Consider the following 288,358-nt stretch of genomic DNA (forward strand, 5'->3'; position numbering starts at 1 on the left):
CCCCATACTTGACAGGTCTGGCATAGGCAGCCTACTGTAATGTGGACTCATAGTGGGCGAAGGATTACAAGTAAGTGAAGTCCACCATCTTAGACTATTTGGATATTTCAGAAGGGACCTACTGCCAACAGTTTGCCTTGCTGCCAAATGATTAACTAGCACTCGGCTGACCCCTCAAGGGTTAATTCATTGCTGTTAATGTAGCCTCATACTCTACAAGACAGCACGAATGGAGGGAGGAGACACAATAGATGCCTGGCAGTGGCTGCGAACATTCCCTGCGGAAACTGAACGTGATGATGAACCCACGCTATCCCATTGGAGCACACCACTCCCTCCACTTTCCAAAGTACTAGGGGGTGCGTGTGTGTGTGTGTGAGAGACAGAGAGAGAGAGATGCACATTGCCTCTTTAAGTACGCTAATCCCACTCTAAGTACACTGCCTTTTAAAGTAGATTAGCAAGTTGAGACAGCAGCAACTGCCAGCAAGCTCCTTTCATCCTGAGTCCTGTCGTCCCGCCCCTGCTCTTTGGAGGAGCGGGGGGAGGGGTACACCCTGACATCAGCACCTCTCTTCCCCCCCACCCCCTGCACTGCAAGCAGGAGGCTCCCGGGAGCAGCTCCAAGGCAGAGGGCAGGAGCAGCACAGGGCAGTGGGGGGAGGAACACCTGAACTGCCTCGCAACTGATAGCCCACTGGGTGATTGCCTCACAGGAAACTTAGGGAAGCTGATGGGGGGCTGCCGGCCCACGCAGGTTCCAAGCCCCCACCAGCTAGCTCCAATGGCTGCTCTTCCTGCAAGCAATGGACAAAGCAGGTGGCTGCCAAACAACATTATATGGGAGCATTGCACAACTTCTTCACTTGCATCTGAAGAAGTGAGGTTCTTACCCACGAAAGCTTATGCTCCCAATACTTCTGTTAGTCTCAAAGGTGCCACAGGACCCTCTGTTGCTTTTTACAGATTCAGACTAACACGGCTACCCCTCTGATACTCAACTTTAAATTAGTATGTTCTCTAATTGATCAGTGATATAACAGTGTTGTACCAGGATGACATTAAGTAAGGAGTTACTGTATGTGACTCACTAACATTTGACTTCATCATTGCTATTGGTATCATAGTTGGAACTGCATTTATTTTCATTCAGATTTTAAGTTATTTTACAGATATAACTAAAAATACAATTTGAAAATAAGCAACTTTCATCTGCACAGTGTCTATAGTTACGTGTTTAGCTAATGTTTTTTAAACTGGCATGCTAAGGTGAGTACAAGCTAAAGTTACATTCTAGGCGGGTACTATTATTTGATTGTACCACTTTAAATAATGAATGGCAAAGCACAATATGATAATCAAAGTAATAATGATAATTACTCCAGCCAGGATAGGTTAGGCATTTTAGAACTCACTACTCAAAGAATTCAATGTAAGCCTAAGAGAGAAATAAAAGTATGAAATGCATAGACCAGTAAAAAAACTAAAATAACAGCACTTTGAAAGAATAAAATTACAGAGAATATATGTGCATTGCAGGAAGTACCAAGTGACAACAACAATACAAGGAGGTGTTGGGCGGTGATGAGTGTGATAGAGACAGTGGGTGTGTGAGCCGGGGGAGTGTGTGAGAGACTGCACGCTGCCCCTTTAAGGGAGCGGCACTCAGTAGTCTGAAGGAAAGCTCCTTCAGACACAGCAGCAGTCGCCAGAAGGTCCATCCCTCTCTTGGTGAGCCCTGTCCCCCTACCCCACCACCTGCTGTGCAGAGATGGGGGGGCAGAGGACACCCTGATATCAGCATCCCCCCCACCCCCCTCTTTTCCCCCATAGCAGACAGGAAGCTCCTGGGAGCAACTGCTAAGGGCAGCTCCAAGGCAACGGACAGGAGTCGCGGGGCTGCAGACGCCAGCCGAGCAGCAGGGAGGGGGGCACCCCGCTCCGGAGGCGCCCCGTTTGTAACAGCGCCCTGGGCTTTTGCCCCGTTCGCCCGTGCCTAAGGCCAGCCCTGTTCCCAAATGAGCAGGCCACCCCTTACGCCCAGGTCAGCCCAAGGGGGACAAGGAGGCTGCATGCGAGTGCAACGCTGCCAGTAGGCCTGCCAGGCATCCCAGACAACTGAAGTGTGGCTCATAGAGGAAGGTCTGGCCAACATCCCACAGACGAGCTGCCCTCAGTCTAGGAAAGAGGCCGGCAACCCCAGCCCATTAACATGCTATTCTTGTGGGCAGATGGCACATATAGAGGGAGTGCCCACTGATGGAGTGTGAGTACGCCCAGGGCTGGATGGTGGAAACCTGGGCACGGAAACACCCCTCTCCCCAAGTTGATGGCACCAGTGATGGTCCAAGGGAAGCTGCAGCCAGACGGTGGTCTAGGCCTCCATAGTGGGAAGTAACACCACTCCCAAAACCACAATCTACCTTCAGCATATCCATGGCAATGTCAAGACCTACCTCAGCCAGCAGCTATAGCTGATGGTGGGAGCCCATATTGCAGTAATAACTGCAGCCTTAGCAGAAAAACTGGCCTACCCCATGATTAGAGGCCTAGACTGGTCCTTTTTATGGCGGGTTATTAATACCCAGGCCTGGGCCGCAAGTGAGAACAGGGGCCAAGTGGCGACACCTGCTCACCAAAGCTTGGCAAACCTTGGGGAACCCAATGACCCCAGGGAAGGGACGTCCTGAGCAGCACAGCCGCAGACCCTCACCAGAAGAAAGAAGCAGGCCACCAGGACTTGGAAGTCCTCTTACGGAATGGAAATTTCTTGTTAGAACAGAGGAGCAACCCTACCTTAAGCCGTGCAATGAGCAACGAGTCCCCATTAAAACAGAGTCTGAGGAAGGTGAATGGTACCCACACTTTGCACTCAGGAAGGAGTGCTTATACCAAATTGAGAAGACTCAGCAAACCAGATTGGTGAGAGACCAGCTGCTGGTACCGTGCTGGCACTGCCAGGCTGTGCTGCAGTTAGTATGTGATATCTCCTGCATGGGCCCCCTGGAGAGAGAGAAGATATTGGCCCGGATATTAGTTTAAGTCTGTTGGCCAGTCGAACACCATGAAGTGAGAGAATACTGTTCCTCCTCCCCAGAGTGTCAACTACTAGAAGCACAGGGATTCCCAAGGCACCCTTGGTCCTTCTGCTCATAGGTGCCAACTTCTGCAGGCGCCGGTGGGTGCTCGACCCTCCTCTGCCCCCACCCTGCCCTGCCTGCACCCCACCTCCATTCCAACCCCTTCCCCAAAGTCCCCGCCACAATTCCACCCCCTCTCTGCCCCAATTGGACTCCTTCCCAAAATCCCCGGCCCAGCCCTGCCTCCTCTTCTGAGCATACTGCGGTCCCGCTCCTCCCCACTCCCTCCCAGAGTTTGTTACACCACGAAACAGTTGTTTCGTAGCAGCAAGCGCTGGGAGCTAGGGGGAGAAGCGGGAACGCAGTGCGCTCAGGGGAGGAGACGGAGGTGAGGTGAGGCGGCGGGCCAGGGAGGGGATCTTGGCTGCCGGTGGGTCCAGAGCACCCACTAATTTTTCCCCATGGGTGCTCCAGCCCCGGAGCACTCATGGAGTCAGTGCCTATGCTTCTGCCCTGATTGACACCTCTTTTGGAAGGATCGCGGTAAACCTGTTCAGACCCCTAGAAAAAACTGCGGCAGGACATCAGTACATATTAGTGATTGTAGATTATGCAACCAGGTATCCAGAGGCTGTGCCTCTCCGCTTCCCAGAAGCAACAGCTATAGCTCCAGAGCTCTTGAAGCTCTTCTCACTCAGAAGGTTTCCCTGCGAAATATTAACAGACCACGGTAATAACTTCACTTCCCAACTGATACAGGAATTACGCTCCCTTCTGAAGGTCAAGTCTCTGAAGACCTCAGTGTACCACCTGCCGACTGATGGTCTAGTAGAGTGGTTTAATAAGACCCTGAAGAGGGTGTTGAAGTGACAAACCCAGGCAGTGGGACCAGCTACTTCCACTGATACTGGAGAGATTCCCTGGACTCCATTTTGTGTCCCTAGCTTCCATTTTGAATAGGCAAAAGTCAGTCGACCATTAGAAGCTGCAAGTCACATGATACTTCATTGCTGATAGTAGGCCAGAATGTTGAAAGGTCAGGTGTAAAGGAAAAAAAACCTTCCATAGAATTGTCACAAAGCCAAACAGGTGCAGCATAACTCTGTGGCATACAACTAGCGATAAGCATGTGCAGAAAAGCTCTGATAGCTGAGAGCATAGTATAAAAGGCCGATGGTTAGAACATCTGAGAAAGAAGAAGTGAGGAGTTAGGAGAGCCGCTGCTGGAGCGGAACAGACGGCAAGATCAAGCCGAGAACTGACCTGAAGGAGTAGAACAGAACAGTCTGGAAAACCAGCAACGGCAGCAGTAGCGGCTAAAGTGGCTAGAGTAAGCCCGTTAGTTTTAATTATAGTATAAATATAAGTATGGTATAGTATAGCGTAGTGTAGTGTATAGTATTATGTGTGTCTGAGTGTTAATAAAGATGCATAAAATTCCATTGTTAATCACAAATTACCTATGTAAAATTTAGAGTACGTTTAAGAACTGCTGTCAGTGATTTGCAATGGACTGGCCATTACAGAGCGCATCCACTCAGTATTATTAAACTGTATGTTATTGCAGTTTAATTGCTCTTTAGCTTCCAATAAGGGATTTGTGCCTGATTTTTATTTGTAGATTATACTGTGGTAGGGATTATTAGTTATATTAATAAAAGATGCTTTATTTAGGAGAAAATATTGCCTGTGTCAATCATTTTATCGGAAGGTTATAGCCACGTTCTTTAGTGTTTCCTTAACTGCCCTGGAAACCCATATCTTGGGAAGGACAAGCTAAAGGGGCGATATGCAGGTTATTCTAGGGGTGCCCCAAAATCCATTTTTCAGGGTAACACTACCACTCCTGTTTGCCATAAAGGAGGTCCTACAAGCCTCTACAGGATTCTTCCCATTTTAGTTGCTCTATGGTCGCCAACTGCAGGGCATCTTGGAACTGTGATGAGAAAGATGGAAAGAACAAGATGTGGGGGCCTTAAGCGCAATCCAATATATCATACAATTAAGTGAACAACTTAGAAATGTAGGGGTGTTCACCAGGGAGAATTTGAGGAAGGCCCAACACACCCAGGAACAAAATTACAATAGGGAGGGTACGACTATGGACTTTTCAGATGGGTGACAATGTTCTTCAGCTATTGCCCTCAGTCAAGTCTAAATTAATGGCCTGATGGCAAGGTCTGTTCAAGATGGGCAGGCAGGTAGGATGTGTGGACTATGAGATAAGACTACCCAGGATGAGGAAGGAAACCACATGAACCTTCTCAAACTTTGGAGGGCACAGGAAGTCCTGTTGATAGTCCAGGTGCCCAGCAGTGAAGCTCCAGCAGTGGTACCAGGGGATGAAGAGCGCTCCACTACACAAAGGAAATAACTTCACCATCTAATTGGGGATGTTACAGTGGTGTTCTCCAGCTGCCAGTGTCTAACATCCCCTAGAGACTACCCCAGGGCAGTCTGAGAACATGCTAGACCATTGCCATGAAGGATGTGGGATATGGTCCGAGAGGAAGTACAAGTGATGCTGGAGATGTGGGTGATTATGGAATGCAAAAGTGAATGGAGGAGCCTCATGGTTCTTGTTCCCAAATCAGACAGTACCATTGCTTTCTGCATCAACTTCAGGAAGGCCAATGCCATCACGAAATTCAATACCCAATACCAAGGAGGATGAGTTACTAGAATGGTTGGGAGTGGCAAAGCACCGGAGCACCATCAATCTGACAATAGGTTATTGGCAGATCCCCTTTCCCCTTCCTTGCAAGAGAAAACCACTTTCTCCACCCCTTTTGGAGACTTCCAATTTAAGACCATGTCTTTCAGCCTCCACGAGGCTGTGGCTACCTTCTAACGGCTTATTTATAAGCTCTTCAACCTACACCATCAATATGCAGCGGCCTACCTTGACAACATCATTGTCTGTAGTCCCACTTGGGAAGCCCACCTATGGTATTTAAGAGTGGAATTAAAAGCCCTACAGGAGGTGGGACTTACGACCAACCCAGCGAAATGTAAGTTGGCTGTGAATGAAGTAACCTATTTGGGGTACCAGTTAGGAGATGGCCTTGTGAAACTGGTGGTCAATAAGGTGCAAGCCCTCACGGTATGTCCCGTCTCCCAGACCAAGAGGCAAGTCAGACATTTTCTGAGCCTAGCAGGATATTACTGGAGGTTTATCCCCAACTTCACCTCTATCATGGGGGAACTCATAAAAGACAACAACCCTAAGAAGATCCATTGGGATGGGAAGTGCAAGAAAGCATTCAGGGAACTGAAAACATGATTGAAAACATGACTCTCAGAAGACTTCAAAGGAGAGGAACACCTGGTCCTATACCTAAGTAGGAAGCTATTTCCTAGGGAAAAGTTGTACTCAATCATTGAAAAAGAGGCATTCGCTATCAAATGAGCAGTAGATACCCTTTTGGGTAGCCCCTTTTCCCTGATCACCAATCACACAGAGCTACATTGTATCCAGACCATGAGGGATACAAACCCTCATATAATAGAATGGTATCTTACACTACAACCATAGTATAGTTTCTGAGTACAATACCAGACAGGAAAGGACCACACTAATGCCGACTTCTTTTCATGGAAAATCCAGAATGGATTAAACCAAACCCGAACGGCCTTCCCAACCTGAGCGGTTGGATATGTGAAGTGTCAGACCCTCACACTGGTATGGAAGAGGCTAACACGTTCTTCTAGGCCTTTTCCACACTAAGGAGACCTACCTGCTAGGCTTGTTTAGCCTAGTGGAGAAGGAGCTTAAAAGGGGGAATTTACTACAGGAAGGGGTGGTGAACAGGAAGAAGGCTGCTCCATCCAGAGACTGCTGTTAACACAGGTAGTCCAGCTGATGAGACAGCCACAAGATGCACTGCTCCCAAAGCCACCCTGACTTATAATGAGGCAATACGCTGCAGGAAGAGGGGTAGAAGGTAAACCCTGTGAAGAGGCAATAGACTCTGGGAGACCAAACCCTTCAAACTGAATGTCCTGGGGCTGTCTGAGAGACTGGCCCTCTTTCCAGATGGATTCTCATCCCTTGCAAGGGGAAGAGAAGAGAAGGAGTCGACCCTCTGCCTGGTGCAATTGCTTTAGAGAGCTCCCTCAAGTGCTGCCAACTGGGAGGGAAGCGATGGTACACAACACGCATTTGGACCTGGGGGGGAGAGTGGGGTGGTTCAGGTTGCCTGCCTTCTCCCCCACTCTAAGGCCTTGGCTACACTCGGGACTTCGCAGCGCTGCCGCAGCAGCGCTGTGAAACGTGAGTGTAGTCGCGCTGCCAGCGCTGCGAGAGAGCTCTCGCAGCGCTGTATGTACTCCACCTTGCAGCGCCGCAAGGGAGCATGCAGTGCTGCAGGCACCGATTACACTGGTGCTTTACAGCGCTGCACTCGCTGCGTTTGGGGGGGAGGCGTTTTCACACCCCTGAGCACAGCAAGTTGCAGCGTTGTACAGCGCCAGTATAGCCAAGGCCTGAGTCTGGTTCTGTGAGGTGTGAGCAGTCGCATGTGCACTCCTCTCACAGATCTGTATTGTGACTATTATATTGAACAATATCCCCTCTGCAGGAAGAAGTGCAGGTTTATTGAAATACACTCTCAGTGCACCAACCTTATTTTGTAGTGAGTCCTATCAGCTTTTCCTTGTTGAATTGATTTCAAATAGTTTGTACAACTGCTTTGTCTGCCCTTCTATCCTGCATTTCAGAAAGCAAAGAGGAACTCAGAATGATTGTGACAGGTGTGGCTCAAAATGGGGGAGGGGCAGGGAGTGTGATCATTACTCCCAGGTGATTTTCTGTGACAGGTACTATATTGACTTCCCCCCAAAACTACTGGCTCATTTTCAGTCAGGGTTTAGGTCAAAACTGAGTTTTAAAAACAGATTTCAACACATTTCTACCACGTGTTTGAAAGAGAATGTAATTCTGAGCTCATAGTTGGACCCTTGTAGTGTGACTTTTGGGCTTGCTTTTTCAGCAGTTAAAACAAGGAAGACAACACCGTGTTCAAGTGCACAGAAGAAAATGTCTTTTCCTGGTAGGAGTTCCCTGCTTTCATCCCTGATTTGTGCAGCATGGGTGATCGCAATTCTCGCTGAGGGTAAGAAATAAAATGTCTTACTTTAAAGACAATCACTGAGTGGGATTCAGAGATTCCACCAATCAGCTTCTGTCTGGTTCTGTGTTTTTTTGTTTGTTTGTTTTGTTTTTGTTTTTAACCAAAATCCTAGTTTATTTTAATTTCCCCCCAAATGAAGTTGGCAAACAGTTTGCAAGACCTAGTTTGCACTGGACACACAGGTGTATTATTCTCAGGAATTGATCTATTTCACTTTTACAGAGACGTGTGACTGAGTATGTACATTTCCTGGTCATTTGTCACCACAGTCTTTCTTAAGGCTAATTTTAATTTTAATGCATAAAATATTTGAAAGGAAATCTGCATGGTCTGAAAGTAGAAATATTAAGTGGACTATCAAAATCTATCCAGAGCGCACATGAAAGCTGCTCATTATATGGTTAACTCTGTTGGATCAGCAGTCGAAATTACTTCTGCTTTTATCTAATTGTTGTTTCTACAGCAGAGGTCTTAAGTCAAATTCCTACTTGCTGTAACTTCAGTTAAAAAGTTTATCCGCTAAGTTACAATAGAGTTTCACTTGCTTACATCAAATCTGAGTTTATCTTCTTGTGTTTGCAGGCTCATTTCTGATCTCCAATGCTTAGGCTGGCTGTGTTCTGCACACAGCTTTAAATTTTTTTTTCTTTTTAAATCTAGTCATCCTTGTATACATACTCCAGGGTTGTTTTTGCTGTGCTTTTACAGAACCTCACTGCTTATCAGAGCTGAAGGCAGTAGAATGGAGGGAGTGCCCAAAAAAAAAATGCCATTCCTATATTTCAGAGCAGGTTCTTTTCAAGGAAAATAAGGAGCATTTCTTTTGCTGACAGTCTGGGGAGAGTGTGGCTAGTACTGACCAGAGCCATGAAATATTTTTGCTGCACTTCTTTAAATGTTAGTTCTAAATATTAGAGTTTTCAAAGACAAAGGGGAAACTTACCAGATTACACAAGATACTGAACTTTGTGATGTGTGCTAGCCTGCTCAGGGGCAGGACTGAGTATAATGATTGATAGGATAACAATTGTGCTCTAGTTAACTTTAGAGCCTTCTTTTAGTCATGTACTGTAGATAGGGATGGACTCAAGACTTAAGTCACAAAATTCTCATTGGATCCAGATTTCAAACACTCAAAAGTTTGGTGGTTGTTTGGATCAGTGGTTTTCATTGGAGCCCATCTCTGGATCTCACTGCAAAATGATGGCCTTCAGGGCTCTTTTTTCCTTGCTACGGAGAAAGCTAATGATGGGAAAATTCTGATATTGGGGGGGAATTAGGGTGACCAGACAGCAAATGTGAAAAATCAGGATGGGGGTGGCGGGTAATAGGAGCCTATATAAGAAAAAGACCCAAAATTAGGACTATCCCTATAAAATCGGGACGTTTGGTCATCCTAGGGGGAATGTACACTGCAATGGAAGAAATCAGTGTTTGTAATAGCTACACTTACTGTGGCCAATAAAAACAATGGAAAGCTTTGAAGAGAAGAGGAAAAAGTAGGGCTGTCAAGCGATTAAAAAAGTTAATCATGTGATTAATCGCACTGTTAAACAACAATAGAATACCATTTATTTATTAAATATTTTTGGATGTTTACTACATTTTCAAATATATTAATTTCAGTTACAACACAGAATACAAAGTGTACACTGCTCACTTTATTTATTTTTTATTACAAATATTTGCACTGTAAAAAAACAAAAACATTGTATTCTTCAATTCACCTCATACAAGTACTGTAGTGCAATCTCTTTACCATTAAAGTTGAATTTACAAATATAGAATTATGTACAAAAAAAAACTGCATTCAAAAATAAAACAATGAAAAGCTTTAGAGCCTAGAAGTCCACTCAGTCCTACTTCTTGGTCAGCCAGTCACTCAGACAAACAAGGTTGGTTACAATTTGCAGGAGATAATGCTGCCTGCTTCTTGTTTACAATGGCACCTGAAGGTGAGAACAGGCGTTCGCATGGCATTGTTGTAGCTGGCATTGCAAGATGTTTACATGCCAGATGCGCTAAAGATTCATATGTCCCTTCGTGCTTCAACCACCATTCCAGGGGACATGCTTCCATGCTGATGATGGGTTCTATTTGATAATGATCCAAAGCAATGCGAACTGACATATGTTCAGTTTCATCATCTGAGTCAGATGCCACCAGCAGAAGGTTCATTTTCTTTTTGGTGGTTTAGGTTCTCTAGTTTCTGCATCAGAGCATTGCTCTTTTAAGACTTCTGAAAGCATGCTCCCCACGTCGTTCCTCTCAGATTTTGGAAGGCACTTCAGATTCTTAAACCTTGGGTCAAGTGCTGTAGCTATTTTTAGAAATCTCACATCAGTACCTTCTTTGCGTTTTGTCAAATCTGCTGTGAAAGTGTTCTTAAAATGAACATGTGCTGGGTCATCATCCAAGACTGCTATAACATGAAATGTATGCAGAACATGGGTAAAACAGAGCAGGAGACGTACAGTTCTTCCCCCAAGGAGTACAGTCATAAATTTAATTGACGCATTATTTTTTTAACGAGCATCATCAGCATGGAAGCACATCCTCTGGAATGGTGGCCAAAGCATGGAGGGGCATATGAATGTTTAGCATATCTGGCATGTAAATACCTTGCAACGCCGGCTACAAAAGTGCCATGCAAACGCCTGTTCTCACTTTCAGGTGACATTGTAAATAAGAAGCAGGCAACCGTATCTCCCGTAAATGTAAACAAACTTGTTTGTCTTAGCAATTGGTTGACCAAGAAGTAGGACTGAGTTGATTTGTAGGCGCTAAAGTTTTACGCTGTTTTGTTTTTGAGTGCAGTTATGTAACCAAAAAAAAATCTGCACATTTGTAAGTTACACTTTCACGATAAAGAGATTGCACTTCAGTACTTGTATGAGGTGAATTGAAAAATACTATTTCTTTTGTTTATCATTTTTACAGTGCATGTATTTCTAATCAAAAATAATAATATAAAGTGAGCACTGTGCACTTTGTATTCTGTGTTGTAATTAAAATCAATATTGAAAATGTAGAAAAACAGCCAAAAATATTTAATAAATTTCAATTGGTATTCTATTGTTATAAGTGTGATTAATCGAATTAATTTTTTAAATTACAATTAATTTTTTTTAGTTAATCGCATGAATTAACTGTGATTAATGACAGCCCTAGGGGAAAAAAAGCAAATTTTATGGGTACTAGTGTTTTGGTGCTAGTAGGGCCTGATCCAAAACCCATTAAGTCAGCAGGAATCTGAATCAGGCCATTTACTTGTCTGGTTATTTATTTATTTTATGTTATACAGGACAACAAATCAAACAACCAGAAGTGGCTACCAAATATGGGCGACTGAAAGGAAAATGGGTTGCTGTCAAGGGAACTGACAGACTTACAAATGTGTTTCTTGGAATTCCTTTTGCAAAACCACCTGTGGGAGCCCTGAGATTTTCCCCACCACAACCAGTTGAACCGTGGATCAGTGTGAGAGACGCAACTTCTTTTCCACCAGTGTAAGAATCCTTGTGCTCCAAATTATGCATCTTTTACTTTTTTTTTAAATGTAGCATTAATGGCTGAAATAAACTGAATTTATTCACTGGGTAAAGGCATTTATCCTAGAGGAGAACTTCGGCCCAATGAGTGTACTTTCACAATAAAGGAAAAACTGCTCTGATGGTAAATCTAGTCACACAGACTGGTGTAGGTTTAATACTGTTTTATTAGCAAGGGCTGTTCGCACAGCTCTTGCGCTAAACCCTTCAAACAACAGTACAACAGGGTTCCTAGCTTTCTAGGTACGCTGGTCTTAATGGGACACATAGTTACAGATGTGATAATCCTATGGAATGTGACTGGAGAACATATAGACGGTTTCATAGAAGTCCTCCACACCTAAATTCTAACTGGGAAACTCAGCTGAAATTGATGAGTATTTGCTTGAGATTCTTGGATAGAAGGTGCTATACAAGTTTAAACTATTACCATCGCTAGATGTTAACACCTCAAACAGTTAATTTTAGACCGCATTGTTGGTGGGGTTTGTGAAATGCAGTATGTAATTCCTATTACTGCTTACAGGAAGAGCAGAGAAACTGGTTTGGCACTTTTTTCTTTTCTTCTTTACTGTTGTATTTAGCAATAAGTAATATGATGAAGGAAGAATTACAAATGCCTAAGTTTCTAAAATGACCTAATTAATGTCAAATTTTTACACCAGTTTTTATACTGGAAAATTGAGCCGCTGATGAAACAGGGTGGTGAAATTTAAATCACTTGATTTTATTTTTTTAATTATTGATTTTAAAACAGGTTGAGGCTTTGTCAAACCCATTTGAAAACTTGTGCAATTGCAATTTTAGATTTAAATTTATAATGAACTAAATTGTAAGTGCTGTTTTAAAAACAATGGTGCTACTGGTAGGGTACCTTATTTGAGTTTTACAAAACTGCTATAAGTAAAAAAACAAAACAAAACAAAAAAACAGATATTTGAAAAATTAACATCCTGATTCTGCAAATATTTAAGTGGTAACATAACTTGACTCGCATTAATAGTCCCATTGACTTTATTGGGACTAGTCATGTGTTTATAGTTAAGCATGTGCAACAGTGTTTGCAACATTAGCAACTAAAACTGTATTTTTATTTTTATTTTTAAAAAAATCTATTAGTGGCTTAACACAGAAGGAATTTTGTTTTAACAATGTTGCAGAGACTTTCAAAAGTTGCAGAGACTTTCAATGCATGAACCAGGTTATTGTGAACTTTTTTTTATGAACACACAAAATCCTTAAAAATAGAAAACCGTTTTAGGCATAAGTGAGCAAATGTTTCTCTGACTTCAGAGTGCAAACTGTAATGGAGGAATATAGCCTTGAAGAATTTCAGCGTTCTCGATTTGTGGAAGTTCCGTATACTGGAAAATAGTGTTGGTTGAAAATATAGCATGTGCTATTTGCTTAGGGTTACCATACATCCGGATTTTCCCGGACATGTCCGGCTTTTTGGGCCTCAAATCCCCGTCCAGGGGGAATTGCCAAAAAGTCGGACATGTCTGGGAAAATAGGGAGGGAGGGGTCGTGGGGCTTGGGTCCGGGCTGGAGCCGCTGGGGCCAGAGCCAGAGCCGCTGGGGCCGGTGGGTGCTTGGCTGCCGGCCGGCGCCGCTGACTCTGCCAGGGCTGGGCCAGAGCCACTCGGCTGGAACCGGGGCCCGAGCTGAGCTGGCCAGAGCCGCTGGGACCGGGGCTGCACGGCCGTCGGCTGGCGCCGCTCGCCCAGGGCCAGGACCGGGGCCGGCGCCCCAGGGCCCGAGCCGAGCCAGGCCGGAGACGCTGGGGCCAGAGCCGGCCGCCGGAGGGAGCCACTCGGCTATGGGGGCCCAGCTGGGGGGGCCGGACTGGGCCGCACCTCCTCGCGCCCCGCCCTAGCCCCAGCCCCAGCTTACCTGCTGCCTGCTTGCTTCAGGCTTCCCGCGAATCAAATGTTCGCGGGAAGCAGGGGAGGGGGAGGAGCAGGAGGGTGAAGCATTCAGGGGAGGGGCGGAGTTGGGGTGGGGCGGAGCTGGGGGTGGAGTTGAGGCGGGGCCAGGGCCCCATGGAGTGTCCTCTTTTTGGACACTTAAAATATGGTAACCCTATATTTGCTATCAGTTTTGGGATTGGGTCTGTGGAGTTATCACAGTAAGGATGTTAATGAGGCCCTGTGTTTGACTTTTTCAAAAGAGATGAGCATTTTAATGCCCTGACCCTGCCAAACACTAACTATATTCCCATAAGTAGCTCAGTTGGTTTCAGTAAGACTACCTAAATAGTGAAGTTAAGCACATGTGTATTTGCTGAATCAGGACCTCAGCGTGAAACTTTTTACTAGAAAAAAATCTCCATGTAAAAAACTGAAATTCTGCTAATTGGCAATCTAGTTGATGAAACAAGTACAAAACAGCCACATTAGCAATTTCAGACTATAAAATGGGAAGAAAGAACTAGCAGCATGTAAACTTTTTTTAAAAAATCTGATTTAAATAAAAAGAATCATGATTTGAATTTTTAAATGCTTTTTTTTTTTAAATGTATGATGAAATGTAACATCCTCCAGTGAAACTGATAATGGATATTTTTGTCACCATAACACTGAAGAACATTCTTCTCCTTTCTGTTCTTTAAGGTGCTTACAAGACCAGACGATGCTGAAAAAATTTGAAGAACTTTTTCCAACTAAACAAGTTAACTTCTCAATTTCTGAAGACTGTTTGTACCTGAATATTTATACCCCTGCCCATTCCAATGAGAGAGCCAAGTTACCTGTAAGCAAAGCTACTGTACAAAAGTAATGTTTCCAAACCATGGGCAATTATTACAAGTGCTTAGTGATCTCCTTCAGTAGTCCTGAACAGCAGCCAAGACCATGTCTGCATCCCCTTAATTTTGTAGAGCTGGAAGTGCTCACTGAAGCCAAAATCCAAGCTAAAGAGTAGTTTTTAAGTAAGGTGTTTTGGAAGTAATTTTTCTGGCAGCTCTCCAGATGAAGAGAACTTTCCCTAGATCTACTCCTCCAGGCTTTTTACACGTCCTTCGTTGTTTAAGAGTTGGGGAGGGAAGTTTGTTTTTGTTGGAAAGACATAATTGAGAGTTATATCTAAACTATTACAGGTTCCTTCTTAATGTCTTTCAAAAGCCTTTCTGAATCCTGCCATATCACTTACATAGCGCTTTGCAAGCAGTAATTAACTCCTAGGAGCAGTGATGAGCTGCCAAAATCTTAACAACCGGTTCCCTATAAAAAGTTCTGATTTAAGGGATGTGCCACAGTATGTATGTTTTGTACCAATAGGGTTACCATACGTCTGTATTTTCCCAGCCTCCTGGACAGCGATTTAAGAACCAAAAAGCCTGACATGTCCGGGAAAATACGGATGTATGTTAACCCTACCTAAAGTTCTTTTTTAAAAAGATGGGCCTGAGCTAGAAATGAGCTCCATTTCACATGTGTGGGTCCCCGCCACTCCCTGGGGGTGTGCTAGGGTGACCAGATGTCCTGATTTTATAGGGACAGTTCTGATTTTTGGGTCTTTTTCTTATATAGGCTCCTATTACCCCCCCACCCCATGTCCCGATTTTTCACACTTGCTGTCTGGTCACCCGGCCTAGGGTGTGCACATGTGTGGGTCCCAGCTGCTCCCTGCCCCCCTCATTGAAGCAGGTGTGCAGGGTTACTTCCCTGAGAACTGCAGGGCACCAGTGGACGTGGGGCCGGCTGCAGACAGGGGTGTGGGGCAGGGCTAGTTGGAGGCAGGCGGTGCGGGGCTGGCTGCTGGCAGGGCAGGGGGTGCAGAGCTGGCTGGAGACAGGAGGGTGCAGGGTTGGCTGGAGGCAAGACGGTGTGGGGTTGGCTGGAGATGGGGGTATAGGGCTGGCTGGAGGCAGGGCAGGGGCGGACTGGAGGTAGGGGCTGGCTGCAGGCAGGGCAGGGGGGTGCGGGGCTGGCTGGCTTCGGGCAGGGCCGCAGCAGGGTGCAGCAGGGGTTAGCTGGCTGGCTTTGGGCAGGGGGGTGCAGCAGGGGTTGGCTGGAGACAGGGCAGGGAGTGCGGCAGGGGCTAGCTGCAGGCAGGGCAGAGGGTGAGGGGCTGGTGCAGGCAGGGCAGGGAGTGCGGCAGGGGCTGCCTGCAGGCAGGAGGTGCAGGGCTGGCTGGAGACAGGGGTTGGCTGCGGACAGGGTGGCAGGTATTCACGGGGAGAGCGGCTCGGAGTAGCTCGAGCAGCAGGACGCAGCCCGGGCCCAGCAGAGCAGCTGGGGACCCACCAGGAGCAGCAGGAGCCCCAGAGCCAGGGGTCAGGGGAGCAGCAGCAGCAACAGGGCCCAGGGCCAGGTGGCGGCCCACATGGCTCCCGCAGCGCAGCGCCCCCGGCGGCCGGAGGAGGAATTACATCACTTCCTGGCCGGAGCCCATCAAAGCTGCAGCGCCCCCTCGCAGGGAAGCGGGTTAACAATCGGTTCTAAAACTGCTTCAAAATTTAACAACCGGTTCGTGTGAACCAGCTCCAGCTCACCGCTGCCTAGAAGTAATGTGGGCATTGGCTTCTATTTATCATTATTCCCATTTTACAGATAAGGCAGAAGAGGTTAAATGACTTGTCTATGGACCCAAAGGGAATCTGTAGGTGAGCCAGCATCCCTAGCTCTATTGGACCATACCTCCCTTTCATATAATTCATGTCTGCATTTTAGCAGCCTAAATCTCAGACTAGGGGTCAACGTAGCCCATGTTTCTCTAAGCTTTCTGTAACTCACTACACCTGAAGAAGAGTGGCTCTGCCTTTGCCCTTGCTTTGCCTGTTGGATGGATTTTAGTCTCCAGGACACTCTGTGTAACCTGAGCACTAGCTTATGTCCAATATTCAGCTTGTGCATCTGCATTAGAACTTCAATCTGTAATGTACTGATTTGGGTTTTTACATCTGAGATCAGAGATGTCACAGCTAGAGAGAGGTGTAACCAGATTTGTTCTTTTCAGGTTATGGTGTGGATCCATGGAGGAGGTCTGTTGATGGGTGGAGCTTCAATGTTTGATGGGTCTGCATTATCTGCCTATGAGAATTTGGTGGTGGTAACCATACAATATCGATTAGGTATCACTGGATTCTTTAGGTGAGTCTTTGTATCATCACATCCCCCTTAAAATACAAAGTTTGTATACAGGGATATAATTGGTGAAACATTTTAATGATATAAAATATTAAATATCAACAGTAGGAGCACTGTTCTGCTGCATTCCTCTAATATTTGTCAAAAAGAACTATTTTACATGCCTGCTTCTTCAAATGACCCTCCATGAAGTCCTAAAACACACAGGTAATGTGAGATACAGGAGCATGTTTATAGATTCATTCTTTCAAGTACCTCTATTTATAATCATGGGATCCCACTACATAGTGATGTTCTTCACTTGACTGGCTTATTGTACATGGTAGGTTTGGTACCATTCTCATTAATTTGAAGGTTTTAAACCCATAGCAAATGTAATTATATCTGCTGAAACAGCTTTAGCTTTCGGGAGACAAATCGTGCATTGACAGTGGGTGATGCTGATAGCCAGTGTCTATAATCGTACATTTAGTGCATGGCTGGACTGTGTTCCTAACCATCAGAAATTCCCTTGAATGACAGCACTAAGGTCCATCTATACTACAGACCTATGTCAGTATAACTAGGCTGCTCAGATGTGAAAAATCCACACCCCTGACCAGCATAGTTACACTAACCTTAATCCCTCTGTGTAGACAGCGCTATGTTGGTGGGAGAGCTACTACCTTTTGGATTAACTATACCAATGACAGGAGAGCTCTCTCCAGTCAGGGTAGGCGCATCCTCACTTCAGAGCTACAGGGGTGCAGCTGCATCTGTGCAGCATTTTAAGTATAGACCTGCCATAAACCCTTTCAAGTTCTGCATTTCTGGGGGATTATTTACTATTTGTATCTTTGTTTTCATCACCCAGAAATGCATAGAAACTTATAGCCAAAAGTCAGACCACAAACAGGAAAAAGTTTACGTATCTTAGTTAACTTGGGCCAAATTCATACCAGAAGTTACTCCATTCACCTAAGGTGACGTTACCCCAGGATTGAATTAGGCACATTCTCTGGAGGTATTTGTAGAGGTAGGTTTGTAGAAATACATATCTTCAATAAGGTTATTCTAAACAATGTACATAAGTGATTATTTTTGTTTTCTGGAGATAGAACCATAAACTTAATAACAGCAAAACAAAGTCTGTTGGGACTTACTTAGAATCCTCTTGCTTTCAGTACTGGTGATGAACATGCTCGTGGAAACTGGGGCTTTTTGGATCAAGTGGCAGCTCTCCAGTGGATTCAAGAGAATATCAAACATTTTGGAGGAGATCCAGGATCTGTCACTATATTTGGAGAGTCTGCAGGAGGAGTCAGCGTTTCTGTCCTTGTAGGTTTTATAGTGCCTAATACAATACTTTGCATTTCTGTGCTGCCTTCCATCCACGGGTTTCAGTGCGTGTTACAAACATTCACTGATCGAGTCTCCTAATGCTGCTGAGAAGTTGGGAAGTATTTATCCCTATTTTACAGATTGGGTAACTGAGTCATAGAAAGGTTGAGGGACATAACAGGCCAGTGGCAGAGCCAAAAATAGAGCTCCTGTCTCCTGATTTCCCTTTAGTCACAAGGCCACCCTTCCCCTCAAATGCTATAATGGATACAGATGAGGCTTTGAACCCCACCACCACATAATCTCAAACTCCTGGTTTTACTTTCTGTTGGGAATAACAATGAGTATCAGTCCTACATTGCATTAAGTCTGACAACTGAACCAGCCCCCCAAATAGGAACAACCACCCCAAACTCTGGGAAAGGTTGCATGTCCATCTGAAATTGGAAGCTTGGGTCCATCTCTACTGTAAACTGACTATAGTGTTTGAATCCTACATTTTTCCATCTCTTCCAGGTTCTATCTCCATTGGCCAAGGGCTTGTTCCATAAAGCCATCTCTGAGAGTGGAGTTGCACTTCTTTCTGCCATGTTCAGTTCACATCCTGAAGTGATTGCTAAGGTTCTGATATATCCATTCTTACTGGCTATGTTAATGGAGCAGCAGAGTTATGATGACACATCATCTGCCCTCTCAGCTCTGTGTCGCGTTCCAGAGGAGTTAACACTTTTTTTTTCTTTGTTCAGCTAGATTCTTTGAAGCTTCATCATGGGGCATGTGCATTGCAACCTATTACCCAGAGATCAGATTCCATGGTTCAAATGTTACATATTGTTTTTCCTATGTGGAAATTGTCATCTGCCTCATTTGCGAGTTTCCTCCTTCCCTTCCTGGATGATTTAGTTGGGGATTGGTCTTGCTTTGAGCAGGGGGTTGGACTAGATGACCTCCTGAGGTCCCTTCCAACCCTGATATTCCATGATTCCCACTCAGATTCCATTTTTGACTTAAAACTTTGTATCTTCTTTTTTTCTTATACCCCTACATATGTGCTCATGGAGGGCTCATGCTGGGGAAAGTGAGTCTGCTTCAGTGGAATTTAATCTGTCTAGAGATTGATTGCTGTTTTATTGGCCCAAACTAAAATATTTTTTTAGAATACTTAAAATAATGTTACATAAACCAAAAGCAACCAAGAAGTTCAGAAAGAGATGTGTGATACTTTGTTCTGAACTCATGCCAGTGATTAGACAAGATGATCAGTTATGTGAAACTAGAGTAATGGCCTTGGCTTTGTTCATTTCTTGTGAGGTTTATAAATGTCCCTTTAAAAGAACATGTTTGTTACACTTATCATTTGGTCTCTTGTTTAGATTCCAGACCTACCAAGCTGATTTGTAAGCACATTCGGCTAGTATTCTATGCTATGGGTGAGATTTTTCAAAAGCATCCAGTCTAGGACTAAATCAGTTGGGCTAATAATGAGCAGTTTTGACAGTCCCACCCTATGTCTTCAAGTGCATGTTATCGTGGAAAAATTGGTGCTCATTAAAGATGGACTTGTAAGTGGGGTGTGCTATGTTAGCTTCACAAATTCCACATTCTATTCCTTGTAACACTCTTATTTTTACTATTTAACATAATCTCCCTAGAATCTAAAAGATTAAGAGTTCTAACTTTTTTTTTTTTTTGTAAATAATTGCAGGTAGTCGCTAACATAACTGGCTGCGACTCCTCCAGTTCGGCTGCCATGGTTCATTGCCTAAGGAAGAAACCAGAAGAAGAAATGATTTTTAACTTTCAACAACAACAGGTGGGTGAGGTTAACTGTGAGATATCAAATGCAGCCACAGTGTACATAGTTATAATAGCATTAACATCCATCGAGGTGTCTCTGGGCTGAACTGGGCCCAGCATCGTCATCTATTTATTTATTTATTTATTTTTTAACTGTTTGTAACGGGGTCTCACTCACCTCTCACGAGTGCCTCCTGGCCAAGTGTGTGTGCCTGCACACTCTCGCTGTTTGTGATGGGTCTTCGGTGACTCAGCCCTCTCGCCAAGTCATACACGGTCTGCCTGTAAGGCAAACCCCTTTTGGGGTACAAGTCCAACAGGGGCCTCTTTGTGCCAGGTAAATCGACCTAAGATACGCCGACTTCAACTACGCTATTCACGTAGCTGAAGTTGCATATCTTAGGTCAATCCCCTCCCCCCCGTAGTTAGACCTAGCCTGAGTCTGGCCCTGCAGCTCTTCTTATACTGCTTCCCACACAGCCACTCTAGGCAGCTCGGAGGATCCTCTCCACTGCCCTTTTCTGGAGCGAGGTGTGGCAGGGCCACAAGGCCTCCAGCAGGGGGCCTCAGGACATAGTCCACCCTGTCACACTGTTACTAATATTTCTGTGATTTCTTAGTCTGGTCTCAGTTGAAACTTTGCAATATTGTCTGCAGGAAATCCAGTAAGTCCGCATAACAATTGAAAATGTGTAGAGCCCTGCAAATATTCACTTATATCCACAGATACCCATGGACCATTTTTGCAGGTCGCAGACCGGATACAAATTTTGTATTTGCACAGGGCTCTAAAACTGTGTTTCTTTTTTTTTCCTCCTCCAGCAAGTCGGAGTTATCCCAGCAGTTATAGATGGTGTGTTTATTCAGAAGAACCCTGAAGAGCTAATGGCTGGCAAAGACTTCAGTGCTGTCCCATATATAATAGGAATAAATAATCATGAATATGGTTGGCTGCTTCCTTTCGTAAGTAATTTCTAATGGCTCTTCTATAGCAGTCTTTACATTAACTGCCTATTAGTGGCACATTTCTCAAACCTTTTTATACCAGAACACCAGTCTCCTCTCCTATTAAAAACAAATCTTGGCTAGGCTAGGCCCACTCCTGCCCCCTTCCCCAAGCTCCCCCTGCACATTTTATGGGAGTTTTCACTCGTTCCAAAAAATAACGTTATGTTCGCAGAGGGCCTTTTATTCTGAAAGATCCCAGAGTCATTCCATACATAGACCACCTCTGGGAAGGAGGGTAGAGTAGAGGAAAGTTAAGTCTAAGAATTAGAAAAGACTGGAAATTAAAGTAATGATCAACATTCCTCACCTGGCTCCCCCCCCAATACACACACATCCCTGGTCAGTAGGAGCTGCAGCGCAGATTATAGGAATATCTGATGTCCCCACAGAAGTCCTCTAAATATTTTTGCATTGGTCCTCCAGCAAAGAGAGGGAAATGAAGATCTGATGGCCTGAATTTTCAAAATTGACTAGTGATTTTGGATGCCCAGATTGTTTGTTAGAAAGCGCTGAGTGCCACTCTCTGGCAATCAGGCGCCTTTAAGGGGCCTCAGACTGGACATCCAAAAATAAATTAAGGCACCCCAAATCACTACCCTTTCTTGAAAATTTAGGCTGATATTCAAATGTTAAATCAAGCAGGGGAAACCACTGTCTTTGTTAGTTAGTTAGTTAATTAATTAATTAATAAAGCTTTTGAGGCATCCATACATCACAAAGAAGTAGTGACATAAAGAAACCAACTTTTTTTGCTTTGCAATTCAACTTTAGGAGTTTACAACTTCACTCCCTCCACATCACCAGCTGCAGGTTTCTCCAAACTGAGAGCCTCCTGTACTGGAGAAATCCCATAGCTTGAGTTTGATTTACCTTATAGTCAGAACTTTAGGGATTTATATCTAGATCTACCTTCCCCTAAAAGCTTGGCAAAAGCTTTACTTATTCTATATTTTGTATCAACTTTTCTAACCTTAACTAGCAAGACTCAACAAGGGATTGGACACACATATGCTAAGAGTATCCAGAATTGTTGTTGTTGTTGTTGTTTTGGAAGGTATATGAAATCTCATGCTTCAGGTCTTAATTCAGTCTCTAACTATTAGAGATCAGGAATAGACCTGATTCGGGGTGAGAGGTGGGGGGGCAGATTACCCATACCTGCCTACTGTGTGGTTCTTACACCTTCCTCTGAATCACATGGTCTTGACCACTGTTTGAGAACTAATAGTGTAGTAGATGGACCTTGGGTCTGATCCAGAATGGCAGTTCCTGTGTTATAAAGAACCTTTCGTTTGTGGGTTTATATGTAAATCTCTGTGTAGTTGTTAAGGCTTTTGGGCTATAGAAACATAAACAATTATTTTTAATATGTTCCTGTATAGTTATCCGACATACCTGGCTTGAAGGAGGGGATGCATAAAGAAACCATCCTCTCTACATTACAACTGCTGCGTCCGCTCTTGGTAAGAGACCTGCAGATTTTCTCGTGTCTCTCTCTTTCTTTTTAGATGTGTTGAACATTTTGGACTTGCGGGAGTTTGGGGGGGTTTTTAATATGTACATTTTCACAAAATCCTACAGATGCTGAAGGGCCTATGTGTATTTTTCACACCTGGGCACCTACTTATCTGCATGTACTTAACACAAAGCTGGGCACAAATAGGTAGTGTTCTCAAAAGCTACATTTATTTCTGGGCTGTCTGGTTCTGATTTAAAAAAAATACTATTTACAAGCTAATTGCTGACATGGAATTCTAGAGACTGTCACTTCTTTTTAATGGTTTTTGGTTAATTTCTTCTCCTTATCCTTCCTTCTAGTCTGTGCCAGCTGAATTTGTGTCTCTGATAACAGATGAGTATCTGGGAGACACAGACGACCCTGTCGCCCTGCGGGACCGGTTTCTGGATTTGATGGGAGATGCAATCTTTTTAGTTCCAGCTATAAAAACATCCAATTATCACAGAGGTTAGTTTCTACTCAATATTTGTTAAATAAAAGGTCACAAGTTCAAACCTGCCAAGACTCAATTGTCACTTGACTACGGATGGCACACTTAATACATACATGATCTGACTTCAATTTGGTCACTGCTCTTTCTAGTTAGGCGGCGGCCAAGCATTCTCAGTTGTATTCATTACTGAAGATTATTGGGTCACTTTTTAATGCCCTTTGTGAGGGGTCCCCCCCAGGGTGCTGCCTGGAACTGGAGTACCACTGAGCCCCCCAACCATCAACTTGGGATCCTACTCACCCTGTAATGCTGTGACAAGCTGCAGAAATGCTCCCGGTCTCACACTTTCACCAGCTGCATTACCCAGCTGTAATAACATGCTAACAGGCTTTCTGACCAGCCCCTGCATGGGAAGGCTATGCAGCTAGGACACTTACCAACTTCCCAGGCGCACACACCCCTCTGGATTTATACTGTCTTGCACTGCACAGAGAACTATATAATGTAAACTCATAAAATTCACCCTCTCCCTCAATGTGGAGAGAGATATGCAACAGCTTTCTGCCCCAAGTTATGATTTCCGCACACTAGTTTTAGACAAAACAAAAACAAGTTTATTAACTACAAAAGATAGATTTTAAGTGATTATAAGTGATAGCAAACAGATCAAAGCAAAGTACCTCGCAAATAAACAAAACGCAATCTAAACTTAATCTACTAAGAGATTGGATATGAGTAGCAAATTCTCACCCTAAATGAGAATTTAAGCCACTTCCAGAGATTCTTAAAGGGCAAACTGCACTTGCTTGCAGTTTAAAACCCCAGGTAGTCCTTTCACAGGCTAGAAATCCTCCTAGCCTGGGTTCAGCCCTTCCCCCAAATTCAGTCCTTCTTCCTCAGGTGTTTACAGGAGTCTCTTTGGGTGGGGAGTCAGTGAAGAACCACGATGATGTTGCTTTCCTGCCTTAAATAGCTTTTGCCTATGCGGGAACCCTTTGTCTCCAGGCTTAGTTCCTATGCTTTTCAGTGGAAAAACACTGGTATTCCCAGATGGAGTCCAGTACCAGGTGACTTGGTCACATGCCCCTGTAAGGTCACAGCAGCCATAACTCAGAGGTAGTTTGTAGTGTCCTCAGAAAGGCTCCCTGGTGGGAGATTAGCTTCTTCTAAGACCTGTTGTTCTCCCTAATGTCCATTCCCAGCCAGCCATCTAGACTGATTGCATTCTGCCTAGTCGGCATTCCCCAGGTGTAAACACATTTGTAATAAATGCATAGACAATATTCCTAACTTCAGATACCAAAATGATACATGCATACAAGTAGGATAATCATATTCAGTGAATCATAACATTTTCAATGATATCTCACATGATCTATCTTGCATAAAATATATCATAGCTATACCATAATCATATCATACTATTACTATAAAGAATATGGGGTGTAATGCCACAGCGCTCTTCCTAATCTTGGTGACTGAATAGTGGACTGGGGACAATGCACTTCTGTGAGTATATTTCCACTTTTCATTCATATAAGCACTTTGACTCTCAAAGACAGAACTCAAGTATTCCTTGTGTTAAGCAGGCTTTAATTATTTCTTCTGTAATATCTCCCTAGCCCTTTTCAGTCACTGTGCCCAAACTGTTCCCCCTTTGGTACTGGATGCAGCCGAAAAGCAGGTCCCTCTCGTTACTGATTTAGCTATTTTAGGATTTTACACTGCCACCTGCCAGCATAGTATTTGAGTGTCTCCCATGTAAAATGGACAGCAACAGCAAAGTCTCTAGTGGACTTCATGGCATCATTAGTTCTTCTTCTCCTTTTTGTGGGGTAAAAACTCTTATTGGAGTATGTGGTTTGTTTTGGTTGGTTGGTTTTGTTTCAGCTTCTTTTTTGGGGTGGTGGGCAGTTGTGTCAATGGGATTTTGGTGGTGTCATTTTTACTATGGTGGAAAATCTTTCTTTTTCAAGAGGTTCTACAGTGTCTCCTAAAGGTGATCCAATTCTAGATTCAGCTGATTTCTTCTGGAAATTGGTTCCATAGCAAGATTGGGGGATTGAAAATGCTTTGCTCTCAATGCTCATGTTCTTGTCCTTTGGTTTGTCATCTGCATTGTCCCAAACAAGAACAACACTCTTAGTGGTTCATAGATCAAAATTAAGTCTTTAATGTATCTGGGGCTTGATCCATTAACTGCTTTGAATCTGATATCCTTCCTTTTATGTTTGGAGATGATGTCTCATCTGAAACTCAAGTCAGAAACTATTGATTCCAGTCTCCAGTTACATGCCTAGAATTGTTTTAGCTTCTCACTATAAAATGTAATATGTTGTAGATTTTAAAAAATAAAATAAATTAAAAAAAAAAAAGGACAACTTTCATTCCCATGCAGCACTGAATAGGCTCGGTACCTTTGTGTATTTGTAGTGGTTTTTCTATTTATTTTAATTGTGTTTTCTGTTAGCGTCTGGATCTCCTGTCTACTTTTACGAATTCCAACATCGTCCAAGTTCAGCAAGTTTCAAACCTGATTATGTAAAAGCGGATCATGGAGATGAAATTAGTTTTGTCTTTGGAGGGGCATTTGTTACTGATGAGACGTCACTGACTGGTAAGGAATTTTGTAATATAATGTATGTTTATTGTTCCAGTAGAACTGCAGGTTAGCCCAGTGTTTCTCAAATGCAGCCACCGTGGCCACATGCGGCCACCAGGGACTTTGCTTGTGGCCACAGCCTCCTGGGCAGTGATGGGGGGTGGGGGGGCACAAAGAAGTGGCCCCCTCCCCCAGGGCCGCCAGCAGGGCCGGCTCTAGGGTTTTTTGTTGTTTGTTGTTTTGTTTTTCCCCACCTCAAGCAAAAAAAAATTTTGGCTGCCCCCCACCACAGCCCTAGGCTCTCACCTCCCCCATCATCCCCTGCCACCCCAGCCCTAGGCTCTCTCCCCTCCCCCCACCCGCACCTCTCTTTTTTTCCCCCACCTACCCACATCCCGTGCCACCCCAGCCCTGAGCTCTCTCTTCCCCCTCCTCCACCCACACCCCCTGCTGCCTCAGCCTTGGGGGACTGCCCCGGCAGGGAGCTGAGGAGCCGGGGCAGGGTAGCCCGAGGAAGCAGAACCCCGGAGAGCGGGATGCAGGCCCCGCATGGCAGCACCCCGCCCTCTATGGCCCTGTTGCTGCTGCTTCTGGCCACCCTGCCGCAGTCCCTGTTGTTAATATCGCTTTTTACAGAAGACTTAGTAACTAGCACGTCTTGTGGGGGGGGGGAAAGCAACCAAAAAAAAGCAAAAGACAAGAACGTACAAATTTGTGTTTGTATTCTGTTTAGGTCCAGTAAAGAATAGAGACAACTGTACATTATTTTTATTATTGAGTTGGGGGAAAAAAAATCCTACATAAATAAATGATGATGATTTGGACATGGATATGTGCATATTTATTAGTTTTTCCTAAAGTTAATTAAGTATTTTAGAAAAAATTGTCAGAGTGGCCACCAGCAAGAGATGGTGGCCGCATTCTGAGTCCCTCCCCACCCCCCAAAAAAAATTGTTGTGAGAACCCCTGGGTTAGCCATATGTTGTTTCCTTTGGTATCGTGGGCTCACAGGTACCTGCTAAAATCAGCAGAATTGCACAAGTGGGTGTACAAGGAGGCAGAATTTGGCCATATTTAAATCAGCCTTGCAAAATTCTACTTGTAAAATTAAAAACATATATTTCCTTCTCGCTCCTCCCATCACAAATTATTCTGTTTGAGTCCCCAAAATAAAGATGGTCGTTTGGCATAAGAGAGTAATGGGTAGTTTTTGTCTGTGATACTATTTTTTTTCCCAGTGCTTACCTGACAACATGGATTTACATCCAGGCTTCCTTTTTATCCAGCAATATATGGTAATTTAACCCTTTTTTGGAGGCTATAGACATATACATTCCCTTTCTCTAGCCCCCCCGCGCACACACACACTGACCCTCAAAGTAGTAGTTTAACTGGCAGCCTATAAAATATTGAGATTCAAAAGATTAACTGTAGTTGGTGCAAGGTGGTTCTGAATCTACACCTACTACCTGTTTTCACTATGCAAACAAAGTGTCCTTTGATATTCCCAGCTTCCAGAGATGCTACAGAGGAAGAGAAACACCTCAGCATGACAATAATGAAATATTGGGCTAACTTTGCTCGAAATGGGTGAGATTCATGGCTTCTTTTCAAATAGAGAATTTGCTTTTTAGAATGTACAGCCAATTAAAAAGCCCAGTTATGCAGACCCCCCTAATGTTTCCGAAGGAGCTTCATGAACAGCCCTAGAGACTTCAGTCCTCTGCTTAATCACAGAACAGGTACAGCATAGGTAGTGACAGTGCAAGCTGCTGCCCAGAGCCTCACTAAAATGTGTCAGAATTGTGACCTGGGACCATCTTGAGAGCTGGGAATGGAACCCAAGGCCTAATCTACATCTCACACTAGGTCCACCTAGCTACTTCCAGGACTGTGGGGAAAATTTTGTGCCCTATGTGACGTAGTTATGTCAACCTAATCCCCACAGTAGACGCCGCTAGCTCGATGGAAGAATTCTTCCCTTGACATAACTACTGCCTCTCAAAGAGGTGGATTATCTACATCAATGGAAAAACCCCTTCTGTCAATGTAGGAAGTGTCTTTGCTACAGCATCATAGCTGCAGTAGTGTAGACATACCCCAAGTCTCCTGCGTTCCAGTCCTACACCCTATCCTCCACACCACACTACCGCCTCACAGTGCCTATTATTGTGATAACTTCTCTGCTATGGAAGTGTTTGTATTAGAAACTAACCTGAGCCCACTAACTTATTTCACATGGTAATGAACAGCTGTCAGAAGAAAGTGGCTTTGTTAGTCTGGGCTGGATTAAAACTGAAGGCCTAGAAGTTATGGACTATCCCAGTACCAGTCTATATCACCTCTGTATCACCTTTTCATTCTATTGTGTGCAGAAATCCTAATGGCGAAGGTTTGGTGGAATGGCCGGTGTATGACATGAATGAACAATACCTGGAGTTGAACTTACAGCAGAAGGAAGCAAAGAAACTGAAAGGGAACAGAGTTGAGTTCTGGACAAAGACTCTGCCTGAAAAAATCAAGAAAATGAAGGAAAAGAAAGAGCATGCAGAATTATAATTCATAATCTGTGGGGGAGAAAGGGCATGTGTGTGTGTGTCACAAAATAAAATCAGATACAATTGGTTTAAATGTGAGAAATTAACAAATTCTAGAGTCTTATCCAGAGATTTTTTTTATACTGTTTCATGTATCTGGTGGAAGGGATCAGTTTGCAGAATGCTTTGACACCCATAGGATTCATTGCTAGCTCCAGCAGGGAGATCTTCCAGATAAGTTAAACAAGGCACTAACATAGATTTTTGACTTAAAGTCATTCCTTGGAAAAATAACTCACCGAAGGAGGATCACCAAAGGTGCTCAAGAGTGAACTATGTGTGACAGGGTGCAGGGTAAAGGAGGACTTAACATCAGTTCATCTCCTACCCTTGCAGAAGTGCCCCGGGAAGGACAATACATTGGGTGCTTGGGAAATGGTTGGACCCCCACCTTGGGGGCATTTTATTTCATTTTCTTTTATGTTTTTGTTCACCTTTTCACATTACAAATATGCATTCGGAGCAAAGACTTGCTTGACTGTATGTTGTTTCTGCTAAGTTGTTCCACTAATTTGCTCTTTTGCACTAAGCTGTGCAAGGCTAGACTGAAGCACAATTTTTCCTAGGCTGCATGTGACACACCGGACCTGCACAGTCTGCTCCATGCATTAAGATGGAGCAGATTGCTCCTCTTGGCTCACCAATCCTGCTCTTGGGTCCAGTGCAGCGTGGGGGAAATCAACACCCCTCTTCTCTCCTTTCTGCTCCCTTTCTGCCACTGTATTGAAATGTGAGTGCAGGGATTGGTACCATGAGATGCCCTTATTCAGCTGTGCAAAATTGAGGTGGAGGATTTTGTTATATACTGTTGTTGCCGGCACAGAATGCCCGAGGACAGCAACAGCGGGGTTCGTTGCCTGGTGTGCTTAGCGCCATGCAGGCCTCATTATTACCACTTGATACCGGTGTGAGCAGGGGGTTGCACACAGATAACTGGTTGCTTACATATTCCAATTGCACCTGGCTTTTGAGGTTGATTAGAGTTTAAACATGGAAGAAGTTTGGTTCATATAGGCCTAGTGCAGGAAGGCTTCATTGACACTTAGTGGCCTTCCACCCTCCCGAGTTACCTAGGGTTATGTCTAGTGACACCAACAACTCCCCCCTTTGAGAATACTCAACAAGCCTTTGGCTGAGTTTTCTCATATTCTGTGGACAAGATATGATTAAGTGCTATGAAGCTGGGGTTTTCAATGAGAGGGTATGCTGGGATTTTTGAGGAACGGGGGGGGGGCACAAAGCTTACGGAGGAGCATCTTAAAACAAGCAATCAGGAGGAGGGTGACCAGGCACAGTACCACACCTGTGAAGAGGAGACGCCCAAGGCCACCCCCCAGTCCTCCTAGGTCGGGCAACCAACTTCAAAGGGAATTGAAAACCAGGTTAGACCGGCCCTGTGAGAGTAAACACAACCAACGCTTAGAGTTTTCGCGGGGAGTGCGCTGCGACTGTCCAAAGAGACCACAGGGCATTCCCAGCAGATCTTATTGGTTTTTTTGAATAACAGTTTAAGTCCCAGGTTGTCGCTGGTAGTCCTTTTCCGTAGGCTGGATAGTCCACCGTTCAGGAGCAGGCACTGCCTTCAGATGGAAGTGACGAATCCAGTTCTTGTGTCCCTCGACCTTTGCTGCTGTGTGGGAGACCAGCAGGACGGTGTGGGGTCCCTTCCACTTCTCTTGGAGAGGCTCATCCTTCCAGGTCCGAACGAGAACGGAATCGCCTGGCTGCAAGGAGTGGACAGGGGCATCCAGCGGGAGAGGCTGCAAATCTCTGGTATACCTGTGGAGAGAACAGAGAACAGCAGACAGAGAGCACATATACTGAGATAAAAAGCCACACCCCATTTCCCACTTCCCTGCCAGAACCGGTGTACCGTTCATAGGCCATGCTCTTTCAAACATAATCTCGAAGGGACTGAGCCCTAACCTGCCCTTTGGGAGAGCGCGAATGCGGAGTAAAACAAGGGGTAAGGCAACAGGCCACTTAAGGGAAGCCTCTTGGCAGACCTTTGAGAGGTGCCGCTTAAGTGTTTGATTTGTGCGTTCCACTACTCCACTGGCCTGCGGTCGCCATGGAGTGTGGAACTTCCAGGGGATTTGCAGAGCATCTGATATCTTTTGAACAACTTGGGATGTGAAGTGTGTTCCGTTGTCAGATTCCATCCACTGGGGGAGTCCGAAGTGGGGAATGATCTCCTTGACAAATTTCAGAGCCACCGTTTTGGCAGTGTTGTTACGGCATGGGAAGGCTTCAGGCCATCCGCTGAATCGATCCACCAAGGCGAAAAGGTATTTGAATCCTTGGGTCTGGGGGAACTTAGTGAAGTTTATTTGCCAAACCAGCCCCGGGCCTAGGGTAGGTTTTAGAGTGGCTGGTGGCACTGACACTCCTGGTCAAGGGTTGTTCTTTTGGCAGACTAGACAGCCTGTACCTGGGAGGCCAGGGGTCTAAGTCCAGAGGTTGGAAAATATTTATTCATAAGCTGGGTAAGAGCCTCCCTGCCAATGTATAATTCTTTGTTTCTTCACCAGGGTCAGTTCTTAATGTCTTTTGTAGTCAGGAATTCCTGGACTTTGTGGTTTCAATGAAGCAAGTGTTCCTTTTTCTCTTTTCCTAAAACAGTGTGGTTCAGCATCATACAGGGGAGAGGTTACTAGCACATCACCCTGTCTTTAAATAGGCTTCTCAGTCGGAGAGTCCTCCCGAGGTGGAGGGGTCTTTTTACAGTGAGAAGCCTGGGTTCAGGTGGGCAGTCCTTAGCACTTCACAGCGGTGTTGGTGGTTAACAGGACTTGTAAAGGGCCTTTCCAGTGTGGAGCCAAAGCAGTTTTTTGTTGATGGACTTTACGTAGACTCAGTCTCCTTGTTTCAATGAATGGCAGGGCTGCTAGGGTCTTTGGTTAGCACTTCTTTTATCTATGAGAAAAGAAACCTAACACATTTCATTAATGCCTGGCAGTGTTTTGCAGATCTCATAATTGCTTGGGCACATTCAGGCCCCCCCTTTTCTTGGTTGTCAGCCAAGTCTTAGCTGTGAACAATGCCCTTGGATGGGGCCAGCATCTTATCTTTGGACTGAGCTTGCTAGCTATATTTTTTTCCTCAGTTAACTTGTTCTGTTCTTTTTCCTGCTCTCCTTCTTGGCTTCTTTTAACTTACAAAGGAAACTTCCACTCTTCCCTCATACACCTTTTCCCAACAATGAACACATACACATTGCCATTATACACCCTTCCAGTAAAATAACTTCTACACAGAGCTTTGGAGCAACAAACCAGGACGAGCACACCCACTTTTGAGGAGTCCAACAAAGTTCAGGAGACTCACAGTGGCTTTAAGGCAAGGGGTGAGACCCACAGCAGCAATTAACAAGTCATCCACAAATAGCAGAAGGAGGACCCTGTCCTCATTGTCCCACTCCTCCAAGTCTCTGGCCAGGGCCTGGCCGAAAAGGGTGGGGGAATTTTTAAACCCCTGGGCCAATACTGTCCAGTAAAGCTGCTTTTTAACCCTCCTTTTGTCCTCCCACTGGCTCCACTCTGAGGCTTGCATGGCTGAGGGCTCAATTGCAAGGGTCATTATCCAGGCATTCTCTGGGGGTAAGGTGAGGGTTATTTCATCTTGGGTGAAATGCAGGGTGGCTCCTAAGTGACAAAGCAGGTCCCGTCCTAGTAGAAGTGTTGGACAATGGGGGAGGTAAACCAGTTGGTGAGATAGAGTTCTGTTTCCCAAAGCACATTCCGCTGGGGGATATACTGGGCACTTGGTTCCTTTCCCTGTGGCACCCACCACAGTGAGGGACTCTGACACAGGCAGCTGCAGGGGTTGGTTTACAGCGGTTTGTGCAGCTCCAGAGTCTATTAAAAAGTCTATGTCTGAATCTCCCACCCGCATTTTTACTCGGGGTTCCGGGGGTGGGATAGTCCGTCTCCCCTGACACCCCTATTCTTTTCTTCGCTGCCATCATAGGGGTACCTTCCCTTTTGGGGCACTCATTTTTTCAATGTCCCTCCTTCCGGCATATGGCACACTGGTTGCGACCCAGACGCCTTTCCTGTGAGCCAGGGCGCCCACGTCCACGTCCTTTCATTCCCCGGCCCCTTCCACCTTCCTGGAATTTCCCCTGCCACCGGACTGTACTGCTGCAACCATCATTTTCACTTGCCTCTTTTCCTTTTAAATAGACACAACCTGATTACGCTCCACCTCAGACAGCAGGGTCCGCATAAGGACATTACAATCATCCCAGTCAGGCTTACAGCTAGCCAGGCACCCTTCAAAGACCGAGATAAACTTGCTTGGGTTCGTAGCGAATTCGCTTGCCTGTGCCTTAAAGGCTGCTAGGTCCACTGGGTTAAAAGGCACATGGGCATAAACCTGCATAGTACTGGCCTAATTCCTATCTGAGCCATGTCTGGACACCATGGTCTCAGTGATCAACGGATAAAATTCCACCGAGGGGGCAATCTCTGGGACCTGAGACACCTTGTCTTTATATGGTGGGGGTGTGATAGCCGAAGGGGACACCGGACCTGCCATTACAGCTGTGGGGGGGTGGGGTGGTCTGGGGACTAACAGTAGCTACTACCGAACCTGTCGGAGTCAAATTACACTTTTGCAAAATATCTGACCTATCTCTTAGCAACATAAACAACTGTACATACATATGTTCATTCCATTTACCCGTTTGCTGACAAAACAGAAGTAATTGAAGGATCGTGTTATAATTAAGTGATCCTTCTGGTGGCCACCTTTCCTGGTCCTCTAGCTGATATTGAGACCAGTCTACTGTACAGAACCTTTTTAATCTACTTTTAGTTATGGATTTGCGCCAAACACTTTCCAATTTGCTAGAATGCATTCTAAGGGTGTACACCTTGCCCTGCCTGCAGTACTCTGTCCCTGTCCCATAGGGAGACACTGGGCGTCCCCAGGTCAAAACAGGTAAAGTCCCCACTGGACTGTTCCTACCTTATCCACGGGACCGGTTCCCCACCATCGCCCGCAGCTGTTTCTCCACTGCTCGAGTGCGTTGCACTGTTGTGCCCTCTGGGGTCGACCAAACCACGTCTCCGCCGAGGCTCCCAGTAAAGTCACCAGTGCGCGCTGGGCGTCGGTCGCCGCCGCAATCTGTCGACCTCCGAGAGGGGTCCGGGCAAGGCTAAATTTCAGCCTCAAGCCCACCCAGGGACGCCAAGACTGTTGCCAGCACAGAATGCCTGAGGACAGCAACAGCGGGGTTCGTTGCCCGGTGTGCTTAGCGCCAATAAACACACCAGGGGTGGAGAAACAAACAAAGTTTATTTGGGATCCCAAAGCAGTGCAAGGAGACTGGCAAGTCTCAAATCAAGCACACTAACAGGAACAGTTTTTCTTCTTTTATACATTTTGCAGTTAAGCCTCACTCCCCCCCTTCCCCTCCCTTCCTCCCCCTCTACCCCTCCCTTCCCTGGTAACAGTTACTAAGCAAATAACGATTACATTTAAGCAGTTAAGTCATTCTTGGCAGCTATAAGCCTAGCTTGTTGGTAACTTCTTTAAACCATTATCTTGTCCTTTTTCCCTTCAGCCAGAAACATGCAGGCCTCATTATTACCGCTTGATACCGGTGTGAGCAGGGGGTTGCACACAGATAACTGGTTGCTTACATATTCCAATTGCACCTGGCTTTTGAGGTTGATTAGAGTTTAAACATGGAAGAAGTTTGGTTCATACAGGCCTAGTGCAGGAAGGCTTCATTGACACTTAGTGGCCTTCCACCCTCCCGAGTTACCTAGGGTTACGCCTAGTGACACCAACCCTGTGCAGGTCTATGTGAGGCCACCTTTACTGTATAGCACTCGGTGAAGGACCCTCAAGACGGGTTGTGTAAAGTAAATGAGAACAGTTGCCCTATAAAATCAACCTTATTGTACACCCCAATGTGGCTCATGTCTCCATTGGGACCTCTGGACACTACTTTGAAACAGTAATAGATGCATGCAATCCCAGAAAAAATAGAAAAGCTGACGACTGAAAATCTAAAACTCTTTCAGAACTTGAGACATTTAAATGAAAGAAGAATTATTCATTGAGGTTTATTTACAGTCTCTAATCTAACAACACATAAACTAAAGTCTCTGCCAGCAGAAAGTATTTCTAACTTCTACATATTTTCCGTGTGCCATCATAGCCTTGTATAGCAACTTGATTTATTACTGCTACTCAAGGCAACCGTCTCTGTTCAGTCTATTTGCCAATACAGCCAGCCATCCAGAAATAGTAGAAAAGGACATCACCCCTCTGTTTTCTTGATATGCAACTTTATAATTTTCACCACTGTCAAAGTCAGCAAGACTCCTCTCCGAAAGCCTGAGGAATAAAACTCTCAAGGAGAGAGTGTACATAACCATAAAAATCTGCTTTAACTGAGCTATTATGCAAAAATATTATTTTCCAAAAGTTCAAATCTACAATGTTTTTCCATTCTAAAAATGTACCACGCATACTAACCTTTGTAAGAACGTTTGGGAAAATACATGAATCAGCAAATCTAAATGAGCCTGAGCAACAGTGGGGTAAGGGCGCAATTCAGCACGAATATGAGTAGGTGCGTAATCCATGGGACTAGTTCCATATGTAATTTTATACATGTGCTGAAGTGCCTGGCTGAACTGGGGGGGCCTTTGGCTTCTGAACCAGCACTTGAAGCTAAATACTGACTTAAGCCATGAACTCCAGGGCACTCATGTTTGAAAACTGGGCCTTTAAATTATTAAATGTAGGAGGAATCTCACTGGATCAGTCCACTCCATCTAGGGAAAGGCAAAAGATACTCAGAGCAGTTTGCCAACTTCTCAAAATACCTGAAGCTACTTCTCCTAGTGTACTGAAAGAAACGGCCCACTTAAATAAACACAGGTGCATGAAGTCAAATCATTTATGGACAGGCCGCCCTGGGAAATAGAATATTATCTTTTGACATCAATGCTCCAGAATGAATGATCTTTTGGAGCTAAGGCCTGTTGAATCACTGCCACAACAATTAGTGAGGGGGAAAGGCTATCTTGGAGTACAAAATCTAAGCCAGAAGCAACTGTTGATTTCACTGGTCTATGGTCTTAAGAGGGTTTTTGATATCATGGAATTATTGTACACCCCCAAAATGAGCTACTGAAAACTACTAAACAAACTAAAAGCAGCTCTTAGTTGGTGGAATGTGCTGCCAGCATTAATGCAAAGGAAATTGTCACGATGCTTTCTCCCTTCTCCCCCTCACCGCCGTTATTTCTCTAATAATACACTTATTGGACTGGAATAGTCTAAACTATGTTGAATGTTTACTCAAAGCCCAACTCTGTAAAGTGCTGAGCGTCCTTTACTCCCATTATATCAGTCAATCTAATAACCTCAGAGTGAACTTGGGGGGGGGGGGGGATAGCGCAGTGGTTTGAGTATTGGTTTGCTAAACTGAGGGTTGTGAGCTCAATCCTTGAGGGGGCCACCTAGGGATCTGGGGCAAAATCAGTACTTGGTCCTGCTAGTGAAGGCAGGGGGCTGGACTTCATGGCCTTTCAAGGTCCCTTCCAGTTCTAGGAGCTAGGATATCTCCATTAAAAAAAAAAAAGTCACAAACACCTCAGAGATGAGATCTGACCACAGCTGCTTGCATAATATTTGATCAGCAATAGTGCAAAATTTTCAAGCCATTTGCCCAATACTGCTCTCGCTCACCCAGCTCTTGATGCAACATTGTTTATATATGTCTACATTTTAGAAACCAGTATTAGCTATGCAAATACTAAATATTCCAGGAGGAAATTCGTACTTAGCCATCAATAAGATGGCCCCATGCACCCCAGTCCTCATGAGATCACAAAACACTGCAAAGGATGACAGGGACTTTTAACAAATATGAATGTGACCTCTTCTCCCCCCTCCTCCCCCCAACACACATCCCCCTGAATACAGCCAGCTAGTACGGCTGAAAGTTATGCCTGATTTATTTGTTAGGAGCCAAGTAAAGAAAATGGAAACATCTTGCTTTCTGACTGCATGTTCTGTCAACTTAAAGTGTGCTATGGCCATCTGTAAGGGGGTCTCCTGCACAACCTGATCTGCCTTTCCTACCTGGCTTCGCTGCTCGCCTCTCATTCAGGAGCCTGAACAGGATAAAACACCAGAAGCAGCAACTTATGGCTGTGCTAGGGGGTGTGTCAGGTTAGAAATACTTTCCCCACTTTGAACTTTAGGGTACAAATGTAGGGGCCTGCATAAAAACTTCTAAGCTTAATTACCAGCTTAGCTCTGGTTCGGCTGCCACCATTTTCAATGGATTCCCTCCCTGGGAAACCTTGAAAAACCTTCACCAAATCCCTGGTGAAAACAAATCCAACCCCTTGGATTTAAAACAAGGGGAAATTAACCATTCCCCTCCTTCCTCCCACCAACTCCTGGTGAATCAAGATCCAAAACCCCTTTGGATCTAAAACAAGGAAAAAATCAATCAGGTTCTTAAAAAGAAGGTTTTTAATTAAAGAAAAAGGTAAAAATCATCTCTGTAAAATCAGTATGGAAATCAACCTTACAGGGTAATCAAACTTAAAGAGCTCAGAGGACTCCCCTCTAGTCTCAGGTTCAAAGTACAGCAAACAAAGAGAAACACTCTAGTAAAAGGTACATTTACAAGTTGAGAAAACAAAGGAAAACTAACACGCCTTGCCTGGCTATTTACTTACAAGTTTGAAATAGGAGAGACTTGCTTAGAAAGATGTGGAGAACCTGGATTGATGTCTGGTCCCTCTCAGTCCCCGAGAACGAACACACTCCCAAACAAAGAACACAAACAAAAGCCTTCCCCCCCCAAGATTTGAAAGTATCTTGTCCCCTTATTGGTCCTTTAGGTCAGATGCCAGCCAGGTTACCTGAGCTTCTTAACCCTTTACAGGGAAAAGGATTTTGGAGTCTCTGGCCAGGAGGGATTTATAGTACTGTACACAGGACAGCTATTACCCTTCCCTTTATAGTTATGACAGGGTGCAAGCAGAAGGAGCTGGGGACAGGGCTGGCTCCAGGCACCAGCGTAGGAAGTACATGCCTGGGGCAGCACATGCTAAGAGGTGGCATTCCATCCATTCTTGGGGTGGCACAGTTCAGGCACCTTTTTTTTTTTTTTTTTTTTTGCTTCGGCAGAGCCGGCCCTGGCTGGGGACAATGGGGAGAAGAAAGGCTGTTTCCCTTAACATAACTGTACAGCTGGCAGCTGTCCTGCCTGGTCATGGCTGGGAGAGCTCTTCTCTAACCCTCACCATCCTAGGCCCCCCATGTACCTTTACAGAAGCATCAGGAAATAAGTGGGTCATGGCCCCTATTCCATTCCCACACATGTGGCAACAGCTTGGGCTCCCATCCAGCCAGGACTGACCCATCTTGCACAAAAAAATGCCTGTCACCAATACCAATGCTATATAAGAGGCACATTTTATATTGTATATTTATTATTCATATATGAACTAATAAGAAAGTGGCCTCTATATGCACAGGCTAGATGTGTAACAGAGTGCTGTGTTTCTGCAACCGCTGCCAGCATAACTCCCCATAGGGGACTGTGTCCAGCCAACAGAAGTTAAAGGAGCCCTGAAGTCAGGGCCGGTGCTTCCACTAGGCGACCCTAGGTGGTCGCCTAAGGCAGCAGGATTTGGGGGGGCAACATATTGTTGCCCTTGGCGGAAATTCGGTGGCGGGAGGTTCTTCCGCTCCGGGTCTTTGGTGGAAGGTTGGCGGCGAGTCCTTCACTCGCTCCGGGACCCACCGCCGAAGTGCCCCAAAGATGCGGAGCGGAAGGACCCCCCACCACCGAATGCTCAGAGGAGGAGCGCTGCTGCCTAGGGCGGCAAAAATCCTGGCGCCGCTCCTGCCTGAAGTTACTCTAAGATATGGTAGGGGCTGAACTGGACCATGACAAACCTAGAAATCAGAGCCTGCAAAAGTGCCATATAACCACCTTTGTGCCCCTGGCCCTTCCCCTTCATCCTCTAGTCTAAGTCCTATGCTGAGCATAGCTTGACTAGCCCCATAATTTGGGGCCAGCAGCTTTGCAGAGGTTGGTGGTTTGTTTCTGTGAGCATAACCATGGGAACTAAATCTCATCCGCACAAGGAAATGTTACAGAATACACCAAAATATTTTGTTACAATCTTATCAAAATGTATTGTGTTGATAGGGTAAAAAGTTGTTTCTATTTTATTGTTTTAATTTTTATGTTACATTATATGATGGCTCAGAATATATGTCAGTTTTGACCTTTATGTTACAGTGGAACCTCAGAGTTACTGCTTGCCCTTTAGTTTTTTAGTAGTTTGTTTAACACAGTACTCTACTGCATTTACCTTTATTTGTGTCTGCTGCTGCCCAATTGTGTACTTCCGGTTCCAAATGAGATGTGTGGGTAACTGGTCAGTTCGTAACTCTGGTGTTCAGAACTCTGAGAGTCTACTGTATATTATAAATTATAATACAATATAACATAAGTCAAAATGATAAAGTTGAAACGGTTAGCCAATACATATGTTAGGCATAGGGCTTACCATATTAATATTGTATTATAACCATTATATGGGCAGTTATGTTTACCGAATTATATTATGTTCTTCCCACAACTCTGTCCACTTTGCTCACTTATTTATCCCACAAAATTCTGCAAAGTTAATTGTAGTTTTTGGCATTAGCGAATATAAAGCTTGTCAAAGGCAAGATACATTTGTTCTATGTCCTGATACAGGTACCTTCCCAAGCAACTGGTTTAAAATGTAGTAGCCAAAACAGAGATAATGAAACAAGTTAAGGAACTGGTACAAATTGGTGGGTTGGCTCTTGGACCATAAGATCATAAGAGCTGCCATATTGGATAGCCCCTGGTCCATCTTGCCCAGTACTCTGTCTCAAACATTGGCCCATACAGCGCTTTGTGAGGAATGTACAGAATAAGGCAACTATGGAATGAGTCACCTCTGTCTTCCACTCCCTGCTTCTGGTAGTAGAGGTTTAGGGTTGTGTCCCTGACCATCTTGGCTAATAGCCATTGATGGACCTGTCCTCCACGAGCTTATCCAGTTCTCTTTTGAACCCAGTTATACTTTCGGCCATCCCAATTTCCCATGGCAAAGAGTTCCCAGGAGAATTGTGCATTGGGTAAAAAGTACTTTCTTTTGTTTGTATTAAACCTGATGTCTATTAATTTAATTGGGTAACCTCTGATTTTTGTATTGTGTGAAAGGGGAAATGACACTTATCTAGTCATTTTTTTCACATCATCCATAATATTATAGACCTTTATCATATTCCCCCGCCCCTTAATCAGTTCTTTTCTAAGTTGAACAACCCTAATCTTTGTAGTCTCTCCTTGTATGGAAGTTGTTCCATACCCTTAATCATCTATGTTGCCCTTCTCTGAACCTTTTCCAGTTCCATTATATCCGTTATGAGATGGGGCAACCAGCATGGGAAACAATATTCAAGTATTCTTAGGTGATATATAAAGTGCTTTCTAACTTGTAAGCAACTGTGCTATAAATATAAGTGGTATGGGGGGGCGTATTTGGAAGCACACCTTCTGTGTGGTGAACATATTACAAAATAAAACATGCTTTCTGGAAAGAGGGTACATATGTCTCTTTTTTGTATTGTACTGGTTGGTCTCTAGACAAAAAAATTGGCTACGTTTAATTAGTTGGTCTCTAAAACATTCTTAATAATGAATGATTGGCTATACTTTTAGACAATAAAACAAAACATTTCAATAATTTCCCACTGAAATTTTAAATGAAATTGATACATCCCTGCAAAATGTTTTGATTTAGTTGAATCAGAATTTTCTAATGGAAAACTGTTCCATCAGACATTTTTTTGACTGTTATAACTACCAGTTTTTAAGCAAAACATCCCACCCAATTTGCTGCTTAATCCCTGTATAGGGTTAAATGATCCAGGCAGTCTACAGAATGTCACGCCTTGTTATACTGTAATGTTTGAGTTTATAATCTAAGCAAATTCTTTCTTAACTGTCAAAGAAGGTGAAGCCATTATTTCAGGACAGTCCCAAAGTGCTACTGGTTAGTGACTTCAGTGTACTTTGAACAGCAAATGAGCCATGTCTGAAATTATGTAAGATGTTGGATGTTACTCTTATGTAACCTTTATGCTTTACTGACTATTTAAAGCACGGAACTGGCCCCCTGACTACAGGAGCACCCTGCAAAATGTCAACTGGTGAGAATATCTTGCTGCTGTCCCTGATTTTTGCAGCCTGGTTCACAACCCTTACAGTTAATGGTAAGATTTTAAAATATTTTACACTATTGCTTCTCCTGGGGGAACAGAAAAATTGAAGTATGGTGAGTTGGGAGCAGCATGGAATGTGTGTGTTGTTTTAACACAGGAGCTGGGCACTCATACATTGTTTGGAAGAAATATGATAGTCTGAATATCAGAGGGTTCTTAAATGCTTTTCATTTTCCTGTTTTCAGGCATGTGCCTGTTTGTTGCAAGTTTAGTTCTTATAGTGTCTGCATTACTCCCATGTGATTGTGAAGGGCACTCCCCTTAGTGGAACAGGTACAGCTGCGTTAATATTCATTAACTAGTATTACTTCAACAGCAATAAAAATACTTATTTAGTGCTACAGATTTACACAGAGCAGGGCCGGCTCTGGCTTATTGGCCGCCCCAAGCAAAAAAAAAAAACAACAAACCTGCGGCGTGGCCGGAGCGCGGGTGCAGGGGGACCGGCTGGGGGGGAGGGGAGGAGGAGGGAGCGGGCGGGAGAGAGAGAGAAAGGGGCGGCCAGGGTGACAGCAGGGGCGCTGCCACGCGACCCTTCCCGCTGCGCCGCCTCCTGCTGCCTGCCGTGAGGGCTCCGCTCCAGCGGGGAGGGAAGGAAGAGGACTGCCCTGCAGGGCACTCCGATCCTCCGAGCCGCTGCCCCCTACAGGGCGGCTGGAGCGGAACAAACAAAAAAAATAAAAAACGGCCGTGCTGCCCTAGGATTGGGCAGAATGCCGCCTCGAACAGTCTGCCGCCCCAAGCACCAGCTTGCTCAGCTGGTGCCTGGAGCCAGCCCTGACACACAGCCTTCTAAACAGTGAGCTACATTCCCTTCCCAAAGAACCTGGACTTCAGTTGCATCTGGATCAGATCCTGAGCACTTTTTCATAGGGCTCAGAAAGTTCTTTTCCCCTCACTTGTGCCAGAGGCAGCTGGCATGGATGCAGCAGGAGGAACAATAACACAACCAGGGGCTCTTTGTACTGCAAGCCTGGTCTGATTGCAGGTTATGAAAGTCCACTCTGCACAACACCATGTTAGCAATAGTAACTAGGGGTAAGCAGTGCTGTGACTGAATTCCCAGGAGTGATTCTACTTGTAGTGCGGGCAGGATCTTCCTGAAGTTGTGTTGGAAATGAATCTGACCCTATGTGCACAGTTAAAAGCAGAAGTCTGTTTGGTCAGTGCAATACAGCATTGACATTTGCATTCTCTTGGTTTAGACCAGGGGTAGACAACCTTTCAGAAGTGTTGTGCCAAGTCTTCATTTATTCACTCTAATTTAAGGTTTCGCGTGACAATGACATCTTAACGTTTTTAGAAGATCTCTTTCTATAAGTCTATAATATATAACTAAACTATTGTTGTATGTAAAGTAAATAAGGATTTTACAATGTTTAAGAAGCTTCATTTAAAATTAAATTAAAATGCAGAGCCCCCCGGACCGGTGGCCAGGATCCGGGCAGTGTGAGTGCCACTGAAAATCACCTCGCGTGCCATAGCTTGCCTACCCCTGGTTTAGACTCAGTTCAGGGTAAAAGACACCAGACCAGACGAACTTGCAGTGCCAGTACTTCCAGTTGCTGCCACTTTCCTACACATTAAAAATGCTTTCCCTGGCCCCGTGCTTAAATTGGGAGGGATTGCAAGGGGTCAGAGACTCCGAAAAAAAATCAAGCCAGATTGCAGAAGGGTGCACTGTAAGCACTGTCTTACCAAAGTGGCTGCTCCCAGATTATGATACCCCCCCCCCCAGCCCCCACTTTTTTCAGATCGCTTTAAGCACTGCCCTGGCTGCTTTTTACCCTTTTGTAAAAATTAAGATTTGTATTAGGGCTGTGTATCAAACCTGTGTAGTGAGACACTATGGCCTGGTCCCCACTAAGCCCCCACTTCGGACTAAGGTACGCAAATTCAGCTACGTTAATAACGTAGCTGAATTCGAAGTACCTTAGTCCGAACTTACCGCGGGTCCAGACGTGGCAGGGAGGCTCCCCCGTCGATGCCGCGTACTCCTCTCGCCGAGCTGGAGTACCAGCGTCGACGGCGAGCACTTCCGGGATCGATCCGGGATCGATTTATCATGTCTTAACCAGACACGATAAATCGATCCCAGAACATTGATTGCCTGCCGCCGGACCCTCCGGTAAGTGTAGACGTACCCTATGACATCCAGGGCATGCTGGGTGATTAATTCACTGTTGATATTACCAACCACTGACTACATTTTCCCATTACACTGTATATAAAGCAGTCTGGCTCTGGAGATTAAATTTTCCATACTCAGTTTATGGATGGGTGAGCGCAATCAGATCCTGATCCATGTTCAGGCTCCTATAATAATAGTAAAATTCAGTCTCATTTCTTAGTTTTGATAATTACGGAGTGTTCTGTAAACTGAATTCTAATTATATAACAGATCTTCAAATCCAGTCCCTTCAATTTTGGAGTTCAGGGTGTGGAGTCAAATCCCTAGATGTAAATTCTCTCTGTGGTTTCAGTTCCAGGTAGAATGTAAAATTGGAAGAGTCCTATTTTCTGGATCCAACTTAAGTTCATCCCAAGTGGCAGAAATCTTGAAAGAACAACTGGTTTTGCAAATGTTAAACCATTTTGCGCTGACATCTCATGTGAACAACTTGTGATATTTCAATGCTGCTGAACCCAAACCCAAGCTCCATTTTGGTCTTTAACCCAAATCTCAACCTAAATTGAATATGTATGTAAACATCCCTGCCTTAGCCAAACTTCTGTCCAAAATCAAATTTAAAAAAAAAACTGCCTTAAAATGGAGTTAAGGCTGCTGAATTCCTTTCATTAAATACACAAACTTTAAAAATACACTGGCTAACAAGAAAACATAAAGGCAATTTACTCGGGCATTCAGTTCTTATATCACCACCAAAAACACTGGATTCAGAGATGAGTGGTTCTTTACAACCCATCTCATCAAATAATAGGTGCTTCTGAGCCCAAAGAACCAGACACACACTCAGGTCAATATATAACTTAGATCTTACCCAAAAATCACACTGATGCCAATCCTTTAGTATCTAAAATCTAAAGGTTTATTTATAAATAGAAAGAAAGAAAGAAAGAAAGAAAGAAAGAAAGAAAGAAAGAAAGAAAGAAAGAAAGAAAGAAAGAAAGAAAGGTGAGAGTTCAAACTGGTTAAAGGAATCACTTACATACAGTAATGACCAAGTTCTTGGTTCAGGATTGTAGCAGTGATGGAATAAACTGCTGGCTTAAGTCAAGTCTCTGGAGTACAGTCACAGCTTGGATGGGTCATTCAGTCCATTGTTCAGAGCTTCAGTTTGTAGCAAGTTTCCTTCAGAGGTAAGAAGCAGGATTGAAGATGCAATGGAGGTGTTTCCAGGGCCTTTTATAGCTTTTGCCATGTGGAGGGCATTCCACTGTTTTTATTGTGGAAAATCACGGCAACAAGATGGAATTTGGAGTTACATGGGCAAGTCACATGCCTGTGCATTTCACCTAGTCACAGCAGGAAATTTCATTAAGTGTAGATAGGTGTCTCCCAGGGTCATTGTCAGTTAAATGTTCTTTTGATGGGCCACTCAATTAGAATAGTCCCTCCAAGATGTGCTGGCTAATTACTTTGTGGGCGTTACCCCAGGAGCAAACATTTGAAATCCAAGTATAGAGCCAATACTTATAACTTCACATACAAAAATGATACATACATACAGATAGCATAATCATAACCAGCCAATCATAACTTTTTCATAGACAGCTTACTCGACAACCTTTGTACAATATTTGCTGCAAATATATAACAGTGGTTGCAACAATGATCTATACAGTCATATTTTAGTCAGATAACGTCACGCACCCATCAGCCCAAAGCTGATAAAGATGCAGGAAGAATGTCCCGAGGAAGGGGAGAGAGGATCAGCACTTCACTTCTTGTCAAGATAATTAAAGAAACACTGTTGTTTTTTTAAAACAATAATAATGCAGTGTTGCCATTACATGGCAATCAACCTGGCTGCCAGGTTTTCCTTAATAATACTTCCATTTGTTAAAATAGCACAATGGTCATACTTTTGAAAGACATATAAGCAACTATTTTGCTACTGATATCTTTAACACATAGCCAACAATTAATCAACATAATGATTTCTGTATTATACATGCATTGAGGTCAAGTTTAATATTAAACCTTTCTACTTTACAGGCATACATTTATTATGCAACAAGTTGCCTGTAAGAACAACATATATTTTGATAATAAATTAATTCAATATACAGACTAGGGTTGTCAACCTTCCAGGATTGTCCTGATATCTCGAGGAATTAAAGATTAATGGTTTATTAAAGATTATGCAAAGTGATGAAACCTCCAGGAATATGTCCAACCAAAATTGGCAACCCTAATACAGATCTCTCAGAAGCATGGTTAGACTTAAAATTGATACGGTTTGGGTTTTTTTTTTACTTGCTTGTGAATATTTATTGAAATATTTTGTATGAAATGTTTAAAAGAAATCAAAGGTACATGTATAAACATCTGAAGCACTTAGAAACTTGTCAGGTCATTTTGAACCTCCCGATATATAATCTGATTTTATGTATATGTTTCACAGGACAAAATGCTGCACACCCAGAAGTGGTTACCAAATATGGGAAACTCCGAGGGCAGCAAATCAAAGCTGATGGAGCTGAGACATATGTAGATATTTTCCTGGGAATTCCTTTTGCAAAGCCGCCTGTTGGACCTTTGAGATTTTCCCCACCGGAGCCAGCTGAGCCATGGAAGGGTCTCAGAGATGCAACTTCCTACCCACCCATGTAAGACAGTGACATGAACATATGGGTGGGTAGGAATGTGTAATAAGGAGGAACACAATACTGACACTCATGGCAAAATAAATCTAGCAAAATGAGCTCTGGTGGAACCATTTAACTGGGGTCTGTTAATGCCTGTACACTGTTAACTTAGGTGAGTTTTAAAGGTAAGTCTCAGGATATTTATTTGGCATTAGCAATGGACCACTCCCACTCTTCATCAATGATGTTCTCCCTTGGGGGGGCTTTTGAATCTCCAATTAGTAATGTTTATGAAACATATACCTCAGGAGTAGAACTGAAGAGGAGCTAAGAAACATTGGAGGGACTAAATGCCATATGAATCACATTCCCAATGCTATGCTACATATATGAAGTTGAGGGCAGTCTATTCTATTGCGGTTCTTATTCTGCCCTCATCACTGTAGTGTCAACATGCCTTCCAGTAGTTCATTAAGTGACATGATTAAGATCTATAATATGCTACATGATTGGGGAATATAAGGTGAAAAAGAATCCACTTGCATTTCCACTGAATGACAACAACTGCAAGGAGGCTCTTATATGTCTTAGCTCCTGCCCATTTGCAGGCAGATTGCTATGGTGTTTCGAAAAAGTCTGCAAGTAAGTGTGTTCTGCTGGAGGCTGTGGCCATTGTCTGTTTGACTCCTTAATGCACTTTTGGCTGGCAGTCACAGGGAAGAAAATGTTTTTATGTTAAAAATGGAAAACAGTGATATGATTCTCTGTTGCCAACAATCTGAAAACCTATCACAGGTGGATTTGCTGTATTTATTGTGGATGGAGTATCTGATGGTTTTTGTTACTCTGATTCTGTTGAATATTATTGATATATTTTTAATTGTTAAGGTGCCTACAGGACCCAGTGTCTGGGCAGCAGCTATCGGATGCATTTACTAATAGAAAAGAAAAACTTCCTTTCCAAGTTTCCGAAGACTGTTTGTTCCTAAACGTGTACACACCTGCCAGCTCAGACAAGGACATGTTACCTGTAAGCAAATTTACTGCAAAATCGGTGCCAGGAGTTCATCCCTGGTGTAACTCCATGGATCAAATTATATCTTGGTGTAAGGGGGCACAACTCCCATTGAGGGAGGTCAGTGCCTACATACTGCAGGGCTCAATTTGATTCCATAAGAGAAACTTCACAGCACTTTACCGCTGTATGCAAACTTGCAGGTGCAGTTTTAGGGGCTGCTTTTGAAAATTGGACCAATCTATCTAGTTGCATGTTCATATTTTTAAAACATTTGTTGAGACTTACAACATATAAACCCTCTAATATTTTATAATTATTTACTGAAATGTTAAATAAGTTATTGTATGTGACACATTTTTTCCTTCACAAAACTCTGAAAAGAGAGAAACTAAGTAAATAGTAAAAATGTGCCCTGTCATAACTGGATGACTTGAAGGCACCTGCCACAGTTTGGTGGTTTCTTATTTTGTTTCCCATTTTCTGTTACTGTAACTCAGAATTATTTTCCACATTTCATGAACATCTATTTTATTCTTCATGCCATTCTGTATATTTTCATACCATGTGAGTTTTCTTAGATCTGAGATCCAAAGAGACTGCTATACCATGCCAGTTTCTAGGGGTACATGCTAGTCTCCTAAGTAAGCTAAGAAAAACCTTATTGTCCTTTGAAAATAGAATCTCTGTTAGTGTACGAAGTACTCTGCAAGGACAGTTGGAATTGAAGAAACAGGGGTAACTATTCCCTTTCTTTTTCTTTCCTTTTCCTTCTCCCTTCTTCTCTATCTCTTACACCAATTAAAAATAAAAAACCTAAACTCCCTACAATTTGTAACCATCAAATCTGAATCAATCTTTCCCCATATTTCTCTGCTTGCAAGTTCTATTCCCATCCCCTACCCTTTGTCTGTTTGTGTCTTTAGATTGTAAGCCCTACAAAACAGCATAATAACAATATAAATATTTAATAAAATAATAATTTATCTTTAAAACTGAGATGCGCAGACTCAAAAAAGTCTTACCACTTTTTTTACTATACTCTCAAGCAGCTGAGCCAGCAAGAATTGTCATGTTGTGCAATAACACAAAATAGTACTTTATCACAGCAAAAATAGCAACCCTCTGGTTTGAATTTGACACCTGAAGTAATATCAGGGTGTTACAGATGGAGGTGACTAACTCTTCCTGCTTTTTTCAGGTCATGGTATGGATCCATGGAGGTGGATTAGTGATTGGTGCAGCTTCAACATATGATGGGTCAGCACTATCAGCCTTTGAAAATGTGGTGGTTGTAACAATTCAATACAGACTAGGGGTCCTTGGATATTTTAGGTAAGACATTGTGCCCTAAATGCACACAGGGTAATGTTCCCATCACCAGTACTCCCCAGTGGTTGAGTCTGAAAAAGACAAGCATATGTCAATCCAGTATAAAGTGTCTTAACTCACAAGCCATAACAAATTAACTCATCCTTCTGTGGGGAAACCTGAGTGAAAACCCTAATGCCACCTAGCCAATAAGCTGTTTAAGGAATTCTGCTGCATATAGGCAGAAGCCTAAAAGAGAAAGGACTATATGTTTTTGTTTCTTACTCATATTTGTTTGATCGTTAATTTGAGATGGCCATAACCAAAACCCTGGACCTAAGTGCCCTAAAATTGTGGGAAAGTTCAGATCCATAGCCTGGCTAAGCATTACCTGAACTTTGGGAAAGTTTGGGTCAGTGAACTAGCACTTCAGCCTATTTGTGTTTTTTTACACAATAGGATTGATTTGGGTACCAAAGATCAAGGATACAAATAAATTACCTGCAAATACCCTCTCCCAAAGACAAGGAAAACAAGTATAGGATAACACCAATGCACCCAAATAAATATTGGAGAACAGATATATTTACCTGGAACCAAAACCAACATGATGCCCATCTGTAGGGCTTCGGACAGTGGGTTGTACATTAAAGGAAAAAAGACCAGGAATCTACAATAGGACAGGATCATTATAAAGATGTCATCCACACAGCAGAAATTCCAAAGATATTTAGTGATTGATCGCACATCCATCTCTCCTTAAGTCACATGCTTAATTCTCCTTTAACGCAGCGTCCATTCTTCTTTTCCACATTTTACACCTGCATCCCAAGTTTGTGAAATTTACCAGTAAGCATATTAATAACCCTCTGAAAACTACCAGTTTTCAATTATATCTTGAACACAGTTATAATCTGATCTCTTTGATTATCTGCTTTATTTTTATACTCTACTTCAGGTGCCCTTCTCTCAGGGGAGAGGAAAGGAAAATCTGACCTGAAAAATATCATCTTGTAGGACTTTGGGTTAATTCTTAGGCAGGTTTATCTAATCTATCTTTGCACTATGCACTGCTGTATTCAAGCCTCGGTTCAACAGGATGTTTAAACTTGTGCCTAACTTTAAACCCATGAGTAGTCCCACCAACTTCTTTACTGAATTGGGGCATTAGGGCTATTGTCATTTATTCTGTGCTCATCACTAAAGTATCTGAACACCAAAAGCCATTGTTATTCTATAGTGCAACTGGAGGTGTGATTGCAGCTCAGGTAGACATATCTGCATTAGCTTTATTTTAGCTAGCACAGCTAAGCAGTGAAGACATGGTGGCATGGAACCCAGCTGGACAAGCCCCTTCTTGGAATCTTGGGCTCGTACTTGTGCTGCCAGCCTATATCAGGGACATGTTGTGTCTTCACTTTTATTTTTAGCTAGAGTTGATAGCTAGATTAAAGCTAATGCAGGTATAACTGTAAGAGCTGCAATCACACCTCTGACGGCAGCGTAGACATACCCTGGGATTGTGCTTCACTAGTGGCTAGGGCTAAGAGTGCTATTTAGATAACTGATGCTAGTCCCGACCTGAGTTTTCCAGAGTTCAGAGTTTTCTCACTTGTTTTCTGACACTGCCAAGAGCTCCATTTTCAGGTGTTTGCTCCATTACCAGCTTTGACACATCCTTGGATATATTTTATATAACACAATGTATGTTATAAAACTCCAGGCTATCTACTTCCCTTTATAGTCTCTTGTTTTCAGCTCTGGTGATGAACATGCTCGTGGAAACTGGGGTTATTTGGATCAAGTGGCAGCTCTCCAGTGGATTCAAGAAAATATTGAACATTTTGGAGGAGATCCAGGATCTGTCACTATATTTGGAGAGTCTGCGGGAGGAATCAGCGTTTCTGCCCTTGTAGGTTTTATAGTAATCACTAATGAGTTTAAAAAAACAGCCCTATATTTTTATTGTGAGTTTGTGAGCGAAAAGTCAGGGAGATAACAACAGGATTGAGTATTATTGGAGACTGAAGCAGCTGAGAACCGTGGTACATCAACCTTCTCTGAGGGGAGAGTTTGATATTAAAGAATTTTCTGATTAATGAAACTCTTCTTTTCATACAATCGCCTATTTGTTTTAGGAGCCCAAGTGTTGATTCCTCTTTAATTAACTTGAGTACAGAATTATTTTAAACAGCTGTGGTAGGGAACAAAATTGTGGCCAGAGAGAGTAAAATTCACCCAGGTGTAAAAATTCCAAGTTAGTGCCTCTGCCCCACTTAAGATCTGCGTTAAGGGTCACTTGCACATACAGTCACCCAGTCTGGGTGTGCAGCCATGGTAACAGCACATAACAGATAGACATGCATTTGGGGTGCATTGCACACCCATTTTTTTTTTTTTTTAAATCTCAGCATATTTGGAATCAGGATAATCATCTGCACCAGGCTGTGAGAGTTTGGAAGTAAATCAGCCCTTGAGTCTACAGAGCATTTGACATAGTCAAATAATATTTGCTTTTAAAAGTGAAATAATGGTGTTAAAACGTAATTTGTGACAGCAGTTTGTGATTCAGTGGTCAAAATAGATTGTTTGTGCTCTCCCTCTTTTCCTGCTTTTCAGGTCTTATCTCCTCTGGCAAATGGCTTGTTCCATAAGGCCATCTCAGAGAGTGGAGTTACAATCAAGATGTTGTTTACTGCTCACCCTGAAGCACAAGCTAATGTAGGTTCTTTGTAATATCGAGGCTGTATTTGTAGAAGCTGGGACCTGACTTGCACCTGTAAAAATGTACAGTAACTGTAGACATGAGCATCTACATGTTTGTGTGGAAATAAGAAAACTGTGCATACTTGATATTTTAATACTCAAATACACATTTATATGTATATTTATCATATCGGCATGTTCAAACCCACAGATGCACATGTACGCACATATTTTTGGCTTAGTCTTACTCCCACTTTAAAAAAAAAATGGCACCCAGCATCCCATTGTAAAGGAACGTAGTGTGGTTTTGTGGTTAGAGTACAGCAGGGGTAGTCAATAGGCAGACTGTGGGCCAAATCTGGACCGCCAGATGCTTTTGAACAGACCGCAAAATATTTTTGTTTATTTATTATCATTATTGCTATTAATTTTGTTTTATTTTCTCTGGAGTCTGGACCTTGACTATACCTTAACCAAGAAATTTGGACCTTGTCAAAAAATAATTGATTACCTCTGTATTACTGCCAGTGGGAAACCTGAGTTCTATTCCCAGCTGTGCCATTTAACTGGTTGTTAAAAAGGGAGAGGATAATACTTACCTACCTGACAGCAGCGGCGCCAGTTTTGGGAATGGATGAATGTCCCCTTCTCACCGATTTTTGCACTTGCTCAAAGTTCCATAGACAGAGCTCGGGGGAGCATGGCCTGACCACTTTTAAGCAGTAGACCTGTACCAAATCAGTATGGCTGCTCCCAGAACAGTTAGGAGTGTTTCTCTGGATGCCTGGTCATAACACCACTGAAATTTGACTCGATCGCCCCTCTGTAAAGATGAAGGGGCAGCCAGGCCAAATTTCAGTGGGTGGCATTGCAACCTGGTGCACTGGGTTGCAGTGCCACTTAAATTTGGCTTGGCTGCCCGTCCATCCAGATGGAGGGGTGGCTGGGCCAAATGTTGTTGCAGCCCAGAACACAAGGAGTCTGCTCCCCTACAGCACAGCGTAGGAGAGTCCACTGAGAAGGACAGCACTCATGCACTGTGTGGATGAGATAGAGGGGAGACTCCCCAGCTGAGGGAGTACCTTGGTCCCTGTGAGAGGTGTGGGGACTGGAATGGGGTCACTGCTGGGAAGGGAGGGACAGGGAGCAGAACTGGAATTTGCCCTGCCCCCCAAGAAACATGTGCCTCCTCAACTGCCTGACAGATATGTATGAGGCTTAGTTGATTAACGTCTGTGAAGCTATTTGACTTCCTCATGTGAAAGGCCCTGTAAAAATGTATAGTATTGTTATTACATCCTGCAACAATCAAATTAGAAAGAGTTTACAGCAAAATTATAACCAAACTTATTGGAGGCAGAAATGTCCTAGAGACTATGTCACCTTATACAATTAGTATCCAATACTGGAACCAATGAAATCTATAGTTTGTAGACACTTGAGTTTTTGGAGGATTCCACTAGGCCAGTTTGAGGTGCTCTGGGACTGGCCACTTAGGGACTTCCATGGGTTCCCTTCCAGCTAGCTGCCCATATCTCCGCTGCCCCTGGCTCAGCTGACTCCACTGCTGAGCAACAGGTGTGACCTCTAGTCGCAAAATGTGAGAAAAGCTAATGTAGTTTACTAAGCACGCGACGGACTGAAACACTTAAATGTTGTGATCCTGGCTCTGATACAGGCGCTCTGTGTCTTGCTCAAGTCATTTAACCTCTGTGCCTTTGTTTTCCCATCTTCCTACCTGGAAGGAGTTTTGTGATGATGAGTTAATGTTTGTAAAGCTCTAAGAAAGTAAATTAAACCAGCAAGTGCACAAAGCTGCATGATTTATTTGCAGCATCATCCCTTGAAAAGCTTTTGAAACATATGAAGTCCAGAATGTACAGCTGAGCTCCCTTTCTCCTACGGTAGAGAAAAATCCCAGACCTACCCAAAACTTAATGTGTACACAGCACACTGATGGGATAAAGTGCTATCTAAGAGCTAAATATTGTTGTTGTTATTCTCCATAGAGAGCTACTAAAAGTGACTTTTTTTTTATTGATTGCAGAAAATTGCTAGGGTATCTGGCTGCCAATCAACCAGCTCTGCTGCAATGGTTCATTGTCTGAGGGAAAAGACAGAGGAAGAAATAATAGAAATAACACTAAAGATGGTAGGTGGCACTGTAACTCACCGTGTGTGGCGACTGTTCATCTTTTACTGCAAACAAACAGGATTTCAACCTTGGGTCCAAGAGTGTGCTTATTTTCCCTTTCTGCTTGCATCAGAGGAGGAATTAAAGACACTAGAGTATAAGCGCTTTGGGGCAGGGACCACAATGGTGCCCTGATTGTGACTGGGGTCTCTGAGTGCTACCTTGTTATAAACCATACCTAATAACTTGGGTTATTGCCCTTGGAAAGAAAATGAGCAAAAGGAGATAGGACAGACATTTATAAAGTGACGAGTGACAGAGAGGACAGTGGGCCATTTGTGTTTACCTTCGCTGATAACCAGAGCATGAGTGCACTCGCTATTAAAAGTAACAAATGTAACAGATAAACAGCAGTGCTATTACATGGTGCATATTAATTAAACCACAGCGCCAAATACAGTATCTTAATAAACTTCTAATGAAGATTAGACTTGTCTGACTAAAGGTACATTTTCTGTCTTGGCTGTTGTCAGAATCAAGGCCTCTGTGATTTTTTCACAACTTTTGACATTTGAGGTTTTTGCCATGTGGTGGAGGTGGCAGTAAACAACTAGCCTCATTTCCCTGATAACCTTAGGAGTCATCATGTTAAAGCCTGGCTACCATGGGAAGCGGGAGGTCTAGTGGTTTGTTGTGTTGGGGAAAGGTGTCAGACTCTACGATTTCTGTAATGGGGCAAGTGTGAGATGCACCAGGGCAGCACTATTCTCCCTGTAGCTGTGGTAGAGACGGTCACGGAAGCAGACCAGACAGTGGTTCTTTCCTTGACTGAACTGACAGAAACTGGGATGGCAGTTTCAAATAGTTTTAGGATGGGATTTTCAAATCACCCTACGGGAGTTCAATGTCCAACTCCTAGTAAACTTGGGTACCCTTAGACTCCTTTGAAAACCCCAATCTTAGCTATCTGTTAAATGTTATTGCATGATTTAAAAAAAATTGTATTGCAAAACAAAGGCCATTTGGCTATAAATAACATTACAGGGGCAATTTTCTCTATATTTATGACCTTAGATTTTGTTTTACCATGACCATGCTATTTTTTTATATAACTTGTGATGATAAACCACTAGCCCCTACTTAGAGTATAGTAAGAGTAGCATCTGAAATTAGAATGAAAAATATAAAAATGTCAAGTCCTGCCTATCCTTATTCTTCAGCTGATCAGGACTGAACTGCCACTTCCCCCATAACGTAGCATCATTGCATAGGATGCTTTATTAGTGATATTCACCCTTCCTCTCATGTATTGCACCTTCCTCTAATGTATTGCATTCTCACAGAAGGCCAGCAGAGGGACCATTGATGTATTCTTCTTTGGCAGTTCCTAAATTCCTAGGGTAACCCTGCTTGTTGTTAAGCAGATGCAGACATAGGGAAAAGACAGGCGGAAATGGTGAAGATGATAGGTAACACTGTAGCTCGTGTCTGCAATGACACTGCAACTTTTACTGAAATTAAATAAACAAAATGTATGCTGTAAGATTAGAAAAAGTGGCAACCATCACACAACTCATCCTTTTCTTCTCTTCCTTGCTTTTTGCAGGAATTCACAACACTACAGTTGAATGCTGCATCATCTGGAGACTCTGAAAAGGTGACACTTTTTTTGATTTCGTGTTTGGGCTTTGAACTGTTTGTGTCCTGTCATGAACCCATTTTCAAAAGGAGATGGAATCACAGCAAGAATGTATCAAAACTCACAATTTCCCAGGAAGAACAAACACGAAAAATGCAAACCCGGGAGGGAGGGGGAGATCCCGAGCGGCCGCGGTGTGCAAAACAGCTGATTTGTTCGCTGCGGCTGCTCGGGCTCTCCCCCTCCCTTAAACCTCCCTAGGTTTAAGAGCCTGGGAGCGAGGGGGAGCAGCGGCGCGCGAATCAGCTGTTTCGCGTGCTGCGGGCCGCTCAGGATCTCCCCCTCCCTCCCGGGTTTGAGAGCCTGGGAGGGAGGGGGAGACCCCGAGTGGCCGCAGCGCACGCGCTGCTTCTCCCTCTCCCTCCCTCCCTCCTAGGCTTGAGAGCCTGGGGGGAGGAGGCAGGGCTGGGGATTTGGGGAAGGGGCGGAGTTGAGGCGGGGCCGGGGGTGGGGTAAGAAAAAAACGGGGTGGGGGGAGCGGCCAAAATTGTTTTCGCTTGGGGCGGCAAAAATCCTAGAGCCGGCCCTGCCCTCAGCTAAGCTCTGGAGTGGCAGGGGAGGTAAAAGGGGGGTGAAATTCCCAGCCTGTTCATGCGCCGAACCTGCAGGCTCCACAGCAGCCCCCGGGACACAGGCTTAGCACCCTCTTCACCCCCCAGCCCTGGGTCCTGCCCCCCGGGAGCGTGGGACTGCTCCATCCCCTAGGCACCCTCCTCTGCTGAGCCACCTCTCTGGCCAGGTTCGCTGAAGCCCCTGCAGTCAGGTTCCCTGGGCCCTGGTGCACAATGCATCTTTAGGGCTTAACCCATTCCTGCCTGCACTGTAGCCGGGGGACCAGGAGGCAGCTGGGTTATGTCGGTGGCCAGCAGCAGCCTGGCGGTGTTAGCTGCCTTTTTACACTGTGTGGGCAGAAAGGGACAAGCTGCTTCCAGCCACGAGGGAGAGGGGGGAGTGCAGAAGAGATGAGCTCTGCAAAGACGCGCCAGGTCACCCCTTCACCCCCACTCCTCCTCCCCTGCGGCTGGAAGCAGCTCCTGTCCCTTCCCTCCTGCACAGTGCTGAAAAGCTGCTGCTGGCCACATTCTGGTGTAAATCCTGGCAGAAATCAGGGGGGGGGGCAGAATGTGACCTTATGTGCCCCCCCAGTGTGTTGCCTCGGGAAGACACAGTGCCAAATACCAGGAGAGGCGTCTCCTGGAGGCCCATCCTGGAGTCCCAACCAGGCATGGAGGGCGGAGAGTGCCGGGCAGGGAGGGTCTGGTCGGTTGGTTGATCACCCCTGCTGTGTGAGAGAGGTGCACGGGAGTGTGTGTCACCTCTCCCTGTGTGGGGGGGGGGGTAGGGGTGTGTAGGGGTGTGTGTGTCACCCCTCCCTGTGTGAACCCTAAAGCCTTAAAGGTAAGGTAAATAAAAAGAATCCATCTATGCAGTGTTTCTTTTTAACGGAGGCTCAGTCAACTTGATGTTAATTTGAACGTTTGTATTGCATAGTTCTGATTGATTGCCGTTGAACTCTCTTGAATACGAGTAATTTCACCAGCTGTCCCATATTCAGCATAGGGAAATATGGTCACCCTACCCAGTAGGGTTGGAATGGTGTAAGCAAGGATGGAATTTGACTGACTTATCTATGTGCCATGAGCATCTGACATACAAAGGGCAGAACACACATTGTTAAGCCAGATAGAAAATCTGCAGGAGAAACTCAGAACACGACTTGAAATGTGTATTCATCTCTTACATACACATCTTACACTTTCACTAATAACATATGAGCTCACCTGGGCACTTGTTTGGGCTTGGTTGAGGTCTGCAGTGGGAAACTTGAAATATCTTCTACAGGCAAAAGTAACTTATAAATAACAAAGAATTTTTTTTTCTGCAGTCCCTATTTATCTCTGCAGTTTTGGATGGTGTATTTTTTCCTAAGAGCCCTGAGGAGCTACTGGCTGAAAAAGCAATCAATGCAGTCCCATATATAATAGGGACAAATAACCATGAATTTGGATGGCTACTTCCTAATGTAAGTGATTGTAAGGGCTTTATTTATAGCCCAGTCTGTTAACTCTTTAGAAATATAGGAATTCATGGGCAATGTCATGTTCTTTTTACTGTGCAGATGTTGAAATATCCTGCTTTCACTGAAGGGTTGGACAAAGAAACAGTAACCTCACTGCTACTGAGCTCAGAGTTTTTTACAGTAAGAGACTATTTCAAATTAATTCACATATGATGGGTATAGTCCTAGGTGAGATCTCCCTCCCCAGCTTTCAATACAGTGTGCAAGAATATTTTACACCATACTGCTTTATTGCTGGGCTAGGACTTTCCTCTTGGGAAGAGGTGTAGATCATGGGGGGAGGGAGGGATTCATTCTGGGCTAAAACTTCTGAACAGAGGGCGACATACTGCTGACAGAAACGTGCCAAACAGGCAGAAAGAGAAGAGAAGCACAATCCTGCTCCCTCTTGAGATTAGACACCCCACAAAATCTGCTATAACCTATGCTCTTCTTCCTCCCCCTCCTCCCACATGAGATGGAGTCCCATTCTTTAACAGGGTTTCGATGGGCAGCTGCAGGCCAGAAAGCCCTTGGTAGCATGGCTCCTGCAGGTATTGCATTGTCATGGGGCTGCAGGGAGTTGGGAGGGCCAGGCAGCAGCACAGAGGTGAGGGACTTGAAGAGGGAGTATATCTCCAGTTTATCCCTGAGGTCCACCTACATCCATCAGAGATTTGGGGGTTTCAAACTCTTGGCCTCTGACAGAAAGGAGTGGGGGTAAACCTTGGTTCCCTTCCCCAGTGGGAGAAATCTGTGGAAACTCATGGAATTTCTGCTCGCCTATATAGGTTATTCCCATGTGGAGAAGAATAGGTCCCTATGGAGTATCGTGAACATCAAAAGTTCAAAAATCCTGGGATTGGCCCAAAAATCATCAGATCGTTTTAACAAGAACATAGTCATTTTTGGTCTGTCTTTAATTTTTTGAAATCCCCAGTGTGTGTGGCAGGTACCATGTTGCCACCTCTCCCAAATGCATACAGTGAGGTGATTCTAGCCCCTCCTGCCAGAGCTCTCATTGCTGCCCAATGGCACAGAACTTCCAGCTTCTCTCCAAATCTCACTCTTCTAATTAATTAATTCTGTGGTATGTCGTCGTCCCCCCCCGCAAGCCCCACAGGTACCCATCCCCCCGGCCAGCCGTTAATTTACACATTTCCCTCCCCTGCCCTACATCCATGATCCACCAGCTGCTCAGCACATCTCTGCTCCTTCTGTAGCTTCTGTGAGGTCTTGATCCACTTTTCCCCTTCCTAGGCCTGTGTTGCAGCCAGGGAGGAAGAGGGGAGAGACAGGAGCACAATGATCCATTTTTTACATAAAGGAGGAGGGAACAGAGCCACCCTGAACACCCAGGCTCTTTCCTCCCCCTTCACTCCATTAGCTGCTCACTCTTCTCTCCCAAAAAAACTCCTATTAGCTCCTGAGCAGAGGGAGGGGGAGAGTTCTTCTACCAAATGGTCAAAGCAGCCAATTAGAGGAGGCTTTTTCTGGGGCAGGGCTGGAAATCCCATGATTTTGTCTTGGTGAGACCTCCAGCGGAGACCGAAGTTGCATTGCTCTCAAGGAAGTCACTAGAGCTAGTTTCAGAGTATCAGCTGTGTTAGTCTGTATCCAAAGAACAGGAGTACTTGTGGCACCTTAGAGACTAACAAATTTATTTGAGCATAAGCTTTCGCGGGCTACAGCCCACTTCATCGGATGCATAGAATGGAATATATAGTGAGGAGATATATATACACATACAGAGAACATGAAAAGGTGGGAGTTGCCCTGCCAACTCTAAGAGGCTAATTAATTAAGATGAGCAGTTTACTGCTCTATGCATCCGATGAAGTGGGCTGTAGCCCGCGAAAGCTTATGCTCAAATCAATTTGTTAGTCTCTAAGGTGCCACAAGTACTCATGTTCTTTTTACTAGAGCTAGTGTCACTACTTCTGTTTGTTCATCTGCATTACTGATTGATAACACTTGTGTGGATGTTAATATAGTGGTCTCTGCCCCCTTTGCAGTCCTGCAAACCTCTTCCTCCCAAAGAGAGCACGAGTTGGCAACCTCACAACTTCTAACTCAAAGTTTTGAGTACTTCCCCCACGATGTGGGATTTTCTGTGGGAGGAGGCAACATGGTCCAGTGTTCATAGGGTTAGCTAGTGACTGCTGAAGGGTTCTAGGGAAAATGAAGCTTGCTAAATGTTGCAGTTGTTTCCAATAAATATCATCATAATAACAAGTATCTTTATTGTTCATTCTAGCATGTTCCTGCTGAGTTCACTTATCTATTATCTAATGAATATCTAAGCAATATAGAGGAGCCTATCCAGCTACGAGATAGGCTTTTTGAACTGATGGGAGATGCAGTGTTTGTTGTTCCAGGCATTCAAACAGCTAGATATTGCAGAGGTGAGTTTCCAATTAAGTACATATTTTTTTAAAAAGGTTAAATTCCAGCCTACCAATATCATTGTTCAAAGCCTGACCAGGAAGTAGGTTCCTGTCTATATCCCTGTGTCTGTAATGGATCATCTCAACAGCTTTTCAGCCCCAATCTCCTGCTGTCATGAAACTTTATTTAAAAAAATGCATGGCCATGACTCAGTTTTTAATTGATCCTGAAAGAACCATGTTACCATGAAAGCCAGGAGAGCTGTACACACGGTAGAAGAAATGGTCCCTTACAGGAAGGCTAAAGAGCTGCAGGTTTAGGGGGTTGAGCCCCATTCTTGTTTGCAGGGAAGGAGCAGGCATATACCTCCTGCAATGGGTATGACAGAGTGAAAACCAAAGGAAGTGAATATAGGGGGTTCCTGTTCTTCACATTGTCCTGTCTAAGGGACAATCAAATGCATAGTTTAGTATCAGATGAACTTCTGAACTTTTTCTATTGGCACCAGCTCTATGACTGTCTGGGGCTCATTGTGCTGCAGATGACGATTTTCCATTAATCTTTGGTAACGTATGTTTGCATCTGAATTCCAGTTAGTATTAATAATCAAATAAATAATCAACAAAATGGCTATCATTTTGCCAGCATCTTATCAAAGTAGCTCTTGATTAAAATGTATTGTTCTGTGTGGAATATTATGTGGAATATATTTTTACTACTGGAACTCTTCTTAACTTTGTTTTCTATTAGATTCTGGCAACCTAGTCTACGTTTATCATTTTCATCATCGACCAAGTTCACATGAAGGTGTTAGACCAGACTTTGTAAAAGCGGATCACGGCGACGAAACTGGCTATGTTTTTGGAAAGCCCTTCTTAGCTGGTGATGTCTCTATGCTTGCTAAAGAATTCTTATTAAAGTATCATTATTGTGACATGTGGAACTGTTGTCTAATAATGTTGTGAATACTGAAATGTAACAGTTGTATGAACACTGTATGTTTCTGGGACAGTGAGGTGAAAATATTTTATATTGGATTATTGGAATTTTCTGTATGGCTGCATTGATCAAATTTATATTGGGAGTTGTGGAATGTTTACTATAGGCCTATAATGCTCAAATGTATAGGCGTCAGTCTGTGCATGAAGGCAGCACAATGGCTTCCCAAATAAGAACACCCAAGCACATGCTTGAATGACAACTGGGCAAGTTGTTAGCTTCTAGGACTCTCTGTTCAGTCTCAAAACAAATTGAAAACCTGGTTTTGCCAGAGCTGAAAGTTACCAGATCAAGGGCTATAAACAATTCAAAGGTGACTTGATTCCTTTGAAAGGAGGTGATTAAAAACTGTGCTGTAAGTTCAGGAGTGAGCTCTGACAAGGAAACAAGCTTCAGGCTCTGCTGAAGGAACTAGTCCTACCAGGGTCCTAGTGTGGAAGGCAGTCTGGTACCTCATAAGCTTAGACATGCATATAGTCTGTTTTATTGTTTTTAAAGTATGTTTTCTCCAAAATGCTTTTTGTTCTAATGGTACTTTGTTTTTTTAAAGGAACCTGGTTGGTAATTGATTACCACTGTATTTGCCCCTGCAGGAACAGGACTGTAGAGTCTGAGCCTAGATCAGACCTGCTGAAGCAATCATAATTAGTATCAGGGAACTGCTACCAAGGATCTGATCTCAGAGTTTGAGAATTGCATGATTCCCCCCTTGGCAGGTGATGGCTAAAGGCCTGAGACCTGGGCAGAGAACCAGGAAAGGGGCAGAGGTGCAGTTCGCCCAGTAACTGTGACATTATTATTATTTGAGCCCTATTAGCAGGCTCACTGCTGTAAAAATATAGGAGATGTGATCTTTGTTTCCTGTCTTATAGTAGTGAACTATCGATACTTTTTAATTGGAATCAATTCTGAGTGCACCTATATTAGTATAATCTTTGTGCTGACATTACATTTCATATCTTGCCTTCAGGTGATGCTACAGAAGAAGAGGGTAAACTCAGCAGAACAATTATGAAATACTGGGCTAATTTTGCTCGAAAAGGGTGAGACTTATAATACATTCATTAGGGGTCAGATTTTGTCATTGCTGCTGAAAACACTATGCCAGCACTTTTCTGGTGGGCCCCATATTTCTGCAGAGTTTAAGATTTCATTTCAAAACAAACTAGTTTCAAATTCCTGTGGTTGCAAAGAAAAGGTGCCAAATGTGATCTACTGCAGGACCATCTTACTGAACCTGCAGATAAACAGAAAAATTAGGTCCAAGGGCTTGAGCTATCACACGCATATAAAAAAGCATTAGAGCTGAAACCTAATGAAGAAAATTTAAATGTCAACATTATCTGTTTCACTGCTAATGACAGATCATTTTAGCAGAAACATCCAGAGATTGTGGGGTTGTGAGCAAAGCTTGAATTAACCACTACTGTGTCCTTCCCCCTCCCCAAGTAATCTGACTCTTGACAATTAATGAACGAACACTGTGTTGTGCAGTTTTCATTGCAATGATAGAAAAGTGGCAAGATGATTCTTCACTGTATTTTTTTCTAGAAATCCTAATGATGAAGGTTTGGTGACATGGCCAGCGTATAATGTGGATGAACAATACCTTATAATAGACTTAAAGCAGAAAGCAGCAAAGAAATTGAAAGAGAACAGAGTGGAGTTCTGGACAAAGATCCTGCCTAAAAAGATGGCTGAAGGAAAGAGAGAACACAAAGAGTTATAAAGTTTGAGAAGCATATGGGTTGCTTTTCGTACAGTGAGATAAAACAAGATGACTTCATCTGAATGGGAGGCATTTAATACTCATTTTGTAATTCATTATAATGTAGTTTAATTTTATGTATGAGGCGTTAGAGAAGAACCTGAGCAAAACTGAGTCCCAGGAGGAACTGAGCTGCTGTGTTGCAAACCAGGCAGAAAACAGGCTGACCACTCAGTTTTAAATAGAGTCAGTGATGTTTGCTCACAAAATAACACCGACTAGAGTTGTAGTACAACACTGTGGTAGAGTTTGGCACTGTCAAAAAATTCTACAACAAATAAGTTCAAATACAGTATCATGATAATATATGGTACATGTAACACGTTGCAGATGCTGAGTAGCAGTGTTGTCCTTTATTCCCCCTTTATTTTCTCTCTCAGGAGACATTAGTCCAGGGGTCGGCAACGTTTGGCACGCGGCTCGCCAGGGTAAGCACCCTAGCGGGCCGGGCCAGTTTATTTACCTGCTGACGCGGCAGGTTCGGCCAATCGCGGCCCCCACTGGCCGCGGTTCGCCGTCCCTGGCCAATGGGGGCGGCAGGAAGCCACGACCAGCACATCTCTAGCCCGTGCTGCTTCTCGCTGCCCCCATTGGCCCGGGACGGCGAACCGCGGCGAGTGGGAGCCGCGATCGGCCGAACCTGCCGCGTCAGCAGGTAAATAAACTGGCCCGACCTGCCAGGGTGCTTACCCTGGCGAGCCACGTGCCAAACATTGCCGACCCCTGCATTAGTCACTCATAGGCCTCGCATCTCCTCCCACAGAAGTTATGAGTTTTGCTATTGATTTTAATGCAAGTTCAATATAAGGTGCTGAGGGCTCTCCAGTTCCTTATAATGAAAATATTTGCAGGTGCTCAGCACCTTACAGGATCATGCCTCAAATCCAGACACCTAAGAACATCAGATAGCCCCATGGTCCGTCTACCCCAGTGTCCTGTCTTTCAACAGCGGTCAATGCCAGATGTTTCAGAGGGAATTAACAGAACAAGGCAATTACTGAATGATCTAATCTGTCGTCCAATTCCAGCTTCTGGCACTAAGGCCTTGGCTACACTGGCAATTCACAGCACTGCACTTGCTGCGCTCAGGGGTGTGAAAAAACACCCCCCCTGAGAGCAGCGAGTGCAGCGCTGTAAAGCGCAAGTGTAATCAGTGCCTGCAGCACTGCACGCTCCCTCGCAGTGCTGCAAGCTATTCCCCTCAGAGAGATGGAGTACTTGCAGCTGCCGCGGCAGCGCTGTGAATCCACGAGTGTAGCCAAGGCCTCAGTGGCTCAGGACACCCAGAGCATGGTTTTGCATCCCTGACCATCTTGGCTAATAGCCATTCATGGACCTATCCTCCATGAACTCACCTAATTCTTTTTTGAACCAAGTTATAGTTTTGGCCTTCACAACATCCCCTGGCAATGAGTTCCACAAGCTGACTATGTGTTGTGTGAAAAAGTAATTCCGTATGTTTTCAACCTGCTATTAATTTCATCAGGTGACCCCTGGTTCTTATGTTATGTGAAGGGGTAAATAGCAGTTCCCTGTTCACTTTCTCCGCACCATTCATGATTTTACAGACCTCTATCATATCTTCCCTTAGTCTTCTCTTTTCCAAGATGAACAGTCCCAAGGTTAATAGTTTTTAATCTCGCATTATATGGCAGCTGTTGCATACCCCATAATCAGTTTTGTAGCCCTTCTCTGTACCTTTTCCAATTCTAATCTATCTTTTTTGCGATAGGGTGACCAGAACAGCCTGCAGTATTCAAGGTGTAGGTATACCATCACTTTATATAGTGCCATTATGATATTTTCTGTCTTATTACTTCTCCCTTTCCTAATGGTTCCTAATATTGTCAGCTTTCTTGACTGCTGCTGCACATCAAGCAGATGTTTTCAGAGAACTATCCACAATGACTCCAAGATCTCTTTCGTGATGGGTAACAGCTAATTTAGGCCCCATCATTTTGTATGTATAGTTGGGATTATGTTTTCCAATGTGCATTACTTTGCACTTATCGGCCATTTTGTTGCCCCGTCACCCAGTTTTGTGAGATCTCTTTGTGACTCTTCACAGTCTATTTCGGACTTAGCTATCTTGAGTAATTTTGTATTACCTGCAAATTTAGCCACCTCCTTGTTTACCCCTTTTTCCAGTTCATTTATAAATACATTGAATACCTATAATCACTTTTTTATTCCTTAGCCCCTTTTCCTATAAATGTTATATACACAACTGTTAACGCCTCAATTTTTAAATTTCTTATTCTATCCCCTCAATGAAACCTAGACTGATGGGAAATTCTGAGATTATGTGAAAAAAGATAATATTAAAGTGTGAGATAAATAATCTTAAGGGCTTTTCACTGTTAAGCGCCTGCACCAATGTAAAATTTAATTGCATTATCATATCAGATTTCTTTGGGGCTCTTTGTTGATGCAGTGTCTTTTTTTTTTTTTTGCACTGAGAGACAAGGTGAGTGAGGTAATATCTTTTACTGGACCAGCTATTTCCTCATGGGGTTGTCAGGCACCGGATTTCTGACCGGCACGGCCAGTTGAAAAGGGATGCTGAAAGGGCTCCTGGAAGTGGCCGGCATGTCCCGCCGGGTCCTAAGCACAGGTGTGGCCAGGGGAGCTTTGCATGCTGCCCCTTCCCACAGCGCACAGCACTGCAGCTCCCATGGGCCAGGAACCACAGCCAATGGGAACTGCAGGGGCAGCGCCGGGGGTTGGGGGAAAGCACAGAGCCCCTTGGCTGCTCCTCCGCCTAAGACCAACATGCTGGCACATCTGGGAGCTGCCTGAGGTAAGCGCCGCCCGCACCCCAAACCCTCTCCCACACCCCAACTCTCTGCCCCAGCCCTGAGCCCCCTCCCACACTCCCTCCTGGAGTCTGCACCCCAAGCCCATGCCTGAGCCCCCTCCCATACTCCAACCCCCTTGGCCACAGTCCAGAGCCCTCTCCTGCACCTCAACCCCCCACCCCCGCCCAGAGCTCACACTCCCTCCCGCACCCCAAGCTCCTGCCCCAGCCCAGAGCGAGTAAGCGAGAGTGGGCGAGGGCGAGCAACCGACGGAGGGGGGGATGGAGTGAGCGGGGGGGGGGCGTCACAGGGCAACGAGTTCGGTTTTCTGCAATCACAAAGTTAACAATGACAACCCCATTCTCTCACCCCCCGGCCTCTCATAGCCTGGGACTGACACGGCTGCAACGTCTTTGCACTGAGGCATTTACCCTGTGGGATATGAACTGCCCCACTCTGGCTCCTCTGAGTCTTTGACTAAAATCTCACTTGTAGCTAGAAATGCTGGAGCAAACGTGAGTGCACGGGCAGAGCGCACGGCGGTGACCGCGGTCACCCCCCAGCGCCTGCAGCCGGCGGGCGGAGACGAAGCGCTGGGCAGCAGCGTTCCGGGCTTGGCCAGGCGGGGGCAGCTTATTCAGCAGCGCGGCCCGTACAGCCCAGGGGTGGGGCGCGGCCCCATCAGCAGACCAGCCCCGCCCCGCCCCGCCCGTGAATTCAATGTGCGCACAGCCCCCGCCCCCACCCACCCCCCGTGATTATTGCACCAGCCTCCGATCACCGGGGCCTGCCCCAGCCGCGTGGGGCACGCGCCCTTCGCCCGCCGCACACGGGCTGCTGGGAGCGAGCCGGAGGGCGGCTTCGCGCAATCCCCAGCCCGGCGCTCTGACTCCGGGGAGGAAAGGTTCCCTGCCTGCATGTGTCCCCTCTCGGCTGCCTTAGTCACGTGGGCGGGCCCGGGCCCACGACGTGTTTCGGGCTCAGGCTCCCCTCAGGCCAGCATGGCCGCCTCTGCCTGTCGCGCTCCGGAGCCCCGCGTGCTGCTGGGTCTCCGCGACGCCGCTCTCCCGGACCCCGGCCGGGACAGCCTGCAGCCCCCGTCCTGGGCCACCAGCACGCTGGGCGGCTCCCCGGTAAGGGGGGCCCCGGGCGGGGCTGGCCGCGGGTGCCGGACAGGGGAGGGCGGGCTCCCGGGCCGGTAGCGGAGCGGTCGCTGCCGGGGCCAGCCCGGGTCGTTGCGGGCGCCCTGAGGGCGGTGCGAGGCCTGTGCTGCTTTGTAGCGCACTAGCAAAGCGACCTGCTGGTAAAATCCACCGTGCGGGGTCCCCTGCAGGGCAGCGGCTCGGCGCCAACGCGGCTGGCGTTTTCCCCCCGGATCCTGCACTTCCCTCTGCCCGGGGAGAGTCCCAGTGAGCCCTGGGCACCCACCGGGCTCTGCCCGCCCGAGCTCGCCGCAGGAGCTGCGCCTCAATTAGTGTAACGAGCTTAACCGGGGATGTCAAAAGACCTCCGCTTTCTCCAGCGATTGCGCATGCTCAGTTCTCCTAGATGCGCCTGGCACCTGTCAGCCCGGCTGGAATACGGGCTGGTATTTGAAGGATTTTTGCATAGCCATGTTAAGTCAGGCCATACTGGCTCAGACCAATGGGCCACCCAACCTAGCTTCCCGCAGTGGCCAGACACTTCAGAGGGAAGTGAACACAGTAGGGCAGTTACTGAGCAATCCATCCTCTAGTCCCAGCTTCTGGCAGTCAGAAAGTTAGGGATACCCAGAGCATGGGGCTGCGCCCCTGACCATGTTGGCTAATAGTCATTGATGGACCTATTCTACATGAACTTATCTAATTATTTTTTAAATCCAATTATTCTTTTGCTCTTCACAACTTCCCCTCACAATGAGTTCCACAGGTTGACTATGTGTTGTGTGAAGAAGTACTTCCTACCTGCCGCCTATTAATTTCATTGGGTGAACTTTGGTTCATGTGTTATGTGAAGGGGTAAATAACACTTCCATATTCACGTTCCCCACACCATAATTTTATATCCCCCTCTCATATCCTGCGTTAGCAGGTCTCAATGCGTTAAATACCACTGTGCACTGCATCTTGAAATCATCCTTAATCAAGGCCACTGTTTTGTGTCTCCTAGAATTGTGCCCCTTCAGTAACCATGACTTATCCTTCTTGTGGGATCTGCGGTGCCACCCTGATGCACATAGTGCAGATATATTGCCCCCTTGAAGGCTCACTATTCCACCGTGTCATTAATGTATTTGCTTGTGCCATGAAAGGCTGCTGGGGAAAATCAGAAAGGTATGTATATGGTTTGCATTTCTCTTCTGAGCCTTCTGAGTGGGTGCTACTGTAATACAAAAAATGAATCCTGTTATCTTCATTTGCCTTTATCACATTAATTACTTGTTTTTCTTAAGTGTCACTTTCTTATATTTCACTTTAAAGCTGGAAAGTGTTACGCTCCCAGTATTTGCAGATGCAAGGAAAAGAAACACAAGATTGCAAATTAAAGCAGGTATAACTTGCAAGTATGATCTCTTTTTAAGTGTGATATATAGAGTGTAATATTTAGGAACCTCAAACAAAATGTATAGTTTCTTCACAGCTGAGATTTTCCTATTACAACTTTTTTTTTTTTTTAAACTATGGGTGGGTGAGAATAAAAATGTATGGTTTTCATACTGATAGACTTGAAGTCTGTTTGTACAGTTATTGATTAATTTGACTTAGCAATAAACGAATCGATTTTTTTTGACAGAAATGGTGAACCATAATTTTGTAGTAAGTCCTACCATTGTTCCACCTGCCAAAAGGATTCAATTTTTAAAAACTGAAGTTATAATATATCCTATTCCATAGATAAATCTTTGCATGTTATACATTTGTTTTGTATGTTTCTCTTTGTTTTGGGCATTTTTAGTGTCAGTATCTAGCATTGGGGGAAAATTAAATTAAGCATTAAACTGAGAAACTTAGTTCCTTCATTTGTGTCTATAAAAGTATGTGTGAAATGTCTTAGGGACACAGCTCTTGAAAATTGTTCTTTTTATTCTCAGAAACAAGAGAATAACTTTGCAACAAACGATTGGTGTGATGGAGCAGATGACTGGGGAATTTGTGATGAAACAGAATATCCTGTGCAAACCACCAGTCACCTACTTGGCTTAAACACAGTGAGCAGTTCCTCCTTGTCCACAGCCACACAGTGTGCATCCCAGTTTCAAGAACTTAGCCTGTCAGAAACTACAGATATCTCTGATTCCTTACATAGGCCAGTTCCATGTGGAGATGGGATAGTAATGCCTACCTCTTGTCCCAGATTCCAGTCCTACTATATCAGTGTTGTGGATGAGGAAGACTACACTGACTACCTTGATACAGATCATGCACACAAACTTTTAAAGGAATATCAACAGAGGGAGGGCGTTGATTTGGAACTGTTGATGTCAGAAAGGTGAGAATAGGCTAAGGGTACATCTACACTACAGCGGGGAGTCGATTTAAGATACGCAAATTCAGCTACGTGAATAGCGTAGCTGAATTCGACGTATTGCAGCCGACTTACTCCGTTGTGAGGACGGCGGCAAAATCGACTTCTGCCGCTTTTTGTCGGCGGCGCTTACTACCACCTCCGCTGGTGGAGTTAGAGCGCCGATTCGGGGATCGATTGTTGCATCCCAACGGGACGCGATAAATCGATCCCCGAGAGGTCGATTTCTACCCGCCGATTCAGGCGGGTAGTATAGACCAGACCTTATAGTCTGTGCTGTTAAATGAAGACCATTTGATAAGCTCCTGTCTGCTGACCTCTTCCAAATTAGCTAAATTACTATTCAAGGTCTAAAACATTAGAGCATCAGTCAATTTTATGCTATCTTAATTATATATTAACAATTAATTATGTTTGATGTATGGATTATGTCCAGTATACTCGTAGTTCTCTACATTAGTATTGAAACTTCCTTTTCCTGTGGATTTGAGTAGGGGGATTGGATGACTATGAGAGATGGACCCATAGAGACTTTATGAAGGAAGTTGTCTGAAAAATAGGTTTTGGACATTAGAGTTATTGTATGCTGCTAGAACACTTGTGTAGTTGACCACTTATACCAGGAACAATTGCCACTCTGTTAGAATGTAAAATAGTCTCCCGCAACAGAAAAGAGGGAGCTCAATCTGGTACTTAAGTATGAAAGATCATATCACTTGCAGGATATCCATACATGCTTCTCTGAAGTAATTTTCCCGTTCAGTTGAATGGACCTTCTTGAAAGAGTATGTTAGAGGACTTACAATTTTGTATTGGCAATAAATATAAACAACACCAAAATTAAAAACTGGAAGGGCTTTGAGAGATCACAGAAGGGAATGACAGTAGATATAAACAAATATGTGGTGGATTTGATTTCATGCATTATATTACAGGTTAGTTAGAAATAGCTTTAATGATTGTGAGCTAGTGAATATCTATGAATCCGGACCAAACTGATCAATTACACTTTTTAATAAAGGGTTGCCTCTAATTTAAGAAACAAGTGTCATTTCATTATGGGTAATATAACAAGAAACTTCAAAAGTGTGTTGTTTTTCCCTAGAGTAACCATACTTTTTTTTGAACACGTATACTGTACTGTGCACCTTACTGGCAAAATTTCCCCCTTATTTGTCTAGTTTTGTTGGTGAAGGTGATAATGAGAAGTATGAAAAGAGTGAAGTCAAAAATTGGGACCATGTGTTCCATAAATTTATGAAGAGAATTTCTGCCTGTCATGAACAAATTCTAAGGTATTTTGATCATCTAAACATGTTTTTGGTGGGGTGTAATGTCAGTCATTTGTGTGGGAGAATGAACAAGTCTTTGATTTGATTTGACATCACTGAAAATGTTTTTAAAATTTATTTTAATGTTGTAAGAGTTGTTAAATGTGGTATGTGTGATACAGTAATAGATGACAAAAACAAACCGTGTTCAGAACAGGTGAGAGTCTCACCCCCTGTTCTGACCGCTTTATGTCAGTAAAAATGGTTGGAGGAGCAAAGAGCCCTGGATTTGGTCAAGGGAGAACTGAGGAAGACCGACACAGACAACCACTGAGACTGGTGTGTGTGTGAGGAACAGGGCTTGTGGTGGAAACCTTAGTACACAGATCATTGGCGATCCTGAGCAGCAGTGCTGTCCATAGACAGCTGATAATCAGGTGTTGTAACTCCATCCCAGGCCCCAGAGCAGCCCACAAATGGAGAGGTGCACCTTAGTTTCATTACCTTTGGACTATGATTTCTGTGGTGTGCTTCTCAGAGGTGCAGATGGTATCCCACATGTTGCATTGAAGCAGAAGCTACCTTTTAACAGTGGTTCTTGGCCTCTTGGGAGATGAGGGATCTGTTGTACCAGAAATGTTGTGCTTTACTGTAATGGACCACACTATTGCAAGATATTAAGAGCCCTCTGTTCCCAATTAACTGGAATTGCACGACTGCATTTAGGGAGAGTAGAGGGTACTGCACATCTTATAGGCATCAGTCAATGGCTTCTGTCTTCTTTTAAATATTGGGAGGCTGCATTGTTTATCGCATCCAGCTCTCTCGTATGACCCTCTAAGTCTTTCCCCCACTTTTAACCTTTGTGAATAATGGATGAATACTTCTAAAACTTAGGGCATCAGCAGGAATCCGAATCTTTGCCTATTTGTATGGCAAGCAGCTTCTTAGATTTAGAATCCCAAGTACTAATGTGACATTGTCATGTGTCTTTGTCAATGAGATTTAGTTGCAAAAAATGTAAATAAGGGGTCTTTTTCTTCTCTAGATACTCCTGGGGTGGCCAGCCTTTATTTATAACATGTCCTTCGTCCAACATTAATAAAATGGTTCCAGTCTGCAACAGCTGTGGAAGTAACAGAGTCTTTGAATTTCAACTTATGCCAGCACTGGTCAGCATGCTGAAGAGTGTTGATGCAGGTTAAATCTTTTGTTGCTTTAACTGAATACTAGTCAATCTGCTGGTTGATTTATGATTATAGTGGCCTGGAATTTAGGCTGCTTCTTGCAGCATGTACACAGTGAATGAAATAACTATTTTTAATACCATTAAGCCAATCAAGAAACCAACTAATATTGGAGGTAGCCTTTGGTTAGGTTGTACTCAATGCTTCTGGGGTCTTGTGAGGACAGCATCTTGTACAAGACTCACTGTTGTTCAATTTTAGCTGTTCAGTTTCCTTTTAATGAGAAGCAACATTCCCATTCCTGTTTGTTCCTATTTACTGGGACTGTTTGATCAAAGCCTCATATTTTCCTTAGTGCCTTTCCAATAAGAGAAGTCAAGAAAATTCCTGGTCCCTGCTTAGTAATTAACGTGTAATACTAATCCAAACTGAAGACTTGAGAACTGAATAAATATGTTAAAATTCTGTTTCATCACAAACAAGACTGCAGCCACATACAAGCAGCTTTATTTTGTTTGTTTAAAAATCTCAAGGTTTTCTTTAAAACCTTGAAGTGACAAAGTACTCCATGTTTACTTAGGAGATTAAACCCTAATCTACACTACTAACTTGTGTTGGTATAACTATGTCACTCCAGGGTGTGGAAAATCCACACCCCAGACCAACAGTAATGCTAACCAAACTCCCAGTGTATACAGTGCTATGTCCCTGGGAGGGCTTCTCCCATCAATATAGCTACTGCTTCTCAAGGACGTGGAGTACCTACACTGACAGGAGAAACTCTTCCGTCACCATAGGTAGCATCTTCACTAAACTCTACAGCAGCACAGCAAGTGTAGACAAGCCCTAAAAGTTAACAGTATTTGAGGTGAGGAGAGTTTAGTTACTAAACAAAACCATGATTATTATGTATTTATATCAAAATATAGTTCAGAACACTGATCATTTAGGCTTCATTGAAACCAACCTTCTACACCAGGGGTCAGCAACGTTCGGCACGCGGTTTGCCAGGGTAAGCACCCTAGCGGTCCAGGCGGTTCGCCGCGGTTCGCCGTCCCAGGCCAATGGGGGCGGCGGGAAGCGGCTCAGGACGGCTAACCGCAGCGAGTGGGGGCTGCGATTAGCCGAACCTGCCGCGTCAGCAGGTAAATAAACTGGCCCGGCCCGCTAGGGTGCTTACCCTGGCGAGCCGTGTGCCGAACGTTGCCGACCCCTGTTCTACACTGTGGATTATGGTAAAGATGTTCCAGACAAATTGGATTGTGATTTTTTTTCCAAATACATACTGAACTATATTCTTTGTGTTTATACCCATTCAACCTCAATGAAGCCACAGTGGTTGATACAAATGTGAGAGAACAGAATTTGACCCCATTGTCTTTTTTTAAAAAGTGGAGTACATTTCAAGGTAGTATGCCCGAGGCCTGCTTAAAATTCTTTGAATTTCATTTAAAGGATTGACAATTTTAAAAAAAAAATCACACTTCCATCTGAATTTTATAACTATTACAGTAATTTTTTGTATTGTAACTGACAGAGAAATCTCATTTCTAAATTACTGTATGCTGTTTTGTACATGAGATGGATAATGAAATGTATATTCTCACATTAGAAAATAATTATATTTTAGAGGCATCTGATAGGAGAGAGACTTTGTAAATATATATTTATTACAGAATGATTAACATTCAAATTAAGTTTTATGAAGCAATGGAACATTTCTGCAGCATAGAAGACAAACAGGTATAACCGAAACTATATTGTTTTTTCCTTAGACATAAGTCAATTTTAACCAAACTTTCTTGGGCTTCTGGGGTCCAACTTTCCTTTAGATACTGAATTAATAATATCTCTCAGCCTGTCATTAGTATTTGAAATCCTGAATTAATGAAGTGGAATATGAGTTTTAGGTAATAATAATAATAATTATTATTTTTTTTAAATAATGTCAAAGAACTTCTAAGTTTAAATGGAACCTTTTAGGGTCCAGAAACTTAGCACTCAATTAAGCCCAGTATCCCGTAAACACTTACACATTTGCTTACCTTTAGGCATGTGAGTAGTCCACTGGCCTAGCTACTGCCAGTGCCCCCTTACCCCATCATATGCTTACAAGACATTTATAATTAAGTCATTAGGACTTCTCACATGTTTAGTGGAGCATGTGCATAAGTGTTTGCCAGATTGGGACACTAATTAGCATCCCACAGTTGTTTAAAATTGTACCAGTCTACCTATCTGCTCCACTCTAAATAGATATTTTAATTACCTGTGGAGAAAGGGCTGTATTTTTAGAACTGCACATGAACAAATGGCCAGTTAAGTATGTAAATAGCTATTTGTTGCATATTGCTTATACATTTTTGTGAATGTAGTTATAAACAGCTGCCTTTTAATATGTTAACCACTAATACACTACATGTTGTAAACTCTTAAATATTACTTTTTTCAGATCTGTCAGTGGAATTTGGAACAGTCATAGTTTACACATGTGAAAGAAGCTGTTGGCCAGCTAATCATCAGAACCCCTTGGAGGAATTTATTTTTATACAAGAAGATCCAGATCAGCAATTATTTAAATAAAAGACTTATTTTCTTGAACTAATACAGTTTTTATTTGAGTAAAATGAAAGTATTTGTGCAGCAAAATATCACCAAAATATGACATTTTGAAGTCACATGGTAGTGTGGGTTTTTAGTAATTCTTACAAAGACAACTCCAAAACTGCTGTGCTGGGAAGTGAATATTAATACACTTGGTACATGTACAAGATTTGCTACTTTTGCTTATGTACACAATTTTGTACAGTGATTTAGTAGTACATATTCTAGCTAGTAACTATGACTACTTTGAAACTGTTAGGGATGGGAGGGAAAGGAGGAAGGTTGTTCTTATTACACTTGCTCTAGCTTTATTTTGTTTGGCTTATGTTAGCTAGGCAGCATTCTAGAGTCCTGCAACTGTTCATCAGGAAAAGTTGACCCCTTCTGTAGGGTTCTATATACTAGTCAGATTAAGTATAAAATACAGGCATTTCAATTGCATTTCTTTATCTTCAGTTGGCATTAAGTGAATATGCAGTTTGTGATCCAAGAATCTCTTACTATGACTGCTGCACTAAGGATGATGAGGGTCTATTTATGAATTTCTGCTGTGATTCTAACACTGAGTTCCAGATGCACGACCTCTCCTTCCATTGAGCTTTGTTAAGAAACATTAACAAAGAGCACAGTAGGGGTTAGGTATGGGCTTGATTGTGAAAACAGGGATCTAAGAAGTTGGAGTCCGAGCCCATTTACACACAAACGTTTTTGTATGGGAAGCTTCTAGTACAGATAGCACACGTTGCGTTTGTATTTAGCACGTAGAAGTGAAGCTAAGCTGTGCCTCTAAGGCTAACACATTTTAAAAACAAGTTAAAACATTATTCCTTTGTAGATAAGCATTGCTAAGCTATGATTACAAATGAAAAGATTTTTTTAACCTAGATGGAGTAGGCACCATGTAGATGAGATCAAAAAGCAATAGCACCCCCTCTGCTTACACTTCAGATGAGGCGGTTTTCACAGCACGATAGCAATCCTGCCCGATCTGTGTTTTTGCAGTGAAGACACAATTGGTGGGGAGGACAGGACTACAGCCACTGGATCCCAGCTGGCAGAGGGCGGAAGCCGTTGTCGCCCTCAGCAGCACGTGACCCAAGCCCACCAGGAGCCATTTTTCTGAGCTCTTCGCTAGAGTAGACTTGTGTACAAGACAGAAACTGAACCCGGCTCTTCTGCGTCTCCACCCGCCGCTGTCGCCACTTGGCGTCAAGCCACGCTAGACCCGTTCGCTCTCGGCGCCTGGCGTTCGGAGCGGCCCGTTCTCCTCCCCGCCGGCAGGGGGCGCTGCCACAGTTACAGGCAGCGGAGGCTGCTTCAGTGTGGCCTGCGGCTCGTCGTTGTCCCGAGCGCGGCCCGGCGCTGAGGAGAGACGCGCGGAATCGCTGCCCGCCCGCGCGCTGCCTCCCCCTCGCCATGTCCGTGCCGGTGTCGGGAGCCCTGCGCAGGGAGCTGGCGGAGGCCGTGTCCGGGGCTCGGCTGCTGGTGGTGGGAGCCGGCGGCATCGGCTGCGAGCTGCTCAAAGATTTGGTGCTCACCGGCTTCAACAACATCGACGTGGTGCGGCCCGGGGCCGGAGCGACCGCCGGGCGGGGAGAGGGGGCCGGGGCCGGGGCGCGGATACGGGCTTGAGGAAAGCGGATCGGAGGGAGCCGAGCCCGGCCCGCTTTGCGGGGGTGGAAGCAGGTCGCGGGGGGCGGGCAGCAGCTCCCGGGAGTGTGCGCCGTGCTCCCCTCCCCCCCTCATTGTGTGTTTTCAAACTGCTCCGACCCGCCAAAGCTGCAGGCACTAGGGAGGGGCTGCACCGCCCCGCGGGGCCCCCTGCGCATGGGCCTCCGGGGCTGGAGGGAGAAGAGGTTACGGGGGGGGGAGAGGTGGGAGCTGGCTTGGCAGGGCTGACGGGGGATGGCCTGCGTTGGGCGGATGGGGAGTACTTACCGCTTGTGTGGAAAGAAACCCTGACAGAAAATAAATAAAGTTCCAAGCCCGGGGACCCCCAATATCAAACCCAGTGTAACGATGGTGTGCGCTGTGCGTGCTGTAGGGATTGGCTGTCCGGAAAATACTGAAGACTAGAGTGAGATCTCTCGCTCTCCAGGAATTCACATGTGTTCTCTGAGAATTCACTAATAACATCTGCATGGGAAGGCACCGCTGTCTGTCTTCCCCCCACAGGGATTGTACAGTCACATGCGAAGTAGAAGCGTCACTTCTCCGAAAGCTAGTAGACAGAAACCCATGTGGGAAATAGCATATCATGTTTGCCACTTTTCTGCTGCCCCCTTAAAATCTTAGCAAAACGTCGGTGTTCATTTTTGCTTAATGCTTGCTGTCTCTTAGTAGCGATGTTAATATCTTGAACAGACTGCTGTTGTAGTCTGCTGGGTGACACTAAAAGCGAAATATGTGGGTGGTGAAATTGTATTTTTAGATACTGAGTTGTAAAACTGTCAGTCTTGAAAGTCCAATTCTGATACTTCCTTCAGGCTGTTGCTTTCACTTTTGTTTCCTGATGCTAATCTCTAAACAGGAGTATAGAAGAAGGGGGGGAAAAAAAGACTATTAGAACTTTGGGCAGAAAATTAATGTCTCCAAATAAACCTGGTTTTCAGCTCTTAATTCATTACTATCATGTAATGCAGTTGTGAAGAAACTTTTTTAAAAAGGCAAATTATAAATTTATCAGGTATGTTAGGCACCTGTTTTATATCCATCACTGTTTTGACCTGTCTGCATTTGGCCATAAACAAAATCTGTGTTTTCCACACATATTCAAACTTTAAGTTTAGTTCTGAGAAGTTTTGTTCATGTCCAAACGTGCTTAACAAACCAAATTAGGAACTTTTATCTGAAATCACGTTTTGACACTTGGCAACTGGTTTCCAGACCCATGGCCATGTTATTCCACAAGCAGTCCCATTTATTTCAGTATGTTCCGAATGGAGTTAACATTAATATTGTGCCAGTGAACCAAACCTAGCAAAGAGAAAAAGATCAACATTTTTCTTCATTGTGAGGCATTTTTCGTGTTTTCCTCACCTTGTTATTACTGGACTCTTGTTAAAAAATATCAAGTACTTTTGTTCCAAAGATTGCTGTGGCTGCCTTGGAAAATCAAGGGTTATAAGCTAGGTAAATTTTCCCCTGGCATGTTTAGTATTTTGCTTGTGCGCCTGTTTTAGGACCCTGTCCAACTCTATTAGCATAAGTAGGGATTTGATCAGGTCCCTAGTTTTGTTCCTTTTACTCTTCTCTCTCTCTTTTCGACAGCAGTTTGAGAGTGTTATCAAAATTTGACTGTGGAGAAAGGGGCTGAGGAATAGACAAGGAGAATGAGAGCAAAGCTATAATTATTGTGCAAAATACTTTTGTTATTTTACAAAAAATATTTTTGTCCAATATCAGTAAAATGAAATGTAAGGGTTCTTAGGAATTAGGATAGTGTCAATTTGGGCATGTTGCACATCTTGGATATTTTGTGGCATATATTTTTAATCTGCCTCATGGCATGAGTAGGCATTGATGTCAGCAGGTTTGTCTAACAAAATTTTATTGTTGAACATAATTTTGATGGATCAAGTTAGGTGACAGCGCTAAACATGATTAGTCCTCTACACTGATTGCTAAGTTATGGTTAGCATTTTCATCTAACTCAGTTTTTCAAAACAGTTCAAATGTGATCAGTTTTTGATATGCAGAACTAGTTTGTGTAATCCCTGTATTAGACTGTAGTGAAGGCTACTGTGTCACGATGTAAACTGAAATATACTAAGATACACATTCATCTGGAAAAAGAGAAATAGAAGCTACTGCATACCTGAAATGTGACTGAGTTAATATTGATTTAAGAACTTTCGCTTCTGCACTTTACTTGATAAACTGCAGTGGATCTGAAAATTGTGCTCTCTGAAGATAGCATGAAGAACTACTCTATTTTAATGTTACATACGCTGCTTTTGATCTGTTTAGTTTGTAAATGTGAAACGGCTGCCTCTTATGTACTTATAGATTGATCTGGATACTATTGATGTCAGCAACCTAAACAGGCAGTTTTTGTTTCAAAAGAAACATGTTGGGAGGTCAAAAGCACAGGTAAGGAGAAAATTTTGAAAACTTACCTTTTTCTAATGAATATAATAAACATCTTTCCTATTATGAATGTAATGTTAAAATAGTTATTGTACATACTGAATCAATGTTGAAAATGTATGATTCATATATAGCTTGTAATATTCTTTTCTGCTTTCTAAAATAATTGATGGAGTAAGTATTAGTTGATACAGTATTTCTTCATTTTAAAAAATTAAACCCCAGTATTAATGCATAATGTTGCAGATTTGTTGGATCTTGAATGTAAGGAAGAAATATTGGACTACCAATTGTTTGTTCTTTTCCAGGTTGCCAAGGAAAGCGTGTTACAGTTTTACCCAGAAGCTAATATTATAGCTTATCATGACAGTATCATGAAGTATGTTTGTCTTAAATTTTATTTAAATACTCTTATTATTGGGAATTTCATTCATTCATTTATATATATATATATATATATATATATATATATATATATATATAAAACATGCAGTTTTAAGGAGGAGATTTTATAAAATTACTAAATATTGAAAAATTAGCTATAAATGTGGGGCTACAGCAAACTGAATGACTTGAGTTTGGGCATGAACTTATGAATTTTCTTTTAATGATATTTATTCAAATGTTTGTATCCAATTTCTCCTTTTTTCAACCGTTGTGGAAGTTTTCTAGAATAGTGTTACTCAGCCTTTTTGATACCAGGGACCAGCTTTCTGCCTTCCTACACTGTGTCAGACCGACGCCAGTCCTCAGACAGGTCATTGAGAAACACTGCTCTAGAACATTGAATTCTGCTTGGGTCTCATGTACTAAATGGATAGATGTGTAATTTGAATATTTTTTAAAAGTATGTTGAGTTCTTAAAAACCAGAAGACACTATAACATGCGTGGAGATTAATACATTTGCATATTCTACTCTTATACATGTGAAACACTCTTAAAATCATAATTTGACCCTAACTCTGTGTGTCAACAGTTAACCATATTTAAAAATCTAGTTAACAGTTAATGTCTTTAATGTACTAGATCAATACAGTACAAAATACATCTTTCCATAAGCTGGAATAATTCTAATCGTTTCATTTGTGTTTTTCCAGTTCCTTCAATACCACGTTTTACGTTGTGTTAATGTTAATTGTTGACACACAGGCATTTAAATCTTTATTAGCTTCACCCTTTTTCTTCATTCCTAAAATTTTAAATCCATTAAATGCATTTTCCAGAATATACTTCTCTTCTCCCATCAGCCCCTTTTCCCTGCCTTTTAAAAAAAATATGGAATTTTTTTCTAATTGGATTACAAACGTTATAAATGGGTTAACAGTTAATGTTATAACTTTTACTAAATCAACATCGCTACAGTATTTGATTTAGAAAGTTAAAATGCGAATTAAAAGATGCAGTCAAATAAATTTTTATAGTTCACTTTTTGTTTTGCTTTCCCTTTATTAGTTGTAAAACCCTTCAGCATTTGGAAAAATTCTTTGCATATTAAATTTGTCTCTTTCACTACCAGACATTAACATTTCTCCCCCTTTTTTCCAGTGGAATTTATATGCACATCGTGCTTTCTGATTACAAGTTTTTTCATAGCTATTAAATGGGGATATGGGGGATATGTAGTGCATTCTTCCCCAGTGTGGCTGAAAAGATTTTTGTGTGAATTATAATGGTCAATATTGGCAGAAATTTGCACAGTTCTGGAAATACTATTGGTGAGTTAACTACAACTCCAGAACTTAAAAGGAGAATTTTCACCCTGCTTTGGATCATGGGTGTGATTTTTTTTTTTTTAAGTGTAACTACAAAGGACATTTTCCACCAGACAATTTTATAGACTAATTGTCAGTAATAATAGGAGAGGTAATAAATAATGCTGTTCAGTAAAAGTAGTTCTTTATTTTTAACAGTTGGTGGTTATGTATTTTGTTTGTGCATATATTGTGTTTGTATGTATATTATTCTATTATATTCTGTGTATATTATTCTAAACATTTCTAAAAGTTTCTGTGTGTTTAAGAACTTTGAGTAATAATACCATATCTCGGAGAGAAATTAAAACCAAATTTAGAAAAAAAAACCCTTCCAAAATAACTTATAACTAATAGCATTTTTAAATAAAAAAGTCATATCTTTAAAGTCCACTGTTTTGGGCTTCTGAGTCCAGTAGGGAAGCTTGGAATAGCTTCTTTTCAGTAGTATAATGTTCCCATTCCTAGCCCTGCAGGGTTGAGGAATATGAGACTTTAAATTGGGCAGAGGACAGGTGAAGTAGTTAAAGGTGAGTGGTAAACTTAGCTTATGTCTGTGCAATTTATCACATGGATATCATTTCTGCTTACATTGTTTGTGTGTAGAATTTCTGCTGTGCCATAATAACCAAAAGCCATTTAGTAAGCTGGTTTTAATATTTTTTCTTTTCTACAGCCCTGACTATAATGTAGAATTCTTCCGGCAGTTTACATTGGTTATGAATGCTTTGGATAACAGAGGTGAGGTTTCTACTTTTTTATGGCTTTATTTCTGAGATGAAATAAGTGTGAACTGCACATAAAAGTGTAGAAGCTAAAAATTACGGAAATCTGATGTAAATTCTGACATTAATGCTCTTTGCAGCCTCAGGTAAGTCACTCAGGCTCTGGCTTTGTTTCGCTACCTGCAGAATGAGGCTACTGCTTACCTACTTCACTAGGGCGGCTTTAACGTATACTTCATGTTTGTACAGTTTGGACTTTGAAAATGAACAGCGGTGTATATAGTAAGTGCTAAGAATTAAAAGTGTGTCCTCCATGGTAGGAAGGTCCTCTTGATGTATATACATAACTACATTTTAGTTGGAGGTTTCTATATTAAAAACAGCTGTTAATGTATTGTACTAACTGAAAGATTGGTGTTATGAGAGAGGCCCGGTGGTGTGTATAATGAAAAGGGGTAGATGCAGATATATATTATGCAGAAGGATGGTCTCCAGCCTTTTCAAAGTCAAACATTCTTTTTTAGTTAATCAAATTAATCCTGAATGCTTTCTTTTCCAGCTGCACGTAACCATGTGAACAGGATGTGTCTGGCTGCTGATGTTCCTCTTATAGAAAGTGGAACTGCAGGCTACCTTGGACAAGTAACAGTTATCAAAAAGGTTAGTTGGTATAATGTTTTGTTGTTGTTTGATTCATTGATTCTTTCGGACAGCATAGGCTGGATAATGTCCTTTATATTTATCGAGATATTGCTAACATTGTCATTTTTTTTAATGATGAATACCATAACAATAGCCATCACAGTGTGACTTACAGAAATAGTTATCTTTGCCTGAATCTATAGGGAGTGACAGAGTGTTATGAATGTCATCCTAAACCAACTCAGAAGACTTTTCCAGGCTGCACAATTCGCAACACTCCATCAGAACCTATCCACTGCATTGTGTGGGCAAAGTATTTGTTCAAGTAAGTAAACATATTTTAAGAAAATAGCTATCACACTGCACACTGTTTTCTAATTTCTAAATGTATCTCCAGCAACAAAAAAATTAAAATAGGCAAATTAAAAATTACTTTACTGTATCCTTTTTTCTTTTCCAAACTTCTACCACTTTTGAGGAATGCACTGAAAACCTACTGATAACTTGCCCAATCTGTTTCACGTAATGATAGAACAAACTCTAAAAACAGACTGATATTCTAGTATCACAAAGAGAAACTGGCAAAAAAATTTCTCAGGCACATTGATATGAGTTGATTGGAGGTGTGTTTGCCTATTGCTTCATTATAAATCGTGTTTTGTGGGAAGCCAAGGCATATTTGCTACCATAATTACTTTATTGATTGAAGAAATTTGCTGCCTTTTTAGAGGCATCAGCTTACTTCAGTATAAATAAAAGGGATAGACACAGTATTGTTGGAGTTATATAAATGAGGAGGTAATTTAAGAGAAACTTGGCTTTACAGCTCATTTGTTTCCATTTAGGAAACAACGGTGCCATTTAGCTTTGTGTTGTCTTGCTGAAAAGAACATAATTTAAGATTAGATGTTACCTGCAAGATCTCAGTATGACCTGAGGACTAAATTTCTGAGTTGGAGATTTATTATTACAAAATTTTTCTCTTCCTTTCATGTTGACTGGTTGATAGCTGTAAAGATCATAAGCTTTGAGGGAAATGTATTAAAGACAGTACCCTCTTGACAGACATTTGAAAGGCAACGAATACTAACTCCTTCTGTGCCTTAGTTTGTTTTCAATTATAAACTGCATTACATGATAGATGAGTCTAGCTTCCTGTTGAGCCAGAATAAAGAGATAGAGGTGATTTTTGATAGTTTCTTGCCTTTTGTTTCAAATATAAGTTCCCAGTCATAGGTCTTGGTGTTCCTTCAAGAGGTTAGGTCATGCAGCCTTAAAACAAAATTGCCATGAGATGAACTTTTTTATTCTGGAATTTTTCTGTTCATGGGAAAGATAAATAGCTCTACTGCAGGATGAGACTAGTTAATGTCTCAGTCCATGTTTGTAAGAACATTCCATTTGGAATTCCGTTCTTCACTTTATATCAGCTCTATAGAAGTGCAGACTATGGGCATTTTGTTTTCTTGCCCTATAACTGTGTGTGACATTATCCAGGGTACAATCTGAACTGTTTAACAGCTGTGTCCCCTCAATTCTCCAGCCTGGGTGCCTTTTACCCTGCTTCGCTGTGAGAGCAATCACTCCTGGTCTGCCCACACACAGCCTCCAGCATGTAAATTACTCCCAGCTATATTGTATGAGTGCTATGGCCAGCCGCTCTTGAATTACACTTCAGAGCAACACCAGCAATTTCCCAGTTCCAGACTTTCCCCAAAAGTGTGCCCTCTCCTGGACAACACAGGCTCATCTAAAGTCCATCATTTCATTAATAGAAAATGAAATGCACAAATCTTGTTATCCCAAATGAAGTTTCCTGAACACTTCAAACATACTGGTTTAGATAAAATAATAAAACAAGTTTATTAATTATAGAAATAAACATTTTAAGTAACTACAAGTAATGAGGCATAAAAGTCAGAATTGTTTACAAAGAAATAAAAGGTAAAAACAGAACTAATACCTAACTTAACAAGGTAAGTGAATTCAAATCAAAAGGTGTCTCTCACCACATGTTCTGGCAGTCTTACTGGCAGAATTCCTTTCAGACAGGATTCCCCCCTCACACCACATGTTCTGGCAGTCTTACTGGCGGAATTCCTTTCAGACAGGATTCCCCCCTCAGTCCAAAGCTGTTTTTTTATTCCTCAGGTGTTGTGGTTGCTGTGGGGAGAGAGAAAGGAACAACTTGCGGCATCTGTTCCTCATTCTTATCCTTTTTCTCCTCTTTGAGAATCATCTCCAGCTGAGATTCAGGAGAGAGAGAGTCTGTGGAGACAGGAACCTCCAGTTGTTCCTTTACCAACATGTAAATTTCTCACTCTCACCCTTTTGCCTGCCAAAGAATGGCCATTTAACCAGGTGATGGTCTATTTGATTTTGTTGACACCTGGCTACGGCACCAGTTTGCCTTTTGTCTCTGAGGAATTGGTTTGTGACTGCTTCCCCAGATTTGGAAAATGTCTTAGTAACATCATTCAGTAGAATCTTATAACTTTATATACAATGTTGGCACACATATTGTACTTAGACAATAATGATCAGCAAATTATGAGTTTTCAAATGATACCTAGTGAGGCCTACTTTGTGCAAAATTTGTCATAGTTTTGAAAAAGGAATGAATATGGGGTACCGACTGTCACACTGTGTATGGCTGACTTTTAATTAATCTGTTCTTTTATCAAAGTATGCTTCCCTCTCAGAATATTTTGTGCATCATTTTTGGGGTCCAAATAAATTTGGTATATACATCACACTTCCATGCTATAGAAGTGCTGAGAAATTATCCTATGGCGCAGGGGTGGGCAAACTTTTTGGCCCAAGGGCCACATCTGGGAATAGAAATTGTATGGTGCGCCAGGAATGCTCACATAATTGGGGTTGGGGTGCGGGAGGGGGTGAAGGCTCTGGGATGGGGCCAGAAATTAGTTCAGGGTGCGGGCGGGGGCTCCCGGCTAGGGCGGGGGGGAGGGGTTGGGCTCTGGGTGGGGCTGGGGATGAGTAGTTTGGGGTGTAGGAGAGTGCTCTGGGTTGGGACCGAAGGTTGGAGGGGGATCAGAGCTGGGGCAGGAGGTTGGGGTGTGGGGAGAGGCTCAGGGGTTCAGGCTTACCTCAAGCGGCTCCCAGAAGCAGCGGCATGTCCCTTCTCCGGCTCTTGTGCGGAGGTGTGGCCAGGCAGCTGCACGCTGCCACGTCTGCAGGCACCGCCCCTGCAGCTCCCGTAGGAGCTGGACAGGGGCCATGCCACGGCTTCTGGGAGCCTCATGGTGCGGCCCCCAACCCTGCTCTCCAGCTGGAGCACCAGAGTGGGGTAAGTCCCAGACCTTGCTCCCCAGCGGGAGCTCACGGGCTGGCTTAAAATGGCTTGCGGGCCATAGTTTGCCTACCCCTGCTGTGGTGGCTTCTCACAATATAAATACTAAATTTAACACAGCTGTGATGGTCAAGTAGAATAGACTGGGATAATTAAAGCATCTATCACTAATTTTTTATGACAGGCTTTAAAAAAACAGGTATAAATAAGTAACTACTTACTTAACAATTATCTTATGATAATCTTGTGTTTTGTTTTTTAAATACATAGTCAGTTGTTTGGTGAAGAAGATGCTGATCAGGAAGTATCCCCTGACAGAGCTGATCCTGAAGCTGCCTGTGAGTGACATAAATCAGTCACTTCATTGTATATCAGTTGTGTTAATAAAAATGTCCTATTCAGTTTTACAGCTAGTTGTATGATATTCAATTTAATATTAGTCTATTAAGAGACAATCCTGAGAACTGTCTACTTTCCCTTCTCCTTTTGGATTCTCTGATAGGCCAACGGATTGCAGAGGGAAAAAACCTCTGAATACTTCAAAGACAGGTGAATGTTCAGTTCTATTCCCTGGATAGCTTTAGTTTATCCACGATGAAAAATATTTTGGGTCACAACTTGCTTTTTTTAAATTCAAAAACATAATCAACCTTTTATTTTATAGGGGAGCCAACAGAAGCAGAAGCCAGAGCAAGAGCATCTAATGAAGATGGTGATATTAAACGTGTTTCAACTAAGGAATGGGCTAAATCAACTGGATATGATCCAGTTAAACTTTTCACTAAGGTAGTAGTTTTGCTCCCAATATGTATTTTTGTTTGAAGTGTGTGCATTATTATAAACTTGAGCGAAATTTTTCAACTTGGATGCTTTAAGTTAGCAGTCAAATCTGATTATTTAAGAAAAATAATAAACCTGATATGACACTGAGGCCTTGTCTACACTACCACTTTACAGCGCTGAAACTTCCTCACTCAGGGATGTGAAAAAACACCCCCCAAGTGATGCGAGTTTCAGCGCTGTAAAGTGGCAGTGTAGACAGTGCACCAGCGCTGGGAGCTACTTCCCTTGTGAGGGTGGGTTTTTTTACAGCAGCGACTACACAGCCACGTTAAAGCGCTGCCGTGTTGGTAGTGAAGACATACCCTGACAGTAGTTTTTGGTGTAGCATTGTGGTCCTACCATGTATGCTCTTTTCCCTGTGCTCCAGTGGAGGAACAGTTACCAGCTGCCTCTGTTCCACCAGAGTAATGACTAAATGGTAGTTAAATTTACAGCTGATTTAGTTATTTTTAAAGAGGAAAAATTCAAAAACTATTTCTGAGCTCTGTGGGCGCCACATACTCAGACTGGCGTCTGCTTATGGGAAGGTTCTCCTTTGTGCTCTGGGTGCAACCAGTCCCAGGAACAGGGATGTAGATGCTGTTTTAGAGTCCCTCTCCAAACGGTTGTACCTAGTGGATAGAAGTTAGGAACAGGCATGATAAGGACTGTGATGTTAAGCAGTGCAGGCTGTTACCATGGTCCTTAGAATTAGACAACTATTTAAGTTGACATATAGGTAAAAATGCCCTTCAGCACACGTGCCCATATTTGCAATGATTACTTCAGTTTGTGTTTGTGTGGTATCACTATTCCTTTGACACTTCATGGATGATAAAATATTTTGGGTGCTAAGCACAGCTTATTTCTATTTTACATAAAATAGTTAATGTTTTAAGAGTAACTTTTCAATATCTATTTCCCCTTTGTGCCTTCTTGAAGGAGGGGAATTGTTATATAATTGTAATCACTGTGGCTGAAAGTGCTCTCTGGTAGAGAAACACAAACTCTTCATTTTTAAATCTACTTTAAGATTAAGTAAAACAAGATACATATCTTTACTTTGCTTTTCATTTTTCATATTGTTTTGTAGCTTTTCAAAGATGATATTAGATATCTATTGACCATGGATAAACTGTGGAAAAAAAGGAAACCTCCTGTACCATTGGACTGGACTGAAGTACAGAATCAAGGTAATCTTCCCCCCCCTTTTTTTTTCTCTTTCATTTTTTGTTTGTTCTTGCGTGGTATACTTAAGAATTCAACCATATAAAACTGTATGCACTTCACATATCATTGTAACTATTTAAAAATATTGATTTTGACATTATTTAATTCTTTGAAGATTTGCTGTTTCTATGGAGAATGAAAATGCCTTTCTAAATTTGACTTGCATTTGCTATTTCAGGTTTTAAGTACACAATTCTGTAGTTCTCATTTTAAAAAACTGTATGTCATGTCTTCAGGTGAAGCCTCCTAGAATACACTGATATATCCTCAGCTGTAACAATCAAGTGTTGTTTATTGTCGAGAATGAAGTATACTTTAAAAATGTCTCATACTGAGATTGTCTTCAGACTCCCTTCTGTGTTTGTATTAGTTACAGCAATTTTGAGTTTTCAGCAGTCTTACTGATATGGATATACTACAATTTAGCTTTTGAAAATGCAGAAGTAAATGCAGATTTGTTATAAGCTATTTCAGTCACTCTAGTTTGTGGTTTGTAATTGCATGTTTTCTAAATGGAGTACAATTTTACTAAAATTGGCAAATCTGACATCTTTAAGAAGACTTCTATGAAATTCCTAAATATTTGTAATCTTAACTTCTTTTTCTTTCATTTTGAAGAGAAAAACATGTCTGATCAACAGAATGACTCCTCTTTAGGCCTGAAAGACCAACAGGTTCTAGATGTCAAGAGCTATGCACGTCTGTTTTCAAAGAGTGTTGAAACTCTGAGAGTTCACCTAGCTGAAAAAGGTGATGGAGCTGAGCTTATATGGGATAAGGTTAGTTCAGAAGATGTATAAGAACTGGTCATATGCTAAGTAAACATGCTAATCAATTATTAAAGGCTTAATTTGATTGTACAGCAGTACTTCTAGGAACAAAAAATAGATCTGGCTATTCATGTGAATGCCTATTTGTACTTAGCCTTTAACAGATATGTACAACAATAGTTAAAACAGTCTGGCAGATAAAATTGTACAGTGCAGGTAATTCTGTTATAAAATACGTATATTTGGGGGGAGTGCAGGGCTGCTGTCCACTTTACCCATCCTGGTCTGCAGCCAACCCGCTGCTAGGACTTTGCCCCCTCCCTCCTGAATGAGGAGGCAGATATAAAAGAGCAATGGATTTACCCATGGTCACACATTAAGCAGAAGGATCAAATATTTGGAAGTAAAATAATTACAGTAACTCCTCACTTAAAGTCGTCCCGGTTAATGTTGTTTTGTTTTGCTGATCGATTAGGGAACATGCTTGTTTAAAGTTGCTCAATGCTCCCTTCTAATGTCTTTGGCAGCTGCCTGCTTTGTCTACTGATTGCAGGAAGAGCAGCCCATTGCAGCTAGCTGGTGGAGGCTTGTAACCAGGGTGGACCGGCAGCCCCCCTATCAGCTCCTCTATCAGCGCCCCCTCCCCTAAGTTCCCTGTGCTGCAGCCACCCAGCAGGCTAGCAATTGCAGTTGCCCTCTCCCCACTGCCATGTGCTGCTCTTGCCCTCTGCCTTGGAGCTGCTCCCCAAGACTCCTGCTTGCTGTGCGGGGGGTGGGGGGGAGGGAGGGAAGGAAGGGGGAGGCTAATGTCAGGATGTCCCCCTTCCCCTCTCCTGCACCCCACTTACCCCATCTTCCATAGAGCAGAGGGGATACACCAGGGCTCAGGAAGGAGGGAGCTTGCAGCATCTGGTCTCAGCAAGCTGATCTAATTAACAAGTCAGTGTACTTAAAAGGGGAAATGCGCATATCTCTCTCTCACACATACCGCCTCCCTCCATTCCTGCTGCCTTGTAGAGTGAGAAAGTTAACCCTTGAGGGCTCAGCTAATTGCTAGTTCATCATTTAGCAGTAAGGGAAATATCCCACCCTCTGATTCCTCCACCTCAACCAAGCTTCACAATCATCATCACTGTGTACCAATATTAAATTGTTTAAAACTTCTACTGTGTGTGTGTATATATGTATATAATATAGTCTTTTGTCTGGTGAAAAAAATTTCCCTGGAACCTAACCCCCTCATTTACATTAATTCTTATGGGGCAATTGGATTTGCTTAACATCGTTTCGTTTGAAGTCGCATTTTTCAGGAACATAACTACAAGGTTAAGTGAGGAGTTACTGCACTTTTAAAAGTTGACACATCTGCTAGAGCAGTGTGGAGCAGTTTTGCCACTTATAGTTGTGGCTTTTAAAATAATTTTACTTTGTTAGTCAGAAGAGAGATATGGTAATACCTTTTATTGGACCAACTTCTGTTGGTGTAAGGGACAAGCTTTCAAGTTTCTACCAAGCTTGTCCAGTCTACGAACAGAAGTTGATTCAGTAAAAGATATTACCTCACCCACCTTGTGTTTCTCATATCCTGGGACCAACACGGCTACAACAGCACTTGAAATAACAATGGAAGGTACTGAATTTATTAGTCATATCCATTTAATTCCTCTCCAGTATAGGCCCTTACACAGAGGTGTAAGGATGGAGCCAATTACTGTGTAAAGCTAGTGCAAAACTCTAACCATAGACATCTGATATATTATGAAACTTTTTTAAAGAAAAGTGAGGAACAGAAGAGTTGATCTGGCCATTGTCTGAACATCAGAAATAATGTGATCTTGTCTGTGAGCTCTGGCTATCTGAGTAGAAATGAACAGCGGAGAGTTTCTTTTAAAAATGACCTCGCCACACTTTAAGCAGTGGGGGCCATTATCTGTCTTATCAGAAAAGGCCAGAGGCAGCTTCGTATCAGGTCAGTGTGGGGATGTTAACCATCCTCCCCAGGTGACCGGAAGAAAGGAGGGACTATTTATGTCCACGCAGATTGGCCTAGACAAGGGGGATATATTTATTTTTTTGCCTTCACCAAAGCTGGTTGGGGGCAAAAAAAAGTTAGCAGGGATTAGGCTGTGATGTTGCAACTCATTATGTAAACTTGGGGCAGTTGTCTCATGCACATACTCCATAGGGAAGGGATGCAGTGATCAGATAAAATTGGTAAGGGACTTAAAGGAGGTACTCCTTAAAGGAGTGGAAACAGGGGCAGGGGTTCAGGACTCTTGTGACTGGTACAGCAGGGAGTGAATGTTTTATAGTCCCCCACTCCCTATTCAGGAGGAGGAGGCAAGATCATAGCAGTGGGTTGGCCATGAGCCAGGATGGGTAAAGTGGGAATGTGGACAGCAGCCCTGTACCTCCCAGGTATATGTACTTCATTTTGGAATTACCTGCACTGTACATTTTTTTTCTGCCAGGTACTTCCAGACGTTTAGGAATAAAATTACAGCCTAATTAAACCGCATCCAGTGTCTCATGTCCTCTTTTTGGCATAGCCGGACAATAGTCTTTCTGCAGTACACTTGTATAGTAAAAGATCTGGATTGTTGTACTGCCATTTCTGAAAAAAAATGTGGTTGGAACAAAGAGTTGTTATAGAAACAACATATAAGAAGAGTCAAATTTCAAACTGAATTATCAGTGAATCCAATAATGTCAATATAATACAAAAAGACAAAATAAAAGATATGACTTCACTGACCTTGTCTCTCTAATATCATGGGTCTGACATGGCTACAACTACACAACATACAATAAAATATAAACACAGATTTAAAAAAAAAAAAACAGTTAAGATGTCAAATTAGTAATAGGTAATATAAAGTCTTAATATTATTATTACATTTTTTTAAAAATCCCACTAAAGCGCTAATCCTGCAAGCTACTATTCATCAGCATACCATCAGGATCTTCACTTAAATGCCATAAGTTCAAGACTGTTTTTCTTCATAGTTGAAAACATCCAACACCAAATACAGGAAAATGCTTTATGCTGTATTTTAGGGTCTTTCCGTATTGGCATGGTTTGATAAAAGTAGAATCCTGAAGTCCATAGTTTGGCTTTGACGTGAAGGAGAAAGATACTTTTATTTTTTCATTGGATGCCAGTGTGATAGAAGAATGGTCACAGATTTGGAAATTAGGAGGTTCTGAATTCTAATCCTGGCTCTGTTGCTGATCTGCTTTGTAGCCCTGCGCAAGTCACCTCATCTGTCCTTTCTCAGTTTTCCTATCTGTTATTGGAGATAAGCCATTCACCTACTTTCAGGGATGCTGTGAGGATTAGTGTCTAGAACTTGCTTTGAACATTTAAAGCATTATGTAAATACATTTACAAAATGAAAATACTTAGTATTTATATTTGTTTAAAGTACCACACTGCCTAAAAGTTGAAACATAATACTATCTGAAAGAAAATGCAACAATTTGAATTACTGAGTTTTGTACAAGATCTCTCAAATTGTCTGTATTTATGGTAATAGACTTTTGCAAACATTTCTTCCGATTTAAAATGTATTCTACAATGTTTTGTTAAACTTGTTGGCAGGATGACCCATCTGCAATGGATTTTGTTACTTCTGCTGCAAACCTCAGGATGCACATTTTCAGTATGAATATGAAGAGCAGATTTGATATCAAGTGTAAGAATAAAATTAATAATGACTTCATTAAATGAAGTATTTTTCTCTAGCACTCTTTTAAAGATTCATGCACTGGAAAAAAATATCTGTTTCTGCTTTTTTTTTTTTTTTTTGCAGCAATGGCAGGAAATATAATCCCTGCTATAGCTACAACTAATGCAGTGATAGCTGGTTTGATAGTGCTGGAGGGTTTGAAGATTTTATCAGGAAAAATAGAGCATTGTAGGACGGTAAGTGAGATAACATTTTTGCTTTTGTTTTTAAGTTATTCATTATATATTTGACCCTAATTTTTTGCCCTCTTCTTCCTCAAAGATTTTTCTAAACAAACAACCAAACCCAAGAAAGAAGCTACTTGTTCCTTGTTCCTTGGATCCTCCAAATCCCAATTGCTATGTGTGTGCAAGTAAACCAGAAGTGACAGTGAAACTTAATGTACACAAGGTTACTGTGTTGACATTACAGGATAAGGTAAAGATTCTGAAACCTTAAATGTCATTTTTTACTTAGCCTTTGCATTTTTTTTTTTTTTTTAATTTAAATCTGAGGTTAAGTACCCTTATTGTACTACAAAATTTTGTTGATATTTTAACCTTTTTTATTAAGGTATGTTGAGGTTAGCAATTATGGTACTAAGAGGAGAAAGGGGAACACAAACTAATTAAATATACTTCTTAATTTGCATTTTAAAATCTGTAAGGGAAATCTAAAGACAAATGTCAGTTTCAGAGATTAATTTTGTTAAATAGAAAATGAAATTAAATTCCCTAACTGTATTGCTAGTAATACCTCAGATTATTAAAACTGCCTTGTTAAATCCTACCCCAAAGAGCTGCTTATACAATACTGTCATTGTATAGGAATGTTTGAATTTTGTAAATTTTCAGTGAAAGTAATAAAATCCATTATAACATCCTGTCTCTTGTTGAGTATCTTAAAATTAGATTTTAAAAAAACCTAAAAGAGAGGGCCCCAGTTACATACTGTAGACGTTTCTTGTATTGACTGGGTCTTGAGATTCCAGTTATGGTGGAGGAATTTAATTTGATCAAATGAATTTTTAATAGGCTTTAAATGCAAATGCCTCAAGAAGAAGAAATTATTGATCTTAAAATAGAGTGTTGGATATTTGTCATTTTTATCCTTTCAGATAGTGAAAGAAAAATTTGCTATGGTAGCACCAGATGTACAGATAGATGATGGAAAAGGGACTATTCTCATATCTTCAGAGGAGGGAGAAACAGAAGGTATGTCCATACTAGCGTTCTGGTTCGTTTGAAACTGCATTAAGTCCAGATGGCTTAGGATAGTGTTGTTTGAACCTTTTTATTAGTAATCCTGTGTATAAAACAAAAACCTCGCCAAAAGTTATGCACAAATATATTAAAAGATATTAAGGGTTAAGTTGGATGCAGAGCAATCAGGAAATGGAATCAAAATGTTTCTCAGTTCCTTTATGCTTCTGTTTTGCCAAGGTATTGGAAAGATCATAAGGGTTACAGTGTGTATATAAAAATGGGGTGAAAATGAATAAGAAGACTCTGAATCTTCTGGCTTTATGCTTTAAACTCTACCTATAAAACTTTAATGTATATTTGTACCTTTTTGAATTATTTTATAATGTAGGTAACATTTTATTTAAAGAAATCAAATGTACCTTACCAGTCTCGTTTTCTTACAGTGAAGTATTTGTTTTAAAAAGCAAACTCCTATTCATTGAAGTACTAGTACTAATTCTAGTTCTTACCATAATTTTTGTAAAAATAAATTCTGTAAAATATTTCACTATTTTCGTAGCAAATAACCACAGGAAGTTATCAGAATTTGGAATTCGGAATGGCACTCGGCTACAAGCAGATGATTTCCTGCAGGACTATACGCTGTTAATCAATGTGCTTCATAGGTAAGGATTTTGGAACATTTGTTTTCTTATATATAATATATATTCTATAGAATTGTTCTAAAGAGAATTTTAAACACACAAGTTTAAAACATTAAATGACTAAAAACATAGGAAGACTTTGGGAACGTTTGTCTTACTGTTGGATTGAAATAATTGACAATTTTACTGCAAGAAAAGGAACTTGGAGAGATCTTAGTTTAATTAAACAATTTTATGATACACAAACAAGAATGCAGTGTATTTGCAAAATAAGTACAGTTGGTGGAATCTCAAAGGAGAAAAGAGTTATAGCTTTCTGGACTATCATATCAAAAACTACTAATTACATGGAAGATTGCTTGACTACTTAACTACCTGTGATCAGAATAAGGGGTTGCATGTTTGGTACTCAAACTCAGTAGTCAGTTGAAAATCTTGGCCTGTTTTTTTACCTGTATAGAATGCTTCTAGAACTAAGGTAAACATAATTATGTGGTGGGGTTACATTCTTATAAAATAGATTAATTCACTCGGCATTTGTGATGAACACACAAAATGGGCATTGAAATTGAAGGAAACTGAGAGGAAAAAATGTTCAAATGACTATTTCCCTCAGCGGTGTTGTTATTTGAAGAGGCATTCTCAGACAGGCCATTGAAGCAAGGTGTGTATGTGAATACAAAAAGCATGCCAGTCAGGAGGGAGCTTGAACAGCTTTTATGTTTATTATCGTTGTGATAATTACATGTTGCTCTCTTAGTAGTAGAGTCAGATATGTGGTTTTGTTTATGAAAAGATCAATGTGGATGCTTACATGTTTGGTTAAAAGTTTATGGGTTTTTCCACAGTGAAGATCTTGAAAAAGATGTAGAATTTGAAGTTGTTGGAGATGGTCCTGAAAAAGTTGGCCCCAAACCATCAGAACCAATTTCTAAGAACATTACCAATGGTAGTGATGATGGAGCACAGCCATCAACTTCAACAGGTAAAGAATACTTATGCGATTGAATTAAAAGCTCCTTTTTCTAGAAACCTACCTGTTTGATTGTGCACTACAATTAAAACATAAAATAAGTGTCCTTTACATGATGACTTAAAGCTAAGTCAGTGTTTCTAATGTGAAATGGCAGTGGGGACCAAGATACCTATTATGAAGGCATCTTATGTGTATATAACATATAAATAGTAAAAAATGCACCTTTGAGATTATCATTAAAAATGTTAATATTTTATCTTAAATGTAAACTTTTAAAAATCTGAACTACTTGAATAGTTTTTCTTATAAGGAAGATGTTGTTTAACAGCAAAGGATTTTGCAGGCATAGAGCAGTTAAAGGACTAGAGTGTCATTTGCAATGATTGTGTAAAATAGACTCATCATGTCATACTGTATGTTGGTGAATAAATAAAATTATTTTTATGAACCCACTCAAAGCAAATACTTCCTGTGTTGCAGCTTTTGAACTGGTTGATGCTGGTGGTAGTTTGACCAAAAAAATCAATTATATAGATAGATATATACACACACACTAATAATATCTAGCTCTTAAATTTTATTAAATTTTTAAATTTTCATCAGCAGATCTCAGAGCAGTTGTCTTATCCCCATTTTACAGATGGGGGAACTGAGGCACTGGGAGGAATGTGGTTTGCCCAAAGTCAGCCAGTAGGACAGTACCAGGGCTGGGTATAAAACCAAGTCCAGTGTTTTGGACACTAGGACACACTGGGAAAAAGGAGGCACTCTAAGCAAAGCGCGGTGAAAGCAGTATTTGCTAACCAGAAAAATATCCATACCTTCTCCTGCAGTTTTAGAATGTCTGTCTGTCTGAAGGTATCCTAAAGAGTTTAAGAAATAACTCAAATGGATATGGGACTCTAAAATTTGAGTTAAGATATTTGAAACTTCCTACTGTGCACTCAGAGGTGGCACAGAAGCACAGATTATATGAAACTGAAAGCTTGTTTTGTGTAGAAATTATTATACGTGTATTCTGTTTTATAGTTTTTTGGGAAATTCATATGACTTTCGTGGTTCTACCCAAAATATATATGCAAAAAAGTGATCACTTTCCCATGCCACTTAATTTATTACTTTTTCTAAAGTGAGAATAAGCATTGGAGTATGGTCAGGATTATTTCAAATTTAGATAGACAATTTTTATAAATACTTCGAAAAAAGTTTCTACAGTATATTCATATAGAAAACAGGGTTCTTTAAAGGTAAATCTACTTTTTTAATGTATCCTTTCTGTTATCTTTACATCTTCCATTGTCATCTGTTAGCCCTTTGTTAACACAGCTTCCCGTCTATTCTTTTTCTCTATTCCTGGTTCTTTTTCTCTCTTATGGAATATGACTGTTAATAGAAGTTCTAGTTATTCATTAAGAGTAAAAGTTGAAGATGGACTGGGACTCAAGTGTGTAATTATTCTTGACTTAAAACACCTGCACATAGGGCATATGTGCATTTCATACTGACTTTGCATGTGCACAAAGATCTTGCCAATTAACCCTTATTCCAACAAAAGAAGTATTAGACGTTTGGGTGGGAATGGCTTATCAAAAAACAATCAGTGCATTTTTTGCATTGAAAGCATTTTTCTATTTTTGTGCTAAATGAAATAGTCAGTTTTTAGAGTATACCAATTGATTATTTTTTTTTAGCTCCAGATCAAGATGATGTATTGATTGTTGACTCTGATGATGAAGGTCCTTCGAGCAATACTGATGATGGTATGGAAAATAAAAACCGCAAGAGAAAACTAGAAGATAGAGAGCATGTCAGTACAAAGAGAATGCGTACAGACCAGACAGAAGAGCAAGATGACATAATAGCACTAGACTGAGTGCAAATACCCAACGATAGAACGATATAGATAATGTAATACAATAAGATATTACTTTGGGGTGTGTTAAATGTCCAGAACTAGACTATTTTTATGGCCTTTGTTCCCAGGGAGAATCACACCACTGGCTTACAGAATTTGTGTCCATTCCTCTTGATGATAAAGCACTCGTTTCAATAGAATCTTAGAAGTTTTCCAATATCCTATATTAAATGTAGTAGAAACTTAGTTTATAAATACTTAAACATAAGTATTTGCTTAAACAGTCATGAAAACAAAGCATGTTATTTTTATGTAAATACGTTTAGATATAATTCATTAGGACAAAAAACTACTCGTTTAGTAAAGGGTCATCATTTGAAACCCAGATTTATAAATATTAGATTTTTATTTTCGCTAGACAAAAAATATTTTTAGCCTAGATCTAACCATTTTTCACACCCTCAACTAATTTGAGATAGCAGATTCTTTAAAAACAGAAATAAGAAGTGCTATGTTTAAACTCTCTGATCTTAAACATCAGCTGGCACTGTGTACATTACTGTAAAACAATGTTAATTTACTCAAGTTTTTCAGCACGTACTGCCTGGTATGTCAATGTAAGAAGCAAATTTTGTGTATTGTTACAGTTTCAGGTTATTTATATTTGCTGTTTTGTAAAACTCAAATACTATTACTATACTGTACATCTCATGGACCAAATAAACGACATCTGAAATACTTGCTATATCTGTTTGCACAGTCTAAGTTTGTGTGGAATTCTGGGATATTTTACAATGTATACAGTCTTCAGAAATTAATACTGTACTATCTTCATTTTTGAAACATAATCTCATAGTACAGAACTTAAAAATTAATTTGTTTGAGGTAGAAGGGGAATTTTTTTTAATAAAACTTTTTTCCAATCAATTATTGGCCTATTCATTGTGAGCATTTAAACCACCTTTTTCCAGGTTGTAATCTCCAATGAATATTGCTACTTAATGGCTTTGGAAAGGGCTGGCACTGGTCTTCATGTGGTTCGTTAGATTACACTAAAACTACTGTTATGGATTTCTTTCTAACAAGAAGTTCTGTAGTTCAGTTTGGTATTTGAAAAATTACTGTGTGGTAAATGTGTACGTTTTGGAACAATATTTTTAATGTATTAAATTTTGGTTCATTTTAGTAGTGCCCAAAGTTTGCAATATGTCTGCAACATATTTCAACTTGAGGTGAAGATTTTGCACTTAAATCAGGATTACTACTATTTTACCAAAGTTATTTTCAAAATGGAAGACCACCAATTGTATTGAACCAACACAGCTTGTTTTAGTATGACTAGCGTTAGCCCTACAGAGCCAATAAAATTGACCAAATGAGTTCTATTATTATGGCTTGCACATCAACAGAATTTTAAATGAAATTCTCAGCCGAATCTGTTGATTATGATGTGCAGTACAGAAATAACCCTACTTAACGTTCAGATTCCTGATAGTGTGTCTGGGCTGTGGCATCAACATAAGCTACTTTTTCAACTATAAACAAAGCAAACAATATAGATGCCAACAAGACAAAAAATACAGGATTCCCCAATTCCATATTTAGTGGTCTTTCATAGTGTAATTTTGATATAAGACTGGTTTTGCAATTCAGATATCCAAATATGAAATTTCAGGTCTAGATGCTTAGTCTTTTTCTTTTGTTGACAGGGCAGGGCAGGACAGGACTTGATGTCAAGTTGAAAATGAAGACATGATCCAAAAGTGTTTTTAATCATGTCAAAATAGCATCAATTTGAAAAGAGAAAAGAAATTTTGACAGAGGACTAATGTTCTTGATATTTTGCTTCTCTAGCTTTCTGTGTGCATGGGGAATTTAAGTACAAGAGTTTGGATAATGTGTCTTTGTGGCCCTTCTTAAAAAGAATCTATAGACTGTCATGAATGTGTGTTCAGATGTAAATCTTCCTTTACTCAACTGTTCAGTACTTCCAGAAAATTAAGGCAAATGCACTTTTTCTTTACAAGGTTTGTGTATGTGTTTTAAAAGAAACTTTATGGCTTCATTACTGCTGCTTGTGATCCATATAGTAGAGCTTTGCTGTCATGCCACAATCAGAACCTCATGCCATCTAGGCTAACAGCGTGTGTCCAAGATGCTGTAACCTTGTCTCATATTTGCTTGCTAGCAATGACTGGTTTTCAAGACCTTAGAGAAATACCTACCATTTGTATCCATCAGGGAAAGCTGCAGTTTTGATTAACTTTCTGATACCAAGTTTACTCATGTTGAGGATTGCTTTTCATCTCTTGGAATTTGAATTTGGTATGAACCAAATGGCTAAGATTTTCCTCTAAACAACATAAGCAACTTTGCAACAGGATTTTCTTGCAGATTGGGATCGTGACTCTCAATTCTCTGCTCTAACAATTAGATTTACTTTCTTGAGGGACTTCTTATCACCACTATTCATTTTGTTCTATTGTCAAGGAACGTTCAAAGGCATCAGTCTCACAGATTGGAAGGCTGGAGGGAGACAAGAAAATGCGGGGGAGGGGAACCCAAACCCTCATTCTATGCTTCATTGGTCACTGGTCCCAAACACTTAGGTGTTCTGTCTGTTGTTGTACAGTACTGAAATGCTGTATTTTGTATTACAGCAGTTTCCCAAAGTTCGTGGGGAACACTCCCCTTGGTGTTGCACATTGCCACCTGCTTTGCCAGCTTGTTCTGTCCCTTGAATAAACCACGATAAAACCAGATTCCAGAAATCTGCAGTAGGGAGCTAAAATGTGGTCGTATTTGGCCCTAAACTTTGAATCGTAGGCGTTAAGAGCCTGGCATTTGTGTATGTGGTAAATATTTTACCTGTCTGTGAATGTGTGATGTTTCTGTACTACTTGGAAGTATTGTATACCCTCACTTAACTAAATTATTAGATGTGAAAACCTATATGTGAACAATTCAGTTAAAATCTTGTATTTGCTGAGTGAAGTTTCCATGTAACCAATGCATCACTGTCTGATTTACAACTTGAATCTAGCCTAAAATATAACGCTGCTCATTCAAAAACAAACAAACAAAAAAAACCCACCAATGTTTTTAGGAGTTGAGCTCTTTTTTTGTTTAGGTAATCAATACTTGGGTGACTAAACAAGTTCTGAGACTTTTCTTTCTTTTAAAAAAATATTTTAAAGGGAGTTATAAAAATACTGCCTTTAAACAGGCTGTTTCTATAGAAATAGGTGACTTCAAGATGTGCTGTTCATTTAGTGCTGACTATTTTCTTGGGTCCTTTATTAAGTTCAGCAATACTTGATGAACAACTAAATATCTTTATCTTGTTGCTGACAGCTGTAGATTTTTTTAAATTAACAGAAAACTGAACAAAGAATTTCTGAAATTTCCCATTTTCAGCTATGACAATTTCAGTTGTTAAACTCTTTTTTTGTACAGGTGTGTTTAAAAAGTAAGAAAATATACTCAAGAGAAGATTAGGCCTAATAGTTAAAACACAAAAGGCGGAGTCAAGAGATCTAAATTCTTTCACAGTTTCTCACTTGAGTTACTGTATGATGCTAAGTAAGGCCTTGTCTCCATTAGAGACTTTTGCAGCAGTATAATTGCTTCAGTGTGGTTACAGCAGTGCAAACTGCTAATTGTACTGATGTAAAGCAGTTCTTGTGTTGGTGCAACTTGCTATGGTTATTTATTACATTGATGCCATTTTACCTAATGTAGTTACCTTGGAAAGTAGCCACAAAGAGCCTGTAAAAGAGGGTTAGTACTTAATGCTTGTTACTTTATGGGCATGTTCAGAAGCCTAATTGTCTATTTGGGGTGCTGGAATTAAAAGCAGTGTACAAGTACAGAGAAGTATTTACCATAATTAAATATGAACATATGCATTTGCTTCCACCTCAAACATCCTTACTAAACTGGGTAATGGAAACTAACATGAAATTAAAATGGAAGCTCACGCTCCTTTGTTCTGTGGACTGTTTTGTGGGAAGAGATTCTTGTGGACTCTCTTTCCCTTCCCAACCCTGCACTCAAGCAACATCTCAAAATATTTTGTGGCAGACTAACCAACCCCTCCACTGAACTGTCAAAATGAGACTTTTTTCCTGTCCCCTTCAGCCAGGAGAAAGCCTAAGTTGGGCAACTGACAACAATTCACTGGCCTGGTTCCTGAAAAATCAAATTTGAAACTGCTGTTACTAATTTATTGCTTGTAGTAGTTCCATCTGATACCTTAATTTTGTTCTGTGACAATTATGAGCCATTCAAAGACATAAATGAACTCCTGGTTAATGCCTATTGACTTTCACAGCAGCCAAGTAGCATCTAATTTACAATTTCAAATTGTAATCCTTACAGTAAGGCCTATTGCCAACCACTTCTTGGATCCTGTAGGCTAAGCAGATTTAGGCTCTGTCAGCAGTATAATGACACTGTCAGTATTGCCTATCTCAAGCATTCAAATATGAGTCAGGCCACACAATCATAAGACTGACTTAAAAACATGTTTTGTTTTTAATTTTAAACTCTGGGTTCTTTTTCTTTGCTTTTTCGGGGGGGGGGGTTGCAGGGGAGGGGAGTGAGTTGAACCTTTTGGGTACACACTGGTTTACATTTTCAAGCTTTGCTCTACAACTTTGAGAGATGGGTACTTAGTTTTTTTTTTTTTTAATGGCACTGCAATTCTTATGTAATCCTTTGATTTCAGGACCTGGTGCTTTAAGAAAAACAAGAAATACTGCAAGAGTCAGTAACACTGTTATCATCCCTATAACATCAGCAATGTATTAGGGTCTGTATGGACAGCTGAGAAGATGTGGTCCTTGTCCAAAGAACCTACAATCTAAGCAGATTGGCATACGGTAGAGGGAATGGCATGTATCTAGCAGTGAAGTGGTAGAGTGGTGAAATGGGCAGTTTAGTGCCTGACTTTGTTGTAGTGACCCTTCTTTGAGGAAGGATGGATGTATAAGATAGCTCAGCCTTCTGGGAGAAAGGTGTTTTAAGGAAAGAATTGAAGGAAGAGAGGCTGGTTAGACTGATAGAAGACTGGGCAACAAAAGTAAGAGAGGACCTTGAAGAAGGCTGGTGGTCATGACTGAGGAGAGCATAGGGGAAATGATATCTTCAGAAAGCAATAGTGATAGAGTAGGTGACTCTCTTCTTTCTTAGGGTACATCTACCTTGGAGCTGTAATTTCCAGCTCCAATAGACATACTGTACCTGTACTAGCTCTGAGCTAGTGCACTAAAAATAGAAGTGTTGCTGCAGCAATGCAAATGGCAGGAGAGGCTAGTCCCCCACAAGTACTTACCTAGGGTTTCAGATGGTATCCTACTCCTGGCAGCTAGCCCATCCTGCTGTTTGCACTGCTGCTGCTACACTTCTATTTTTTAGCACTGTAGCTTGATCAAACCTATTAGGGGTAATTACACGTCCAGCTCCAGTCAAGACATACTCTTAATCAATGAGCCATGGCTCAACATCATGCTGGGAGTGCTGTGCTGCTGATGGAGCGATCTTTGTAATTAGCTATGAAACAAGTTCCTTGACCAACTGTAGTCAGGGAAGTTCCCACTAAACATTTAGTAAGTTAGGGGCTCCAACGCCCTGAGCAAATTCCAAGCCATGGTAAGTATCTTCTTCCTTCCTAAGGTCCATTGATGTTCCTATTGGTAACATTGTTCCTCCCTTCCTGTACTATGTATCATAGTTTTGTAATTTTGCTGTGTTACTGTTTCTTCCCCTAGGTGACTACATTTCAGTACTGGATGAAGGGATCCCAGTGCATGTATTATGGAACAAACAATGCTATGTGAATGTAAGTTGTTATATTATTTGTCATTATTACCTGTTTAATATTTTTCATTAATGTATTAGATTGAAAAATGTTTTTACTTAATGCATTATTACTTGCATTGAACATAAAGATTTAATTGGTAGAGTTATATTGTTTAGAAGAAAATACCATCATCATGATTGAAAGTAGGAATCTCAGCAAAGACTGGAGTCCCCTTTCACTTCTAGAAAAGATCCCTCAGGTCATGGGCGAAGCACATTGCTTGGGCAATATCAGCAAGCTAACACTGCTACTGGCCTGCTATATTTGTTGGGTGGGTATAAAGTAAAGACTTCAGTCAATGGTGTATCTTGCACCAACTGTAAACTGACATTTTAAAAAAAGAGGAAAATCACGGTGGATTGACACCTATGTAATGACTGTGTTTTGGCTCAGATACTGTAAGAGCATTAGGATTTCCTAACTGGATAAAGTTTTGGAGTATTCCTTTCATGACTTTCTTTTTATCATTAAAAGATAAACTGTAGTCCTATAGATGTAAATGTCTTTTTTCCCCCCCAGATCTCTGCAGTGAGTGGCCTTCAGACAAGGCCTCTGATTTAGCCCCACGTTTAAATTAATTTGTCAGGTGCATAATTAACTGATTTGAATTAGTAAATGTGAGGTTTGTGTATGTGCAAATGAAGTGTCTGGTCTGAAGCCAGCTGATTATGTTTGAAAATATGTCCTATGTTTGTAAATAATTATGAATAACACAGACCTGGTGTTGCAGCCATCCAAAATCTTAGGAAACAAATTGTTTTAGTAAGTAATTTTACTATTTAAACTCCCTGGGGATTGTGGGATGCAAAACTATATGACAGAGGGTGGAGATGGATGGCAGGAGAGAGATCACTTGATCATTACCTGTTAGGTTCACTCCACCTGGGACTCCTGGCATTGGTCACTGTCGGTAGACAGGATACTGGGCTGGATGGACCTTTGGTCCGACTCAGTATGGCCGTTCTTATGTTCTTAAATGAGAAACACTTGCTAATGTTTGTTTTATATGTAAATAGTGAAATAGACTAGTGAAATCCTTGGGGATACTTTGTCTGCTGGTTTAAGCTTAAGGGCACCAGTCATTGGTATTTTCGAGGTGTTGTCCTGAGTTATATAGCTTGGTGCTTAGCTGCATCTGCACTGAAATATTAAAAGAATAAGAAGAATGTAAAACACTTTAAACATTGTTGAATGCAGCTTTAGAATGAAAAATGATCTGCAAGCTTGCAGAGTAGTGTTAGTCAAAAATATTTTAAATAGTTTTGTCTAGCAGTTAAATGTAGTTGATCGAGTGCAATGTGGCCTGTCTACCAGAAGATGGTGCTCTAGAACATGTTCAGTAATAAGCAGAACTTAATAGCCATAATAATTTGAGTTCCAGTATTTTTATAAACATATTAGCACAAGATTCACAGAGCCTTTCAACCTCAAAAGGAAAGAAATGTGGCATTTGTGATACTTATATTCTCAGATCTACCCAAAGCAGTGTAAAAATAGATATCTATAATACCACTAAAAGTCAAGTGGCTCGACTGGGAGAATTGAGGGTATTACAGCTGCTCTGTTTTAAATTATCCTGAAGAAATAGATTTACTTTAAATAACTTTTTGCAAGCAATTCATACTCATCTAAGCAATGATGCATGGATATGTCCCAAACTTCAGACCTGAAAAGGCTTGTTTGTGTATTTATTTATTTTTAACTTTTACCCCGAAACAAACAAACCAATTTTCTTCTAAACGATCACCACTAATTTTGAAAAATCTTGGCCCAAGACAGAAAAGGGGGAGGAATAATCATTAGCTTTCCTCTCCCTATCAAAAATTTGAGCTGCTTTTTCAAAAGGAAAAATGTAGTAGTAAACTTATATATTATTTAATCTACAATGGTGTACCCAACAACATAATTTAATTATTTTACTCAGTATTGGGAGACAGAGGAGCAGGGAGAAGATGTAGCCAAAAATTAAATATTGGGTAGCATCAAATCTGGTAAAGTGAATCTCAGAAAAGTTCTCACCATTTCCAGATTCTTGAACTGGGGATGAGTATCAGAGGGGTAGCCGTGTTAGTCTGGAGGTGTACAAAGCAACAGAGAGTCCTGTGGCACCTTAAAGACTAACAGATGTATTGGAGCATAAGCTTTCGTGGGTGAATACCCACTTCGTCAGGCGTCTGACGAAGTGGGTATTCACCCATGAAAGCTTATGTTCCAATACATCTGTTAGTCTATAAGGTCCCACAGGACTCTTTGTTGCCTTGAACTGGGGAGGTCAAAATAAAAACAAATAACCTTGCATCATCATCATGGTAAAAACATATGGTATGAAATCCTGACCAACTGAAACCAATGGAAGTTTTGCCATTGACTTCAATGGAGCCAGGATTTCACCCATGAATTATCTTTACAGAGTCTCACTTTGCTGTGAGTGAGATATTTGCTGCCGAGAGACACAAAACACCACACACAGAGAGTAATTTATTTCTGCGATCTTGCTTGGCCAGGGTTTCCTCGAAGGCACACTGGCAATTAACAGAAATAGGAGTCCAGTGACTGCCAGGCCCAGCCAGCTGATATTCACAGATCAATAACTCCACCTGGCTTTTTTTCCTCCCTTTAAGTCTTAGACAAAGAAGCTTATTTAGCAGAAGCAGGTGGCTTTCCTTGATATCTGTTTTACTGGTATTGCTTAAAAATCAAACGTAAAGATTAACATACCAAATAAAGCAGCTAAATTCAGCCCTCTATTGATCTAACTTGAATTCTGCCAGGTCGCCCTATGAAAGCTATTGCAGAAGAATTTCCTTTGTGCAGAAATGAGCCTTATAGCTACACACACATTTTACAGCTGGTTCTATTGGCTGTTCAATCTCGGCAAATGTGCCCAAATTAGGATCAAGAAAAAAATGCCAAGACTATCAAATTATAATTTGTTACTTGGCTTCTTTCTGTTGTTTGGCTTCTTTCATAAATATAAAAGTGGAGAGAATTACTAGAGCGTTTATAATAGCTACAGCACTTTCAGCTCAGCCCCGCTGTGTTTGCACATCGCAACGCATGGTCTTCGATGAGAAAATGTAACAACATTCAGGCATGTGATATACCACTGCAAACATATTTATTTCACCCATGTGGGCCACATCTGTGACTCTAGGGTGTATAAGTATTTTCCTCTACATGTACTACAGCAGTACAATTTACTTGTGAAGAGTTGGTCTCGAGCATCTCTTATTGTAAAAGGACAGAGAGAAAACCATTGTGCTGACATACATGAGGGGGTTTAGTGGTCTGCAGTGGCATGACCCAAGCCTAGCCTTTGGATTTACATATTGAGTGTAATCTTACTTTTACTATAGAAAGCTTGTAAAAAATGTAATGAATCCAAAATGCTTTCCAAAAGGGGTGATTTTTCCCAGATTCCTTTGTTAGTCCCAAATATTTTTGCTGAGGTCATACTAAAGAAGAAAGCACATGCTTTAACTCCTTGTGCATCAAAGGCTAGACTAGAATCTTGCAATCTTGCCCTGAGCAAAAAGAACAGGAGTACTTGTGGCACCTTAGAGACTAACAAATTTATTAGAGCATAAGCTTTCGTGGACTACAGCCCACTTCTTCGGATGAATACAGAGTGGAAGTGGGCTGTAGTCCACGAAAGCTTATGCTCTAATAAATTTGTTAGTCTCTAAGGTGCTACAAGTACTCCTGTTCTTTTTGTGGATACAGACTAACACGGCTGCTACTCTGAAACTTGCCCTGAGCAATGTAGCATGTAACTGTGCTGCCCCAGAAGCAGAGCAGGGACTGAATTGTGACTCAGAGACACCCTTGCTTCATGAAAGCAATCAGCTCCACTAGCCCTTTTCCTGCCACACCTCACTACCCCACTTCATGTCATCTCAGCTCTGCTAGCTGGCATGTTGGGAGACAAAGCCAAGGTTGCAACTACTCTTTGTAGCTTCCTGTCTACATCCCACCACCTGCACAGGAGATGGAGAAGTGACCATCTGGCTGCTATCCTCATCTGTGCTGTTGCCCACAACAGAGGTAGGAAAATGCAAGGGAGTCAGGGGACTCCTTACCCTCCTTTACTCCCTTGCATGAGCACACAGCAAGGGTCATATGACATGACCCCAAGTCATTGGAGAGAACTTTCACACTAACCTGTCCACAATATCATATTAGTATTGATGTTGATTATTTCATGGGGGAAAGTAATTGAAAAATTAAGTCACTCAGTAAGTCAAATTATCTGTCCAAGTTCTCTTATGGCCCTTGCCACCCCATGGTTACCCAAGGAGAAAATGGTGTCATATTTGCAAATAAGTAAATATCGATAGAAAAACAAGATCTCAGAAAAAGGCCAAGATAATTATAAGTAGGACATATTGGTAATAGGATATAGAACTTTCTGCCTGTAGGGCACTGGATCATACAACCCAAGTGCCCAGTCCTACAACTGGACTTCAGTTGGGCGTGATATGGGTGCAGGGCCCAAGATAGCAATGATTTGAACTTGTTCTCTTTTGAAGGCTGTTCTGTGGTCTGCATAAGATGAGTAGTCTTAGACCAGTTCTTGGTGGATATCTGTCCACATTACACCACAGAATATTTGCTGGGAGCCCCCCAGGAAGCCCACGGTGTGAATGGGCCAGGGGTTGGAGCACCTTTCAACCTTTGTGGGTTTCCATCCAGGTTAGAGTTGCAGGACAATTGCAGGGAAGATTATACTACTCCTGCCCAATGGTGCTGATAGTGTTGCCAATTTTGGTTGGACATATTCCTGGAAGTTTCATCACATCAGGGCAGCCATGACCCTATCATTTTTACCAGCAATAAGGGTGAGCGGGCTGAGAGGAGGGAGCAGGAGTTGGGGGGAAGAGGCCATGTGAGGGTGGGGGCTCAGGGAGAAGGGGTGACAAGAGGGCGGAGCCTCAGGGAAGGGGCAGCATGGGGGGCCAGGGCCACAGTTCTGGCACCAATGGCACCCCCACTTTTAGGGAGCTTCCTTCACCCCTGCATCACATGATATACTTTGTAATGAAATATTAATCTTTAATTCCTGGAGGATCCAGGCCAATCCTGGAGGGTTGGCAACCATATATTTGATGTTTGGAACAAAGATAGTAAGCCATCACAGATGCACAAAACATTGTAGGGAGCATTTACAAGGAGCAGACAACTGCAGACTAAAGATACAATACACCTTAATGAAGGGGGAAAGCAATCAATAGCACATGCACATGGCAACAGCATACTAAGGAGCTCAACAAAAAGCACGATAAAGAAATTGGGTACATAAAAAGGTATTAGAAAAGTGTATTTTACTGACAAGACTTACAGTGTTTGCACATATTTATCCTTGGAACTAAACATTACATTGGCAGTGACATCAAATGGGGGGTGGGGCAGGAATAGGGTTCCCTAGCTGAGTTTTTCTGTTTCCCCTACACACCCACACAAGTTGCCAATCTCTCTCTCTCTCGCCAATCTCTCTCTCTCTCACACACACACACACACACACACACACACACACACACACACACACACACAGTTGCTTTTAATGTTTAATTAGGTATGATAAGATAACATGTTCCTGGCACTGTACATGGCAACATTTTCCACTGATTGCAGGCAACTAAACATCTAGTATTATAGTGGCAACATTCACGTAGCTATTGTTAGGGCTACGTCAGCACTTCCATGATAAACACAAGCTATTTTCAGGGGCTTATAACTTAGTTGCAAAAATGTACTCTAGGCTCCAGCTTTGTATCCAAGGTTTCAGGCCAGTAACAATTTCTAACTTGCTTTTAGACTTTATTATCCACCATTTTTTAAGTCGCCCAAATTTAAATGGCAAGTAGTGCTATGCTTTTTACTGGACCATCACATAAAATAAAATTGGGTAGAAACTTCTTCTGCCTAGGCATACAACCCTAAGAAATATATTTTTTTAAACTCCTGTTGATTCAGAAATTGTTTTGGGCCACAATATATACATCATATGTATCATTTTTTTAAAAATGTACAGTCTCAATAAATATCTGAGAATAAGTTACCATATTTGCTTTCATCCTAAGGCCCTGATCCTGCAATTGGATTCCCCTGGGCAAACCCCTGTGCAACTCCACACAGCTGCAGGTTGTCAGTCTGCAATGGTCCAATTGCAGAATTGGCATGTAATCTTAAGACTGATCCTCTAGTTCTTAGCACCTGAGGAGCCCCATCAAAATCAAATGATTTTAGGCCTTATTGAGAGCTCTACCAGCACTGCTCTAACACACAGTGGCAAAAATGCCACTACATGGCCCATCCCCCATTGCTAACACATGAGCAACTGCACTGGTGCTGGGGCAATCAGGGGAGACCTACCTAAAACACTGGGTTGTAGACAAGACCTAAAATATTGTAATTCAGTGGGCCTCCTGCTATGAATAAAAATTACAGGACTGCTTCTTTTGTTTAGAAGGACATCCACATCACCAAACAGGCAATCCATGTGAACACCCTATTAAATGCAGATTTGCTGATTGAAAGCAGTGCCTCTGAAGCAGTAGTTGCAAACAATTCAGATCCATTTATTTTAACAAAAAATACACAAATTGCAAGCAAAAGAGTGTATTATTTAAAAAATGGGAATGATAGTTTTTATGTTTAGCTAACTCAAAAATGATTGAATGAGTTTGTCTTAAACTGCCCCAGAAATACTCATATTGGAGCTGAAACCAAGGATGAAAAGTTCCAGGCAGAAAGAAGAGCTCTGAGGAAGTAGTGAAGGAGTGAAAAGAAGGGTTTATATATATAAAGTCTCTAACTCAAACTCCCTAATGGAATTCCTCAGTAGACAAGAATGGCTCCCTCAAAACCACTGGGGGGATTTTTTGTTTTAAATGAGCAGTTCATACTTAATTATTTAATTAAGATTTTCTGCTTTGCAAATACATCCACCTCTGAAGAGACTTTTTAAAATAAAAAATAAAGGAAACCATATTTATTCAAAAAGAATCATTACTTTTTCTTCTCTGTTTCAGTACATAGATCAGTAACTTACATTTTATATAATCTTGCACAGAACTTTCTTTAAAAGAAAACAAAATAATATCCCTAAGAACTGGAATAATAATAACTCAGTGTGTGGCACAAACAGACAAAACCCAGTAAATCCAGAGGGAACGCTGGCACTCCACTTCCTAAACTCACCCACTTGGTTGTGGGGGGAGAGATGGAGCAAATGCAGTGTGTGAATTCAGGACAAGCATGTCAGCCTCAGCTTTGAATTTCCTGGCTCTGTTGGGCGAGCTCGATTTTATCTAGATCTGGGGAGGAGATTACATTTATATCCCGCAAACCCCAGCTTCAGAAGAAAAGTTTGAACTCCCCTCAAGGTGTGAAGCACAGGGCTCCCACCTCCTCCAGGCTTGAGCTTCCCCCCCTTCCTCCCCTGGGCTGTGAAACTGGAGAAGAGGAGCAGGAACAATGTCACATGAAGGGAATGCTAACTACACTGCAACCTCGCTGCTTCCAGGCAGCTCCTCCAGCCTCAGCCTCTCTTTCTCTCTGGCTGACTTGGTTAAAATCATTGTTTGGCTCCAGCATTAACTACATTCCAGAGGGACGCAGCGCCCAGTCTCCTTCCTCGCATTCCTGCCCCACACAAAGGAGTCCCTCCCTCGCCTGGCCTCTGTGCATCTCTTCCAGCGCCACAAAGACCCTGGGAGCCGGGAGTTGCACTTGCCCCCAGGCTCGGAGTTTGTCCCCGGCGCTTGGTCTAGGTGCAACTCTGCTGGGAAAGGGGGAGAAGGCAGGCAGCCCCTGAGTGCAAATTCCTCCGCGCAGCGCGCCATTGACTGGCCTGAGCAACTTATTTAAGGCTGGAAATTGACACACGGGGGGCTTTTTCTTCTAGCCTCTCCTCGTTCGGCTAAGGGAGCTGGTCGTGCGACGGGCTGTGGAGCAGGGATGCCTTCCAGGTGACCTGGTACAAGGAGCTGCTGGGTCACCTGGCTGCAGATCTCTGGGGCAGGGGGAGCAGCCGGGGCAGAAAAGTGCTTTTCCCTGCTGCAAACTTCCCAGCCGGCGGCTTTCGTGCCCCCCCCCCTTCTATTTTCTTTCTCTCCTCCCACCCCCACCCCCCGGCTCGGGGCCGGCGGAGCATGGAGAGGTACGAGGAGGACATTGCCCGAGCCAGCAAGTTCATGGAAGATCTGTCTCTCTACGAGACCTGCCAGGATGGGCTGTACAGCGGCCGGGGCTGCAGCGCCAGCCGGAGGGAGCTGCTGGAAGACGCCCAACGGGCCATCGCAGCCCACATGACGGCGGAGCCGAGAGGCAAGAAAATGAATGGCACCGTGGCCCCCCCGGGGGACGCCCACCCCGCCGCCGCCTCCGGCAAAGTGTACCAGGCTGCGGCCGCCCCCCAGCCCCGCTCGCTGAACGGCGGCAGCCGGGGGGGCGGCCAGGAGCCGGGCTGCTGCGAGGAAGGGCTCTGCACCCGCTCCGAGGTGGCGCTGCCCTGCTACGGCGGCTTCGCGGACAAGGGCAGGCGCTATTCCTCCGAGAGCGCCCGGCACAGCGCCGGCAGCGCCTACGAGGGCGTCTACGTGCCCAAGCCGGCCGGCTCCTATCCCGGCCCGCCGGGCAGCCGAGCCCACGCCGGGCCCGAGGGCAAATACAACGCGGCCAGCCCCAGGGCCAGCCTGGCCGCCTCCTGCCAGGAGCAGCTCAGCCGCTTCTCCAGCCCCAGGTCCAGCCTGGGCAGCAGCGGCGTCCCGGGCTACGAGAAGTTCTCCAGCCCCCGGGCCAGCCTGGTGGTGCCCGGGCAGGAGAAATACACGAGCCCTCGGGCCAGCCTGGTGCAGTACGAAGGCAGCGCGCTGAGCCCCAGGTCGAGCTACGCCAGCACGGCCAGTGACACCAGCAAGCACTCCAGCCCCCGGGCCAGCCTGAACAGCTACGACTGCGGGAGCAAGCCCAGCAGCAACCGCACCAGCGGCATCAGCATGGGCTACGACCAGCGGCACATCAGCCCCCGGTCCAGCACCGCCAGCCAGTACTCCTGCACCATCAGCCCCCGCTCCAGCTACTCGGACTCCCGCTACGGCCCGTCGGGGAATCCCGAGCTGGATGGGGCTGGCGGGCCCGGGCTCCCCATGGTCAGCCCCAGGTCCAGCCTTTGCAGCCAGGAGGGTCGGGCAGGGGCGGTGGGGAACTGCAACCCGTCTGTGATCAGCCCCAGGTCTAGCATCTCCAGCCATAGCTCCCGGAGTTCCAGAGGCTCCATGAGCGCTTACCCGGAGCTCCAGCTGCCGTCGCCCCGCTCTTCCATGCTGGGACCAAGTTTACAGGAGGAAAATACCACGCAGGAGCATGGAGATGCTTATCCCAGGCACGAGCAGCAGCAGCATCCTGCTTCCTCCAACCCCGACCCGGCTTCAGGGGCGTTAGCATCCTACACCTACAGCCCAACCAAAGGGTCCGCTTCAGCTCCCAAATTCAAGCTTCCGTATCAGGTCACCCCGACCAGGGAGAGTGGACCCAGCCAGGCAGAGAGGAGGTTGGAAGCGTTGACGCTGGAGCTGGAGAAGGAGTTGGAGATGCACATGAAGAAGGAATATTTTGGTAAGTAGCATCCTCTGGCTCGTCTCTGGGAGTGCCTGGCCCAGGAGGCTATGGGGGGAAGGAGAGGGGATTGCCTTGCTATTGCCACTGTCCGACAGCAGACTGGAGCTCAGCGTGTACATCCGGCGGCCCACGATGAGCAGAACTGGTTTAAAGTTGACTTACTGTGTACATTCCAAACAGGCCTGGGGGGGAATCCAGTCTTGAACGATCCAACATTAGAAGCATTAGCTTGTAAGAGTCAAATTATTCAAAGATGATCCCTTATAAGACCTTATTTTTCCTAACAGTTTTACCTGTAGGAAAATAGCCACTGACATTCATGGCCATTTTCTATCCCGATTATTTACCCAGGAACATATTGTTAAAGTCTGCTGTAGTCCTGAGCTAAAGGACCAATTTTCAAAAAAAAGTTTTCTTAATTGTATTCCTCTGGCTTTAGATTGCATTTCTCCTGGTCCATTGCACTAGTTACACTAGATCTGTTTGTTTAAAAAGCTGCTTTTTATGCTGTTCCTCTGTCAAAAATCTGTGGTTTGTTTGTTTTGGAGACTTTCCCCTTCTGTTTATCCCTTTTGCAGTCTGTCATTTTCCTTGTTTTCCCCCTCTCTGGTGTGACTGGAAACAATGCATAAAGTATTATAGAAGCACCTGTTTGTGCCAGTATGGTTTGGTATGGTATGGTTCATTGTCTTTCCATTATAAACCTAACTTTTCAGGACTCCCTAACTTTAGAATATAAGTTAATGTGATTTGAAATAGATACGTTTGAAGTCTTTGGCCCAGCTGCTGTATTTTTGTTTTTATAAACAATGGGCAAACTGGAGAAGCCAGTTTTAGGACTTGCTTCAATAAAATCTTTGTCCCGATTCAACATGAGAGATGCTCATAGGAGCCTCTGGCACATATTGTTTCCGGCCTGCAAGGCCTTGCTTGGTTCTTCACCGCACACAAGTGTGACACAGCTTGGATTTGCACCTAGAAGCGAGAAGAGATGATTGGGGTGATGAGATCCTTTCCTGACAGACTGCAGCTAAGTCACTCTGCCTGCATATCTTCTCCTTTCCTCTCTGTCTGTTTCTGTCTTTCTGAACAATAAAAGCTCCGTGAAACAAATGAATGCATTTTGCAGTTAGTCTGCAGTGTAAGTTAAACCCATTTGGTATTTTTTTTAAATGAAAGGAAATGGCCAAGATATTTGCATTTGAAAGACAACTACAGAGAGCTTGCAAATACTACCCCATTCTCTACAGGTGCTGGGAATCTCCCAGTGCAGCCAAATGGGGTGTGGGGTAGGGAGGGAAGATTTTGGAAGCCCTCATAGACTGCATGCACTCATGTGGATTAGAGATCCAAGTTCTGCAGAGGGTGCCCTGCTTGGTTGTGTATAACAGGCTCCATGAGCGCTTTCCCGGAGCTCCAGCTGCCTTTGCCCTGCAACTTGGAGATGGGGCAGGGAAAGGCAAGTGGATGTACTGATGCATCAGTCAGCTGGTCATTGCCCGCTTTCCCCCCCCCCCCCCCCAGCAGTGAGACAGACTCTGTGGCCTTTGAGGGGAAGGTTTCCCCCCTCAGTGCCCTGCCCTTTTACTCAGACTGGGCGCAGAGGAGAGACAGACCTTACCTATTAGGTATGTTCTTTTTAGCTCATGTGAACATTCTGGAGGACCAGGATCCATATTATTTTAATGGATTTAATGAGCGTTTTGGATTGTGTGATAGTGTTCCACAGGAGAGGTAGGAGCTGAAAGAGGGACACTCATGGCCACATCTGTGCAAGAGGTTGGAGTGCCAATGAGGTGCTGGCTGTGATAGTTGAGAACATTCCAGATCAGCAGGAAGGACCTGTCTTGCACAGATATTTATGCTATTTATAAATATGTTGCTTTGTGGTTCTGACTCCTGTGAATTGAAATAGGAATTTTAATGCTGGTGAAACAGGAGAGTTAGCAATAGGAAGTGGGTTAAGAGACACATGTAGGAGAGAAGATTGTCATTCACTGCATAGTTGTACAGTACCTTCCATCTGGTTGGAGATCTGAAGGGGCTACCACATTATAAACTATCATAATAATTATTATGACTCATTAAGTATCCATGGAAGCTGAATTGTGAAGTTAATTATCACACTAGGCAAAGTAATGTTTGCCTTGCAAATCTCAATGGATTTCAGTGGAAGTGCGAGCACTAAGATGCTTTCAGAGCAGAAGACATTAGCCTTCTTCTGGTGCGGTGAAGTGGCATGGGAGTAACTCGGAGAGGATGGAAGAGTCCATCGGGAGACAGACTGGCACGGGGTGTGTGGTGGGATGTATGTGTGAGTGGGCTCTATTCTACAACTTTTTAATTTATAAGAATTTGCCTATTGCAACCGTCGCTAGGTGCATGTATATTCTATAACAACACTTTACAATATGCCCTAAAGATCAACAGACTGAGGCTCTGTCAGACAATGGGAGAAGCACATTTCAGAGTCTAGGACCCTCTGCCCCCATTGCTCAGAAATTCGTATCTAGGAGAGTTTGCAAACCTCCCAGCAGACCTTAACTAGTGCAGTGGCACACAGAAGTCTCTCTGGTAGCCAGGACCCACACCAGATAAGGTTTAAAACAGCATAGCACAGATTATCAGTTTTCTGTAGCACCTATTATTTTAATTAAATTAGTACTGTTTTTAATAGGACTTTGTGGGCTTGATCCTGCAGTTCTTTCTGAGTCAAAGTGAAGTGAAGGGTGAGTTTTGCCTGAGTGAGCACTTCAGGGTTGCGCCCTGTGTGACTAAAGATTGAAAGGGTGAAAAGAAATATAATCAGAGCAGTACTAGGAGCTGCAAGAGGCTCAGAGTGATGGGGCAGGAAGCTGTCGTCTTCTGATAGATATAATGGCTAGTCACTTGGATACCGCTTAAGTGGTCTTTAGAAGCTTCTCCTAACACTCTCAGATAGTAAATCAAAGGCAACAGAAATGCATTACTGCATTCACACAGTACTAAGCATCTGGCGTACACCCATATAAATGAACTTAAAGGCCTGGCTACCTAGTCACCATAGCCTCTGTACCCAGATCAGTACGTAAAAGGAGCACTCCTCTAGGAAGTATCAGATTAGTCCGGAAGACCTTCAAACACCTGCAATATTTAGGCACGCTATAATTTTACCAGTAGAAAATGAAAGTGTTAACCCTAATAGTCTAACAAACAGAGCAAATGGTTTAATGCTCCTTAAGTCGATCAGCCTAAATATCTAGTAAGTACGTTTACATGTTGTGACATTGCTAATTTTAGTCTCTCTCAACACCAGTCCTCATAACCTCTATTCAAAATGAAAGCTTGTCTACATGGGGATGTTACATTGAGGTAACTTTAGTTTATACGCCTGACAGTGCCTTGTGTCCATACACAATCTTTTTTAAAGTGAATTATTCGGCATCTTTGGCTGCTGCAGTAAGGGTATGTCTACACTGCCCATGTTACAGCGTGGCCGTGGTAGCGCTGTGATGTGGGTAGTGTAGACACGCTTTATCGCTGGGGAAGAGCTTTCCCGGAGATTTAAAAACCAACCCACCCCAAATGAGGGTGTCTATACTGGCGCTTTTTAGCGCTAAAACTTTTGTCACTTGGGGGTGTTTTTTCACACCCCTGAACGACTAAAGTTTTAGCTCTGAAAGTGACAGTGTAGACACCGCTTAAGTAATCCTCCATGGGACAGGAGTAACTCCACTTTGCAGTGAGTTTGCTTTAAGGTTCAGATGATTCCATGACTCTGCTGCTGGCAGTCGTCCCACTGCTATCTCACGCTGCATTGCTTCTCCCCTGGACTGCTCTGTCTGTGTACGTGTATGGACACCACTACTCCAGGGTCATCTTGTCACTTCTCCGTTTACATGCTGGCATTTAGTCAGGTGCGCCTCTTCTCAATACCAGGTAATGGTGAGTTCACCCTTCCAGAGTCACATCCCCACTATAGCAGCTGTGCCCTGAAGCCTCCACACGGTTGCCTGCAGAGCTCCTGGACTTGACTGCCTTCTTTGGAGAGCTGCGTGTCCAGTCTCATCTGTCTCCAGAATGCAGGCATGTATGAGACCGTGTCAGAGCAAATGAGGAAAAGGGCATGCCCAGAGCTGGGCCCAGTGCCCAGTCCAAGCAAAGGCACTCCAAGAGAAGAACCTGAAGACACGGGACAAGCACTGCCACTCTGGTAATGCTCCACTCTCTGCCCAGACTATGAGGACCTGGACCATGTTTTTGCAAGCGATGCCACCACTGTGCTCAAGAATTGTGGGGTGGAACAGTTTTCCAGAAGGCACCGCAGAAAGCATGGCAAGCATCCTGGAGCCCGCATAGACCATAGGGTCTGACAGGGAGCAGGTTTTTCTGGATGGCCAAGAATTGCGTGACCTATCAGAATTGGGGATCCCATGCAGGGACAGTTAGACAAACTGCTGTGCAGGGGACCCCTGCTATCAGCCAGCCTGAAAACGCGTCCTGGGGGAGCTGCTCGGGATGTGTTATGTGCTGTATTACAAGACGACAGCATAGGGGGATTTAAACTACTTTTTTTTCTGGGTACTGGCTTTCTGCTGCCATGTTAGGTGGGGCTAGAAGCTTCTCCCCACCTAAGGGGCGTTTAACCCCATTCACTCCCGCACTGTACTCAACATGACACCTGCACTGAAGAAGTAACGCTATACTTTTAATTCCTGGCCATACCAAATTCTACACCCATCAGCCAGGTTTGCCTCCATGCACCCTTCTCAAATGGCTTCCTGCTTGCTCTCCTTCCCTTCCCCCTGTTCTTTGCCACCCCCTTTCCTTCCCCACCCAAGACAGTAGCATGGGGGTTAAAACAATCAAAGGCGTTGCATGTCAGGGATGCTTATCGTAACTGCAGGCCCGGACAGAGAAAAGAGCAACAGAAGTAGTAATTTGGCTCCCAGTTCTATAAATATCCTCAGCTTGAACTTGAACCCAAATCAGGCTTCACAGATGTTTCAAAATGCATAGGCACTACACAGCATTCGTGGGTATTTGACACTCTTGGATTCAGAGCAATGACTGCAGAGTTCTGTTTATTTTGTAGTGCACTTTATGGTGATCTGCCAGTGTCATAAAAGAGAACTTAAGGCACAGCTTGTATTTTGGCACATACGTTGCAAGGCAGTGCAGCTCCCCCGGGACTGACCGGTAGCTACCGTTTCCCTTCCATGCCTGCTCCAGATGGAGGGACACCTAATAGCCACACTGCATATCTTCCTGGTTTGCCCATTGTCTTTTTTGAACAAGACCCTTCTATGTCTCCTGAGGATTTGCCTCAGGGAACATCCTCCAGTTTACAGTTGGCCTGCAGGGGTGCATATGCAATTACTAACCTGCCCTCTGCTGCCTTCCGCCCACCTAAACCCACCACAGCCACCCAGCCTATTTTTACAGAGGTCCCTTACGAAGGGGAAATAATCTGGAAAATGTCTAACCACCTTGAAGTGAATTCTTCCCCTCCCCCCCCCCCCCCCCCCCCCCGCGCGCGCGCAGAGTGGGGAATGGCATTCCAAAATTGTGGGGAAAGCAACATTTGGTGATCGTTGGCATGGAGACTAGGATTGGGACAATAAGTCCTTGTGCTTTTTCTGGTTTCCCTGATTTCCACGGCCCTGCTGAGAAGCTGACAAACCTTGGAATGAAGGAAAAAAAGACAAGAGAGGAAATATTCAAGGTACTAGTAACTGCATCCTGACATGGGGCCGGGGAGGGATGATTTCCAGGAGCAGTTGGAATGGAGGATGTGGGTCTTGACAGGGACACGATTCGGAGGCAAATCGCAGTGTGGGAGCACCTTTTGTTACAAAGGTCAAGCACGGCACCCATCTTGGCAATGGCTTGCACACTATGGAGGACACATCATATACTGCAACCTCCCTGTCAATCAGCCATATTTCAGGCCCTTCCCCCAGCAATCCAACCCCATGGAGAAGAAAAGTTGACTGCACCTCACCTGCAGGACTTTGAGTCTTCTACATTTTGGGCATGCCACAGTTCTCCTGGTTTGAAATCTGTACTACAGTTGTTTTTCTTTTTCTTTTCTTTTAATTCAAGCAGCATTATTTATTATTTGTGCTATTGGAAAACTCTAACTTTTTTTTTTAGTACCACTCAGCTGAAAAATTTCATTATAAACAGCTCCCCCCATCTTTCATAGTACATCCCCCCCATAGTATCAATTCCTAATAAAATCGACACACGAGCATAGTTCAGTCATTTCTTTGGTTACAGCATGTTCATTATTCACAACTACTCTCTAGCCTCAAAGTAAGAGCATAATGCGTCCCTGACCCTGTTTCCCTGGCCACTTGAGGCATTTGTCAGAGGCACCCTCTCAGGCTGTCTGTAAGGATCAGAAAGTCGTTCCACGTCCTGCTCCCGCCCAGACTCCTGCTTTTGGATCTCACAGATGAGGTGCAAGAGATAGCAAGCCCTTATCCCACAAGGCACATAATGAGAAGTGTCATGTCATGTCATCCAGCCTTGCAGTCTTTCAAGCTCATACTCCACTGTCATTCAGCAACTGCTCAGTTAAACTGTTCCTTTCTTTTGTCAAGTGTCCAGTAAAAGACTTCATCAGCCAGGGAAGCAGGGATAAGCTGGGTCTCCCAAAGTGATGGGAAAAATCATAACTCCATTAATGTCCATAGTGGTCAGGGGAGCAAAAATTCCCTATCCCATTCCAGCAAATGGGCCTGATTCTCTAAAGAAACTGGCATCATGGACCTTTCCAGAACTCACATTAATACTGGTGAACCTTCCACAATGGTCAATCAGGCCTTGCAGCACCATGGAGAAATACCCCTTCCTGTTGTGTTTGGCCTGGTGTTGGGGTAAAGAATAGGCATGTGTCCCATCGGTAGCCCCTATACAGTTTGCAAACTTCATCCGTGCAAATGCCCTGTGCCTTCCACAGGGCATTGCAAATCTTCATGACAGCAGCCCTAACACTTGATCTACCAATACCAACTTGATCATCTGCTAACCAGTAGCACTTTGGGGGTGAGAGGTTGCCAGATGGTGCTAGCAACATGCTGAGGAGAACTCTCACATTGGTGTTCTGCCTCTCTAGCTCTTGGGTGAGCGCTGCACAGATATCTAGGAAAGTAGCCTTCTGCATTGTGAAGTTCTCCTGCCGCTGCTGATCATCCCAGTTCTGCATCACTCTCCCATCCCACCAGTCTCTTCCAGCTGACCAAGTCCAGGAACATGGCTCCACTCAGTGAAGCTGCTCCAGATAAATGCTCTGCAGAAGTAACTGCTCGATTTCACCCTCCTGCTTCTCCTCTACCTCTAGCTGTATTGCATCTGAAGCTGTCTGAAGCCGCTGAGCACACCCATTCGGCCGTGTGGCTGCCAACAGAATGCGTGTTTGTTTCAACGACTTTCATGATTGCAACGCTCAGCAGTGTGTCATCTGTACTGTCTGACAGCAGCTGGAAAGTGGCAGTGGCAACATTTGGATGAATTATGGAATTATTAGGAATCTCAGGAGTTTGTTAGTTTGAACCGCAAGTCCCACAATTCTTGCAGGCTCTGGTAGACATCATGAGAAAAATCCCAGAGCATAGGGCTGAGTGATGGAACATTGCACCATTGGATATCTACCCAGAATGCTGTGTGGCTAATTTGAACATATGCAGATCTGTGTGGACACAATGATTAACAAGGAAAGCACCATAAACCAGCATAATGAAGTCATATGGGTGCCTCTCAGGTCACATATTTAATTCAATGCAATTACGGCAAACAAGTTAGATCAATGTAATATTGCCAGGCAGACAATCCCTAAGACACTTGTTTGTTTTTATTGTTCTTGTAATAGAAATCCATATAACTAAGACAGCTTGTATATAATCATGGTATATGTGGCACGTAACATGTACATGTGCAGGTACGTGTTCCGGCAGAGAGTCCATTTCCTTGAAAGCACAGTCTCCCTCAAATGATGGCTTAAATAGGGTCTCTCAGTCAGTGTGTAGTGTAATTTTGGAATTTATGTGATACAATGTTGAACAGAGCCATGGAGAATGTATGAAGCTCAAAAAACGTACTAAGACCACTAAGATATTTGTTACTGTGTATCTTCTGACCCATTTTAAATGTTAATTTAGTATTTGTATTTGTACTGAGACATTTAAATAACATCAAGGGACTGATTTGGGGGCCTCAGACTTTACTTGTTTGTGAACAGTTTTGTGCAGTCATGCTTCCTTCTCACAGGCACCTGCACGCACAGGTATTATTGTGAAGAAAGCATGCGTGCACAAGTGGAAGCTAGTTTGAGACTAATAGTGGTATTCCTGTCCCAGATGTTTTGTCACTTACCAGCTCAATTTGTAAATCTGAATGAAATTTAAAGGAACTGGGCAAATTCGTGCCCAGAACACTTCTGCTAAAATATTACTCTACAGATTCTAATTTCTTAGGAAGCTTTATTCATAAAATATTAGGTCTCTCCTATTCCCACCAACACAGAAAGATAACAATTGATACAGTTTAGTTGTCTTTTTAAGCAAAACCTGTTCTGGGGATTATTCTTTAATTAATCTTTTTTTATCCAGGGCATGAAAAATTCACTCTCCTTTGACTAGGAAGCTACCGGGTGAGTGCCATCAATGTCTACATAATCTAAGCATTCCTTTAAAAGAGTGTCTAGACATTATGGTTACAACAATAACCTTCCAAACATAAATAAAGTGTAGAGCTATGCCATGCTTTAAGCCTGTGGTAGCTCCAGTGCCTCTGGGTTGCTCTCAGCTTTGCTAAATTACAGCAGACTGAGGGTGTCTCACTGCTGCTATTGGAAATCCTCTAGGTACCCGTGAAACTGACCAGAATCATGACAATTTCACATTGCCACAGCTTGGAAAGCTCTCAACAGTAGAGTCAGACACTGGATCTGCTCACAGGAGAGGGCCCCAAAAAAGCAGATGGTGGATGGGGGGAAGCTGCAGCAGTGGTTGATTATCAGAGACCCACCACCACCGCAAAAGCCATGAGAGAGTGAATGCTGCTTCTCTCTTCCAGAAGCCAGAAGGACACTCACATTTATCAGACACTTTCTACCTAGAGATAACAGAAGATGGAACCCAAAGTAGGGCTCATGGAGCCCCCTGGTAGCAAAATCCTATTACCGCCCCCCTTCATAGCCACTGGGGGTTAGAGGAGATTTGACTTTGCACCTAGGTGAGACTCCTGGATTGTGGGAGGGGGCTCACTTTAATTTGGGCCTGTGTCTGAGGGTGTGGATAAGTGAATGGATGACCACAGTTCTGTAACTCATTGATTGCGTGATTTATATTTTGAATGGATATAATGTGGATACAGAGGGTACTGGCCACTTCTAAGCCATAGTCACACATTGACTTAGGGCTTCTGATCCTGGGATTTGGATTCATTTGACTGTGACTAGCATTGTATAGGCATGTGAGCTACCCCACTGTAGTAAGCCTCAGTTTAATTCTTCGAATTTACAGACACCCTCTACTATCACCATATGGTTTGGAAATTCTACCAGCACACATGTCTGTGTGAACACACCGTAGCTGATTTTCTAAGCCACATGATGATGCAGGCCATGTGTCAAAGGGGTGGGGGAATGAGCCATTCAGTCCTATAGCTCTGAATTAAAGATTTTCATTTATACTTGAAATGTGTGTGTGTATATATAGAGAGAGAGAGAGAGAGAGAGAGAGAGAGAGAAGTCTTTTCTGCTTGTCATTGACAGTTAATACCTTTAGAGAGAAATGAGCTTATACAGACTGAAGATTGCTTTGTTTTGAGGTGTGTTAAGCCTCCGATGTTGTTGGTAATTCCGAAGTGACAAGTTCTTATGTATAAAACACTGAGGAGTTTATTAGATCTGTTAATCTCTAGGACATAGCCACTAGTTTGAAACTAGATTTATATTATGCTCCTAGCTGATTTAAAGGGGGGTGGGGGCGAGTCAAAGTCTTGGATGTAACTTTAGATCCTTCTCTAGCATTCTCTGTTTAAAAACAAAACACAAAACCAGCAGGATTCACCTTCTCAGATGGTCAAGGAAACATCTTAAGAAACATTTTAACAGTTTAAGAAAGATTCAAAGTGAGGATTTTTTTCCATCTGAGTTTAACTCCTGTTGGCAGCTATTAGTATAGTCTTTGTGCTTGAGCATCCTCAGAGATATGTAGGAGTACTATAACCAGGGTGGTGGTAAATCACCTACCACACATTCACAATTCACACACATCAGTAGTAAATCATTTTATGAACTACGTGGCAGTGCCTAACTGTCTATCTAAGAGTGGAACGTAGCCCTACATGAAAGAGCCACTGTCTAACTGGCTATATTTAATGTGTGAATAAAGCTGATACAGTTTGGAGGGAAATCTTTTCCAGATTGTACATGTCTATTTTCAGAAACAATAGCCAGTTTTTTATGTGTGACTCTGTTTTTTTTTTTTTTTTTTAATTGTTTTCCCCCTTGCGGGTTCTGCAGCAGCAGCAAACTGATAGACCCTATATTCAGTGCTGTGCTAATATAATTGATGTCTATAGTTAAGAACAAGGAAATAAACAAACCACCATATTGATTTCAACTGCTATTAAAAAAATGCACCAGGGTTTGCCAAATAATAAAATAACAATTTTGGCAGGAGAAGACGTTTTTATTTTCAAGTTTCTAAAAGGATTTTGCAAACAAAAATCAGACAAAAATCATCCGAAGAAGTGAGGTTTTTACCCACGAAAGCTTATGCCCAAATAAATCGGTTCGTCTTTAAGGTGCCACCAGACTCCTTGTTGTTTTTGTAGATACAGACTAACACGGCTGCCCCCGATACGAGACTCTGGTGGCAGTGAGCCAAAATCTGAAATGTACCTGGGTAAAACTCCCATGTACTTCAGCTGGAGTTTTGCCTGTGTAAATAGTGAATTCAGAACTTGGCCTAGTAATAATTTTACAACCCAAAAGGTATAAAGGACTGTACTTGACAGCATCTGTTCGACACTGCAACAAAGTTATTGCCTTGTATTTTTCATCCACCATCCCATCCTTCTCTGCAAGAAGTTAACCATAGTGCTCTGTTTCCTCATAATCTCACTGTGTTTAAGGTGGTTGTGTTCATTTCCTGGGAAACATACAGTGACCTGTTTGTGCTGGGTTGAGATTACGACCTTTTTACATAGGATGAGAAAGCAGGCTGGATTAGTATGAATCCGGTGTTCCGAGGCTGACGTTTCTTTCCCTGTGGAGTAAGTTATTGGGATTCTTTTATCTCATAGGTTTCAGAGTAGCAGCCGTGTTAGTCTGTATCCGCAAAAAGATCCTGTTCTTCTTTTATCTCATATTCTGACATTCCATGTTTCAGCAGGAAAATGTGGGGTAGCTGTATTGGTGTAGATCTTTCAGTAAATTACAATTAGGTTCTTTCAAAGCACATGTGTTTTATTTTATAGTGTGTAATGATGCAACAGTTCTGCCTTCTGAATTAGTTTGGGTCCAATACTGTTTCTTAATTTGTGGCTGAAGAGAACGAATGTCATTTAAAATGATATAATACAGTATTTGACTTATGCCAAACCCTGGATAAAAAAATGATTGACTACAATTGGTAATAAATTATACAGAGCAAAACTGAAACAGCATAAAGGAATTCACTGAAATGGTTGGCGACTCTAAGCGTTGTTAGCAGTTTCAGAAGGCATTTGCCATTCATGTCAGAGCACTGCATTTAACTGCCTGAAATGTTCAAGTTCTAACAGGAAATAGGTACCTAAAACCTGTGTGATGTGGCATCCCTTGGAAATACCCCGAGGCCGTGAGCTGCTTCTTTTGAAGTCAGTAGTGGAGCGCCTATTGACTTCTGTGGGAGTGAGATCAAACTCCAAATGCTGACAGACTTAAAGATTTGCTAATAATTACAAGTGGCTGAATGATGCAAACGAATATCCAGGAGCATTTAGTTGAATTTTGAAATGAACTTGCCCTGTGCCCCTTTCATCAAACCTTTGCGTAATCCAAATGTTGTGGGAAGCAAATTTCAGCATTTGGGCCAGAAGCGATTACACGCTCATCCAATTGGTGAAGCAGAAAGAATGCCACGTGACTTTACCAGGCCAACTGCAGCTGAGCAACACAGCTTCAAATTAGAATGTTCAGGGTTATCTGAGAGAGCAAAATGTAAAAAAAATATTTAATCTAATAGCACATGTGAGGAAACTAGGGTTACCATACGTCCGGATTTTCCCGGACATGTCCGGCTTTTGGGGCCTCAAATCCCCATCTGGGAGGAAATCCCCAAAAGCCGGACATGTCCAGGAAAATAGGGAGGGAGGGGCCAGCGGTGCTCAGCCGGGGGGGCGGAGCCACTGGGGCCGGCGGTGCGGGGCCGGGGGCCGGGCCCCAGGGCCCGGGCCGAGCTGGGCGGGAGACGCCAGAGCCTCTTGGCCTGGGCAGAGGGAGCCGCTCAGCGGGGGGGCCAGACTGGGCCACGTCTCCTCATGCCCCCCCACCCCAGCCCCAGCTTACCTGCTGCCTGCCTGCTTCAGGCTTCCCACAAATCAAATGTTCGCTGGAAGCAGGGGAGGGGGTGGGGCAGGGGGGGGCGAAGCATTCAGGGGAGGGGGCGGAGTTGGGACGGGGCTGGGAAGGGGTGGGGCTGGGGTTGGGGCAGGGCCGGGGCCCCGTGGAGTGTCCTCTTTTTGGACACTTAAAATATGGTAACCCTAGAGGAAACTGATCTTTTTATGAAAAATTCATGAAGAGAGAAACATTTGAAACAACCATATTGTTAACTGTGGATTATACACTCATTTCTCCTAGTAATGTATATAAGAGCCTGGTCCCCCAAAGACCCACAGATGTATTTTCACAGTACCATCTCTCTTCCTGATTTCTGGCCTTGGCTTGTGTGCTGTATTGTTTGTCTACTTCAGTCTTTTTTTTTTTTTTCCTTTTCCTCTGCAAAGTTTTTCCTCCTCCTTGTCCTGCAGTGAAGTCACAAGGCCAGAATTTTACCTATCCTGTTTTGCAGGTACAGTTTATGCCCCTACTTTTGAACTGATAAGGAGTTGGGTGCAAACAGTAATAGTTAGGCATCTTCTACCAAGAGTAGGCACAGTATTTCCAGGGAGACGTGCAAGTTTAGGCTGAATGCCATCTCATTTAAAAAACTAAACAAAACCCACCACCTTTTTGGAGTCCTTGTTTCTATACTTTAGCAGATGTTTCTTCTACAATGCATGCTACATTTTTCACTACAGTTGAGTTAACCCTATCATGCTTTGTTTTAATTTTTGATCAGCATAACTCAGCAGTGCCTTGCTGATCATCTGAAATCTAAGGCAACAGCATAACAGGACATTCAGGGCTATAATGGTTTGCAGTGCAGCAAAGCACGGCATTCTCTTCCTACTGGAAAACTTCACTTCTGCTAAAACCTAATCCCAGATTTCTTTGGAATGGTTTTATTAAATCAGTAATGTCACCACCGATGTGTGCCAGCAAACTTTTAGAAAAGACCCTATGACTCATAAGGGAAAAATACCAACCATCAATGTGGTTTCATTTAGTGATCAACCACAAACTACTGTATTTATCTTTATTCCTAAACAGTCTCAATTGATAAATATCTCTGATTATATGAAACATTCATATTGTCTGTAATTAAATATGGATGCAGCTAATCAAATTATCTGGCTAGTCCTTGTCCAAACTGGGAGCAAACCCAAATTGGTTACGAACACGTAGACTGGTACAGTTTCCTTGATCACTGTGACCAGGGTTTTTTTGTCTGGGAGCAGAGTTAGAACAATATTATCAAACATGAATAGACTATTCGGAGCCCTGTCTCTAAGGAAATTAAACTGTTGCTGAAAATGGTTTTCCACAATGACTCCGTGTGGATTTATTTTGAAAATGGGGAAAGTGCTAAGTGTAGATTGGGCAAAACCATTTTCAATACCATTTCAAAAAGGGACTGGGATTTGATGGGAGTGATAATCCCCCAACCAGATCCATTTCCTAGTGTAGACAAGATTGAGGGTGCATAACATGTTCCTAAGACTTTCATCTCTGTCAGCAATATTTGAATGAGGGCAACCTTCCTTACTTATGTCGCCAGGGTGTTGTAGGGATTAATTCACTCATGTCTGTAAATGCTTTCAGCTCCTCAGAAGGCACTGTGGAAATGCAAACTGTATTAATATTGCTGTTATGATTAACATGCCAAATAGCCAGGTAGTGCACAAGGTAATGTCTAGCTATATTTATAGCTTGGCCATAGAGGTCAGATTTTCAATTCAAAAGTTTACAAATGTTATCATTTTTGTGGGAAATTGAGCTACTGGGAATTTTCTCAGACATTTTTGTAGCCTTGCAAACTTTTGCTTAATTGGCAAACATTTTCACTGCAGGCACCGCAGAAATTCTTTAAAGTGAAAACAAGCTGTTTTCTCTCTTTTTATATGGTTACTAAAAAAAATGGAAATCAGTTAAAATAAAGAGAAAAGCTGTCCTCAAATACAGTTTGAGCCCTTCAGGTGTGGGCAGTTTAACAGTCACAATGATTCATGGGGGGTCCTGCTTCTTGTGGTCCATGGATACCCCATGGCCTCTCTCAAGCATGGGAAACACCCATCCTTTCATTGCCTGGACACGTGGAAAGAAAGACATAATTCAAGGGACGTGGCTTAATTAAGCCACAACTTTATTATTTAATTCATCTGGGAACTAACAGGGAGTAATCCATACTGTGCAGGTCATGATTCCTTCCTCAATCATTTCCACCTGGTGGGGGGATGGTCATCCGCCCCCCAACCTCTACAGGTGGTCCCAGCCCATTGCTGGAACCCCACTGCTCTCTCTTCATATTGAGGGGTAAGGAGCTGCAAGCAGGGAATTCTGTCCCTGCTGTGCCAGACATTAGGAGACCCGACTCCATCCCCCAGCCTCTTTAGGGGACGCTTTACCCTGAGCCCACTTCCAATCCAGTTTATCTGGGAACTGGACCCCTTATGGAATGAGTGCCTGCATTGGACATCTACCACCTGCTACGTTGTGACATCTTGAACCCTAACTCCTGATATACACCACCAGGTCCTGCAGCTGCTGCAGGGAAGGTGAAAAACCCCTCCCTGCCCTGGCCATTCTGATGGTGAGGGAAAATTCCCTTCCCAGTCCCAAATGAGGCAAGAAGCACAATGCCCACAGCAGACTAACCAACCTCCCTCGCTGTCCTTCCCCCCAGACCCCTTCCCAGCCATCTTCTTCCCAATTCACAAGGGTGGGGGGAACCTTAAAGGAGCCTCCACCCTTTTTTCCTGCCAGTCCAGACAAAGTTCCCCTGCCTTGCATTTTGTGGTCATTGTCTGCATCTTCCCGTCTGTTACAGACCCATCCCTATTCATAGTTAGTGCATTGACGACTCTGACATCATCAATAGAGCATGGAGTGGGACTAAAACGGGGTTTGATGGTAATAGGTGCTGCAGCTGGCTTTCTTCTCCATTACCATGAGGTTTCTGGCCTCCATTGCCACAAGGAACATCGGTAACAAGATCACGCTTGAACTTGGGTTCCCATTATGTCAGCAGGAGCTGTTGTTAATCTCAAGTGATCCATGGAATTTTTGTGAATTACAACAAAAATAACATTGTGAATGTTCTGAACTAAATCTTCGATCATTTGAGACCTGCACGCATGTACAAAAATTAGGTACACACCTCTACACTGCATTTGCACATGCAAGCCAGGTCATCACACAGATAGCGTTCCCTTTACAAGCATATCTGGGGGTTTTGCACCTGCAAATGCATGTGAAAATGGATGGAATTTTTGGGCATAACCATTTGCATTCTGAACATTTGGCTCTAGGGTTTAGTATTGCAAAGGTGTTATGAAATGTAATGTTTGTTTTATACAACCTGAAATGTACCTTCTCAGCATTTGAAATAGGGGTCTTTGAGGGGACAATAGGAGAAGTGGGCCAAGTTCTGCTCGCATTTTATACTAGTGACACCATTGGAGTTGCACTGATATAACTAAGAGCAGAATTTGGCCCATACTTTTTAACACCATTGAAATGTACTGGAACTGAAGAGCTTCTGCAGAGACGTTTTGTGGAAAGTGCTATTTTGCTAAAATAAAGCAAAATATGGACAGTCTCTCCTGAACTGGGACAGTTGGAATTTAGGCTTTTAGAGCCCAATCCTGCATCGTGGAAGCCAATGGAAACTTTGCCACTGATGGTCATGGGCACAGAATGAAGCCTTTAAGGAGCATATGTTCTTGCTCCTTGTATAGAATTCCTCCTGAGATCCATTTGCGTGTGCAGAGCAAGTCTGAATATTCCCCAGAGCAACTGATTAGAAATTAAAGTTTGAGGTGATCTGTTTCAGGGAACATTGGTACTGGAGCTGGAGGAGTAATTTCCAGCTCAGATGGACATACCTGTGCTAGTTCTAACTGAGCTCGCACACTAACAATAGAAATGGAGAGGCACAGCAGGAGGGACTAACTGCCCCAAGTACAATCCCTTCCAAGATGCTAGGTATGTACTAGTGGTAGTGGCTAGCTTCCTGCTGCCCGGGCTCTGCTTCTACGTTTAGTGCACTACCTTGATTAGTTCTAGAGCAGAGGTGGGAAACTACGGCCCGCAGGCCACATCCGGCCCATGGGACTCTCCTGCCCGGCCCCTGAGCTCCTTGCCTGGGAGGCTCGTCCCTGGCCCCTCCCCTGCTGTTCCCCCTGCCCCGCAGCCTCAGTGTGCTGCGCTGTGCCGCGCCACTGGCGCAATGCTCTGGGCAGCCGGGCAGCACAGCTGCAGAGCCACGGCCTGACCTGTGCTCTGTGCTGCGCGGTGGTGTGGCTGGCTCCAGCCGGGCAGCACAGCTGCCTGTCCTGGTGCTCTTGGCGGCGCGGCTGTAGCACCGCCAGCCACCAGTGCACCAGGCAGTGCAGTAAGGGGGCAGGGAGCAGATGGGGTTGGATAGAGGGCAGGGTGGTGGACAGGGGGTGGGGCGGTCAGAGGGCAGGGAACGGGTGTTGAATGGGTGCAGGAGTCCTGCGGGGCAGTTAGGAAGGAGGGGGTGTTGGGGCGGCAGGGAGCAGTCAGGGGCAGTGGTTCCGAGGGTAGTCAGGGAGAAGGGGTGGTTGGATGGGCGGGAGTCAGGAATGAGAGGAGGGGTTGGATGGGGCGGCAGCGGGAGGCAGTCAGGTTGGGGGTTCCGGGGGCGGTCAGGGGACAGGGAGTGGGGGGGTGGATGGGGCAGGGGTCCTGGGGGGGCATTTGGGTGAGATGCGGGGGCGGGGGCCATGCCTGGCTGTTTGGGGTGGCACAGCCTCCCCTAACTGTCCCTCCATACAATTTCCAAAACCCGATGAGGCCTTCAGGTCAAAAAGTTTTCCTGCCCCTGTTCTAGAGCAAGTATGACTACTCAAGCTGGAAATTACACCTTCCAGCTCCACTGCAGACATACCCCAGAGGATTAGCTTAATAAATATAGAGTATACATGAGTATTGTCTTTGGATTCCAAAGAAACATTGATTACTTTACCTGACCATTTGCTACCTAGGTGCTTGCTCAGCTGTTTTTGCCATTGACTTCAACAGGAGCAGGATTTGCTCCTTCAGTCTACACAGAATCCATCATTAAATCACTTGTACCCCCGCCCCAAAGGAATATTAAATTTCCTTTTAAAGAACCAAGGAAAATGGAAAGAAGCAAAACATGTTCTAAGAAGAGCGCTGGAACCGAGAGTTGCACAAAATTGCTTCTTATTCTACTGGACAGTTGGAAAGAACAACAGTTGAGTCAATGCTGAGGAGTCTGTTCCTTTCAGAAAATGTTTATCCTAGAGCTGTGGCAGTTGACATGTTTTTAACCTTTTGTGGGTTGCACAACCTTCAGGTGCAGAATGGGGAAATAGCTAATTGCTCAGAGGCGAAAGAGGAGTTTTAATTAACGGCAGTCATGCAACCCTTCATGCCAAGCAGTTATTCCCCATTATTGGTGTGCTGCCCATTTGTTAATCGGGGCCATGTTTTCCAGATTTAAACACCAGAGAGAAAACAGTGCTATACAACAGGCAAGTGTATTAGATTCCAAACTTGGAACTGGTTTGAGATATCAGCTTCTAATTTTTTCCATAATCTATTCAAGCCCATATTGCTGGTATCCTTAGAAACTGAGATTTGTTTTACCTAGTCCTTCACATAAATCACAGAGCGACAAAGAGTCCTGTGGGACCTTATAGACTAACAGACGTATTGGAGCATAAGCTTTTGTGGGTGAATATGCTTATGCTCCAATACGTCTGTTAGTCTATATGGTGCCACAGGACTCTTTGTCGCTTTTTACAGATCCAGACTAACACGGCTACCCCTCTGATAAATCACAGAGACCATGCAGGTTGTTTTCCTCTCAGCTACAGCAGTGTAAATCAGGAATAACCATTTAAATCCATGGAGTTACTCTGTTGTAAAACCAGTGTGACACAAAGATTGGGCCATGTTTAGCTTTAGGGCCCTAGGTGGGAAAAACTGCGGAAACATCTGATTTTCTTGAGTCACATCTCGTACCGTGATACAACTGATTTTGTGCTGCATTTTGCTGCGCAGCTTCCCGAATGTGCTCGCTATGATGCTGTAGAACTAAGGGGGAGTTGGACTAGATGACCTCCTGAGGTCCCTTCCAACCCTGATATTCTATGATTAACCTGTTGTATAATACTTAAGGCAAACTGTGCCTTGTTTACATCACTTCTATTCTGTTCTGAGTATCTTACATTTTAAGTAGCTAATCAATTTTATTCCTTGAATTGACACAAAAAAGCAGTTAAAGGGACACTGTCAAAATGAACAGACCTGTAATTGGAACTAATTTAAAATAACAATCCTGATTCGTGTGTATATATAAGGGCTACAGTCTAGCAAAACTCCCAGCTTCTCAGGTATGTCTGCAGTACCACAGCACAGTTGTGGAACTGCAGCTACGCTGCTGTGGTGTAAATGCTTTGGGAGAGGTTTTTCTGTCTATGTCGGAAATGCACCTCTCTGCAAGGTAGCTAGGTCAACAGAAGAATCCTCCTGTGTAGATCAGGCCCCAGATGGATACCTGATGACTGGCTAGTTTGTTTGCAGTCAGAGTCACACCCCTGCATTCTGCCAATGAGCAGGAAGCTTTTTGGGAATGGGGTGTGCTAGGATCCTGCAAGAGGTGGAGTTTTGTAAATGTGTTAAAAGTGCTTTTCAGACAAAAGGGAAAGGTGCCAGTTTCACAGCCCTGCAGAGGGAAAGCCTGGATCTTATTGTTTTAATGATTGAAGCCCTAATGTTGCTCAGCATCGGAATGGCCATGTGTGCCCTCAGGAATTATACTACTCAGTGGGTAGTAAAGTGGTCATGACAGGGTTAAGGGGGTTACCCAGAGTATTATGGGATGGAGCCATGCCCCATTCCTCCTCACTTCCTGTTTGTTTAGTCAGTAGGAGCCCTCCCCATCCCCATTTGATACAGTTGAATAAATGAGCCCAGCCTCCAGTCCTGTAACTAGACATACTTTAGTTGCATTGAGCAGGCCCTTCACAGAACAGAGAGTATGTGAAATCTGTGCTAGAACAGGCAGCTCACCGGCTCTGCAATCTTCCTCATGCTGTCCCCAACCCTTATCTGCAGGTGCTATCTCTGCTACGGAGAAAATCCAGGCCTAGATGGCTAACATGGGGGCTGTTGTAGTGTTTGCGCCTGTTTGCGGGGAAATGGACTGGCTCCACCAAGTTCATTTTGCACAGGTCAGCTACCAAATGTTAATGCCTTTTGGGGACCTGATCCTGCAATCTTCTCTGATCCCCATATCTGATATATAATACTTCCGGGAGAGTTTGGTGTGTGCAAGGAAGGCAGGATCTTGCCTAGAAAGGGTCTTTAGCCCATTCCCCAGTCTCCCATCTTATGTAAGCATCATTACTCCCTTGAGAACAGAGTAACTTTGCCCTATTGACCAGGACAGTGTCCCTTTATCTGGAGTACATCAAACACTAAATTTTCATATGCGCACATTTTTATTACGCCCAGTCATTCTCAGATGCTGTTTCTGCGTCTGTATTTTGGTGGATGATATATGATGTGTTTGGAGTTCTTGCAACAGCACTTCAGGGAATTGTAGTTTTACTGTGGACATTTTGAAGTGCTAGATACAAATTTCAGCCAAGTGGTGCTAAAAATAAATGCTCAGATCACACATTAAAATTCTGGAAAAGGAGAGAAATCAACAATTAAACAATTATGATATGTTTAATGGAAACACAGATGGTCACATTAGTCATACTTAGCAAGGCTCCCACTTCAAGCTACACTAAACTTAATGGGGTTGATTCTGTTCTCTAATAAAACAAACTCTACACAAGGTACCAACTTATTAAACTTTTATTTTAAAATTGCAGCTCTGATTTGATAAATTAAACCAGACCTCCCTAATTGCTGACAGTTCCGTTCTTGTGTCATTGGGGCTAGTAGGAGTTGGGTTTGGGTCAGTCTGAAAACATTTTTGTTTCTTTGAATTACACTATGAGAGATCAGGGAATAAGTTAAACTCACCCTTCCAGCTTATCTTTAACCTTCTTTTCTGCCGTGCCTGATCGCTCCATTTCAGGATGTGGATATACACCTTGTTAGATGTACAGAGTAATCTGGTATGAAGTTACTCTCTGCTTTCAGGCTTTGGTGGAAAATCTGTGCTTAGTTTTTGTCTGAACAGTCGTTATCTTGACAGATAGACATAGTGATTTCCTAAAAATTACTACACATATAACAAAGAGCAGATGGAGCAGATGATGTAAATAAGAGAATTCTGATGCATTAATAAATTCATCTGCCCTGTCTATGCTGATACAAAACTGGCTATCGGCTTTCAGTTATCTAATCATTCCCTGCGTTCGCAGGAACTGAATTGACAGGAGATGAATTTGAATACCAAGAAGACTCACCCTTGAGAAATCCAGGATCACACTGATTCATGAACACTCCTTTAGTGCCCGTTTGAATGGTGCGGGTCCTGAGCGGCTGTAAATCAGTGTGGCTCCATTGTGACTTAATTTACAGAAGAGACCAGCAAACGTCTGCTTTTCTTTTCTGTTCTCATTGCCGGAGCGGTTTGTTTGGTTAGTAAGGCAAGATCTCTAAAGGTATTTAGGATCTTAGCTTCCATTGATTTCAGTGCAGGTTAGGAGCCTAAATACCTTTGTGGAGCTGGGCCTCACTTTTTACTACAGGTTAGAAGAGAGTCTCACACTTCATTGTATCTGTAGGCTTAGCTCATTGCCCTCACCAGGAGCATCTTGCATTCCTCCATTCCCCCCCACACACACCCCGTACAAGCTCCCTGCATGCCACCCTCCCATTCCCCTGTATTTCAGGGACTCCCTGCAGCCTCCCCCTGTCCCTTGTTCCAAGGGCTCTGTGTCCCTTTCCCCCATACCAGGATCCCTCATTTCCCCCCAATGCCGAAGGGCTTTGTGTACCCGTCTCTCCCCCATGCCAGGGACTCTGTGTCCCCCATGATCCCCCCCCCATACCATTGTCCTCCAGTCTTCTCCCACACCCACCCATTTTCACTCTGCCTCATGCAGGGGATCTGTGTTACTCATATTTCCCCACCCCCCCATACTGCTGTCCCTCTTTCTCCTTCCCCATGGCAAGGGCTCTGTGTGTCCTCTTGCCCCCATGCTAGAGGCTCCATGTGCCCCTCATTCTTCCCCTCCTCCATACCCATTTCCCCCCATACCAGGGGCTCTGTATGTCTCTCCCCCACCCCCTTTTCTTTTCTGTCTGGCAGGTAAGTCATTCAGGCTGTCAACATTTTAAACTCCACTGAGACATGGGTAGAAGTGGGGGGTTGTTGTGCTGCCATCAATCAGTCTTTGATCGATAGACAATTACAGAGGTGTTGAAGTTGGTGATTGTACTGCCAGGGCTGCGTGTGCCCCCATTTCCCAGCTATTAGACACAACCCTTGGCAAGACAAGCTTGTTTTGTTTTTTTTACTAAGGAGAGATGGTGACTAATAGGAACGGCGGAGGAAAAGCCAGCAGCGATGAGAGTGTACTGACCAGATCGGAGTATCATGAACCTTGGGCCCAGCAAATGCAACCCCTCAAAATGGGTTATTGGCAGATTCTGAAAAACGAATCCAAGACTTGGCATACTCGTTGATATTTAGGGCTCTGAGATTTGTGTGATCCCGGAGCAGGGCAGGGCATGGCACGGTTTGTCTTTTGCTATCTAATCCACCCACCACTCTTTGTAGGAGTGGGAGAGGCGTGGTGATCCACAACTATGTGCATCCACTGATTAGCCAAACCCTGGTGGGGCGGGGGGGCTCAGTGGTCACAGAGGTTAGGGCAACCCTGAGGTTTAAGTAGAGGCACAGAGTGGCTCTGCTACTGCTTCTCATCCCTGGATCTTGCCAGCCCACAACAAGAAGGGCCCTGTTCTGATCCCCTTCACTAAGGCTTGTCTCGGACAGAGGATTTGGCTTGTTGCAGGGAAGGGGGGGGGGACTCCTGAAAAGGATCTTTCAGAATTTACCAACCAAGTTAACTTTCTGTTCATTTTCTGAGAACCCCAAACCTAGCACTAGCATTTCCCCCCCTCCCCCGACCTCAGCTCCGTGTCTTAAGCGGGCTCAGGCCAGTGAGGAGCTGGCCCAGAAAGAGGGGATCTCTGGAGGCTAATTTGCATACATTCCAAAATGCAGACTTGCAAAGCAGTCCCCCTGCAAGCCCAGCATGTGCAGCACTGCCCTTCCCCGCTGCCTCTGCTTAACACTTTGCAGGGTGTTTACTTGGTGTCCTCCTGGGGAGGAGAGGAATGAACATTGGAGGGGTGAGTTCGCACCAGCTGTCTGCACTGCTGAATGACTCCACGTGTGTTCTGACTCAGCTGTGCTCACCCTAGCTTGGGTTGTTTCCAGTGAGTTTATGGGGGGAAAAAAACCTTGATCCCAAGTTTGTCTCTTAAGGCCAGGTCCTGCACGCCATACTCAGGCAACATTTCTATTGAAGTGAGAGGGAATTTTCCCTACTTAAAGACGACTGACTGGGCCCATAGAGGATTCTGTTATTCCTGAGTCAGAGAAAGCGGTTATTATCATGTTGAATAGGAAATACTGTTCTGACAAAGCCCTAAACTGATGTTAAATACTCTGCTCCTGTTTGGTTACTCGGCACAACACACCTGCGAGGTAGGCAGTCGTTGCTCTCTCTGTTATGCTGACGCCCCGAGGCTGATGACTTGCCAAAGGCTAGAGGGAGTCAGTGTCAGCCAGTGGCTGCAATTTACCTACTCCTCTGCTCAGACCAGTAGGCCTCCCCTCTGTCTAACTAACACAATATTTGCAAACCTTATAAATACGGAGCCATATCCCACCCTCAGGCACTTGAAGTCCGTGGGAGTGGCATGGGTGTGGCAGAAGGCAGACTCTGGCCCACAGCTGGAACTGAACAGGGGTGGATTAAGACTGGATTGGGCCTGGATCCACAGACATTTTGGGGGGGAAGGGGCATAAAACATTGAGATGCACACTCCAGATTCTTCCCCCTGCCCCCCGTCACACATAACTCATGGTTCTTCGCTCCACACAGCTGGACACGTTGTTGGCTCCATCCCACACATTCTTGTCTTCCCAGCCTCTCTCTCTTTCTCCTCTTCTCCCAGCTCCCCCAGGGAGAACGAGCTCCTCAGCTGCGTAGTTTCATTAAAGTCAGTGCAGTTAGACTGATTTACACCAGCTGAGGATCGGGCCCATAGACTGAGTCTCTTACTGACTCTCTTCTTCTGAATCCAGGGGGACCTGACCCCAAGTATACTGCCTTGTTCCAGCTCTGGGCCTATCATGGCTAACATAGGGTAGATAGTCTGTTGTCTAATAATTTCATTCACTTGCGGGGTTAGCTGCCGCAGAGGGAGGGGCTCCCCAGGCGGGGTTAGCTTTCGCGGGGGGGTCTCCCCGAGCGGGGTTAACTGCCGCTGAGGGGGAGTCTCCCTGGGCGGGGTTAGCTTTCATGAAGGGGGGGGGGGGGCTCCCTGGGTGGGGTTAGCTGTAGAGAGGGGGTAGCTGCTGCGGGGGGGGGGGGGGGGATCCTGGGTGCGGGGCTGGGTTAGCTGCTGCGGTGGGGTGGGGTTAGCTGGGGAGGTGGGGTAGAAGGGGCGCGCAAGGTGGAAGTTTCGCCTGGGGCGCGACTCCAGCCCTGCCCATATCCAAGGATGTGTGACTATTATATGTCCACCCCCAACTGGGCCAGCTTGGAAGGACGTGTTTGACATGTGTGTTTAGGGAGTTAAAAAACATTCAAAGCCAACAGTAACAAGGTTAAACAGTGTGATCGGTATTGGACTCAACCTGAGCAAAGCCAAGGGAGCCCTGTCAGCAGCAGCTGCCTTTACAAACGAGGAGGATCCAACCTCTGCATTAGAGTTGCCGGGCCATCTTTGCATTGCCCTTCTCTGCACCTTTTGTCACACCAGGAGATCACTGGCTGGACAAGGCCAGAGGGGCAAATAAGTGAGGGAATGACAAAGTTTCAGCTTGTCTGAGGTGCACTGAGCCATTGACTTCAAATTCTAAATGTAATATTCCAAAGCACTCTTTGTCCCTCTTATTTACCGCATTTGCTGCTTGCTTGTATTTAGTGTGGTTTTTCTCTAACTTCTGTATGTCTCCAATCTGCTGAGAAGCTCATCTCATCAGTGAGGCTTCTGCTCTGTTCCCTCTAACAATTTGTTGTTTGTGCCTTCAAGAAACATTATTTACAGATTGCTGCCTGCAGCACTTTTTAAAATGTTTTGAAGGAAACAACACACCGCCTTGTTCTCAGTTTGTAACAGTCCCCAGTTAAAGATGCAATTTAAAGGGACGCTGTCATGTAGAGTAGGCCCAAATTCTATTTTGTGAATTTGTATGTATGTATGTATGTATTTTCTGATGTGAGACTCCCTCCATCGCTCCTGTGGAAGCTGTTCCTCTCTGGATAAATAATGAAAACGTGATGGGAGCAGGACGATGAGACCCAGGGTCTCCCAGCTCGGTGCCCGTACCACTGGACTACAGAGTCAGTCTTATTCTCTTGGGCCCCAGGACTATTCCATTGTGGATAAACTCTTGCTCCAATCACTCTTGCATTATCTGTCCAGAGTGGAGGGAGCCGCACCACAGAAAATCCCCTGGCTCAATGATCAGAGTGTTCTCCCAGGAGGTAGGATTTGAACAGGGGTCTCCTATTTCCCCCTCTGGCAGAGAGGGGGGACTTGAATCTAGTCTCCCACATCCCAGATGGATGCTCTTATGGCTGGGCTAAAAGTTATAAGGTGGGTGGAAGTACCAGCATCTCCTCCAGCCATTTTGTGTGGACTGAGGCAGGTGCCTAATTCAATCTCTCAAGGTGTGATTTAGGCACCCAAGTCACGTGACTCCAGGAGTGGGGTTCCTATGTGTGGATAGCTAAGCAGAACTAGGTGCCTCTCTGCAGTCTGGACTTAGGCTCCTATTGTGGAGAAGGGTAAGTGGGACTCATCAACTGACCCATGTTAGGGAACGCCGTGCTTGAGCAGCTACCTTGTATTTTAATCCTAGGTTAAGACTTTTCTAATGTGTGCTCGAACCTTGGGCTCTGGCATTGTGACTGCAGTGCGCAGACCTGAGTCAAAGTAACCATATCCCCCATGTCTTCTCCCCCAAAATATGGCCACTCTAGCCCTAGGATCTTGGTGCACTATGGGAAAATTTTACTGCCCGCCCTGTACATTACCAGAAAGCAGCTCGCTTTGCAAAAGACTTGATCCATTTGCTCTCCATTGCAAAACCAGGAGGCTCTCAGATCGTGTGCTTGCAGGTCGGGGATCAGAAGAGAATGGTTTAACGCTGACCTGAGCTGCTGCCCTTTGCAAAGGGGAAGTGGCTTCTGTTTTCAATAAAGTGGACTGCAGATTGTTGAGACACAGAGAGCTAAGGAAGTTGTCCCACGGAATTGTGGGATATTTCTGGCTGATTCGTGGGACCCGAGTCAAGCGGGGCTGGATCGTGGCTTAACTCATACTTGGACCTTCCAGTCCTGCAGCCTACTGGGACCCTGGGTTCAAGCCCTGGGTTAGCACAATTGCAGTGTAGATGCAAAGGGGTTTAGACTTGAGCCCATACCCTTAGGTACTTATCTCTTCCCATTTGTTGTATAGAGAGTTTGGGCACCTAATTCAGCTTGGTGGTTTCTCTGATGTTGTGCCTGTGGTTTTCCAGGTATCTAAAAGTTGGGCATCATGATATTCGGTGATGCAACACCTGAATCCCTTTGTGGATCCATGTTTAGTCTCAGCTGCATCTCACTTTCCCCAACTCTAAAATGAGGAAATTACTATATGATAAATAATAACCTGGACCCTCATGCTCTGGCGATGAGCACTAAAGCAATGCCTTATATAATAACAGTACCTATCCCACAGGGCTTTGTGAGGCTTAATCAATTTGAGTCTTTAAAACTCTTGGACATCCTCAGAAGGAAAGTGCTGGGTAAGTGCAAAGTCCTGTTGTTATAAGTATTAGCAGCTCACAGTGGTAGCAAACATGACCTCAGAGCATCATTGTCATAGAATCAATTTTCTATGCGCAACACTTCATCCTGTAACCTTATTTCGCAAAACCTCCCTCCCTCCAAGTCATTACTAGTAAAAAAGGTATTTAATAAACCCACAACAAATTGTTGATTGAACTTGTCAGATTGCACAGCTTGAAAATTTCACCAAGGGCTTGGTTTGAGAGAACAAAGGGAGCATTGTCTCAAGATTTAAATGAGAATAAACTGTCTCTGAGGTCAAAAGTGATAGTTTTCATAACAAATAATCGCAGGCGCATTTTCCTCCCACTGCTCCAGGCCAGGGCATTGACTCTGAGGTTATAGAGAAAGCTGGATGGGAAGGTGGGGTACACCCTGTTTGGATGGGCAGAATCAGAAGTGCAGCTGTATAGAGGGGCCAGCACCACACACTTAATCATAAGTAGAAACAAAGAACCGTTACAGATCACCTTTCATCCTAAAGGATCCTGAACTGCGCTTTGCACTTCTCAGGATCCAGCCACTGGAAAACAGTCCCATCTAGATTAGAGCAGTGGTTCTCAACCAGGGGTGCAGGGCCCCCTGGGGGGCCGTGGGCAGATTTTGGGTGGTCCACCAAGCAGGGCTGGCCTTAGACTCCTTGGGGCCCAGAGCAGAAAGCTGAAGCCCTGACCCCCACCACCTGGGGCTGAAGCCAAAGCCTGAGCAATTTAGCTTTGTGGGACCCCCTGTGGCATGGGCTCCCAGGCAATTGTCCTGCTTGCTACCCTCTAACCCCAGCCCTGGCTTTTATATGTAGAAAAACAGTTGTTGTGGCACAGGTGGGCCATGGAGTTTTTAGAGCATGTTGGTGGGGGGTCATCAAGAGCATCAAGAAAAAGATTGAGAACCCCTGGGTTAGAGGGCAGTAGGTAGGGCACTTATGGGGGGTACGGGGGAAAGACAACAGAATCTTTGTCAAAAGACACATCCCTAGTCTTATGAAAAGTGTCTTGGGATTTTCGATCTCCTGATGGAACTTCAGTATTTAAGGGCTGAGCTGAAGGACGCGCCTCACCCTCTTTCCCCCCATGTGAACATAGTGGATCTCAGTTTACTTACTGCAGAAGACAAAGAGCTGAATTGCCTCTGCTAGGATTTGAACCTGGTGTTGTAAGGTACCGAGGTGTTTCAGAGGTGAACCATTCCCATGTCGTATTGATATTGCACATTTTTATGTTATGTGAGTTTGTCCCAGGAAAAGTAGGGGAACGGGCTGCATTGTCAGTCTTCGCAAATCCTCCCCGCTAAACCCACAGTGGTCAAGTACACCAGCAATAAAGCCAGCTTGACTCATAGAAATCTAGTGGTAGCTAAAAATTAGGGCTTCCACCAGACACCATCAACTGGGAACTACCGTTTCAAGAGATCAGTCAGTTGGTTTAGTGTTTCTTACCCAGCCTGAAGAACCATCTCTGTTTGTTTCTGGTCAGTGACAGTCAGAGAAGCCTATGTGTGCCTGGTACTAGATTGAAACAGCCTCTGTTGAATGGTGAGTGAACAATGATCTGCTCTGTGAACAAACAATTCCTTTCCCAAAATGATGGAATCATCAGTATTACAGGCACCAAAGGGGGAGACGGGAGGACGTGTAGGCATGATTTCCGTGCTCTGATCGTAACTGTTACAGAAACAACACAGCAGTGTTTTCTTTATTTGCTCAGCAAAAACTTCCCTTATGTCCATAGGTATAATTATGGTAGAGGCTAGAGTCACTTGGAGACAAATACTCTGGTGATTAACCAAATCACCAGTTCTCCTAAATAGTTTTAAACAGAGCAAGTTCTGTTAAAAAAGGGGAAAAGTGACATTTCCAAATGGATTCCATAATGGTATAAATGAAAGTGAGGATTCAGAAGAGACTTTGAAGTGAAGGGAATAATCCTATTTGGTTTGGCCAGTAATGATTTACATGGTTAGGACTGAAATCTTAACTTGTATGATGCTCCTCAATGTTTCGATTGGTGGTTTACTTTTTGGTGTGAATTTAGTGCCCGTGAAAGGTATCAAGTAGGTAGCCCTGAAGAATGATGTCCTCACTCTATCACAGAATCGGTACAGTGTGGGTAAGCATCCGCCCTATGCCATTAACGTGCTGTAGTCCATGTGTGGGGAGTAAGAGGATTGAGTTTCCACATCCAGTCAGTCCATGGCCTCTCTGCTGAGTCTGCTAGTAATGATTCCAAATGGTGCCCATTGTGGTGTTGGCCGTGTGGACATTTGACTATTAGGAATTGGACTGGGACCTCTAAAATTCCCCTCATATAAGTCACTGAATGACCATCAGATGAGAACTTCGCTGCCACCCTGAGCTGGATTTGAACCAACGATTTAATAATAATAATAATATTTTGCACTAATATTGTACTTTCTGTAGGAGGCTTTCAACATGCTTTATAAGGCTGGATACATACGAATATTACCATTTTATAAACAGCACCACTGAGGTGGAAAGGGTTACATCTCCTTATCAGTTCCATGTGTTTGGCTAATTATTTTAATTAAAAACAGAGAAAATTATTCAGACTGTTTCAATTTTTTCAGTGATTTCCCCTGGTGTTGAAAATTGCATCGACACACACTGTTCAAGGGGTGATGTAAAATGGAATGAATGCTCCTTTTAGCTGCCATGAATAGAGGCTCCTCAGATCAATTAAGTGTTGACTCTATAATTGCTGTAGGATTACGCATTTCTGTTATTTTTTTTTCCAATCCTCTAAATCATAAATTAACAAATATTTCAACACTCCATAGAATCTTTCAAACCGGTGACAGCTGAATAAAATCACATCTATTTGGATGAGACATTTATTGTAACCAGCAAAGCAGCTAATAACCTTCCTAACAATTCACCCTTTTTTGGTCTGCTCAGTCTTTCCGTAGTTTTGCAAGGTTGAGTTTGCTTTTAGCTGCTTCTAGAAAGGGCTTAAATAAATAATTGTCCCAGAGGTTTTCTCCACTGTGGTTAAATGGTGTTTCTGAAAAAGCCCTGCTACACATTTAGCCACATCTGCTCCTCTCTGCCTGCCGTTGGTGTCAGAGGAATTACTCATTAAAGTGAGTAATGCATGGGCAGTGGTGGCCCCTGGGATTCTAGAGCTTCTCACCTCTAGTTTACCAGTGTGAGTCTAATCCAGATCCTCAGTCTATTGCCAAGCGGAGAGCTGTCCATATTCCAAAATTCCAGTTGGTAATAAGTACCTTTGTCAGTATCAGCACAGAGTCTCAGAGCCAAATGGACATGGAGGATGAACCAACTGCCTGCTTCTAGAAGTGATCCCTGCCAGTCACGGTGAAGGTGACCATGCTGTGAGGTAGCTTTTACTCCTGCTGTCCATTTTGTCTCTTTTGTGGCTAAAGGAGTTCCGTCTCTAGGATGACCAATCCTGCATGAGTGTTCCATTCAATTAAAGGACTGTTTTATTTCTACCAAGAAAGCCCCTCTCTTCTAAAGTAGAGAGGCTTCAATGTTCGCCATGAAATCCCAAGTAGTTATCACTGTTTCCCTCTCTGTGCCAAACGGTTAGTTCACTACACATGTTCTTTAATAAGAGCAGTTTAGCTCTTGTCAGAATGACCACAGGCTTCTTTGTAGAGGTTACAGGCCAAGATTTGGCTGCAGGCACTGGGCACTGGGCACAGGCACGTTGCATTTGCAGGTCTTTCCTTTGTAACCCACTGGTTCATGGGTCTTGTGTCCCCCTCTGTGCCTGATCCACATAGGAGATAAGTGTCTATAGCTTGAGTTGAAGACTCAGGAGCACTTACACAGATGTCTGTCAATGCAAATTTAACATATGGGTGGAACAACAGACATGGATGCATGCCTATGCATACCTCTTTGTGCCTGGGGATGGAAATTTGCACCGGTCTTCCCTCAGCAGGCATGCTAATTTTCATGGGCATTAATGGGAGCTACTGAAACAAGACAAAGGTAGAATAAGCCCTTTGGGCTGTGCTAATGCAAGTCTGTCTGTCTGGGCTGGGAGGCTCCCTCAGAGCTGCAGTGTAGATGTACCCTTAGACTTTGCTAGTGGCGTAGTCCAACTTTTAACCCTTCCAATGGAGGTAATGGGTTTGATTCTCCTTTGCCTTGTAGCTAGTGCCGTCAGTTTCACCTGGAGAAAGAGGCTGTAAAACCATCCTGATTTGCTAGCATTTTATACCCACTTTGCTCTCCTTTTTCACGGGGTAAATGATGACACCAGGTGCCAGGGTGTGGTGAATCAGGCCCCTCCTCCACCGCCACTCACCACGAGCAAAATGGGGTGTGTCCTTTCCCAAGGGGCTGAGCAATGCTACCTTTGAAACCCTCCCAGCTCTCAGGCACAGCTGACTCATGGGGCAAGCAACCAGGAACAAAAAGTGAACCCACTTCCCTTCACAGCTGCACCCCTCGTGAGACTTTTATCACAAACACAAAACTGAGAGAGAGAAACAACAAATACAGATTATCTGTCTTAGATCTCAGCTCAGCAACAGTGTACACACTGGAATCTGGCCGAGTCTACAGAAGCCTCCTCCATGCTACGGAAGCTGGCTGTGTGTGTTTGTTGAGCTGAACCCATAGGAAGGAAATGATCCAGCGTAAATAGCGATGTATTTTATTGTTTCTCGGGGGGAGGGGTGGGAGTAAAAATTAGAATATCCTGTTTACTTATTGCTAGTGCTATATTTGACTGAATATCACATGGGTTTTCCTCTTGCTGGATCGGGGCAGGCTTTTCTGGTGGTCTGATCCTGCAAAAAGCAGTGAGCCCTCCATTCCTACTCAAGTCAAATGAGACACATACTTGCGGTATGTGCAGGATTGGGCCTTGCAAGGGCAGAGAAGGGTGATCTCTGTCCAGTAAGAAGCTCAGGGAAAATGGGGCGGGTGTCAGGGGAGTTATTTTAGAACGAAAATCCTTCTCGAGCTGTAGATGGCAAAACTTGTACTGAAAAGCGATGCTCTGAAACTGTGCTTTATACAGGGTGTCCTACAGGAAATCAAAGTTTCCTGTGTTCATCCTTACGGTATTTACAGGCCCTCCAGAGTACGTCTACACGGCAATAAAAGACCTGAGGCTGGCCCAGGTTAGCTGACACGAGCTTGCGGGGCTTGGGCTGCAGGGCTAAAAATGGCGATGTAAACTTTTGGGCTCTGAACCTCGTGAGGGAAGAGGGTGAATCTGGGCTTCAGCTTGAGCCTGAATGTCTACTCTGCAGTTTTTAGCCACACAGCCCAACCCCCGTGAGCTCAAGTCAATTGGGCTCTGACACTCGGTGCCGTGGGTGGTTTATGCAGTGTAGACGTAACCTCAGTGATTCACTTTACTTGCAGCAGCCTAGTGGATTTCAACTTACACTACTGAGAAATGTCTCCTTATGTATCAGCTTCCTATGATTATTTATCTAGCTGTCTAAAAATATAATCCTTCCAGTTAAATTATATAATCAGTAAATGTTGGCAAATGTTGATTTTTTTACCATACACGCACAAAATGGCAAAACAAATTTCCATCAATAATAATAGAAATTTACAGATAGGCAAAATAAGAAAACTCCTGCTTGAGAACTCAGAGTTTGATTAAGGATATTTACTTTGTGTATTTGTATATGTGATATTGACAATATTTTAACAGTTATAAAGGATTAAAGTTTTGAATCTCAGCATCTCCTGTCATTAAATGATTGTGTGACCCTCCCATAATTTAAATTGTGAAAATTTAAATTGATAAAAATGAAAAGATGCTTAAAACCCATAATTTTGCAGAACTAAACATTTAAATAGACAAAAAGCTTAAATTGAGAATTCATCAAAATAATAAAAAATAAAAACTGAATTCTGCCAAGCTTATATATAATCTATGTACAGTTACACACATTTTTAATTCTTATTTATATTCCTGCACATTTAAAACACACACACAATTGGCAAACCAGTGGTTGTAATGCCTTTATAGTATAGGTGTCAGAATTACATGTCAGCTGTAGAGGTATAACTCTTGGGTAGTACTACTTATGGAATGACCTGTTTAATTTATAACCAAACATGGTTACGTAAGACATGCTTTTTTCAGCATGTCATGCTGGTTCTGGAAATAAACCATTATCTAAGAAAATAGAAAAGTGCACCTGGAAACTTTTAGACTAGACTCCCTGTTTAATCATGAACCCATTTTAAATATATCAAGTAAGGCAGCTGTAATAGGACCTTTTTCTGCCATATATTAAAATGATGACTCACAGTTGAAATGACAGTTGAATGTAATGAAAAGAAAAAGTCTCTCCAGCTTGAAGAGTCTGCAACTGTTATTCTCAGATCTCCAACTTGCCAGGTAGTTTGGGGCTGTAGTGGTGGATTGTGAGTACTTTTGGTATCATTTTTACTATCTCTGGTTTCACAGATGCCCTAATATGAGAGATGTAAACTTCTCCAATCTCCCCCCCCCCCTCCCCCACTTTTACCCTTGGAAGGTCTAGCTGGCTGTCCTTTGGAGATTTGCACATCATTTTCCAAAACACTGGGCAAAATAATTCATTTCGCATCTTCAAAGCACTTTATAAACATTACCTGGTTAATGCTCACAAAATCCCTATGAGACAGGTATTGTGCCCCCCATTTTACATATGGGGAAACTGAGGTGCAGGGCAGTTAAATAGTTTGCCCAAGACTATCATGGGAATCATTGTCAGAAAGGGCATTGGAATTTTGGTGTTTCTAGCTTAGTTCTGTGCTGTGATTACTAGATGTGTATATTACAAGGATATAATTGCAATAAACACAAAGGGCCACATTTTCAGCAGGCTTCTTAAATATGCCTCTATAATACAGATTTTCTGCCTGCAAAACAGATATGCAAATATTAAAAGGGCATGAAACCCTCACAAACCCAGGAAATTCAGAATTATTGCTTCTAATTTCATCTCCAGGTCTCACTGCTCTGCTTACTTTTGCAGCCAATACAGTAAGCAGAGTCACCTGCTGTTTTAAGGTGTCTGCAAAGCTACCGGAGACAGCAGCATAAACTAGAGACAGAAGGCCAGGTTTTAGCCTTAGTTATGCCAGCATAAATGTAGACTGATTCCATGGCCCGGAGCGAGCAGTAGCCTTAACTCTGAGCTCAGATGATCTTCTCCGCCTGTTGCTGCAGACAACCAAATGAGCTTGTACATATTAAAGCCCTGGAATGTATTACCGTATTTTTCTTAATTAAAAACAAACATTTCCAAGCAAACTTGATTATACTTTCATGTCCCTACTAGTGCAGTTGTAGTCTGAAACTTTGGACAAATCCCTTCCATTACCTAGTATGTGTAGCATGACCAGTGAATTCTCATTTCTTTTGCTACTTGTTTTTTCCTTTGGAGAGCACACAGCAAAGAACTACTGTCTCCATAAATCTGTGTGAATGCACAGCTGGGCTGACTACCCCCCACCCACCCTCAGTCAGCTAAATTGCACACCTGCTTCATAGCCAGAAATGTGCAGAGGAGTCAGTCGTGCATATGCTAGTGTTATATCCTCTGCTGTTATGGGCTGCAGTGAGAGTGGCCCTTTATTCTGTTCCCTAGCCTGCTGGCTGGCTTCCTTGCTTCCCTCAGTTTGGCTTGAGGCAGTCTCAGAAACACAAAGTTTGGGCCCCAGGCGATGAGTGGAATGGGTGAGCCTTTAGGTTTTTAATGAGGCATGTTTTCCTCTTATGTCCCCACCATGGTTCGCTCACTCCACTGGGCATCACCCCAGTACTCAGTGTAAGTGGATCTCCCATTCCCTCTCTGTGGTGAGCACTGCAACACCATAGGCCTGTTGGAATAGTGGAGAGACATGAGGTTTCTCTCTGGAGCGTCACTCTCCCACCTGTTATCCAGCATGGGTCATTATTGCCGTTGTGAGTGTTCTGTCTAAGGCTCCTCTCTTCACCCTCATGTTTGTGAATCACCAGTGGAGCTGCCCCAACTCCTGCTGACTCACCTGTGAGGGACTGGGACCCAACTCCAAACTCTGATCCCTCTGCAAGGCAACTCAGAGTGCTGCAGCTGAGGGACCGGGCCCCCAGAACAACCGTCTTCCAGTGCTTAAAGAAGGAAGGTCCTTGGCCACTGATGTTAAGTCTCAAGTGATCATGAGTCACCCCAACCTTGCCTGACACTGTGCCCAAAAGTAGAAAAATGAATGACTGTTTGTAAACCAATGGGTCAATGTCACAGTGCTAATCTGAACAATAGGGCTGTGAAACGCATCCTGCGGAAGTGAACTAGTATCAGCATCATGAGCATCAAAAGGCAGAATAAAGGAGAGTGGTTTGGAGGCACCCAAGATATATTCTTTCCCAACAGGTAACGCAGAGTCAACTCAGTGCAGATAGTTAGTAATATCACGGTTCGCAGCAGTAATTGGAAGAGACCTCAGGAGGTCATCTAGTCCAACCCCCTGCTCAAAGCAGGACCAATCCCAACTAAATCATCCCAGCCAGGGCTTTGTCAAGCCGGGCGGTAAAAACCTGTAAGGATGGAGATTCCACCACCTCCCTAGGTAACCCATTCTAGTGCTTCACCACCCTCCCAGTTAAATAGTTTTTCCTTATATCCAATTTAGACCTCCCGCACTGCAACTTGAGACAATTGCTCCTTGTTCTGTCATCTGCCACCACTGAGAACAGCCGAGCTCCATCCTCTTTGGAACCCCCCTTCAGGTAGTTGAAAGCTATCAAATCCCCCCTCACTCTTCTCTTCTGCAGACTAAATAAGCCCAGTTTCCTCAGCCTTTCCTCATAAGTCATGTGCCCCAGCCCCCTAATCATTTCCGTTGCCTTCTGCTGAACTCTCCCCATTTGTCAACATCCTTTCTGTAGTGTGGGTCCCAAAACTGGACACAATATTCCAGAAGTGGCCTCACCAGAGCCCAATAGAGGGGAATAATCACTTCCCTCGATCTGCTAGCAGTGCTCCTACGAATACAGCCCAATATGCCGCTAGCCTTCTTGGCAACAAGGGCACACTGTTGACTCATATCCAGCTTCTTGTCCACTGTAATCCCCAGGTCCTTCTCTGCAGAACTACTGCTTAGCCAGTCGGTCCCCAGCCTGTAGCAGTGCATGGGATTCTTCCGTCCTAAATGCAGGACTCTGCACTTTTCCTTGTTGAACCTCATCAGATTTCTTTTGGCCCAATCCTTCAATTTGTCTAGGTCACTCTGGACTCTATCCCTACCCTCCAGTGTATCTACCTCTCCTCCCAGCTTAGTGTCATCATCTTAGTGTCTTTCACTTTCATTTGACTGGATGAATCTACTTTAAAAGGCAGAAAAGCCTTCCAGTTTCCAACAGCTGCTAATCAGAACTGATACGGTCTCCCATGACATCCTCCACTCAGCTACACTTATATTCCACTTCATTTGTAGCTAGCATAGCTCAATCCATCCGTCTAGATGTTCTTTGGGCTTATAACTGCTAGGGTTACCATATTTTGTGCCTCCGAATGGAGGACACTCCACAGGACCCCGGCCCCGCCCACAGCCACGCCCCCGCCCCCGCCCCAACTCCGCCCCCTCCCCAAAGTCTCCGCCCCCTCCCCTGCTTCCCGCGAACATTTAATTCGCGGGAAGCCTGAAGCAGGTAAGGGGGGTTGTGGGGGGAGGAGGCGCGACCCAGGCTGGGTCGGCTCGGGCCCTGGGGTGCCGGCCCCGCCCGACCACCCCCGGCCCGCCCAGCACTGCCGGCCCCCAGCGGCCCGGCGCACCCCCCGGCGGCCCGGCTCCGGCCCGGCTCGGCCTCCCGGCCCCGCGCACCCCCCGGATCCCGGCCCCGCGGCCCAGCGCACCCCCCGGCCCAGCGCACCCCGCGACCCCGGACCGGCTCCTGGCCCCCGGCGGCCCGGCTCCCAGCGCACCCCCCGGCGGCCCAGCTCCCAGCCCCGCGACCCTGGACCGGCTCCCAGCGCACCCCCCGGCGGCCCGGCTCCCAGCCCCGCGGGCCCGGCCCGGCTCCTGGCCCCGCGGCCCAGCGCACCCCCCGGCGGCCCCGCGGCCCAGCGCACCCCCCGGTGGCCCGGCTCCCAGCCCCGCGGGCCCGGCCCGGCTCCTGGCCCCGCGGCCCAGCACACCCCCCGGCGGCCCCGCGGCCCAGCGCACCCCCCGGCGGCCCGGCTCCCAGCCCCGCGGGCCCGGCCCGGCTCCTGGCCCCGCGGCCCAGCGCATCCCCCGGCTCCCAGCGCACCCCCCGGCGGCCCTGCGGCCCAGCGCACCCCCCGGCGGCCCCGCGGCCCAGCGCACCCCCGGGCGGCCCGGCTCCCAGCGCACCCCCCGGCGGCCCGGCTCCTGGCCCCGCGGCCCAGCGCACCTCCCGGCGGCCCCGCGGCCCAGCGCACCCCCCGGCTCCCAGCGCACCCCCCGGCGGCCCCGCGGCCCAGCGCACCCCCCGGCGGCCCCGCGGCCCAGCGCACCCCCCGGCGGCCCGGCTCCCAGCGCACCCCCCAGCGGCCCGGCTCCCAGCCCCGCGGGCCCGGCCCCCGGCTCCCCGCCCGGCCCCGCACCCAGCCCGGCCCGGCACCGCGCGCCCGGCCCGGCACCATGCCCCCGGCCCCGCACCGGCCCCGGCCAAAGAGGCCACCCCGAGCCCTCCCTCCCTCCCTCCCGATTTTCCCGGACATGCCCGGCTTTTGGGGATTTCCCCCCGGACGGGGATTTGAGCCCCCAAAAGCCGGACATGTCCGGGAAAATCCGGACGTATGGTAACCCTAATAACTGCTAAAATGTAGAGCCAGGGAAATGCAATGTTAGACGTTCTACAGCAGTGCAGTTTCAGATTCCCTACCATCATCTTTACTGTATCTAGGTATGAAGCCACTTGCCTTGAAAAAACTCCAACTGGTATAAAATGTAGCAGCCCATCTACTTAGCAAAGCAGATGCCACGAACAAATGCTTCACCTTGGTGCTCCTCACTGGCTCCCCAATGAATATAAAAGAGAGTCCAGGTTCTGTGGCCTGATATCCAAAGTCCTTCATGGGATTGGCCTAGCATCTCCTTCCGCAGCCATGATCTCCCATGGCAGCTATCTCCTAGTGGAAGAATGAAATTATTAGCCAATAGACGGAGCCTCGTGAGTGAGGGAATCAGAACTGTGATGGGAGCTGGAGTTAGACTATAGAATTAATTTCTGCAAGAGATAAAACTGAGCAAAACTCAACTCCCCTCCTCTCCCCCTTCCCCCAATAAAGTAATCAACTATTTCTCTTATAAGCGGCACAGATGCTATGGGGATGGAGTGCATTTCAGTTAGTAGATTGATAAAATAGGCAGATATCTGGAGGCTGTAGCCAGTTATTGGCAATATCTTTATCCTGTTTCCTTGAGGAAGAGAACAAGGTTGGTAGCAACAGTGAGGAAGGTTTAATAGTGAAAAAAGCTTCATTTCCTGGCATGTGACCTGATTCTAATTTTGACTTTATTTAAACAGTAATTTAACTAGGTACCAATGTAGCCTGGACAAGATTTCTTCTCTTAGTGTAGCCAGTTCCAGCACTCTGGGTTGTGTGGGCTGTTGTTCTATTAGCCTGCACTGCCATGGTGAGTCATTAGTTTCTAAAGTATCATACAGAGCTAGTTTCTGTTGTTTAAATAGAGCCAGACCACTGTTCGGCTTAGAAGCCTCAAGATTCCTGGCATGAACAGCCTGTGATTTAAAACAGGGATTTAAAATGTTTACCTGCAAACGGTCTCCATTCTTTCCGGTATCACTGCAGAGAACTTCTGCATTCTCAGGCGTATTCACATTTGTGTTATCTGCTGACCTTCCCTCCTATCGGAGAAGGCAGTATGATGTAGTCTTAGTCAGCAGGTTCCTGCATCATGCTTCTCTTATCTATGCTGAAGGAGCACGCTCTGATTTTTGTGCAGTCATGTGTGGTTACTATGTATGCAATTGGGTATCCTCCTGCTGGATGTGTTGGGAATTGGACTTTTACTTATTTATGTTGTATATTCAGGGCTGGGAAAACTTACTAGACTCCTAGTAACTGGAGGATTAAAACCTACTGACAAGAGGTAGTTTTGACAGATGAAGGTGGTGAGAATGAGAGTTCCAGAAGCTTGGCTCTCCTCACCCACCATTCCCAGCCCCTGGTCCCTCAGTAGGGAGGGGATTTATATCTCCTCTCAGCCTCTGAGTGACATGTGACTTGTACATTTGAAGATCCCTTCTGTGCTATTTGCTAAAAGGGACAAGGAGTTTTAATCTCCAGTCCATGCAGAATCTCCTGGCTGCTGCAATCCAGGTTAGACTCTGGTTGTGATACACAAGCATTTAATCCAACTCCCTATCTCACATGTCCTTCCTCTTTGCTGGTTGGGCCACTGAGCACATATTCCCTTCTCTGGCTTTTTACCCTCAGACTTGTTCATTTAGCTTTCTCTGAATTGAATTAAGACATGTATTTGACCCACGCAGCTTCTCTCTCCATGTCTTTGTGGGTTTGAACCTCCTGCCCTTCTACGAGCCCCTGACTCACCCCTGAGCTGATGTGCAGAGAGACAATTCTCAACGATTGTGAGAGAAAAATGGATACTGCAATAACCCAATGTTCTACGTGCCCAATCCTTTTGCTCTCCCGTTGCTTTGTGAATGGGACCATGTAGCCAAAGATTGATCTGTGCCATGTGTTATTTGTTAATGCTAACTTTACCCTAATGTATGATGACAGGGCGTGGGCATGTCTAACTGTACACTGTATGTAGCATTTATCCCAGTGAGAGATGATGTGGGGGGAAAGAAAGCTGCGGTTCATCTCTGATTCATGGCACACTGTCAAATTAAAGAAAAGAGAAAGAGGACCAGATTCTCTCTTCCAATTCACACATGCTGCTCCCATTGAAGTCAGCAGGACAAATTGTGCTGCTTTTCTGAGACTTGTGTTACTCTACTGTGTGCCATAGGATTGTGGAGGACCCAAGGAGAGTTCTGTGCATGTAACTGAGGATGCAGTTGGACCTAAAGTGTATTTATTCATCTGCTAACCCTTTAACTGGATCACAGAAAACATGGTACCAAATTCTGGCCCATTGGTTTCTCTATCGTTAGGGGACCTGGAAGTAGATAGAGCTCCAGCCAACAATGTGATGGTCCAGAGAGCAGTGTGGACACCTGTCAAGAGTGGGATATGGGCCCAGAACATGCTGTTCACCAAGTCCAGGGGTGTTTTTATTCCAGGCTCCAGTCTAGAACTATCTCTGGTCAAAGTACATGCTGGGGATTTATCTAGCTCACGCCGGGTCCGTCAGGCTGTGGTTGATACCTTTCCTCATTACATTGTGCTGTCTTCTTACCGTTTCAGTTTGGAGCAAAGTCACTGAATATATCTGAAAACATTGTCCGGGTTGATTAAAATTTTTAAATCAGCAACTATCTCTGTGTGCATTAGACAGAAAACGTGTCACTGTTCTGATCTTCAAAAAAAGCAGTTAGTGAGCATATTCTGCAGCTTTGGAAAGACTTTCCCCAGTCACATTCAGATCATACTTTCTCAAAGCTGCCTTACTGAGAAAGTAATGTGCAATTCATCATCAGGAGGAATTGGATTAGTTTCATACTAACTGGGGAGCAGTGGGGAGTTTGCTTAGCTAATTTCAATCAAAAGTCTCAGTTTCCAGCATTAATCGTGTGTGCTCTTTTGCCGAGGTCCATTGTGCATATGTGCTTGATTATTCTCTACTTCGATTTTATCCTCATCTTCAAGCAATGTTTTAAAATGTATGTAGTATGAGCTCAAGGATGTACCCCGGTGGAAAGCAGCTATCCCATACTCATGCCCACAGAACCTTTATACTAATGCCAGTAATGCCTTTACACACAGCATCATGCAATATCTTTCCAGCTAGAGAGACACACCAAGCATCTAACAGACTCTGATCTCCTTGTGCAGTGTGTCTGTATGTGACAATGCAGTCGATTCCATGTGAATGAGCTGGGAGGTCACACCGACTGCATTCTTACACTGCTGAAAGTGGAGCTGCTACTCCAGAGGAGACTAATGGCCCCAATCCTCAGATGTGCTGGGGCGGCTTTGCACCTCTCTGGCAGTGCGAAGCAAACCTACACCCTGATCTGGATACTGGAGGATTCTCTCTGCATGAGGGGATACTTGGATGGGGTAGAGTCATTGTGGCAGCGCCTATCTCACCCCTGCTTTCTGCCACCAGGACATTCCTGTAATCTCCTAATGAGGCTGTTGGCATCTGGCATAAATTAGCACAACCCATAAAGTGCTCTAGTTTACAATGAGCCTGGCATCAGGACAGAGCACAAAGGACACCTTTCCCCATTCAGTTCCACTCTATCCTGAGCAGCTCTGAACATTCTCAGCTGTAGTTCAGGAATAACAACACTGATGGGAAAGGAGATACCGGAAAAGCACGCGAGTTGTACAAAGGTTGGAAACGGTAGATTCAAACAGTGACACACAACAAAATTCAAGAATGTGATGTGCTTGCTCCATAATACCACATTCTTCCTAGGAAATTCAACAGGCATTAGAAATAAATCTGAAACAAAATGCAGTGTTGCTATTAAGTATGGCCTCTTACCAAACTAATAACACATAGCCTGGGTTCCGATTGGCGGAAAACTGATCATAAATAACCTGCACATTAGTGATTTTTCCAGGGCATTATGAGCTCACACCACAGCTGCGTATATATTTTTCAAAATATATAAATGGAATTATACATGAAATCTTTTTAGAATGCCAGTCATCTCTGTGGTCATTCATTCCTGCAATTACTGACCAATCTTTTAGAGGAAAATGAACTAAAAACCTGACAGCAGTTCATAATGAATCATATGGTGGGGAGGGCTGTGTAAATAAACCATTCACAATCAAAAAATTCACTTGCTTCTGATGGTTAGGGTAACCAGACATCCCGTTTTTAAAGGGACAGTCCCCTATTTAAGCCCTCCTGCAGGTGTCCTGACTTTTTCTTAAAAACGGGCAAATTGTCCCGTATTTCCCATCTCCCCCCGTCACTACTGGTGGGTCCTGCTGCTGGCCAGATCCTTGCTCGCCAGCAGTGACTGACGGGAGTGGGGGGTGGGAAGGGGTTTCCAGTGGCTGACAATGGGGGTGAGTGTGCAAGGCTGGTGGTGGGGCGAAAATGCAGCACACGGGGCCAACTGCTCCCCCTGCTGGTCCATCAGCGCAGTCCCCGCTGCATGCAGACTCTCGGCCAGTAGGGCCCTGCTCCATCCCGTTTCCGGCCATCTCTGGCTGCGCACTGCAGTGGCTGGGGAGTGCAGGAAGGCGCCAGGCAGTGGCCAGTTTTGTGTCACTTCTGTTGCCCACCCATCAACTCTTTATGTGCTCCCCCTCTCGCTGTTCTCTCCCTGCTTTGCCCTTTTTTCCCTCCAGCCCTGCTGCTCCATATTCCCCCCAGCAGGGCACGTCCAGCTCCCAGCCCTGTGCGGAGAACCAGCCCCTGGTCAGAGCACTGAGCTCGCCAGCAGCCTGGCCAGCTAGCTCCTTCCCTCCCCCACTGCCTCTGGCTGGGCTGGTGCGCTGGGAAAGCCCAAGACCCTCCGGCTTGGGGCACTGGCCAGGGGGTGCTGAGACCTGCATGTGCCAGAGACCTGCACAGTGCTGGAGAAGAGACTCTGCCCCTCAGCTAAGCTCTGCAGTGACGGGGAGGGGGGGAGGGAAGGGGAGGGGAGGGGGGGGTGAAATTTCCAGCTTGTTCATGTCCCAAACCTGCAGGCTCAACAGCAGCCCCGGGGCAGGGGCTTAGCACCCTCTCCACCCCCCAGCCCTGGGTCCTGCCCCCCGGGAGCGTGGGACTGCTCCATCCCCTAGGCACCCTCCCCTGCTGAGCCACCTCTCTGGCCCGGTTTGCTGAAGCCCCTGCACTCAGGTTCCCTGGCCCTGGTGCACAATGCAGCCTGAGGGCTTAACCCATTCCTGCCTGCGCTGTAGCTGGGAAGGCCAGAGGGCAGCTGGGTTATGTCAGTGGCAGTGGGTTATGTCACATGCCAGGTCATTCTCCCCGGCACCCCCTGTGACTGGAAGCAGCTCCAATCCTTTCCCTCCCGCAGTGTAAAAAAGTTGCTGCTGGCCACATTCTGGTGTGAGCCTTGGCAGAAATTGGGGGGGGACGGGACATGTGACCTTGTGTGCCCCGCCCCCCCCCCCAGTGTATTGCCTCGGGAAGACACGGTGCCAGGTACCAGGAGAGGCGGGTCCGTCCCGGAGGCCCAGCCAGGCATGGAGGGCAGAGAGCGCCGGGCAGGGAGGGTCCGATCGGTCGGTCGGTCACCCCAGCTGTACGGGAGTGTGTGTGTGTCACGTCTCCCTCTGTGTGTGGGGGAGGGAAGAGGAGGGGATAGGGGTGTGTGTATGTCATCCCTCCCTGTGTCACCCCTCCCTGTGTGAAGCCTAACGCCTTAAAGATAAGAAGGTAAATAAAAAGAATCCATCTATGCAGTGTTTCTTTTTAACGGCGGCTCAGTCAACTTGATGTTAATTTTAATGTTTGTACTGCATCGTTCTGACTGATTGCCATTGAACTTGCTTGAATACAAGTAATTTTACCAGGTGTCTTGTATTCCGCATAGGGAAATATGTTCACCCTACTGATGGTCCAATGGGTTAACAGATAAAAAAGAAAAATTAGGTGATAGCTTTTATATGACCTCCTGAGGTTCCTGAGGTCCCTTCCAACCCTGATATTCTATGATTCTGTGCTATGCCACAATGGTTCCTGACTGTAATAGGTCTGGCATTTAATGGCATTTGTGAATGAGACCTCAAAGATAAACATTTCAGGAAAATGTAGACTATGGATTTCTGCCATCCTTGAAGTACAAATCAGCAGGAAAAGGGTGAAGGTGTGTCTGTATACATAATATTCCACCTCCTCGTTGAGATGCCAGTGGCAGTCAGTCACAAGTGCACTAATGTTATGAAAGGGTGGACAGAATGGGTAAAGATGGCTGGTAGTGGTGACAGGAACTCTGAAAAGGTTGTTCTTATCTGGGTCTCTTACCAAAAATAAAATGAAATGTTGGACCAGGGCCTTAAGCTAAAACAACAGACTGTCCATTTCAAAAATGAATGTGTGGCTATTGTACTGTATAGGCAACCCTTCCTGCCCCAGGGGGCCTCTAGGGTGTTGTAAGGACATAAGAGACCAGGTTGATTCTAGAATTCCCAGTAAGTTATAGGGAAGATAGAGGGGTTCACTGGTACTCTCACTGCTCTGAAAGTGGCTTTGTCATGTGTTGCAAGACTAGTTGAGTAAAGTGGCTGCACTTTTGAATCAGAATGTTACAGAGGGATCAATAACTTTCACCAGCAAATGAATCATTAACTTATAGTAAATAATAGTCGATGTAACAGTTGAGGCAGGTAGGGCTCCTGCAGGTAGTCAACCTATTCAAGAAAAAGTTCTCATTTATTATATTAAATCTGATTTCATCCTTAGCCCCAGGACCAACATTTTCTTACTATTTTGTTTACAGTGCAGTTGAATAGATCTCTCTGGAAGAGTTTTGGTATCACAGGTTTAATTTGGGGCATTGATACTCGATGGTGTTAAAAGGATATTGTCAGGTACTTTAGCACCAAAAACAAAAACTCTTTGGAGGTATATGGGGAGGGCAGAAAAACTGGTATGTGCAATGCAGCCTCCATCTCCTTTCTTACTGGAAACCCAAACCAGATACCAGCAATCTTACTGCAGATGCTGTGTTGCCTGCTTTCTCCATTTTCCTACAGTTACTTATTAAAAACAAATTACATTTCTCTCTACTGTGTGGTAGCTCAGAATAGTCAATGTGCTAAGTCTTTCTAAAACCAAATAAAGACTAACCTGAAACATTGAACTCTTTCCTATTTTACCATGGTATTCCCTGCCCTCTGTTAAGTTCAGTTTCTCCAAGCTAATAACATTGAGATTTTCTCCTCCCAGTGGTTTGAATTTATATCATCTTTGCATAGCTTTCTCAGTACAAGGAGAGAAAAATCTGGATGATTAGGTAGGGTTACCATACGTCCGATTTTTCCCGGACATGTCCGGCTTTTTGGTCCTTAAATCCCCGTCCAGGAGGAAATTCCAAAAAGCCATACATGTCCGGGAAAATAAGGAGGGGTCGTGGGGCTTGGGTCCGGGCTGGAGCCGCTGGGGCCGGAGCCGGAGCCGCCGGGGCCGGCGGTGCTCGGCCACCGGCTGGCGCCGCTCGGCCGGGGCCGGGGCGGAGCCGCTGGGACCGGGGCTGGGGGTGCTCGGCTGGGGCCGGAGCCGCTCGGCTGGGGCCGGTGCCCCGGGGCCCAAGCCAAGCTGGAGTCGCTAGGGCCAGAGCTGGAGCTGCCAGGGTGGGCCGGAGCTGCTCGGCCAGGACCGGCGCGCTTGGCCGGAACCAACGCCGGGGCCAGAGCCTCTTGGCTGGTGCCGGCCGCCAGAGGTAGCCGCTTGGCCGGGGGGGCCGGACTGGGCCACGCCTCCTCGCACCGCCTCCTCCTCCGCCACCGCCCCAGCTTACCTGCTGCCTGCCTGTTTCAGGCTTCCCGTGAACATTTGATTCGCGGGAAGCAGGGGAGGGGGAGGAGCAGGGGGAGGAGCGTTCAGGGGAGGGGGCGGAGTTGAGGCAGGGAAGGGGTGGAGTTGGGGTTGGGGCGGGGAAGGGGTGGAGTTGGGGCAGGGCCGGGGCCCCGTGGAGTGTCCTCTTTTTTTGTTTTATTAAAATATGGTAACCCTAGATTAGCGCACTGATCCTACAAACAGTTGTGCAGGTCCTTTACTTTAAGTGTATGAGGAGTTGCATTGAAGCCAATAAGATTTAAATAGGTATAAATGTTTGCAGGATCAGGGCCTTAACCAGCATACAAGTAGTTCAATTGCAGAAGATAATTGAAGCAAAAGTGTATTTTATGTTCTCCTAAAGCAATTTCAAAATCACATTGACATTATTAATTTACACTACACAATTAAAGAGGTAATGGGTGAGGTAATATCTTTTTTTATTGGGCCAACTTCTGCTGGTGAGAGAGACAAGCTTTTGAGCTACACAGAGCTTTTAACTCCAAATGCTTGTCTCTCTCACCAACAGAAGTTGATCCAATAAAAGATATTACCTCACCCACCTTGTCTCTCTAATACCTTGGGACCAACATGTATACAGTTGCACTGCATACTGCTCAGTTAAATCAGGCCAGCCGTGGACCAATGGACATATCAGGAAAACAAAAAATAAACTGTATGAAACAAGGAGGTTGTGATGGGTTGGATCACAGAAACCCCCTTGGGGCTGCCAACTGATGTGCCAAGACTACTACTACCCATGCTTTCCCTCTGCCAGCTCAGGACTCCAGCACCCTGTCTTGCTGAGCCAGACACTTCCATCTGCTCCAACACAGACCCAGGGTCTGAATTACTTGCCCCAAAGCTGCAGGTTTACCTGAAAACAGCTCACAGTAGTGTGCTTGTCTTTAACACTCAGATGCCCAACTCCCAGTGGGGTCTAAACCCAAATAAATCCGTTTACCCTGTATAAAGCTTATACAGGATAAACTCATAAATTGTTCGTGCTCTATAACACTGATAGAGAGAGATGCACAGTTGTTTGTTCCCACAGGTATTAATACATACACTGAGTTAATAGGTAAAAAGTGATTTTATTAAATACAGAAAGTAGGATTTAAGTGGTTCCAAGTAGTAACAGACAGAACAAAGTAAGTTACCAAGCAAAATAAAATAAAATGCACAAATCTATGTCTAATCAAACTGAATACAGATAATCTCATCCTTAGAGATGCTTCAGTAAGTTTTTTCCTCAGACTGGACACCTTCCAGGCCTGGGCACATTTCTTTCCCCTGGTACAGCTCTTGTTGCAGCTCAGGTGATAGCTAGGGGATTCTTCATGATGGCTCCTCCCTCCCTCTCTGTTCCCTTCCACCCCTTTATATGTCTTTTGCATAAGGCGGGAACCCTTTGTCCCTCTGGGTTTCCACCCCCCCTCACTGGAAAAGCACCAGGTTAAAGATGGATTCCAGTTCAGGTGACATGATCACATGTCACTGCAAGACTTCATTGCCCACTTGCCAGCACACTCATATACAGGAAGACTCACAGGTAAAACTCTGCAGACAATGGTCCTAGTTAATGGGAATCATCAAGATTCCCAATCACCATTAATGACTCACACTTTGCATAATTACAATAGGCCCTCAGAGTTATATTTTATATTTCTAGTTTTAGATACAAGAGCGGTACATTTATACAAATAGGATGATCATCACACTCAGTAAGCTTTGTAATGATACCTTACAAGAGACCTTTTGCATGAAGCATATCCCAGTTACATTATATTCACCTATCATATTTTTATAAAACCATAGACTGCACAACATCACAAGGAGATAATTTTGTACCCGTGTTTTATGTAATAAATTCCTTATTAAAGACGCAGAGACAAATTAATCTCTGGTGTAAATGGCCACAAATCCATTAAAATCAAGCATGTCAGAGATTAATTCAATCTAGTTTCAAGAGTTTTAGGAGACCCATTTGAGTTGACCTAACTTAAAATTGTTACGATCTCATCAGGAAAAGTATCTGAACAATGGAAATTTGCCAGTTCTATATAATCAGCCACCTATCACTCCATTACCCTGAGAAAACTAACCACACTCATTGTAGAACCTACGCAAACCACAAATCTTTCTCTGAGCTCTGCAGCAGCAGTAACTAACTGGTATTGCCACAGCTATGCTGGGATCTTCAATGGTTCTCTTGTACAAAACTGATACGAATTGCCATTGATTTGAATAGGAGCAGGATCAGATCTTTAGGGTAAAATCCTGACACCACTGAAGTCAATGGCAGAACTCCCAGCCAGGTCTGCAGTCCTTAGGGTCTGTCTTCAGTGGAGCTGAAGGTGTAATTCCAGCTTTGGTAGACATATGGGTGCTAGTTCTGAACAAGTTAGCTTGCTAAATTTAGCCCATCTGAAAACCCAGATTACAGGGGAGATGCCTTGCCTTTTGTTTTGTAAAATGCCCAGCATGTAGGGGCTAAGTATTACTAACGACAGAAAGTTAAAAAACATTACATATGACTGACAGAGTCATTTTCACTGAGCTCCTTATGGACTTCAGCTCACTATTGATATGGTGATTACTTTATTGGAGAGAAAAAAATAAACACTTTTTTCTATGACACTGTTTGACCAAATTGTTTGTTTTATTGGTAATGCTGAATGTAACATGTTGTGTTAAGATCACTTACCTTGTATTGAAGACCTCTGCTGTTTTTCTTTGAAAGTCTGAATTCTTTCCAGTGGGCATTCAGATTTCCCGTCCCTTCTCATTTTCACCTGTCTCTGGGGGATTTCTGTGCTGTTTGGCCAGCCTCGCTCTTCATACTTTGTTTCACCAGCTACGCTAGGATTTTCAGCCTTTTATTTTTGATTGGTTTTCATGTAGTCATTTCACTCAAGATGCCTGCCCCCAATTTTGGTGTCTGGATTCTATTCAGGATCATTAATTCATTGTTTTAGGGCTTGATGAGGGTACAATAAGTGTTTACAAATCAGTGGCCAGCAGCTGCGTTTTAGAACTGCTGAGGATTCTGATGTTAAGTCTCTTTCTTCTTCTTCCTCCTAGGTATTTGTATAAAGTGCGGAAAGGGCGTATATGGAGCGAGCCAGGCTTGCCAAGCAATGGGTAACCTCTACCATACCAACTGCTTCACCTGCTGCTCTTGTGGTAAGTCAGCTCTACCGTGTCTAACATACAGCCTAAGGCCCGATCTTGCAGTCCTTACTGAGGCGAAATTCCCACTCGCGTCAAGGCTGGTGATTAATGACACTGAGCATGCTCCATCTCTAAGCATCCAACTGCACTTTCTTAAGCAAGAGGACATAAATCTAATACTTCATTGACATTAAGTGTTACATTTTCAAAGGGTCTTCAGCCCAGCCTCCATGGTACTTGGTGTACATCAAGCGCTTTTTGTGGAGCTTTATGTGCATTATAATTTTTGCACACAAACAATAGAATTGATACAGGCAAAATTCATTTTATGCACATGCAAATGTTTGTGCATTCAAGCATGTAAATGCACACATAATGCACAAAAATTGCACGTGCAAGTCTGAATGTGCAGAAATGGAGACCACATGTTGAAAATTCAGCTCTAAAACTGCTACCGCATTTGGTGGTGGTTGTTTTTTAATTCTTTCCTCTAGAACTTTCCACGCCCCTTCCAAAAGCTTGTAGGATTTCTCTTTGAATCTGCAGGCATGTCAAAGAAATGGTCTCTACACACTGTATGTGATTTTTAGCAAAAAAGCATGGCTTTGCTACTGAGAAACTCGGCTGTTTTCAATTCATGGTGACTCACATTGATGTATTTTAACAAGAAGGATATTCTACTTGGTCTGAAGACATCATAAATGTTAGAAAATAGAGCCAAAGCTCTTAGAAATGGGTGCCTAAAGTTAGGGAATGAGATCCATATTTAGGGACTTCAGTGGCCTGTGTTTAAGAAGTGCTAAGCACACACAAATTCCCATTGATTTCAATAGGACCTGCCAGTCATCCGCTCTGAAAATCAGTTCATTTTTACTGAAGTGCCTCAATATGGATTTAAGTTTGTAATTTATGAAAATGTTAGCCTTGCTGTAAAAGTTCTTGTTGAGATACATATACACAGACAGAAGGCTGAGCATCGGTGGAATATACAGCACGTAAATTATTTTTAAAAGGGATTAATTAAGGATTAGAAAAAGAGTAAAAGCTCATTGGCATAGAACCAAACAACTTTCTATTGAAAAGACCATTGTAAAGTTCACTTATGAAAGGAGAGCTGTAGGTTTGGGCTTTTTTTCTCTCTCAGGCTTTGTACAGATAGATATTCATTTTTAAAACAAATATTTATGGAATTTAAGGAACCTTTGGACCATGATCAGGTTCTAAAATAAACTTGCCTAAAATTTAAGGGTAATTTGCTCTCCTGAGTCCATCCAAATATGCCACTGACTGAGTAACAAGTTTGCTGGCTCCCAAAGTGAATGAAATACTTAGGGCAGCCTGCTAAGCAGAGGATGACGAAATACAATATCAGATAATATCTATCCAATCATCACCAAAATTAAATTTAACCTAATTACGTGGAGCAAATTACAGCTCCCTCCGCATGGCAGAACACAAATGATAAAAAAGAAGTCAGGACATACGTTGACTGTCATAAAGATTTCTATGTAAGTCATTCTATTTTTCAACAGAATGTTTAGAGGCAGGGGAAGGTATTTTATTAACAAAATATAATTCTTGGTTAGCTGTTAAAATGCAGCAGTAAACTTTCAGATTGCCCTCCCAATGTTTGTGGCCGATGTTCATCTAGCTGAATGCAGTGTAGGACTTGATCTCGCAGAACCCCAAACAGTGCTAGTGGAATTCCGTGATTCACATTATGGCATGTGAGTCACTGCATATACACTAGGTAACAATGCACCATGTTGTCCTGTGAGCTTCAGGGCCAGTGCAACCACTAGGCAAACTAGGCGGTTGCCTAGGGCGCCAAGTGGTTGGGGGCACCAAAAAGCGGCGAGCCCCAGCCATGGAGGAGCCAGCGCGGCGCAGGGTGGACAGCAGACCTGCAAAGGCAGTGGCACCACTAGCAGGGAGCAGCCGCACCCCCCGCTCCTCCTGCCCAGGCTGCGGCCCGGCGCCCCCCGCCCCTCCTGCAGGCTGCAGCAGATGCATGCGGGTGGCAGCCCCCGTGCGCCTCCCGGTTCCTCCCTTGCCGAGCTCGGGCTCTGCGGCTCCCGGGCATGTGAGCCGCCGCTGCCTGGGTGCAGGGCCCCGAGACTGCTCCCGGAAGCCACAGAGCCCGAGCGCGGCGAGCGGAGATCGGGGGGGAGGGGGAGCGGCGCATGGGGGCTGCCGCCCACATGCATCCACTGCAGGAGCCCCCCAGGGGGGGCGCCGGGCTGCAGCCCAGGCAGGCGCACCCCCCAGTTTCCCCCTCACCACACTCGGGTTCTGCGGCTCCCCGGTGTGTGAGCTGCTGCCACTGCCCCTGCTGGAGGGCTCCAGCGATCTGCGGGGGCACAGAGGCGGTGGGCGACATATGAGCGTGCAGCCGCCTCCTCCCCGGGCTCCAACTTTCCTGGCTCCCGCTGCTCTCCAGCCCGTGCGCCCTCGGCCAGGCGCTTCCGCAGTGCAGCAGCAGCCGGAGCTGGGGGGGTGGGACGTTGCTTCGGGCCCCGTGGTTCAGGGAGCTGGGAAAGTTGGAGCCCGGGGAGGAGATGGCTGCACGCTTGGATGCCGCCCGCCGCCTCTGTCCCCTGCAGATCGTTGGAGCCCGGCGTTGGCTCCTGCCCTAGGAGCGGCAGCGGGAGGCGGTGCAGGACTAGGAGGGATGCTGCTGTGGACCGTGGCCACCAGGCAGAGTGGGGTTTCTGGGAAATGTTCCCGACCATCGCCGTCTGGCTGGCTTGGCAGCAAGAAACCTTCGCAGCGCCGACCTGAACCTGGGAGTTGTAAGTTGCAGCCACTCGGGGTCCCCTTCCCCACATGTTGCACAGGCCAGGCCTCCACAGCTCAAAAAAAACCCTTGGACAACTTTCTAGTTGTATTTCCCTGTATGGATTAATCTGGGATTTCTATGAGAAAACAACCTATTTAAAAAGTTACGTGATTAAATACTTGATATTTGCATTAACCTAACTTTCAAAAATATGCCCCAACTTTTTTTATTTGCAGTGTTTAAATCAAGAAAACAATTCCAGTTGCAATGATGTATCCTGCTCTTTAAACTGTTCAGAAAGCCACAGCATACAAAGAAATCAATGTAGCTAACATTTTAAAAAGTAATTCAACTGATTATAAAACACAGCCACAAAACTAGAAAAATCATGCCAAGACAGTTGGTTTCACACTTCCCAGATAAGGAAGTGATCAGTAAAGTAAGAAACATATATTATGCATAAGTGGAATCAATGTCAAATAGAAACAGAAGTTTCAGTAAATATTAGTTTAAACTTAAAGACAAACTTTACAATATGAAATCATATGGGAGGGGCCTATTTTATAAAGAACGTTTAAAAAAAAGCACTTTTCAACAGTTGTTGGAAAGTTGTCAGGTCATTTTTAAGTAGAGATGTCAAAGGTCTGCAAATCTGTTATTGAACTTATTACTATGAACACTTGAAAAGGACCAGGGTGATGGGGTTTAGCTACAGGGACACATGATTTTTATACAATCCCTTGTGCTGTCACATTATTTAAAAGAGACAAAGTGGATGAGGTGATATCTTTTATTGGACCAACTTCTGTTAGTGAGAGGGGCAAGTTTTCGAGCTACACAGAGTTCTTCTTCAGGTCTGAAAAGGTACTAACAGTGTCACAGCTAAACACTAGATCTAACAGATAGTTTAGCACAAGTAGTGAGCACATATTCAAGGGGACCATTCAAGGTGAAGTAGCCCATTAACTCCCTTGTAATCCCAGGACAAAAGAGGATATTAGTGGGTTGCAAGTTGTTCTAATTAACCATAAAGCCAGTATCTTTATGAAGATCATGATTTTTAATGTCTAGCAAGGTTTTGAATTCAAGCTCCCAGGCTCATCTTTTGAAAAGTGTTGTGCAGGTTTCCTTTGAGGATGAGGACTAATAGGTCAGATATCGAGTGATTTTGTGGGGGCCCAACTCATGAGTTCTGAATGTTTGAGGTTGGCAATACTGAATATTATATCATGTCACCAACAAAATTTAAGTCAAGGTTTCTCAAACTTTTTCACAGGCCACATCTTAATACAGTTATTGTTTCATAGGCCAAATCCTCCCTCTCTGTATTTATTCTAATGAACAATGCCACATTATGCAGTATTCATTTTTTAAAGTTTATAATAAGCGATGCTCGGGGAGAGAGAAGGGGGAGGGGGACGCAAGGTGGAAGTTTTGCCTAGGGCGCAAAATATCCTTGCACTGGCCCTGGGGAGCTTATCATTATGGTATTCTTATGCTAGAATGCCCAAGCCCTGATCAGAAAGAAAGAACACTTTAATTTCTTTTTGTCTACCGACTTAATTTCTGCAAGATTCACATTAAAACAAAGTTTGTTATGGATCCTTTGTTCTTTCTAACGTAGTGCATTTGAATGGTAACTGTGCTATTGATATTGCAACACAGGTCTAATTGCAGGTGAAACATGTTTAATAAAGTGCACATTCAGTTACTTACAGAGATGAGCCAAAAATTGAACCATTTCTCTGGACCCCACTTCCCTGAGCTTTGGAAGGTTTCTAAACAGGACCAAACCCAACCCAACTTGACAGGATTTTTACCTAAACCAAACCACTCCCAGCTTCATTCTTCATTTAGGTCAGGGGTCGGCAATGTTTGGCACACGGCTCGCTAGGGTAAGCACCCTAGCGGGCCGGGCCAGTTTATTTACCTGCTGATGCGGCAGGTTAGGGCGATCGCGGCCCCCCCACTGGCCGCGGTTCGCCGGCCCGGGCCAATGGGGGTGGTGGGAAGCGGCACGGGCAAGGGATGTGCTGGCCGCAGCTTCCCACCGTCCCCATTGGCCCGGGACGGCGAACCGTGGCCAGTGGGGGCCGCAATTGGCCGAACCTGCCACATCAGCAGGTAAATAAACTGGCCCGGCCCGCTAGAGTGCTTGCCCTGGCAAGCCGCATGCCAAATGTTGCCGACCCCTGATTTAGGGTAATGTGATTTTAGGAATTGCTTTAAAAAACAACAACCCAGCTCCCCTCAAACATTATGCAAGCCAGGAGGGCTAGTGGATCCAGACCCAAGGAATGGATGCCATACCTACAGAATGGGGGACTGTCTTCTGGAAAGCAGTGACTCTGAAAAGGATTTAGGGGGGGCTTAGTGGACAAACAACTGAATGTGAGCTCCCCATGCGATACTGTAGCAAAAAGGACTAACGTGATCCTTGGATGTATAAGCAGGGAAGTAGTGAGCAGGAGTGAGGAGGTGATTCTTCCTCTCTGTATGGCATTGGTGAGCCCAATACTGGAATAGTGTGTCCAATTCTGCCATCCATGTTTTTAAAAGAATGTTGGCAGACTGGAATGTCTGGAGAAAAGAGCCACAAAAATTATTTAAGGGCTGGAGCAAATACCTTACAGTGAGAGCTCAACGTGTTTAGCTTATCACAAAGAAGATTGAGTGGTGACTTCATATCAGTGTATAAGTACCTTCACAGGGAGAAAATACTGGGTACTAAACGTTGCTTTAATCTAACAGAGAAAGGCATAACAAGAACCAATGGCTGGAAGCTGCAGAATTCAAATTAGAAATTAGGCACACATTTTTAATAGCAAGGGTGATTAGCCATTAGAGAAAACTACCAAGGAAAGTGGTCAATTCTCCATCAAGACTGAATGCATTTCTGGAAGATCTGTTTTAGCCAACACAAGTTATGGGAGTTTAACACAGAGGTAATAGCTATGATATACAATATGTAAAACTAGATCAGGGGTCGGCAACGTTTGGCACGTGGCTCGCCAGGGTAAGCACCCTAGTGGGCTGGGCCAGTTTATTTATCTGCTGACACGGCAGGTTCAGCCGATCGCGGCCCCCACTCACGCGGTTCGCCGTCCCGGGCCAATGGGGGCAGAGAGAAGCGGTGCGGGTGAGGGATGTGCTGGCAGTGGCTTCATGCCGCCTCTATTGGCCCGGGACGGCGAACCGTGGCCAATGGGGGCCGCGATCGGCCAAACCTGCCGCGTCAGCAGGTAAATAAACTGGCCTGGCCCGCCAGGGTGCTTACCCTGGTGAGCCACGTGCCGAACGTTGCCAACCCCTGGGCTAGATGATCTAATGGTCCTTTCTGGCTTTAAATTCTGTGACTCAATGAAGAGATACTACCAGGCATAGATACAGTTCTAGTAATTTGGTCTAATAGGGACAGCAGTAAATGCTGTGCAGAAGGAAGATACTGCTACTCCTTTGGAACATTAATTTTCCTTCTGAAATTCCAAGATCTGTGCTCTCCACTTACCAGTTACCCGGATCTTAGAAACCTGGGATAAGCAAGAGTCATCTCTCCTCTTCCTTCTTTGCGAATAATAAGACATGATCCAATCTTTCCTCTAGGAGATTCCAGTCCTGTTTTTCATTAAATGGTCTAGACAGTGTAAGGTAGGTAGTTAATGGGGAGAAATCTGCTAGACCTGGAGACCTCACAAAGCACACTTAATTTCGATAAACACCCAACATTTAACTATTCAGAGATTAAAAAATTAGATTTCAAACCTTTGGGAAATGTGGCTTGGAGACTACTTACAGAGATTGAAAGGGTGATAATGAGTCTCCATGCTTGATGTGGAAAACTAATGTAATTATCTGGATAAATGGGAAAAGACTCTAGATGAGGAAATTCCCCTTGAGTAATGAACGGTACCTGATTTGGCATCGAACAACTTCCACTTCCACATGTCTATTTTTTGTTGCAATGGTAACTGATACATTATTGGCTAAAGAAAATCTACAAAGAACATCAGGAGATTGCTAGAAGAATTGTTTCCTGAAAGATACCTTCAATTCATAATTATCAGGAAAGCTCAAAGGCACAAGAATATTGGTGAAGGATTCCTAACCTCAGATGGGCTAGCACAGAATTATTAGGTTTTAGGGGCAGATTTTAGGGAGCTTAGCACCCAGTGTGTATTGATTTCTTTTAAAAATATGGCCCCATTAGGCTAGGGTGCTCTAGAAATATGTAAGATAGATGCAAATATTAGTAAATGGACAAAGATGAAATTACTACGCATGATTAGGGCTCAATGTCTGTCACGGAGGTCATGTAAGTCACGGATTCTGTGACTTTCCGTGACTTTTGCGGGGGCTGGTGTGGTTGCCCCAGGGCCGCCCAAGCAGCAGTCCCCAGGGCAGGCAGACTGGAGCAGCTGCGGTCCTGGAGAGTGGTCCCTGGCCAGTGTGCTGGAGCAACTTGGCCCCCGGCAGCTGGAGCCACTGGCCCCAGGCACCCCCCCAGCAGCCCCTGCCCCCACGCGCCCTCCAGCAGGAGCTCCCCCCCTGCCACACACACACAGGATACCTCCCCTCCCCCCATTTAAACATAGGTATTTTTAGTATAAGTCATGGACAGGTCACGGTCCAGGAATTTTTGTTTATTGCCTGTGACCTGTCCATGACTTTTACTGAAAATACCCGTGACTAAATCGTATCCTTACTCATGATACCCTTGGACTTCCTGTTTAAAAAAAACACCGAAAATTGTGATTCTTCGATACACCACAGTGTTAATCAATTTCTAGTAGCCCTGGAGGAGGCCCCTGATAATGTCTTGATTCAGAAGGCCTGGGACTTCCTCATAATAAAAAAAACTTACATACCTGAGCACAGAGAGGATGGTAAAGCAAAAATGCCAGCAGGGCTGGCTCCAGGGTTTTTGCTGCCCCAAGCAGCAAAAAGGGGGGCGGGGGGTGCCGCGATCTGCTCTACCGCCACCGCTTCAGTCTTCAGCAGCAATTAGAGAGGGACCGAGGGACCCGCCGCCGAAGAGCTGGACATGCCGCCCCTTTCCCTTGGCCATCCCATGCACCTGCTTGCTGGGCTGGTGCCTGGAGCTGGCCCTGAATGCCAGAGACCTGGGAAGTAGAGACCTTTTAATGTAAAATGATGACCTATTTCTGCCTCTCTGTTAGTAATGCTTGGAATCAGTGGACTTAATGAAAGTTAAACCCTCGCTCCTGCGATCTGTGGCAGTTGAGGACTTCTAGCATCTCAGTGTCAGGCTTCTTTGGGCAGTTTTTACCTATGTGTGGCATTGCTACATTTTTGAATGGCGCAGACCGTCAGCTCCTTTTATAACAGGACATGCCTCTGAGATATGCTCAGGTTTCTATACATCAGGTAACCCCCTTCTGGTAATGTGAAAACCAAAGCTCTCTGGTTTCCATGGGGTGTGACGGCACGATGTAACCCTTCCTACAGAATCGCTCAGAAAAAACAATTTCAGCTTGTAAAGATTTTTTTTTTAAATGCTGGGCCAAAAATCTTCTCTCAACTATTACAGTGCTGAAACCTTATTTTGGCCTTGATTCAGTAGAATACTTAAGCATATGCATAAGTGATTTAGGTTACTCATGTGTTTAAGTGCTTTGCTGAATCAAGTAGGCTTGGAAGGATTCAATTTTTTATTGTTAAATGTTGGGAAACTTTTGATTTCACAGTGCACACACAAACCGCCCCTCCCCTCCCCTCCAGCCCCTCATAGATAGAAAAACTGAAAAATGTAAATCGAGAGAAATCTAAAAAAAGGCTTAAAAATAAACATTGATATGTCAAAATTATTTTTTTAAAAATCAGTTTCTGCCAACCCTATCCTCAAGTAGCAGAGATGAGAATTTACCCTGAAGCATACACTGCTCGCTCTCGCTCTCTCTCTCTTTGGAATGAAGCATTTGTATGGCCAGGAACACTTGCAGAACACAAGAGAACAGTTTCTCCCTGAAATGCTCAGCATCTAATCCCAGGTGATGGTATTTCAGAACATGGGAGCCCTCTTGAAAGTGTAGTGTCCTTGCAGTGGTGTACTCTTAGGTGTGGGTGATGGGATGCAGATATTTATGGATTGTCTTTGCTAGTGATACATGTTACAGAAAGTAGCAATGCCTTTAGTTACTGTTATGAGTCACTAGGTTTCAGCAGACAAGGCACTCAAACCTTAATGTCAGTAGTATCGCGCTGAAATGTTAAGCTATTTTAGTGATGATTTAGTCCAATATTAATGGAAATGCTCCTGTTGTAAGAGCTATAGGAAAAGAATCTTTATAGTGAAGGATATCAATTTTATATTTATATTAGTTTCAGATAATAATGGTAAATTTGCAGAAAATGAGCTCCAAGGAACTAAGTTTAAATTCCATAAATTTCACCACTGACGCTTTCTCCACATTCACATAAAGGCAAATGTTTGAACATTCCATTTAGCTTTAATCTCTCCTTCAACGGGTGACTTTAAAAGGCCCAGGAAATCATAACAAGATCAATCAGAAGCTTACAGCAAATGGTATAATCCCAAAGGTGTGCAGTGTGTTTCTTTCCTAGCTGTTGTTGATCAGACTGGAGCACTCACTTGGGTTTTTATATAGCAGTTTAATATAAAAGTGACAACTTGCACGATCTCACAATTCCAGCTGATGACTGACAGTACTGGCTGTTTCCAGCCTTTTGAAAGCTCATTGCTGGAGCCTGTATAAACACACAAGGGTGTTTTGTGAGATTATAGGGGAGCGCGGCAGCACACAGCCTTGGCAGCAGCTCCAAGAGGCATGGTATGGGTCTGCACGCAACAGTGGTCACTGCCACCCTCAGAGCATAGTCTCCATTCCTGAAGTAGTGTGTGTCCTCCAGCTGGTATAAAAAATGAGTGAGGTTTTGACTTTAGATTGCAAGCTTTTTGGGGTAGGGATCATGTCCACATTTATGTTTATATAGGGCTTAGTATAATGGGGCCGAATCCTGACCTGAGACCTTCGGGTGCTCCTGTAATATAAAAGGGTATTAAAGTAATTACAGCCATCCACCTGCTTGTCATGCCTGCCTAGGGGAGTCTATCAAAGACTAGAGTGACTGAAAAAGTTCTTTTGCATATTAGGTAACTGGGAATGAACCTTGGTTTACTTTTTGCCAGTAGTAATATCCATAATATCTTCATGGCATGTTTCTGAGAGCTTGGATGATCTTTAAAATTCTTGAACTCCCAGCAGCATTTCACATTCTTCTTTTCTCACAGCACATTTGTAAGTACAACATGAATTGCACAGCACCTAAATTGCATCTTGCCAGTATGTGCTGTTTAAAGCCTTGAATTCAGTTTCCTACCAATGTTTGTGATGTTTATGTTGAATAAAACATAATTCAATGTTAGACCTGTTAGGGTATGAGTTGTTTACTATGTGTCCACCTATAACGACTAGGTCAGTAATCAGAGTTTATGGTATAAAAATATCTAAGCATTGGCTTTTAACTACTTAGCAGCCAGAGGTAGACATGGGTAATTCAGATGTAGCTGTGAGTAACATGTTTACTACAAGCTGGACTGTTCTAGGCATCTAGGATCACACTGAGGTCATGAAAAGGAGACGAGCCAATTAATATCACTCCTAGGGGTAAATTGTTGAGGTGTTGGAAGGGTTTCTGGCTCCGTTGCTCTCTTTAGAGTGAAAGGCTGTTCGTTGCGTGGCTAACATCCTATATATTTCATTCCTGTAGTTTCAAACCGGAGCAGATCAGACCTTTGAGCTAACTGAGATCCTGCCTGTGGCAGCAGCTGATACCTGATGCTTAGAGAAAGGCAAGCACCAATGATTCAGTGCTGCATATGTGGGAGCATTCCTTCCTGACCTCCATGGCCTGAAGTATGAAATCTGGAGGCATAACTTGCATAACTACAAATGTTATTCATCTAATACTCAGACTCTGCATTCAGATTTCATCCATGGCCATCTAGATGCATTGAGGCTTCCTAGCCATATGCTGAAACCCCAGTGTGTCTTGACATGTCCTAGAAATGTGATAGGTGTGAGGCCGGTGATTGATGTGGGACTCAGTGGGGAGCTAAATATTTTGGAAGGGAGTGAGTTCAGCTAAGAAGAATCACTGTAACCTCTTAGCAATAGAATAGGTCCAGTTCAATATGAAACTCAACACTTATCTTGTCTGCACTTGGAGGGGATGGGACAAGTAGTTGGCAGAGTTCAGAAAAATATAATACATTTTAGACCTGCTCTTGATTGCACCTTGGTGGGGTAGCTTGGAAAAAGGAAATGAAGGTGAGAATTGGCTTTGGCTGTGTTAGACACTCAATCAGCCAGTCACTCAGATTTGTCTTTGAGGCTTTGTAAATCTTTATAGAACAGAACACACAGATACTATAGTAATGCTAACAGCTGAGTTCAGGTAATTTACGTTAGCTTATTTTATGGTTCCAAACATGAATTATTATCAGCAAAGGAATAGAAGCCTCTCTCCAGTAATAAAAAGCACAGTTGAGCACCTCCTATATGGTGCTGGGTACCTTAATTTTCCATTTACTTCAAACTGTTTCCTTGATCTATGACCCATTGGTAATCTGACATTATTTTTGGCTTTAGGAAAAACGAGAATATTGCAACACATAGGTAGATTTGAGAGGGCAGAAATGTTAAGTGTTTCAGATGATCAGCACTGGCACAGATTCTTGTAAAAATCTCCTGCACCCCAGCAGTTTGCAGTCTTGCTTTCTAAGACCTTGTACCTCTCTGTTTTCTTAGCTGTGCCCTGACCCAGCCAACAGCTTAGGCACATGCTTGATTTTAAGTGACCTGCCTTTTTGGTCATGCCCCTCCCCACCACTAGCCAGTATGTTTTTAAAGGTGTTCATAAGTGTTTAAAAACATGTGAGTTAAAACATATTAGTTAGCATGTTTTTACACATGACCAAATTTCCTAGTATAGGCGAGGCCCTTGTCTTCAATGGAGTACCTCAGGTGCTTAAAGTTAAGCATGTGGTTAAGCTCTTCTTTGCTGGATGGACACCTTAATGCATGGCATCTCTTGTCTCCAGTGGCTATATTAACAATCAGTGTTCACAGAAATGAAGAGAATCCCAGTGAGAGGTTGTCTCTAGGTAGCTAGACTACTGGAAAGTGGAAAAGCAAAGCACTTCCAGTCCCTATTTTTCATTATCAGAAGGCGAGTGATGAATAGTTGGCAGGGGGTACGCCCTCTGTCTCCTTGTTTCTGTGAAAGATATTAATTGTGCTCTGCTATTAATTATTCCAGCATTAAATGCCTAGCTTTTGATGGTTATTTTAATTGGTGGGGGGTGCTTAGCAGCTAATGATGGAAACTTTTCTCTTGTTACATTGACGTACACATACTTGTATTTCTCTCACAGTATTTTTGTATTCCTAATGTGGAACTGATTGCCTCAAGGACCTATAGTAAAAACAAACATACTATAATTAGCAAGATTTCTGCCTCTGCTTTTTATTTTTAAGAATTCTGGTAAATGCCATGGAGAGTGTAATCATTTTCCTTGCAGAATTTGTGTTTGGAATGCCACCACTTGTTCACTGGGGCAATAAACTCTACTGAATCCCTCTTGTTGTCCTATCCGCATCGGATCTGCTTAGTGGCTGCTGGTGTATGTGCTGCCTTTGCTTCTCTTAGTTTGAATCCCACTTCTCTCATGACTCATTCCTTCCCCCCCCCCCCCCTTATTTTTTTCTTTCTTGTTCTAAATATTTTTCTTGGAACTAAGTAGTAACACATACCTCAGTTTCTCCAAGAGAAAGCATTTCCCTATGCTGCAGTCAGAGAGACAATCCACTTCTCAAAGTGGAAGAGGTGCAGATAAGCCAGAGGAGAATGGAAGCAAGTCAGTTGGCATTATCAATAAATGTTCATATCTCTTATTTTCCATGAGCCATAATTATCAACACCCTGAATTCTGGCATTTCCTAACTTTTGAGTGCTTTGAATTTTCAATCTTTAACATTCTTTTAACATAGTTGTTTTGGGTGTAGAATATAGGGAATTAAAGGATGATAATGAAAATAACTACAAAAAAGATACAAAACGAAAGCAAAAACAGTCAGAATAAGTCAGGAAGAGAGAAACACTAACAGAGGGGAAGGATGAGCCTCAGGAAATTGTTTTTACTTCATGTAATTTTTATTCTAAATTTGTACTGTTTTCTGTCCCTCCGTGTTCCAAAAAATGTCTCAGGCAAGGGTTTCCAAATGTCCTTGAGCCCTTCCTCCTTTGAGGACTAAGCATTAGCCTGGGTGTAAAATAGCCACGCTCCAGAAGGTCATGGCTTTCTGAAGCCACTCCTAATTAATAGACATCCTGACTCCCTCACCAGTGAATCATCCCTGCCCCACACATATCAGTTCATCAATTCTGTCTGCTCAGATAAAATCAGTTCAATCTCCCCAGTAAATCAGTGCTTCCTCCTGACACTAATTAATCATTTCTGTCCTCACCCCCACCCTGATAAGCTCAGTTCTTACACACATTCCAGTTCATACATTTGGGGTTTTTCCTTAAATGCATGAATTTTGGGCACTACCCCCGTTCCCCACCACATTGCATGAATTCCAGGCTTGCCTCTGTCCCGCCATCTGGATGTACGGACATCTTCCCTATATAATTTCTGCTCTGCAGTGCTCCAAAGATTTGTTCGTGGCCCACTTCTTTTCTTTATATACCTTTCACCTTGGATACAACTTCCATGAAGAGGACACCAACGTTGTCTCCCTTGATTTGCTCTCTGATCCCTCTCTCTGCCTATTTTGACTCTGGCTGGTACTTATTCTACTAGTTCAAAGAGTTTGGTCCTGTTTCTGTTTAGAAATTCTTCTTTGTTCCTCATTGCAAATGTACACTAGAACTTACCTTAATTTGGACCTTAATTTAGCTGCCTCATCAGTAAATCTGCCTATCCCATTGCATATGCAGAATTGCCAGAATTTGTCCTCACTTTGACCCCGGCATTGTTCGAATTCTTACTATGCCCTAATTATTTCCCTTTTTGACTGCTGTAATTGCCAGTTTTATGTCTTTTCTGAATCCCTACTCTCTAGCTTTAAGGGTTCCAGAATACTGCAGCATGACTTATCCTTGCCCAAGGAAGCAAGACCATGTCATCATCCAACTTTGGTACCTTAAGGGTCTTCTACCCATTAACCAGGCTGCCCTCCTTGTTTTCCAAACTTGTTCAACTCAACCCTTTTCTGAGCTTTTTCCACTTACTCTGGCTCCTGGTCTCTGTTTACTTTCTGTCTCCAGCCTTGACTTCCCCTCTGTCCCTTCCCACAACCTTTCATGGCTGGAGTTGCTCTTTTGCTTATGCTGCCCCCTCTATAGTAATTGGACTTCTCTATTCCACCCTCCCCTGGAGCCCTATGTCACTTGCAATCTGTCAGTCCCACTTCACTCAGGACTGATACTCGCTGTAAGGTATTTTGTGAAGCTCTGCCCATAGAGTACTATAAAGTTAAACTCTGTTGTACAATCTGTTTTCTTTTCCCGATATGCCCCCTAAGATAAAGGGTTTTATATTGCCCTGCCCATCTCATCAGTGCTCCTTGCAACTGCTTGTGTTACTACCTGTCCTGTCCCCCTCATACCTATCTAATACTGCCCTCGTGCTGCTTTTCCTTTACAAAGTTTACTGCAAGGGAGAGGTGCCTTGCTGGTCCTGAAAACCTGCTCAGACCCTCCACTGGAAAGTAGGACTGTTTTTACTGTGTAAGTTTATAAATGTAATGAACTTTACAATCAAAAGGTCACTCCATTTCCCTGACCCATTTACTCCAGGTAACATTCCCCATGAAAGTATTTTTTGTTTTTCACTTGCTTTAAGAATTTTCTTTCAAGGAGAATGTCACCTGATGTAAGGGGAAAAGGTGGTGGAAACTGAGTCATCTTTAGTTTGCAAAGTTCCTTACATTTATCAAATTAAATCGTGAAAGCAGGCCTGTTGTTAGTTGTCCCTGAACATATCATGAAAATGAAGGCCACCTAGCTTTTTGTCTTACAGGCCTACTTTCTTTCCGGTGGAGGGTATTAGAAAATTCTGAGGAAATTCTTAACCCCAGAATTGATGGACTTCTGATTTAAGAAGGGTTAAAGCACAAGATTGTGGGTTTTATTCCTAGCTCTGCTACAGACTTCCTGTGTAATCTTGAACGAATCACTTAAACTCTATGCCTCAATTTTGCCCATATGGAAATAATAATTCTTACCTACCACATATGGTTGGTGTTAGGCTAATTGGAGATTCTGAGATGGAAGAACTAAAGAAGTGCAAAGTCTTGTAAATCATTATTAGTAATAATAATTATTGTATTCTAGATATACATATTTTATCTGGAGGAAGCATTCATAGTCTCTGTCAGCCAGACCCTACAGCTGCTGCAGTATGCCACTGAAAATAATTATGTGCTCAAATAAGGAACATTTACGGTTTATAAAAGACTATTTTGAAGATTATATGTCATTAAATAAGAAGAGTAATGTAAGGTTTTCAAAAAACTATTTTCCCAGCACCATTCCCCAGAGATCCTAGAGCCTGGGGCATATGAATAACTTTCTCATTCTTGTGTCCATGCTGAAGGTTGTGTTTTTAATTTATTTTAAGTATCCACGGAATGCTGTCTCCAATGTCCATAGGACTCTAAATCGGATGTGAGACAAACGCACCCGAGCAGCTTATCAGAGAAACAGGGTTGGCGTGAGGCCTACATAAACAGCCATAAATTCTTTCTCATTTAAATGAAAGGACCCTGGAGGATTGGCCAATTATAACTACAGTGGGCTGTCCTTGGGCACCAATGAAAGTGCTTCAGTTGACCCCTGGTATTTAACATGCGTTGAATGTTTTGTTTATTTCTAAACTTAGTGTTATAAAATTACCAGGATACAACTTGGTTTGGGTAAAACTGATTTCTGTGTAGGTTACTTTCCCGAGATATTTACCAGTGATCAGAGCTGTTTCCCATCATTTACTTCTTAGAGAGTTTACTGAGGCTGTTGCCCAGGTAAGAAAGAAATTGTCTGCCTCCTTCCTCCTGCCTCCTTCCACACACACTCCCAGAAATCAACAGCACAGGAAGAAAGTTGGTAAATTTGATTTTAGCCCCCTCCTCCCCAAAAAAACTCTTTTTTTGCTACAAGTAACTATCTCATTTCCTGAAAATCCTGCCTCTGACCAGAGCTTCCACTAAGGCCTTTTAGGGTTATCTTTACTTAGAGTCAAATACTGGTTCAATTGTAATCAGTGGCAAAACTCTGCTTGACTTCACTGGGAACAGGCTTGGGCTCTTGGCTTCTCACATGCTCAGTAGAGGCCTGATCCAGCTCCCACTGACTTCAATGAAGCATGAACAGGCTCTGAAAGAACACCGTCAGAACTGAAGTTATATGGTGGGGTTCTCTCCAGACAGGCCTATTCCACTCAGCTGTGTGAGAGGAGGAGTAGTTCTGAAGTAAAACTATTTTATTTTGACCTTGAACCCTATGCTAATACCGGTAAGAAAATTCCTGCTGGGTGCTACTGAGTTAAGTAACTCCCCTGGTCTTCCTAGGGTGAACCTTGTACATAGATGCATTGGAAAGGTTGCATCATGTTGGCTTGATGCACATTGGAATTTTAAATCTTCATGCCCCAAACACAATCCCACTGTGCTCAGTTAAGTACATTAAATAAAATTTAAAAACAAACCTCCAGAAAACCTCTCCACCTCATCCCAGCTTTTATTAGCGACTCCTCCATGGCCAATGTCCAGACCTCATTCAGTACCGCTCAGTCTATACATTACTGAGTCCATTTGGCAGTTAGCAAAACCCCCGTGTCTTCTTTAACTCAGCCAATGTGCTTTGGCAGCTGACACAGATAATGTGATCTGCACTGGAATATGTGTGCATATCTAAAAATTAGTGTTCTTTTGTGTGTGATGAAAGCATTCTAACACACTGGAGCTGAGCTCTAATACATGAACGTTATATGCTGTATCCTAAAGCTGTCATCTTGCTGTTGGGATCTCCTAGCTCACAAGATTATTTAAAATTTAAATAAATTAGAAGAAAGGGAATGATTTTTTTAAAGAGGGGGAAAGATGTTAGAATATAAAATGCAGTAATTCTGGGCCTGATCCTGCATTCCTTGCATACCCCAAACTCAAACTGATTTCAGGAACTTTGAATGCAGGAACTGCTCCTTAATGTGCAGCATTTGCACAATCAGAAATTCAGCAACTGGTTGACACAGGTCTGCTTTCTTTGTGCACAAACATTTCGTACACTTTATACACAAAGTAGAGGCCCCCGTCCTGCAGGCCTAACTCAGATGTAAATTGCCACCAACTTCCATGGGAGTCACAGGTATTTAATTTCAAACTTTCAGCCACTAACCTACTGGTGCATTAATAATCAAATGATTCTATTTCTAACTAAAACAGTGAAACGTGTGACTGCGTTGACACCACATCCTTGTTTCACAAAGAGCAGAATGAGGTATGGTCTCCTTAATGCTGTAGGGCGCAATCCTACAAGGTGCTGAGCACCGCCTGAAAGATGCAGAGAGCCCTCAGCATCATGGGTCAGTGATGGCAGTAGGTGAGGACAAGCCATAAAGTCAAAGACAGTAACTACTACTACCGCTCTAACTAAAATTACTTTTACAAAAGAAAAGCCCTGAAGTTCTAAGATACAGGTCCTGATCCAAAGCCCACCAGAGACGAAGGGAATCTTGCCACTGACTTCAGTGGGGTTTGGACAGCCTCATGCTGATAACAGCATCGTTTTACAACGGCCTTAAAGAGGCTTCTTTTCATCGGAGGAAAACTGTGCTATGATTGAAGTGACATCTCACAGGAAGTTATAACTTTCTGAACTCAGGGAAAGGCAGAAGTGTCAAGAATACAAGGCACCAGGAGGCTTTAAAGATGTACAGTGAGACTATCATGGAGCTATGCAGCAGCTGAGGATCTGGCCCAATATGTTTTATGTCCCCATTAAGTTCTACTTTTATGTGACAAGCCTCTTCCAACCTGGTTTCTCTGAAAATTTCCTCTCCTGCTACTCTGACCATGCCACCTCCCACCCCTTCCTTCATTCCTCCATGGTTGGCACTACATAGTCTCGTCCTCACCTACATCTCAGGTGTTGTTTCTTCATCCTCACCCACTCACACTGTACACGCTTCACTATCTTCTCAGGTTACTGCTCCTTTTGTTTGTTTCATGCACTTTTCGCTTTGTACCTTAACTCCTGTGCTTGGAACAGTCTCCCACTTCCTTCCTTTTCTCCTTCAAACTCACTTCTTTCACTTTTCTTCCTTGTTTTCCTCACCAGTAAATTTTCATCACTCTCCCTTCCCTGAGCTATAGCACCAGGCTTCGTCTCCTGTTTTACTTATCCATCTTAAATTGTAAAGTCTTAAGGGCACAGACTTTCTTTACCAGGCATCATGTAAACTTAGGGCACAATACATTATTATGAATGATAACACATGATTGTGATACCACTAGCAAGATTATGAATTCAAGTGGGTAATAAACAGTGAAAGCAGATGAAAGGAACAAAGAACCTGTTTTTAGATGTCTCCTGGAGGAAGAAATAAAATCACCAGCTAGTGAATTGGCTTCTAAAGTCTTCACTAACTCAAGTGTTATGTGTGACTCAAACTTGTCCTGCACATATGCAGAATATAGCCAACAGCAAAAGGTCTGCTAGACCTTTTAATTCTACATATACTGCAGAGAGCAAAAGGCATCTAAAGTGAACACTCCTACAAAAATAGGAATGGATTTTCAGTTCATAACAATTATTGTTAATAATTGATAGCTATGCCTAAATGATAATCGATGAATTTTAACACAGAAGTGTGTCCTCATTTTTAGTACCAGATTGGATATGGTAATGTGACTATGACCATTTAATTCAATTTACTGCCTAGGTATTCTGTACTGTAGCTCTTCCAGCTGAGTTCCCTGAGAAATTCCTGCCTGGAAATAGCCCAAATAATTTCTTTGAGAAAGTCAGTGGGTTACTGACCTTAAGATCTGCAGTAATGTAAAATCAAACCTATGGAAACAATTTGCTGGATCAGTATTAACAGCGCAGCAGTCTTCTGAGAAGAAAAAAGGAAAGTAGCTTAAAGAATACATAGCCAACAGGGACTCAGTTTGCTGTTTCAGTGAGTTATTTAATGAAGGGGAATTTGCACACTTTTTGGAGGCGGGGGGAATCATCCAGTTAAACTCCCAAGAAGGTGTGTGGATTAGAGCCAGAGATCATATTTTCTAAGCCTTGCTTTCAAAAGAGTCAAAAATATATATTTTTTATTACCCCTGGGTTAATACTAGTAGCAAATCATCTGCTGGCTTTACAAATGTTCTTCTTTCAGGCAGTGTGGCTCAAAGGGGACTTGAGCTCTGTGGGAAAAGTCTCAGCAATCTTACTTTACTTAGATTTATTTGGGTTTTTTGTGGGGGGGTGGCTATTAAAACACAGCAATAGCATATTCACACCAGCAGCTTATACAATTAAAACACGATAGCATATTTTTAAGAGCAGTTTGGTGTATACAGAACTCTGTTACTGACATCTTTCACTGGACTAACCTTAGACGTTATGCTGATTGTATATGTACTATCTGCTGTATAAAGGTAGAAGATACTTCAGTATTAGTAGAATTTACAAAGTTGATTCCATAGCAACCATTAAGTCTGGTGTTTGTGGGCTACTGTAGTTTTGTAAATATCTGCATTTTGGTTTGGGCTAGTGAATAGGATATGAGAATATGGAAAACTGGAAAAATCAAAAGAGGGAGTGGCCAAGCTAGATAGAGAGGCTGAAAGACATCCAGAGGTTTTCATTGTCTTAGTCATCCATGACTGGTTATAGCTAGTGGTGGGCTGATGGCTCATGCTGGGTAGGGAAGAGAGGAAGGAAGTGGATTTAGTGGAAAATTGATTGCATCTACTTGGGTTCTTTCCAGTTGAATCCTGAGTTAAGCACATTCATCCTGAACTAATCGTTAGGGAGAGTTGGCTGAAACCTCACATACTTCTTAAAGAAAAGAATAGTATTAAAGAAACAATATCCTTATTGTACTTGAGTGCCAAAAGAAGTGAGCATACTATCAGAGTCCTACCTATGCAGCTCTTTATTCTATGTCTTGAAAGTTGCATGTATTTTAGTTTTAACCCCAGAATATCGTCCAAAAAGGTAAAGACTGGATCATTTTTTTTTTCACAGAAACTTGAGCATGGTCCACTTTAGAGGACAGTTTTCTGATTAAAAAAAACATTGGGTGACCTAGCAAACTCCAACTCTTTTCTTTGTTGTCAGTCATTTTTGACCCCAACAAAACACACACAAAAGGTGATCAGATAGATATCAAAGATCATAGGCCAGATTCTGCTGTCATTTACATTAGTATAAATCTGGAGTAACATCATTGGCTTCAAGAGAGTTACTCCAGCTTTACACCAGTGTAAATAAAAGAAGAGTTTGTTCTGTTGTTGCTGAGCTGGCAGACTGCGGTCTGTTTCCTAAAATTTAGTAATACATAATTGACTTAGTAGTAAATATTCTGTAACTAAGAATATGTGTTTTTGAAAGCTTGTACGTTGTTTTACTGTTCCGCTATCTGTCCTGATACTATTTCAAAAGTCTATCAGGGTGTTGAAGGTTTCCTAAGTTTCCTTAACCATTTCGATTTCAAATGGGTCTGACTGCAAATGCTTTTCGGTTAACAAACCACTCTCTATCAATATTCTCAAAGGCTCTTTTATGCTCAGCGATTGCTGTGGTGTCCCCTCTTCCTCTGCCTCACTCTCCCATGTCACCGTGGTAGACAGATGGCTCCTGACAGATGAAGGGAGTGGGAAGGTGGCTGGGAGGCTGGTGGGGGAAGTTAGTCTGAATCTGACTGATTGCAAGATAAAGAATTTTTGAAGGACTGAATATATAAGAAGCAAAGAAAATTGCTTTGCCTTTACTATGGGAATCAAAGCAACTGGCCTGAGTGACAAAGTGCCTGGTGAATCTGGGATGCCTCTGCTCAAATTCAGGGTTGAGTATTTCACACTATTAAGAACTTTCCATCTGCTTTGTTAAGACCTGTTAAACTGGGACAGGATCGCCATCCTCCATGGTGGCAGAAATTTGCCTATGGGAATGGACAAATGCAGAGCGTCAAACGGTGTCACGCACTGAAGTGTGTGGGGTGCTTGGGTCTAGCTCACAGCTGTGGTCTAAGTCAGTGGTTGGCAAAGTGCAGCAAGGCGTCATTAGGTCTGTTGTTGCTGGAGATTGTCAATACCTCCATTCAAGATGGGAAAGGGTTTACATCAGTTAATGAAATAGTGGCTGGGCTATTGCTTGAGAATCTCAGCCGTCATTGTCTTGTTGCTGATGTTCCATTTTGTTGAAATGAGAATTGAGTATTGAGACAGTGACAGAACTCTAGCCACACCTGGGCTCTTCAGACGTGGTTGATCTCTTCCTATTTGGTTTTACACATAGATACAGCACAGAGACTGTACTGGGTGTGTTGGCTGATGATCTCTTTCTGGATATGACTCAAATAAAGTGTCCAGACTGATTCGTTCAGATTTGTCAGCAGCAGCTTTTGATGCCACTGACGGTGAGGAGTTGACGCACGTAAGTTTGCTGGCAGGAAGAAAGCAAGCTTTTTCTTGTGCAGATCTGTTCTTGTCTCAGAGGGTAGTTTTGGGCAATTGCCTTCAGGAATTTCTGTTGCAGCTTGCTACAAGATTTGGTCTTGTCCACCCTGTGTGCACAGCGTGTATATAAAATATTAGCAAAGAGAGTGAGGTGGTCTGGGGTGCAGAGCCTTCAGTGTACAGGGTAGGCAGGTGACACTCTGCTCCTTGTCTTTATTTCATCAGCTCTGCTGTTGATCAGATTTGTCATTGTCTAGACAAGAGCCCAGTTGTGCTGAGAGCTAGCTAGTTTGAGGCTCTACTTAAGTGACAGAGAGGTGATGTTAATAGGCTCGGGGAAGGAGCTGGAGGCCATGCGGGAGCCACCTCGGCTGAGAGAGTTTGCAACATGGGGCTGTGTTGGCTCCCCAGCTGATTCTGGCTATTCAAATAGCAAGCAGGGACCAAGAGTGCATGACTAGAAGGTTGCCACCTTTTCCTTTGGATAGAGACCTACTGCAGTAGTCACATTGAGGGTGGATTATGGCAGTAAACTGCATGTGAAGGCCACTTGGAAACTTCAGTTAGTGCTGAATTCAGTGGTCCCCTTACTTAGCAATATTCCCCACAGGGAGCACCTACATGGAGTGTAAACGCTTTGGAGCAGAGGCTACTTTTCAGGGTCTGTCTGCACTGTGTTTATCAAGACTCCTGACTGAGGCTCCGAGGTTCTATCACAATGCAAATAACAATTACATCTGTGCTCTGTGGTTTGCATGGGCTTCCGCTCAGGTCTGCATCCAGTTCATTTCCAGGTGCAGTTCAAGGTGTTGACTTCGACTTACAAAATTCTAAATAGTTTGGGTCCTGGCTTATCCCTCTAGGACACTACAGCAGCTGCAATCAGTTGATGTGCTTGAACTAAGAGCCCCCATGTTAAATGGAGTGGGCTGGTGGCAGGGCATTTTCAATGGGAGCAGGGAGGTTGAGAGGTGAGGCAGAGTTTCATTTCCTGAGTCTGGCAGGCTGGGAAAGCACCACTTTGATTTTGTATGTATTTTTGATGTAAAATCATCATGCACTCTTGGTTGGTGTGGCAATGTATAAGACAACCCCGTAAACTCCAGCATGTAATGGGTTACAGGGAAAGCCCAGTTCCCTGCCTGTCACGTGGGTAATGGGGCAGGGCTATGAAAGCAAAGGGAAAGCTGCTGTAGTGGGACCTTCCTAGGGGGGAAGGAGTATCCTCTCCCGGATTGCTGAATGCTGGAAAAGGCTCTGGTGGTTGTTACCAAGTGTTCTGACTTGCTTTGCCTTTGTCTTAATCTCCTGTGTTATTAATAAAGCTAGCCCCATGGAAAGGGACCTGAATTGAACTATAGTTTGGGGCTTTTTTTTTTTTTTTTTCCTTTCTCAGCCAGTCTATCCCTCTACTAGCTTACAGCGGGGTGTATGGATAAAATAAATAGCTATTAAATCAATTCAAGCTGTTACTTCTCTGTTTTAAAACACATGCTTGACTTAAATTTTATAAATTCTTTTTCAATATAAGTTCTTCCGTTTAAGATCCATGGAAATAATTTATGTCCTCCACTGGAAACAAAGGGTAGACTAGACTGGATAAATACATAAGAAGGAGAGAAAGGAAACATGTGCCAAATTTTCAGCTTCTCGCATTGCATGAAAGATTGAAAATGTCTCTTGGGTTCATAATGTACCTATAACAACGTTCTTCCCCCACCTAAGGGCCACAGAGTTCCTTCTTGTCCCAATAGCATTGCGTTACTTTGGTTTAATAACGTGACTGGAGCGTAGGAAAGGGAGAGCGAATTCCACACGAAAGCAAACCATGTACTGTGGCCATGTCTGCACTGCCAAAAACAGTGGGCTTTTACAGGAAGATAACGGACATGTGAGAGCTGTCTCGCTGTATGATCCTAGTGGAGACAACGCGCAGGCAGTTTTTATCACGATGTAGCTCAGGGGTAGGCAATCTATGGCACGCGTGCCGAAGGCGGCACACGAACTGATTTTCAGTGGCACGCACACTGCCTGGGTCCTCGCCACCGGTCTGGGGGGCTCTGCATTTTATTTAAATTTTTAAATTAAGCTTTTAAAACATTTTAAAAACCTTATTTACTTTACATACAACAATAGTTTAGTTATATATTTTAGACTTCTAGAAAGAGACCTTCTAAAAACATTAAAATGTATTACTGGCACGCGAAACCTTAAATTAGAGTGAATAAATGAAGACTCGGCACACCACTTCTGAAAGGTTGCCGACCCCTGAGGTATCTATACCGCCCACCAGGATTTGACTTGGCCTAATTACATTGTGGTCACTAGCATGAGGTAAAATCCTAGTGAAGAAAAGACAGTTTGTTGTTTTAAAATGTTAGTGCATCAAGGTAAATCCTGGGGGGAGCATCCGGTTGACTGGTAATGTGTTAATACTACAGCCCCCTTGTCTTCACTTGGATTGTACCATGCACCAGCTAACACATGGTAAGAACACAGCTTTTTTCCTACTGAAGACCAGATTTGCCTTGGGGGAGCTCCTCAGCAGGTGTAAATAGTTATGGCTCCATTGATGTGTTAACAGAGATATGATAGTTTATACTGGCTGCAGATCTGCCCCGATGTAGACTCACATATACCCCTGCAAAGTGGTTGTGGAACACCATCATTTTCTTGTGGTAGGTGTTTGCACAGATAGAAATTACCACACGTAGTGCAGGGCAATGGACAGTTAGGCCCACAGGCCATATGTTGAATTTTGCTCTAAATAATTTTATACTTTTGTTTACACCCAGATATCATAATGTGGACAAAGTACTAATGGACAGAGAAACAGAGAGCCTAGATAAACTTCTGACCCGCTAAGGCAGACTGGCTTGATGTAGAGATACAAAATGAATCTTGATTTTGTAATAGCTGTACAACCACAAAATCAAAATGAATCTGCAATTCTGACATAGACACATTAAAATAATAATGTTAATTATAGGTGGCAGTCTGAAAATTTGGGTTCATTAAATTCAGAATTATAAAAAGCATGATTTAATATTATAACTTGAAAATGTTTGCTATGATTGCCCTGCATGAATATCTTTTTAAAAATCCTACTTTCTATCTACCTGATAATATTTTATTAGAATTTGTTCACAGGCTCTGAATGCTCTTTCCTGAAAGAATCTATGTAAAGGGAGAAAACAATACACATCCTGTACTCCACCTTCACAGGCCTCTAGCGTTGGATGCCACCTTTTGTTTGCAAGAGTTTAAATTTCAAATAAAATCCCAGCATTCTTTTGAAAAAAAGGAAAGGGCCTCTCCCCTGCTTAGATTGTCAAATCCCAGACTAGGCTGAAATTGAATAGGGCAAGTCAGTGACCTCAGGCAGAAAGAATGTTGCTTATTTACGTAGGGCTTCTGCTATTTTAGCAGCAAACCTTTTCTTCTGAAAAGACAATGTATACTGTTTTGTGTTTATGGCCAAGTAAGGAGCTTGTACATTTGAGATTTGCATGGTAATAGCCTAGTAACTTAATATACAGCATCCTCAAAAATAGCAATGTAAGACTTTGTTTTGTCTTAATCAACTCAAATATTTTGAAAAAGAGCTTTACAAAAGTTCTCTGTAAAATTATGCTGCTCATATGTTGAGTTTTGTTTTTTAAATAGCAAAGTTACATTTAGTTCTTTCTTTATTAGACAGCAGGGCAGAGCTCTGAAATATTTTGCTGCATCTTGATGCTTGGGGCGGGAAGCATTCCTTCAGTCTGGAACCAGAAAAATGTGTGCATGTGTGTATACACACACCAGGCATTTTTCCTGAAATAATGAAAGATCTTTATAACCATCCTGGCCTGTCAGATAAGCCTGCAATTCCAAATGGTTTTTAAAGTGTGTTGCTCAATAGATCCTAACCATGAGGGACTATTGTATACATGAAGCACACATTTAGGATCCGATTCTGCATTCCTTGAAATCAGTGGGAGTCTGGGCATGAAAGGAATGCAGGATTGGGTCCTGAAGCAGGGGAGTAAAATTCGGTGCCAGATTTCTTTGAGGAGAAGAAGAATACAGCACATCCACAGTAGCCACTTTTCAGTGTTTCAAATTTCCAACGGCTGAAGCCTGTGAAAAGTGGCTTCTGCCAACATGCAATATCTTCTTTTCAAAGGAATTTGGCACTGATTTTTTTTTCCTTCCTGAAATAATCGAAAGCCCTAGAAATTCACCTTTCCCTGCACAAAGCCTGAGCGATCAAGCTTGGTGACGGGTGGGGGAAGTTGGGGGGGAAGGAAGGGGAGGGAGACCTATAGGGGCATCCTGATTGCAGTACAGGCTATGAGCTAGGCTAACCCTTGCTGATGCCCTTCCATGCCCCAATATGGGGTTTGTTTGTTGTTTTTTTCACCCACTGGATCCTTGTAATTCTACCTGCTTTGTCGCCACCCCTGTAAAGTAGCATTCACATTGCTACTGGGTCTTGTGCAGATCCCCTGCAGGGGACTGAGTGTGCCTCCCAAGGTTAACAAGTCATATGAGTGCAAAAGGGCCCAAAGCAGGTTTATAGCTTCCTATCAGTGGCATGGGGTAAAGCAGTGGAGAGCCCCCCTCTCCCCCCTACAGAAAATCTCCATGGCAGATGTCCATAGCTAAGCCCAGAGGGAGGAATGTGGATGTGTAGGCCACAAACCCACAGGCGAGTTTAGTAGAAACTCAAAAAGATTTTGAATCTTTTTGTTTCCTTTTGGCACTTCTGTAATTTTACACACAGGGCGAATTGTTCTTTTCTTAAGACAGTAAAAGAAAGCGGGCCTCCTGGGTGAGACTCATCTACTGTTTTATCCTAGGGTAAATTTAGAGATGAGGAACAGATCTCTTGATAGTGATGGGTTTGTTATTATTTAATAAACAGTGTTGCCAACTATCTTCTTTTTATTGCATGCTTCTGGTATTTGGAATTTTACATAAGGCCCCATCTCTTGTGATTACCTGAGAATCTCAGCTTCCATTCCTTTTTTAAAGTAACTTTCTAGCCTGCATGGATGCAGAAAAAAGATTGAAAATGTGACCCTAAACCTGAAGGCAAATGAAAAATACCCAACATTTATTATTTGTAAAAGTCTCTCATGTTTGAGGTCTAACTCATGATTTCTGAATACTTGAAGTTGGCAGGACTGGTACCATAGGAATGCATGATGCCTTACATAGCAAGTAAAGATATAGTCCCAGAGGGTCATTCCTTTCTGCCATTCAAAAAGGGTGGCTGGCAGGATGAAATCAAATCATACATTAATTCTCATAGTACAATTATAAAATCCTGCTCCTACATATCCCCCTTTTGACCCTGTGAGAGGTAGGGGGAATGACCCTCTTGCTCCTACACCTGTGTCAAAGAGCTCACAATCTAAAGCACCGAACCTGGTGCCCATATGCTGTTCTGACATCGTGTAGGAGTCTAAAGGCGACACAGTGGAAGAATTCCCCTGGCACAGGGGCAGTACAGGGCCAATTTACTGTTCTCCTGTGTTGGTCCAGCATGGTGGGCAGAAAGATCATAGAATATCAGGATTGGAAGGGACCTCAGGAGGTCATCTGGTCCACCCCCCTGCTCAAAGCAGGACCAATACCCAGACCAGTTTTTGCCCCAGATCCCTAAATGGTCCCCTCAAGGTTTGAGCTCACAACTCTGGGTTTAGCAGGCCAATGCTCAAACCACTGAGCTATCCTTCCACCCCTGTTTGTAGTGCTCAGTGCTTCAGGGATTCTGCACTGCAGAGGTATGGCTGTTCTAAGTTATAGCAGCCCTATACTAATGCCCGGGGTCATTTTGGCACAAAGGTTGGCACCTCTTCCTGGACTGCACTTTCTGGGCTGAGTCTCCCAGGAGAGGCAGCAAAGAATCTGGCCCCAAGATTATAATGGAAATGCTAATAGAACTTTAAATTGGACTCCACATATGTGCGGCTATTAGTGTAGCCCAGAGTCAGTGTGCAGCGCTCCAGAGCTTTGCTTCCTTCTTTTGAGTCCGATGCAATATAGTCCGTTATCTACTGCTGCAAATTGGCTGTGTGTATGTTTACATGTCTGGTTAGCATGCACACCTTCAGATGTCACCAAATGCAAATGCTAGTATGAGACCTATAATGATGCTGTCCTAACACCATTCATTACAAAGATGACATCTTAAGCTGTTAACCAGCAATTGGATCCATGTTTTACATTGCTCAATAAAACAAATATGCACAATTCATTTATCAGTCAGGCATGAGAAACCAGGAATTACTGTGTGCCTGGGAAGCCTTGTGAGTCATGAATCAGAACTCTTAGTGGTTGTATCCCTCAGAGAGGTGTGGTAATTCCATGTCTAGTGAAGTGGAAATTATAAAATAAAATTAATAGTGGAAAGGATGCCTACTAAAAATGCATCATTATATCTTGCATCAGTATCTCATGTTCTCCAGAGGAGTCAGTTATAATAGGACACCTTGGTTATAGTCATGCTCTTCTAGCAGGGACTCCTGTAGTTTATAGGTGCAATTTTCAAAGTGCTCAGTATAGACATTCCTCTACTTCTGTTCAGCCATTGACTTCAGTGGAAGCGGAGTTGGGCCAGTGTTGAGTGCTTTGAGAAATCCCACTCTATATTTCTGGTCATTAGTTGCAACAGGGGCATTGCAGCTGTTGCAATAGAGAAGCCACAGCTCTCCCTAGCACTTCTGTCTGTCGGTTCTTTTTTATTGCTGACAGTGCAGAAGCTCTCTGGGTGACTAGGGGAATGCATGATGCCCTCTTCTGGAGAAATGGTATTAGAACTTTAGGTTCAGGGAGTTCACCACCAGCTTTGTGCACAGATCCACACGAGAGTATTCCTTATATTGTACCTTCAGACAACAGGAACGAGAGGTGAGGATTTCACTTTCTGCATAATAGTCCAGATTGGTAGCCTTAACAATTGACCTTTATAATCAGATTTGCTTTAATTAAGTAGCTGTTCTCACCTCAGGAAATTATGCACCCACATCTGACTTCTGACTGTTCATCACACCAGGATGTGCTAATTAGATTTTCTGAGTAAAATATAGGCATCTTGTTCCACACAACAGTAACTTTAGATTGTGAGGAGTGTGGCGATGCATTTTCTTCCAAATGGACAGATAGTGTTGGATGTGTGTCATGTGTTGTCCAGGGGGCTGAAGTTTAGATGCATGACATTCCCATTATTTGGAAAGAGTGGTGTCTTCTTAACCAACATTAGTCAGGCAAACAATTCAGGCTTTTCTTATGATCTCACTCATAGTACGACAGTAGTCAATTATGATAATTCCCAAAACGTGCATGTTTTTACTCATGAAAGAATTTTACACACATTATAATAATATTTGTGCCACTGGAAGCGCGCTCATGTAGCTGCGTTTTGCCGACGGAAGAGAGCTTTCAATGAGCAGTAATGCTGTGTCGGTAGGAGAGCCTCTCCTGCTGACATAGTGCTGTGCACATGAGTGCTTATGACGGCAAAACATATGTCACTCAGGGGTGTGGTTTTTTTTTCACATCACTGAGCAACAAAAGTTTTGCCAACATAAGTGCTAATGTAGATGTGGCCTAAGAGTTTGTGACTTAAGGCAACTTAACATCTACACTGAACAACTAGTTTCAGAGTAGCAGCCGTGTTAGTCTGTATCCGCAAAAAGAACAGGAGTACTTGTGGCACCTTAGAGACTAACAAATTTATTAGAGCATAAGCTTTCGTGGACTACAGCCCACTTCTTCGGATATATGCATCCGAAGAAGTGGGCTGTAGTCCACGAAAGCTTATGCTCTAATAAATTTGTTAGTCTCTAAGGTGCCACAAGTACTCCTGTTCTTTTTACTGAACAACTAGCGCATTGCTGATAACAGGTTTTCCCTTCCTAAATGGCACTGCAAATGTTTTAGCTACCAGCATAGAGGGGACTGGACAATTTTCAGCCGAGTTACAAAAAGCTTCATTGATACTGCAACCAGGTCTCAATCACATTTTGTTTCATTAGGTCTAGATCATGCTTTCTGTAACAGTACTAAAAACAGTTTTGTCCCATCTCTGCTAACAGTTTGACTGTTGTCAACACCAGCTGAGGTGTGGGGAAGACAGGACGGAGAAGGGGCTGACAGCCAGTGTCAACAGTAGATAATCTTACTAGGCAGTCTCTTTGGGTAAGTCTACACTGCAAGTGAACGTTTGTTTGTAGCATGGGTAGGCATAGCCCCACTAATTTGAATCAAACTAGCAGAGATAACAATGGTAGTGTAGATATGGTGGCTCAGGCTTCAGCACCTGCTAGCAATCAGACTGCATATCCAGGCACCCTGGCAGCTTGTACTCTGGTAGATCAGTGGTTTGTGCATTGGCCTGCTAAACCCAAGGTTGTGAGTTCAATCCTTGAGGGGGCCACCTAGAGATCTGGTGCAAAATCAGTACTTGGTCCTGCTAGTGAAGGCAGGGGGCTGGACTCAATGACCTTTCAGGGTCCCTTCCAGTTCTATGAGATAGGTATATCTCCATATATTAAAAGATGGCCTGCAATAAGTCTGTGCTACCACATCTATGGTGCTGTTCTTACCCATGCTAGCGAGATTAAAGCGACCACAGGTATGCCTACCTGCGCTACAAACAGGCTGTGTCCCAGGCTGACCTGTTGTTTTTCTGGTACTGGGCAGGTGTGAAACTGAGAGTCACTTCCTCTGTGCTGTTGAAAACTGGTCAGACAAGGTAGAGGTGCCAGGGTCTCTATCCAGCTAAAACCACAGAAGGAGGAAGGAAGCCATGTGTTTATGAAACACAACTGTAGTGATGGTACAAAAAGTCCCACAAGCAGCTATGGATTCTAGGCCAGGCCATTTATTATAACTGATTTAGTGATCTATCTGCATGTTGCTTCTGGTTTTGTCAGTCTCTGACTTTTAGAAAGTGGTTACAATACACTGCAAAAGAGGACAGTAGCCTGCAATGGGATACACCGATATAGTCATTAGAAGGGGAAACTGAGCAGCTATTTTTTGGACTAATAGTTGTTGACTTTTTGGAGCTTAATTGTACTTAATTCAGTTATTCAGTACAGTGAATGGAATGCACATCATTGCTTATTTGTCTGAAACACATATGTAGAGACCAAAGTTCTGTAGCAGTTTGTGGTGTTTGGACGATAACTTCTTGTTTGAGTTAACTATTGTATTATCCTTGACCAAATAAACTCCTCCAAGGTAAAAGTCTTGTTAGGCTTATTAATTATTATTAAGAATACTAGTTACCAGGTGAGGAAGCATTTTGCTATTGATATGTTATGTGAGCTTAAGCAAGTCGCTTCATCTCTGTGCCTCAGTTTTCCCTTCTGTAAAATGGGAATTATCATGTTTGCTTTCATTTGTAAAGCACTGTGAGATCTAGCGATACAAGATGCTATATAAAAGTCTGAGTTAAAATCATGTTTAGAAATTGACATTTTATATTACATCAGCTGTATGAAAGGGGAGGTTGAGGTGACCATCTTTGTTGTGGGCATATGGAACGGTAACTTCTGAGAGCAGTGTCTAATCAGGCTGCAGGGGGTTGCATGCTGTACAGTTAGTGAAAACTGCCACACAGTGGCGAGCCACTAATGATATAGAGTTTTCCTGTGCTCTGGTTCGCTGAAGCTAAATTATTTCACAGGGTGACTAGCAGCCAGTCAAGTGCTCAGTAAGAGAAGTGTATTTGGGGTTTTTTTTTTTTTTTTGGCTCAATTTGCTCTGGGCCACATCATGCTCCCGCCTCTGCAGTCCTGGAGAGTCCTGATGCAGTGGAACTGCTTCAGATGTGCTTTGCTACAGGAAAAAAATTGGGGTTGGGTTTGGGGACTCTCCGTGGAGCTGTGCTCTGCAGGGGAGGGATAGTTCAGTGGTTTGAGCATTGACCTGCTAAACCCAGGGTTGTGAGCTCAATCCTTGAGGGGGCCACTTAGGGATCTAGGGCAAAATCAGTACTTGGTCCTGCTAGTGAAGGCAGGGGGCTGGACTTGATGACCTTTCAAGGTCCCTTCTAGTTCTAGGAGATAGGATATCTCCATTGATTTATTTATCCCAGGATGCAAGGCACTTTGGAGTACAGGGCAGGGCCTGTGGATCAGCGCTAATATGGGTTTACAGCCATTCACCATGAGGCTGCCATGGCCTAGGGGGACGATTCCTTTCCCTGCAGAGATTGCATCAGGCTTTGGCACTTCATTGCCTGGGCTGCTGGTGACAGTGACTGTGGGTGTAGGGGGGGTCAGGGCCGGCTCTAACTTTTTTGCTGCCCCAAGCAGCAAAAAAAAGCGCTGCCCTGCTGAGCCCCCCGCCGCCGGAACACCCCCCCCCCCCAGCGCCGCGCCCCGCGCCGCCCCCCCGCCGAGCGCCGTGCCACTGGAAAAAAACCCCCCCCCCGAGCGCCGTGCCCCGCGCCGCCCCCCGCTGAGCGCCGCGCCGCCGGAGTGCCCCCACCGAGTGCCACGTCGCCGGAGCACCCCCGCCACCCCAAGATTGGCCGCCCCTTACCAGGTGCCGCCCCAAGCATGTGCTTGGTTGCCTGGAGCCGGCCCTGAGGGGGGTGAGAAAGAGAGAGAGAATTACCATTTAAAATAGTAATGTGAGATTTCTGCGCCGACTCACAGGTTGGGCGTCCTTGTGTGTAACATGGGAATGTTACTTAGTGCACAAGCAGAAGCCCCTGGCTGTAGTGAGGCCACTTTATTCCTACCATCTGAAAGCAAGTAAGCGGCAGGTACTTATGCCCGCCAGCTCTGAATCCGAGGGTGTGCACAACCATGTCACCCTGTCAAGAACCACCCAGCAGCTCTTTTTTTGGTATTAGATCTGTGACTGCCACTTGGCTCTGAACTGGGTAACACAGTCTGGGCAGACAACAGCGTTTGAGGGGTTTTTTCTGTCCTTCGAGAGCCTTTGTAACTCCCTCCCGGTCCCTCCCACCCCCATCTTCCCAGTGACTACGGATGAACGCATGCTTCCTGCACCTGGGCCCACAGTGGGTGTAACTCCTCCACAAGCTGGCACAAGCCACGTGTGTTTACGGGCAAGGCAGAGGATTGGCAAAAACACTTTTAGAATGAGCCAGAGTGACACTTCAGGAGACCCATGGAAACTAGGCTTTATGGTGCCTTGATCCCAGTCGCTTGTGTGATTAAGGGATAATACGGATGGTGGAGGAGTACAGTGTATGAGGCAGTAAAGAGCTTTACGAGGTGATTAAAGATGCAAGCGAAATAGAGAGTTTCAGGTTACCACAAAAATCATTTTTGTCGTGCTTTGTGTGGTTTTGAAAGTGGGGGAGGGGGATGGGATGTGACCAGTGCCTCCTTGTTCACTGACCTCAGGCTGAGCTCAGGACTCAGGTGAGTAATTGTCAGGGTGGGTGGTAGGGATGTGAGAGAAGGAGTTGCCTGGAAAGGAGCAAGACAGCTGCTCATGCAGCGCGGTGTCCTCTCAGCACAGATTTGTGTGCCATTTACAAGGGGGTAAGGTGAGATGTGGCTGATCTGTGATTGGCTGAGATCCTTGCCTTGGCAGATGGTGACACATGTAGGGTACTGTCTCTTTTACACAAAGCAAGCACATTGGCCTGAAAAAGTTTCTAAGGCAGGTTACAGGAGCCTGAGTGGGTGCAGTGATTCGGGTCTTTTGTCTCTGGAGGGTGAATGCACTTTGATCACTGAATTTTGTGAGTGGGCTATGGGATGGCCAACTGGATTGGTGATGCTGTCCCAAAGGAAAAAGGGGGCAGCAACTGATGGGATGAGGAGCAGGCACTAGGGCTCCAGGAGCCAGGTTCCTCATCGTGAGGGGTCAGGTAGGGTGGAAGGAGGGTTCAGGCCTGGATCCGGCTGCTGGAGGAGGCGTGGAATAGGGGAGGAGAGAGAGCAGTGACAGCTGTGCCCTGGCTTCTCAGGGCAAGGATAGGAAGCAGGTTTCAGGGAATGGCGAGGCTCTGGGTAGTAGGGAGGACATGCCGGGGATAGGTATCTGGGAGGCACCTCTGCAAGCAGAGCAGAGAGGCATGTTGGAGGGTTACAACAGCCAAGCCAGGATGACCGGGGAGAAGACGAGGATCACTGAGAGTGGAGACTTGTGGGAGGTGACATAGGAAGAGAACCTCTTACACCTGGGCCACACCCCCAAGAGGCAGCACGTTCACCGCTTACATGGCACACAGTCACTAAAGGGTTACATTTCAGATGATCACAAGGAGAGCTAACCAATAGGTAAGACTGATCTGAAGAGCCTATTGCTGTCATTCAGGCTAATGGGCTGGGTCCTCACAGTGGTAATCTTCCAAATTGCTGCCTGCCTGTTTCCAAACACCACCGTATATCTGCTGCAGGTTGCATTTTGAGTCAATTCACATTGAGAACTGAATTGTCAAAGGTCATTTGAATTCACACACATGCAGAATGAGTAACTGCACTCAGTCAAGAGCTTCGTTTTGTGCAAGCAGGCAGAATCGGGTGCAGTGACAGTGTGCACACGTACTCCTTTGAAAGTTGTCCCTTAATACTCCTGTAAATGGTCCTCTTGAGGGTCTATCTACTGAACAGTAATCTGAGTGAAGGTTTATAAGTCAGTCAGATAGTGCAATGACTTTGTTTCCATGAATGGACCCATTTTACAGAAGGGACTTTTAACATGAGTGTCCACCTACCAGTAGCACCAAGAGACAGCAGCTTGTGAGAGCTACACTTCAGGAATCTGTACTGAAAGGAAAAATTTCCCTTCGCTATGCCAATAAGCCTCCAGCCAACCACATACAGCATGTGATTACCCAAAAGGGTCAGCTCAGGTCCAAATGTCTCTGTGCCATACACAGTTTCCCATGGTCAGAGCACAGCAGCAGTTTCTAAAAGACACTTTTAAACATTTAAAATTAATCACATTTTCCTCAATGTTGTTTAGAGAAACTGTAAAGATTTCTCCCCTCCTCCTCAATTGCATTCTGCTAACTGGCTCTCCAGTGAACAGCCCTCAGATTTAAACTCCTGGAGGCTGGTAGCCCGTGTTTATGGTGGAGCGCCTCACCTCTGGAACTTATTCTTTTCTGGGTCTGTGAGTATCCAAGTTTGTTCCTTTGGGGTGGGGGGAGGAATTGTGCATGTTTTACACAATAAAAGTAGTGTGTGTGTGTGTATATATATATATAGTGTATTCAAAGAGCGTCATCATTGGCCTGTGTAAGGTACTTTGCATTGTTCATAGGTCTGTGGGTTCAATCAAGTTGTTGTGCACTGCAAATGGATTCTTGAGTGTGGCCCTTAACAGGGCATATTGCCATCTCTTTACCCAGGCTACTGCCTCTTAATGGTTTGATGGGCACACCGGAGTGGGTGGTAGCTTGGGCCAGATAAATCCCTGGTGATGAACAAAGTTCAGTGGAGAGGAGAGGAGTTACAACAGGAAGAGTTTGGCTCCTTTGGCCTGATTCTTCTCTTATGCACACTGGTTTTGACACTGAAATAACTCATGATTTATGCCAGTGTAAGAGAGAGCGAGGCGATTCAGATCCTTTGTGTCTAAATGACTGGTTGATTGTGGGGGTTTTGAGTTCCTGTCTATCACAGTGTTTGTTGAGATTAATCTGGAGCCTGTCCTATATTTTTAAACTGTAAAGAGGTCCTGAGTTTATATCGATGAACACACATGTTATAAATACAATTAAACTGCTACTCATAATATAGTAAGCCCTCAAAGGTTGAAACTGAGATCTGTTTTCCCCTCTATCACCTGTGCATATTGCCAGTTTCAGGTGCTTGCGAGTGTTAATAAAATGTTCTCAATTTACAAGTTAGAAAAAGTTAAGATGCTTTTGTTTCTAATTTCTTTTATCGGGATCTGAAAGTCAAGCTGGGTTCCATGACCAGTAATAAAGATCCTGCAGTTAGAAGTTAGCTGTCAATTTTGTTGATGATGAACAACCCAGACCACTCTCAGTTAGCTGTATTGGTACTAACATGATAACAAGAGCAAATGCGATGGCCACCGTCTTGGCTGACACACCAAGGATTGAACGCAGAACTTCAAAACTAAAACTAAGAGCTACTACAGCTTGAGCTAAGAAGCCACAAGTGTCTAGTAGGTATCTGTAGCAACTCATAACCTCTGTGGATTGGCACAGCAAGGGACCCATAACATACACTCACCCATGAGTTTTTCACAAGCCGTTTTTGTCAGCAGCATTAGCAGATGCAATTGGGTCTGGAGATGTTATGTAAGAACATGACATTTATTTCATACTTTTTGGACAATAACTGTTCTTTAAGGAAAGGAGCATTCAAGCAGTGTGACCCTTACAGGCAAAGATTGTCTCTTTTCTGTATTTGTAGAGTGCCTAGCATAATGGGACCCCAATCCGCACTGAGTACGGGGCACTATCGTAATATAAATAATATTAGCTAATAATGCAAATTAGAAAAGTGAAATAATGGAGAGGTCGTGCCCCTGAGGTCAAATGTTGAGCATATCATTCTTGATGGTGTTCAGTGCATCATCTGTTTTTAAAAAAACACATTCGTATTGGAGACTCTTGCTATGGAAATGGAGTACAAGACTCTGACAGTAAAATATTTTACTAACAGGGAGAAGACTGCGAGGAAAAGCCTTCTACAATGTCAATGGTAAAGTGTACTGTGAAGAAGACTTCCTAGTAAGTAAGATTTCAGGCCTTTCTTCTGTTTGCTTGTTTTTAAAGTAAACGTTGTTGTTTGTTTTTGTGCTGGCTGATAATGTAGTGTGAGACCAGTTAGCCTTTGAGCCTGTCCCCGCACCTACTGAAATCAGTAGGAGTTTTGCCATTGACTTCAGTGGCAGCAGGATCAGACCCTTAGACTGAAATTGTAGCCATGAAACCAAGTGCATAACTGTCTGTAAATCATCTCACAGTATAAATTATAAGAGTAAACACAAGCTGTTCAAGCTTTGGGCTTGAATTGCAGCCACAAAGTTTGCCAAGCCTAAGCTCAAACTCAAACATCTGGGGAATACCAATCATAACAAGAGGGGAGACTTCTTAGACTACAGCGTGTCATCACTGCGTACAGTGTTGCTTTATTAAAGGCATAGTTTTAATCACTATTCTGCAATGAACTGTGTGGAGCTGCAGTGTGGTTCACTGAAAACCACGGAGGAACAACTAAATTTCTCTCAATAGACCCAGTGACTTTGCAAGTGCTATATGCTATTAGGGGCTGATTCATGAAAAGAAAAATGGAGGATGCTGCTGAGCTGTGTTTGTTTGTTCAGTTAAGGGGAGGATTCTACAAGTAATTCAACAGACAGAAAATGATTTGATTGAACGACAGTTACTCTATATGTCATCGAGATTAAGATGAGATGATGTTTGGGAACTGAAATCAGAGAGGAGTGTCAAATGTTTGCTTACAAGATGAAAGAATTCATATGTTGAATTTACAGCATCTGGCTCCTTATTTATTGAAACAGCAGCATCCTTTTGGAGGCTCAGTGTCTGAGGTTACCCCCCATCCATATGTCATGAGGGTATTAATATCTTCACACAACTTCCAACAATGCTTGTCCCACACCAAAAACTTTAACTGGCAGTTCCAGGGCTTCTCAAGTGCATTTCTCATCAATGCAACCCATAAAAATCAAGGAAATCTCTGGTATAGGAATCATATCTACCTTCATACCTACCTGTACACACCCCCAATCCCATCCTACGTGTCACCACAACTAGAACTGGTTGAAAAAAGGTAACTATATTTTGCAAAAAAAAATTTAAAAGAAAAGAACCTTTTTTCATTTCATTTGAAATTTTGGTGGGGAAAATCCCATTTGCTCTCACTGTTTTTACTCCCTACCCTTTCCATTTTCCAGTGGAAGAAAAGGGAGGAAAGTAAAAAAAGTGAGTGAGTGGGATTTTACCACCAAACAAAACATGTCAATATTTTTCAAAAATATATACAGAATTTTTTTTTGTCAAAAACAGGAAATTCTGGAGAAATCAAAATACTTGTAATTACACTGAAAAGTTTTTTGCAAAACACCATATTTCAAGTAATTTTTGTTTTAGTTGAAAAATGTTATTCCCTTCCAATAAAAACTACTTCTCCTGCAAGCCAAACACCTGCTTATTCAAATGCAAAGACATGCCCTATATTCTGACCTGGTAATTTCTCCTTTAAACAGCCTACAGTTTTTATATTACTCTTTGCAATACCTTCATCTTCCAATCTGCCAACCTTGTTTTTGAAATACAATGAACTGTTTTCTTAGCACCCCCCACTCTACCCCTCCTCACATTATTATATTAATGATATTCTAATGTATATTGTATTAATAATAATAAGCAGTACTCACCTACATTTTCCAGGGGTATTTCTTGCTGCTTATTGCAGCACTCAGCAACTCCTGATTTTGTTGTACAGCGATGAAAAAATAAGGGACATCCCTTGTAATAAGGGACTGTTGGCAACCCTACCCTACTTTATACTTAGGACTGGTTGAAAATTTTCCGTTGAGACTATTATTCAATAGAAAATAGGGACTTTGACTAAACAAATTGTGCATGGATGGTGCCTGCTATCCTCAGAACATTTCAATAATTTGTTGAAAAACTGAGCACCTTTCAGCTAAAATCCCAGAACTGTTGTTCAAAAACCATTTTGGTCAAAACTTTTCAGTTTTCAGCAGAAAATGTTTTATTTTAACGTTTTAGACAAAAAGTTGAAAATTTCTGCTGAAACCCCTGTCCCCCCATTTTTTGAGTAGCTGCTTTTCCTGCGCTCACCCCCATCCTCTGTTCCAGCTACAGGGGTCCTGGAGCAGGTAGGCTGGCAGCGAACACTCCCTACGAAACAGAGGTTGTAGGGATCCTAAGGTGAACTCTGGTTCACTCATAGCATCCCTGGGTACTAGGTTTGTTTAGCTGGAGCGTTTACTGGTGAGCCCTGACAGGTCTTCGGGAGCCTGAGGAGATGTTGGGGAGGGCTTGCTGTGTGCTGCCTCAGGAACAGGCCTTGGGAGGCCGCTGGGGAGCCAGCGGACACAGTGAAACTCTGAACCTTTCATTGCCTGTGCTGTAAACTGATTGCTTTACAAAGAACACATCCTCCAGCAGCTTCCTGTGGCACAAATCGCAACAAGAATGCTGGGAATTGTTTTATTTTAGATGTATAAAAAAATCTAACCTATTTCTTTAGTCTAGACTTACATAACATGGGGCCTAAAGTTTGAAATGCTACAGCTCAGCCATTAGTTAGCTAGAGGCAACTAAAAAAAAAAGTGAGGTTGTAAGCCTTTATTTAAAGAAGGTGCCATTTTAACTGTTTCTGACCCCTAAACTATTGAACAGAGTTGCTCCTAGCTGCTTTGAAAAGCCAGTCATTCCCTTAAGAGTAAGTGCTATAAGTCTGTAGCTCATACACAGCGCTTTTTAGATGCAACAAAGCGATTTGATCGCCACTGTAGGTACGAATCTCCATGCAGCTTCAACTCTGGATTCCCTCCGGATGTCACCGTAACACTGAAGTAGAGATGTTAGAGACAGGGACACTACTGAAGTATGAGATCATTCAATCTACCTCCCTGCCAATGTGGGATTGTTTCCTATGGTCTGTTTTCTAGGGTTTTGTCCAGCCTAGTTTTAACCATGCCAAGGGAGGGAGCTTCTATCACCATGCCAATAGCAGATGTTAGTCTGAAATAATCCTGTGGGGATGCGTTTGGAAAAATGGTCACATTGAAAGTTTTAGCTTAAAATGTGTTAGGCTAGCTTCTCTGTTACACCCCTTGCCAGGCACAACACAGATGACCCTGCTCAGGAAGAGGGTGCTAATCTAACATACAGCAGCCTCCAACAACTGCCTGCAGGCTGCACCCCAGCCCAGAACCTGCACAGCCCTCAGGTGCTCTGGCCACTCCTCCTCCCACGACAGCATGCCCCCAACAACCCCCAGGCACGGCCCCTAAGCTGGATGTGTGGACAGCAGCAGGACAACATCTGCCACGCTTATGATATTCCTGCACCGGGGAAATTCTCCTTTAGCTCGCTGCAGCCCCTTTATGGTCAGAGCTAGAGCAAAAAAATCCACTGATCTAGGCCAACTTCTGGCCGCACCCCTCTATTACAACCATAAATTTCAAAAGGCGATGACTGGAAAGCTGCTTTCAGGCTGCCTATATTATAATTCTAGCCATGCCAACAAGCAGTTGTCTAACTCAGGCACCCATGTTCTCACGTGGCTTTTGTTTGCAGTGTGAACAGGATAATATGGTTATAAATCATGTTAGGAAATCCTAGGGCAGCTTCATTGAGCTACAGTGCAGCAGTTCTGTAACTGTGTGATCCTGTACATGCGACAAACAAAATGAGCTGTTGAGCACAGACTCTCCTATGCATTTGTCAGGTCAGGGACTGTGTCTCCATCTGCATTTAGAAAGTACCTGGCACACTGTGGCCACGGGTGGAATCCAGCCAGAAAGCCCTGTTCTGACACAGGCTTGTGGCATAGACAGCAATGTAGCATTTCCATTGATTCCCAGAGGCAGCTGCAGGGTTGTCAATGTTTCATTGCCCACAAACCCTTAGAAATAGCAATTGTCGCTGCCTCTTGTCTCCCTCCCAGCAAGAGACACAATGAACGGTCAGCAGGGCAAAGTGATGTCTCCTTGTCACCTGGCGAAGGACCCCTCGCAGTCCGATCATGAACCAGAGTGGTGCTGTTTTTAACAGAACAGCTTTGAGTTCAGTGCAGCTTTCTGTTTGTGGATCTTAAAGTGAGACCCTAAAAAACTGATATTCTGTCTGATCTGGGAGAACATATGGCACTTCTCATAAGAGTGTAGGTTTCCCCTGGCATCCTTGGCCACTTCATCCCCTCCTGACGCAGTCATGCAGCAAGATGTACATTGGCTCTCTCTGCTCCAGAGGCATCTGCATTTCAGTGATGATGCAATTCCTGGGCCAGATTTTCAGAAGATTTCTGCTCCCATTTAAGTAACAACGTAGGCGTCCAGATTTTCAAAAGAGCTCAGCATACTTACTGCATATCAGATGCTGAACTCTCTGGAAGTCTGTCCATAAGTGTCACAACGGGAGTTGCTAGGTGCTGAGCATTTTTTGAAAATGTGTCCGATTGTTTGTAAAGCACTTAGAGATCTTTATGGATGAAATGTAGATGTTATCATCGTTATTATTCACTCTGAGTGAGTTCCATTGCACCACCAAACCTGAAGGCAGGACATAAGAATGGCCATCCTGGGTCAGACCAAAGGTCCATCCATACAGCCCAGCATCCTGTCTACCGACAGTGGCCAATGCCAGGTGTCCCAGAGGGAGTGAACCTAACAGGTAATGGTCAAGTGATTTCTCTCCTGCCATCCATCTCCACCCTCTGACAAACAGAGGCTAGGGACACCATTCCTTACCCGTCCTGGCCAATAGCCATTAATGGACTTAACTAGATAAATACATGGAGGTTCTCTTTTAAACCCTATTATAGACCTAGCCTTCACAACCTCCTCAGGCAAGGAGTTCGCTGTGTGAAGAAGAACTTCCTTTTATTTGTTTTAAACCTGTAGCCCATTAATTTCATTTGGTGACCCCTACTTCTTATATTATGGGAACAAGTAAATAACTTTTCCTTATTCACTTTCTCCACACCACTCACGATTTTACATACCTCTATCACATCTTAGTCTCCTCTTTTCCAAGCTGAAAAGTCCTAGCCTCTTTAATCTCTCTCCTCATATGGGACCCATTCCAAGCCCCTAATCATTTTAGTTGCCCTTCTCTGAACTTTTTCTAATGCCAGTATATCTTTTTTGAGATGAGGAGACCACATCTGTACGCAGTATTCAAGATGTGGGCGTACCATGGATTTATCTAAGGGAAATAAGATATTCTCCATCACTTTTTTAATGATTCCTAACATCCTGTTTGCTTTTTTGACTGCCACTGCACACTCCGTGGATGTCTTCAGAGAACTATCCACGATGACTCCAAGATCTCTTTCCTGATTAGTTGTAGCTAAAGTAGCCCCCATCGTATTGTATGTGTAATTGGGGTTATTTTTTCCAATGGGTATTACTTTACATTTATCCACCTTTAAATTTCTTTTGCCATTTTGTTGCCCAGTCACTTAGTTTTGTGAGATCTTTTTGAAGTTCTTCACAGTCTGCTTTGGTTTTAACTATCTTGAGCAGTTTAGTATCATCTGCAAACTTTGCCACCTAACTGGACATAGATACACCCAGCAAAACTATGGACAGGTACATTCTTCTCAGTTCTCCACCTGTTTTCTCTTATTGAGGGCATAGATTCTCTCTGTCTTCACCTGTGGGGAGGGAGTACTGCAAGTCTTTACTGCTATTGGTGGAGTTGTAGATAAGGCAGAGAGTGTGGAGTGGGACAAAGGGGTACTAGAGCAGCGGCTCTCAACCTTTTTGGGTTCAGGACCCATTTGGGAACGATGAGCGCCTTTCACAACCGAGTACATAAGAAGGTGCTGCCCCCGAGTAGGAGGTCCTGGGGGAGGTCAGGTCCTGCCTCCAGTGGGTAGATGGGAGACCTAGAGAGGGTTTCAGAGTCCACCCTGCACTTACCCCACAGCAGCGGCTCCTGCAGCTCCAGTCCTGTGGGACTATCAGGGCAATCTCCAAAGTTGCAGCACTGCTCAGGTTTGGCGCTGTTCTCCTGACAGGGGACCCCTTGTGCCGAATTTGTGTGAGCGGCGCTGGGGGTGGGAGGAGCGCTACTCACTCAAATTTGGCCTGGTCGGCTCATCATCAGCATGAAATATTCTGGTGACCCAATTTTGGTCTGCGCCCCACAAGCGAAGAAGCCCTGTACTAGAATGACTGATGCTGTGGCAGTAGTGATGCTATAGCAAGTAAAGGCCCTGCTTGTACCCAGTGTTATGGATGAATATGTTAACGACTAGGGCTGGCAAGCCAAGGCCACACAATAGATGCTTGGCTCACTCTGTTTTTGAATTTGACATCCCGGTTCCAGCTCTCCACTGCAGACGCTGAACTATGGCATCGCTATAAAAGTTTAAACCTGGATTCTACTTCTGTATAATTATATCCTTGAGATAACTAACCTCTATTAATTTCCAGTGGGAGCATTTAATGCAGGGCACTATTGAACATAAACATAAAAAAAAATTATATCAATTTCCTTTGGTTTCAGGGGAGATGCCAGTGCCCCCTACCCTCTCTTTAAGGTAGCAAATCTAGCAGCATGTAACTCTTGCCTCACTCCTGTTATGATAGTTACTTCGTGAAAGGAGATAAAACAAATGACAGTTTAATCCTCCCCTGAAAGCTCGTAGAACACACATGGCTAACTAGCCATAACAGGGACTGTTCTTGGTGGAGTGAGTAAAAATAAATGCCTTCCACTATAATAAATAATCCCAGTCAGGCATTACTTGTTCCATTTTATTGATAAATTGCTGTATAATCAGGGGGGAAAGAAAAATAGTTCAGTAATTTTTAATCGTGGCCAATTTTTCTTTCCCCTTCAATATTTAAATATCCCATAAAGTAATTTTAAATAAATTGTTGTTGTTCTTGGCAAAAAGATTTAGAAAATGTCAACAAAGTCTGCAATCCATTATCTTCTTTGTCATTCTTTTAGATAGGGTTTTTTCCCTTCTCTCTACTGAGGTAGTAGTATTGAGGGGGCGGAGGATCTTGTGGAGGCTGAGACAAGAGAATTTCCCCCTAGAGAGGGAATGCGAGAGAAAATGACCCACACATGACAGATGTTAGTCACGTCGCTTAGTACACTAGTAGAAAGTGCTCAATACTATGGCAGTGAGGGCTGTACAAGAACTTGTGTAGGCAGCACAAGTAGTATTCCCGATAGTTAAGGTTACCTGACACTTTCCATTATGAGGGTCTTTTCTCTGTTACTTGTAACTTTGCCAAACTTTAGCCATTTACACTGAAATTTTCCATACCAGGTGTCTGCCTCAGGCTAATAATAAAAAAATAAGTTGCAACTCACACAGTTCAGCCATTTCTGTGAAAAAGATTAGGGAAAATGCAGTGTCTTTTGCCATCCTCGTTTAAAAAATAAAATCATCAGATTTGACCAACCCCGTCAGTTTGCAGATGCTCAGTAGAGTTTGGCAGCTAAATGTTCCAAAGATTCCATCTGCATGGAGCATGCTCCAGGCCCTCCCAGCTCATGTCCAGATTGCAATGTGCCATCCCCATAAAATTACTGAGAATGCACCAGCCCACGATGCAGGGGCTAAGCAGAGATGTCCCTCCATGTGCGCCTCCTGTCTGCCAGGGTCCCGCTGTGCGCCAGGCACAGGAACTGAATGCTTTCTCCTCTGCTCTCAGTGCACCCCCTACTGGTACTGAGGCAGCATGGAAGAGGAGAAGGCAGTAGCCTGACTCCAATGAAGGGTGGGGGAGGAAGGGACAGGGGCAGGAGCCTGTGGGGATGAAGGGATTAGAGCAGGACCTGAGAAGGTAGGAATAGGGGTAGTCATAGAGTGTTGGGGAGGCAGGAACTGGGTCATAGGAAGAATAGGGGCAGGAGACCAGGGGAAGGATTAGAGATGGGGAAACAGGTAGGAGCCAGGGGGACTGGAGCAGGAGCCGGGGGAGGGGCGGGAAAGGGGGGTAAGAAGCAGGAGATGGGGAGGGGCAGAAGGGTCTATAATTAAAGAGTATATCATACTGCTTATGCACAGGGAGGCCAAATTAAAGTTGTGCAGGAAACCTCTGGCACTTCCTAACCTTTGAGTGCATGACTTTGCAACGTTAGCATTGTTTTACCATAGGGTTTTTTGTTTTTAATGTAATATGGAATAGAATAGAATAGATTTCTCATTTGTAGGATTGGTTAACAAGAGTCTTATACTTATAAACAGAGATGTGAAACTGTTCAATAACTCCTTCCTACCAAACGAAGCCTGGGCAGGGAGTATGTTATCATACGTTTCTAAAGCACCTAGTATAATGGGGCTCGGACACTAATTTGGGTCTCTAAGCACTATTGCAATAGTAACGATCTAATAAGAAGATAGTTCTTTGTAGTTTTTGCATATGCTATTGCTAAGCCTGGCAGTGTGGAAGATAGAGAAGCCCCATCCTGGTAGCTGGGGCCTTAGTGTAATGGAGGCTAGTGTCAGCTGGAGTCAGAGGTTTGATTTTCCATCTCAGTGAGTATAAATAGTTGTAGGTCTCCCTTGAGAGGTGAGCTTTGGAAGCAGTGCATTAGTCAAAGAGCATCATCTCTGTTAACTGAGATTCTCAATCAGAAAATAGACTCGTGTTGAAAAGGTAAATGGTGAAAGCTGTAGCTTGTTAGTTAGTTTCCCAGCTAATGGGAATAGTGTACTAAATGAAGGTTTAGATAAGTATGTGAACGTAATATTTATTTTTAAATGCGGTCTACCTAAAAAAAATTATCAAAATACACCTTCCAATCATAAGGCAGATAAGGGTGTTTATTAGCATCTTTAAGAAAACAATGGGAATAAAGCTTGGAAGGGGATCTGCTAATCTCTTAATGTTCTATAACAGGGGACTCAATTCTTCACGTGCTCTCAAGTCCTGTGGTCATCCCATAGCGAGAATGCTGATAGGATCTGGTCTATTAGTTGTATTCTACACAAACAATTATATATTAGAAACAAAAAGAAAAGAAACCACTTGTGTTAAAGTATCATTAGGACCCCTGATGATACCACTGAAAACAAAGACAACTGATATATTATACATTAGCATAATCAATTTGGGAGGAAACAAGATAAAATAGTTACTTATCAAAAAAAAAATCTGATGATTGTCCCAGTTTTCTTTAGTATTTCTCAACAGCTTGCAAGATGCTAGTGGGATCCCAGTTTTATATTGTAAGTAGATTTGACAGTGGTGAAATGAATCATCAGGATCTCTTGCATTAGAGTGTTTCATCAGAACTAGAGATGGCCCAAACTGCACAATTCCTTAGTGTTCTGAGGTGTTTGGATCTGGAAGTCTGATTTGCGCTGTGAATTTTGGATTTGGATCTTAATGCAAAATTCTGGACATTGTGGAGCTGGCTGTTGTTTGGGTTCATCTCAATGCGAGACGTTTACATATATGACAAAAGGGGTGAATTCTTGGCTCAGTGGAAGTCAGTGGCAAACCTCCCACTGACTTCTGTGGGGCTAGGATTTTACCCAAGAGTTAGTCCTGGAGGACAAATTTTTGAAGATGAAAACCCCTAAACAAGAGTTCATATAAAAACATAGGCATGTAGACTGGGAAAGGTAATGATGAATGCTGCCATTGGTGAAATATTGCCAAGCTGCAGGCCTGAAGAAATCTGAGTCTTGAAATTTGAGAACAGCTAGAGTCCAACAAAATCTCCAAAGTCCAGAAAAGAATGGGAAATGCACATATTGACCCCGGTACTGTAAATAAACTAGGGAAATGTGTGGATGAAGGAAAAAAGGAACTCCCCATTTTCTGAGTAACTCAGCATTAGACTTTTTTTTTTTTTTTTTTTTTTTTAAAGTATGTCATCCAGTTAGGAATGAAATTTCAGACCAGACTGATGGCTTGCCTCATAAGGTAGAAAAAGTTGTAAACATTTAAAGATGGATCCCAAGAATCAGACTCCAGGAATCTGCAGAAGAGACAGGAAAGAAGACAGATGAAATTCTGTTTTTGTGCCATCATTATGGAAAGGTTCTTGTAACTGTACTGTGCTCTTCCTTGGCTAGCACTGTGTCCCAAAGAATGTATTGCAAAATCAAGTTGATCGCATGCCAGTCATCATTTCACTAGCCTTTTCCTTGATAAGATGCTGATAAAAAGGCCAGGTTATCTTTTCCTGTTCTTAATACGACACTCAAAAGTACATTTGTGTAACTGAAGTGCACTTAAAAGGGAAATAAAGCTCTCGTAGTTGTGTATATCTCATGCCAAACACTGGTCAATAGAGCACGCTAATTTTTTCTGTTTGAGAGTCGGGAAAAAATGCTAGTGAGAAAGTGGTGCGTGCCCACTTCTGAAATAATTGTTTGTATTAGCTGGTGTGTGTTTTGAATTGAATTCTTTCTTGACACCTGTTTTGAATAAAATTGCATTAATGTTTTAGGACAGGGGTGGGCAAACTTTTTGGGCCGAGGGCCACATCTGGGTGGGGAAATTGTATGCAGGGTCAGGGCAGGGCTTGGGGTGCGGGAGGGAGTGCAGTGTGCAGGAAGGGGCTCAGGGCAAGGGATTGGGGCAAAGGAGGGGTGCGGATTGCGGGGGAGGGCTCAGGGCAGGGAGTTGGGGTGCAGGAGGGGTGCAGGGTGTATGAGGGTGCTCGGTGCAGGAGGGGTTCGGGCTCCGGCCCGGCACCGCTTACCTAAAGCGGCTCTGGGGTGGCAGCGGCGCGCACCGGGGCCCAGGGGAGGCTCCCTGCATGCCTGCCCTGTCCCCAGCTCCACGCCACTCCAGGAAGCACTGCGGCCCCTGGGGGATAGGGGGCGGAGGGCTACGCATGCGCTGCCCTTGCCGCGCCTCTAGGTACCTCCTTTGAAGCTCCCATTGGCCGCGGTTCCCCATTCCCTGCCAATGGGAGCTGCGGGGGGCGGTGTCTGGAGGCAAGGGCAACGCACGGAACCCTCTGCCCCCTACCCAGGGGCCGCAGGGACGTTGTGCTGGCCACTTCTCAGAGTGGCACGGGGCCCGCGGCGCCATGGGGGGCAATCCCGCAGCCCAAAGGGGCCGGATCCGGCCCACGGGCCGTAGTTTGCCCACCCCTATTTTAGGAAGATGAGTTCTGACATACACAACTTCTTACACAAATTACATATCATGAGATGATGGGTAGCTGAAGTAAATGGTACTACATCTGGAGTGAGGTGCTACCTAGCATGAGTAAGAACTTCACAATCTGTCCCTTAGTGAGTACTGAAGCATCAAATTCTTAGGCCTTCATTGAATTTTTCTCATTCCTTATTCAGGCAAAACTCCCACTGACACCAATGGAATGTTCTTCACATAGAACTAAGAAAGAAATCATAATTTGGCCTCCATCGTATAAGACAAAAAACAGCCTCAGTGGGTGTTGGGACATGGAGGTCCTCAAGCCTCCAATGTAGCACAGGTTATGCTGTCTTCAGAGGTCACCAGATGCCTAACCACTAAGGCAAAATTCTACTCCCACGGAGAGTCCTGCTTTCTAGCAGTCTGTGCACAGTTTGAACCAGTATTCCTCTGATTAGTGCTCAGCTCCCTTCCTTCCCCTGCCCAGGCACTTTGGGTAGAGCAAGGAGTAAAGCAGAAGCCAAAAAGCAGGAAGAGGGACTGGTGCCGTAGTGTGGGAGCAACATGAGCCAAACTGTCAGCAAGACAGGGCAAGGCAGCAGGACATACTTTATGTCAGGAAAAATGCAGAACACAGTTCCAGACCATTCTGCCTCAGTTTAACTCCTGCCACCTGCCATGAGACTCCAAAAGTCTTAAAGCCTGAGAAGTTCTCATTTTGTTCAGTGCAGTTTAACAACCTCATTTAATTGTGTGTAAAATAAATAAAAAAGACCATTTGCATAAAGCAAAATTTTATATTCTTTCCCTCTCCGAACGTGATCCCATGAATTTCTTGCATTGTTGTATTCCATGTACTAAGGGTCCCACGCAGAGAGCAAACAATAAAGGAGAGAGAAGACAGATGCTCTGCTAATGGGAAACCAAGGAGCAGAGAGTCTGTGAGGGATTACAGACAGCCTGGGGTTGGAATACATCATTAGCATAGCACCCAATTCAGAAATGAGTTTTCAGAATTAAATGCCTGAAGCATCTTGGCAAAAACTTCTGGTCTACCCTCTCAAAGGCCTTGTAAGCGTAAAAGAGACGGAATCTCAAATCTAGGCTGAGTGGATCAAATTCAGCAACTTTTGCAGTGCCGTATCAGTGATTTTTAATAATTTCCTAATATTACTACAGCCAGGTCACCCACAGTCTCTGCCAAAATCTAAGCTATTTGATCTTTTCCCACTAACCTTTACTAGTTTTTTAAAATCTCCATTGAGAAAGCAAAGGGGTCTGCAAGCATCTGTCCAAGGGAAAGCAATTTTTGTCGCAAGCATACGAGGGAGGGAAGAAGCAGCAGCATCCACTTCCTGGGCATGGTTAGGCATGCTAAGGCGACATAATGCCATGTCTCTAATTTAAGGTAGAAAGAAGGTCCTGAAGTCTTTTCCAGATGTATTATTTCTCAATGTGTTCTCTCTTGAAACTCCTGATGCAAGCATCAGGGTTTAAAAGATCCGATAGCTGAGGCTGGTTCAAGACCTGATTGCAGAAAGGAGAAATTTCTCTCAGTACTTGGTGGGATTACCCTCCATGCATAATTATTCATTAAATGCTCCAAAAGCATTGTTAATTTCTTTAGAATATGTTGCACATTGGACAGAGGAGTCCTTAAAATTTGAGATCATTGGGGGGGGGGGAGAGTGGGGAGAAGAGGGGCACAAAACAGACCTAAGTAATCTGGGCAGAAGGTGACTTCTTTTTCCTCTCCCATTGAAACAAAGGCTTTGGGGCAAAATCATTAGTGATTTCTGCCTGTTTGGTAATCAAAGGCTGGGAGACAGCAAACAAAAGAAAGTTCATCTAGCCAAGGCTTTTCCTTTTACTCTTGAACTCCAATATAATTCTCAAAGTCTATATATTAAAAACAAACAAACAAACAAAAACCCTGCCTGAGAAGCTAGAGATAAATAATGCATAGATTATCAAGATCCTGAAACAAGGTATTGACTCTTGCACAGAAAATCAGAGATTATTCACACCCATCTCTCCAGATGTTGTTATAAAGAGTTAAATGTGGGAGGAAAGTTAGGACAAAATTGAGATCCCAGAACAGTAAATTGTTAGATCTCCAGGATCCATTTGTTTTCTTTGTATTTTGGTAAGGAGTATTGTACTTTAAAGTCACAAGAGTAGGGGTGAAGGAGGATGCCTTAGGCTGACCATTCAATTTCAGAGCTTTCCTCTGTTTGTGTAACAACTTTAACATTATTCAGTGTTATTCATGGTATTAGTGTAAAAAAAAAAAAAAAAAAAAACCCCACCTCAATGTTTGTGAATGTGTCTCATTTATCTTGGGTACATACTGTACATGGGCCCATGAAAGTACATTTCTAGTGCTAGATGAGTATGTAATTATATTTATCTGCTTAAGAAACAGTAACAGAAAAAGTTACTAGCATGTTTAGAAAAGCTAAACAAAATCGGCTCGGTGATTTTTAAAAGATGGGGAATTTGTGCAGTGTCAGAATTATAAACTCTTGGTACATAAAATGTAAAATAAAACAGGGCTGCATGTTAATGAAAGCATTGAAACCAGTGGTGTCTGTAACAAAGGCACAGGGGAGTAGCCTGAGCCCAGGAATAGGAGCCAGGAACTCTTGAGTTCTAATCCCACCTGTGACTCTCTTGTAGATCCACCATCACTACAGTCTGAGTGATTTACAGACATTTATCCACCCAACACTCACATGAGGAAAGGAAATGTTATCTCCATTTTGCAGATGGGGGAACTAAAATATAGGATGAGATTTTCGAAAGCACTTGAGGTTACCTAATGGTTCCTATGGAAGTTATTGACTTCCTTAGGAGCCAAGTTAGACCAACCAAGAGCTCTTTTGAAAATCCCACCCAGTGGGAATGAGAGACTTATCAAAAAGCATGCTGGGCTTTGCTGCAGGAACTGAACCTAGTTCTTTTGAGCCCTAGAATTATGCCTTAAGTGCAAGACCATTTTTGCCCTTCTTCAGTCTTGAGCAAGTCACAACTTTTCTGCCTCAGTTTCCCCACCTGCACTATGAAGATAAATATTACTTGACAGGAAGGTTGTGCAGTTTTGTATTAGTAAATCACTTTAAAGAGGAAAGGTGCAAAGCACCAAGTATTTTACTGTTTCAGAGTATTGTCTATTTTGTGCTCTGTGTTCCTAGAATTTAAAACCTAGAACTGATGTTTGAGCCCTCCATGTTTATAATAAAAATATGTACTGCAGGGTTGAGTTATGAATACCTGGCAAAAGCCATTTATTGTCAAAGGATAATACAGATTTAATGATAGCAGTATCCACCGTACTGTAGAAAAAAATGCTGCTGAGATGAGAGGCTATCATTCTACTCCATCATATATAGATTTAACCCCCCAGGAGAGACTAATCCAGATCCTAACTCTCATTGAACCAAAAGGTTTCAGGCTTTTCCAGATCAATACTATGATCAGAAAAGAGCACAATATAGTAGTAAAGAGGGTCATTTCACTGAGCTCATAAGATAGTTTGTCAATATGATTGGATTTTGTGCCATTTTGTAGCATTTTCTTAAATTGAGTAATCATTCTCTTGTTGCGTTTTTACAAATACAATTCCCCCATTAGAAACGAATTATGGTTTTAATTTAATAGGTTTAGTGATATAAAGAGAGATTGTGTGTCAACAAAACCCTGCCTTCTGACAAATAATGTAATTTATAGCAATCCAGACAGCAATAAATGACATTAGCCTGACCACAAGCCATTCAGTTCTTTGGGAATATGGTCCCTGTTAATCAATAACTGGGTAAATGCTCCTTTGCATTCCTTATCAAATGACAGCCAGATGGTACTGTTAAATTCATTCTGACAGGATTTTGGAATTAGCTGGGTTTATACAATTGTTAATCTTCTGCTGTCTGCTCTGCTAGGACCTCCCCACCTGTTTCCAGCAACCCCTGAGGTCGCAACCTTAGGAAACAGTCTAGCCAGATGGTCATTCAGATACAGTGGAACCAGAGAGATTCCCGGGTAGTAGCAGTGTCTTTGTCTGCTGGGAGAAGAATAAGAAAGCAAATATTTTGGTCTTAAAGCTGCCGACACTAGGGTGGGGAGCGGATCCCAACCATTTCTCTAGGTCTAGACCAGGGGTCGGCAACGTTCGGCACGCAGCTCGCCAGGGTAAGCACCCTAGCGGGCCGGGCCAGTTTATTTACCTGCTGACGCGGCAGGTTCGGCCGATCACGGCCCCCACTCGCCGGGGTTCGCCGTCCCGGGCCAATGGGGGCAGTGGGAAGCGGCACGGGCCGAGGGATGTGCTGGCCGCGGCTTCCTGCCGCCCCCATTGGCCCGGGACATCGAATTGTGGCCAGTGGGGGCCACGATCGGCTGAACCTGCCGCGTCAGCAGGTAAATAAACTGGCCCGGCCTGCTAGGGTGCTTACCCTGGCAAGCTGCGTGCCGAACGTTGCCGACCCCTGGTCTAGACAATTTCACACTAATTCCATTACACAATGCAGCAAAATGACTTGCAGAAATATGTGAGTAACAATCTATGGACACTGGTGTATACTAAACAATCTGAGATGGTCATTTGTTATCATTTAAAAGCTTTACTTAATCTAAGGGGGTTTTTTGTTTTTGTTTTTCATCATTACATGTGCTGTATTGTCCAATACATAGGAAATATTAAAGCAGACAAAGAGGAAGGCTGTGAGAATTGAAATAGCATATTATTTACTAAATAACTTATTTGTCCATTGTGGTATCTGAAAGTGACTTCAGTTTATAATTGTTTATAACTGTGGCCCCAATTTGCCACTTATCTGGAAAAATAAAACAAAGAGGACATCTTGCTAATTTAGGGTCTAATCCAGTGACCACTGAAATCAAAGAAATAGTTCCCATTAACTTCACTGGCAGTTGGATCAGGCTCTTAGGCCTTGTCTACACTACCGCAGTAAGTCGACCTAAGTTACGCTACTCCAGTTACTTGAATAACGTAGCTTAGATCAACTTACTGTGGTGTCTACACCATCCTTAATCGTCTCGTTCCGGTGGAGTACTGGAGTCAACCGGAGAGTGCTCTGCGGTCGATTTAGCAGGTCGTCACTAGACCTGCTCAATCGACCCTCGCTGCATCGATCGCAGCAACCTTAATCCCCGGTAAGTGTAGACGTGGCCTTAGCCTCTTTTAGATCCATGACTGTAAGGACACACTATGCTCTCCAGGCCAACGGAGCTGGGCTGTGGCACGTGATCTACGTTTTGACATCCTACCCTTGGCCTCATGTTCCAAGTCTAGCTCCAAGACCACAGCATGTTTTAGATGAACTTTGCTATAACCCAAAAATGTTCAAATAATCAAATGTCCAACTTACTGTGCAAACAAATGTAAACAACTGGGCAACCATTCCCCGTGATAGGAAAGAGTGCACATAGAGCTGTTTGTTTATATTGGACGGAGGAGGGTGAGGATAAAGTTCAGCTACTGCAAATATCAGTTTAAAAATTACATGTCTGGAGTCCTTCAGGCAAACCCTATTCTATAGGGTGTCAGTCAGGTAGGTCAGTTGTCAGGCTCAATAGTCTTGATAAGTTGGTTTACAAATATGCATCTTAGTTCCCCCTTCTCTCAGTCTCTAAACAAGACCAGATGAAATCCTGGCCCTATGGGACTTAATGGGAGTTTTGCCATTGAGTTGAATTAAGTCAGGATTTCACTCATACATCCTTACCCAATTTTTATCTTTTTGTAAATACATTTTCATCTTTCCAAAACCAGAATGGAGTTATAATCAGGATTTAAAGCATGTAACTGTGCCCACAATCCCCATTATCCTCAATGGGAACTACATGCCTGGATCAGAGGGAAAAACTAACTCAAGCTATTTAAGACAAGTACCTGAAAATGTTCAAAGTACAGTGTGAAAGCCTTTGAATCAGTGTCTTCCAAGAGCAGTTCAAAGTAGGCCATGAAAAAAGTATTCGAGCTGACGCACCGCAGCGTGGTTTGTTTCATCCCAGGTCAGATGGAAAAAACAACACAGCATTCATGGGACAGGTATAGTTTCAGAAAGAAAGGAAGAGAGATTAGCAATTACTAACAATCCTTTCTCTTCTGTCATTTGAACAGTATTCGGGCTTTCAGCAGACAGCAGACAAGTGCTTTGTTTGTGGACACCTCATAATGGAAATGGTAAGAGAGTTAATTGTGGAATACATTTCTGTTGATGCATTTCAGGGAGTATATGGCAATGTGTTGTTTGCTTTTGACCTTGTCAGACCACTACTGCCAAGGACATTTTAATCAAGGACGTATCACTATTAAAATGAAAATAAATTCACACGGTGTTGCCGTTAACACTTAATGCATAGAGGGGTCCTTCTCCTCTATCTGAACTTGTGGGACTCTGATTGACGTTGGTGAGAGTTCCACCAAGCAGGGAGGAGGGGATATAGTCAGCTAGCAGTGAAAAAACTTTGGTACATTTTAATATCACGCCATAAAATATAGACTCTTTTCTGGGGGAAAGTGATAAAACAAAGGAATGCTGTTTCTTGTATAGCCAGGTGAAATAGCAGGAACCCTATCGTATGAGAGGGAGCATGGTCCATTGGTCAGAGCTGGGGGAGCTAGTAATCAAAAGTTCTGTGCTCTTTTCCCTTCTCTTGCATTGTGATCTTGTGCACCTCACTTAACCTTTCTGTGCCTCAGTATCCCCTTCTGTAAAATGGGAATAAGAGGAGGTTACTTACCTGTATCTGGAGGTTCTTCGAGATGTGTAGTCCCTATTTGGATTCTAAACGTGAGTGCGCATGTGCACCATGTGATGGAGCTGGAACAGCTCTGTAGCAGTGTCCGTTGACACTCATGTCCATCATCCTTGTGTGACCAGCCGAGGGTATAAGAGGCTGTGCGGGTTGACACCGCTCTCGAGCCCTCTTACCACTAAGCATGTAGTCTGCAGCAGAGGGGATGGAGGGCAGGGACTGGAATCCAAATAGGGGCCACACATCTCAAAAGACCCTCCAGTTACAGGTAAGTAACCTCCTCGTCTTCTTGGCGTGATGGTCCCTATATGGATTCCAAACGTGGTTGAGTAGCAAGCAGTGATCAGCGTGGAGGTGGGCACAAGGACTCACGAGAAGTCACAGACCGCAAAACAGCACGACCAATGGCCACATCAGCCCCCGATGCCAGAGCAATGGTGTAGTGAGAGGGGAAGGCGTGGATGGAGTTCCACATGGCTGCTTGGCAAATGGCCTGCCTTGCGGATGTGCCATGGCAGGACAACATTGCGGCTTGGGCTCATGTGGCGTGAGCCGTGACTCCGGGAGGTGGAGTTATGTTGGAAAGAGTGTAGCATTCGTAAATTCAACAGGAGAGCCATTTGGAGATGCGCTGCGAGGAGAGGGCTTGGCCCTTGCAGTGTTCAGCAACAAAGAGTCTGGGTGAGGCATGCCCGCATGCCTTGGAGGTTGAAGGCCAGTGCGTGGCGGACGTCGAGAGAGTGCAGTGTCCTGGCTCTGTTGGGAGTTGTGGGGTTTGGGATAGAAGATTGGCAGGTGGTTGAGGTAGAACGTGGGCACCACCTTAGCGATGAATTTGGGGTGCAGGCATAAGGGGACCTTGCCTTATGGAAGACGGTGTGGGGGGATCAACTATCATGGCTCCGTCCGGGGCTTCTTGGGAGATGGAGCAGCCGAGTCGGCATGCAACTCGCCTGACCTGGCCTGGCTCGGGGAGTCAACGCTGCATTTAGAGGCTGTCCCAGACTAGGATCCAGCCTTAGGCCCATGTCTGTGCTTATGCTCACGGCGGGGCTTGTCAGATTGCAGCAGTACCAGCCGATCCAGCACCCGAGAAGAAGTCAGAGGGGCGCTCATAGACTGTGCTGGGCAGTGCTCTGGTGGGTCCGGATCTGATTGTGCACGTGGGCACATAGCCTCTTCCATCAGGAACTTACAGAGACAAAGTTCCCTGGCTTCCTGCATTCAGGACAGGAAAGAAAAGCAAATCATGCAACGGATGACAATGTGGGCTTTGCCAAGGCAGTAAAGGCACCGCTGGTGCTCGTCGCTTGCAGAGAAGAAGCATGACACAGAGCGCTGGGAGCAGGGCGGCGAGCCCGGCCGGGGCTCTCTGCTCTCCCCAACCAGCCGGAGCGCCGGGAGCAGGGCAGCGAGCCTGGCCGGGGCTCTCCGCTCTCCCCAACCGGCCGGAGCGCCGGGAGCAGGGCGGCGAGCCTGGCCGGGGCTCTCCGCTCTCCCCAACCGGCCGAAGCGCCGGGAGCAGGGCGGCGAGCCCGCTGCGGCTCCGCTCTCCCCGGCGGACGAAGCGCCCCGCCACGCCGCCCCCCTGCAGGTGCCGCCCCAAGCACATGCTTGGTGGGCTGGTGCCTGGAGCCGGCCCTGGCTGGGATGACTTAGCTAATGAGGATTCTTGCTCCTATACGGGTGCCCCTGGTTGGATATTGTTCATTTTAGCCGGAGAACAAATTTCTAGAGTTGTGAAGGAGGGGAAGGGTCATTTCAGGAGTCCATAATATCTAGCTGGTGAAGCTCTGTAGTTGGAAGCTTGGCAGGTGATCCTCTGCCTTCTCCCATTAGCAAGCATGCTCCAACAAAAGGAAATATTGCTGTGAGCTCCAGAAATTAAGCAGTCTTATTTGGCTAATTCCTTCAAGCCCTCCCCCAGTAATGAGTAGGAAAACAAACATGTCTGTGCAGTAGTAGGAATCCTGCTTATCATTGTACAGAGTAAAAACAAACAAACAAAAAATGAGACCTATGACGCCTCCACAGACTTGGGCCCGAAGCTGCTCAGGAGTTGGAATTGCAGTTGACTCAGCGGTAGTTCTGTGCCCTCAATGTCTGCAGAATCAGATCAATGTAATAATTGGTCTATTATCTGTATAGCCAGATACCAAGGTGATGCATGTGGTAAAACACAGACGAACAGAGAGAGAGAGAGAATGATTCGTTTCTGAGTAACAACAGACGTACAGATCAAATATAACTTGATTCCCAGTCGCTGGCTAGATAACCCTAGGGTATTCTTTAAAAAACACAATTGGACTGTAGTTCATACTTTTGCCTAGGCACTGTGTTTTATTGATTTGAACTTTACTCATAAAAATATCCACAGGGCCTTTAGGACCTTAGTGGGGAAAGGATCTTTAACTTGTTAGCTTCTCCAGACTGAGCTGGGAGAAATGTACTGGCAGATACGATTTGAAATTGCTTTCAGAAGGTGACAGTCACCTACAAAAAATGTGCAATGTCTGATGTAACCCCTGTTGTGAGCTGCATAACTGTACCATGTATGGGAGGCAAAATAAATTCCCAGTGTTGCCCCATATGCCTGACACAGCCTCCTTGAAATACCACCGCTGCAATGGAAAGGTTTTATTTGCAAGGTCACCAGCAGCAAAAGGATTTTTTTGGAGGGGATATAGAGGTGACTGTGCTGGAAGCCAGCTGCTGAAACACTGATTGGCAGAGTCTCAAAAGCCTGTGACATTTTTAATATCAGTTTATATTAACTGTACACTCAGGTAGACCTGATCAGCCTGTAAAAGAGAGGGCCATCACTGTGACAGTGAAGTAGATGATAGCCGGGCTGTATTTGTGGTGGCTTAGAACAACCAATAAGGATTTGATTATTGAAATTACGTATTTGTAATTTACCATTTTTCATAGATTCATGGATTTTAAGGCCACAAGAGACCATCTAGAACGACTTCCTAGATGTCACATGCCATTTAGTTTCACCCCTATACTGAGCCCAGTAACTTTGGCTAAAACATATCTCCCAGAAAGGCATCCAGTCTCCATCTGAAGACATTTTTACTTTCGATTGTGCGTGAAGAGTTTTGGTTTAATGTACATCCATTTACAATATCATCCCTCCATAATGAATGGTGAAGCTACTTTCCCATTTTACTCCCAATTTTCACAGTCCCTTAACATCACCAAGGGCCTGGTGTAAAGCCCGTTGAAATGAATGAGAATCTGGGCTTTGGATCAGGCCCTTTGCTGGTGAAGCCACAAAGTCAATATTTCTTCCTGAGGAGCATGCTGTGATTAAAATTTAGAAATGCTGATGCACGGGGAATGTTGTCTGGAAAACAAACACTGTCTCATTTTGTCGTCTGGCTCTTCTTAAGATCTTACAGGCTCTTGGAAAGTCATACCATCCTGGCTGTTTCCGCTGCGTGGTCTGTAATGAATGTCTGGACGGAGTCCCCTTCACTGTAGACGTGGAGAACAATATTTACTGTGTCAAAGACTATCACACGTAAGAACACAGATGCATTGACTGCTTTTGAAAAGTTGTTCATAATGAATCATCTTTGCAACAGACACTGATTTCAATGGGAGTTAGGAGCCTAATACTTTTAAAACTCTGGCCTGGAATCTTGCTCCTATTTGCCCCAGGCCCCTTTACACCACTCTGACAGCATAAAGAGTCACTTACATTTACATCCATTTAAAGGCTACTTTATACTGCCAGAGCGGTAAAGAAGAATCGGGCCGTACGCACAAATTCTCTCCTGAGGGGCTGTTGAGGTTTCTCATGAACTCGTAGGAGTATGTGTTTATGTGCATGCTGGTAAATCCTCTGTTCCTGTCAGAGCCTAGCTCTATTAATCATGGGTAGTAATGGAATATAATGGCCCATAATATTCCAGTTAAGGTTAGAATTGTGTGTGTCATCCTGATGACAACTCTTTGAATTGTGCTGAAGCTCAGTAACCACTCTGGGACTCCCTTCTGTCAAAGAGAATGTGAAGGTTCTTAGGTGCTGTCACCGCGATATCACAAACCATGATATGCCCAGTCCTGCAATGGGATCTGCTAATGCAGGCCACTGTGCCCAAGAGGAATCACACTGAAGTCAACAGGATTCCAGATCCACTCCAATCCATCCCAGCACAGGAGTGGAGTGAATATTAGCACAACTGCTCTATAGCACAGTTGTAGGTGAGAATGCTTGACCAGTTCAGTGTGAGCTGATTTTCCACCTTCGCCCCCAACAACCACTTGTAGCCAACACCTTTTCTTGAAGTCCCTACCGCTGCTTCTGAACACAGTTATTAGCGCTGTAACCACATAGGAAAGCTGTTCAAGCCCTGTGATGGACAAAGTCCTAGAATGATCTTCGCCATGCAGTCCCTCTGTCTCACTGGTTCCCAACCTTTTCCATACTGAGAGCCCCTGGATCTCCCCTTCCAGTTACCTGGGACCCACCCCTCTCCCATACAGCAGTATGAGGAGGACAGGATGGTCGTGCTACCCTGATACCTGTTGGGTCACAATCCCCAAGTCAAGAAACACTTCTCTCTATATACAGGTTCATTGAGGAAACATGTATGGCATTTATTAATAAGAACGTTGGATACAATAGTCAATGGAGGAGGAGAAAAGGTACCTGTAGAACCACCTGTGGATGTTTGGGAGATCTGACATAGAAAGAGCAGCAAGAGGTAGAGATAGGCTTGAATCAGCCCCGTCTCCAGATCCAAACTTTCACGGAGTTTGAATTCCTGATCTGGATCCATATTTTGCAGTTAAAGCCCATCTCTAAAGAGAAGCTCTGGTTGAAATGCTCTCGGGGTTCTAAATCTTTTAAATCTAATGTGAACATTTTCTCTTCTTGAATCTTAGTGTTTTTGCACCAAAATGCGCTTCCTGTAACCAGCCAATTCTACCAGCACAGGTATGAAGAGATTGTGTGTGTGTGTGTGTGTGTGTGTGTGTGTGTGTGTGTGTGTGTGTGTGTGTGTGTGTGTAAAATTCGTTAGATAATGTGGTTGTTTGCATATGGACATTTTTCAAAGGTCTGCTCAAACACAGTAAGAAATAGACATCTTGGCTATTCAAGACCCTTCCCCCAGCCCCAGAATGAACTGCATATCTAATACAAAATTAAACACAGCTCAGCAATAATATGATTCTTATACAACTCCAAGAGTCATAAGAATCAAAGTACTTAGCAATTATGCACCAAAGCACTTTGTATCTTTAGGGTGCTTCAGGGGTATTAATTAATGTTGCTGTACATCTGATTTAATTCAAAGCCCTGGCTAGAGAACTGAGAACAGAACGTTTATTTTTAGAATCTCTCAACTTCCCATTCATTCAAGAAGTACACTTTGATTGCTAAATCGGATGTTAGCTGTTAAGATACCCAGGCTCCAAACAGGGGATGATGGTAACATTTGCCCTGTTCAAAGAGCACATGGCCTCAGCCACGTCACAGTGCCACGGATGAAAATGCTGCAGAAAGTTGGCTACGATGTTTGAGGCAGAGCTGGGGAACCGTGTATTCGAGATGGATCTGAAGCAAAACGCTGGTTCCAAACCCCACCAAGCTTTGGGCCCATCTCTGTCTGGTGAATTGAAACCTGAACTCCAGAACCAAACCTACTCAACCTTTCGAGGAAGACAGGGTTTTGGAGCTTGTACAAGCAGCACTAATAGGGCCTGAACGTTAAACTGATTTTCAGGACAGGTTATCATCACTGTTCATGGTGATAGATATCACAGACCTTGTGTTAGTTTCAAACTGCTGCACAGAGCAGTGAGGATGCAAATTAACTGTAGGAAAGATGTCTTATCAAACCATGCAAAGTGAGGAGTTATGGGATTTGACTTTTTATTTTAGGTAAGCCCACTAGTATGTGCTGTTTACTTAATAAGGGCTTACTTTTCCAAAGTTACACATACACAGCTCAAGTGATTTGTTATTGGTCTCCCTGCCACTAATTACAATAATGATACCAGAACTATCTGGCATGTATCTTGGGGCCCAGTCCTGCAAGCTACCTCCCAGGAAGTGCTGGGTTCCCCCAATTCTTTGGAAATCAATGAAAATTGGGGGTGCTCAGCACATTGCAACTGTAGCTCCCTGCAAGCAGCTGGTGTTTCAAACCCATCTTGTGTATGAATTGCATAGGAGCCTTATTCAACCACCCTTACCCATATTGAGTAGCATCTTACTCTGTGAATAGTCCTATTGATTGCAAGAGGGTACCATGCAACATGAAAAGAGGTGGCAGAATTAAGCCCATAACAGCAGGACTGAACTGAGCAAAGCCAAAGTTCAGATTTATTCAAATTGTCTTTGACCAAATGGTTGAATACTTTGGAATTTGATCCCTACTTATATGTTTATCTTAGCTGGAAGTGGCACTTTGGCACAGAACAACATTTGTACATGAAGAGAGGATCTGTTCACCCACATACCTTCTTATTCTCCTGTCTGCATGTGACACTAATGCATACTCCGCTGGTAGTGACATGAAAATGGCATAGAACCAGCAGCACTCGTATCATTCAAGAGGCAGTGACTGGTCAGATCGAGGTTATAGTCCAGGGCCTGACAATTCTCCCCTCTACACACACAGACTTCCTGGTGCACATTCCACGTTTCCAGACTAATAGCACGCATTGTTCAGGCCACATCATATGCACCCCATAAGCCATTGAGCTTGTGTCTGCAATGCAAAAGGGGACTGTGACATGCCACATTTCTGCTCCTCCTCCAATGCACATCAGGTATATAAGCCACAATCTTGCCCATACTGCTTCAGTGAGGTGCCTGCATCTCTCATATTTGAAATGCTTCTAAAGAGGAACCTGCAATAGCATGCCATGATTACACGTGTTCTCTTTATTCTCATCTACTTCCCTGCATTTTGCATATTACAGAGTAACCCTTCCCCTAAAAGCTTGGCCCATTCTACCTCATCCTCTGACTTAGCTGGCAGTTAACAAGACTTGCAGCAAACCTCCTCCAAGCACATGATATGTTGTTTCCCAAGGAGGGCATATGTGTTACTTCAAGTCTGGCAGGTCAGGTAATGACTTGCCTGCCACTCCTCTCGGATAGAGCATCAGATGTGACGCAGGCTCTAAGCACACCTGGAATTAGAAACAATTCAAGGCAAAATTTTAAAGAAGCTTCATTTTCAGTGGCTCAGAAAAGGAGTCGGTGAAATTACCTGTGACGTATGTGCTGTTTTACAGGGTCTGGGTTGGCACATATCTTCATACGTGCACTACTGCATGTGTACCCACTGGCCAGGGTATTGCCGATGGACATAGCTAATAGTTGTCTATCTGACTATGCAAATTTCAAGCTGGTGGGGTGTGTGTGTGTGTGTGTGTGTGTGTGAGAGAGCGAGCGAGCGCGAGCGAGCTCTTGGTGGAAAGTCAAGCCCAAAGTGGCTGCAAAGAACAAACAGCTTAATACATAGTCATTTCTGGTTGGTAATTCATTCCAAATCCTGGGTTCCCTTTGAAAATGGCTCTTTTTCAAGGAGTCCTAGGAACTTGTGAACCATGGGCCATATTCTGATCTTTGAATAGACATGGATAGTTGCCAATGACTTCAAAGGGAGCTGCGCATGTGCAGCTGGGGTCTAAACAGGAGGTTCTTAGAGATCCAGGATATCCACCCTGCCAGAATAATAGTATGGTACAAACAGTAAGTAACAGGTAGAAAATTGACAAAATGCCACCTACATTCCTGGTCTGATTTTTCTCTCTATTTTCCAAACCAGGGCTCCGAGGAGACCATTCGAGTGGTGTCAATGGACAGAGATTACCATGTAGAATGTTATCACTGCGAGGTAAGCTTGCAGCATCTCTGCCACTGAGTTGGATCAAGGCAATATCTGGCCTTTAGGAGCAGAAGATGCCTGAGTGTAGCAGTGAATAAGTGGCTGGGCTTTACATGGTGATGTAGTGGAACTACCATAGTGAGTAGTTCCAGCCAGCTGTCTGCTGGCATGGTCTGTCTGTCTTGGCACTAAGAGCAAAGAGGCAGAAGTGGGATGAAGAGGAGCTTGTTAGGGACAGTTTTTCAAGTGAGGGAGGTGGGTGAGGGAGAGGAAAGCTAAGCTGGGATCCTGAAAGTCAATGAGTCAGTCCACCCCAGCTGTCTCTTTCAGATGGGCAAGCCATCCATTTCTGTTAATGTTTTAAGAAAATAATTTTTTTAATCAGTCATAGGAAATCTCACTATCTCAGATCTCAGCGATTTTCCCATCTAATGCGTTGTGTGGATTCACCTGCGATAAGATGGCAGCTCTCTCTCTGCCCCCCCAACTTTATATTAGAATGTCCCACTGAGGATTTATTTTCAGTTCGGTTTCATTATTCAGTTCACCATTCTCTCTCTCCAGTTTAAAGCAAATCAGCCTCCCTGCTTCCACCCAGGATGGCTAACTCCATTATGTGCATAGTTAGAGTAGTTAGACATCTGCCTGACGTGGGCATATGGAACGTATGTGGGTGTGGTGTTCTGTCCCATCTAGTGGCACCCAAACCACAGAGAGAGATATTAATGAGTCTGTTCTACAGTCCGAGCTAAGGGCTGTATGGCTTTTAGCTCATTCACTAAGCTCCAGCGGTCCCAGGTTCAATCCTGCTTGCCAACAGCCGGGGTCTCTTGGTGTTACACGTACACAAATATTGAACAGGAAGAGCTGTGGGCTGTTTTACTGGGCTGGGCTCGGGTTCCTTTGAAAATGGGGGCATTAAAATAGTGTATTTCAGCTGTCAAGGTTTCCAAAAGTGACTTGATAATTTTGGAGTCATTCATTTTTGGGTACCAGGTTGAGAGACCTTAAAGGTGCTTGGCTTCCAGAAGTGCTAAGCACCTGCTCCTGAAAACCCTTTCAGAGGTCACCCCTTGGGCACCCAAACTCACTAGTCCCTTTGGAAAGCCGCCTAACTCAGCAGGAATTAAATGTTCATTCAAGAGAAGTGACATATAAAAGGAATGTTCATCTTGTCTGTGTTGCAAACCAAACAGCCGTTTGTAAATCAGTAGGGCCCCATTTAAAACTGAAATTCATTAAGAGGACAGCCTTTTTTAGGGCAACATTGTATGTTTGTGCAGCAAGATGGGAGGAAAAAGAAGAGGTCGGGGGCTAGGCATGTTATTAGCATTTGGCATTTCTTTAGTGAATCCCAAGTCATTAAAGCTCTAAACAAGGGACTGAACTAACAGAGCATTGCCGATGGGTAGCAGGCCTGCTGGCATGACTGCAATCCGATACAGTGTTTGGCTAGCAATTAACAGGCCTGAGCCCAGACGCTTATGTCTCACTCATGGTTTATTTCATTCTCAGACCCCCATCAAATCTGCCGGTCTGTCCACTTTTATGAGCCGGCTATCTAGTCTGTCATGATTCTAATTGAAGCTCTGAGGCTGATGGTCTAAAAATAATTGGGCATTCAGAGTTTGCATTGTTTACCTACAGTGTGGGGAACATTTGTCAATATAGTGGAGTCTACAGGAAGACGAAAGACCTGCCATATTCCAGCTACTGTGATTTCTTTACAGGGAAGCGTAATACATTTTAAAAAGGGCTCTATGGTGGAACTGTTTGAAAATTTCCTACCTAATTAAATGGGAGAGAATTTGTGAGATTCATTTATAAACTGTGATGGAAGCTAAGAAGTCATAAAATCTCAAGTTCCTTCCTGTTACCTCTGTATTTCGTCACTTAATTTAATCAATGTCTGGCAAAAAAAGAAAAAAAAACCCAAAACCAACAAGATTTCTGACAAATGATCTTTTACCTTTACCGAAATGTTCTCTTATATTCCTGAAATCTTTTAAGTTAAGGGATATAAAGTTATTAAGTAAATATATATTATTGAATTATCTGAATAATAAAAGGTCCCTAAACTTTTATAAAATGCTCCTGCATTGCCTGAAAGCACATTAATACCTTATTCTTTTTTATACTTTTGCTGTAGAAATATGACAAGATTTGAGCATTTTAATGTAAACTATGGAAGTTAACAGATCACATTTCAAATATGATTAATTAAACTTTGCCTCATCTTTGATATTAAAAAAATAGGGTGAGAAGCACTGAAAATAATCTAGTTGCACATATTGCTCAACTTCTTCGTCAGGATTACCTAGAAGCCAGAATTTCTATGTACTCCCTACCCTTTTTCCAAATCCTGGAATCCAAATGTAAAACCTCCATGATTTGCCTGACCTCAACTGGCATGGCTAAATAACCAAGAGGCTGCTCTGAACTCAAGCACTTCCCTGCTGCAACACACATAGTTGTCACCAAGGAGAATTCTTATTTTGCTTGGATTATTTTCTTTTTACCTCTGTCACTCTGCTCTTGTTGGCTGAAATTATTTGCCATTCTATGGAGGTACACCTCTACCTCGATATAACGCTGTCCTCAGGAGCCAAAAAAGCTTACCGCATTATAGGTGAAACCGCGTTATATTGAACTTGCTTTGATCCACCGGAGTGCGCAGTCCCGCCCCCCCAGAGCACTGCTTTGCCGCGTTATTTCCGAATTCATGTTATATCGGGTCGCGTTATATCGAGGTAGAGGTGTATTACATAAATAAGACCAAGACTTCCGCCCCACCCCACCCCACCCACCCCCAGATTTTGTGCGAGTCAGTTAGAATTTCAGGGGGGAAAAGTTGCCTGCTTTTAAAATATGCCAGCTTTACTTAATCTAATCTAAATTTAATCTGAGAAACGTACTGTAGAAAGGGAAGAGACCTATTTAGTGAGAGGCCTGAACTGGAACATGAGGCCTGACACCCATTGAACTTTTCAGCTTGCCTCGTTATCTGTAAGACGTACCCCAACCAGAACACCAATCTTAGGAAGTCTGTTCTGCATCACAATCCCAAATTCAAATGGCTTCTCTCTCATCCAAATGATGGTCTCTCTTTACTCAGCTCTTCTCTGGTTCTCCAACTATCTCTGCTCTTCCTCACTCCAAGTCCAACATCATTCACCTTGTCTGACCGGCTCTACATTTAGGAGGTCAACGTGTGCTACATTACCATGTGATTAGTCTGATCGTTGTCATGGCTAGATCAGTGAGGTGGACTGACGAAAATAAATGCAGGTATCAACCAGAGAAGATATGCCACAAAATTACATAAATTTCACGTTCCCTTAGATTTCAGTGACTCGCTCTTCATTTAATACATTATAGTCAATGTCCATCTACCAAATAGTTCTGAGATTGCTGTGGTTAACATGAAAGAGAGAACAAGAGACTCCTTAGAGGCTTCGAAGTCTGAATGATGTTTTATTGAAATGACGTAATCAGTCACTAGCTAACTTGTGGATGTGTGTTTGTTTCTCTTAGGACTGCGGTCTCCAGCTCAACGATGAAGAAGGCCATCGTTGCTATCCTTTAGAGGGCCACCTACTCTGTCATGGCTGTCATATTAGGCGCCTCAATATCAAAGTGCCACCACATCCACCTCCAAGCTACCCAATGCATGTTACAGAACTCTGAAAGACGCTTTCTATAGCAATGGATCGTGAGAGAGAAGATGGAAGAACTAAAAATGACTTTCCAGTTTTTAAAGATGAAATTCCTCTAATAATCCTCTAAACCAGCTATTTATTTTTTTTTTAAACCCTATGTCAGAGGGCCTCTATGGTCATGTCCATGTTTCCATTTGCCTTCTGCATTTTCACGGAGACACCACTTACTTGAAGAAAACAAAGAAATGATGCACCACTGAACTAACTGTAAGCAGAAGCATTTCCCAGTACAGTGGTACGAAAGCCACTCATTGCAGTGGGAGTGTTGCCTGAGTAAGAAGTGTAGAATTAGTCCCCCTGAGTTAGCAACCTACATATCACAACAAGCGTGATCAGATAAATACTAGCATTTTAGCTAGTCCCACTGCATCCTAGTCTTAGAGAATAAACATTCTCACATTTCTGGAATACTTAGATTCCCAGCAGTAGTTCATAGGAAGCAAAGTAGATATATTTTTAGTAACAAAAATCTTCAACCATGGGTTAATTGGTGGTATTCACACCTAGGAAAGGCTTCGGGCCAGTGTCTTTTCCATCCTATTTGCTGTCACAGTGATCCAACAGAGTATTTAGCCTGCTGCAGAAACATGGCAGGTGTCTCCTATAGGAAGCACATTACAGAAGAATGTGTCCATTCGCAAAGTTAAGATTCTCTCATAAAGGGTTATTGCATATGAAGAAAATTCTGGCTCTCCATAATAACGTGCCACTTACATGCTTGATTTGTTGTAGCGGCACGAGACCAACCGCAGCTTTAAAAGCGTTTGTCATGTTCTTCTGGTGATCTGGCACTTACTAAGCAATCCATTTTGTAAACCTGTTTTCGTTACTAGGTTTAGCAGCCCTTTTGGCTCTGCGAGGAGACACTTCTATGTCTCAATCCTACTTGTTTTATACAAGACTTCATTTGTTACAAACTGCTTTGCAATTTTTTTCGTTACATTTTAAAAATTGGCAGCAGTTCTGTCATCTTTTCAGTTTGATGTGTTCTTTTCCAGATGTAATTTTGAATGATTACAGTGATCATCTTCATTTGAAAACCAAGCATGATTTAGCAGAAATAATAATTTAGAGTTTCAGCCAATTGAAACAGAAATTGGTATTTTATAACAAGTATTAGATGTACATAGAATGTACACACTTCATCTTTTGCATAAGCTTTTACAGTAACCTCAGAACTCTGGGGTAATATATATCTTCCATATAGGAAGTTAGATGAATTTTTTTTAATGTTTGTTTTCTACTGTGCGTTGATGATTTACATGCAATCACACATCTGTATGTTTAAATAACAATTCCATGTATTCTCATGAGAATTGATCTACGCTTTCCTGAAATTATTTTATAGTTTGAAATATGGCCATCACACCCTTCCTCAGATATATTTAAATGACAAAATGCTTTTACTCTGAATTAGGTGGAAATATCAGGCAAGATTCTCAACATGTGTAAATTGAAAGACCTGCAGTGACTTCAACGAAGTTATGCAGATTTACACCACCTAAGAATCTGTCCTATCAGTTTTAGGATTGTCACATGTTAAGTTTCATCAAACTAATTAAGGAAATAGCTATTTGGCAACACCATTGAAGTGTAGTATATGAAGACTCCATTGATGCAATAAGGCAATTCAGGATATGGTTGGAAAGCACAAAGAGCAACCAATGGGCTCTGATTCCTGAATGGAATAATTAACTCATGAGATTCTCACTCCCTTTATAGAGCTTTTTGATATTCCAAAATATCTTTATTCATTGATGATGGGAAGAGATGAATGTAACAGTTCAGAAACTGCTGCTGAATTGTCTGGTTGGCAAAGATTAATCTGCCCTACTGGATGATCGTCAGTAAGTCCAATGTGCCTTTAACCAGTCATTTTATAATTAATAGCTGGCTTAGTTAATGTGAAAGCCATGTTTTGGAGCACTGATAATGCTACAAATAACCTCCTACAGTGGCAGTAAAAATTAACCTTCTCACAAATCTGACTTTATTGAAGTAACTCGAGGAATTTGCCTAGTAATGAAAGTATCAAATTGAGGGTGTCAGAGCTTAAAGGTAAATATTTTGTATTAGTCACAGCATAATACTTTTCCATTTCACAAAACAGCTTTGGGCTTCAAGGCATTGTATTAGCATGCGTTATTGTTCAAACTATATGTATAAAACCCCCCCATTAAGAAAAAAATATTAAAACATACAGAAGATTTGGGTCTGTTCACATGAGCAAGCCAGCCCAGAACAGTGCTTTCTACTGAAAAGTGCATTTGCTCCAGGTGACTGGGAGGTAGAACCATAGAAAACAGAGATGAGAGACCAAACTAGGTCATTTAGACCATCCCTCTGCCAGTGTATTAACTAGTGCTAGGTCTATTAAGTTTGTAAGTTTTCACTCCTACATTGCTTTTCAGTGGACAGCACTATCTAACATGTACATACAATTCTTCTTTGAAAACTATCATACTTTAGAACAGAATAATACTGAATTTCACATTTTAATTTTTCAGTTCTTTCTAGTAGTTCTACTCAGTTCCAATATGTGTTAAGTATCTTCATGGTAAAATGTTGAAAAATTATGTTTCAATATAGAAAGAGCTGTTTGTTTAAAACCAGAAAGCAGCAGTTGTTGTTCCAGTATTTTCTATAGACAGGGGCATTCTATTAAAACACCATAAATTACAACTGGCTTTTAGAGAGATGAGGTGAGGAAGGTAATATTGTTTATTGGACCAACTTTTGGTGGTGAAAGAGACAAGCTTTCAAGCTACACAAAGCTCTTCAGGTCAGCTGACTTTTACATCATTAATATAAGAGCTGGAGCATAGTTGGTATAATTCACCTATTATTATTATTATTAAGGAAGAATAAGGGGAAAGCATTCACCTATTATTATTATTATTATTCTTAAGGAAGAATAAGGGGAAAGCTATAAGCAAATCTAAAGTGACATGCTGTACAATTTAGTATTAATGAGAGTTCCTATGCATTTTACCTCCTATCTGGGGAATTGTATAAATGAAAGCATCTAATGCTTTGCTTAAGGAGTATTCTTAAGCTTAAGTAAACTTCCCAGTATTCATTTTATAACATGATTATTTATTGGAAACCACCTCTGTGTACTGTACTTTCAGAATATTTCCATAACGTTTCAGCATTTTACAACTTGTTCTCATTTGCATCATGAGAACACAGGAATAAACCTTTCATATTTCATTTTTTGTGGAAGATTTCTACAGTGTCCCAAAAGGATGTGGCCATTTTAGGAGATTCACAGAGTCCCTCGTGCACTGGAAGACAAGTTCCAAAGAAATGACCAAAATTATGATAATTTTGGCGGGGGGAGGGGCGGTCTCAGATATTTGAGCTTTCAAAAAGGGTTTTTTGTATATTTTGTAAAGTGGGGCTTCAAAAGTAAAGTATGGATGGAGGAGTTCTTTAAGACAAGAAATTCCAGAACAGTTAAGTAAACCAAAGCTCTAAAGGAGGCACACAAAAGCTGCTTTCTTGTGTTTCAAGAAAAGTTTAAAAGTTTGTGATTCATCATGCAACTAATGCCATAACTAGAATATATAATTTGACTTAAATTAAGTTTTAAATTAAGTTGAGAAATATTTTCATTTTCTTTAAAAGAATATAGTTTCTTCCAAGAACTTGGACCAACGTTGATTTTTATTTTGTAGGAAATATATAAATGCCCTGTTTGTATATCATGTAACTAGTTTACATGCTGCAAATATACATTAGTTTAACTATTTTTGTATATATCCTTGTAAAACTTCGAAATGTGCTTCTTTGTCTTTTAGTCCCTAGAATGACTTGTGGTTTTTATGTTTCAGTGTTTGATTCCCTTGATTGTTGAAGAAAAAAGATTGGGAAATGTAGATTTATTTATCTAAAGAAGAAGCTACTTACTATCATCCTAAGTTATTTAATATTAAAAGTCAGACGTTTCATTTAACCTTAGATGTTATAATCTGCTTTTTTCAATAAAGACATTTTGTAGTTAACTTTGATTTTGTAATTTGTTGCCTGTGAGTAAAGAGTTTATTTTTATTTGTTTGCCAGTAAAAACATTTTAAGAGATCCTTATGCTGCTTACAGAAATGCCAACTGATATTAACTGATTACAGCTGTATTCATGAAAGTGTTTGGTTCTTTAGTGCAAATGTAAATAATTAAGGTCTAAAATATGCCCGTAGCTAACATTTTGCAGCTCCACTTAGAAAAGAATTTAGCCACTTTGGCAATTTGTAATTAAACCTTAACCAGTCTGGCTATTTCATATTTGTAGCACTCAGTTTAGATAAACACGTCATTCTCAGGGCACCTATTGTTTCGTAATGCACACACTTTCCTTCAGAGAGGCACTGGCTTAGGCGATAATCCTGCAAAGGCTAAGCAGGATCAGGGCTCTGGTTTGGATAGGTCTCTGTATTTCCTTACCCAGTTACTTTGCTTTATAGCAGGGGTCGGCAACGTTTGGCATGCGGCTCGCCAGGGTAAGCACCCTAGCGGGCCGGGCCAGTTTATTTACCTGCTGACGCGGCAGGTTCGGCCAATCGCGGCCCCCGCTGGCCGCGGTTCGCCGTCTCGGGCTAATGGGGGCGGCGGGAAGCGATGCAAGTGAGGGATGTGCTGGCCGTGGCTTCCCGCCGCCCCCATTGGCCCGGGATGGCGAACCGCGGCCAGTGGGGGCCGCAATCGGCCGAACCTGCCACATCAGCAGGTAAATAAACTGGCCTGGCCCACCAGGGTGCTTACCCTGGCGAGCCGTGTGCCAAACATTGCCGACCCCTGCTTTATAGGCATGTCAATGAGTTTTAATGCTAGCTGCTCACATTGACAGATTGTGTTTTATCAAAAACAACAAGGAGTCCGGTGGCACCTTAAAGACTAACAGATTTATTTGGGTATAAGCTTTTGTGGGTTAAAAAAAAAAAAAAAAAAAACCTCACTTCTTCAGATGCATGGAGTGAAAATTACAGAGGCAGGCATTATATACTGACACATGAAGAGAAGGGAGTTTTATCAGTTTATTTAACTTTTTTGCTAATCTTTCTATACTCTCCCTCTCCTGCAGGCAAGTGAGCATAACTCTGTTTTGTCACATCTACTTGTGGCAGATAAAGGTCATACCCCCACACTTTGGATATTCCACCCCTTGTAATCTTCAGACCATCATTTTTAATTCTTGAGTCTCCTCCTCTCTAGATTATTATTGTCCTTATTTATCCTTCCCATCCAGGAAGCTTTTTCAAAAGCTAGTACTGCTGTTGACCTAATGGTATGAGCCACTAGTATCAGGATCTCAAGCATGGGACAGGAGAACCATAGGACATATACAGTGTCATCTAGCCCCCACACATGGCATATATTAAGTACTGATATGCAATAAGACTCCCTTATTGATGGTTTTAAGCTGTTGCTAATTCTGGCAGATTTCACTGGTATGTCTTCAGTTGCACAGGCGGCCATGGGAAGCTTTACAAAACATTACGTTTCTTTAGGCAAGAGCTTAGAACAGTGGTGTAGCTGTTCTAAAGGCACCTCCCAAGCCATGTTCTCACCCTTTTGAAGAGAGGGGGTTTATGAATTCATCAGTAACCTCATGCTGCTTGCTGTTAAGCCTGGTGTAAATGTATTAGTTTGTTAGTTAAATTCTTCACACATATTAACTGCCTCTAATAGAAGAGCATCTCACAAACTCAGACAATCAAACTAAGCCCGACTCCTGTTACAGCCACTATCTTTGCCTACTTGTATGCAGCCTGGTTGGAAGGACCATAGTACTTAAAACAATAACCTACCCCTGTGGCCATCTTACAGGAAACATATGCTGGAAAATTAATAGAAATTCATTGTGGGGGAGAATGAGTCAGGACATCTGCCCAACTCTGAGTAGGAGGTTACAGTCTTAATTAACAGAACCATACTGTGGTGTTTCATGTCTCTCGTGGGGAGACTCATGCAGCGGGTCAGTTTATAATTGCGGAAGCCTTTTTTCATTTCATTAATGTACTTCTATGATCCTAATTGTTCAGGAAGGGACAGTTGTTGCCAAGTTACTATCTGTCCTGTTTGCCACCTCCCAAGCCTTTTGGCTTAGATCTTACTGCATAGAGTGCGCCTACACAGCAGGTAGGAGGTGGGAGGTGGGATTTCTACCCAAGGTAGATCAAAGCTAGTGAGAGTAACAATAGCAGTGAAGCTGTGGCAGCACTGGCAGCTGCACGGGCTAGCCCGGCCCCCCTTGGACCATGAGTACCTACTCAAGCAGCTGCATTGGTGCAGCTTCACTGCTAGGGTTACCATACGTCCTCTTTTTCCCGGACATGTCCAGCTTTTCGGCACTCAAAACCCCGTCCGGGGGGAATTGCCAAAAAGCCGAACGTGTCCGGGAAAATGGCGGCTCTGCTCCTCCCCTGACTCTTCGGCTCTGTTTAAGAGCCGGGCTGCCCGAGCGCTACCGGCTTCGGGCAGCCCCCGTGCCTCCGGACCCTGCGCCGCCAGAGTCCGGGAGGGGAAGTGCCCGGCTGGGGGTGCAGGGTCCGGAGACATAGGGGCTGCCCAAAGCCCGAGCGCTACCGGCTTCACGGTTTGCTGGGCAGCCACCAGAGCCTGCACCCCCAGCTGGGCGCTTCCCCTCCCAGGCTCCAGCTGCGCTGGGGAAGTGCCGGCCGGGGGCGCAGGGTCTGGGGGCTGCCCGGCAAACCGTGAAGCTGGTAGCCTCGGGCTGCCCTTTCCACGTGGCTGGGAGTGGGAGGGAGGAGGGGACGGAGTTACAGCAGGGAAGGGGCGGAGTTGGGGCGGGGCTAGGGGTGGGGAAATGGGCGGGGCCAAGGCCCGTGGATGGTCCTCTTTTTTTATTTATTAGATATGGTAACCCTATTCACTGCTATTGTTACTCAAGCTAGCTGCGGTGTGTCTACACCTGCTGCCATCACACCTCCCGATTGCAGTGTCAACATGCCCAGCTTGCCAGATGAGAACTTGGATCTCTGCAGCTGGAAACTATCAGGACTATATTAAATACTTGTCAATGAAGTGACAGTGGCAGTGTCTGCACTATGGGAGGGTGACTATTGTTTCGTTTCCAGCACCTATCATTACCATAACTGCATTGAGTCTTCCTTTTGCTAGGCCATCCTAGAAGCTGGGACAGCTCTCTTAGCTACACTCCCTAGGGGTATTTCAGATTCAGTCCAGGATAAGAGGGCGACTGCCAGGCAATAATAAAGCAATTGCAGACCTCAGTTCTGTCTTTTGGAGGTGAAGGTTTCCCTGAGCTCACGGGACTATTCACCAGCTTTGATGCAGCCCACATTAGAGAGGTTTTATGAGACAGGCTGAGCGCCTTCACTTCATACCAGAAACAAGCAACACAAAGAAATTTCCCATTTTAGAGAGGAAAGTTAGAGAATAAAGTAAAACCACAAAAAGGAGGGACTAGGTGTCTCCCGAGCTTTATTCCCCGCCCAAGGGTTCAAGTATGAGCTCTCCAGCTTGCACAACATAGTGCTGACATCAATGTTTGCTAAGGCTGTGTCTACTCTAGGCTATTTGTGCTAAACTATCCCACATTGCTACCACTGGTTCAGCTCCAACAGCAGTAAACACATTAAGTGAAGCCTCTGGTGGCTGCTGGCGTTTTAAGTACAGTGGTCAACTAATCCTGTGTAGAGATTAAAAGCGCACTAGCCAGAGGTGCCTTGCCTATCCTACCAGTGCTATGGCCATAGCACCGATGCTGTATTTGGGTCTAAAGGTGTTTTTCAGGGATTGTCCAAAGTCTTACTTTAAAAACAAAAAATACTAAACTTCCAGAAAATATTGGAACCATGGTTATTTTGAGTGGGATTATTTAAAAAAAAAAAAAAGGCTTGAGGCAAGACTCTCTCTATTCTGCTTTGCTGTTTACTTATTGAGCTTCACCACAGCTCCCATAAACAAACCCAGAATTCAAATGAGTTATAAGGGAAGCGTATCATTAAAAAGAAATAGACTTATGTAGACACCATCTTGAAACTATTTCAAACTCAGTAAATTCTGTTCCCTTCCTTGCCTGCAGGTTTTGCAGGAAATAGGAGAATTTCCCATTGTTAAGCTTACCTAATGAAATTGTAACTTTTCCTCCCATCTGTTTGGCCCTACATTACCCAATAATGGTTCCTCCTTTTTTGCTCAGTGCTAATGGTTTTTAGTCCCAGTGACAGTTTAGCCAAAGTTTGTAAATTCAGAAGTCTGGTTTGCACCACACAAAATAACATTTTGCTGGTGTTCAGTGCAAATCAGTCTACACCTTTGTAGGACTATCAGGAGGAGCCTGGCACAACCTGTATAAAAGCTGTGGGTCGCTATCCATTACAATCAGCTCCACTCTCCCCAGAGCACAAAACTACTTATTCTAGAGCTAATTAGATTTTTGATATTAGAAGCTTTAGATATAGCCAACGGGGGTGGGGGATGCTATTAGCTAAATTGGAGACTAGGAGAAAGAATTGGCCAACTATCTTGTTTATCAAGCATGACACATTAGGCTGAGTTGGAAACTACACAGTCAAGCTGCCAAATGCAAGACACTAGTGTCTTGGGGAAACCATTGGCCACCCTTCAAGGAACACTTCCTGACTCATCAAAAGCAAGGCAGCACAGAGCTGCACTAAACTTCAGAAAAGCTAGAGAGTCTACCAAGCTTTTTCAAGCCTCCAGCAAGGACCAGGGTTTTGTGTCAGTTTAAAACTTACTCAGAACTAGGGGCTCATCCTGATTGTAACTGAACTGATTCCTTCATCCCTTTAGTCTTATTGCATTGTTTTGATTGTAAAGTGCTTCCACCTGTATTTAAAGTGCCAAATAAACTGTCAGAGCTGCACTTTTCTTGTGCATGCTCTCATGCTGCCAGCTTCAGTCAGAGGTAAATACGTTATGTGGGATTGCATGTTTCTTATGCAGTAGAAAACAAACAGCATACAATGGTCTTTGCAAACTTTGAGAAATGCATGAAAGCTAATGAACTGGAAGAAGGCAAGGCTGTCAGTGGCAAAGAACAGTCAATTCATAAGCTGATGCAGCAACACATTTAAGATAAAATTCTCAGAGGTCTGTGCAATGGATGAAAAATCCACAGAAACCCAAATTTGTACATGCCAATAAGTGTCCACACCTGTAATCACCTAGCAGTGCAATTACCACATTGGCTAAGGCTATTCAAATGCACCAAAGATGCAAATGTACCGCACATGAAAAAAAAAGGCCCTTTAAAAATTTGGCACTTAAAAATTACGGTTTTAACAAAGTTAAAGAAAACGGATCAGTTGTGTATTGTAAGATCCAGCCGTGGCTGCCACAGTGAGACAAATCAAATTATTCCTCTTGGCACATTCTGAAAATAACGTCCAATCCTTAGCCAGTGTCAGTTAACATAGCATCATTGAAGGCAATGGAGCTACTCTGAGTTACACCAGTTGAGAAGCAGGCTGTGTCTCTTACTTAAACAAGCCAAAACAGCTCAGGGGATTCCACTAGAAGATGCAGGGGGGATATCAATTGAATGATGCTCCTTATAATTCAGAATTGCTGCAAAGGGGGCTTAATGGTTGAACCAAGGACAATTTCACCAGCCAGCTAGAGGCAAAGAGGAACTGCAGGAACATTTCAAGAGCGACAGTAAACTCATATATGTAAAGGTCAATTGTATGGTTCCAGTCTCACTTCAGCACCTTTCCTGCAGGTCACTGAAGGCACCACGTCCAAGGACGGACTGCAGGGTGGAAGTAGGAGAGAAAAAGGAAACGTGAGGAATAGAAGTGTGCGGCTCAAGAAACAGAGACAAGAAATGTCCTTGGTTTGTCACTCTCCTAGCAAAGAGCTGTACATTTTACTCTAGCTCCCCAGGTAGAAAGTGTCCTGGTTGGATCCTGCAATATATTTTCACAAAGTTTGTCTGACACAGTTGGCTGAAGAAATGGCCAATAAGCTGGACCTGGCACCTCCTGTTCGCTTCTTGGAGCAAGAGAATTACAGCAGTCCTCCTCTTCCATTTCCCACTCCTTCACATAAAACCCAGGGCTAATCCTACTCCTGAGTTCTCCATTTGCAACATCTTCTGGGGCCCTTCTTACAACACGGTGAGGAGAGATGCATAAACCATGGCTTTCTGCATGATTCACATCTTCATTCCTTATCATGGCATTGCCTGCTTGGAGCAACCAAGAACAGGAAATATTCTGCTACTCAAGGATACCAGAGTATGGAGTGGAGGATACATGACTACAAATAGACTAGCTGTCAATCATTTATCGAGCCTTTCATCCCATGTATCACTGGTCAGAATAGATATCACGTGCATGAGAACTTTGTGCATCACAGTAACTCTAGGCACATGATTTTAGCAATAGCTTGTTTATTATTTGGAGCTTGTTTTTTGCCACAGGGTTCCAATGCCAGCTCCTTATGTTATTTCATTTTAAAAATAGGATTTCTGGGCTTGCTGTTCTTTTATCACGCAGCTAGACAAAATTTTATTTCAAAAACTACATCCTGGAGTAAGAGTAGAGGAGACTGATACAGTCACTAGTGCAGCTCCAGTAAGAGCTGCCTTTTGGGTTAGCAATATAGAAACTATGCTTTCCCGGTAGGGTGACCAGATGTCCCGATTTTATAGGGACAGTCCCAATTTTTGGGGTCTTTTTCTTATATAGGCTCCTGTTACTCCGCACCTCCATCCCGATTTTTCACATTTCCTGTCTGGTCACCCTATTTCCCGGTAAGTAGAATTTGGAACCTTTTACATGTAGCTTTCAGTTCAATCAGCCCCTTACATTAGTCTCCCGCATCCTGTGTAGGATTTCTGTCGAAGCTCTCAACAAAACATATTTTAAGAGCTAGGCTAGAAAAACATGCTTTAAAAGGACATATTTCCAGGTGGATAATGCATTGCTGGCTGTGTTCAGTGATTCCTGTAGGGAGGGCTGCAAAATATGAATGTCTGTATGGTAGTGATTGTATGTGCTCCAGAGACAGACCAATGGTTTATTGAAGCACAGGGCCCAGAAAGCCCTGGTACACGTGGTGTTGAAGGGTCTGACAAAAGAGGAAGAGAAATTCCACTCGGTGTTTCCAAATGTCATATTTTAAGTTTATCTGATTTTCATTTAAAGTATTCCCATTTTATTTTATAACGTAAGGCAGAGAATCCTGCTAAACATATGGCTCTGGCAGCGACCAAATATTATTTTGATTAAACATACTTGTATTCATGACATAATTTAATCCTAAACATCGTTTCTGTGCATTAATCATCATGTCTCCAAAGCTGGGGTCCATTTTCACAGGCTGATAAGACAATAGTCTGAAACCAGGCTTCTAATGCACTATGATGAACAATTTCCATCAGATCTTTCCCAAACTATTAATGGCCACATTTACACCCAAGTTTTAAGTTTCTTCAGAGGTGTGAGTTCACCAGCACTTTTAGCATGGAGTCAACGTGTCTTTTGTTATTTTCTCTGGGCTAGATCCTGTCCCCCTTATTGCAAGCATGCAAGGCCCAAAGCAAGCAACACAGTCACAGTTCTGCTATGCAGGCATGGGGCAGGTTATAACGGTCTTGTACTACATTTCAAATGGCATTGGAAGGGACCCAGCTGGTACTGAGGTTCCTCCAGCTGTTCCATGAGAGGTCTATCAGAGAGATATGTCCGATTATATGTAAATAGCGAGTTAACAGATAGGTGCCCGTAGATGGTGCTCTACAACATACACCGTTGGTCCTGGCTTTGGTAGGACCGATACATGTTGCTCTGAGCTGCAAATTGCTGCTTGTCTGCAGTTCTTTACACCACCAGGCTTTTGTTTAAAATGCTCCCTTCTCAGAAGGGCACATTGCTCTTAGGAGCGCGCTTCCCTGGAGCAGGTGGCATTTGAATTGAATGAGAGATCTAGGGACAGAGCCTTGGCTCTGGGTCCAGCCCTTTACACTGTTTAGGGGACTCCCCCGCTGGTACAGAGCTCACACAGCCAGCTCTCCACCACCCTTTTCCAGTGGAGGGGGTGTGTCAGGAGCAGGAGGGGGTGTGGCTTCAGCAACTTGTGCTCAACAGCCCTGGATGAGCAGAATGGCCCGTAGGGAGCCAGAGCAGCCCGGAGGCTACTCTAACACACACCAGGGGCCACACTGGCCCCCCATTGCCCCCAGGATCAGGGGAGCACAATGGTTAAGGCACTTTGCTCTCTCACCTGCAGCAAGCACAGTTCAGCCAAATCAGATAATCTGGACCCTGATGTTCACACTGAAAATACATCTACTCCACAAATACATAGAGGACTAAAGGAGCTGAAGGGCTGATGCGGAGTGGCGCAAGCAAATTCCAATTTCAGACAAACCAGTCAGCCCCATGTGACGCTCTGGCAGAGAGCTGGATAACACTAGGTAACATTTCCTATGTATCCCAATATTATTCTTTGCAAACAAACAACAAGACCTTGCACTTCTAACACCTTTCATCTGAAGCCATACTAACAACATTACGCTCACTTCATTCATAACCCCCTAGTGAAGGTTCATTAATAAACTTATGTTACCTGTGGGTAACCTGTCTACGCCTTGATTTAAGTGACTCGGACAAGGACATACAGCAAGACAGTAGCGGAGCTAGGACTGGAACCTAGGAGTATGGACTCATTGTATCCAACACAGGACCCTGTCTCCTACTCTGTAGACTGTCATATAGCAAACTGTGGTGTAGGCGATGCACAAAATATTTAGATCTAACCAAATTGCCCACATTTGGTGAAAGATGTTTTCCAGTGGGACTGTAACACGGCGCATTGTTACAAGGACTCGGCCAAATGGGTGCAGTTGGAGCATAAAATCTGATTTTCATCTTCTCTATGAACTGAATAGGAACGGAATTTGCAGCTAGCGATGGACCAGGGTGATAGAAGGGTCAGTTCTGACTCACTCCTGGAGCACTTGATTCACTGGGAGTCTTGGGTGCATAAAGAGTGGGCTCTCAATCACCTTTATGCACAGTAGAAGATGCTGTAGAGAGCACTCATGCACTAACAAAGGTTAGACATGATGAAACAGAAAAACCTGTGAAATGGAAATAGCAAAGCAGGGGTTTCCTTATTCCTACAGGCCTCTACCCTCTTTACTCATACTGAGTGGTATCTTACCATGTGAATGGCCCCATTACTTTCAGAGGACTACAAAAAGCTGCTCAGTGCAAGTGTAGTGCAACCTGGCCCAAAATAAATAAGCCCACTTTCTTTCCCCCTTTTTAGAAAACAAAACAATGCTTGGCTGAAGGCAGAGGCTATCCGAGTAGCCTCTGAAATCCTGTATGCGATGGAAGAGCCATCTCTAAATTGCAAAAGGCCTGACAACACCTGTGCCACATTTCCACCCTAATGAGTGTTGAAAGAGATCAGCAAGTAATATCTTAAAGGCAGTGGGTGAAATCCTTCTCTCGTTTATACTTCTGTAAATCCACACCACCACCATTGATTTTAGTGGAGTTACGCCAGATTTAAACTGTGGAACGGTCTCAATATTTCTATAGTGGAAACTGCTGGAAGTCACTAAAAATAAATTTGTTTGGGTTCTTAACCTAATCCAAACACATTTGTGCTGCCTTTAGAGATGTCGCTTCCCCTCTGGCCCCGGTTCAGCAGCAGATTTTTCAGTAAGAATGTTCTGCATGCACAGAAACATCTTGGATTATTTTTCCCATAATCAAAAGAAAACAAATCCCAGAGCAATACTGGCAGGGCGCTTCCGGTCAGCTCTGCTGTGCCCCTAGAGAACCATTAAATTCTGCTGCTGACTTGAGAGGGCACATGAGAGAATTTGCTTTCATAATAATATTAGAAATTCAAAGTAAACTGACTTGTTTTCCAAACCCAAACTCTAGCAAATCACTTTTTGTTAAATTAATGTCTACCACATTTTTAGAAAATGCTGTATTGCTTAGCAAGCCATACTTCAGCTATCTAATATACTTATATGCTCCCAGTACCTTAGTATCTGAGCACCCATATAACACCCCTGGGAGGTAGGGAAATGTTATTATTCCTATTTATTGTAGAAATGAGTGCACTTTGGGTACGTCTACACTGCATTTTAAAACCCATGGCAGCGAGTCTCAGAGCCTGAGTCTACAGACTTGGACTCACAGAGCTAACGTTACGGTGCTAAAACCGGCTGTGGAGACTTTCAGGGTTGGGCTGGAGCTCAGGCTCTGAAACCCAGGGAGGGACTTGACCAAGGTCAAACAGGAGGTCTAGAGGAGGAGCAAATGGAACCCTATTCTCCCAAGTCCCAGACTGAGACATTAACGTCACATCACTCATTTGCACAGGTGGAACAGAACAAATAGCCTCTGGACCAAGTGCAATGTTCAATACTCCTGAAATCCTGGACTGCAGCGGGGCCAGGATTTCATACCTCCAGAATGCATTTATACAAGAATCCTTAGCATTCGGTAACAGTAACATTTAACAATCATGTGCCTTTCATCTTTCTAAAAGCACTGAATAAACTTTAACTAAACAGAGCTGTACAAACAATTCACAATAATTTACCTAATTAATTTCATCTTTTTTCTGCTCCTGGTACATCAGCCCTTGCAATTTTCTCACATCTATTCACTCATCCATCCAAGAGTATTGATAACTCTTTGCAAAGATTTTTTTTAAATTCTATGATTAAGCTCTTTAAGAGTTCTGTGAGTGCCCATCCTTCAACATTCTGTGCCCCAAAAAATGTTCCTGAGCTGTAACTGGTCAGATGAGTCACAACAGTAATTCTGTTCCGCAACTGGATAAATGGGCAAACATCTCTGGCACAAATACTCATGCATGTGACTGAAATTCATTTTCCAGGGACGTTCATGCAAGAATGTTTATGGAAAGCAAGCACAAGAGGATATGGTCAAAGTCATGCCATTTAAACATTCAAGCAAATAGCCATAGAAAATGTCCTGGGGCATGGACCAACTTTTTGCTGTGTTTGTAGAATGCCTGGAACAAAGGGGCACTGGTCAGGACTGGGGGTCCCAAGCACTACCACAATCTCAACAAACAAACAATTAATATTACACCCAGCCCTGCTAATTTATTAGATAATCCACCTTTAACATTATCAGTGGCTCCCATCACCATCAGATCTCCAATCCTCACCCAGATCCACTCCACAAGTGCAAGTGTTGCCATCACTTTTGTACTGCCATCAACTCCGGGACAACATGCATTTTATTTACCATATATACTCATTCATAAGTCACACTGCCCAACCTACCGGAGCAGCTCCAGCCAGGTCAGTGACATACTCCCCTGGCCCTCCCCAGATAAGGTGGGAAGGGTTGGGATGGGGAGCGTGTGGGGGTCCTGGGCTGGGGGTGGTCACAGGGGTTACTCCCCTGACTCTCCGCTTCTCCCCCGCAAAAAATTTCCCCACCATTTGCTGTCCCAGCCCGTCAGGGTAAGCAGCTGGCGCACCGGGACATTTTGTTTACTTAGGTTTACCTCCGTGCCTGCGGATGCTCAAGGTAAACAAACCATCTCAGCTTGCCAGCGGCTTATCCTGATGGCCCGGGAGCCAAAGTTTGCTGACCCCTGAATTATAGGGTTGGCTTATGACTGGGTTATAAAAATTTTCCATTTTTACTTATCCATCTTGGGGGGGAGGAGGGTCGGCTTATAAACGAACCAGCTTATGATCGAGTATATACAGTAGTTGTTTTTCGGGACAGAGTTATGTCAACGTGCTCCAGAGAGCTCCAGAAGCATGGAAAGTTACAGTAGGGCAAGTTACTATAAAATATTCAAGCAGGAAAACTCAAATACAGAAAGGATTGAGGTTATGAGGGGCTCCTTCTTTGCAATTAACCAGCAATCCCTGCAGGGCAGCATGGACTAGCACTGATGTGCAGGCTCATCGGGCTTTATGCATATACAAATCTTACAATCTATTTACAGTAGGATTTTATATTCTCTTTTATGCTAGATCTTTCTATTATTTTTGGCTGCTAATGAGACCCCTGAAGGCAGTAGAATATACAAAGACTGGATCAAGGGTGACAAACAGGTGAAATGAGATGATGGTACAGCAAGGGGGGAAAGAAACCCACATTGTCTTCTTTTAGATGAGACAAGTTACTAGGAAGGTGAAGTTTCATTAAAAGAGGCTGAGATGCATATATCACTTATGCAGATTTTAACCACAGCTTCATTAGGCCACGGTGGCTCAGCTCAGAGAGTTTTCACAAGGATGGAGAGATTACTTTGTTCAAGATTCTTTAAATTTTGATCTGTGGCCATGTAGTTCATTGCCTGGTACTTGGTACATTCCAACCACCAGCTGGAGAGGAGAGACTTTCTGAGGAAGCATCACAGTGAGACAGCAGCTTGAGAAGGGATCTATACTTTGCACTCACTGGAGTTGAAGGGACGCAGCCAGTTTCCCGCCTAGCAGCCTACAGCTGGTTCTGCATTGGTACAGGAAAGCTACACGTGGTGTATTGAGGACCCTTCTAGAAGAGTTAAAACCAAACAAACACACAAACATTAGAAGATCCAGAAAACAAAATATTAGTAATAACGTATTGAATGCTGTGAATTTATGCTCAAGGGCAGATCCTGAACCACACCAGAGAGGCACTTGGTGCCACTGCAGAAGACATGCATGTGCAAAAGGGACTTTAAGCCACTTTTATGCCCCTCTGATCCTAGACCACCTCAGCACTGGCAGATCCCAAAGGGGCCATTCAGGCAGCCACAGATTGTCAGAGCACAGGGACACTCTCAGCCACACCCTGTACACTGGGGAACCAGAGTTAGGGTAGGGTAGATCCCCTAAGCCAGCTGGGGATTCCTGTTACACAATGGGAACACGGATGCAGCCCGAACAGTCAGAGTACATGGGAGGATCTGAACCATAGATTAGGACACATTCTCCTCACCAGCATTTTTACAAACAAGCCTAAACTGGCTGGGAAAGTAAAGGGGAGATTTGTTTTTCCATAGAGAGAGAGCACAGAGTGTCCTTTCAGTTTAATTTTTTTTTTAAGTTATAGGTTTGATGCATCTCATAAATCCATGTGGCAATTTCAAGGGGCATTTGCTATATTCAGACTTCTTTCCATCCAAATTTAAAAAAAAATTAAACTCAACTGTACATTCATATTCAAACCACATTTACAACAAAACTAAGAGGCAGTGATGCCAAGTATCCTTTGTGGTGCTCTCTATGGCCAGGCCCCTTTGCATATCTGGGCTCTGTACTTGGGGATCAGCTTAAAGGATGGGTCCCTAATAAGCTGTTCTTTGTTGTTTGTAAATCACTAGCATTATAAAGGAGCCTAGAGAGGAAGGCATCCCTGGGTATCACTGACCTAAGCACCATTAACTGAACGAGGCATTCAGGCTTTCTTGCTTGTGATCACTGGGATCTGAGTGTTCTAAGAGGAAGAGTAAAGTTATGAGAGTCTCCCATTCATGGTCATTTCACACGTTTCTAATGTATCCCATACGCTGGCCATTTAGGTCTTGAAAATCAGGTTGTTCTGTCTTCTTCCAGTGAGATGCTGCAGTACATCATGCAGCTGCCAGGATCTGGGAAATCAGTTTTCCAGTCTCACAACTCTATGTCCCTCAGAGCCCTAGAAGGCACTACAATGATTGATTTTATATTAAGGAAAGCATCAGACAAGAAAGAACAAAAGCCAAATCTTTGTCAAAGCACAGTGTACTCTCCCCTGTTACAGACCACAGCAATTCTGAGAACAGAGCAGCTGATGAACTCCGCACAGAAGGAGAGTTCTTAGAAATGTAAACGCGCAAGATGCAGAAAACAAAATGGTACCACAGTTACATAGCTACATACACCAGACATTTCAATAACTAGGATCCATGCTTGGCTCCTCCATGTCTGCAGGGCTAAATTATATAGCGACAGCATACACCAATATTTTAGGGGCTTCCAACCTCATCAACTTGATCTTCTTCCCCTCACGCCTTCCTCCCTGTTTCCTTCCTCTCATGGAATTCTCAATATTTTCTTCTGAGTGAGGCTCTTGATTTCTCACCAACTCTGTCATTTCAGGCCCCCTCAGACCACTGGGCCCTGATTCCAAGGATCCCACCCACCGTTACCCACAACCAGTCAATATGATTTTAAACATGACTTGACCAGCCTACACTAGGTGCAAAGTCCAGTTTAAAATCATGCTAGTTAAGTCATGTGAGATAATAGTTTTCATGTGATTATTTTCCCTGGCTTTAGTCTAGGTGCCTGAAAGGGTTAACAGTCTTCAGACACGTGCACACTTCGGACATCAGTTTAGAATATCTGACCTTATTTTTATTTCTCTAGAATTTGAGTAAAAACAGAGCTTACCAGTTGATTCCAGTTAACCAGGTTTGAGTGTATAATGGCAGGAGGAGGACTTTTCTTTCTTGCTTACAAGAGAAACTTGAAACAAATTTAAATTATTTTGGCCTTTTGTTAAAGGTCAGAGTTGTGGGGAAAGATGACTTGTTTGGAATTCAGTCAGGAAGTTTAACACAAATAACGCAGCTCATAGTTCTGTGAGAACAAGTCCCAGCCAAAAAAATGTGCTGATAAAACTGATTTAAGTACCAAGTCTCTTCTATCCAAGCATTTTTTTCACCGATAAACCCAGAGGCTTTTAAAGCTGCCATGCAAACTAATATTTAGTTGAGGTGTGAAAGAGATGCTATTCATACCTTCCCAGATAGGCGCAGGCTTTTATCAGGAGAATTGAGCAAGATTGGACAGGAAAAAAGAAGGGATTGTTGTAGGTTGCTATGCAGATAGAATACATTGCAGAGGGAAGTTCCCTGTTACTCATTGTTCCGAAGCATTTTCCTGAGTCAACATTTTTCATACAAATGTTCACCCCATAAAACAGGGGATCAGCCAATAGTCATGCAATTATTTGGGAAAAAAAATCATGACTGTACATTAGTTATTGAGAAACAACATCCATAAGTCAGTTAAATGTAGTGTTTTTAAAGTAGCATGTGAACTTTGAAATTTTATACGTAAATTATGGGTGGAGGTGTTTCGCGGGGGGGGGGGGGGGGGGGGAACGACACTTGAAGGAATTGAAGTCATCTCCATTACCACTAGAGACTATCTATCTGTTATCAATCAGATCAAGTAACAAAGAAAAGAAGAAATTCCATCATCATCTTGTTTCCAATCTTAATAAAAAAGTGTTCCAAAATTCAGATAAAAAAAAACAGGTGGAAACATTTTTCTTTTAGGGTATAAAGTTTAAAAAAATAAAACCCCTTAGGGACTGGATGCTTCAAGTGATTGCTACTGAGCCATGGTGCCTTTCAACTCGACTGCCCAGATCCTGAAGACATGTACACTTGTGCTTAACTTTATAAAGGTGATTAATTCCATGGAAGCCAACAGGACTATCCATGCACAAATGTTTGCAGAATCCGGGCCCACGGATCTCCAGCTGTAATGCAGCTCGGGTTGGTAGCTAGTAGCTACCAAAAGTTATTCCCATACAACAGCTGTTTAATGGCATCAGACTATGAAATGAGTTGCTGATTAACTGCAGTTTCCTGTGGGCCGGTGCTTATAACAAACAAGCACTACAAAGTAATTAACTTGAAGACCCTGAAGACCAATCACCTTTATTTCACAACATTGATGCACATCAGTAGAGTGGGTATACAGAATTCTACATTGGCACTGCCTATAGTGAAATTGTCGTGTAGCTAAAATAAAAGCCCCTAGATGAATCCGGCCCCACTGAAGTCAATGGGAAAACTCCCAGCATTTCACCTTCCAGCTCCAGAGTGGCTGAGCTAAGAACAATAACACTCGCTTTGAAAATTCTAAGGATGGGCTGGTTTCAGGGGTTGGAGCTGAGGATAGTGATGTATCCAGACAAGTGGGTGGCCAAAATCTTACTGCACATTTTCTGCAGAACTATTAAAATGTTTTAACCACAAACATTTATTGTTTATAAAGAAGTGACCACATCACTGAATTGAACATCAACTGTTAGATTCTATTTTCATATGAAAACATAACACTGCTGATGTTTAGGACACAAAGAGACTGTTGCTTCATCCCACAAAATAAGCATTAATTCAATCTTTTGAAGGTTTCCTGCATAATATTACACTTACACTGACATTGCCTTGCACACTCTTAGCGCTGTCTACTGCAAGTTCCTTTTCTTCAGCCATGACTTACTAGTGCCCTTTTAATGCCAACATCAGCCCCAGTGATTCAGCTGAAAAGGAACAGGGCCAAGAATTTTTCCCACTCAGTGACTCAGTCTCCATTATTTGAACATTTATCCCCCCCAAAAAAATCTGGAAAGAGATGTTCTTCATTTTAAACTAATGAATTCCAATCCTACAGAAAACCCACTCTGAATCATCGAACACTTTAGCCTCCAGTAGACAAGGAAAATGTTTTGCCACCCAGCGTGACTGTAATCGGAACATTACCATGTGGCTGTTTCATTTCAGCTGTAATGAGGCAACAGGAGTTGGATAATACACCTATAATCTTTCCCTTTCCCTCCTTTGCTCTGTTTCTGGGAAGCAGGTGCAGATCTGAGTAAAGGTTCACAAAATGGATTCATATGTGACCAATTTGTAAATTCCCAAGCTGCTATCTAGGGAGGGCTTCCCACTGCCAAAAAATCTGTACTTGGGAACATTGCTGAATGTTTTCAGTGTTTACAGTAATCGTTTCACTTCATTCGGTCCTTTAAGATAAAGGATTAGAAACATTTCAGAGCAATGGTTAGATGTTATGGTACATGAATGAAAATGTCAGTACCAATGTTCTCATTCTAAATGGGCTAGTAGAAAAGGAGAGATACCCACAAGTGTTCTCTCATGGGAATTACAGCATTTTCCTAATTTATTTTAAATGGTTAGTTCAGAAAAAAAAATCTATTTCCTACATATGGTTACATAATAGGTACAACTGCCAACAATCTGGATTTCTCTCTTTTAGAAAAAAGTAAGAAGAGGGATAATTTTAAAACGAATTTTGGAAGGACTGTATCAGAGGAATCCTTCCATTCTCAGATGAGAGACCCTCTGGCATTGCTATTTTAAAGTCTGAAGAATATCACTGTTCTTGTTAGAATTATCACTCCACTTTCCTTAAGTGTTCCCCAAAAGGTGCTCTAGAAATGGGCTGAATGGCAGATAGCAGAGAGAGCTGGAGGCCAATAGACAGCTGGAGGCCCACCTTGCCTGTTGTTGGAGAATATTCCATTGTTCATATTCCAGAATCAAGGCAATGATGCTACAGACTCAGAAGCAGACCCTAAAGTCATGATACAATTTCTGGAAGTATCACTTTTTAGGTCATTGCTTCAAAAATGATAAGATCTGAAAAAATGGAGTTGCTCGCCAGAAGAAAGGTAAATTGAGTAGGGGAGGTAGGTACCAACTTGGGGAAGCTCGGCGCTACTATTCCTGACCAAAATGTGCATGTTTGAACTAATAGATAGCCCACCTCATGTAGCTGAAGTTGTCTGAAACTATTCAACCAGTATGATTCTTCTAATACCTGTAGAACAAATAACCACATTCTTACATACCTCATGTCCTAACATCTCTAACAGGAACCTCTCAGTTTAGTGCTAAAATTCAACACAGCCATAACAAAATGATGTCCATAGGCATTACATTGTAGGTACTTGTGGATAAGTAAGAATATGGACAGCTAGCGCTATCCCTGCACCAGCAACCCAGGAAAAGCCTTAGGGCCCTGCCTACACAGGGAAATTGACCACCAGAGCTATTTACTATTTGTATTATGGTAGTGCCTAGGATAATACGGAATAAACAAACAGCTATTCTGCAATAGCTCCCCATGAGGACACTCTCTTCTGGACTAGCATCACCATGGGAACACTTGAGGAGCTATTCTGGAATAGTTTATTCTTCAATCGCTATTCCAGTCAATTTCCCTGCGTAGACAAGATCTCTAGAAGTGTAAAAAAAATCATGCTTATTGCCAGGTAACATGCTTATCCACACCGGTACACCCCTAAAAAAGACAGAAATGTTTTAAGGAGATAGCCCTGTTGTCCTAGGCAGTGTGAAACTGCAAGAACACTCAGGACCAGATTCTGACCTCCGTGTAAATGCTGATCTCCATTACACTGGTGTAAATCTGGATTTACTTCACTGCTTTCAGTGCCATGACATTGGATTTACACCAGTATAATGGAGACCAGAATTGGACCCAAGATAGATTTCATGTTTTCAAGGTCACTTGGCTAGAATTCTCTCTTAGAGTTAAGTATTTTTGCCAGTGAGAGTGGAAAGATGGAGCACGGGGTGGGTGGAACAGGTCAGGGCTCCAGGGCGCCCATTTTCCAGTGCCCCACACACATGAGTTGGTCGGGGCTCCTGGGCATGGGCCTCATTGGCCCAGTGACTAATCCGCCACTGTTGCAAGCACCTCTCTGCAGGAAACAACATGTCAAAGATGTACTTGATTCCCTGTAGAATTTCACTCCTACCTCTCAGTCCCTGCAGGGAATTACACTTGCTTCTAGTGCAACAGCCCTATGGGTGCCAATTGCTAACATGCATTTACAAAGCTACTTTTCACTGGTGTTTTTTGTCAGCTTGGAGCCTCACAAAAGGCTAGGGGCCTGATTTTTCAAACCAACAAGATCCCTTCAGTTAGAGATGTGGGTGCTTAACAACACTGGGGAAAAAAAATCAAGCCCTACGTTCTTTCATCCTGTGACCCTTTCAACCTGCTAGAAGGAGGTGGGAAGGGATTCATGATTATACACGAAGGGCTACATTTTCAAACACTTAGTATGCAGCTGCCGCGTGACTGCATGTGCAAACGCCACTTGCACACACAAACACTCCATTGGCACGTGCTAAAGGGTGTTTTGTCTGGGCAACCAGTACACATGGACATTTTGCAACAGAAAATTAGACAGCATGTTTGGAAATGCTGGCCATAGATGAGGACTCCAGAGCACCGAGGTCCCGTGCACAGATGACTGCTTCCTTATTTTTATTCCTAAATATTTTGTGTGTGTTGCCGCCTTGAGCCAAAGGGAATCGCCTTGCACTAGCTGCAAACGTGTGCAAGAGAAAAACAAGACGACACGCAGCATATGCCTGATGTGGAAAGAAAGCCTGTTTGTACCTCTCATAGCACATTTGACACACTTTTCAAGAAGACAGGTTTCAGAGTAGCAGCCGTGTTAGTCTGTATCCGCAAAAAGAACAGGAGTACTTGTGGCACCTTAGAGACTAACAAATTTATTAGAGCATAAGCTTTCGTGGGCCACATCCGAAGAAGATGCATCCGAAGAAGTGGGATGTAGCCCACGAAAGCTTATGCTCTAATAAATGTGTTAGTCTCTAAGTTGCCACAAGTACTCCTGTTCTTTTTTCAAGAAGAGTTAATCCCTGGAGCTGTGCCCAGTCAGCAAGTGCCATACGAGTCCGACCAGCCGGAGCTGCAGCAACTTGCATACCTGATTTTTCCAGAAGGTTTATGGCTGATGGATTGGCATACTTTGCTCATTTGAGCGGATTCTTTCCTTTTCCCATTGTTCTCCTCCTGCTTGTAGTTTTGCATATAATCCCCTATGCAGATAGACAGGTTCCACTGCACATTGTCTCACCAGCTAGGCTATAACAACAAATCTTGTTCCATCATATGGAAGAGGGACTTCTATCCCTTAAAGCAAGTTGTATGCAAATTGCTTCATTACGATCCTGGGAGTCCTTCCTGAATTGGGCACGGAATTATGAATTCAATATTTGCCTCATCCTGTTATAGGGCTAGAGTGTGATTAAATGTTTTATAAACAGCAAGGATCTGTCATCACTAAAATGATTGTTTTGCAGATTGCACATTTCTGATGACACACATGGGAACAAAGTCTGTTACATACCTGAAAGAGGTTCTTTCTCCCCCCTTTGCTTCCTAAGACTGTTCATATTTCATTCCTGATTGTGTTTTCCCCATTTCTACTCCTCCCTCCTCTGAATAAATTTGGAGTCAAATTCATAACTTCCAAGATAGCTCTCCATTCACTTTGCATATTCATTTTTCTGATTCCGAAAGCCTGAATGAAGCCTCACTTTAAATGTTAATCCTGGGGGGGGGGGTGAGGGGGGAGAATCAAATGGTGTAAAATATCTCTCTCCCATTACTAAATCAGTTAGAGAAAATAGAGAACCAAGCACCTTCCTTTCAGGAAAGGCATAACAAGTGGGGTTCCGCAGGGATCTGTTTTGGCACCGACTCTGTTCAATATCTTCATTAACGACTTAGATATTGGCATAGAAAGTATGCTTATTAAGTTTGCAGATGATACCAAACTGGGAGGGATTGCAACTGCTTTGGAGGACAGGGTCATCATTCAAAATGATCTGGACAAATTGGAGAAATGGTCTGAGGTAAACAGGATGAAGTTTAATAAAGACAAATGCAAAGTGCTCCGCTCAGGAAGAAAAAATCAGTTTCACACATACAGAATGGGAAGAGACTGTCTAGGAAGGAGTACAGCAGAAAGGGATCTAGGGGTTATAGATCCACAAGCTAAATATGAGTCAACAGTGTGATGCTATTGCAAAAAAAGCAAACATGATTCTGGGATGTATTAACAGGTGTGTTGTGAGCAAGACACAAGAAATCATTCTTCCACTCTACTCTGCGCTGGTTAGGCCTCAACTGAAGTAGTGTGTCCAGTTCTGGGCACCACATTTCAAGAAAGATGTGGAGAAATTGGAGAGGGTCCAGAGAAGAGCAACAAGAATGATTAAAGGTCTTGAGAACATGACCTATGAAGGAAGGCTGAAAGAATTGGGTTTGTTTCGTTTGAAAAAGAGAAGACTGAGAGGGGACATGATAGCAGTTTTCAGGTATCTAAAAGGGTGTCATAAGGAGGAGGGAGAAAACTTGTTCACCTTAGTCTCTAAGGACAGAACAAGAAGCAATGGGCTTAAACTGCAGCAAGGGAGGTCTAGGTTGGACATTAGGAAAAAGTTCCTAACTGTCAGGGTGGTTAAACACTGGAATAAATTGCCTAGGGAGGTTGTAGAATCTCCATCTCTGGAGATATTTAAGAGTAGGTTAGATAAATGTCTATCAGGGATGGTCTAGACAGTATTTGGTCCTGCCATGTGGGCAGGGGACTGGACTCGATGACCTCTCGAGGTCCCTTCCAGTCCTAGAGTCTATGAATCTATGGGGAAAGTGGGAGTCTCAGGAATAGGATCCAATTCTTTTGTGAGGTCTCAGGAAAAGAGATGGGTGGGAGTGCGAAAAGAGTAAGGAATCCAGGTTAGAACAGAGTGGCTGGGGCAGACAGGGAGATGGTCTTCGACTGTAAGAGCCTGAGGCCATGTTTATAGAATACCTGGTACAACCCGGTTGGGACCGTCTGGTGATTGTGCAATACAAATAACAGCCAATTAACAAATAACAATCTGTGACAGAGCCAGGAACAGAACACAGGTTTCCTGCCTACCAAACTCATGTTTCAGCCAGAAGACCATCCGTCTTTTTTTTTTTTTTAATCTAAAAAGATTTAGAATTAAAACAAAGTGAGGAGTTTGGCATTTATTTTTCCTTTTCTGGCTCCTGGAGAGAAAGCAGACAGGCTAGAGGAAGGGAGGAGGAGCTCAGGGGAGCAAGGACTTCTATTCACTACGTAATGCTGCAAGGGACAGAATTAGAGTAGCATGAGGAAAAAGCAATAGACTCATGAGAATGAACCTGCTCACACCACCCAGGGAAGCCACAACCTTGATGTCCACATTTACTAGTTACATCATCATGATATTTCAGTACAGACAGCGACATGTTCCATCAGCTTTTCCTTCCCAAAAGTTTGCCCTGGATCCAGAAAGTGTGGTTCATAGGAGTCAAATGACAATCACAACAATAACAAGTTGGCAGTTGGCTCTAGCGCACAAAACACAAAGCACTCGGGTCCCCACTTAAAACCTAAAATCAAGACTTGAAAGTTGTCTAGGTAACAAAATTCTGAAGCACGTTTCTCCTTGAGAGATGAAGAGCGGGCTCAAGAGCTAAAGATGCATTTGGCTCAATCTGAACTAGAGCTGATCGGACGACAACAATTCCATTTCACAGCAGCTTTCGAAATTTGTTTTAGTCCAGCCTCACAATGAAAACCAGGCTTCCTGGGCATTTCTGATAAAACAGAGTTGAGTTAAAATGTCCATTTTGGGAAGAGGTGTCAAAATGTGTGCCAGAGAGAGAGTGTGGGTGGGTGGCGAGGGCACTTGCCTTGGCAATGAGAGGCCCATGTTCAAATCTCTGCTCTGCCTGATTTAGAGCATCCCATCCCAGTCAGAGCAGAACTTGAATCTGGATCTCCCACATACCAGGCTGTAGAGTCTGAGTCACTCTCTCTCTTTCTTCCCCACCCCGAACCCAGGCAAAAAAACTTCATTTAAACTAAACAGCATATCTCAATTAAAATTAATTTAGTTGAAAACATTCTGAAATTTGATCTTAACATTCATCTTCTTTCCCCACTCGCTGTGGTCCCATTGCTTAGGCTTTGTCTACACTACCAGTGCTATAACAGCTCAGCTCCAGCTACGCAGCTGTAGTGTAGACGCTACAGTGACGGAAGGGGTTTTTCTGTCAAGAGGTGGTCGTTAGGTTTGTAGAAGAATTCTTCCATTGACCTACTGGTGTCTATACCAGGGCTTATGTCAGCTGAACTCTCTTTCTCTCTCTCTAAGAGGGTGTGAATTAAATTGCAAGAAACTGATACCATTAATATTTCACAATAAATAGACATTTATCTATTTAAAATGCTAATTTCTTCAAAAGAAAAAAAAAGTCAAGTCACACACAGCCACTTCTCTTAAAAATTAATACATCTTTTAGTTTAAAGCAAAGACATAGCTGGAAGTTTTCTCCTGTGAGTAGGACAGTAAGAAAAGCCCACCATCTATGTTTAAGTGTCCAGTGGGAAGATCTGCAATACCCAATGCCCACGTTATTTTTTATGAACCAAAACCTAGGAGTTTATTATCCTTGAATATAGGAAACAGTGCAGTACATTTCACTCTTTAGAGACTCACTGATGCCTCTTGGAAAAGCTTTAAAGAGAAGTTTTCATGCCTGTACAGTGTATCATATATTCTCATAGGTCATTATTTTTCTTGCCCTGTGTTTTACTATTAGGGCCGTTTGCATAGAAGAAGCCACTTTGATCTCTAGGATTTTATTAACTCTTGCACCCATAAAACCTCTCTGTGACACTAGACTTCTCTCTGCAATGTAGTAAATGGCTAGGAAAGGGATCGGGTCTTTAGGTGACAAATAAGCAGCCAGAGTAGATAATCTTCCTAATAAAAGGCTTTATCACCCCCTGCCCTGGAAAAACTTGCAAAAGGAGAATCTTTCCTGGAAAACTCCTACACAGTTCAATGCTCATGTGGAAGACATGTGGTATGGCCCTTTACCTGGAGGGATGTCCCAAGATCTCCTGTGGATCTCAAGGCAGTAGTGAATGTGAATGATACATTCAGTCATTGTAGCCAGGAAACAAATGCTCAGTTAGGACCACAGACGCTGATTTTCTTTCCAGTTCTGGCTACAAGGCCCCTTTAAAGCCAATAGCCCATTCTACCAGTTCTGCCCTATTCTATTCTATAATTGGAATAAGAGGATATGAGGAAAACTAAACTGATCCAGGAAAAACAATGGTAGAAAGGCTACGTTTAACCTGGGTGCCCACTGAGAATTTAACCTCTTCAACAGCCAAGACTGTTTGTAACCAGCCTCCATGTTCCAGGAGTGTGAAGATTTTAAGCCAACTGAAATCCCAGTTCCTGTATTCACTATGGGATATACTAAACAAAATGCAATATACTGCTGTAAGGAAATCAGTGTGGGAGCCTGACATATGAGATATATATGGCACTCAGCAAAAAGCAAACAAGATGCTATAGGCTGCATTTCACTGGCTTTTTAAACATGGCTGGTCAGACAGACGGATTTCAGCAATCCTCCTGCAGTACCTTACCATTCCAACTAGAGCCTCCCAGGATGAACAGAATAAAGGAGTGAGGCTTTCTTGGAATTGTAGACGGGAAGAAAGGAAGAAAGAGACCTCTGGCTGATGCAATACTGGGAAGTCATGTGAGCGTGACAAGAAATGTACATAGTATTCCAATTGTAGTCTCTCAATTCCAGTCCAGTGATAATAGAGAGGAATTTCCTTTTTATTGCTACTGTAGAGGAATTAACCTTTTTAAGAATCTTGATTCTGGCAGGACTGCACTAATCTACAGAATTTTTTTTTTAAAGTACCATTTCTTCTTTTTCTAATCACACAAATGTTGTTGGAAATGTTTAAACTAATCCATATGGGGTGACAGGCACCTGCCTCTCACAAGATATTCATTGAAATAGGAGATTTTAAGCAAACATAGAAAATTCATCCAAAATACAATTTACATTTGTAACCATTACAGCTGGTTGAAATTTTTTGAATTTTGAAATTCCAAAAATTAAAAAACAAAACCAAAAACCCCACACAACCTAGGGAAGAAAATTCACAAAATGTTCACTAGTCTCCCCACCTTCCACACTCTTCTGTCTGAACCAGCTATAATAATTCTGTGTATTCCCACCAGAAACTGGATTCTAAGGTTACACTCATCCAGTTAGGAAGCTGGAACAATACGTCGTGGCTTGTGTCCATGAAACCAGCCAACACATTTTGAATTCTGAACACAACAAAATGTTCACACACAAACTTAGTTTACTGGAATTATTTAGCCAATAATTTTTAACAGCAAATACATTTGGGAAACAAACAAAAAACCCAAAACAACCACCTGCAGGCATGTCAAATAACTTATAAACAGAAAGAAGGTAAATCCATTAAATATATTTGCTATGAATTATTTAGCTCTATAGAAAACAAAGTTGATTTACCTTTATATCCATCTGTGGATGTCAAAAGATTCACTGAGGGCATCTCGCTTGTGACTTGATGAAGTAACAAAAACTGTTTCTACATTTTACAGTTATACCACTGGGATTTCCTGGTAAAGAGACATTAAGGATGATGTTACAATGTAACTGGAGAGCAATGATAGTATAATATTGCAATTCCAAGATAAAAATGCATTTGATACAAGGGGGAAAACACACCCAAAAAACCCACAAAAACATAAAACACAGCAGGCAATATTTGCAAACCATGGTACCCAAACGTATGTACTTATGCACACTGGTAGTTGTGTGTGTAAATTAGCATTGGCACAAACACTTATGTGCATAAATGTACACATTTTTCCCATTATACTAAGACACCATTAGGTTGATCTTGTTCTCATTCAGGTCAATGGCACAACTCCTTTTGACTTAAATGGCAGTATTGCACCTGAAAATGCGCACCTCCAATTTACAAAGATGCCTCTAAAAGTGCAAGCATAAATTGTTTGTACCTAACTCTGGGTGCCTGGGAACATTGAGATTGTGATCTGCATTCCTACCCGCAACATGGGTAGATATATGGAGGTTGATCCTACAACCTTTACTCAACAGAGCTGCTGACGTGAGTAAGGATAGCAGAACTACTCAAATGCTGTTTGTATTAATAAATCTGACATATACCCCCAAATCTCAAAGAAAATTGTGCCTATAATTTTTAGAGGCTGAGTTGAGGCTCCTTTGGAAAGGTGGGCCGCCAACATGTTTCAGAGGACACATTGTTCTCCATATAGCGAAAGAGTAGAGATGCTGCTCCTTTAAAGTGTTTGACAGCCTCATACTTTGTCAGCCAAACTGAGGACCAAAAAAAAGGTAAAATCTATTTATTTATTTGCTAATCACAGCCACCCCCAGCACAGTCTCCACACACCCATACCTACACCTCGTATAGACTCCACACACCAATAGACCAGCAGTCACTGTGTTTCATTTTTTTCTTCTCTTCCGCTGAAGTTGTTTGTTTTATATCAACCAACGTGATTTTGTTGGTGGCTGAAACCCCTGCAGGGACTAGAGATCAATTTAAAAAAAATCTGTTTTCCATGGTTACTCAAATTATAAAAAGATTAGTTTGAGTCTGTAGACAATAGAATCATACTATCTATTACCATTGCTCCCTGGGAGCAATAATTCTGGGTGGTCTTTAGCTCTACGACTCATGCCCTCTCCGATAGACTTTCCTTGACAATGTCATCATACTAACTAGGAGCGTAACCAGGCCAAGCCTTTTTGACCTCAGAGATAAATAGAATCTCCTTCAACAAAATCTATTACTTTTTAGATTATGCTGGACTTGCATTTGGTTCATTCTGCTTTTTTGGGGTGGGGGAAAGGGGCTTGAGATATCCAATAAATATTTATCCAGCTGCAGTAGCCTCATTCTTAAAGTATAACTGTCAACACCTCAATTCTCTTACGATAATCCCAATAACTCCTCCTGATGATTGTTGTTCTGTTTCAATTTTACATTGCTAACCAAATGGCTACAGTACTTTAAGCAAGCAGAGCAATACTAGCAAATCCAGTGCTGGCTGTGGTGGGGGGAAAAATCATAATAAAAAACATGGGCTCCCAGAACAATCTGTTCAATGCTAATTTTAAACCTTAAAAATGGTGCCAGTCTGACATCAGAGTGGAGATATTTTTTCACATTTTTCTGATAATCAGGCACAGCAGTGATTGTCATGTTCCACTCAGCTCATGTCCCTTTGGGTATTGACCATGGGAACACTCACCTTATCTGTTTCTTTAATTACAGAGACAGAATTGCAATTGATAAATTTATTTCTCCATCTTTTTTTCCTACCAGAGTTGATAAAATATATTTCATTCCCTTCTAATTTGTTCACAAATTTTTTTCCTTCTAGTTATATCACCCATCAGCAGATGATCAATAAGCCTTTCTAGGAATGATATCCTATCCTATCTCCTAGAACTGGAAGGGACCTTGAAAGGTCATCAAGTCCAGCCCCCTGCCTTCACCAGCAGGACCACGTACTGATTTTGCCCCAGATCCCTAAGTGGCTCCCTCAAGGATTGAGCTCAGCACCGTGGGTTTAGCAGGCCAATGCTCAAACCACTGAGCTATCCCTCCGCCCCCATATCTACACTAATCTCTGATCAGGAGTAAGTGCTAGGTGAATTTTGCAGCTTCCTTGCCTTTCTTTTCTCTTTACGTGAGGATGTGGTGCATCATCCTCTAGGGCTCTCAGTCTTAAATTATATCATCTTGCATTTGTGTAAGGTTCACAAAGGCTCTGATTCTGCAAACACTGACACACATGCTTAACTTTACTACCAGAAGTAGTCCCATTGAAACGAATGAGTCTAGTCATAGTAATAAAGTTAAGCGTGCGTGTAAGCATTTGAAGGATTGGGCTCAAGGTATCTCTGTGTTCACAATTTCAAAAATTACTGAAATGAGACTACAAAAAAAATCAAGACATGTCTGAAGATTGTCTGTACTGTACCTTACTGAGTATACAGTTGTATAAGAAAGTCTAGTTTGTATATATTCAATTGGCAAACTATATAGAAAGAGGGAACATATTTTAAGCACAGGGAGACAGTTCAGGCTAAGCTTTCAGCCTTACCTCTGCTCTTCCTGACTAAGGTTTTATTTCTCAATTGTGACATAGCACTAACCCTAGTTTTTAAATACACAAGTATTATACACACACACACACACACACACACACTCGATTCAGCTTGCCAGCCTTCAAAATTTCCATTTAAATAAATGCAGTGTACAAACATCATAGTTTTTCAGTTTCATTCTACATTTAATATGCTTTTGGAATGAAGGAGTTTGTTCTGTATAAGTGTCAGGTTATATTTAGTATCTGAAAAATGCATAGGCTGGTGCAGTTTTTGTATTAGAGGCAGTTCCCTCTTCTCCACATCTCTTTCTGTTCTCCTTTGGCCCAAGCCTTTCCCCTTTGCCTGTATCCTATGTAGGATAGGACACCTGGGTACATCTGGCAATGACATTCCAGTGAAGCTAGGGCAGAATAGGGAAGTTCAGAGCCTGACAGACCCTTTCTGACATCATCTTGCTTTCCCATTCTCTGAATTTTGCACTAGTATAATTTTTATCCTATTTGTAGCCCGTACTGTTTCACATGTGCCACAGAAAAATTGCACATAGTGAAAAGAAATCTCAGAATGCTTACTTGTAGAGTTTCATCACAATTGCTCCATCCTGGAGAAGGTGGGGAACCAGGCTTTGTTCTTGTAGACCTGACTGTGGGATCGGTCCCCTAAACCTAACTATATCCCAAGATCTACAGAGGCCATATGCCTCCATGTAGCTTTTCACTGCTCAGGAGAGTTTGCTTTCTGCAGGAATCCTGCTCCCCGGAGCTGCTCCACTGGCAGCTACCCCTGACTGGACTGTAAGGTTGGGACGGAGGCTCTGTGTGATGGCCTAGTGTCCATACCAGGTAAAATGGCCTAGGTCCACATTATCTTGTGCTGAGACACCCTGCAGGGAGGACTGTCTCAGGGGACAATTCTGCACAGAGCTGCTGTCCGCATAGCCTCACCCCCTTCCCACTCTCAAGCATGATCACAACAGAGCAGCTCTTGAAGGTCACCCCCAAGGTCAAGGGGAAAAGGGATGATATTACAGTCATGGTTCTTCCGTGTCTACATCTTCCAGAGAGGACTATGCCACTATCCATTCACTCAGCAGAAAAGGATGGATCCACCCTGTGGCTTAAGCTTTATTTGCCTTTTCTTTTCCTTATTTTTCTTAACGCCAACTCTTCTCCCTGCTTGTATTGGCACTAAAAACTATACTTGTGACTGTAGCTAATGGCTTGTGTCCTCCTATATCTAAAGAGCCTGTTGATTGGCATAATATCCCTGCCAATATTTGCCATTATATGTTGAGCAAATTTGCTTTTAAACACATCATCCTAGTCATATTTATAAATCCTGATGAATGCAGAGTCCTGAGCAGTGAGCCTTGCAACCCTAGCTTTTGTTGTGTTTTGTATTACGCAGCTTTATTAGAAGGCAAAAAGGAAATGCACTGAGCCCTGAGAGGCATATTATGTGCATCTTAATTTTGCAGATATGCTTTTTGCAAATATTGGATGCCCTCTTTATAGCGCTGTCTCCCACAGGTCTACTCCAGCGGTAATATCTTCAAAGAATTCCATCATGCTGGTGAGCCACGACCTTCATTTCCTGACACGATGCAGAACATCCTTATTCAAGCTGGGCTTTTCTAAGTAGTTTCACATTTGATCTCTGAAAACTGGCTTCTACTACCTTCCCACAGCAGATATCAAGCTAAGTGGGCTGGAGTGTATTGGTGTGTCCCTGGGTGCTGTTGTAACAATGGCATTATGTCAACCACTTCAGAGGAACTCACCTAAAGACTATGAATTAAAAATATTTGCTGAAACTTCTCCAATTTCTACCCTCACTTACATCCAAGAGTGGGGAAATATGTTTTCTGGATCTTTATTTCAGTCTATCAGCTTCTTCTTCTTCTTTTAATACCAATTTCAGCTGTCACCTAAATACCACATAATCCCTCATTCATTCTTTATTTGTATAAACCTGATTCCTATTTAGGCAAATATTCACCTATAAAGACAAAGCTACATCTCTATTGCTAACCTCTATTAGATAACATGTCTCAAAGTTTCCCAAAGTATTTCTTAAGAAGGCAGTTGTTTCTCTCTAACATTTGTTTACTGCATTTACCAATGGAGCTTGTCAAAATTCAGAACTTCCACTTCATGGGAAATTTTTGACATTTGTTTTCACTCTTAACTAGTATCAAAACAAATACTTCTTAATTTTCCTATGAAATGGACATGTGAAAAAATTTCATTTTGAAGTATAAATATCTTTTATTGGTATAATACTTTTACATTACTTCATGACATGTCAACAGCAGTAATGCATAACATATTACCTGTCATGTTAAATCCTGACATCATACAATAATGGGAAGAAACTATTTTATTTATTAATAAAACATAAAGAGCAGTTGCTTAGTACAGATTGAAACATCTTATTATTTTGTATCTTTGTATCAAACTGTCAAACACCACAGACACTTTGATCTAACAAATAAGATAAGATGTTTCAAATCCGTACTAAGTAGCAGCTGCCCTTAATGTTTTCTTTAAATAAAACAGAATATTCCCACTATTGTGTTCTATCATATAATGCACAACTGCTAGTGAAAGGTAAAAAATAATACAAATATAAAAATAAAAAAACTAATTTCTAAAGGAAGATTTCCTTTCTTAAAACCTGAAAATTTTCTAAACAAAATGTTTCTGTTTCAGATACTTTGCTTTCATGGGGAATTTAATCAAAATGGACACAATTTTGCACACACAAAAAGTCAGTTTAGTTGAAATCGTATTTTCTGATGGAAAATGTTTCAACAAAGATTTTCCAGACACCTCTATTTGTCACCTATATCATGAGCTAAGTAGTTTGCTTTTTGATGCTCATGTTTGATTTGTATTATGTCTCCAGTTTTTCTTTGGTTTTAATCTTTCCACTGTGTATATCCTTTGTATGTTTTTAATTAGGTATAAAAATCATCATACAGGAAAGCAATTTACTTGATCTCCCCCCACCCCCGCCCCCGGCTTACTGTATTTTTAAAAACAGCTATTTTGGGGTTATACCACATTTCTTCATTCTATACCAGGGTGTTCAGCTCTATACCAAGAAATGGCATAAAAGGTAACAAGAGGCAACAAGTCTCAGAGCAATCTGAATCCATGCCAAGCAACAGAGAGACAGGCTGTATTTATGGAATTCAGTAGAAGTCAGAATGTGGCAGCAAATGTGATGTTTATTTATTGCAGAAAGCTATAAATAGTTTTAGTTAACTTTTTAAGTGCAGTGTCAAATTAGCCTCAAGTCTGAACTCTCTTAACATGTGGGACATGTCCTCTGGATTTTAAATATCTTTAAACAAGTGTGAAAAAAAGGAAAAAAGGCAAGAGCCATGCTTTATATGGGATCACCCCCCGCCCACTTTACTGCAGAAAATTAAACAGAGGGAACAGAAGGATAAAAAGCATTATAAGGTAAATTTAAGCCCCAAAATGTAGGTTTTGTAACAATAAGTATTTACAAAATCAAGTATTAATAGTAATACTCCCAGGAAATTAAAATTAATTTAGTATTTGCCATGCATCTACATGGTGATGTCCCCTCTGCTTAATCAAACTGCTGCCCTACATAATATAGCTTTGGCACTCTACCTTCCCTTACCATTATTTTCTATTAGAGTATGTGTCTCCCAGATCTCTTTTCAATCTGACTTTCTATTCCTCCCCAATACCATTGTCCCAACTTTCTACACGTTTCCTGCTTTACATGCAACACATGTCCTTCAAGAATGTGAGAAGGTCAAATACCAGGCATCTTGGCACAAGCAAATACATTACACCAATTCACATAGAAAAACATTTCCCCTTTCTTAAAAAAGTAGAGCTCCACCAAGTATTCATACAAAGGGATGAAGTAATGTTTATGCTCACTCCTTCTGAAGCATGTCTGTTCCTTTAATGATTACCTGCCACGGCTGAAGATCACCCTCTACTTTGATTTGTCTATCATTATCTATAATTATTGTATATATTATGGTAGTTCTTTGAGGCCCCAATTGAGATTGAGAACCCATAGTGCTAGGTGCTGTACATACACATAAGAAGAGGCAGTCCTTGCCCCAACCTACAGTGTAAACAGACAAGACAGACAAAGGGTGAGAGGTTAAACAGAGGCAGGAGAGGTGAAGTGACTCACCCAATATCACAAGGCAGGTGCATGGCAGAACTGTCAGCAGATTCCAGACTCCTCCATCCAATATCTTATCCAGTGGGTCTCCCACTGGATAAGATATTATCCAGTGTTGCCTCCCCAGTTGATGACTGCTGGAGCCACCCAGCCCCCCAAATCCTGCTCACTGGCACACCAGGCTTTGGGAATGAAGTGCAATGTGTACAATCCCTATTTGAGCTTAGTCTTCAAGATGGATATTCTACAAGAAAAAAAGAAAAAAAAAAGGATCTGTGGATGTGGAGAGCTTCACACTAGAAATGGATGTGCTTCCACAGGAGAAGACAATGAAACAGTTGCACTGTGTTTAGGTTTGAAAGCTTTCTCTGCAAAGGGTTCACAAATATTTCTTCTTGTGGAGTCAGAAAAAGAAGCTGCTACACAAAGAGCAACATACCAAGGCCACTGAGAAGAAAGAAACTTGACTGAAATCGTGCTTCTGAACATCCCAGCAATCTGACATGAACTAAACCATCTATAAAGAACAGATTGAATTTTAAAAATTAATAGGGCTGTCAAGTAATTAAAAAAATTAATCACAATTAATCATGCTGTTAAATAATAGAATACCATTTATTTAAATATTTTTGAAAGTTTCCTACATTTTCAAATATATTTCAATTACAGCAATAATACAAAGTGTACAGTGCTCACTTCACATTTATTTTTTATTACAAATATTTGCACTGGAAAAAACAAGAGAAATCATATTTTTCAATTCACCTAATACAAGTACTGTAGTGCAATCTCTTTATCATGAAAGTTGAACTTATAAATGTAGAATTATGTACAAAAAATAACTGCATTCCCTCTTGATCCACGGTCAACTAAAAAGAATACCTCATCCCCACAGTTCGAGTCTTTCCTCACTAACCCCAGAGTTATCAACATCAGGGACTTACCTAAAAGATGTGATTGCTTGTTCTTTATTAATGTCTTTCTCAGAGCTACTCGGCAGCAAATTACCGCTAAACAACTCTTCTGCATTGTAAAGTCACTGGGAACATACTGTTTAACAAGTACTTACATTCAGCAAACAAAGACAGATTAATCTTGCTCTCCCTTCACTAGCAATGTGGTGGCACAACAGTGGAACCATCAATGTAACTCAAAAGATTCGTCTATTATGTAAATCAGATGAAGGGATTATCACCCACATTGAAGAAAATGGAACCTCATGTACTTAGAGTTCAGCACATGCTTACATACATTGCTGAATCAGGACCATAACTGCCATTATGCTCAAACCTTAGTTAATAGGAGTTTGGGCCTGACCCCTATTCAGGTAATTGACACAAATGGGAAATGTGTACAGATAGGAACAAAGTAAACTGCCTTTAAATTGTATTTTAGTATATGGAGTATTTAATCTATTGCTTTCCCTAAAGGGGTTACAGGTCAGGAGTATGCTTGATATTATCAGCCTGGTTTTCAAGAAGTCGGACACTTAGTTGCATGTTACAAAAAAAAAAAAATGCAACCAAGCTTAGCTGCATAATGGCCATATGCAAGTACATATGCCCCATTAGCACATGAAAGTTCCAATAAATATTTGATCAAAATTAGGAATGCAATTGTGCACCTGACTTCTTGAAAATCAGGACCATAATCTCAAGAATATTCCTTGACAGCTGCTAGAAGAAAAGTAGTATAGGGGGAATGGGCCAGATTATTTTCTGTGCCAGACTCACTCAGCACAGATGGGTGGGTAGGGTCCTCAGAAAGCTAGCTACGGCTCCCTGATTCTTAAGCTGCCCCACCCCCAGTGTATATTAGAGTAGCGCTCAGGATGCACGAACTTATGTCAGCTGTCAATTGCCATAGCAGAGCTCACGTGATGCAAAAGGGCCTGTAAAGGGGCCTGTACAGGGAAAGAGAATCTGACTCAATATTTTCAGCTGCCCTTTGGAGCAAACTCAGACTATAAATGTTTATAGTGTTCTACTCATTCTCATTTGCTCATATTAAATGAGGTTTTTCTGTATAGATTGTGTATAGGCTTTGTTCTAGCTGATATTTCTTTGAAATTGTATATTTGTGTTTATGACAAAAAAAATGTAAAAGGTTATAAAATGTCAGAGACTGTAGACCTTGGATTTATTGTGTGTATTTTAAATGTTTTTTGCCTGTAAGCCTGGTGATAGGGTCATATCTATGGAAACTGAATAAATAATTAAGTAAATATTAGTGATACGAAAGACTTTATATAGCGATGTAACAAATATCTCTTTTTCACATGCAGGCAGATGGCTGCTGCTTTACTTGAGATTATCCTCTTGCAAAACACTTTTCATACCACTGCTGGCTGCTCTAAAGACTGCATTACTGAATTGAAAACCAAAACATCTACAATAAAGTTAAAAAGCCGCGTATTTAAAATATATTGTATGATATCATGTGGCATAACCATGATGGTCAGTTAATAATAAGCAGTCAAAAACCTGTCTTTAGTGATACTAAGCCAGCCCTGAGGACAACTAGGGAGTGTTAGATACTATAGTCTCTAGGCTTTGCAATTACATTTATTTGTGAGTGACATACAGGAATGGAAGAAATGGTAAGAAAGGGCATGTCTGCTTTTTTGCTATTAAAATGGCCACTTAGATTTGTATTTTCTTGCCCAATCAGGGTGAGTTTTTTGGCTCAGGTTTACTCTCCCCAAACAGCTCAGGTTGGCCTAGGTCAAGCTTACATTGTTTAACTGTAATGCTTTATGTTGTGTCACTGTAGTGCAGTGTAAGTGCCTGTGTACACATTCTTTTGTTGAAAGGTATCACACAGATGACCCAAGAACATGCCAGGCTTGTAAGTACAAAACATAGCAATTTCTAATCACTAAGGGCCAAATTCTGACCTCAGGCACAATTTGGAATTCCCTCCGACTTCAAACAGGAGTTAGAGTTTTTCGCTGGATAGGGCCCTAGGAGCACAGTTCTTAGTAAATTGTTATTAGACAGGGAGTTTTGTTATTGATTTCAATATGTGTAAAATCAGGCCCAAAGGAATTTTGGAATGGTCTATAACAGGGGTCGGCAACCTTTGGCACGCGGCTCACCAGGGCCAGTTTATTTACCTGCTGACGCGGCAGGTTCGGCCGATCGCGGCCCCCACTTGCCGCGGTTCGCCGTCCCGGGCCAATGGGGGTGGCGGGAAGCGGCGTGGGCGAGGGATGTGCTGGCTGTGGCTTCCTGCCACCCTCATTGGCCCAGGACGGCGAACCGCGGTGAGTGGGGGCCACGATCGGCTGAACCTGCCGCGTCAGCAGGTAAATAAACTGGCCCGGCCCGCTAGGGTGCTTACCCTGGCGAGCTGTGTGCCAAACATTGCCGACCCCTGGTCTATAAGTAATGTGTATATATAGTGTAACATCTCATCTTTCTTTAGTAAGCAATTATAAACTACTTGCTACTAGGTAATAATACGTAGCTCTCAAAATAAGGGCTAGTTTACATTTAAAAGTTTTGCCAGTATATCTAATAAGGATGTTGATAATTTGGAGAAAAGAGAAGAAGCCACAAGAATGACCGAAGGATGAAAACAAGTGATAAGCTAAATAGACTAAGCTCTTTGAGCCTAACAAAGAAAAGGTTAAGGGATGACTTGATTACACAGTCTATAAGAACCTATATGGGGGAAAATATTTGATAATGGGCTCATAAATCTAGCAGAGAAAGGTATACCATGATCCAAGTGCTGGAAGCTGAAACCAGTCAAATCCGGACTGGAAATAAGATGTGCATTTTTAACAGTGAGGATAATGGGAACAATTTACCAAGTGTGGTGAATTCTCCATCACTGGCAATTTTCAGATCAAGACTGGATGTTTTTCTAAAAGATCAGCTCTAGGAATTCTTTTGGGGCAGTTCTATGGCCTGTTCCACAGGAAGTCAGACAAGATGATCAGAATGATCCATTCTGGCTTTGGACTCTATGAATCTATACAGACAAAACCCTCCTAGTGCAGTGTACTGGTCAGTATAGCTTATGCCAGCTCCCCCCCAAGGAAAAATAACCTATACTGGCAAAAGCACTTCTATGCTGGTATAACGGTGTCTACTCTAGCCTTTTTACCTGTATTGAAGTGTTACAAAAAATCATCCCCCTGCCTCCCAACACTGTACCAGTGAAAGTTTCTAATGTAGACCCAGCTTAAAACTTTACATTAATGCCTTTCTGCTACTCATGTGACTCCATATACACAGCAGGTCAGATTTCCAAAGCGTCGCCTTTAGTTTTTCCCCACACTAGTATTTGTACATGCAAGTGCCAGAAGTTGAATTGGTCAAAACGGAGGGTTTTTTTCATATTGGATTTATCAATAACCACATCTAGTTGGCAGACATTTAAGATCAGGTCACCAGCTCTTGCTAGCTCCAAAACTAGCAAAATACAGGAGGAGTGTGCCAGACTCCTGGTGAGGTGGTACTACAGTGTAACAAGAATGCAAATTTGCCTTCTGATAAAGATGTTCTTGATTTTGTTCTTGGGAAATAAATTCAGGTCTGGAAAAACAGCAAGTGTGGCCTGCAGCGCTTATACAGTTATACATGATATTGTAGCTTAGCAAGGATGCTATTTGGTAAGAGGAATTGTCATCTTGTGGCACGATCCAGGTATCTCATTTTAGTGGCATTTGTACTGTGGAGAATAACGTATGTGTGAACATAAGACGAAAAAACACAGAAAAGGCACCAGGGCAAGTTACTGAGTAGCTCCTACAAATGTCAATCAATGAAAGAAAAAGATTGTTCAAGGCCTGGAGTCACAGGCTGACTGGACCCTGTTTTGAAACATGTTTCTGCTGTGCATGGAGGGCTGTTGTGGGATGGTGTTGAATAGTTCTGGAAACCAGTAGTTCTAGAAGCCCATAGAGAATTATATAAATATTTTTGGTTTTATGCATTTTTGAAGATTTTTAAGCCTCTTCTACAGCGAGACGTCTATTTTGAAGCTCTCTCTGTAGTGAAACAGAAGATGAAAGAAGGGAAACTTTTGTATCAGAGGGTTTTGTATAAAAGAAAATGATTTAGGGGAAGAAATAGATTCAAAACGTACAGATCCATTTAACAGAAAAAAAAAAGTCAGAGAGGAGAGTAAGGTCAGTTGTTTTCAGATAAGTGTGTGGTTGTTTGAAGTTCAGAAAGTTACAGCAAGGAAGCGCAGAGACAAGTATTTCATCAGCTGCTCTAAGCATCTTCTTTTTGCAGTTTTCAACAACGTTTCATTACCCTCTCTGAGTGACAGATTCTAAGCGTAACAGGCTACATTCACCTGTAGTTATCCCTTGACTTCAATGGCGTCAGTAGGATAAGTGTGACCCAAAGTTACAGTTTGACTTAAGCAGACAATTCACAGACTCATAATTTGATTGAAATGTTACTTTGATTAAAGATCCATGAGCACCATGGACTACCCTGGATTTACTGGGGTAAATGAAACCAGAGTAAAGCAGCAGAGCTCAACAACTGCAAGGTTAACTGTAGGGATTAGGTTGATGTTTTAAAGCAATCTCTTAATGTGCAAAGCAGGATTCTATAATAAAGGCAGTAGATGATAATACAGATGTTAACAATATGAATGTGAAAGTGGATGGAGTATAATAGAAGACAGTCAATTTGATTCCAAAAAGATTTACTGCTCAATATTAATGTACAAAGAAAAATAATATTGAATATACGTGGTAGAGGGAGACTGAACTATATATCTGACCCTTCATTCTCCCATATTCAAAACTCCCCTGGGATATTCCAATTCATTTGACCCATCTCCATTCCTTCCTCAATATTATAAAGTAGATATGGCTACAAAACAGATCTGCTTTCACCCATGTCCACTAGCACTAAAAATTCGAACTTATATATTACTGTAGAGGAATAGCTTGTTTTTCATATTTTCGGGCTGTCTGGTATGAAATGGCCAGGAGCAGGCATAGCCATCATCTGTGGCTAGCAGGGATAGGGAATTGTTTCATTAAAAGAAATGTGTTCAAAATATATTAACCATTTCAAACTTGGAGGCTGAGATTGGTTCTAAATATTCATCCACCAAAATGCTGCTAAAAAACCCAAACACCTCTCAAAGATACTGCACAGCTTCTATGAATTCCCACAAATGTTTAAGCAGGAATTTGTAAGATCTTGCAGAAAGTCTAACTCCCTGTATAGTCATTATTATATTTAACAGGCTAGTTTAGCCCTAGGTCCACACTTGTGCTGTATTATTCCATTGCTGTTGCATTGTCCGCTGGGTACCTATTCCATTCACATAAGAAGACTCAAGTCATGCAAGCATTTGTCTCAAAGATGTTACCTCCAATTACACTGAAAGTATCTTCTGTGTTTTCCCCAAAACACCTGGAACCAAATATTCCTGCAGCAGAGGCATGTTTGGATCCAGACCTACCCTTTTACAGATGATCTTTTATAACAACTTGAATCCCCAATCTTGGATCCAAGTGCCCCTGAACTTTGGGTCCATATTTAAACTTTTCCAGTATTTTTATTCAAAAGTGTTTGGCCAGATTTGTTCCACCTGAGGCTGCAGGTCCCAGTGGTGGTAAATCTGCCAGGAAGGGGACACAGCAATGCAAACCACCTACAATCCCCCTCCATACCAAGGGCCTGGAGCCAAGAGTGGCTGGAGCAGGTCCAGGAGGGGATGGAGCCAGGCTATCCAGGAGCTCCGCTAGTCAGAAAACTCAACCCCTCTCCCAAGCAGCTTCTACAGAAAGGACTCCTGTGAAACCCTGTCTGTGCCCCCAGGGATGACTCTGACTCCGTTTTTATAACAACGTTAGCATCTCTGATGGAGGGAGGTGGAGGGGCTTCAAGTATTGTTTACAAGGGTTGTTTGTTAAAAATAATTAGCCTAAAATAGAGCATGGAACAAAGAAAATAGTGGGGGGGTTTAAATGTGAATCCAAGCTCGTAGTAAAGCACATTATATATTAAGTGTCATATTCTGCAACCCCACCTAAGTTAATAAAGTTATTGCTGGTGCCAATGCTATTCTTAAGGTGCAATGAGAACAGAATTTGGCCCACTAAATCTTTATGCTAAAAAGAGCTTATCCATTAATACCCACCATTATTCTGGGAATTTTGATCACGCTGCATCATCGTGGGTGGTATATTTTTTAATGCACCTCTGTAAACGTAGGTGGGAGATATAGGAAATGAGCTCACTGCCGGGCACAAGGGTCAAACCGCATTTTTTTCTTGCCTTAGAAGAGGCACAATATCTCAAGGCTGGAGGTCATTTGAGCCTTCAAGCAAACCCCCAAGCACAAATCTTTGTAATAATAGACAGCAATCTCCAGGCCTGCAGGTGATAAGCTATAGTTTTTCAGAAATATCTTATGTACCTCCTGCTGGGCTTTTCTGGCATTCGAGTCAGAGATCAATATTTGGTATAGTGTCCTTCACTGAGCATGAGGTACTATTGTTCTTTGTGTTTGAAAACAGAGTAACTGCTGTTTGTAAAGGTAGCCAGGGCAGCATCAAAAGGAATGCAAAAGCAGAAAGAAATCAAGATGCACTAAACAAGTGACGATTTTTCCAACACAAATTAGTCTAAAAGGTTTTTCCAAATACAAGAAACAATAGAACGTCTTGCAGGCAACACGAGCAGTAACCACCAAATGCTCACAATTAAAGCAAATTCTTTTCAGTGCTTTTGGAGTATTAAAATTGGTCCTTGAAATTAAAACACTTAGAGAAAGTTGTTACCTACTTACAACTTCAATGCTATATCATCTGTTTTAAAACATTAGAATATTGTATTTATATAAACAAAACCATTTTTATGGGGAAAGCTTACATATTTCCCATCTTACGACTAATTGGGTTTGTAGAATTTTCTCATGTTTAAGTGAAGAATAAGACGTGTGTACACACACACAGGGAGTGGGTGGTGGTGGGAGAAAGAGGGTTGCCACCTCTGAGGTACACAAAAATGGGACATCCAGAATGATCCTGAGCCCATAAAACTGGACAGCTGAGAGTGTGTACGGAGCATCCTCACAGATTTCCTGGAACAGCTACCTCAAAAAAGGGAAAACCCAGGGAACCCTGCACACACGGCAGCCCTTGAGGGAGGACACAGTTAAATCTTATGTTAGAACCTTAACAGAATATTTCCAGATAATAAGACTTATTTTCTGAAGAACAAAGTGCAATATTCTAAGTGCTTATCTTTCAAAAGGTTTTTTTGTGGGATGTTTTTCATTTCAAAGATTTCTACTTGCAAAACTTATTTTAATCTGAAAGTTATTGTTGTCTTTTTGGCTTGAGCATTTGCCAGTTTTCAGAGTCTTGTTGGGTTGTTTCCATTAGGAGGAGAAATTGATTAATGAGTCAGGTATTTCTTAGGTGCAATCTTGTTTATTTATGAAGAATGTACAAAAAGTCCTGTTTCTCTGAACACAGTAGAAACAAACAGCAGGCAGTTTCCCATTTTATAATTTCCGAGTCTGCTTCTCCAGCAAATCCTGTGCCCTAAATTGCTCAGTCTCTCTCTTCCCTCTCAGGGCCATGCTTATGACCGCTTCTTTCACTGTCTGCAGCTTTCTGCCTCTCTCACACACAGACCACACTGTGTTTTACAATCAGTCCAGGGAAAAGCCTCAGCTCACACAGCTTAACGTTTTATTGGCCCTGAAGCACATTGCCTTGGGCAGTAGTTTCCTATTATTTCCAGCTATCGCTGTGTAAAAGGACATTTAATTGCTCCTTCCATTTAGCCTGAAAGAAAGGAGCTTAGCATACCCATTAGCTTTAATGAAGTCTGTGACTGATCTATAGGTCAAAGACCCTGGTGATGGGAGCCATAACACCTTCCAGCATAACATGATATAGCAATTAATATAAAACTCTACATTGTATAATGAAAGTTCTGGATTACATTTCTTGGGGGGGGGGGGAAGAGGGGAGAAAAAACACTTCATAACCCTAAGAAGAGTCAACTCAAGTATGCTGACTCTTGGGTCAGTGTATTTATTAATTTTATACCATTTGTAAGTCAAATAGGCTTGTATCCACGTACAGTGCTGGGGAGTCGCAGGAAGTATTTCCCTGGAAGTCCAACACAAAGCCAGAAAAGAGGGGCTATTTGGGCAAGTAGTATATGGAAGCTTTATCAGTAACTCTGCATGTATGGCGTTTAGGTACCTCACTGAATACCTGGATCTATGAAGATTATAAACTCTACAGCTGTCCCATCTCCAGCTGCTCCCTATAATCCCGTGAAAGGCTTGTGGGTGTCTCTGTAAATACCATACTCTAAGCCAGGGGTCGGCAACGTTTGGCACGCGGCTCGCCAGGGTAAGCACCTAGCGGGCCAGGCCAGTTTATTTACCTGCTGACGCGGCAGGTTCGGCCGATCGCGGCCCCCACTGGCCGCAGTTCGCTGTCCCGGGCCAATGGGGATGTCAGGAAGCGGCGCGGGCAAGGGATGTGCTGGCTGCGGCTTCCCACCGCCCCCATTGGCCCGGGATAGCGAACCGCGGCCAGTGGGGGCCGCGATCGGCCAAACCTGCCACATCAGCAGGTAAATAAACTGGCCCGGCCAGCTAGGGTGCTTACCCTGGCGAGCTGTGTGCCAAACGTTGCCGACCCCTGCTCTAAGCTATGCCAGGGAAGCGCTCAGAAGGTCGTCTTTGTTACAAATCAAAAGTTCTAAGTGACTAGCTCTGAAATTAGCCCCTCCCTCCAAACTCTCTAAACATGTTGAGGCCTCACTCCTCATTGTGTTCCCCAGAATAAACCAAAACTGGAGGCCATGTCTCAAAACCAGCTCTCTGACATTAAAAAAAAAAAAAAAAATAGAAAGCTTTCAGCCAAGGAAATGATTTTTCAGACTCCTTTTCTCACGTTCCCATTCCAGTTTCTCCTTTTCCAGTTCCCACTAAACTTCCGAAAGACAGCCTCATCTAGCACAAGCCCAGTGGAAGACTGAAAGTGGCATAGTTAGCGAGTGCTCAGAATCAGGTCTGGCGTGGAAAGCAATTTATTACCTTAACTATGAAGTCACTATCAGGGCCAAATGAACCTGGTGCTCTGCGCAGATGGGAGTCAGTCATAGGAAATGAAAAGCACCAGTACCTTTTTTGGCACAATAGCAGATAACCTCTGATACTGCTTCACTATAGGACACTATAGGACATACTGGTATCTGCTAAGAATAGGTAGCAAGGCTGGATTTAGGAGTTTTGCTATGCTAAGCAAATTGACAAACCCTCTATCCCTACCAGCCTAAGTCACTCGCACAATTTCTTCATTACAGTGGCTCTGGCTTCGGAATATTGTAAAAAACACACTGGCCCCTCTTGCACCTTATCCGGCACAGGTTTCTAGGCAAGGCAGAGCTTGCTAGCTCTTTTCTTGACCCTCAGCTCTCTTGACAGCCAGCCAGATTGCACAAGATCAGCATGAGTGGGAGGTGGAATTCCAGGGGCATCTCACTATTGCAAGGTGCAAACTCATTAACTGGAACAAGAAGAAAGGCAACACAAGGAAGGAGAAGGGAGAGCAGAGAGGGGTACAAATGACACACATATTTGCAAGGGAATTTCTTTCTCCAGACTCCCACCTGCTTTGCCAGGGCATTTTCCCCTTAGAAGCCCTTCTATTTTATTCAACCGTCTTTCCATGCTGCGTGAAGGTGAAACACAGGGTTAACCCAAAGCTCCAATGCTCCCACAGCAGATGCCTCACATTTTGTTCCCTGGCTATTGGCAGAGGCGCCCATGTTTTCACTGATGTAAAGTCAAAAGCCACACTGCTGATGAAAAACAAGCCAAGCAGGGGGCTCTGCCTATCCCAAGCCAGTCACTGCTTCATCAAACAGCACTGTACCTCATTAGGCTCTTTGTAGTCAAAAGTGACACCGAGAAATATCTCGGTTTCTTTACTAATGTGTAGTAACCACAGCAACAAGATTATCACCATGTCAGTCAGCAGCCACCAATGGCCCTCAGCCTCATAGCTTCAAATGGCATTGGTAACAATTTCAGATCAAGATAAATCTGGAATGCAGCCCTGGCTCCAGTTCCACGGTAGCTAAAGCTGTTTGATGAACCGTGCTAAAAAATTGCTGTTTTGGGAGGGAGGAGGGGCAGGGGGTGGGTTGCCCTATCGCTCTCATCTTGTGCAGCCCCACTGAGTACACATCTATGTGGGGTCTACAGAGATTGCAGTGTAGTTGCACAGGGCAGAAGCTGAAGGCACTTTATGACCGGCAGCACTTTGTCCTATAGAAGCAGGATGAGCCCCAAACCTCAGATCCAGACAACGCAGAACTTTGAAGGAGGGTTGACAGGGTCTCTCTCTCTAAGTGCTCGTCTGTACAAGAAGTTACTGCATGGAAAGCCAAGGTGGGAATCTACATCACGCAAGCTTGCCACACAGGAATGTCCTGTGTGGATACTGCTACAGCACAGTGAAAGTCCCAGTGTGCGGCTTGGCATGCTATGACAAAGTGGTGTGTGCAAAACTGCACCCCAGGACTTGCAGTGCGCTGTAGCAGCATCCACACAGGACATTACTGAGCAGCAAGCGGGTGTGCTGTGGATTCACGCCTTGGCTTGCTGTGCAGTAACTTGCCATGTAGCTAAGCCCTCGCGTACTACATGGCCCTTGTCACAGTAGTATCTGAGCATCTTAACTTTTAATGTATTTACTCTGATAACATCCCTGTGAGGTAGGGAAGTACCATTAGCCTTCCTTTACAGATAGGATGCTGAGGCACAGAGAGATTAAGTGACTTGCCCAAGGTCACACAGGATGTCTGTGGCAAAGAGGGAAACCCAGTCTCCCAACTCCCAGGCTAGCACCCTAACTGCTGCAACCATCCTTCCTCTAAGGCAGTGGTTCTCAACCTATTAATCATTGTTGTCTGCATACACAGCCCACAATGTGTTACCTGGGCCACAGGTTGAGAACCACAAACCCCCTCCCCCTCCCACACCCTGCTATACGCAGTGCCCCCAGCCCAAAGACCCCTATTCAGAGTGGGGCCAGGAGCAGAACCCCAGTGGCGGGGCTGGGAGGCAGGGATGCCGGACCCCACCATGCAGGGGTGGGCAAGGGCCCCGACCTTGGACCCCGCCACATGGCAGCCCCGTCCCTGAACTTCACTGCCCTTTAGCACACAGCTAGACTGCAGCTGTGTGCTAATTGGGACGCATTCAGCCTGTGGGTTGAGAACCACTGCTCTACAGTCTTCCTGATCCCAACCCTTACCCAGATCCTAATTTAATAGCTGCTCCCTATCTCTATAATGGATGAAACCAAAACTCCAGAATCAGACACCCCCCAAACTTCATAACTTGATCTGAATTGTGTGACTTGGGCTGATCTATTGATGAAAGTGGTGTCTGTAGGTTTATTTTGTTTTGTTAGCATCTAAAGACTATTTTTACTGAAGAGAAACATAACCCAGTGTCACTCACCCTCTCTGTACCAAAGGGCCCTGATTCTTCAGAACAGTCATGTTATGAGCTACAAGCTCATTGTGCTTAGAAAGGGCAGGTTGATTGTCTCTCCTGGCCCACCTATACTTTGCATGCCCGTTAAAGACGTACCCGCACACAGCCTGCACCTCAGAAACACACTAGTCTGTGATCAGCATTCAGCAATCAGCAGCGAAAAAGCCCAACAGCTACTCAGGCCTATCCTAATCATCAAGCAGAAGCGATTATGTCAGACCAGGCTGGGGCAGGCACTCAACAAGCTAGATGGGTTTCATGGGCCTGGGCACATTTGAACGGTTGTAGATAACATATGAGCCAGAGCTTCAGGGACCAGATCCAGATCCCAATCCCAACTTTCCCCAAGATTAAGTGGGTTTTCAATCCAGTTTTGGCCCAGGTGCCATCCCTAGTGAAAAGCCATAGAATAAGCAATGTATTTATTAATGTAAAAGGTAACAGGTAAGAAGTTCTCCAGAGGAAAGAGAAGCAGGCAGAGAAATCGATATTTCTAACCTTGTATTCATTAGAGCAGGGGTCGGCAACGTTTGGCACGCAGCTCGCCAGGGTAAGCACCCTGGCGGGCTGGGCCAGTTTATTTAGCTGCTGACGCGGCAGGTTCGGCCGATCGTGGCCCCCACTGGCCGCGGTTCGCCATCCCGGGCCAATGGGGGCGGTGGGAAGCCACGGCCAGCACATCCCTCGCCTGTGCTGCTTCCCGCTGCCCCCATTGGCCCGGGACGGCGAACCGCGGCCAGTGGGGGCCATGATCGGCCGAACCTGCCGCGTCAGCAGGTAAATAAACTGGCCCGGCCCGCTAGGGTGCTTACCCTGGCGAGCCGCGTGCCAAACGTTGCCAACCCTTGCATTACAGGCATTTGTAACCCCTGTTCCAGCAATACTGTAACACTGTAAGCATCAGCATAGACAAGTCTCAGCCTTTAAACCTAACAGAGATCTCAAAATGTAATTGTGAGCTGGGAATCATCAGGTGGATGTGTTTCTTGTGCAGTCCCTCATGGATTAGTTTTTGGCCCCATGCTATTTAACGTTTTTATCACTGACATGCAAAAAAACCCCATAAAATCATGACTGATAAAGTTTGCAGATGACTCAACAATTGGGGGAAGTGATAAATAATGAAGAGGACAGGTAATCGATACAGCACAACCTGGATCACTCAGTAAGCAAACAAGCGTGCAAACAATGTGTGTTCTAACATGGACAAATGTAGTCATATATTTAGAAACAAAGAAAGTTGGCCATACTTACAGGATGGGGGACCTGGAAAGCAATGACTCTGGAAAAAGACTTTTGGAATCAGGGTGGACAATCAGCTCAGTATGAACTCCCAGTGACATGCTGGCCCAAAAGGGCCACTGCCATCCTTGGGTATAAACAGGGAAATATCGAGTAGGAATAGAGTGATAATATTACCTCTATATTTGACACTAGTGTGACCACGACTGCAATCGTGTGTCCAGTTCTGGTGTCCACAATTCATGAAGGATGTTGACCAATCAGAGAAGAGCCATGAGAACAATTAAAGGATTGGAAAAACATCCCTTACAGTGAAAGACTCAAGAAGCTAAATCTGTTTAGTTTAGCAAAGACAAAGTTATAGACTGATCAAGTCATGCTTAAAACACCTACATGGGGAACAGAAATTTGATAATAGAAGGATCTTCAATCAAGTTGACAAAGATATAACAAAAACCAATGGCTGGAAGCCAAAGCTAGACAAATTTAGACTACAAACATTTTTAAGTGAGGGGAATTATCTCTTGGAACAATTAATCCAGGGTTGTGGTGGAGACTTTATAACTAGAAATTTTTAAATCAAAACTGGATGTTTTTCTAAAATATATGCTCTAATTCAAACAGGAATTAGCTCAGGGAAGTCCTATAAGAGGCCTAGGTTATGCAGAAGATCAGACTAGATGATCATGATGGTACCTTCTGGCTTTATAATTTATGAAAACCTACTCAGAGCACAATTTTCATGACATTGTGGTAAACACCTTAGCCTCTACAAACACTTAGCATCAGGGTAGCCACAGCATTGCTGGAAGAAGGACCCATTTTTTCCTAGTGTAGCCACATGGTTAACTGAGACAGTAGCAATAACGGAGGGGGCTCCCCTGCTGTAATCCTGGGGTACAATTTCACCAGTTCAGTCTCAGAAGTGGACAGAAGGGGCAAAGAAGTGAATAGCTCTTACCTCCTTCGTCATTTATCATAAAATAACCATCGGCTACTGGCCGGCAATGCAACATGACCAGTGAAAGGGAAGTCACATTTCCACTTCCATCTGTCTAGAAAGGTACCCAGAATAATGGCAAGAACATTCAGACCTGCTGCAGTTTTGTAAATAAACCAGCTGCCATTATGACTCTCAGTCCTATACAAGGAATCAAGATAGACACCCTCCTGGGGCCAGACGTTACCCTTTTAGTTATTCCGTCCCAGCTCTTCCATCATGCTGGATATTTCTATAATTGCTTCCTTCTAGCACCATCTAATCCTTTCTTAAACATCTTTCCTGTTGGTGCCTGGTCTATCTGTGCTGGTTCTTCCTCCAGTCATTCTAACTTTTAAAAAATGTTTCCTTATGCCTCAGCTAATCCCCTCCCACCTCCTGTGTTTATCTTTACTCCTTGTTTTAACATTATCACACAGTGAGAATAGGCAGCTTCTTTAACAGATATTATTTCTTTGGAAGTTTGTATTCAGTGCTGTCATTGCCCTCAAAACCACCCCACCTTGACTACTTTTTTCTGAGCTCTCTCATTTACTCTTATTACAGCAATAGACAGATGTGGTCTAGTGCCCCGGGAACATGACTCGGAACCAGGAATTCATGAGTTCTAATCTTGGCTGATGCTAACTCTCATGTCATTTGACCTCTGCCTCAGGTTTCCTCACCTTGTCAGGTCAGGATAATGCAGAGCTACCTACCTCATCGCAGTGAGCAGGATCAGCTAATGCTACTAAAGCTCCTGAAGAGGATATGTGCTGCGTAATGAGGCTATTAACCAAGAACTTGATTCTAATAAAAATGAGTTCCCTTAGCAGAGCTGTGAGAAATACAAAGAAGTCTTGTTTTGACTAGTTAATTGAGCAAACATTCCACCCTACCCAGAAATATGCTAGCTATGCTTTTTCAGAATTTTTTTTTTTAAAGTGTATGTATCACCTTTTAGCACATTCATGTCTCCGCCAGTCTGAGGAGGCAATGTCTGCTGCTGAACCCTGGGGCTCACATGCTTCTCCCCAATTCCTGCCCGTTTGGATTTTTCTAAAGACATGCATTCACAGCACATTTCATAAAACATGGAAGGGATGAGTTTTGAATTTTCTGCTATTTTTGTTGTTCTATTCCCTCCCTGCCAACTTTTTTAATGCCTCTGGTTGTTTTCTGCAACATCACTACTGCAACCTCTGAGCTGTGGCCCCTCTCTCATCTCCAGTCTCTCCAGAAACGCTGCCTCAGAGCTGCTTTTCAGCACCGTCAGGACGGTGGGGGGTGAACTGGCCTCCTAACTTCTTTCAAATAAAGTCCAAGTGTCTACTTATCACCCCAAAATTCTCCATAATTCCCTTCCCTGCCTTCATATCCTGCTACTTTCCCTTATGTCCTCTTTATTATGCCCAAGCTTCATTCAGTTGCTCCCTTCATTTCTTTTGCCCACTGCCACCATTATACTTTCTTTCATGCCACCTCATGGGATCAGCATCCCAATGAACATATTCCAAATGTCATCCCTCTCTTCCAACATACAACTGAAACCATTCCTGCTCCAAACATCATAGCCCACCCTATCTGCCTAGCTGGTATCACGCTGTATTGTCTGCACTGTATTGTTATACCTTTAGAGCCTGATTCAAAGCCCATTAAGTCAACAGAAAGACATCCATTGAGTTGAATGGGCTTTGGATGAAGACTTTAGAGCATAAGCTAGTCAGGGCAGGAAATCTGTGGTTTCTTTAGCACATTCCAAATATTACATGTAGCACCATAATGTTTACTGCTTTTTGAAATCAAATCGATCAGCTTCAGGATAACCTCCCGATATTGTAATTGTACAAATAGATTAATCATCAAAAATACTAATCGCTTTGTAGTTGTGTGAACCTCTCCCTCACCTTTGCTAAAACATAGGAGAAATCCAACAAATACCTATTCAGATCTTGTGAACACCCATTGTGAGTGATGTTTTGACAAGATGGGAAGCAATGGGGAAAAATACTATCCTAACATAATAAATCAATATATGAATTATGAAAAAACAGGAACCCCTAAATGCTCTGCTCTTCCTTAAACCCAGAGTTACAGTCATACTTCACCTTATAAATGACATTGAGCACTAGCACTAAATCCTTTCAATATTGCACACAGAAATGGATACATGAGGGACAGAAGACTCTCAGCCCTGATAAAGTGATTTCCCTTGAAGTCAGAGATAACCAGCATTCTTTAAGAACAGAAAGTCATGCTAAGTCATATGTAAACAGGAAGGCATGTGGGAATAAATGTTTCCTGTATTTCAGGGTGTACAGTACTTCAGATTCTAGTTATGCAAAGATTGCACTCCAGCTTGGACATTCATTCTTTTGTAAAATGTGAAGCTAAATTAACATTTACATGACTTTTTTTTTTTTTTTTTTTAAAGCATGACATTTAGTCTCCATTCTTTTCAAATACCATTTGAGAAAAGTTTCTAACTATTTTATTGAGAACAGGAAAAAAACAACCCGTGATATGTGCTGACATAGATTAATGCCAGGATCTTCCAAAGCAGAAGCCCACAGCTGGAGTCCTAAATAAATGGTCTGATTTTCAAGTGTACTGAACATTCAGCACCTCCCAAAGAAGCCAGTGGGTACTCAGCACTTTTGAAAAAAATCAGACCACTTATTTAGAATTCTAAACTTGGATTTGGAAGCCTAACTTTGAACTCCTATTTTTAAGAGTCTTGGCCTCACTATGCAGATTAAATAGTCCATGCCCAAAGAACAATACACTTCCAGTGTAAATTACTTATCTTTAGATTCAGGGGAAGAAAATCATAAAGGGAAGTCTCCACATTAGAACAGTGTATGTGCATCTCTCTTATAAGATGGTGCTTGTATCTGCTTCAGAAGGCTGGCAGCTGTCACTGCAGAAGGCCGACTCCTTCAGAATCTAGGGGAGCGCATCCCCAGGTGTTCATGCATCACTACTTCAGGACAGCTCCTGACTGCCCAACCTGCACCTGGGAACTCAGGACTTGGCTCTTTTCTTTTTACGTTTGCATCCCCAAAACCCTTCTGTGGCCTTCCCAAAAGAATCACTTCCCTTCTTTCAATGTCAAGTAGAAGGAAAGCTGCATCCAGGCTAGAACAGAGAATCTTTGGGATTCCTTCCTTCCTCTAAGGCAGTGGTGGGCAATCTGCGGTCTGCACCCAGCCCATCAGGGTAATCCACTGGCGGACCGCCAGACAGTTTGTTTACATTGCATGGCTGCCCGCAGCTCCCAGGGGCTGTGATTCGCCATTCTCGGCCAATGGGAGCTGCAGGAAGCGGTGCGGGCTGCAGGGACGTGCAGGTCACCGCTTTCCACAGCTCCCATTGGCTGGTAATGGCCAACTGCGGCCACTGGGAGCTGCGGGCAGCCGTGCAATGTAAACAAACTGTCTGGCGGTCCGCCAGTGGATTACCCTGATGGGTTGGGTGCAGACCGTAGGCCTCAGGTTGCCCACCACTGCTCTAAGGGCAGGAAATTATAGCCTCTCGCCAGGCTGTAAACAAGTTCCTTCTTGTCCCCAAAACAAAAAAAAGTGAAGCTTGTAAGCAAGCTGCTAGTTAAAAGACAGCCCTTTTGGAGCTCCTCCTTTTCTCCAAAGCAAGGCGTGGTGACAAGCTGCCAGAAAAGACAGCCTCTTGGGACTTTCGTAAGGCTAGGCTGAAACAGAGAAAAACCTGCAGTATCTGAGCAGCACTTGCTCCGTAAGTAACACAACTGTCCCCAATCCAGTGCTTCCCCTCTTCCACCATCCCCTAGCGAACCATTTCCCTCCCAATGTAAAATGCTCCTATAGATCAGAATAGTGACCACAGCTCCTCCTTATCACTTCTGCAGTGTACTAGGGCCAGTGGATGTGCAAAAATGTGGATCTGGGGCCTCTTCCATCAGCCTGCCCTAGCATGACCGCCTTTACTAGCTTGCATGGCACCAGTGCAGGAACCTTTTCTTAAGCACATCTTAAGAGATGCAGAAGCACAGCAGCTAAGCCAGTGCAATCCCTTTCTCCTCATGCACTGCCTACCTGGAGCTGAACGGGTGCAGAGTGCTTTGCACCAGACCTTCACAGGAGGATGGATTTCACCCTCAGTGGATCCCATATATAATCACGTCAATATTCAGAGAAATAACACATTTCTGTGGTGCGCAGGATTTACGCCTGCATTTCTAACCACAAGGAGATAGGGGTTATTCATTATGCTTTGCTTTTCACTGTGCCTGGCATTTCCTCCGACCAGGTGTCTCTCTTGGTAGCATTTACTTTGTAGTGCTCATTAAAGATACCAGATTCACCAGCTGACAGTGGAGCTAGTAGGAAGGTTCCCAATTTCAATGTTTGTTACAAAAAAATATTAAATGCAAATCCTGAATTTTTACAAAAAGTTTGTTCAGAATGAAAAATTGACTTTTTCATAACAATTTTTCCAAGTAAATAGGAAATGTTTCAATTTTTCAACCAGCTCTACCCTGGAGATTGAAATGCTCTTTATTCACAGAACATGTGTAAATCTTCGCAGGACACTGTGTCTAAATATCAAAACCTATGCACAGGATAAGAGATTTTAAAACACTGGTTTAAAATACATATTTAGAAACAAACATGAGTTTACCTTCATCTCTATTGCAAAGCATTCATAGTGTTAGTACGGCAGCAGTGCTTAGAGACCACAGTCAGGATTGGGACCCAGTTGTGTTTGGAGCGGTACAAAGACGAATCATAAGACTATGTCTTCTCCAAAGAGCTTGCAATCTATATTCACATTTAAAGGCAGAAAATACCTGAGCCAGAGAGAGAGACTGACAAGACTATGAGAGATGCAAGTGATCAGCATCTCTGGGGATGAGGTTCAAACTTGGGGGTGCGGTGGGGGGGAACAAACAAACAAAAACACAGAAAAAAGTATCACATTATCATCACAATACTCTAACTGCTGGTATTTTTGCTTTAAACTGTGTTTTTAGTTTGCATACATTTGTATTATTTACATTACATACACAGTTATATTATCTGATTTCCCTGTGGCTAACCTAGAGCAACACTGACTATACTGTCTAATGCTGGAATCCTCCCCTCTGCCTTTTACTAAATCCTCCTTATAACTGTTGTCCAGGCGACACCTACTGGAAGAATGGGCAACTTCAATATCAGTTTCTCCAGTGGAATTCTTCTTTACCAATAGTTCTCAAAATATCAGCCTACGCCACCATAAAGTGAGTGCCTACTGGCTGTCCAGATTCCAGTTCCTTCCAGAACAAAAGTGTACCCCCCCCAGTACATCTCCCTACACACACATATACCTGAACAGAGTCCAGAACATTTGGAAATAAGATACTCACTTCTCTCTTTTTTCCTTTTTGTTTTAAGCCCAATCAAATACAATCAAGAATTGAAGTGCACCTAAAAGCACAATCTATGAAATAGGAAATTAATGTGGAGGGCAATCCTGAACTACTGTAGTAGGGGATGGACTAGACCGGGGGTTCTCAACCTTTTTCTTTTTGAGGCCTCCCCAGCATGCTATGAAAACTCTATGGCCCACCTGTGCCACAATTATTTTCTGCATATAAAAGCCAGGGCTGGAGTTAGGGGGTAGCAAGTAGGGCAATTGCCAGGGGCCCCATGCCACAGGGGCCCACGCAAAGTTAAGTTGCTCATACTTCTGCTTCAGCTCCAGGCAGGAGGGCTCAGGGTCCCAGGCTTCAGCCCTGCACAGCAGGGCTTAGGCTTTCTGCCCTGGTCCCCAGTGAATCTAACGCTGGTCCTGCTTGGTGGATCCCCTGAAACTTGCTCGCAGCCCCCCAGGAGGCCCTGAACCCCTGGTTGAGAATCACTGGACTAGATGACCCAGAAGATAACTTCCAGCTCTGTTGTGTGTGTGTGTGTATATATATATATATATATATATGTGTGTGTGTGTGTGTGTGTATGTGTATGTGTGTGTGTTTGAATGGTTAAGTTCACCTCTGAGTATTTATACATAACAATGGCCCAAAATGAACACTACTGGTCCAGGTTCTCAGCTGGTACAAATCAGCAGAGTTGCATTGACCTCAGAGGAGTGGCACTAATAAACCAATGGATCTGGCCTCTTGTGTACAAACACATGAATACCAGCCAACCCCAAGCAGGGCAAGGGATTTATCTTCCATTTTGCTACTTTCTCATGGGGTGACAATTTATCCTTGGCTAGGTGAAGACAGATGAAGATGATAAGCTGTGCAGCCATATTTATGTCTCACCCAAAATCTGCAGCTAAACCTGGTTGGGAATTTCCCACTGGCATAATTTTCTGATGGAAAATGCATTTTGCAAAATAGCAAATGTCAGTTTTCCATTAGAAAAAAAAATCATTTTGATTTTTCCCCCCCGGGGTGGGATGGGGAGGGTAGGTGTTCAGTTCAGTCTCAACTGGAATATTCCATTTTGTTGAACTAACCTGAAATATTTCATTTTGAATCAATTCAACAAAAATAAACCACATTTGCTGATCAGTGCATTGCCTTATGGGAGCTCTAGTTTTGATTCTATTCTCTCCTATGGGCTGGGCTCCCAGGAAGACTGTCTTCCCTAATACAATATGGAATATGGATTTCCTGCAGGCCAAGCTGCTTGGTGAATCATGGGAGTTTCATGTCTCTGGCCGCATCAGGGAAGATGTAGCCCAGCCAGGTACTCTAGCCCATAGGGGAAAGTGTTTTGGGTCAGTTCAACACACAAACAAAACATTTCAATCTGGGAACAATGAAATGATTTGTTTCAAATTAAAAATGTCAAAATGAAACATTGATATTTCAAAATAATTGTTGGCATTTCTATTCTGCAAAAAATTTCAAATTTTTTCACTTTTTGTCCCAAATTGGGACAAAAATAAATGTTGAAATGTCAGAATTTCCCATAGGACAGAAATTCCAAATTTTGCTCAACTCTCTCTGCGCCTGTGGTGCTCTATCATCCAGTCTCATAAGCAAAGTAGTCACTATTTAGATGGGAAACCTCCAGAGAAGACAGACAGGTGGGTGCTGCAGAAAGCGGTGTTGGCATTTAGTAGGTAGCCTCTTCCTGCTGAATCACTGCCAAACCTTAGCACCAGGGTGCTACAGTGCTGCAAGTGCTGTCTTTCTGAGGTCCTAGCTGCTTATCGTCAGGAAAGATTCAATGGCACTTTTCTTAACCTACTGCTCCAAATTCCAGCTCAGATAATTACCTTCTTCCTTCCCAGATTCCCTTACAGTTTCAACTGGTTATAGTATTCTTCATGGCTTCCTGTCTTAAACTGTCCCATAGCATTGCAGTGCACTGTTAATCATGTGTCATATTAAATGGCCACTAGCTTTGTTAACACAGCGTTAAGGTTGCCCAGTGATAGCTCATGTTCTTCCAGAAAGCTGAGTTCAGGAAAACTCACTCTTCTGAAAACCAGGAAGTACAGAGTTAAGGTAAAGACCCACCCAACCTTAACACTGGCCCCCTTGCAGCAGGCAACAGCCACTGGGAATTATCTGCATGCACTCAGTGTGTTAAGTGTAGCTGCATTGAATGTGGAGCTGTATTGAATGTTGGAGCAGCTTGGAACAGCTGTAATTGTGATATGAGGAGATCTGGGTCTGAGTTCCCCCATTGTTATCAAAGGAAAGAGGTGCATGTGTACCTGAGGCTCCAATCTGCATCATTTCAGCACAGAACTGTACAGGTTATATCAGTAGCAGGGCACTGGGGGCTCCTTGCCGTGGGTAATGTCAATAGTGAGGTGGGCTATGAGAGTAGTCTGAGGACGGGTAGGGGGAAGTATAGGGTTAGATGGTATCCTGTGTGCATGAGCGAAGGGGGTTGATAAGGGTGTAAAATTTAACGATCACTTCACAAGTGTGGTATTCTGTCATGGGAATGAACACAGAGTTTGAGCACAGGGCAAGTGCAGATAGCACCCATCCATTACAATGAAGAGGCAGAGTGCGAGTGTGTGTGTTATGGGCATTGCTCCATGAGGGCCAAGTTAAATGTGGGCATTTATGTTAACTCTGTATTTTCTTGTTGTCAGAAGTTTGAGTTTTGCTGACCTCAGCATTCTGAAAAGGCACAAGCTACCACTGGGCAACCTTAACTCTGTGTTAACTAAGTTATTTCCCATCTAATTTCCTAGTTTTTTTTTTAAATAGAAAGAGAAAAGTTTGTTGGTAGGAGTTTAACTACTTAAAAAAGTACTCACAGTTCTCACCTAGGTTTGCAGTTGATATGCTATTGCAGGTAGGTAATAATCAAAAGCCCTAGCTTTTAAATAGTGCTTTTCATCATTAGATTTCAAAGTTTACATTACTATCCCCATTTTACAGATTGGGGAAACTGAGGCACAGAAAGGTGACATGGTTAGCCCAGGGGTAGGCAACCTATGGCACGGGTGCCGAAGGCAGCACATGAGCGGATTTTCAGTGGCACTCACGCTGCCCGGGTCCTGGCCACCGGTCCGGGGGGCTCTGCATTTTAAATTTAATTTTAAATGAAGCATCTTAAACATTTTAAAAACCTTATTTACTTTACTTACAACAATAGTTGAGTTATATATTATAGACTTATAGAAAAAGACCTTCTAAAAACGTTAAAATGTATTACTGGCACGCGAAACCTTAAATTAGAGTAAATAAATGAAGACTCGGCACACCACTTCTGAAAGGTTGCAGAACCCTGGGTTAGCCCAAGGCCACCCAGCCAGCCAGTGGCAGAGCTAGGAACAGTCCCAGTCCACTGGCCTTTCCACTAGGCCACACAGTTGTTATGTATTTCCTCAGTGTTCCTCGCCTTTCCAGTACATTTTGTTATAGTGAATGGGATAATGGTTGTGCTTTGAAATGTTTGCAATGTGTCATTGCTAACAGGGCTGGGGAGAGAAATTTCATCTATGGTCTGTGTCCCATAAGTTTGTCCAATAAAAGATATTACCTCACCCACTTTGTCTCTCTAATATCATGGAACCAACATGGCTACAATACTGCATATCCCCAAAAATGTGACTGTTTTATTATATGGTTGTTATGGTAACTTTAAGTGTCTGAGAAAAGACTGGTGTTTCTCTCTCCTTTTCCACCTTCTGCCCACCACTCCCCACAACATATAGCTCCCACACCAACATTTCCAGCTCTCCCTCCCCTTCTCATGCCGTTAAGCCATTAGTTGGCACTGTAGAAGCCATTAACATGTAACAAGTTGCTCCTTGCTGTCTCCTGCCCTGTGTTGCTGGGTATACATTTCACAGGCAGCAGCTTATAGGAGGACTGCACACTACCTTGGTTATGGTGCCCAAGCTGCACACTGAGCTGGGCCCTTCACGCCCCTATCCACCACCAGCTGAGACTCCTGCCTCTGCTCCATATAGGCTTCCCCAGCCATGTCCCAAGTCCACCCAGTCCACTCCTCCTTCACACACTCTGGCCAGCCCCACCACTCCACATATGGGTGATGATCTGTCTTAACTATATATTTTATGACAAAGAGTCCTGTGGCACCTTATAGACTAACAGACGTATTGGAGCATAAGCTTTCGTGGGTGAATACCCACTTCGTCAGACGCGCGTAGTGGAAATATCCAGAGGCAGGTATAAATATGCAGGCAAGAATCAGTCTAGAGATAACGAGGTTAGTTCAATCAGGGAGGATGAGGCTGTGAAAGTAGAATGAATTATATTGTAAAAATAGAATGGATTAAAGAAATGCTGTATGTACCTTTAAGCAGAAATAAGGAATGCTGAAATACAGGTGTCAGGAAAAGGAACATTAAGACATAAACAATGAATCCACTTAAGCTAATGGTGAAACATCAGCTGGAGATCTGTAAAAGTTAGTAAGAAAATTGAATATATATGTCTAGCCTCCGGTAAACTTGTCAGTTCTGCTTTCTTTGTTCTCTTGTTAAGTTCGCGCCCTTTTTACGCTGTATAAAACAGGGATCTCAAACTCAGATGACCTCGAGGGCCGCATGAGGACTAGTGCATTAGCCCGAGAGCCGCATCACTGACACCCCCCACTTGCTGCCCCTGGCCCTGCCCCCACTCCACCCCTTCCATGAGGCCCCACCCCAGCCCCACCTCGCCTCTTCTCACCCCTTCCCTGCCCCCATTCCAACCCCTTCCCAGGGGGTGCAGGAGGGCGTGGAGTGTGGCTGGGGCTCAGGGCAGGGAGTTGAGGTGCAGGAGGTGTGCAGAGTATGGCAGGGAATTGGGGTATGGGGTGCAGGAAGTGTGCAGGGTGTGGCGGGGGGTTAGGGCAGGGAGTGCAGGAGGTGTGCAGGGTGCGGCAGGGGGCGCAGGGCAGAGATGTGGGTGTGGGAGGGGTGAGGGTGCAGCAGGGGGTTGGGGTGCAGTGTGTGCCAAAGGGCTCCAGGCAGGGGGTTGGGATGCAGGAGGGGTGAGGGGTGTGGCAGTGGGCTCTGGACAGGGGGTTGGGGTGCAGGAGGGGTGTGGGATGCGGCAGGGGGCTCCGGGCAGGGGGTTGGGGTTCAGAAGAGGTCCGGGGTACGGGCTCCGGCCCGGCGCCGCTTACCTAGAGCAGATCCAGGGTAGCAGTGCCACGCACCGCGGCCAGGGCAGGCTCCCTGCCTGCCTGCCCTGTCCCCGGCCCCGCTCCGCTTCACTCCAGAAAGCGGCCGGAGTCCCAGGGGGAGTGGGGCAGGAGGGGAAACGGCACCATGTGCTGCTCTTGCTGCTCCTCCAGGTACCTCCCCCAAAGCTCCCATTGACCGCGGTTCCCAGCCAATGGGAGCTGCAAGAGCACAGAGCCCTCTACTTGCCTCCACCCCCCTGCCTGGGGCTGCAGGGACATACAGTAGTTCAGCCACTTCAGGGAGTGGCGCGGGGCTCACGGCCGCACGGGGTAGGTGGGGGGGGGCATGGGGAGCTTGGTGGGCCACACAAAATAACCCCACGGGCCACATGTTTGAGACCCCTGGTATAAAATAAGGTAGTGTGGGTCGCGGAGGGTGCTCACATTATCTGGGTGTTATTAGCAGAGCTCTGTGCTAATAGAACAGAGTGGTCTGACAAACTGTGAGTCATGAGTCTAATTTTGACAAGGCCCTCTTCTAGCAGTTGAGGTGTGAACACCAAGGGAGGAGAAACTGCTTTTGTAGTTGGCTAGCCATTCACCGTCTTTGTCTAGACTGATTCTTGCCTGCATATTTATACCTGCCTCTGGATATTTCCACTACATGCGTCTGACAAAGTGGGTATTCACCCATGAAAGCTTATGCTCCAACACGTCTGTTAGTCTATAAGGTGCCACAGGACTCTTTGTCGCTTTTTACAGATCCAGACTAACACCGCTACCCCTCTGATATATATTTTATGGGGTTTTAAAATGTTTACATTGGCCTTACCTTCAGGCCCCACATCCCAGATTCCAAACATAGAGGGCAGGGAGAGGGGCTCAGACCCCTGCAGTAACCTAGGGCTCCCCTAGATCCTAGCATGCACATGGAAGGGGAGAAATTCAGGGCTCAAAGGCCAACTTTCTCTGTTACCCCTCATATTCTCCAACCCCTCCCATCTTCCCATTCATCCCCACTCCCATCCCTTAATCCCCCAAACACTCTTCCCTCCTCCTACTATCCATTCCCATTTAACCCCCTCCCCAACAACCCCCATCCATCACTGCATACCTAAACCCTCCTCCCCTATTATTACCTTCTTTTGCACCCCTACTTACCCCACCCTCCCAGTAAGCACTTGGATGCGTAACTTATTTTCTTTTCAAAAACAATTTCAGTGCCTTCTGAATACTCTGCTGTATTCAGATTATATTTCTCCAAAATAAAAATAAAACCTTGACAGAGGCAGCTTTTTCCCCAGTTGTTTCCAGGTCATTCTCAGATTTCATAGAATCATAGGACTGGAAGGGACCACGAGAGGTCATCTCGTCCAGTCTCCTGCACTCACAGCAGGACTAAGTATTATCTAGACCATTTCTGTCTAGGGTGGGTTTCAAACCTCAAAGTTGCAGGCTCAGAGAGGTCTTAAATGGCTAATTGTTCTCAATGAGATGTTCTCAGTGAAAGAACACCCAATGGGGATGAATATAGCCTAAAACAATAGTTCTGAGATGTGGGAACTGCTCCAGTCACCTCAGAAGGTGTTCTTACATCCCCTTCCCAGTGCTGGAGAGTTTCTGATAGGTGTCAAGCATACCCATTTTCCATGCCTCAGCCCAGGCAGTGTGTTCTTGGTGCATGCTCCAAGCATGCTTGTTCTAAGCTCAGAGAGGCAGGGCTCCCCAGATCGGGGGTGGGGGTAGAGAAAGGGACTCAGATACCCCAGAAAGGCAACCCTCCCCAAACCTAGCTTGGAGTATGATTTCCCCCATGTTGGCTCCCATCTAACAGATGGCTAGAAGCAGGGCCGGCTCTAGGATTTTTGCCGCCCCAAGCAGAAACAATTTTGGCCGCCCCCCCCCCACACCCCGTTTTTTTCTTACCCCACCCCCGGCCCCGCCTCAGCCCCAAATCCCCAGCCCTGCCTCCTCCCCCCAGGCTCTCAAGCCTAGGAAGGAGGAGGAGAAGCAGCGCGTGCACCGCGGCCATTCGGAGTCTCCCCCTCCCTCCCAGGCTCTCAAACCTGGGAAGGAGGGTGAGCAGCGGCGCGCAAATCAGCTGTTTCGTGCGCCGTGACAAGAGCAGCAGCAGCGGAGGTGAGCTAGGGCAGCCAGGGCACATTTTTAGGGGCAGCATTCTGGCGCCGGCCATGCCGCCCCTAAAAATGTGCTGCCCCAAGCACCAGCTTGTTTTGCTGGTGCCTAGAGCCGGCCCTGGCTAGAAGGGCCTAGACACCCCAAGAAAGGCAAGACCTGCTCCAGAACCAGGCTCACATGAGGTGGGGAAGCGAAAGGAGCCACACATCCATAGATAGGCAGGGGCCTCCAGCTCCTGGCACACTAACAGGGGGAGGGAGTGGGGCTCAGTCTCAGACACCATTGGTGGGGCAAGGAACCCAGACCTGAGCCCCCCAACTTTAAAACCACCCATTTCCATTTATCCCTCTCTCGAGGCAGCTCCAAACTCCTCTCTCACCACTATTTTCCCCATTTCACCCCCTAAAATGCCTCTCCCCTTTAGGGTGACCAGACAGCAAATGTGAAAAATTGGGACAGGGGGTGGGGGGCCAATAGCAGCCTATATAAGAAAAAGACCCAAAAATCGGGACTGTCCCTATAAAATCGGGACATCTGGTCATCCTACTCCCCTTCCAGCAAGCATTCACGTGTGTGTTTTTTTAACTGCTTGGATTACATTCCTCAAAAATAGTAATAAAAATTGACAGACAGATTTTTAGCAGTTATGCCTCTTAGCCTTTTCCAGACTTCTGCCCAGGTGGAGCTCAAACTGACATGGCCTGGGTGGGTCAGGTTTAGGGTTACCATACGTCTGGATTTTCCCGGACATGTCCGGCTTTTGGGGGCTCAAATCCCCGTCCGGGGGGAAATCCCCAAAAGCCGGGCATGTCCGGGAAAATCGGGAGGGCTGGGTGGTGCTCGGCCGGGGCCGGCGGTGCGGGGCCGGGGGCATGGTGCCGGGCCGGGAACTAGGGGCGCAGTGCCGGGCGCGGGGCCGGACGGGGAGCCGGTCAGCCGGGCCGGCGGGGAGCCGGTCAGCCGGGCCGGCGGGGAGCCGGTCAGCCGGGCCGGCGGGGAGCCGGGCCGGCGGGGAGCCGGTCAGCCGGGCCCGCGGGGAGCCGGGCCCGCGGGGAGCCGGGCCCGCGGGGAGCCGGTCAGCCGGGCCGGCAGGGAGCCGGGCCCGCGGGGAGCCGGGCCGGCGGGGAGCCGGTCAGCCGGGCCCGCGG

At 43.6% G+C, this 288,358-nt stretch overlaps 5 protein-coding genes and 1 long non-coding RNA gene across 9 annotated transcripts; 5 read left to right on the forward strand and 1 right to left on the reverse strand.

Moving 5' to 3' along the window:
* The first annotated feature begins 7,964 nt into the window (after nt 1-7,964).
* On the forward strand, nt 7,965-28,163 carry LOC128848539 (fatty acyl-CoA hydrolase precursor, medium chain-like). The gene is made up of 13 exons (XM_054048500.1): nt 7,965-8,194; nt 11,517-11,721; nt 14,376-14,514; nt 16,723-16,856; nt 18,017-18,170; nt 18,690-18,794; nt 19,879-19,986; nt 20,793-20,933; nt 22,361-22,441; nt 22,797-22,944; nt 25,401-25,547; nt 27,044-27,122; nt 27,908-28,163. The coding sequence occupies exons 1-13, from the start codon at nt 8,119-8,121 to the stop codon at nt 28,089-28,091; spliced, it is 1,701 nt and encodes a 566-aa protein (XP_053904475.1). The 5' UTR covers nt 7,965-8,118; the 3' UTR covers nt 28,092-28,163.
* Nucleotides 28,164-28,503: 340 nt separating this feature from the next.
* On the reverse strand, nt 28,504-41,100 carry LOC128848540 (uncharacterized). Of its 3 annotated transcripts, none has more exons than XR_008447061.1 (3): nt 40,858-41,100; nt 33,101-33,385; nt 28,504-29,908 (listed from the first exon to the last, which is right to left on the reverse strand). It is a non-coding gene; the product is annotated as an uncharacterized LOC128848540 (long non-coding RNA). The 3 variants fall into 3 exon arrangements; XR_008447062.1 differs by lacking the exon at nt 40,858-41,100 and adding an exon at nt 36,847-36,899; XR_008447060.1 differs by lacking the exon at nt 40,858-41,100 and having other exon boundaries at nt 33,101-33,522.
* Nucleotides 40,111-61,628, forward strand: LOC128848538 (fatty acyl-CoA hydrolase precursor, medium chain-like). 2 transcript variants are annotated; one of them, XM_054048499.1, is made up of 15 exons: nt 40,111-40,218; nt 40,327-40,438; nt 45,037-45,241; nt 46,109-46,250; nt 47,437-47,570; nt 49,305-49,458; nt 50,166-50,267; nt 52,300-52,404; nt 53,993-54,043; nt 55,971-56,108; nt 56,205-56,285; nt 58,402-58,549; nt 59,283-59,414; nt 60,502-60,574; nt 61,083-61,628. In XM_054048499.1, exons 2-15 carry the CDS (start codon nt 40,366-40,368, stop codon nt 61,258-61,260), a joined length of 1,716 nt encoding a protein of 571 aa, XP_053904474.1. In that variant the 5' UTR covers nt 40,111-40,218; nt 40,327-40,365; the 3' UTR covers nt 61,261-61,628. The 2 variants fall into 2 exon arrangements, with proteins under 2 accessions (XP_053904474.1, XP_053904473.1); XM_054048498.1 differs by lacking the exons at nt 40,111-40,218; nt 40,327-40,438 and having other exon boundaries at nt 44,925-45,241.
* Nucleotides 61,629-64,874: 3,246 nt separating this feature from the next.
* PDCD2L (programmed cell death 2 like) lies at nt 64,875-72,733 on the forward strand. Its single transcript, XM_054048729.1, has 7 exons — nt 64,875-65,230; nt 66,246-66,409; nt 66,557-66,626; nt 67,168-67,565; nt 68,783-68,896; nt 69,921-70,072; nt 72,512-72,733. The coding sequence occupies exons 1-7, from the start codon at nt 65,015-65,017 to the stop codon at nt 72,640-72,642; spliced, it is 1,245 nt and encodes a 414-aa protein (XP_053904704.1). The 5' UTR covers nt 64,875-65,014; the 3' UTR covers nt 72,643-72,733.
* A 1,258-nt stretch (nt 72,734-73,991) lies between these two features.
* Nucleotides 73,992-95,161, forward strand: UBA2 (ubiquitin like modifier activating enzyme 2). The gene is made up of 17 exons (XM_054048728.1): nt 73,992-74,223; nt 76,672-76,755; nt 77,061-77,131; nt 79,181-79,245; nt 79,789-79,889; nt 80,075-80,196; nt 83,455-83,522; nt 83,849-83,970; nt 85,100-85,199; nt 85,855-86,015; nt 89,608-89,701; nt 89,819-89,931; nt 90,017-90,172; nt 90,852-90,948; nt 91,499-91,604; nt 92,432-92,568; nt 94,251-95,161. Exons 1-17 carry the CDS (start codon nt 74,080-74,082, stop codon nt 94,430-94,432), a joined length of 1,923 nt encoding a protein of 640 aa, XP_053904703.1. The 5' UTR covers nt 73,992-74,079; the 3' UTR covers nt 94,433-95,161.
* Nucleotides 95,162-107,413: 12,252 nt separating this feature from the next.
* Nucleotides 107,414-227,919, forward strand: WTIP (WT1 interacting protein). The gene is made up of 8 exons (XM_054049253.1): nt 107,414-109,895; nt 158,182-158,283; nt 194,403-194,470; nt 211,697-211,759; nt 215,733-215,863; nt 217,234-217,285; nt 220,134-220,202; nt 223,728-227,919. The coding sequence occupies exons 1-8, from the start codon at nt 108,431-108,433 to the stop codon at nt 223,878-223,880; spliced, it is 2,103 nt and encodes a 700-aa protein (XP_053905228.1). The 5' UTR covers nt 107,414-108,430; the 3' UTR covers nt 223,881-227,919.
* The last annotated feature ends 60,439 nt before the right edge of the window (nt 227,920-288,358 follow it).

This window comes from Malaclemys terrapin, chromosome 14 (genome assembly GCF_027887155.1).
Source record: "Malaclemys terrapin pileata isolate rMalTer1 chromosome 14, rMalTer1.hap1, whole genome shotgun sequence".
Classification (NCBI taxonomy): Eukaryota; Metazoa; Chordata; order Testudines; family Emydidae; genus Malaclemys; species Malaclemys terrapin.

Excerpts from the sequence above, each read along its gene's own strand:
- LOC128848539 (XM_054048500.1), top strand. The coding sequence starts at position 8,119 with ATGTCTTTTCCTGGTAGGAGTTCCCTGCTTTCATCCCTGATTTGTGCA. Across the intron at positions 14,515-16,722 it reads ATGAGAGAGCCAAGTTACCT|GTTATGGTGTGGATCCATGG; the intron begins GTAAGCAAAGCT and ends TGTTCTTTTCAG. Across the intron at positions 25,548-27,043 it reads TGATGAGACGTCACTGACTG|CTTCCAGAGATGCTACAGAG; the intron begins GTAAGGAATTTT and ends TGATATTCCCAG.
- LOC128848538 (XM_054048498.1), top strand. The coding sequence starts at position 44,925 with ATGTTTAAAAGAAATCAAAGGTACATGTATAAACATCTGAAGCACTTA. Across the intron at positions 45,242-46,108 it reads GCAACTTCCTACCCACCCAT|GTGCCTACAGGACCCAGTGT; the intron begins GTAAGACAGTGA and ends TTAATTGTTAAG. Across the intron at positions 52,405-53,992 it reads TAGAAATAACACTAAAGATG|GAATTCACAACACTACAGTT; the intron begins GTAGGTGGCACT and ends TGCTTTTTGCAG.
- PDCD2L (XM_054048729.1), top strand. The coding sequence starts at position 65,015 with ATGTGTCCCCTCTCGGCTGCCTTAGTCACGTGGGCGGGCCCGGGCCCA. Across the intron at positions 66,627-67,167 it reads AAGATTGCAAATTAAAGCAG|AAACAAGAGAATAACTTTGC; the intron begins GTATAACTTGCA and ends TTTTATTCTCAG. Across the intron at positions 70,073-72,511 it reads GCTGAAGAGTGTTGATGCAG|ATCTGTCAGTGGAATTTGGA; the intron begins GTTAAATCTTTT and ends TACTTTTTTCAG.
- UBA2 (XM_054048728.1), top strand. The coding sequence starts at position 74,080 with ATGTCCGTGCCGGTGTCGGGAGCCCTGCGCAGGGAGCTGGCGGAGGCC. Across the intron at positions 79,890-80,074 it reads AAGTAACAGTTATCAAAAAG|GGAGTGACAGAGTGTTATGA; the intron begins GTTAGTTGGTAT and ends CTGAATCTATAG. Across the intron at positions 89,702-89,818 it reads GAGCAGATTTGATATCAAGT|CAATGGCAGGAAATATAATC; the intron begins GTAAGAATAAAA and ends TTTTTTTTGCAG.
- WTIP (XM_054049253.1), top strand. The coding sequence starts at position 108,431 with ATGGAGAGGTACGAGGAGGACATTGCCCGAGCCAGCAAGTTCATGGAA. Across the intron at positions 215,864-217,233 it reads TGTGTCAAAGACTATCACAC|TGTTTTTGCACCAAAATGCG; the intron begins GTAAGAACACAG and ends CTTGAATCTTAG. Across the intron at positions 220,203-223,727 it reads TAGAATGTTATCACTGCGAG|GACTGCGGTCTCCAGCTCAA; the intron begins GTAAGCTTGCAG and ends TGTTTCTCTTAG.